The sequence below is a fragment of the Papio anubis genome, chromosome 12 (genome assembly GCF_008728515.1).
Source record: "Papio anubis isolate 15944 chromosome 12, Panubis1.0, whole genome shotgun sequence".
Lineage (NCBI taxonomy): Eukaryota > Metazoa > Chordata > Mammalia > Primates > Cercopithecidae > Papio > Papio anubis.
Genome location: NC_044987.1, coordinates 113,396,902 through 113,669,732, shown reverse-complemented (window position 1 = coordinate 113,669,732; position 272,831 = coordinate 113,396,902). Strand labels below are relative to the sequence as shown.

At 56.2% G+C, this 272,831-nt stretch overlaps 10 protein-coding genes across 49 annotated transcripts; 2 read left to right on the top strand and 8 right to left on the bottom strand.

Moving 5' to 3' along the window:
• Positions 1 to 1,890: 1,890 nt before the first annotated feature.
• VEGFB (vascular endothelial growth factor B) lies at positions 1,891 to 5,813 on the bottom strand. 2 transcript variants are annotated; one of them, XM_003909622.4, is made up of 7 exons: positions 5,520 to 5,813; positions 4,901 to 4,943; positions 4,385 to 4,581; positions 3,996 to 4,069; positions 3,454 to 3,489; positions 3,021 to 3,256; positions 1,891 to 2,329 (listed from the first exon to the last, which is right to left on the bottom strand). In XM_003909622.4, the coding sequence occupies exons 1-6, from the start codon at positions 5,577 to 5,579 to the stop codon at positions 3,043 to 3,045; spliced, it is 624 nt and encodes a 207-aa protein (XP_003909671.1). In that variant the 5' UTR covers positions 5,580 to 5,813; the 3' UTR covers positions 1,891 to 2,329; positions 3,021 to 3,042. The 2 variants fall into 2 exon arrangements, with proteins under 2 accessions (XP_003909671.1, XP_003909672.1); XM_003909623.4 differs by having other exon boundaries at positions 3,021 to 3,155.
• A 219-nt stretch (positions 5,814 to 6,032) lies between these two features.
• DNAJC4 (DnaJ heat shock protein family (Hsp40) member C4) lies at positions 6,033 to 9,907 on the bottom strand. Of its 3 annotated transcripts, XR_637124.4 has the most exons (6): positions 9,191 to 9,372; positions 8,363 to 8,456; positions 7,710 to 7,894; positions 7,459 to 7,620; positions 6,331 to 6,423; positions 6,098 to 6,238 (listed from the first exon to the last, which is right to left on the bottom strand). XR_637124.4 is itself a non-coding variant. In XM_009185749.4 (5 exons), the coding sequence occupies exons 1-5, from the start codon at positions 9,480 to 9,482 to the stop codon at positions 6,117 to 6,119; spliced, it is 837 nt and encodes a 278-aa protein (XP_009184013.2). In that variant the 5' UTR covers positions 9,483 to 9,907; the 3' UTR covers positions 6,033 to 6,116. The 3 variants fall into 3 exon arrangements, 2 of the variants coding, with proteins under 2 accessions (XP_009184013.2, XP_009184014.2); XM_009185749.4 differs by lacking the exon at positions 9,191 to 9,372 and adding an exon at positions 9,397 to 9,907 and having other exon boundaries at positions 6,033 to 6,423; positions 7,459 to 7,623; XM_009185750.4 differs by lacking the exon at positions 9,191 to 9,372 and adding an exon at positions 9,397 to 9,907 and having other exon boundaries at positions 6,037 to 6,423.
• Positions 9,908 to 10,317: 410 nt separating this feature from the next.
• Positions 10,318 to 13,760, bottom strand: NUDT22 (nudix hydrolase 22). 10 transcript variants are annotated; one of them, XM_009185748.2, is made up of 6 exons: positions 13,654 to 13,760; positions 12,898 to 13,395; positions 12,363 to 12,461; positions 10,991 to 11,088; positions 10,765 to 10,858; positions 10,318 to 10,484 (listed from the first exon to the last, which is right to left on the bottom strand). In XM_009185748.2, the coding sequence occupies exons 2-6, from the start codon at positions 13,375 to 13,377 to the stop codon at positions 10,344 to 10,346; spliced, it is 912 nt and encodes a 303-aa protein (XP_009184012.1). In that variant the 5' UTR covers positions 13,378 to 13,395; positions 13,654 to 13,760; the 3' UTR covers positions 10,318 to 10,343. The 10 variants fall into 10 exon arrangements, 5 of the variants coding, with proteins under 5 accessions (XP_009184012.1, XP_003909676.1, XP_017803787.1 ...); XM_003909627.2 differs by having other exon boundaries at positions 13,603 to 13,752; XM_017948298.1 differs by having other exon boundaries at positions 12,898 to 13,752.
• A 21-nt stretch (positions 13,761 to 13,781) lies between these two features.
• TRPT1 (tRNA phosphotransferase 1) lies at positions 13,782 to 16,205 on the top strand. 22 transcript variants are annotated; one of them, XM_009185767.4, is made up of 8 exons: positions 13,782 to 13,992; positions 14,172 to 14,255; positions 14,461 to 14,542; positions 15,067 to 15,236; positions 15,321 to 15,495; positions 15,697 to 15,753; positions 15,828 to 15,938; positions 16,067 to 16,205. In XM_009185767.4, exons 2-8 carry the CDS (start codon positions 14,181 to 14,183, stop codon positions 16,156 to 16,158), a joined length of 762 nt encoding a protein of 253 aa, XP_009184031.2. In that variant the 5' UTR covers positions 13,782 to 13,992; positions 14,172 to 14,180; the 3' UTR covers positions 16,159 to 16,205. The 22 variants fall into 22 exon arrangements, 21 of the variants coding, with proteins under 21 accessions (XP_009184031.2, XP_009184030.2, XP_003909678.2 ...); XM_009185766.4 differs by having other exon boundaries at positions 15,825 to 15,938; XM_003909629.4 differs by having other exon boundaries at positions 15,067 to 15,242.
• Positions 16,144 to 35,067, bottom strand: FERMT3 (fermitin family member 3). 3 transcript variants are annotated; one of them, XM_009185752.4, is made up of 15 exons: positions 34,902 to 35,065; positions 34,193 to 34,363; positions 30,903 to 31,136; positions 30,575 to 30,694; positions 30,303 to 30,471; positions 30,000 to 30,102; positions 20,633 to 20,740; positions 20,332 to 20,466; positions 20,202 to 20,251; positions 19,976 to 20,100; positions 19,688 to 19,794; positions 19,345 to 19,578; positions 18,877 to 19,001; positions 16,847 to 16,988; positions 16,144 to 16,721 (listed from the first exon to the last, which is right to left on the bottom strand). In XM_009185752.4, the coding sequence occupies exons 2-15, from the start codon at positions 34,350 to 34,352 to the stop codon at positions 16,542 to 16,544; spliced, it is 1,992 nt and encodes a 663-aa protein (XP_009184016.1). In that variant the 5' UTR covers positions 34,353 to 34,363; positions 34,902 to 35,065; the 3' UTR covers positions 16,144 to 16,541. The 3 variants fall into 3 exon arrangements, with proteins under 3 accessions (XP_009184016.1, XP_003909673.1, XP_009184017.1); XM_003909624.5 differs by having other exon boundaries at positions 34,193 to 34,366; positions 34,902 to 35,064; XM_009185753.4 differs by lacking the exon at positions 19,345 to 19,578 and having other exon boundaries at positions 34,193 to 34,366; positions 34,902 to 35,067.
• A 2,115-nt stretch (positions 35,068 to 37,182) lies between these two features.
• Positions 37,183 to 58,554, bottom strand: STIP1 (stress induced phosphoprotein 1). 2 transcript variants are annotated; one of them, XM_003909626.4, is made up of 14 exons: positions 57,878 to 58,554; positions 51,099 to 51,308; positions 50,040 to 50,181; positions 49,751 to 49,892; positions 48,220 to 48,388; positions 46,654 to 46,780; positions 46,458 to 46,560; positions 45,772 to 45,892; positions 42,786 to 42,882; positions 42,527 to 42,651; positions 38,814 to 38,850; positions 38,498 to 38,601; positions 38,106 to 38,278; positions 37,183 to 37,672 (listed from the first exon to the last, which is right to left on the bottom strand). In XM_003909626.4, the coding sequence occupies exons 1-14, from the start codon at positions 58,391 to 58,393 to the stop codon at positions 37,600 to 37,602; spliced, it is 2,139 nt and encodes a 712-aa protein (XP_003909675.3). In that variant the 5' UTR covers positions 58,394 to 58,554; the 3' UTR covers positions 37,183 to 37,599. The 2 variants fall into 2 exon arrangements, with proteins under 2 accessions (XP_003909675.3, XP_003909674.1); XM_003909625.2 differs by lacking the exon at positions 57,878 to 58,554 and adding an exon at positions 57,583 to 57,733.
• Positions 58,555 to 76,450: 17,896 nt separating this feature from the next.
• On the top strand, positions 76,451 to 245,554 carry MACROD1 (mono-ADP ribosylhydrolase 1). Of its 3 annotated transcripts, XM_017948304.2 has the most exons (11): positions 76,451 to 77,407; positions 91,190 to 91,291; positions 92,551 to 92,667; positions 229,018 to 229,047; positions 243,793 to 243,909; positions 244,345 to 244,466; positions 244,548 to 244,578; positions 244,706 to 244,779; positions 245,074 to 245,155; positions 245,238 to 245,272; positions 245,423 to 245,554. In XM_017948304.2, the coding sequence occupies exons 1-10, from the start codon at positions 77,110 to 77,112 to the stop codon at positions 245,240 to 245,242; spliced, it is 978 nt and encodes a 325-aa protein (XP_017803793.1). In that variant the 5' UTR covers positions 76,451 to 77,109; the 3' UTR covers positions 245,243 to 245,272; positions 245,423 to 245,554. The 3 variants fall into 3 exon arrangements, with proteins under 3 accessions (XP_017803793.1, XP_017803792.1, XP_017803794.1); XM_017948303.2 differs by lacking the exon at positions 245,238 to 245,272; XM_017948305.3 differs by lacking the exons at positions 229,018 to 229,047; positions 245,238 to 245,272.
• Positions 125,203 to 208,122, bottom strand: FLRT1 (fibronectin leucine rich transmembrane protein 1). 2 transcript variants are annotated; one of them, XM_031653660.1, is made up of 3 exons: positions 207,891 to 208,122; positions 138,700 to 139,689; positions 125,203 to 127,941 (listed from the first exon to the last, which is right to left on the bottom strand). In XM_031653660.1, the coding sequence occupies exon 3, from the start codon at positions 127,890 to 127,892 to the stop codon at positions 125,868 to 125,870; it is 2,025 nt and encodes a 674-aa protein (XP_031509520.1). In that variant the 5' UTR covers positions 127,893 to 127,941; positions 138,700 to 139,689; positions 207,891 to 208,122; the 3' UTR covers positions 125,203 to 125,867. The 2 variants fall into 2 exon arrangements, with proteins under 2 accessions (XP_031509520.1, XP_003909683.2); XM_003909634.5 differs by lacking the exon at positions 207,891 to 208,122 and having other exon boundaries at positions 138,700 to 139,825.
• A 139-nt stretch (positions 245,555 to 245,693) lies between the features above and the next one.
• On the bottom strand, positions 245,694 to 258,428 carry OTUB1 (OTU deubiquitinase, ubiquitin aldehyde binding 1). Its single transcript, XM_003909635.5, has 7 exons — positions 257,713 to 258,428; positions 256,030 to 256,091; positions 255,669 to 255,767; positions 247,462 to 247,580; positions 247,180 to 247,264; positions 246,877 to 247,071; positions 245,694 to 246,772 (listed from the first exon to the last, which is right to left on the bottom strand). The coding sequence occupies exons 1-7, from the start codon at positions 257,768 to 257,770 to the stop codon at positions 246,575 to 246,577; spliced, it is 816 nt and encodes a 271-aa protein (XP_003909684.1). The 5' UTR covers positions 257,771 to 258,428; the 3' UTR covers positions 245,694 to 246,574.
• Positions 258,429 to 267,675: 9,247 nt separating this feature from the next.
• COX8A (cytochrome c oxidase subunit 8A (ubiquitous)) lies at positions 267,676 to 269,784 on the bottom strand. Its single transcript, NM_001112641.1, has 2 exons — positions 269,630 to 269,784; positions 267,676 to 267,945 (listed from the first exon to the last, which is right to left on the bottom strand). The coding sequence occupies exons 1-2, from the start codon at positions 269,741 to 269,743 to the stop codon at positions 267,850 to 267,852; spliced, it is 210 nt and encodes a 69-aa protein (NP_001106111.1). The 5' UTR covers positions 269,744 to 269,784; the 3' UTR covers positions 267,676 to 267,849.
• Positions 269,785 to 272,831: the final 3,047 nt, after the last annotated feature.

Sequence of the window (272,831 nt, the reverse complement as noted above, 5' to 3'; positions counted from 1 at the left end):
TGGTGGAATTTGTCATCCAACACAGGCGTGTAACACGGGCTTGATGACACCCAGCCCACGGGATCCCTGCAGGACCGAGATGATGTTCAGTGCCAAGCCCTGGCTTCCAGCCAATGCTCCCACCCACGTCTCTCTCCCAGGAGCCAGGCTTACCTCTACCTGTGCACCTGGGCTGTGACTCATGACTGGAATGATCTGGCTGGGCCTGTTCCCCCACCAGACTTATTTTCAGGCGCCCCAGCAGCCACCAAACATCTGTCAACTGAAGTAATGAACCTGCGGTTGAGAGGCAGCTAAACCTAGGTTGAAGGTTAGGGAGACAGCCGATTTGAGGTCAAATCCCCCGGCCAATTAGCCTTTCTGAGCCTATTTCCTCAATTGTAAAAGGAAGACAATCATGATGCTGACCTCAGAATTAAGGAGGAAGTGAGGAGGTGCATGTGAAGCATTGTGCCTGTCTGGTGGGGCTGACTGGGCTCTGGAGGTGGTAGCTCTTTGGAGCCCTAACCCTCCTCTGCCTCATGCTAATTGACCTATGGCATGTCCAGTGACATCATGACTGAGAAAATGATTTGAAAGTAGTAATCGCTGTCAGGAATTGTCTGCTGGTTCAACCCACTCCTGCTTTAGGCCCACTAAAATCATACCCACATGCTCTGACCCAACACCTCAGAGAAAGCCTCCATTAGGGTGGCTGCCCCTCCCTCCCGGTGGCTGCCCAATTGAGTTAACTCTGCCCCGAATGTCCTGCCTCAGCAGGCAAAGCACTGGTGCCCAAGGTTGGCCTTTCATCCACCCCAAACCACTCAGCCCTGGGCACTGGAGGCTGCAGGGAGAAGGGTGGGGGCTGGGCTTGGGCTGGGATAGACAAGTCAGGAGAATCTCAGGCAGCAACTAGTGAAGGGAGCTGCAGGGTGCAAGGGAGGTGAGGGTGGAGAAGACTGTGTGGGTTGGGCGGGCGTGGTGGCTCACACCTTTAATCTCAGCACTTTGGGAGGCTGAGGCAGGTGGATCACCTGAGGTCAGGAGTTCCAGACCAGCCTGGCCCACATGGTGAAACCCATCTCTACTAAAAATACAAAAATTAGCTGGGCGTGGTGGTGGGCGCCTGTAATCCCAACTACTTGGGAGACTGAGGCAAGAGACTCGCTTGAACCCAGGAGGTGGAGGTTGCAGTGAGCGGAGATCGCACCATTGCACTCCAGCCTGGGCGACAGAGTGAGACTCTGTCAAAAAAAAAAAAAAGGAAAGAAAAAAACTGTGTGGGTTGGTTTGAGGGGAGCCTGCCGCCCAAACCAGGCCCACCAGCCCCAGACCTTTGGTGCTTCCCTTTCAGGGAAATGGGAGTGAAGTTAAGACAGGGCAGGTACCGGGGCTTTAGATTCAAGCTGCAGGGAACAAAAAGCAGCAGATGCTGAAAGTGCTGCCTGGCAGGAAGAACAAGTGTTTTTTTTCTGTTATGTAAAGATAGTCTCAAACTTCTCTGAGACCCGAGGACGCCAACCATAGCAATCTTCTGTTCCCTCTATGTGCACATGTGGAAACTGCTGCTCAGAGAGGCAGGGGTAGTGACAAGCAAGGTCACTCAGCAGATCTGGGTCCTACCCCAGGCTCTTTGGCCACAGAAGGTCGTCTCCTTCCAGAAAAGAACCCCCGTGAAGAGGAGGAGGGCAGGCTGTGGACTGGGCTCTCCCTGACTCCCATGCCTGGCAATAACATGAAAGTGATGAATACATAATTCTGGCCCTGCCTGGGATCTGCTGTGGAGCCTTAGTCCTCATTTCTTCCATCTGCACGACGAGGGAGCAAGACAAGCTTTAGATTTAGTGATGCAAACATTCATGCCCAAACCAGCCAGCCTGGACAGTGACAAACAGCGACACAGGCAGGGACAGCTCCTTCCATCTCTTTTATCAGGGTTGGGGGATCACAGTTCTTGTACCAAAGCCCAAATCCTATTATGCAGAGATTTGGGTCTTCTTAGTGAGGGGAGGAAGAGCCAGTTGTAAGATGCTTACTTGCACAGAGTGGTTAGAAACTGAGACAGTACCCCATTCTCCCCTGAGCTGGTATATGACCCCTCTTGCTGCTTCCCAGTCTCCTCTTCCAACTCTGTCCTGTTTGATGATGGCCTCAGGGAGACAAGGGATGGCAGAAGAACCCTCTGAGAGGCCCAGGTCCTGGAGCAGCTTCTGCCTGGGCTGAGGTCTTGGGGGCTTGGCTGTTTTTTACCAGGCTCCTCTTTGTCCCCCCACTGGGATATAGCCTATGAGGCAAGTCACCCCGCTGAGTCTGAAAAGCCATGTGTCACCTTCGCAGCTTCCGGCACCTGAGGAGGGAGGAAGTGATCTGTTCATGCTGGCTGGAGCGCAGCCCCAGCCCTGGACTCACATGTGCCTCGGGCCCACTAAGATCACAACCTGAGCGTCCTGCTGCACCACTCGGCCCTGGGCACTGGAGGCTGCAGGGGGAAGGATGAACCTTCTGTGAAGGCCATCCCCTCCTGACACTCCTCGGGAGCCCCCACTGGCCTGGCCCATATGATGTCACCCCATGGCCTCACTGCAGGAGAGAGGTGGTGAGAAATACATCAGATAAGGGTGTACGAGGGTTCCACTATGTCCTCTCGAAGCCCACAGGTAGGGAGATGTCTACCACAGGGGCTTCTGGGAAGGCCCGAACTGCAAGCTGGAAAAGCTATGTCCCACATTTCTACCCCAGGCAGATGTCACCTCCTCCAAGAGATCTCTGACCTCTGAAAGATGAGGCCAGGTGCCCCTCACCACAGCCCTTGACATCCTCTGCTGGCATCGTCCCTCCTGTATCTGACTCCTGAGTTAGAATGTTGGACTTGCTTACATAGCTCCAGGTGCCAGCAGCTGCTTGGTAAATATTTGTTCAACACATTCAACAGTTTCCCCTTCCCTGGCCCTCCTCCTACTGGCAGGCTCACCCTGGACCTGCTCCAGGACAGGACCTTGGTGCCTTCCCAAACAAACACCACCCTACAGACACCTCACCTGCAGGTGTCTGGGTTGAGCTCTAAGCCCCGCCCTTGGCAACGGAGGAAGCTGCGGCGTCGACAGCGGCAGCGGCAGGTCCGGGGGTCAGGGCGCTGGTGGCGCTGGGTGCAGCGTGGGCAGAGGGTCCTGGGGCTGGAGTGGGATGGGTGATGTCAGCTGGGGAGGGTGCTCCGGGGGCAGAGTCCCAGCCCGGAACAGAGCGGGGCTGGGGACGGTGGTGGGGAGTGGCAGCCCTAGGGAGGAGAAGCGACATGTCTGGGGTGGGAAGGAAGAGTCTTCCCTGGAGCTGGGGTCGGGACAGAGAACACAGGCTTGGGGAGCAGAGGAAAAGGGAAAGCGGGGGACAGGTGGGAGGAGAAAGAGGGGCAACAGCTTCCGGACTCACTTGTACTCCCCCTGCCCCCACTCAGCTGGAGTCCAAAAGACTCACCTGTCCAGCTTCACAGCACTGTCCTTTTTTTTAGGTCTGAAAAATTAAGAGAGATAGACACAAAGAGGAGGAAGATCAGGAAATCCCAGCATCCTACTCTCTCTCTCTCTTTTTGAGACTGAGTTTCCCTATTCTTGCCCAGGCTGGAGTGCAGTGGCATGGTCTCAGCTCACTGCAACCTCCGCCTCCTGGGTTCAAGCTATTCTTCTGTCTCAGCCTCCCAAGTAGCTCGGATTACAGGCATCCGCCACCACACCCAGCTAATTTTTTTTTTTTTTTTTTTTAGTAGATATGGGGTTTCACCATCTTGGCCAGGCTGGTCTTGAACTCCTTACCTTAGATGATCTGCCCACCTGGGCCTCCCAAAGTGCTGGGATTATAGGTGTGAGCCACTGACCCAAGCATCCTACTTTGTTGCCCCAGATCCAAGGCCTACCCTTGGCTCTATTCTTAGGAACCTGGTCCCCAGTTCTGTGGACCACCATACCCAGCACCCCCCCAGCCTGGCCTCTGTAAGCTCAGAATTTGGGCCTGGCTGGCACCTGCATTCACACTGGCTGTGTTCTTCCAGGGACATCTCCCCCAGCTGACTGCTCGGGTACCGGATCATGAGGATCTGTGCTCAGGAGAAGAACGGGGGGACAGTGAGGGAGAGAGAGAAAGGGGATGCTCTAAGGCTGGAGGGAGAAAAGCTCACCCAACAGCCAGGAGGCTGGCCACCAGCCCTCCCCCCAACCCTACCTCCTGTGCCTCAGTCTCCAGGCTGCCCCAGCCCCAGAGCCAGCCAGCATCCACCCTGCCCACTGCCCCACCTGCCCAGTACCTGCATCCCCTGCCCGCTGCCCCACCTGCCCAGTGCCTGCATCCCCTGCCCACTGCCCCACATGCCCAGTACCTGCATCCCCTGCCCACTGCCCCATATGCCCAGTACCTGCATCCGGACTTGGTGCTGCCCAGTGGGCACACACTCCAGGCCATCATCAGGGCAGCAGCCACCACAACGCTGCACGGTCACGCAGCTGGGCACCAGCTGTTTGGCCACGGTGCCCATGAGCTCCACAGTCAGGGGCACCACCACCTCCCGGGGCTGGCAGGTAGCGCGAGTATACACATCTATCCATGACACCACTGGGAGCAGACCGGTAGGGGTTAAGTCCTCACTGTTTTTCCTGCAGCTGCTCCCAGCAGCTGTCCCCCCCAGTCCCCAAGTCACAGCCACCCTCCAGTAGCCCTCCCCACTCTGCCCTCACAACCTGTCTTCCCCTGCCCTGTTTATCCAGATCCCAGTAACCCCGCTGCCTCAATTTCCTCCTCTGTGAAATGGGTAGAATAACAGTTTGCATATTCTAGGGAAGTTATACAAGATGATGGACACCAGGCACCTGGAATCAGGGCCGATGACAAACCCTCTCAGTGCTGGCTAGTGCCGAGTTTTTATGAGTATTACCTTTCTTCTGGTGGCCAGGAGCATCAGGCTGGGAGACAGGGGCCTGTGGGAGAGAAAAGACCTGTACCCAAGGTACACTTTAGGAGGGTCTTTCCCTGTCGCCATCCCTGGGGCTTTGCCCTTGCATCAGGAGGCTTCACCACCTCTCTGACATCTTTCCAGATTGCTCTGTTCCTGTGGCCACTGCTCTAGCTTTACCTGTCCTTTCCTGGCCACCCCGGACCTGCCCTGGCCCAAAACACAACAGGTGCTCCGGCAGCCTCGTCAAATCTCCAGGCCGCAGAACCTAGCATGTCTGGGGGCTGCATGCAGATCAGGAGCGCGCACAGTGGGCACCGAAGCAGGTCCTGCGAGCACTGAGGGAGCCCCGCCCCCGGCGGTGCCCAGGGGACGGGGTGGGGCGGAGGAGTGGCCCCAGACTGGGGCTGGCGGGCCAGCGGGGAGGGGCACCTCCCAGGGGATGCACGCGCCGGGCCCCCGAGACGCCCGCGTCCAAGGCCGGACCCCGCAGATCCCCCCGGCCGAGGCCGCGGGTCGCCTTCTCACTTCCGCCAACCTTGAGAGAGGGCACGGCGGGCTGGCGGGCGGGCTGGCGGGCGCGCTGTCGGGCCGCACGTACCTGGGCGGGGGCCAGCTGCAGGAGCGCGGCGAGCAGCAGGCGGCGGAGCAGGGGGCTCATGGTGCCCGCGGGGGCCGCCCGCCGGGGGCGCCCGCATCGCCCTAGCCCGGCGGGGCGGGGGGCGGCGGCAGCCAGAGCCCCATGGCGGGGCCCGGGCGCGCGGGGCGGGGCCGGGCGTGGTGGGTTCTCCGGCCCTCCCGAGCCCTGCAGGCAGCGCAGCGCAGAGCAGCGGAGGCGGCCGGAGTGAGCCGGGAGGGCGGCGGCCGCGGCGGCGGGCGGCGGCGCGGCGGCGGGGACGGCGGGGCGGGGGCCGGGCCCGGGCTGGCGGGCGGGCGGCTCATGTGACCCAGACACGCCTCCCACCGGGCCGCAATCGCACCGCCTCCCGCCGTGAGGCAGGGACACGCCCAGGCCGGGCTCCCGGGTCGCCGCAGTCACTACCCAGAGGGCTGGGCGCTGCCCCTCGGCGAAGCCGGGGCAGGGGCGCCGGGCCTGAAGGAGGGAGGCGCACACTAGCTCTGCGACTCACTTTATTGCACGCGTTTTGGGAAGCGGGCAGTCCAGGGAAGGAAGCAAGGCGGGAACGCACTGCAGGCCCTATCCAGGTGAGCCCCTCAGGGCCGTGCCGGGCACTGCATCTCGGGACTGGGCTGGCTCCAGGTGGCGGCTGCTGCTGCCTTTGCTGTTGTCGCTCCTGCTGAAGGCTGGCTCTGTTGGCCCTGGAGGAGAGGGCACCTGGGTGGTTGGGATGGGGATCCCGAAGTGTGGTGCCCGGACAGGGAGCAGGGGGCAGAATAGAGCAGGGACAGACCTGGCCCGCGCCCGCTCCCGCGCTTCATTGTACATGGCTGTGATGATCCGATCCTTTTCATCCATGAAGTTAAGGTGCATCTGCTTCACCTTCCTGCAATGTGTCACAATTAACCCTGGGACTCGAATTCCTGTTGTCCCTGAAGTCCTGCCCCCTTCCACCCCACTCTAGGGGCCTCACAGCTTTTTAACCCACACAGGGTTAGGGACCTCAGCCTAACCCTGCCTGTGATAGGTAGGGAGGGCTCAGAGTGGCCCTGGCTTGTCTAGGGTCCAATGGCATCCGAAGTCCCTGGCCACTTCGAGGTGTTACAGCAGCTGTGGACATGGGGGTGCTCCTCCCAGAAGACTAGAAAGGGTATGCATCTAACTCCATCACTGAACTAGGCAGGCTGCTAGCAGTGGGCACTGGCCTTTAGGTATTTGCTGTAGAAAATCGGCTTCGTGGCTAGGCGCGGTGGCTCACGCCAGTAATCCCTCTACTTTGGGAGGTCGAGGCGCATGGATCATACGAGGTCAGGAGTTTGAGACCAGCCTGGCCAGTATGGTGAAGCACCATCTCTACTAAAAATACAAAACAATTAGCCAGGTGTGGTGGTGGACGCCTGTAGTCCCAGCTACTTGGGAGGCTGAGACAGAAACAGAAGAATTGCTTGAACCCGGGAGGCAAAGGTGAGGTTGCAATGAGCCAAGATCGCGCCACTGTACTCCAGCCTGGGCGACAGAGTGAGACTCCACCTCAAAAAAAAAAAAAAAAGAAAAAAGAAAACAAAAAAGAGAATCAGCTTCGTGGCACGCGAGAGTGGCGGGGAGATGCCTGCTGCCAAATGAATGAGCTGTGCTGCATTTGCTGCTTGTGCTTGATTTTGTTTGGCTCAATCCCTTCCTGGCAGCCAGCACGAAAGATTTATATTTGAAATATGAAAAAGTGTAAATGACAGTGTTAGCTCTTAGTGCAGCGCTGTCTTTACTAAGCAAGGAGAGGCTCCAGAGACCGATTTCAAGCAACTCTTCGCTTGAGAGACACAATAGTACGGGACACGAGGTGCTGTGGAGGACTGGCTGACCACACTGGAATTCGCCCACCCTCCTGCCCTCTGCCCATCACCCCAGGGAGAACAGGCATCACCTGAAGGCAATGTAGTGCAGGCCCATGCCCGCCAGCATGAGGAGGAGGCAGTACCCCAGCACTTGCTTGTTTTGTTTGTGTTGCTGCTGCCTCGCCTGGGGCCCCTGTGGCCTCACTCTATGAAACTGGGACCAGTACTGTGCGTTGGGGGATGCCCAGGAGCTGCTGGGAGGCAGAGGAAGGGACATTGTGGAAATGAGCCTCCCCAAGAGACCTGGGGGTGGGGCAAGTTGAGGGCGGGATTACTGTACCTGTGTGTTTGGCCGGCAGACTTGTCATGGGCTGTGGTTTGTGGAGACTTTGGGGGACCACCTGAGCGGAGCTGAGCGTCATACCTTCGGCGGCTCTGCTCACGGCTGAGCACACGGTATGCCTCACTCAGCTCCACAAAGCGGCTGTGCAGGCTTGGGTTCCCAGGGTCCCGGTCCGGGTGCAGCTGGGGTGGGGCAGGACTCCCCTTATCTCCCTTTGCCTGTCCCTCCCCAGGACCCATGCTGATGACATCCACCCACACCAGGGCTCCAGTCATACCCAGGAGCCCTGCCTGGTCAGTGACCCTCACTCAGGCCTGCCCACTCCTCAGAAGGCCAGAGAGCATGGACTCCTGCCTCCTCCTGCGTTCAAGCCCTCCCCACCTGCCAGCCCCCTGCATTCACCATATGCCCCGGTCCAGGTTTCTTAAGAGCAGGCAGGCAGGTCAAGAAAACGAAGCCCAGCCCATCAGACAGGACCCCTGGCTCCTGCCCACAGCCTTTCCCCCACCCTTGAGCACCCGCCACTCCCTATGAGGGCTGAAAAAAATGTGGCACCAGCCAGAGATGCAGGTCTACTCCTGGGAATTTGAAGCACACCCCCACTGGCTCAGAGTTCCTGCTCCCCCTCCCCACCTTAGGGGTACCGGTACCTCTTTGGACTTGGAGAAGAAAGCTCGTTTAACTTCCTCAGTGCTGGCACCAGGATGCACCCCCAACAGTTCATAATAATTACTGGGGCTGGACCTGTGGACAGAGTCGAAAACCTGCAGGGGCTGAGGGAACCCAGAAGCTAGCTCTGCCCTGCCCTTCCCAGCCCCTCCCTGGGCTACACCCTTCAACTCAGCCACCAGGAGCTGAGAGGGCTGAAACAGGTCCCAGGACAAATCTGTCTCCCTTTGGAGTGTTTCAGGCATAGTGCAGGTCAGGATTTCTCAAAGTGGAGTCCAAAAACTTGTTGGAAAATACTGATTCCTGGCCAGGTGCGGTGGCTCACGCCTGTAATTCCAGCACTTTGGGAGGCTGAGGAGGGCGGATCACCTGAGGTCAGGAGTTCAAGACCAGCCTGACTAACATAGAGAAACCCTGTCTCTCCTAAAAATACAAAATTAGCTGGCTGTGGTGGCGTATGCCCGTAATCCCAGCTACTGGGGAGGCTGAGGCAGGAGAATCACTTGAACCCGGGAGGCAGAGGTTGCAGTGAGCCGAGGTTGTGCCCAGCAGAGATTGTGCCATTTGCACTCCAGCCTGGGCAACAAGAGCGAAACTCCGTCTCCAAAAAAAAAGATAAAAGAAAAAGAAAGAAAAAACTGATTCCTGAGCCCCACCTAATTGATTCCTCCAGTTCAGAATCTCTAGAGCAGAGCCGAGGAATCTGGATTTTTGTACCCAACACCTCCCCATCTCCCACCTCCCACAGAGGGTTATGCACAGTGATGCTTGAAAACCACTAGAGCTGTGGTAAGAGCGTTGGGTTTAACCTGGACTCAAACTCCTCCTCTGCTGCTTAAATCGGTGTATGACCTTGGGGGTCTTCTCTATCTCTGATCCTCAGCAGGGAAGGCGAGGGTTACCTGAGACAAACCTGGGAGCCTCCTGACACGGAGTAGAGACCACAACTATCTCAGCACATAGGGCAAACAGAAACCCATTGAACAACCGGGCCGGCCCCCGGCGCCCAACTCACCGCTGCCCGGCGGCCGCTCCGAGGAGCCGGGAGGGAGGGCTGCGGGGCCACAGCCGGCACAGGCGCAGGGGTAGTAAGGGCGGCATAGCGGCGGGCGGACAGCTGGGAAAGGAGGCTACCAAGAGCGCACTGGTACCAGGATGGGGGCTAGACTTCAAGTACCCGGGGGCAGAGAGAAGGGGCCCAGCCCGGTGTTCTGCGAAGGAAGACTGAAGCAGGCCCCGGGAGGGGGCAGTTCTTGCCCAGGACCAGACCTGCGTATTCTTGGACCTGCCCCTTTCTTTCACCCGGGCATCCGCAGCCCTTCCCAGCGCTGGCTTCGGGGTCTGGCCAACCAGCCAGGTACCCCGAGACCCCGTTCCCACCCAGGGAGCTTGTGGACGGGCGAAGGAGGGGCCACAACCAGGCCCCGCCCCCGCTGCTCAATGACCCGCGGCCGTCGCCATTTCCTGCGTCTATTCAGGCCCCGCCCTCGCCCTCTCATTGGCGTGGATGCGAAGACCACGTCCACCAGGCGGGAAAAAAAAAATCGGTGGAGCCCCCGCCCCTACATGTCTATTGGCCTTTGGTGCCTACGGTCCCCCAGCCTGTGGACTCTCCGGACAGGCGCGGGCGCCCACCCGGGGACCGGGCGGGACAGAGCCCGCTCTCTGAGGCTTTGTGACGCTTTCGGCCCGGCCACCGTCTCTCCGTTCCTCTGTTGCTCCCCTCTGCAGCGAGGCATATCTTACGGAGCTGCTTCGGCCCCGGAGCCTCTCAGGAGGCAGTCAAGGGAGCCATAGCTCTTATCCTCTGCTTGTAGAGAAGGACACTGAGGCTGGGCGGGTTTTTTTTTTTTTTTTCCTCAGGTCACTTGTCCTGCCTTACGCACTCAGGGCCCACTGTTCCTCTCTGTCACAGAAATAGCAGATGCCAACGGAATCCAAGAATAAAGTCCTTTATTATCTTCAGAGCGGTGGGAGTAGGGCTGGGGACCCTAGGGCTGCTCCGGTAGGACTTCCCTGAACCCGGTTGTAGAGGATGATGGCGCCTTTGGCCGAGGGGCAGAGTTCAGCCCACATCTCCGTCTCCTGCAATCTCCGCACGTTCTGTGGGGAGACAACAAGACCCAGGCATTCAAGCTTGCCACATCTCCTGCCAGGGCTGTGCCCAGAATTCCTGAGCCTCAAGAGACCTCTGCACTGTCCTTAGGGAAGCATGTTAAGGGGCTGAACAGGTCCCTGGACCTTTCCCTTGCACTAAGGGCAAATCTTGTGCCTCTGGAGGGAATTGTGACCCAGCCAACACCTCCCCTACGAGATAATGCATTGCCAGGCCTCTGCAGGCCCCAGCCCTGGCCTCCAAGCAAGATGGTTTGTCACTCTGCACCTGTGTCTCCACAAAGATGATTCCTGTAGACTCGTGGGCCTCGGGTCCCCCACTCAGGTAGTGCTTTCTCACCTGCTCAGAAGTCAGGCTGCACCTGGACAAGAACACAGGGTGGCTTAGTGGGTGACCAGCCCCTGCGGGGTCCCTGTGGAGCCACAGCTGCCTCAGCCCACTCCTCACCACCCACCTCCCCAAGACCCAGGATCATGTACCCGAGCCCACTCACTGAACATAGAACTCGGCACTGGCTCGGCCAGCACTGGTCTCGTTTCGGGCAATGCCCAACAGCAGGGGCTGGCTCAGGGTGAGTAGCGGCAGGTTCACCTGCGGTGGAGGGTGGGGTAGGGGGAGGTCCCCCCTATCAATGCCACTGCCCACATCCCTGCCCCTCTCAATGAAAAACAGCCTGTTGCCTGTGTACAGCACTTTACAGCCTGTAGATCAAGGGCCTGGCATCACAGAATATCAGATGATGGGCATGTTTGTTTTACAGGTACACCAAAACCAGAGAGATTGAACACGTTGCCCAAGGTCACCCAAGTGAAGTCAATTTAGTGACTGGGACTCCCACTTACTCCTTTTTCCGTTTTTTTTTTTTTTTTTTTTTGAGATGGAGTCTCGCTCTGTCGTCCAGGCTGGAGTACAGTGGCGCCGTCTCAGCTCACTGCAACCTCTGCCTCCCAGGTTAAAAGTGATTCTCCTGCCTCAGCCTCCTGAGTAGCTGGGATTACAGGTGCACGCCACCATGCCCAGCTAATTTTTGTATTTTTAGTAGAGACGGGGTTTTGCCATGTTGGCCAGGCTGGTCTCGAACTCCTGACCTCAGATGATCCACTGGCCTCGGCCTCCCAAAGCGCTGGGATTACAGGTGTGAGCCACCACGCCCTGCCACACTTACTCCTTTTTCAACAAACTTGGGGAGTAGGTAAGATATTTATCATTGTTTCCATTGAAAAGAAGAATCCTTGGCTGGGCAAGGCATGATAATCACTTGAACCCAGGAGGCAAAGTTTGCAGTGAGCCGATATGGCACCACTGCACTCAGCCTGGGCAACAGAGCAAGACTCTGTCTCAAAAAGAAAAAAGAAAACAAAAGAAGAGGAATCCGCTGGGCACAGTGGCTCACATCTGTAATCCCAGCACTTTTGGAGGTTGAGGCAGGCAGATCACGAGGTCAGGAGATCGAGACCATCCTGGCTAACATGGTGAAACCCCGTCTCTACTAAAAATACAAAAAAATTAGCCAGGCATGGTGGCGGGCACCTGTAGTCCCAGCTACTCAGGAGGTTGAGGCAAGAGAATGGTGTGAACCTGGGAGGTGGAACTTGCAGTGAGCTGAGATCGCGCCACTGCACTCCAGCCTGGGCGACAGAGCGAGACTCTGTCTAAAAAATAGAAAAGAAAAGAAGAAGAATCCAAGGCAGAGAGTACTGCGGGCTAGAATTCCACTCCTAGTATGCCTAGCTGCAAAGCCAATTTCTTCTATCATTGCTGGCCAGATGCCTGCAGGCCTCCCGCCAGCCCAGATCTGTAGAATTCTGGCAAGTCCTAACCCCTCCCTTTATGTCTACCACCCTGTCCAGGTCACCCTCACTCACCTCATCACAGATCTCCTGAAGGACACTGGAAAAGAGCTCACGTACCACCAGCTCCCCAGTGAGGTCCTGGTGCTGGGGGCTGTCACCAGGGCACAGGGCCTGTGAGAGGTCAGGCTCAGCTCCTGCTCCCCACCTCTTCCCCCTGCCCCATCTCAGGACCAGCAAGCCTATACCTGCTGGCCCTAAGGGCCTGATGTGGCACAGTGTAAGAGACTTAGTGATCCTGCGTCTGGTGTCCTTTTCCTGGCAGACAACCAGCGGTCCAGCTTCAAAAGGGATACACAGGGGGCAGGGGTGGGGTAGGGCATCTTCTTCCTGTGCCCAGTCTTTCCCCCCTGTGTTTTCTAGTTTCTCACAGGACTGGGGCAGGGGTCAGTGGGGAGGCAGCTGGACTGCCCTGAGCAAACTTTCAGAGAAACACCAGGCCAATTTTCCCTTTAAGGAATGAGGAAACCAAAGCTGGGAGGATTGGGAGGGTGGAGAGCTGCAGGTCCCTTGAGCCGTCTGGGTCTTTGTGCCCAGCCTGGCATCTCACCTGAGGCTCAGGGTGCCCACCAGGCACATCCACCAGCCCAGGGGCCTCAGCCACCTGCCGGGAGCGGCGCAGGAAGACAAGGAAGTCATCGGCCGTGGCTAGTGCAGCGCCCACCCCCAGTGGGTCCGCCAGATAGGCCTGCGTGTCACCCCAGTTGGTGGCCCCCTGCTGTCGCAGCCAGGCAGCTGAGCTGGACCAGTTGGTGCCCAGGAAGTCTCGGTAGGAAGTAAGGCCCAGGCGCAGAAGCAGCTGTGGCCCCCGAGAGCCAATGGGCGCCAGGGTGGCTGAGTGCAGGCGGAACTTGGGGGCGTTGAAGAGCCAGGGTTGGGCCTTTAGCCGGGTCTCCCAGATGGCAGTGATGGCCTCGTCCCCACCTGGCAGTGGGCGTCGGTCGTGGGCGGGGCTCAGCTCGGCCTGTACTTGCTCCCGGGGCAGGCCCCCGCCAGGGCACTGCAGCAGCAGGGTCACCTCAGGATCCATGATCTGGACGGGGCAGCTCTGGGGGAGGATAGAGCCAGGCCTGTCACCCAGGGGGACCACTACCACTCCTGGGCTGCGCAGCTGGCCCCGTCTGTTGCAGACCTCCTGAGGGTACCCGCAGCCCTTCTCCACCCCCCTGACCACTCCCTGGGCAGTAAAGCGCCCCTTCTTCCCCGCAGGAGCCCCGAGTCCCGCAGGGTGTCCAGGACGCCCGGGCACCCCTACCATCCAGAGGTCTTGGGTTCAGGCGCCCCCAAATGCCCATTCCCCTCAAACCCAGGGGTCTGCCTCCGACTCGGGACGCGTGGGGACCCCTTTCCAGGGCCCGGAAGCTCCAGCCTCCAGCCGGCGCTCCCCGGCCTCCAGTTCACGCAGGCTCCGCCCCTTCCCCGAAGCGGAAGTGCCCGCCCCCTTCCCCCGCGGCTTTTCATTGGCGGGCCCGCCGCCCGCCCCGCCGGGGTCAAGGAGCGTGGAGGTTTGTACCGCAGCCCGGACGCCTCCGCCCCATCAGTCTGCACGTCGGCCCCGCCTCCCAGACCACCTTGCGGGGGGCACCAGTGATCTGGAGTGTGGGACTCGGCCTCCCTGCGCTCGTGGCTGACGGTGTGACCTTGGGCAAGTCTGGCCTGCTGGGCCTTAGTTTCCCTCTCTGCAGCAGAGCATGGAGGTGGTGAACTTAATGAGCCTTATACTCCCACCCAGCGCTCACTTCCTGAGGCTTTGTGACTTTCTGGGAGGGGTGGGGACGTGGGAGGGGCCTTAAAGCAGTCCCCCCTCGTCACTGCTCCCCACAGATCTTGGCCATGAACTCCTCTGGAGGAGGAAGGCAGGAAGCAGCAGGGTCCAGGGGTAGAAGGGCCCCCAGACCCCGGGAACAGGTGCGCGCCTCCTCCCCACCCCCTCCCACCAGTCCAGGCTCCCTGGGAGTTGCTGGGGGGAGGAGTTGAAGGGTCCTACTATTCCTGGAGACCACTGGCACTCCTTTCTCTCTGGGCTCTCTCTGCAGTGGGTCATTGAGGGTTCAGGATGGGCAGCAGGGCAGGGTCACCATGGAGACCAGGGGCCATTGCTGGGTTCTTTCAGGACCGAGACGTGCAGCTGTCCAAGGCTCTGTCCTATGCCCTGCGCCATGGGGCCTTGAAGCTGGGGCTTCCCATGGGAGCTGGTAAGTAGGGGCCTTAGAGGCTGGGACTTGAGCCCAGAGAGAAACGTGAGACTGTCTGCGACTCCTCCCCCATGGCTGCCTCCACTGCTCCCTGAGGAAGGCACAGAGCGCACTTCTTCCCCATGCGCAGAGGAGAGCAAGGCCTAGAGGCCCTGTCATGTCCACAGCAGACTGAGGAGAGTTCTTGTCTGGGCCAGGCCTGGTGACTGCCCCCTCCAGCCAAGCAGCCAGATCAGCACTTACCCCGAGGGTGTACCCCGGAGGGTATGGGGCAGCTGGTGTTGTGAGTGCACTCCAGGCCAGCTCTATGCTGAGCACTCACCTCCCTGCCCCTCTGTGAGGCAGATCCTCTTTTTATGTAAGTTGAAAAAACTGGGACCCAGAAAGGGGAGACTCAAAAGGTCCTACAGAGGATGCCCAAGCGATCTCCAAGCCCAGACTTTGTTTCAGTTGCCTGTAGCTCCCTGTTAACCCTGGCCCAGTCCAGTGCAAGATTGGCTCCTGAGCACCCTGCCTGCCCACAGATGGCTTCGTGCCCCTGGGCGCCCTCCTGCAGTTGCCCCAGTTCCACAGCTTCTCTGCTGAAGATGTGCAGCGTGTGGTGGACACCAATAGGAAGCAGCGGTTCGCCCTGCAGCAGGGGGATCCCAGCACTGGCCTTCTCATCCGAGCCAACCAGGGCCATTCCCTGCAGGTCGGGGTGAGGGGACAAGCACGAGAGCCAGATGGGAGGGACCCCTGCCTGCGAAGGGGGTCTCACTGCTGCCTGTTCAACCAGGTACCTGAGTTGGAGTTGATGCCCCTGGAGACGCCACAGGCCCTGCCCCCGATGCTAGTCCATGGTACATTCTGGAAGCACTGGCCATCCATCCTACTCAAGGGCCTGTCCTGCGGGGGAAGGACACACATCCACCTGGCCCCAGGACTGCCTGGAGACCCCAGTGTCATCAGTGGTCAGTGCTCTTCCCTCTCACCTAGCTACTCCCACCCACTCTGTCCTCCCAGGTCCCCTCCAAAGGTTGCAACACTTGTCTGAGGCCACCCCATGCCTGGCATGGAGCAGCAACCCTGCAATCCCAGCCCAGGACCCCAGTCTACCCAGGTTGCTGACTGCCCTCTAGGTGCCCAGTCCCCAGCTTCAGCTGTCTCTGCAGGCATGCGGCCCCATTGTGAAATAGCTGTGTTCATTGATGGACCCCTGGCTCTGGCAGGTGAGTCTGGACAAAGCAGGGGCTGGCCTTGCCTTCAGGGAGGGCATGAGTCACATCTCTGGCTCTGTCAGCAGATGGAATATCCTTCTTCCGCTCTGCCAATGGGGTGGTTCTGACTCCAGGGAATACTGATGGCTTCCTGCTTCCCAAGTACTTCAAGGAGGCCCTGCAGCTACGCCCTACCCGTGAGAGCCACCACCCCAGCCCCTATCCCTTGTGCCTGAAGTCTGTGTCCTTCTGCCCTCACCTCTCTCCTAGCTTCCAACCCCAGACTGACTTAGATCTCCCTTTAACGAACTCTTGTCTCTATCAGGAAAGCCCCTTTCCTTGGCTGGTGATGAAGAGACAGAGTGTCGGAGTGGCCCCAAGCACTGCTCCAGAGAAAGGAGAAGGATCCAACAATAAAATATTAATTTATAAAAAAGAAATTTTAAAAAGTAACAAGAAAGAAACTGCAATTTGAGACCATGTTTCATCATCCTGTAGCTACATCCGGTCTTCCTTGTGTGCTAGGGGACTGCAGATAGCTCAGGGGTATCAGCCTTAGCCACCCGGACAAGGGAAGGGGGTACCGCAGGAGCTCAGGGACCCCCACCCCCATCCCTGGCCTGGGTGATGACAGCGTCTGGCCCTGCCAGGTCCTTGGCCTGCACAAAGTCAGTGACCGCAGGTGAAATGCCCAGCTGGGTGCCTGCCTGGAGCGGGTGTGGGGCAGTGAGCCCCTGTGGGTGTGGGATTGGGAGTTGCCGTGACAGGTGGTGAGCAGGGCAGGGGCAGTCAGACAGCCCTCAGAAGGCCTCGTGGCCCCCGGTGAGCTGCAGGAAGAGGTCTTCATCCAGCTCCTCCCCACGGGCCCGCTCCCGCGTCGACAGGAAAATGTAACCCCCAATGTACTCGTGTACAATTCGGCAGCTGGCAGACACGCAGCTGAAGGCCACATTGATGTGCTCATCAAACTCGATGGCCACCTGAAGGGCAGAGAGTCAGAGAGGCAAATGGGGGTGGGATATGGGAGCAGCCCCTGCCCCACCCTGGCTGGATACAGCTCCGGCCTGGCACCTGTCCCCCATCCATACCCTGGGTCTGGGCCCACCTGCCGGATGTCCCAGTTGACATTCCACTGGCGCATGTTGCTGAAACGCCAGGTCTTGACCACGTCGCCCACAGCCAAGTCGATGCGGATCAGTCGGTTGTTGGCGATGCCCAGGATCTCGTCTTTCCTACTGCCCTTGAACCTGACCCCCAGTGGGAGAGAGTCAGCCAGGGCTCCACCCCGCATGGCCCAAGCCCGCCCAGACAATGTGGCGCCGCGCTGGAGAGCCAGCCCTTCCCAACTGCAGCTCGCAGCTCTGTGACGCTGAGCAAGCCATGTGGGTTCCCTCGGCCTCAAGTTTCTCATCTGGAAAATGGGGGTTAATTGATAGAATCCCCACAACAGCATTTAGCAGCATCGGGCAAACAGGCCATGCCTTTAAATGGTAACTGGTTTTGGTTTTTGGTATCATCCTCATCAGCTGCTGTCTCGCTCCCTTCTTTGCAGTCTTGGGAAACAACTAATCAGAGGGGTCCACTCTCCATAATGGCATCCACTGCTATGGCCAACCCAGGCCCAGACAGTGAACTGTCCACAACAGAGCTGGGGCAAGAACTGGTTCTTCTGCTCTCCTGACCTGAACTTTGTCTCTTGTTTTTTTTTTTTTTTTTTTTTTTTTTTTGAGACAGAGTCTTGCTCTGTCACCAGGCTGGAGTACAGTGGCGCAATCTCGGCTCGCTGCACCCTCCGCCTCCCTAGTTCAAGTGATTCTCCTGTCTCAGCCTCCCTAGAAGATGGGATTACAGGTACGCGCCACCACGCCTGGCTAATTTTTGTGTTTAAGACGGAGTTTCACCATGTTGGTCAGGCTGGTCTCGATCTCCTGACCTCATGATCTGCCTGCCTTGGCCTCCCAAAGTGCTGGGATTACAGGGGTGAGCCACCGCACTGGCTCTTTTATTTATTTATTTATCTACTTACTTACTTACTTGAGATGGAGTCTCACTCTGTCGCTCCCAGGCTGGAGTGCAGTGGCACGATCTTGGCTCACTGCAACCTCCGCATCCTGGGTTCAAGAGATTCTCCTGCCTCAGCCTCCCGAGTAGCTGGGATTATAGGCGCCTGCCACCACACCTGGCTAATTTTTGTATTTTTAGTAGAGACAGGGTTTCACCATGTTGGTCAGGCTGGTCTCACACTCCTGACCTCAAATGATCTGACCACCTCGGCCTCCCAAAGTGCAGGTATTACAGACGTGAGCCACCGCGCCCCGCCTATTTATTTGTTTGTTTTGTTTTGTTTGTTTGTTTGAGGCAGAGTCTCGCTCTGTCACTCCAGGTGGAGTGCAGTGGTGTAGTCTCAGTTCACTGCAACCTGTGCCTCCTGGGTTCAAGGGATTCTCCTGCCTCAGCCTCCTGAGTAGCTGGGACTACAGGTTCATGCCACCACACCCGGCTAATTTTTGTATTTTTAGTAGAGATGGGGTTTCACTATGTTGGCCAGGCTGGTCTCAAGCTCCTGACCTCATGATCCGCCCGCCTCGGCCTCCCAAAGTGCTGAGATTACAGGTGTGAGCCACCGCGCCTGGCATGGCGTATTTATTTTTGAGACAGAGTCTCGCTTTGTCACCCAGGCTGGAGTGCAGTGGTGTGATCACAGCTCACTGCAGTCTTGACCTCCCAGGCTCAAGAGATCCTCCCACCTCAGCCTCCCGAGTAGCGGGGACTACAGGTGACCACCACCGTGCCCAGCTAATTTTTTACAATTTTTTGTAGAGACAGGGGACTTTCTGTGTTGCCCAGGCTGGTGTCAAACTCCTGGGCTCAAGTGATCCTCCTATCTCGGCCTCCCAAAGTGCTGAGATTACAGACATGAGCCCCAGCACCTGGCATGAGCTTTGTCTCTTATGTTTGTTGTGGAGGGACAGCATGAGGGGCACACGTGGGGCCCTCAGTAAGGCCTGCTTACAAGGGAAGGGAGTCTTCGGGGTGCCTGTCCAGAACCCACTCTTGGGATGTGGGCACACAGCAGCCGGGTGGCAGGTAAGGGCAGAGACGGTGCTGGGCAGGGGGATGGGCTGGGGGCCATACCTGACCATGACATAAGAGATGCCGAAGTCAGGCAGGGACTGCCAGGCCTGGATGAAGCGCAGCTGGGCCTCTGCCAGCGACAACTGGGCCACATTCTGGTGGGCTTCCAGGATCCGCGGAGTGAGCTGCGGGAGCATACTGGTGATGGGCTGCCAGGCACTATTCCCCTCTTCCAAAGTCACCGAACCCCCACCTCCCCATCAGGGTGACAGCATGTGAGCCTGGGAAGGGGCAGTGCCCATGGGCCACCAAGGTACACATTTGCAGTGTGCCAGGCTGCAAGGTGAACATGGGCACCTGGACCGTGACTCCTCCCAGAGGGTGGGTACCAGCCGCGCAATCTCAGGGACTCGGTGGGAGAAGCCCAGTGAGCACGTAGCTTTCCTGAGGAAGGCTCTGTGGAGACCCAGGGGTCAGGGGTCTCCGGGTAAACACTATGCTCATTCCCACCCTGACTCCTCCTGGTACCTGCTTGGCCTTGAACTTTCGCTGGAAACGGGGGGCAACCAGGCCATAGGGGTTGAGGCCTTCAGCAGAGGCATCAGGGCCCTGGGGGTGGTTGCCAGGGCCCCCGCCACCTGTGCGCTGCAGGCTGAGGAAGGCCAGGATGGCCTGCACCTCACTGGCGTAGCTGCTGTCAGCCATGGTGCGGCCTTTGGAGGCCAAGCGGCAGCCAGCCATCCAGCGGGCATACTGCTGCTCCTGGGCAAGAGGGGTGAGGGGGACAGTGCTAGCCAAGCTTGATGCTCCTTAGCCCCTGCCCCTGCCCCAGCTCCTGCCCAGCTCTGGCCCCTGCCCGGCCCTCACTCACATCCTGGCACCGCAGGTAGATCTCACTCATGCCCTCAGGGGAGGGCACTAGGAGTTTAATGCAGAACTTCTGGCCGGAGACGTTAACATCGGGGACCACCTCACAGCCTGGAGGGAGAGAAGCGGTGGTCTAGGAGGTTGGAAGGGGAAGAGCCGCCTGAGGTCCTCAAGTGCATGCTAGCCCCACACCGTCACCTCAGAACAGAGAGCATCTTCCCCCATCTCCAGGAGGAAACGGCCAGTGAGAGCGACAGGTGAACCCCACCAGCCCCTGGCCCTGTGCACTCACCCTTGAGGTTGAGCTGCTGAATGGGGTCCCCAGGGGCCTCATCCTGGCTCTTGTAGTAGGACAGTGTAGTCTCCTTGAACACCACCCAGTGCTGGCGGTAGCCCTTCAGGGTCAGCTTCCGGGGCCTTCATGGGGTGTGGGAGTTTGTGAAAGGCTGCCTCGCCCCCTCCCTCCATACACAGACCAACCCCTCCAGCAGGGCTGCCTACTCTGGCCCCCAGCTCACCGGAAGATTCGGAGATAGTCCTTGAGCTCTGGGATAGTGGTGAGGCTGTCCTGTGGGAGGACCAGAGTCAGAGGGGCACCCGGTGCCTCACACTTGTCCCTGCCCAGCCCTTCCCCGAGCCCCTCCTCACCAGCACATCCGTGGGTGCCGACCCCTCCAGCTTCACCTCCAGATTGCTCAGGGCCGCATCCAGGTCGTCCAGCCCTGGGTCTGTGCCAGCCGGCTCCCCCACCTCCCCGCTCTGGGATAGCTTGTTGATGTGGTACTAGGTGGTCATGAAGCCAGGGAGGGCTGAGTCCAGCAACCTGGTCCCCTAGCAGTCCCCCCCAGGTCGGGCTTCCCTGGAGGTAGCCCCCACTCAGGAAGGCCCTTCCTGCCCTGGGACTGGCCCACCTCCCAGCTGCCCTGGGGCCCCCAGGCCCGCCTGGTACCTGCAGGGCAGCAAACACCATCATCTCCTCCTCAGTGCAGTCAATCTCCTCCAGTAGCAGGTCCCACCGGGCCTGCTCATACAGCTGCGTCAGCCGCACAGGGTCTGTCTGGAGTGGTGGGAGGGGAGGCTGGGCTGGTCAGGTGCCAGCTGCCCTGGACGCCCTGCACTCAGCCCCTGCCAGCCTTGGCCTTCTGCCCTGCCCTCCTTGCTGAGGCAGATTCATTCAGTGGCTGGACATGGGCCGCAGACCTCAACCCCACCCTTACAGCCTGCCAGCCCCCTGCTGCCAGCCCCCCAGGCCTGCACATCTAAATCTGGGCTCGGTTGTGCAGATGTTTACTGTGTGCTGGCATGCTGCCCTGGGTGCAGGGGAGACCGAGTAAACCAGTCAATAAGTCAAGTAATTCAAGGCTGCAATAAACACTATCAAGGAAACAGTTTCCACAGGGAAGCTCAAGTTCAGTGGAGATGAGCGAATGGAACATGCGGAAGCAGTCAGGGAAGGCTTCCCTGAGGAGGTAACAAGCTGAGTAGAGACAGGAAGGATGACAATGGGCCACTCAAGGGAAGAGTGAAGGAAGAGGATTCCAGAGAAAAGGGACAGGGAGGGCAGAGACTCCAAGAGGGGATCCCAGTTACCCACAGAAGACCAACGTTCTCGCTAAATCCCACCCAGAATTGATAGCAAAGGTTTAGGAAGGCAAACCCAAAAGGACAAAGGAGAGGCCAGGGCGGTGGCTCTCGCCGGTAATCCCAGCACTTTGGGAAGCCAAGGCAGGCGGATAGCTTGAGCCCAGGAGTTTCAGACCAGCTTGGGCAACATAGTGAAACCCTTTCTCTACTAAAAATACAAAAAATTAGCCACGTGAGGTGGTGCGCGCCTGTAGTCCTAGGTACTCAGGAGGTTGAGGTGGGAGAATCACCTGAGCCCAGGAGGTTGAGGCTGCAGTGAGCTGTGATTGCACCATTGCACTCCAGTTTGGGGGATAGAGTGAGACCTTGTCTCCAAAAGAAAGAAAAAGAAAACAATTTGAAAGATGGAGAGCAAACTGTAGATGGGAACTGGGTTATGCAGAGAGAGCTGGAGCCTCATGCCTTTTCGCTCTCCTGTCTGGTAAATCCACTAATGAGACTTGAAAATAGGCAGAAAGCAAGCAACAAAAAGAACAGAGATCTGAACAGAGGCATCCAGTTTGCATGGCGGACCCCTGGCAGACTCTGATGCGGATCCTGTGAGTGAGATGCAAGGGCGAGCTGAAGAGAGGACTGGACAAAGTCCATGAAAAAAAGCAGGCCCCTCCCCAGCTCCGTGCAGCCAAGTGATGGCAAGCAGGCACCTGGCAGAAGCTGGGGCCACCTCTCTGGAGATGCTGAACCAGATGCATCCTTGCATTTGGTACCCCAGACACAGCTGGATGGGGTGGGGGTTGCACTAGGCTGAAAACAGACCTTTTTTTTTTTTTTTTTTTTTTTAGATGGGAGTTTTGCTCTTGTTGCCCAGGCTGGAGTACAATGGCATGATCTTGGCTCACCAGAACTTCTGCCTCTCGGGTTCAGGCGATTCTCCTGCCTCAGCCTCCCGAGTAGCTGGGATTACAGGCATGCGCCTCCATACCCAGCTAATTTTGTATTTTTAGTAGAGACAGGGTTTCTCCATGTTGGTCAGACTAGTCTCGAATTCCCAACCTCAGGTAATCCACCTGCCTTGGCCTCCCAAAGTGCTGGGATTACAGGTGTGAGCCACCGTGCCTGGCAAAAACACAAATTTAAAGAAAGCTGGCATTCAGATGAGTGAGACACCCACACCTTTTCCCACTTGTCACCCAAGACATTGGCAGGGAGCCTTCTATCTCCACTTGAAAGATCAGTGGGGTTGCCACTGAGAGGCTGAGCCACCAGAGAAATGCCCGACAAAGAATGGCAGCCCAGTCCCATCGCCTCCAGGGGGCCACCAAGATGCCAAGCCCTACTCACACACTCAGGTCTCCAATTAGTTTCTTTCTTTCTTTTTCTTTTGTTTTTTGTTTTTTTGTTTTTTTGAGACGGAGTCTCGCTCTGTCGCCCGGGCTGGAGTGCAGTGGCCGGATCTCAGCTCACTGCAAGCTCCGTCTCCCGGGTTCACGCCATTCTCCTGCCTCAGCCTCCCAAGTAGCTGGGACTACAGGCACCCGCCACCTCGCCCAACTAGTTTTTTGTATTTTTTAGTAGAGACGGGGTTTCACCCTGTTAGCCAGGATAGTCTCGATCTCCTGACCTCGTGATCCGCCCGTCTCGGCCTCCCAAAGTGCTGGGATTACAGGCTTGAGCCACCGCGCCTGGCCTCCAATTAGTTTCTTAGAGCTTCACTTTTAAATATGAATAGACAGGCATGGACTACCCACATTTAAGGGAAGCTTCAAGAATGAACCATAGAGACCAAGAAAACAAGAATAAAACAGCTTGGAGGAAATGAAGGCCAGGCAGGGCGCACAAGAGAACTTCAAACGCAACTCAAAATCCTTATAGAGTACAAAAATTAGCTGGGCATGGTGGCACGCACCTGTAGGCCCAGCTACTTAGGAGGCTGAGGCAAGAGAATCGCTTGAACCTGGGAGGTGGAGGTTGTAGTGAGCCAAGATCGTGCCACTGCACTCCAGCCTGGCAACAGAGTAAGACTTCATCTCAAAAAATAAAAAAATAAAAAATCCTTATAGAGTCTGAGCCTGGTGGCTCATGCTTGTAATCCCAGCACTTTGGGAGGCTGAGGCGGGCAGATCACGAGGTCAGGAGTTTGAGACCAGCCTGGCCAACATGGTGAAACCCTGTCTCTACTAAAAATACAAAAATAATTAGGCCAGGTATCATGGTGCATGCCTGTAATCACAGCTGCTCGGAAGGCTGAGGCAGGAGAATGGCTTGAACCCAGCGGGCAAAGGTTGCAGTGAGCCGAGATCGTGCCATTGCACTCCAGCCTGGGTGACAGAAGAAGACTCTATCTCAAAAAAAAATCTTTACAGAGCTAAAGCACTGCACTCATAAAACAAGACCAGAATATTCTTTTTTTAAAGGAATGTTAACTGGGTGCAGTGATTCACGCCTGTAATCCTAGCACTTTGGGAGGCTGAGGCGGGCAGATCATTTGAGGTCAGGAGTGTGAGATCAGCCTGACCAACATGGTGAGGTTTCACACCGTCTCTACTAAAAATACAAAAAATTAGCTGGGTGTGGTGGCAGGCGCCTATAATCCCAGCTACTCGGGAGGCTGAGGCAGGAGAATCTCTTGAACCCAGGATGCGGAGGTTGCAGTGAGCCAAGATCGTGCCACTGCACTCCAGCCTGGGAGCAACAGAGTGAGACTCTGTCTCAAAAAAAAAAAAAATCCCAACTTCTCAGGAAGCCGAAGCAGGAGGATCACTTGAGACCCAATCTCGGCAACGTAGCAAAACTCCATCTCTAAAAAATTTTTAAAGAATTAACCAGGCTTGTGGCACATGCCTGTAGTCCCAGCTACTCAGAAAGCTAAGGCAGGAAAATCGCTTGAGCCCAGGAGTTCAAGGTTGCAGTGAGCTATGATCGCACCACTGCACTCTAGTCTGGGTGACAGAGCGAGACCCCATCTCTAAAAATAAAAAAAGAAAGATAAAAATATAAATTTGGTTCTATTAAAATTAAGAGCTGCTGTTTATCAAAAGAAACCATTCAGACAATTAAAAGGCAAAGCACAGAGGGGGAAAATATATTCACAATGTATTTATCTGGCAAAGTGCTCATATGCAGAATATATAAAGAACTCCTACAAATCAATAAGAAAAAGACAAACGACTCAATATGACAATTGTCAAAATATTCGAACAGAAACCTCACAAAGCAGCATATCCAGATGGCTAATAGCCATATGAAAAGGGACTCAACTTTATTAGTCATCAGGGAAATGTAAATTAAAGCCACATGGAAAGCAGATCAGTGGTGGTTGGGGGTTAGTGTGGGAGGAGGAATGACTGCAAATGGGCATTATGCCGTCAGTGCTTGTCTGGGGCAGTGGAAATGTTTTAAGACTGGATTGTGGTGATGGTTGCACAACCATACACGTCTGTTACAAATAAGCTGATCCAGGCATGGTGGCTCATGCCTGTAATCCCAGCACTTTGGGAGGCCAATGTGGGTGGATCACAAGGTCAGGAGTTCAAGACCAGCCTGGCCAAAACGGTGAAACCTGGTCTCTACTAAAAATACAAAAATTAGCCGGGTGTGGTGGCACATGCCTGTAGTCCCAGCTACTCGGGAGGCTGAGGCAGAATAATTGCTTGAACTTGGGAGGCGGAGGTTGTAGGGAGCCAAGACTGCACCATTGCACTCCAGCCTGGGCAACAGAGTGAGACTCCATCTCAAAAATAAATAAATAAATAAATAAATAATCAAGCTGAATGGTTACAATGGCTGGAGTGTAGTGGCATGATCTCAGCTCACTGCAACCACCACTCTCTAGGTTCCAGCAATTCTCCCGCCTCAGCCTCCCAAGTAGCTGGGATTATAGGCACTTACCACCACGCCTGGCTAATTTTTGTATTTTTAGTAGAGACGGGATTTCACCATGTTGGCCAGGCTGGTCTCAAACTCCTGACCTCAGGTGATCCGCCCACCTCAGCCTCCCAAAGTGCTGGGATTACAGGTGTGAGCCACCACGCCCAGCCTTCAGTGGGTGATTTTTATGGTATGTATGTTCTACCTCAATGAAACTGTTTAAACAAAATTATATGAAATACCATTACATACCTATCTGAATGGCTACAATGGAAAAATAGAAAATACCAAGCACTGGTGAGTTGTGGAGCAACTGAAACGCTCATCCACTCTTGGTGGGAGTGTAAATTGGTACAATCACTTAGTTGGTTGTTTGTTTTGAGACAGAGTCTCACTTTGTCACCAGGCTGTAGTACAGTGGCTTAATCTTGGGATCTCAGCTCACTGCAGTCTCCAGCTCCCAGGAAGAAGCGATTCTCATGCCTCAGCCTCCTGAGTAGCCGGGATTACAGGCACGTGCCACCATGCCCAGCTAATTTTTTCTATTTTTAGTAGAGACGGGGTTTCACTGTGTTGGCCAGGCTGGTCTCAAACTCCTGGCCTCAAGTGATCTGCCCACCTCAGACTCCCAAAGTTATGGGATTACAGGTGTGAGCGCCGCACCTGGCCTGGTGCACTTCAAAAAGCTGTTTAATGGTATCTACCACAGTTCAACTCATGCATGTCCTATACCACAGGGTATAAACATGTTCACCAAGATACATAGCTTGAAATGTTCATAGCATCTCTATTCATAACAGCCCTAATCTGGAAATTGTACAATGTCCATCGACAGTAAAATGGATAAATTAATTGTGGTATTTGACATAATGAAATGTTATACAACGATGAGAATTTAAGATGACGATATATACAATATGGATGAATCATACAAACATAATGCTGAAAGAAGCCAGGTGCAAAAAGAGTACAGACTGTGTGACTCCATGATGTAAATTTTACAGACAGAACCAATCTAAGATGTTAGAAGCAAAGTTAGTGGTTACTTCCTGTGGGAACTATTGCCTAGAAGGAGTGTAAGGGGGCTTCTGGGCCTAGTAAAATTCTGTTGCTTGATACGTAAATTATATTTGTGCATTTTTCTTTTTTTTTCTTTTTTTTTTTTTTTTTTGAGACAGAGTCTCGCTCCATCACCCAGGCTGGAGTGTAGTGGCGCGATCTCGGCTCACTGCAAGCTCCGCCTCCCAGGTTCACACCATTCTCCTGCCTCAGCCTCCCAAGTAGCTGGGACTACAGGTGCCCACCCCCATACCCGGCTAACTTTTTGTATTTTTAGTAGAGATGGGGTTTCACCGTGTTAGCCAGGATGGTCTCGATCTCCTGACCTCGTGATCCTCCCGCCTCAGCCTCCCAAAGTGCTGGGATTACAGGCATGAGCCACCGATTTGTGCATTTTTCTAAATGTATGTTACATTTAAAAAGAAAGCGCGGCCGGGCGCGGTGGCTCATGCCTGTAATCCCAGCACTTTGGGAGGCTGAGGCGGGCAGATCACGAGGTCAGGAGATTGAGACCATCCTGGTGAACATGGTGAAACCCCATCTCTACTAAAAAGACAAAAAAATTAGCCAGGTGTGGTGGCGGGCGCCTGTAGTCCCAGCTGCTCTGGAGGCTGAGGCAGGAGAATGGTGTGAACTCGGGAGGGGAGGAGGAGCTTGCAGTGAGCCGAGATCGTGCCACTGCACTCCAGCCTGGGCGACAGAGCAAGACTCTGTCTCAAAAAAAAAAAAAAGAAAGAAAACGCTATGGCCAGGCGTGATGGCTTATGCCGGTAATCCCAGCACTATGGGAGGCCAAAGCAGGGGGATCACCTGAGGTCAGGAGTTCGAGACCAGCTTGGCCAACACGGTGAAACCCCATCTCTACTCAAAATGCAAAAATAAATTAGCTGGGCATGGTGGCGGCAGGCATCTGTAATCCCAGCTATGTGGGAGGCTGAGGCAGGAGAATCACTTAAACCCAGGAGGTGGAGGTTGCGGTAAGCCGAGATCACGCCATTGCACTCCAGCCTGGGCAACAAGAATGAAACTCCCTCTCAAACAACAACAACAACAACAACAAAAAGCCCTATAAAGGAACACTCAAAAAACAAGACCTCTTGGAACTTAAAAACATAGTTAGAGAAATTAAAAATTCAATAGGTGTTTTAGAGTGTAAGTTGAGGAGGTCTCCAAAGAGTAGAACACAGAAAGAAAAAGAACCGAAAAATAAGAAAGAAAAGAAAAGTTTCGGCCGTGTGTGGTGGCTCACGCCTGTAATCCCAGCACTTTGGGAGGTTGAGGTGGGTGGATCACCTGAGGTCAGGAGCTCAAGATCAGCCTGGCTAACATGGTGAAATCCCGTCTCTATTAAAAATACACAAAATTAGCCAGGCATGGTGGTGGGCTCCTGTAATCCCAGCTACTAGGGAGGCTGAGGCAGGAGAATTGCTTGAATCTGGGAGGCGGAGGTTGCAGTGAGCCAAGATCACACCATTGCATTCTATCCTGGGCAACAAGAGCAAGACTCCACCTCAACAACAAAAATAAATAAATAAATAAAATTAAGGGGGCGTGGTGGCGTGTGCCTGCAATCCCAGCTACTTGGGAGGCTGAAGCAGGAGATCGCCTGAACCCAGGAGGCGGAGGTTGCACTGAGCTGAGATCGCGCCATTGTACTCCAGCCTGGGCAACAAGAGTAAAACTTGTCTCAAAAGAAAAGAAAAGAAAAGAAAAAGGCAATTATGAACTTCAAAAACATTTGAGCAAAAAAGGAAAAAATAATCATAGTTACTCTGTGGCTTAACTAGGAACACTATTTATATATGTTACTATTTACAGCCATATCACATTGTTTTAACCAAAGACTATAGATACTACTCACTTAGAAAGATGCAAGGAAATGTGTGTATTGTGTGGGCAGGGAAGAGAATGTAAGACGGTGAAACTTTCTCGCAAAGTCAATAGATAATGTGTGAAATGGCAAAACAAAGAGGTGGAAATATGTCATAGAGAGGAAAACACTAGAGAAAAAGGCACAGCCTGCCGGACGCAGTGGCTCACGCCTGTAACCCCAGCTACTCGGGAGGCTGAGGCAGGAGAATCGCTTGAACCCAGGAGGTGGAGGTTGTGGTGATCTGAGATCGCGTGATTGCACTCCAGCCTGGGCAACAAGAGCAAAACTCTGTCTCAAAAAAAATAAAATTAGGCCGGGCGCAGTGGCTCACTCCTATAACCCCAGAACTTTGGGAGGCCGAGGCGGGTGGATCACCTGAGGTCAGGAGTTCGAGACCAGCCTGACCAATATGGTGAAACTCCATCTCTACTAAAAAAATACAAACATTAGCCAGGCGTGGTGGTGGGCGCCCACCTGTAATCCCAGCTACTCAGGAGGCTGAGACAGGAGAATTGCTTGAACCCAGGAGGAGGAGGTTGCAGTGAGCCGAGATCGCACCACTGCACTCTAGCCTGGGCAGCAGAGCAAGACTCCATCTCAAAAAAAAAAAAAAAAAAAAAAAAAATAGCCAGGTATAGTACATGCCTGTAGTCCCAAGCTACTCAAGGAGCCGAGGCTGAAGGATCACATGAGCCTGGGAGGTCCAGGCTGCAGTTAGCTGGGATCACACTACTGCCCTCCAGTCTGGGCAGGCGACAGAGCAAGACTCTGTCTCAAAAAATATATAAATAAATAAAGCTTAGGGGAGAGCCATCTGAGCTGGATATATCAACTGGGAGAGTGTGGAGATGGTATTGAAATCTACAAGACTGGAGATGACTGAGAGAGTGAGGGGAGAGAGCAGAGGCCCAGGGCGGAGCCTGGGCAGAGCCTGGGGCTCGCCAACACCGAGGGGCCGTGGAGAGGAGGAGGGAGAGTCACAGAGCCTGGCAGAGTGGCTTGGGGAGAGGCCACCCCCCAAGCAAGTGGACAGGAGGCTTCAGGAGGAAGCTATTCCGGAGGAGTGGTCAGGGTGGTGTCTATGTCACAAGTAAGTGGTCAAGTAAGAAGCAAGTAGGACATGGCCAGGGGACAGACAGCCTGGAGGCGTGGCCACCTCAGCAGATGCGCTTCTCACGTGTGGATGGTGACAAAAGATACCGAATAGCTGTGGCAAAGGAGTGAGAGGGAGTCGAACAGCACCCAGAGGAAGCTCGGAAGCAAGAAGTGGGATTCTGCGGCACAAGTGTTCAAACAACTACGATGTTTTGCAGAGAAGTGGGGCAGAGAGGCGGGGCCTATGGGTAGAAAGAGCAACCTGTGGGCTTCTGGGAGGTTTTTGAGATGCGCATGAAGCACATTCCATGGAGCCCTTTGCATGGAGCATTTTGCCTGGAGCATGTTGGTTGCCAATGGAGGAAAGGAGGAAGAGTGGACAGGGCACAGAGGGGCCACCCTGCAAAGCTTCCTTCCTCACCCACCCCCAGGTCCTGCAGTCCCAAATGCTGCCTCCTCCAGGAAGCCTTCCCAGAGCTCCCAGGCCTGGGCCTCTCCCACCTGAGCCCCAGACTTCTCAGGGATCTGTCTACACACTGTCTACGAGGATCTGTGGGTCTTAGCTTCCTCCTTGACGGCTCCCTGGGAAACAGGCACTGAGACTTATTGGTCTCCATCTGCTTCAGCATCTGCCCGGGACCCAGGATCTGGCCCGATGCTGAGGTGCGTAGATGAGTTTCAGTGCGTGTTTGTGGGGTCAGTAAACAAAGGTGTGGATGGACAAACGAGCAGAAGGACAGGCCACTACAAGTCACTAACATCCCAGAGCCCATACCCCAGGCCCTAGGTCTCCATGTCTCATGGACTTGAGGCCTGCTTTCTCCCTGCCCCGGCCCACCTTGGGATCCAAATCGAAGAAGCTGTAGTACTTGAAGCGCAGCCAGAGTACGTCCCCGGCCTTGATGCCCTGCTGCATGAGACACCGCGACGAGTCCAGCCACCTGGGCCGCAGCAGAGGCAGCAGTCAGGGCTGTGCCAGGTACGGCCCTGGGGTGGGGAGGGGGTCTGGGCTAGGGGGACAAGCACATACACAGAAAAGGCCTGGAAACGAAGTGTGGATTTGGGGTGGGCACAGACATGGGACAGGGGGTGGATCCTGGGTGGGGGACCCCGACACAGGGGGGGTGGCTCCTGGGCCCACCTGCTGTGGAGCTGGGTCTTGTCTGACAGGGAGCTGGGCCGTGGCAGACGCTGGAGCAGGAGGGGGTCAGGTGGCGGCTGGGGCCGGCTCAGCATGTGGTAGCAGGCCTCCGTCTGGGCGCTGTCCGAGAAGTGAGCGGGCATTCCCCGGAACACTGCAGGCGCCACGCCTGGAGTGCAGGTTGGGGGTCAACCAGGCCTGTCCCCCAGGGTTGGGACTCACAGGCCGGCCCCTTCCCCCATCCCCCCAGGCCCACCCCTACCTGCACTCACCCCCAGCCAGGACGACCTTGCTCAAGTCATAGAGTTCTTCCTCTGGCTCCTTCTCTTTCTTCTTCTTCTCCTTCTTCTCAGGAGCCCGGAGCAGGGACAGCTCCTCGGGGTGCCGGATGCCTGAGGGGAGCTGGGGTCTCAGCAGCGACAAGGTCCTGCTGCAACTTCCCCACCTCGCCCATGGGCGCTTGGGGCGGGTCACAGCCCTGCAGGCAGGGTGGCAACCCAGACAGCAAGGACAGCATCACCAGAGCTAGGCCTGGAAACGGGGGTACCTGCCTCTTTGCATCACCCTCGTGGGCCAGGGGGAATCAGCCGGGCAACTCACTGAGGAGGCGGCAGATGGCAGCCACGGCCTGGAAGAGGGGCTGGGAGAAGCTGGCGCGGAGGCGCAGTGCACGGCGGTTGGGCAGCCGAAGGATGACGGGCCGGTGCTGGGGCCCGAAGAAGAGGCGTGCGTCGGCCAGGATCCCATACTTGTCCAGTGTCCAGTGGGTCTGCAGCAGCCACTGCCTCTTCTGTTCCCACCAAATGGCGTGGTCTGACCAGTCCTGCTTGCGGTCTGTGGGGCATGGGGGCACATCCGGGTCCAGCCTTCCTCCCTGCTGCCCCCAACACTCAGCACAACCCCAGGATTCAGAAGCCTAGGGTGACCATTCCCCTGCCCTGCCTAAGCCAAGAGTGGGGCAGCCTGGGCGGGCCTGGGGTCTACCCCATGGTAACAGCAGCAGGGCTCTCTGCAGGCAGCCCCCGATGGGCCTTCTAGGCTTGGCTTGTATTTCGCTTCCCAGGGGAGCTCTCCAACCCAGAATCTGGGTGCCCCAATCTTAGCACCCCATCTCTTGCATTCCAGCCCACTGGGCTCCCTCCACATGACGCCCCCTCTGTCCTCCCGTAATCTACGGTTTAATGGCCTCTGTCTTGCATTCTGGGGAGCTCCCAGAGGCACAGACTACATCCGTCTCACTGCTATATATCCTCAGGGCCTGGACCTGTGCCTGGCCTGGAGCAGTGGGCACTCAATATTTATAGGTATTAGCTGTGTGACCTTGGACAAGCCACTTAACCTCACGGGGCCTCAGTTTCCCTGTCTGTAAGATATAATAACCACCTTACAAACTGGGACATGGAACAATGCCTCCCATGTGGTAGGTGCAGAGTTTGTGGCAAACTCGTACACGCACATGACGATCCATGAGTGGGCATTGAAGTAGAGATGTGCGTCTGTCCCTTGCCAGCCAGCTGGGAACTGGAGACACAGTAACGGAAGGCACAGGTCTCCCCGCGGCCTCCCTCCAGGAGCATGAACAGGCAGGAGGAAGCGTAGAAAAAAGGCTGCCGGAAAGCTGCTCTGGGTGCACGGCCCTTGAGAGTTTGTGAAGCCGTTTCCTGAGTTCCTCCCAAGTCCTCCCAGTGAGTTTTCTGATTCCCACTGCATCCCACCCCCCTCAGCCAGCCCCCAACTCCACTGCTACACACGCCGGGCATCACCACTGCTGCCAAACCAAGAGAAGTGCCCGTCCTCCTGTGCCTCCCCTCCCAGGCTGGGCCCTTCCCTCCTGGGTGCCCCAGCGGGGCCCTGGCTTTGTGCCACTGCCTCCCCTTCTCTTGGCTCCTTGCTCTTCTCCTGTCCTCTCTGGCCCCTTTCCTGACCTGCCCTTTACCTTGTCCTTTCCCCAGGTTCGGCCTGGGACCGTCTTCTCCTGCCTTGGCCATGTCCCCTTACTGGGTCTCCCTATTCTGTGGCTTCAGTTGCCACTTTCTGCCACAGCCCCATGCGTGGCCCTCAGCCCAGACCCGCCCTGGGCCCCCAGCCAGAAACCCATGTGCTGCTGGCTGAGGGGGCTGTCCACCGCCTTCCTCCCTTCCAGAACCCTTTGTTCCCCTGGCCAAGTGACTGACACTGGGACTGTAAGCACCACGACTCCTGGTCCTGGCTTTTGGTGCTCAGCTCAGACTCGCTGTGCACAGAGGCACCCTCTCCTCTCCAGCCCCCCACGCCACCTCTCAGGGTTGGGGGATGCGGACTCATGCCAGAGGCCCAGGCATCCTCCCTTTCTCTTCTAGCCACCACATGTGATCAATGCCAATCCCACCTCCAAAATCCACCCTCCTTTCCGTCCTCCCTGCCCGGCCTTAGGAGGCCCTAGTGTCTCTAACCAGGACCACAGCCTCCTCAGGGCCCCACAGCCTCCAGCCCTTTGCCTTGCTGCTGACCTTAGCAGGACAGCCTCCTGCTGAGAACCCTTCGGTGGCCACCTTCCCCTCCAGAAGAAAGTCTAGATCCCTTCTGGAGGCCTTCAGGGCCGTGCAGAGCTGGCCAGGCACCATCCAGCCTCATTTCTGGTCACACTCCGGCATCCTCGCTGGCCGAGAGCCCTAATTCACAGCCCTCCGAGTCCCAGAGCCACCACCTTGCTCCTCCCTGCTGAGGCCACCTCCCAGGACTTCTCCTGGGGTTATCCCCATCCTAGGCTCAGAGCAGCCCCCTCCTCGAGCCCCAGGCCCCCATAATAGCTCCCTCTGTGCGGCAGCCGGCACGCAGCCTCCACGGGTCCGTCTCACCCGCTGCTCCAGGAGGCCAGTGACTGGCCCGGGGTGGCCAGGCTGAGCCTCAGTAGATAGAGCTGATGTGCTTAGGAGTGACAGTATCCCTACTACAGGGAACAAAGAGCTAAAGGGACTTGCCCTGGGGTGCCCAGCAGCAGGTAGCGCAGCGGAGTCTGTCTGACTCCAGGTTAAGGCCTCCTGCGTTACCCTCATGCCATGCCCTGGGGCCACCCAGATCTTCACCGCCCTGTCTCTGTTCCTCACTTCTACTCTCACAGCTGCTCCAGGCCCTGCCCCTGGCAGCTCCCCTTGCAGCCTCAGCCTTGTGGCTGGGCTACTCTGGGCCCTATCCTCTCCATAGCTGGACTGACCTCCTCCTGGGCTGCATGTGGTAGCCTGGCAGGGTCTGAGGAAGCCTCCCCGCCATCACCCACTCCCCTCCCACTGGCAGCCCAGGCCCAGGCTCTTGGCCGGGACTGTGGTGGGCCTGCCTTCCGGCTCTGCCTATCGGGGTATTCCTGCTGCCCTCTCAGGAAGGGGTAGCCCCCACTGCTGGCATGGAAGGAAGATGAGGAGCCCCTGTGTCACTGGCCCCGTGGCCCTCCATGACTGATGCCACAGGCTGCTCTGCTGTAACTTCCTGTGGGGGCAGGGCCTTCCCACCCAGGCTGGGCCTGTCACCAGTCTGCTGAGAACTTCCGCCAAGCGTAGGGAGTGTGGGGGCAGGCCCTTAGGTCACCTAGACCCCCTCAGACCTCAGCAATGTGACTTTGGCCTTGGCCCAGGCCAGACCACTCCTTCCGCTCCTGTTGGTGGCTGAATGGGGGATCGTGGCTGGGTCTGATCTTTAGCAGACCAGCTGGAGCAGGAGGGAGGGAGGGAAGAGGGTAGGAGGGAGAGGAAGTTGGGGAAATGTCTTTTTTGGAACCAAATGATTAAGCTAATGCCTGAGTCACCGTGACACCATTATCGCGAGCTGAGCAGCAGGGATGGCCCGGAAGTGCCCGGAGACACCCGTGGCGGCCACCCGTGGTACTGAGTTCAGCAGGCGGGTGGCGGGACACTCACTGATCTGCTCCACAATCTTCAGGAGCACCCCGCCGATGTGCGACTCCCCAGTGACCCGCAGGGTGACCGACTCGGCCTCCGGGTCCTCCTCTCCCACAAACACCCGCAGCTCCCATGATGAGTCGATGTAGTCCCCGGAGGCTGTCTTCATCCCCGCCATGGCTGCGGCTGCTGCTACAGAGAGTGGGGAAGGAGGCAAGGTGGGCAGGCCCCGGTAGGCTCCTGGGTTTGGGCAGAAGAGTTCTGTGGTGCCCTGGACACACCCAGGGGAAAGCCGTTCATGAAGGAGGGCAGGAGCGAGCTCCCAGGCCAGTATGCCCATGGTACCCTCAGACCATCTCACCAGCGCTGGCGCTTGAGCTGCGAGGGCCCTCAGAGACCATTTAGTCCAACCCGCTCCCATCCTACAGACAGGCAGACTGAGGCCGGGTAAGAAGGGGCTCACTCAGGACCACCCTGCTCGATGCCAGCCCACAGCTCACCCCCAGACCCTCAGGGGCAGCTGCCCACTCTGGCCATGGCTTTGTACCCAGGCCAGGAAATAATTCTGATCCTGGCCCACAACTCAATGCCAACATCACAAACCAGCCAAAGCCTCCCGGGGGAGGTGGAAAGTTCAGGCTGCCGCATGGCGAGAGGCAGGCTGGGCAGAGGCTGCAGGAGGATAAGGAAGAGAAGGGCCCGTGGTCCCAGTGAGGCCCGAGCTTACCTTTCCTGGCAAGGGCTGGGGGCTGCAGGTGGGCCTCAGGCTACACCCCTGAGGGCTGTGGGCTTCCTGCCCTCCTTTCTCTTTGGAGCTTCCTTCAGGGGAGCCCTTGCCTGTGCCTTATCACGAGCAGGGCGGGCTCAGCCCCTCCCCAGGGCGGGCTGGCGCTGGGTGCAGGAAGCACGCTGCCAGCCCGCAGAGGGTTCCAGGGGCCCCTACCTTTGTCCCCAGAGAGCACAGGAAGCTAGGGAGAGCCGGCTGAGCGACTCAACACCGTCAAAAACGCCCCCTGCCTCATTTGGAGGGAAGCTCAGTGCAAACTTAACAAGTCCCCCGACTGTTTGTGTTCAGGGCTGGGTCCGCCTTTGTGGGAAGCGTCTCCCATCCCCAGCCTGTCACATGAGGTGGGGACCTTGGGCTTTGAAACATCACTGGGCTGCCGGAGGGAGAGCTCAGGAGTTGACAGAGTGTATCCAGGTTATTTGGGACTCACAGGTCAAATCGGCTCCAGTCTGGCTGTCCCTATCAACCAAAGATCCCTCAAGGCCCCAGAGGGAAACAAGTCCATTTTGCAGTTTTTCCTAGCTCCGCATAGGGCTACTTTCAAACTCATGAACTCAGACCTGCTAGGCGAATGAGTGAACAGAACTTGGACCTGAACATTCACAACCTCCCAGGCCCTCAGGTCCCCCAGCTCCAAACACACCTCCACTGTGCTCCACTTGGACGTGCCTCCCTGAGTCCCCACAAGGCTCACTCCCATCAAGTCCCTGCTTAGGTGTCACCTTAGGGGTCTCTGGTGGTCTATACCCTCCTGCTCATCACATGTCCTAGGATGTGGGCTTCAGTAGAGCAAGGCATATCCGCCACCAGCTCTGCGCACAACAGTGGCCTTTCCAGTGAATACACTGGGGATCGGAGCACAGAGGGTGGGCAAGCCTGGGGGCGGCAGAGTCCTGCTGATGGGGGAGGCTGCCTAAACAGCGTCACCCAGATGAGGAAGGGGGAGGCCTGCTGGGGATTCCCAGGGGAAAAGCAAGCTGATGAAACTAGCAGCAGGAAGTCCAGCCAGCTGCTAGTCTCAGAGCCTTCCTAGCCCAAAAAGCAGCACTCTTGGAGCAAATGAGGAAGTTTTACTCCTGCCCCAGAGGCCTCCCCAGTCCAGGAAGACAGCTTTAGAAAACGCAGCTTTTTGCAACCATGGAAAAGTGTAATTAAAGCTTAGAACCCTAAATTCTCAGGTGAGAGACGTGCATTGTAACCATTACCCAGGCCGGGGGCGGTGACTCACGCTTGTAATACCAGCACTTTGGGAGGTCAAGGCGGGCAGATCACAAGGTCAGGAGATTGAGACCATCCTGGCTAACATGGTGAAACCCTGTCTCTACTAAACATAAAAAAAAAAAAAATTAGCCAGGTGTGGTGGCGGATGCCTGTAGTCCCAGCTACTCAGGAGGTTGAGACAGGAGAATGGTGTGAACCGGGGAGGCGGAGCTTGCAGTGAGCCGAGATCGTGCCACTGCACTCCAGCCTGGGCGACAGAGCGAGACTCCCTCTCAAAAAAAAAAAAGAAAAAACAAACAAACAAAAACCCATCACCCAGTGGGGTGCGGTGGCTCATGCCTGTAATCCCAGCACTTTGGGAAGTTGAGGCAGGCGGATTGCTTGAGGTCAAGAGTTCGAGACTAGCCTGGCCAATATGGCAAAACAGCTGTCTCCACTAAAATACAATTATTAGCTGGGTGTGGTAGCGGGCTCCTGCAATTCCAGCTACTGGGGAGGCTGAGGTAGAAGAATCGCTTGAACCCAGGAGGTGGAGGTTGCAGTGAGCTGAGATCGCACCACTACACTCCGGCCTGAGACTCCGTCTCAAACAACAAAACAAAAACAATCCATGACCCAACTCCTAAATCTAACAGCAACTGACAGTATAGCTGCCCTTCCCCCACAGAGGTCACACTGAAATTCTGTTCTCTGGATCTAGCCAGTTTCTAACTTTGGGACTATAATGTGGAGAACTAACAGCACCGGGGACACCCCAAAGCTTATCTGAACCTCTCATTAGTACCACTTGGGGTGGGGAAGCCTCCAGATGTCCTTCCAGCCGCTGAGCAACAGCGCCACCTAGCAACCCTCTCAGCAAAGCCATGGAGCTGTGCCAAGCCACCTGACTCCTCCTAAGCCCACCCCAAAGAGAAGAGCGAGATCAGGTTCCAGGAGCAGCCCCTGCAAGACAAACTCTTGGTTAAAAAAAAAAAAAAAAAAAAAACACTCAAGGCCAAAGCAACATATAACCACGCCCAACTGGCTTGTTTTATTGGAGAAGGGGACGCGGAATAAACAACGTGAGACAGCTGGGACCTGAGGCTGGAAGAACCCCCTCCCCTCCCCATACATGCCCACTGCCCCAAATAAAAAATAACCAACTATGGGAGAGCAGCCGAGACAGCAACTGGGGGCAGGGGAAGGAGATACGGAACTCGAGGGCAGCGGTGGAGACCATGCGTGTGCTGGGAGGGCCCAGAGGCAGCGGTGGCACAAACAGCGCAGGTACGAGTCTCTGTGTCTTCCCCGGGGTTATGTATAAATATAGAGAGATGAGGCCTTCTCTCCCCTGCTCTCCCTTCCGCTCCGTGCTGCTCGCCGCGGTCCCAGCTCCTCTTTCCACATGAGGGCGAAGGGAAGGGGGATGAACAAGTCATCACCGAATTGCAATCAGACCCACATCCATCAGCTTCTGGATCTTCTGTGCTATTACAGGATTCTTTAAGTGTCTACAGAGGAAGAGGCAGTTATTTGAAATGAGACAACCTTTAAAATCTTACTTCCGCTCAGAGAAAGCCCCAATTCAACCCCCTCTACAGAAGGCCCCGGCAGGGAGGGGTCCTGGCGAGGCCTGGGGCGCAGAGCTGCGGAGGCCTGCTCCACTTCGCAGAACTTGCCAGTCCTACTCCAAGCCCACGACACAGTTTCCAGCTAAGACCTTTCTCCCAGCTAAATGGGCCTTTCCAAATGACTGCTTAAGCTATCATGACAAACAAGGAAGGCCCTTCCAGCTCTCCACCCACTACCAATCTCCTCAAGTTTAGGAAGAATGACAGAATTCCTCTTCCTCCCATACCGAGCACACCCCTCCCAGCTGTGTGCACTCATCTGCCTGCTTTTGTTCTCCATTTCCAGCAAGGCCACCTCTTTGACTCTACGTACTCGCTGAGTGCCTGGGGGTCCTTCTGCATCTGTTCCAGGATAAGGCGCATGGCTGGGTCACTCATGATCTGCTGCACCTCGGGGTCGGCCATGGCTCGTCGCTTCACATCTTCGGGGCTGTCATGCCGGTTGTACTGCGCCATCATACAGCGTTGGTAGCCGTCTGCCGCCTCCTGCAGTCCAGAAGAGACAAAGGGGACGAGTGTTGGCACCACCCAGCTCACTACTTCAGCAGGTCCAAGATAACAGAGGTAACTGACAAGCGAAGACAGAGCAAGTAAGAGAGAAACAGAGAAATGGAGGTGACAGGGAAGAAATCAGGGACTGAACGTGGAAAAGACCCAACAGAGAAAGAGGCAGGGGGAGCCCTGGAGCCCCAGAAGCAGCCCCACCTTACAGCTGGAGTCCAGGTCTAGCGCCTTCTGGTACACATCCATGGCTTTGGTGTAGTCCTTCATCGCTTCCAGGGCAGCAGCTTTCCGTGTATAGCCCTTGACTACAGACAGGAGAGGTGGTGTGTTATCCAAACGCAGCGCCCAAGGCTGCTCCTTGCACCTCTTCACCTGCACATCAACACTGTTCACACCTGCTGATGCTGGATCCTAAATGCTACAGGTCCCAAGGACACACAGGTAGACAAAGGGCTTGCCCTTTCCTTCTCTAATCTTTTGGCTAGAAACAGGGGACAGGCAGCAGAAAGGTACTTACTGAAGGTCGGCTCCAGCTGGATACATTCCTCACAGTCCTAGAATGAAGCAGCAGAAAGAAATTAGGCTCATTCCCTTGGACAAGCTCACTACAGGCAGCTCAAGCATGTGAACTTCCAACTAACACCTCATCCAGCACCACACAGAGGTGATGACACCAGAAAAGACAACTCCAGATGATGGATCATCCCACAAAAGACAAACTGCACGGACTCTGCAAGAGGCTGATGCTATGAAAACACATGAGTGGGCGGGCGGTGGCTCAAGCCTGTAATCTGACACTTTGGGAGGCGAGGCCAGGCTGAGGATCACGAGGTCAGGAGATCCCGAGACCATCTAGCTAACACACAGTGAAACCCCGTCTCTACTAAAATACAAAAGTAGCGGTGGTGGGGCCCGGGCGCCTGTAGTCCCAGCTACTCAGGAGGCTGAGGCAGGAGAATAGAAGTAAACCGGGAGGCCAGGAGCTTACAGTGAGGCGAGATCCGGCCACTGCACTCCCAGCCTGGGTGACAGAGCAAGACTCCCGTCTCAAAAAAAAAAAAAAAAAAAAAAAAAGAAAGAAACACATAGTGGGGGACAATTCCAGTTTGAGAAACTGAAGAGTACATGACAGCTAGACCAAATGCATGGGCCTTGGTACTGAGAGCTTTGGAATCCAAAACCACTGCTGATTAAAAAACAAAACAACGCCGGTGGTGGCTCACGCCTGTAATCCCAGCACTTTGGGGAGGCTGGGGTGGGTGGATCACCTGAGGTCAGGAGTTGAGACCAACCTGGCCAGCATGGTGACTCTGTGTCTCTACTTTAAAAAGCCAGGTGCAGTGGCCATGCCTGTAATCCCAGCACTTTGGGGCGAGGCAGGTGGATCATCTGAGGAGTCAGGAGTTCGAACCAGCCTGACCAGCATGGAGAAAACCCCTTCTCTACTAAAATACAAAATTAGCTAGGCGTGGTGGCACATGCCTATAATCCCAGCTACTAGGGAGGCTGAGGCAGAAGAATTGCTTGAACCTGGGAGGCAGAGGCTACGGTGAGCTGAGATCGTGCCATTGCACTCCAACCTGGGCAACAAGAGTGAAACTCCGTCTCAAAAACAAAACAAAACAAAAAAATTGCTGTGCTGGTGGCTGCACCTGTAATAATCCCAGCTACTTGGGAGGCTGAGGCAGGAGAATCGCTTGAACGTGGGAGGCGGAGGTTGCAGTCGGCCAAGATCATGCCATTGCACTCCAGCCTGGGCAACAAGAAAGAAACTCTGTCTCAAAATAAAATAAAATAAAATAAATTTAAAAACCCCGAGTTTTAAAACATATTTTTGGAGAAGTAGGCAAGAGTCTGAGTATGGATGGACAGACGGCAGATGGCATCAGGCCTTGGTCTGGTGAGGCTGCGTGAGCTGACAGTGCTGCACTGGACAGGGAGTCTTTTCAGGCAATGCGTGCACAAGACTTGGATGTCTCATTCTAAGTGCCAAATGTATACAATTTCCTTTTGCAAACAGTTCAGCAAAAAAGGTGAGCATTTAATTGTCAGATAAAGGTTGAAGATACACCAGATATTCACTATGTATTCTTCTCTTTGAAACATCTTCAAAGTAGGAAATCATGAGGAAGAGAACATTATGCAGTACACTGAGCTCACCTGGGCTTAATTCCAACCCTTCCACCAAGAAGCTGGGACAGCAGCAGAAACCCCATTCATTCTTTCTCCACGCTCTCATGATTGGGAAAGCACTGCCCACCTCCGAGGTGACTGACAACCTGCTATTCTTTGCCTCACAAATCAATATGCTTTTGACATGACTCTTGTACAATCCTACTAGTAGAAATGGTGTCTCTAGGCCGAGACACAGACCCAGAAGACAGTGGCACAAAATATAAAAACCTACACAAACCCAGGTATGGCTGTTTCTAGACGGGTCACACTGTCACCTTCCCACAATATGGTCCAGGTTTGTCAGCTAGAGAACAGTCAAAAAAAAAACTGCTGAAAGAGGCAGGGTGGCTGATATTCAAGAGAATGATGGGAACTCCATTCACAGTGTCAAACAATCGTATCTGACCAAACTTGGTATGACTGAGAACAGGAGACCTACCTAGCTGAGCAAAACAGAAAAGCAAGGAAGGATGGCACAGCCGCTGAGACACATGGCGGCTCCTCAAAAATTAAACGTAGGCCGCGCGCAGTGGCTCATGCCTGTAATCCCAGCACTTTGGGAGTCCAAGGCAGGAGGATTGCTTGAGCCCAGGAGTTTGAGAGCAGCCTGGGAAAACATGGTGAAACACTGTCTCTATAAAAAAAATACAAAAATTGGCCGTGCGTGGTGGCTCACGCCTGTGATCCCAGCACTTTGGGAGGCCAAGGAGGGTGGATCACGAGGTCAGGAGATCGAGACCATCCTGACTAACATGGTGAAACTCCATCTCTACTAAAACATAGTGAGCCGAGATTGCGCCACTGCGCTCCAGCCTGGGTGACAGAGCGAGACTCCCTCTCAAAAAAAAAAAAAAAAAAAAAATTAGCAGGGTACAGTGGTGCACACCTGTAGTCCCAGCTACTGAGGAGGCTGAGGTGGGAGGATGGCTTAAGCTGGGGAAGCAGAGGTTGCAGTGAGCTGAGATCGTGCCACTGCACTCCAGCCACCCTGGGCGACAGAGCCAGACCTTGTCTTAAAAAAAAGGGGGGGGGGGCCCAGGCACAGTGGTTCACGCTTGTAATCCTAGCACTTTGGGAGGCTGAGGCAAGTGGATCACCTGAGGTCAGGAATTCAAGGCCAGCCTGGCCAACATGGTGAAACCTCGTCTCCATTAAAACACAAAAAATTAGCCGGGCATGATGGCGGGTGCCTGTAATCCCAGCTACTTGGCAAGATGAGATGGGAGAATTGCTTGAACCCGGGAGATGGTGGCAGTGAGCCGAGATCGTGCCACGGCACTCCAGCCTGGGCAGCTGAGCGAGACTCTGTCTCAAACAAACAAACAAACAAAGTAACCATAGACACCACAAGGCCCAGCAATTCCACTTCTTCTTTTTTTTTTTTTTGAGATGGAGTCTCGCTCTGTCGCCCAGGCTGGAGTGCAGTGGCCGGATCTCAGCTCACTGCAAGCTCCGCCTCCCGGGTTCACGCCATTCTCCTGCCTCAGCCTCCCGAGTAGCTGGGACTATAGGCGCCATGCCACTTGACTGGATTTAACTTATTTTAGTAGAGGCGGGGTTTCACCGTGTTAGCCAGGATGGTCTCCCGATCTCCGACCTCGTGATCCATGCGTCACCGGCCTCCCAAAGTGCTGGGATTACAGGCTTGAGCCACCGCGCCCGGCCTCCACTTCTTAAAAATGGTTAAAAAGGCAAAAACAAAGAAAAAAGAGGAAGGATACAGGGGTGAAAGGACCCGCCTTCCAATGTACTGCCAACCAGTGATAACTCCATGGGCCAGGACCAGTTAGATACAGGTCCCATATTTTACACACACACACACCACTATAAATCTAGGCAACACAGCAAGACCCCAACTCTACAAAAAAAATTAAAAATGAAGCAGGATGTGGTGGTATGTGCCTGTGGTCCTAGCTCCTCAGGAGGCCGAGGCAGGACAGAGTGAGACACTGTCTCAAACATCATCATCAACCCAATGTTGATGAAAACACAGAGAGAAAACCCACTCCTCACATGCAGGCTTACAGTAATGGCCGCCCCCACAGGTCTCCTCACCTTGAGTGCCAGCTGGAACTCCAGGAGTTTGGTGTAGCAGGCAGCTCGATTGCTGTATAATTTGGCATCTTTCGGGTTCCTTTTGATGGCTTCTGTATAATGCTTCATGGCCTGGGGATAGTCCCCTGGGGAAGAAAAACAAAGTCTATCTTTTAAAAAGCAAAAAGCCCCCACATATAGCCGGCCATATTACCCCACAGCCTGGCATGGGAGGCACACGCAGCACTGCTCCCCCCAATCCCCGAGCTGCAGGCAGCACCTTTCTGAAAACACTCATTGCCTTTGTTCTTCTCCTCCAAAGCCAGGTCGGGGTTTATGTAGGCCAGCCGCTCTTGCTCCTTCAGGATTTTCTCTGCCTACAAAACATAATTATTGGAATAGTAATTTAAACACTCATAATCATCTAAATATTAGGATTTTAATTTTCGGAGTATTGCTGATAAGCTTTTTTTTTTTTTTTTGAGACAGAGTCTCGCTCTGTCACCCAGGCTGGAGTGCAGTGGCGCGATCTCGGCTCACTGCAAGCTCCACCTCCCGGGTTCATGCCATTCTCCTGCCTCAGCCTCCTGAGTAGCTGGGACTACAGGCGCCCACCACCACACCCAGCTAGTTTTTTTTTTTTTTTGTATTTTTTTAGTAGAGACAGGGCTTCACCGTGTTAGCAAGGATGGTCTCGATCTCCTGACCTTGTGATCCGCCCGCCTTGGCCTCCCAAAGTGCTGGGATCACAGGCGTGAGCTATTGCTATGGTCCTTGCTATTGCTGGCAAGTTTTTTTTACAGTTTTTTTTTTTTTTTTGTTTTTTTTTCTGAGACGGAGTCTCGCTCTGTCTCCCAGGCTGCACTGCAGTGGTGCGATCTCAGCTCACTGCAAGCTCTGCCTCCCGGGTTCACGCCATTCTTCTGCCTCAGCCTCCTGAGTACCTAGGATTACAGGTGCCTGCCACCATGCAAGGCTAATATTTTGTATTTTTTTTTTTTTTTTTTGAGACGGAGTCTCACACTGTCCCTCTGGCTGGAGTGCAGTGGCTGGATCTCAGCTCACTGCAAAGCTCCGCCCCTCCCTGGGTCCTGAGCCATTCTCCTGCCTCAGCCTCCCCCAAGTAGCTGGGACTACAGAAGCCGCCACCTCACCTGGCTAGTTTTTTTTTGTATTTTTTTTTTTTTTTTTAGTAGAGCCCGGGTTTCACTGTGTTAGCCAGGATGGTCTCGATCTCCTGACCTCATGAGATCCCACCACGTCTAGGCCTCCCAAGTGCTGGGATTAGGCAGGCCACAGCCCGGCCAATATTTTGTATTTTTTAGTAGAGACAGTGTTTCACCGTGTTAGCTGGGATGGTCCCATCTCTGACCTCATCATCCACCCGCTAGGCCTCCCAAAGTGCAGGATTGCACCATAAAGGGAGATGAATGGTAGTGACACAACACTTGGTACAAAAATAAGCCCTGTATGAAAGGATGCACACCTCACTAGCACAATTCATTTTCTCGCAATCCCTTTTTTAGCCAGATATAAAGTCACACCTACATGAATTTATGACAATTGGCCTGATTCACATCATTTTATCATTTTGTTGTATAAAATGATCAAAGTGTTATGTTACAAGAACTATTAACACTCTTTTTTTTTTTTTTTTTGGGGGCAGTCTGGCCTATTATCGCCAGGCTGGAGTGGTGGCAGCGATCTCGGCTCACTGCGAGCTCGCCTCCCGGGTTCCGCCATTCACCAGCCTCAGCCTCCAAGTAGCTGGGACTGCAGGCGCCCGCCACCCGCCCGGCTAGTTTTTGTATTTTTAGTAGAGGCCGGGGTTTCACCATGTTAGCCAGGATGGTCTCGATCCTCCTGACCTGCTCGTGATCCGCCACTTCGGCCTCCCAAAAGTGCTGGGATTACAGGCAGGCCACCTTGGCCTTTTTTGGAGACAGAGTCTTGCTCTGGCCCCGCCCAGGCTGGAGTGCAGTGGCGGGATCTCAGCTCACGCAAGCTCCGCCCTCGGAGTTCGCCATTCTCCTGCCTCAGCTCCCAAGTAGCCAGGACCCTAAGCACCCGGCCGCTATAAACACTCTTAGCACAGGCCCTCAATATTGATACATTTAGGGTTGAAATCTTCACCAATACAAAAACTTGCAAAAATAAAACAAAACAAAACCAAAAACCAGATCACTTCCTATATGTTGTACTGTTAAATGACAGAAAAAGAATCATGTAAGATGACCAAAGCCACTACCTAAAAATGTCAGGTTCAGCCTGACATAGTGGCCATACACACAGTAATTCCAGCACTTTGGGAGACTGAGGAGGCGGATCACTGGGGTTCAGAGTTCAAGGGCCAACCCCTGGGCAACACAGTGAGACCCCACTTCTCTACAAATATCAAAAAACCTTGGCTGGATGCTTTGGCCAGCCGCGGTGGCCTATAATCCCAGTACCAGTGGAGCCGAGGTGGATGGATCATAGTCAGAATTTTGAACCAGCCTGGCCAATATAGTGAAACTCCATCTCTATTAAAATACAAAAGGTGGCGGTCACGGTGGCTCCAGCCTGTAATCCCAGCACTTTGGGGGAGGCGAGATCGTCGAGATCGAGGTCAGGAGATGAGACCATCCCTGGCTAACACGGTGAAACCCGTCTCTACTAAAAAAGAACACAAAAAACTAGCGAGGCGAGGTGGGGCGAGGCGCCCATAGTCCCAGCTACTCGGGGAGGCTGAGGCAGGAGAATGGCGTGAACCGGGGAGGCCGGGCTTGCAGTGAGAGCTAGGTCGGCGCCACTGCACTCCAGCCTGGGCAACAGGCCGAGACTCCATCTCAAAAAAAAAAAAAAAAAACCCCAAAATTAGCTGGGGCGTGGTGGTGCTTGCCTGTAGTCTGCTACTCGGGAGGCTGAGGCAGAACTGCTTGAACCTGGGAGGCTGAGGTTGCAGTGAACAGAGACCGTGCCACTGCACTCCAGGCTGGGTGACAAAAATAAAAAATTAGCTGGATGTGAAGTGGCTGCTTCTCTAATCCCTAGCCCCTCCAGGAGGCTGAGGGTACAGGAGAGATCAATGAAGCCCAGGAGGTTGAGGGTGCAGTGAGCCATGACTATGCCACTGTACTTCAGCCTAGGCAAAAGAGTGAGACCTTATCTCAAAAAAAAAAAAAAAAAAAAAAAAAAGGTCAAGTTCGTTATTAAATATAACAGTAAGAAACAATGGCTCAATTATTAGGAAAACAAGAAAATACCCCTATTCCTTTCCTACCCACCTGCTGACATTTCTTGAGCACATCTGGGGTTCGGTGCTCTGCTAGAGACTTGTTATAGAAATGGATGGCATCCTTGTACTTTTCTTCTTTGAAGTATGAGTTGCCAATTCGAGCATACGCTCTGAAAAAGAGAGACAGACAAGGACTGCTTAGGACAAACAGATAAGGTCAGCTCCTGCAGAAAAACACACCTGCAACTAGAAAGACCCGCATCACTGCCTTCAACACTTTTTGTCTTGTCTGCGGTGACCTTCTTGCCACCCCCCCCCCCCTTTTTTTTTTTTTTTGAGATGGAGTCTCGCGCTGTCGCCCAGGCTGGAGTGCAGTGGCCGGATCTCAGCTCACTGCAAGCTCCGCCTCCTGGGTTTACGCCATTCTCCCGCCTCAGCCTCCACAGTAGCTGGGACCACAGGCGCCCGCCACCTCGCCCGGCTATTTTTTGTATTTCTTAGTAGAGACGGGGTTTCACCGTGTTAGCCAGGATGGTCTCGATCTCCTGACCTCGTGATCCGCCCATCTCGGCCTCCCAAAGTGCTGGGATTACAGGCTTGAGCCACCGCGCCCGGCTACCCTTTCTTAACACAGCAGATTCTATGGCCAGCAGCCCTCCTCCCCATGCAGAGAAACTTAAGTCTTGGACAGCAAACCCTCCACGCTATCAAGGTATTCTGGAAGGTCGAGCCTACTTGGCAATCTGTCGATAGTCTTCTCGGTTTTCTCTCCCCACGTCAATGGCCTTCTCACAAAGCTCCCGGCACTTATTGTAGTCACCCTTTTCGAAGTACACCGCTGCCAGGCAGGATGGTGAAGAAGGAACAGTCAGTCCTTGCTTCTTCCCTCAGATACCCAATAATTCCCTTGCCCCTTGTTTCTGGGCCTCACCTGCTTGATTGGTAATGTAAGTCATGTTGGTGGGGTCCAGCTCCTTGGCTTTGTCGTAATGCTTCAAGGCTGTGTCAAAGTCTTTCTTCTTGTAGGCATCATTCCCCAGCTCTTTTTCTTTCAGTGCCTAGATGAGGTTTAGAAGTGAGTGCTGAGCAAATCTAACTCAGGTGACAAAGATAGCAAGAATCTATGATCTGTCACAAGTTCTGAAATACAGCTAACATGTATAGAACTCTAGCAAGTTCTCCTGAAGGCCTCTTCATCAATCAGCTATAGACAATACAGTCAAGTATCAGCCATTAGAATGAAAACTAACTTCATCTTTGCTTGCTCTGAAACTCCCCCTTTTCCACCTACTCTCCTGGATCTTTGTCAGGAAGCAGAGCGCTTCTTTAGGGGAGAGGAAATGCCTTCAACTTGAAGCAACCGTTGAGGACAGCAGAGTTTTGGACCAGGCTTTATTCTGAGAGGCTGCAGCAGATCTGGTGTCGGTCCTGTGGCTGCCTCAGGGTCTTAGTTGTCAGGGAACCATAGCAGAGGGTGTGGTGAGAGGATGAGAAGGGGCTGAGTGGCACGAGTCTTCGGCAAAACTCGCTACCGCCCACAGTGGAGGGCCTTTTTCCAGCTGAGACACCCTAAACAACCAACGCTTACCCATTTCAAGGTGCTAAATTTGGCAACAATCTGCTGTTCCAGTTACAAGGAGGGAAATGAAATCGTTGAGGCGCATGCCTCCTACTCCAAAAGAGTGCTGCTTAGCGGACGCTCCCAACTGCATACCATGTCCAGCCAGGAAGCAAAGGTCTAAGGATTGATGTGGACAACATTCTTCTGGATCATGACAAGGATGTGAATTACTCCCAACTTTCTGGTCTTGCTCTGACCAACATTCACACTGGCAGCAATGAAGCTACCGTTGTGTCCATGGGAAAGGCAACTCCCGCTGCTCACTCTTGGCTACACATCACTCCTAGGAATTCTCTTGTGAAGCTCATCTTTTTTTTTTTTTTTTTTGAGATGGAGTCTCGCTCTGTCGCCCAGGCTGGAGTGCAGTGACGAGATCTCGGCTCACTGCAACCTTGGCCTCCCAAGTTCAAGTGATTCTTCTGCCCACCATGACACCTGGCTAATTTTTCTATTTTTAGTGGAGATGAGGTTTCACCATGTTGGCCAGGCTGATCTTGAACTCCTGACCTTAGGTTATCTACCCACCTTGGCCTCCAAAAGTGCTGAGATTACAGGCATGAGCCACTGTGCCTGACCTGAAGCTGATCTTTTAACATGCTGACCATTCTAATGAATAATAGTCATAAGCTTAGCACATACTAAAGCACTCAAAATAGTTACAGCTGGGCACAGTGGCTTGTGACTATAATCCTAGCTGAAGCAGGAGAATCGCTTGAGGCCAGGAGTTCAAGACCAACCTGGGAAACACAGCGAGACTCCGTCCCTAAAAAAAACCATAATAATCATGGTCATTCAAGGTCGACAGATGTTCCCATTCAACATAAAGATTTCTAGTTGTCTATAAATGAGTGACAGTGAGGAGAGAAAAAACAAGACCTGCTTCTTATTCTCTGGAAGATCTTCTTCCATTGGCTCTGGCTTGGTCTCCTTTTTGGGAGGGGGTGGTGGGGGAGGTGTTGCAACCTCTTCCTCCTCATCCATACTGCCCAGATCGACCCCAAGGAGGACGCTGAGAGTGGTCATGATCCGGGGATCTTGTAGTTTCCTAGTATTGATTTAAAAAAAGAAAGAAAAATTGCAATTACTTCTCCCCACAGTCTTTTAACTCCCACTATTAAAGTCAGATTCCTGTGTTTAGAAGCTCCTCAACCATCAAAAGATGGCTAGATTTTGCATCACTCATGAGATACAATTGAGGAATGCTCAAACCGTCAAAACACCATCTAAAATAGAGTCAACAAAAATAAATAAAATGAAGTCACAGATAGCCGGGCACGGTGGCTCACACCTGTAATCCCAGCACTTTGGGAGGCTGAGGCAGGCAAACCACTTGAGGTCAGGAGTTTGAGACTGGCCTGGCCAAGATGGTGAAACCTGTCGCTACTACTAAACATACAAAAATTAGCCAGGTGTAGTGGTGTACACCTGTAATCCCAGCTACTCAGGAGGCTGACGCAGGAGAATCTCTTGAACCCAGGAGGTGGATGTTGCAGTGAACCGAGATTACACCACTGCACTCCAGCCTAGGTGACAGAGCGAGACTCCATCTCGAAAAAATAAAATAAATAAATAAAATAAAATAAAATAAAATAAAATAAAATAAAATAAAATCAAGTCACAGAGGTCAAGTTTATTCCTCAAGGTTGGCAGATACACAGAGAAATAAGTTGTTTTAGGTATACTTCCGTAGCTGATCTCAGGAGCCAGAGGATTGAGATAGAGATGGATACCAGTACAAGATTTAGACACATCTTTTTTTTTTTTTTTTTTGAGAGGGAGTCTCGCTCTGTCACCCAGGCTGGAGTGCGGTGACGCGATCTTGGCTCACTGCAAGCTCCGCCTCCTGGGTTCCCGCCATTCTCCTGCCTCAGCCTCCCGAGTAGCTGGGACTATAGGCGCCCGCCACCTCGCCCGGCTAGTTTTTTGTATTTTTTAGTAGAGATGGGGTTTCACCGGGTTAGCCAGGATGGTCTCGATCTCCTGACCTCGTGATCCGCCCGTCTCGACCTCCCAAAGTGCTGGGATTACAGGCGTGAGCCACCGCGCCCGGCCGATTTAGACACATCTTTACACATGAACTTCAAGCCTGTTTCCACCCTGATCTACCAACAGAGACAGCAGGGCCTTAGTAGATGGAAAGGATGGGGTTGACACTAGATCAGAGTTCTAGGATAGCAGGCAAGAGATGTATATAGATGACAAGGAACATTCTAGATTACTGTGATATATGCTCCCCTGACCCTTTCTATAATTACAAATAAACGACCACCCGCTACTGCTCTGCAGAGAATAAGCAAAGGCAGAAACTGCAGTTTAGGGCAGGGAACCCTCTGCTGTGACGCTACAGGAAGAAAAAGCATAACATTCCTCCTGATTTCCAGAACCTCAATGAGCGGCGTCCACTTACGTGCCCAGGTCGGAGGGCTTGTTTCGCAGCTGCTCTATCAGCTCCCGGTAGGTAGGATCACTGAGTAGTGTCCTTGTCCTGGGATCACTCTCCAACTTCTGATACAGATTGGGCATGTTGAAAGGGTTCATGAATTTTCTCTCTGTCCGAGTAAAGGAAAGCACATCACTATGAAACGAGTTCACTAGAATTACTGTGTCCCATACCCTAACAGATTGACATTTCTCAGGGGGAAGACTCAAAATTAATCCCATTAATAATAAGAAAGAAAACTGTGCGTAGTACCTACCTGCCAACCTGGCCTCCATATTCTGTAAACCTTCTTTCAGTTGAGGGTTATTTGCCTCGTGTTTTAAGCCCTCCTCATAGGTTCGCTTAGCTTCTTCAAATCGGTTTAAGAACTCTAGAGCTGCTGCCTTTCGTGAATAGCCCTTAAACCACCAAAGAAAGACACAAAATAAAGAACACCCAGAGGTAAATCCAGAAGACGAACTCCAAAAAGAACAATTCTACTTTTAATGGGGGAAAAAAATGAGTATTCGCACAAAGGCCAAAGAGAAAAAAGGAGAGGAGTAGGCTACGACGCCAAGGCTGCTAGTTTAAGGATCCATCCAAATAGCAGAGGCACATCCGCCCCACCCCATTCACCTCTGATCAACTGTGGTCAGTTTCTTTAGCAGCATTTTTTTTCCTTATTTATTTTTTTGGTAAAGACAGGGACTCCTTATGTTGCCCAGGCTGGTCTCAAACCCTTGGGCTCCAGTAATCCTCATGCCACAACCTCCCAAAGTGCTGGGATTACAGGTGTGAGCTACTGCACCTGGCCTCTTCCTCCTCCTTTTTTTTTTAGACAGGGTCTTGCTCTGTCACCTGGGCTGGAGTGCAGTGGCACGATCTCAGCTCACTGCAATCTCCGCCTGCCAGGCTCAGGTGCTCTTCCTCCCTTAGCCTCCTGAGTAGATGGGAATACAAGCACATGCCACCATGCCTGGCTAGTTTTTTTTTTTGCATTTTTAGTACAGACAGGGTTTCTCCATGTTGGCCAGGCTGGTCTTGAACTCCTGACCTCAAGTGATCCGTCCACCTCAGCCTCCCAGAGTGTTGGGATTACAGCATGTGCCACCGCGCCTAGCCCCAGCCTCTTCCTTCTTAGTACCAAAAATAAAGGCTGTATTACAACTAATAGCTATCTTAGATTTGATGAAAAATGCCGTTTCTGAGGAGGATACTCAAACAGGGAGGTGGGTAGGTAACTATCAGTCTATCAGGACAGGTGAGCCTCAGGCCACCAAATGGCATTTCTGGAAAGGTCGGAAGGGCCTCTCTCCCTCCACTGCCCACAGCTGACCTTGCCCCAGTCAGGCTTTAGGTCGACAGTTTTGCAGCCATCCTCGTAAGCCTTCTGGTAGTCTCCTTTCTTGGCATAGGCAGCAGAACGGTTGCTGTACAGCACGTGGTTGTGGGGATCCAGCTTAATGGCTTCAGAGTAGCACTGTAAGGCATCGTCGATGTTGCCCGCGCTCAGGGCCTTGTTGCCTTTCTCTTTCAGCTCATTGACCTGAGGGGAAAGGAGCACACAGCTTCTCTATGATCAGCCCATTTAATCACAAGCTTTTAAGATAACACCCATTCTTTTCCGGAGTTACCAACAAATAAATGGGTGACTTTACAGATCAGAAAAGAGAAAAGAAGTTCATTTATTTAATTTCCCACACCTTCCCTAGGGAGCCAGCAAAGAAAAAATAAGCAGGGGCAAAGAGCCCAGGCTGCACTCCACGGCAGCCCTCATGTGACGAACGAGGGCTCTGCCACTCTTCCGGTCTCTACATGGAGCTCACGAAGCCACTCCAGGACGTATCACAGGCTCCTTTCATGGAAAAGTCAATTCATCTGTCACAGATTTCCAAAGCATCCAAATGATAAATGGAGCACAGGCCTAGTCACCCCTCACAGGAAGAAGGTGGGCGGAGTGGCACTGATACACGCTCCAGTGACCCAAAGGCTGTGGGATGGCAGCGGAGGCTTCTCTTTCTTGGGAGCAGCAAGATGCCTGCCTATGGCATGGTTGCCATCTCCTCCCATCAGAGAAGAACTAGTCTCCATTTCCTGGTGTGACAACATGTCGCCACATGATAGATAAATGTTCATTAATGGGTAACAGTCAAGCTAGCCCCCCAAATTGATTCCTGCCATTCTTAAATATTACTGCATTACAAAGGGGATGGAGGATAAAGAAATGCTACTGTGGTTTAAACCTCTCCATTCTCAAACATTTAGAGTGCAAGAAGTAGGGATACAGCAGGGTTTTGTTTTGTTTTGTTTTTCGAGACGGAGTCTCACTCTGTCGCCCAGGCTGGAGTACAGTGGTGCCATCTTGGCTCACTGCAACCTCTGCCTCCCAGGTTCAAGTGGTTCTCCTGTCTCAGCCTCCCAAGTAGCTGGGACTACAGGTGCCCGCCCCGATGCCCGGCTGATTTTTGTAATTTTAGTAGAGACAGGGTTTCACCACATTGGTGAGGCTGGTCTTAAACTCCTGACCTCAGGTGATCCATCCGCCTCAGCCTCCCAAAGTGTTGGGATTACAGGCGTGAGCCACTGCGCCTGGTGGGATACAGCAGTTTGAAAAAGTGAAGCAACTCTGCCTGGCCGCCCCACCGTCGGAGAAGTAAGAATCCCCTCTGCCCGGCTGCCTGACTGGGAAGAGAGGAGCACCTCTGCCTGCCCGCCTCTGTCTTGGAAATGAGGGGCACCTCTGCCTGGCCGCTGCACTGTCTGGAAAGTGAGGAGTTCCTCGGCCCAGCCCCTGCATGGTCTGGGAAGTGAGGAGCGTCTCTGCCCGCCCATCCCACTGTCTGAGAAGTGAGGAGTGCCTCTGCTGGGCTGCTGTGCAACCCTCCAAGTGTGAAGTGACAGCCTTGTGTGTGATCTTTCTGCCCTCCCCAAGTTTGCATTTGACATTAAAGTTTACTTTTTAATTAAAAAAAAAAAAAAGAAAAGAAAAAAAGTGAGGCAGGCCTTGGCCCTGTCTTAACAGGGTCCTCACTAAAGGGTTTCTCCTCACTGAGCTGCCCCACAAAAGGCCAGGCGCCCCACAGCAGCCTACCTGAGGGCAGGCAGCCCCTCGAGAAGCTCCTTCATTTATTCATTTTATTATTATTTTTTGAGACAGAGTCTTGCTCTGTCCCCAGACTGGAGTGCAGTGGCACGATCTCGGCTTACTGCAACCTCTGCCTCCCGGGTTCAAGCGATTCTCCTGCCTCAGCCTCCCGAGTAGCTGGGATTACAGGCTCCCGCCACCACGCCTGGCTAATTTTTGTATTTTTAGTACAGATGGGGTTTCACCATGTTGGCCAGGCTGGTCTCGAACTCCTGACCTCATAATCCACCCATCTCAGCCTCCCAAAGTACTGGGATTACAGGCGTGAGCCACTGCGCCCGGCCATATATATACATATCTATGTATTTTTTAAAGACAGTATCTCACTTTGTCACCCAGCCTGGAGTGCAGTGGCATGATCACAGCTGGCTGTAACCTTCAACTCCTGGACTCAAGCAATCCTCCTGACTCAGCCTTTTTTCTTTCGTTCTTTTTTTTTTTGAGACGGAGTTCCACTCTGGTTGCCCAGGCTAGAGTGCAATAGTGCGATCTCACCTCACCACAACCTCTGCCTCCCAGGTTCAAGCGAGTCTCCTGCCTCAGCCTCCTGAGTAGCTGGGATTACAGGCATGCACCACCACCACATCCATCTAATTTTGTATTTTTAGTAGAGACAGGGTTTCTCCATGTTGGTCAGGCTGGTCTTGAACTCCTGGCCTCAGGTGATCTGCCCGCCTTGGCCTCCCAAAGTGCTGGGATTACACGTGTGAGCTACTGCGCTGGACCAACTCAGCCTTTTAAGTAGCTGGGACTATAGGTGTATGTCACTACGCCTGGCTAAATGTTTTTCTCTTTCTGTGGTAGAGATGGTGTCTCTCCATATTGCCCAGGCTTGTCTCAAACTCTTGGCCTAAAGCAACCCTCCTGCCTCAGTCTCCCAAAGGTGAGCCACCACACCAGACCAAAATATACCTTTAAGAGGTAAACGTTCTGTGAGATAGTTATGTCACCCAAGTTACTAACTCATTCTATGTATTATCCACTCACGACCCAGTAAATTGATGCAAGAAATAATTTTGTTAAGAGAAATGATTTTAGGCTGTAATCTCAGCACTTTGAGAAGCCAAGACGGGTGGATCATCTGAGGTCAGGAGTTCGAGACCAGCCTGGCCAACATGGTGAAATCCCGTCTCTACTAAAAATACAAAAATTAGCCCGATGTGGTGGTGCATGCCTGTAGTCTCAGCTACCCAGCAGTCTGAGGCAGAAGAATCACCTGAACCTGGGAGTCGGAGGTTGCAGTGAGCTGAGATGGCGCCACTGCATTCTTACCTGGGGGACAGAGTGAGACTCTATCTGGGGGGGGAAAAAAAAAGAAAGAAATGATTTTGGAATCCTGAAATAGAGAGATCAGGAACTTCCATCAATCAGAGACATTACAGAGGCACAGGCAGAAGGAACCCGCCAAATTAAGCAAACAAGGGATAAAAAATCCTAGAGCCCAAGACGGAGGGCAGAAGACAAAGAGTTAACAAAACTCAAGTGGTGTCAAGAGGCAGCTGGTGAAGTTCTTGCCTATGCTTTAAAAAAGCATTTTTCAAACAGAGTACTGATCAGCAGTGGGTCAGGAAATCAATTTTGTAGGTCATGACCAGCATTTTAAGAGACCAAGTGGGACAAAAAATACCAGCACACAGGGCACATAACAGTAAATACTGTTTTGCTGAATGTGTTACATGGCTGTATGCCTGTGTTGGGTTAAATGTAAGAAGTATATCATTGCGGGATTTATTTGAAAGGCCCCTATTGAAAAAAAAGACAAGCTTGAACATTCAAAATCTGTCCAACTTGTTTTTTTTTTGGAGACAGAGTCTCACTGTCATCCAGGCTGGAGGGCAGTGGAGCAATGTCGGCCCACTGCAACCTCCACCAGCCGGCTTCAAGCAATTGTCCTGCCTCAGCCTCCCACGTAGCTGGGACCACAGGTGCACGCCCCGCTGCTCACCTAATTTTTTTTTTTTTTTTTTTTGAGAGAGAGTCTTGCTCTGTCACCCAGGCTGGAGTGCAGTAGCACAATCTCGGCTCACTGCAAGGTCCGCCTCCTGGGTTTAAGCGATTCTCCTGCCTCAGCCTCCCAAGTAGCTGGGACTACAGGAGTATGCCACCACGCCCAGCTAATTTTTGTATTTTTAATAGAGACACGGTTTCACCATATTGGCCAGGCTGGTTTCAAACTCCTGACCTCATGATCCACCCGCCTTGGCCTCCCAAAGTGCTGGGATTACAGGCGTGAGCCACCGCCCCTGGGGCGATTTTTTATTTTTTATTTATTTTTATTTTTACTACAGATGGGGCTTCACAATGCTGGACAGGTTGGTCTCAACCTGACCTCATGATCCACCCACCTACGCCTCCCAAAGTGCTGGGATTACAAGTGTGAGCCACCGCACCCAGACCAACTTGAGTATTTTCTAAACTGAAATACAAACCTCACAGTTGAAAATGAAAACAAAGTCTTGTTTATTTTCAGGAATGGCTTCCAGATGGTGGGCTCAAACACACCTGGGGTTAAATGCCAGGTCATCTGTACAGTTGCCATGTCAGTTTGCTGTCCTAAGTCAAATATTCATTCACCACCTATCTACCTGCACATACACTTCTATCATGGGTGGTGGTGATTTAAAAACAAACATTTTAAGACCAGGCAAAGTGACTCACGCTTGTAATCCTAGTGCTCATGCAGTGGGAGGCCAAGGCTGAAGGATAGCTTGAGCCTAGAAATTCGAGACCAGCCTGGGAAACATAGCAAAACCTCTGTCTCTACAAAAAATTTAAAAATTAGCCAGTTGTGGTGGCGTGTGGTTAGCTACTCAGGAGGCTGAGGCAGGAGGATCGCTTGAGGCCAGGAATTTGATGCTGCAGTGAGCTATGATCCCACCAGTGCACTTCAGCCTGGGCCACAGAACCAGACCCTGTCTCTAAAAAATAAAAAATAAATTTGGTAACAGCAAAAAGAGATCCTTTCTCTTTTTTTCAAGACGGAGTCTCACTCTGTCGCCCAGACTAGAGTGTGGTGGCACAATCACAGCTCACTGCAACCTACGCCTCCAGGGGTGAAGCGATTCCCCTGCCTCAGCCTCCCCAGTAGCTGGGATTATTGGCATGCGCCACCATGCCCCGCTAATTTTTGTACTTTTAGTACAGAGGGGGTTTCACCATGTTGGCCAGGCTGGTCTCGAACTCCTGACCTCTGGTGATTCGCCCGCTTTGGCTTCCCAAAGTGCTGGGGATTATAAGTGCGAGCTACTGCACCCAGCCGAGATCCTTTCTTAAAAGTAAAAGAGCAATGTCTTATTCCAGAAAATTTTTCCTCACCTATACTACAGCCCATTTAATCCTAGATACAACTGAAGCATTATATGGGCACAAAAAGTTTATTAACTTCATTTCCACTCTTTTTAATACAGCAAGGAAGCTCGAGCTTTGCCTAAAGCAGCAACTGCTACAAGAGACCAAAAGCTCAGCTCTGTAACTCACACCAAAAAAAGGGTGGTAGTCACTAGTCCATCGAGATGTCTTACTTAAGGGGAGCGTGTGGGCAATCTTAGTTCTATGGATCTGAAGTAAGAACCAAATACCAGGTATAGTTTCAGAACTGTCACCCCCAAGTGTTATGGGCCCGGAGCGACAAGGGTAGTACTCTCGAGCAGATGATTTCTCAGATGTTGGTAGAGGTTTCTCGGAGGTTGTTTTGTCCTTTTTCTTCCGACGAATCATTATAGCTCAATGACAGCTTCCAATGGAACAAAATCTCTAGGCCTTTCACAACCACAAGATACTGAGGACATAACCAAGTCACTGAAAGGAAGCAGCAGCCGCTTCAAACTCTGCCCCCCAAATGCTCAACAGAGGCCCATAACTTCTAGCGGTTAATCTCTGCAAATTGTCTACAACCGCCCCAGTGTAGCTAGAAATCCACCTTTCGGAAGTGTCGGTCCTCGGTCACTAGACAATCACACACACGCATACAAAAAGAGGGGGAGGGGCCGCAATACATTTGTAAACCACGGTCAGAGATGGAATTCGTTCCAAGGACTTTTGCGGCACCCTTCCCTTTACTGCATCAGCTACACTCGGTCTGCAGCTCCTCAAATCCCCGCTCAACGCTCTCCCACCCTCACATTCTCAGATGCAGAAGAGTAAGATTTGCCCCAACTGGATCTCAGGCTGCTAAGACCCAGTGTATTCCCGTCCCCGCTCCTGGATCCGTCCAAGTTCCTCGTGGCTAAGTCCCGAGCGGTTTCTCCGTCGGCTGTCTCAGATCTCCCGGAGCGCTACCTCGCGGGTGCCGACCCCGGCCCCTGGCCTAACTCCACCCCGCCCTCTGCGGCCCGCACCCTCCCCAGCATAGCCTGCAGCAGCCCCTTCGGGACGCCTTCAGGGGCCCGGTCGCGGCCCCTCTTCCCGCCGCCGGCCGGACTCACCCAAGCTGTGGCCTCCTCCCGGCCCTCTTCGCCCAACCAAGGGGCGATGGGCGCTCCCCGCGGCCGGCCTCTCTACAGATCCCGCTCCCGCCCGCCGCCCGCGGCCCTCGCCTCCCCGCCGCCGCCCCGTCCGGCTCCAGCACCCAGCTCCGGTCGCCTACATCTGGCACCCGCCCCGCCCCCTACCGTGGGCCTGGCCTCCGCCGGTCCCCGAGCGGTCTCGGGGCCTCAGCCCGCCCCTCCCCCTTCACCTGCTCCATAGCGCAGCGCGGCCCGGAACCCCGTTGAATCGAATCCGTCCGCTCCGCGATCCGAACCGCACGCGCCGCCTTCTGGAACCTACTAGAAGCTGCCGGGACCCCGGCTCCCGCCCCTTCCTCGCCTGCTCACTGGTCGAGTACTTCTAGGGGGCTCTCTGTGCTGTTCTACTACTGGCTTGAGGTCCAGCCCATCATCTCCACTTCCCTCTCATTGGACAGCGGGGAGTGATTCCCTCAACCCTGCCTCCACCGCACCTCAGGATTGGACGCCGCTCTATAAACCCACCCATCTCAGGCTGCACGAACGGAGGGAGGAGTGGACTTCTGCGACACAGATTGGTCTTTTGCTCTGCCAATCGTAGCCGCGCTGGCCGCGCCCATTGGTTCCGTTCGTTCTGGAAATTTCCACCTCTCCCATTGGGCTGCCGGACTCCATGTCGTAACCGCCTTCAGAATGAGAGCGATTCCAATTGGGCGGAGGGTTGCCAACCCTTTGCGCTGATTGGTTTAAATCGCTGCCTTTCAAAAGGCCGGTTTCGCCCCGCCCGTGGCATATGGCAGTCCCGGTCGTAGTCCGGTACTGTAGCCGTGTCTCCGGCGGCTGCGGTGCCTCTGGGTTACTTTCCATCTGGATCCCTAGTGCCGCGAGTTCCAGGCGGTCCCCGGGATCGCCGGCGGCACAGGGCCCCAGCCTTTCGCCCACGCATCGAGATGGAGGTCCTAGCCGGTCGCGCTGCGCGGTCCTCGACCGCCAGTTGCGCGCGTTGTTCAGCGCTGCGGCCTCGGCCTGGCCCTCCTGCATTCTGGCGGTTAGGTTCCAGAAATGCCACGTGACCGCGAGGGCGCTTGGGCTTGGGCTGGACAGGCAGGGGATCTCATCGCCGCGGGTGCGGCTGTTCCGCTGGGCGTCCTCAGTGGAACCGCACACCCTCTCTGAGTCGTTTGGTCCTGTAGGGCCGAGGGGAATTCGTGCGGTGTTTAGCACGCGGAAAGTACTTAGCGAAAGGGAGCTGTCCCCCTGCCCTCGTGAGTCCGATGTAAAGGAGTGAAAGAGACGAAGAGCTGAATCAGGTAGTTAACCGCCTATGAGCTGGCTAGCTGTGGCCTGGTAGAGCCTTAAATCCCAGCCCCAGAAGTCAGAGTCACGGCAGGCACCCCAAAGCGTGGAAGAGATGCACCTGCGGAGTGAAAATGCTGCTATTGCTTCTAGAGTCAGCTGTGGTTCCTGGAACAAAGGAGCCGCATGACTCGGGTCTGGCAATGGTCTTGGGCTCTGCAGTGTCCTCATCCTTCCCCCTCTCTGGGTAATGCCATCTTCCCAGGGTTTAAAATGTGTCTTCTCTGCCAATAGCTTGTCTTCACAGCCTCATCTTTAATCCCACCTGCCCCACCCGTTTTGGACACTGCAGCCAAGTTGCCGCAGACCTGCAAACCTGGTAATCCCTCACTTGAAAGTGCTGAAGGCTTTAGGGTGGGGTTCAGGGCCTGTGTAATCCAACCGCCTTCCTTTTTTTTTTTTTTTTTTTTTTGAGACGGAGTTGAGTCTCACTGTCTCCAGGCTGAAGTGCAGTGGCGCCATCACAGCTCCCTGCAGCCTGGACCTCCTGAGCTCAAGCCATCCTCCCACCTCAGCCTCTCAAGTACCTGGGGTTACAGGCAGGCACCACTACGCCTAGCTAATTTTTCTATTTTTTTGTATAGACGGATTTCTTCGTGTTGTCCAGGCTAGTCTTAAACTCCTGCTCTGTCTCTCAGGCTAGAGTGCAGTGGGGCGATCTCGGCTCCCTGCAACCTCTGCCTCCCCGGTTCAAGCAATTATCCTGCCTCAGTCTCCCAGGTAGCTAGGATTACATGTGTGCGCTACCACGCCCGGCTAATTTTTTAATTTTTAGTAGAGACGGGGTTTCCCCATGTTGACCAGGCTGGTCTCAGACTCCTGACCTCAAGTGATCCGCCCGCCTCGGCCTCCCGAAGTGCTGAGTTTACAGACCCAGCACTGCGCCCTGTGGTTTTGCATTTTCAATAATGAGGCATGGTGAGAAAAGACTTGAAGAAAGCAAGGGAGTGAGATCCTTGGAAATGTGGGGGAGAACCTTGCAGGCCCATGGAACAGCCAGTGCAAAGGCCCTGGGATGGGAGCTGCCTCGGGGTAGCCAGGATGGCAGGAGGCACAGCTGCCGAGAGGAAGTAGGGGCCAGGTCCTGCAGGGTTAGAGGCCATTGCCACTCCCGAACACATTGGCAGGTTTTGAGCAGAGGAGTGTCATGATCTTAAGTTTTCTCAGGATCCCTCTGGCTGCTGTGTGGAGGAAGAGGGGAGAGTGAGAGCAGGGTTACCTCTTAGGAGGCTGTGGCAGTAATCCCAGGGAGCCAGGATGAGAGCAGAGGAGGGGACAGGAATAGGATTCTGGATGCATTTTGGAGGGAGCATGAAGGAAAGCGGGGTCAAGGGTTCCTCTGAGGCCTTGGCCTCCTCTCTTATTCATCTACATCCAGTCTGTCAAGGACACCTTTCATTTCTTCTTGGCACTGTCTCCAGGCCACCACACGTGCCCACCTGACCAGCAGTAGCCTTTCCAGGCCTTCCATCTTCTCCCCAGCAGCTTCTCTCCGAGTAGCCAGGTCCCATTTCCCACACACCTTTTTTTAGAGTGTTGCACTGCTCTGGGTGCAGGGCTGTAGCAGTGACCAGGGCAGCCCCAGATGAAGCTTCTGCTCACAGGGACCTTTTCTACTGAAAGAGGATACCTAAACTCTCAGCTGTGTGATGTTAAGCAATTTGCACAACCTGTCTGTACTTCAGTTGCCTCCATCTTCAAATGGGGATTAAAAAGTGTTGACATCATAGTGGTTGTGAGGATTACATGATTTGATATTCATAAAGCACTTAGAACTTGTCAAGAAGAGGGCCTGGGGATCGCCTGAGGTCAGGAGTTCGAGACCACCCTGGCCAACATGGAGAAACCTCATCTCTGCTAAAAATACAAAGACTAACCAGGTGTGGTGGTGCCCTCCTGTAGTCCCAGCTACTCGGCGGGCTGAGGCAGGAGAACCACTTCAACCCGGGAAGCGGAGGTTGCTGTGAGCCAAGATTATGCCACTGCACTCCAGTCTGGGCAACAGAGCAAGACTCTGTCTCCAAAGAAAAAAAAACAGTGCCTGGCTACGGAATAAGAACTACGTGGATTTATTAAATCAAAATCAGTGCACAAATGATAATTCTCAAGAGTGAGTGTTACAGAGAACACAAAAGGCAAGGCACAGAGAGATGACCTGGGTGACAGGGAAGGAAAGCACTCCCAGAGGTGAGTGGTTAGTGAAGGCCTGTCAGAGATGGAGCGAGGAGAAGCTTAGGGGGCACAGGGGACCACACAGGCAACAGAGGATGCAAAGGTCCTGAGGCCAGGGCAAATTCAGAATTTTTTTTTTTTTTTTTTGAGAGGGAATCTCGCTCTGTCACCCAGGCTGGAGTGCAGCGGCGCGATCTCGGCTCACTGCAAGCTCTGCCTCCTGGGTCCAAGCAATTCTCTGCCTCAGCCTCCAGAGTAGCTGGGATTGCAGGCACCCACCACCATGCCCGGCTAATTTTTGTGTTTTTAGTAGAGATGGTTTCACCGTCTTGGCCAGGCTGGTCTTGAACTGCTGGCCTCATTATCCACCTGCCTCAGCCTCCCAAAGTGCTGGGATTACAGGTGTGAGCCACCATGCCCAGCCCAGAATTCTCTTTATCTTTTTTGAGGGGGTGGGGGATGGAGTCTCACTCTGTAGTCTAGGCTGGAGTGCAGTAGCACGATCTTGGCTCACTGCAACCTCTGCCTCCCGGGTTCACGCGATTCTGCCTCAGCCTCCTTAGTAGCTGGGATTATAGGTGCCCACCACCACGCCCGGCTAATTTTTTTTTTTTTTTTTTTGTATTTTTAGTAGAGATGGTGTTTTACCATGTTGGCCAGGCTGGTCTCAAACTCATTACCTCTAGTGATCCACCTGCCCCCGCCTGCCAAAGTGCTGGGATTACACAGGTGTGAGCCACCACGCCTGGCCCTGGCCCAGAATTTTCAAGAAATCTAAGGAAGGCTTTTTTGTGCTCTAAGTGTCCTTGACTGTAAGGTGGGGAGGATGCTATGCAGAATGAACAATATAATCCTCCCGGGTTGGACTTGAGTCTTGTCAGACCTGAAGCTTATGACAATTTGAGAGCTCGCTTTGAGAGAAGAAACACACAAAAAATGAAGTGTGTGGCTTTAGAAGGAGCACGAATGGGGTCCCCGATGTTTAGGCTGCTTTAGTGTTACAGTAAAGCCACCTCTGAATACCCAGAAGTGTTAGCTCTTATAACTTCCACCAACTCAGTTTTGTCCAAGCCTCTTGGTAGACTCAGAGGAGGACAGGGAGGCAGCCACTCTGGCCGGCCAGGGCCCTCCTCCCAGGTCCCTGGAACACAGGAGGACCAACCACAGCCGCGTCTGGCCTGGGCATCACGTGACGTCCCAGAGTGATTCATGCTGCTATTTCAGTGCTGCTGCAGTCAAGGGTAGGGAGAGGCATGGCAAGGCTGTATCTGGAGTCAACCTGAAGGCCGTAGTTCCTGCAGCAATGGCACTGAAGGTAAAGTGAGGGTGACTGAGTCTCAGCAGAGCAAATTCCCAACTTTAAAGTTTTCTCAATATCAGAAAAACTAGGAGAGCTGGATCTCAGCATAGGTGGGGAGTAGGGATTAGGGAAGGGCTGCAGCTCAGAATTTGGGCTCTGTAGACCTGGAATTTTTGTTTGAAACTCCTAAGAACTCTCTTAATTTCCTACTTAACTGAGTGATCCTAACTTACAGCTCTTCTGCTAAGATAGAATTGGCATCCTCATTAGTGGGGAAAATAAAGTACTGTAGAGTTCTGTCCAATTCCGAGGACTTGTATAGAGCCAGGCACTGTGCCAGATGCTTCAAGGAATAAAATGATAATTATTATCTAATAATTATTAATCAGAGAACCCTGGAGCCGAGTCCTGGACCTTGCTATCCACACCCCGCTCCCCTGGGAGATCCAGCCAGTCTTGTGGCTATAAATGCCATCTCAGATGACTCCCATAATTCTGTCCTCAGCACAGATCTCACCCCCCAGTCCCAGACTTATCTATCCAGCTGCCATCTTGACATCTTCGTCTGGATGGCTGACAGACTTCCCCGGGTGCTCAAATCATAACTCCCAATATCCCTCTCAATCCCGCCTGCCCTTGACTTCCTCTTGCCAGTGGCATCATTATTCTTCCAGCGGCTCAGGCTGAATACTGAGGAAGCATTCTTGACTGTCTCTTTCACAGCCCACATCCAGTCCATCAGCTAATTCCATCAGCTGGATGCAGACTCCCGGGACCCCCTCAGGGTGTTGGGGGAAGGACTGTTGTTCCTTGTACTGGTAGATGGCCAGAGTCAGAGGTGACAGTGTGCTAAGATACCCTGCAAGGGGCCCCCCCAGCCTGGGCACCCAGGCCATATATAGCCTCTGCAAGATGTGGGGTTGGGTTGGGGGACGGGAGGAGAGACTCCGTATTTCAGGGAGACTGCTGAGGTGAGGCCAGCTCAACGGCAGCCACGGCACACGGTGGACCAGAGCCCTTCCCAAGGGTTAAGGACCATGTGAACTGGGAAGGGGAAGAGTTCCTCACAGCTGAGTAGGATGGAGGCTTAGAGTCAGAACAAGGTGATCCCAAGGGAATGGTTTTCTTTTTTTTCTTTTCTTTTTTTTTGAGACAGAGTCTCGTTCTGTCACCCAGGCTGGAGTGAAGTGGCACGATCTCAGCTCTCTGCAACCTCTGCCTCCCAGGTTCAAGTAATTTTTCTGCCTCAGCCTCCCAAGTAGCTGAGATTACAGGTGTGTGCCACCACACCTGGCTAATTTTTGCATTTTTAGTAGAGATGGGTTATTGTCATGTTGGTCAGGCTGGTCTCGAACTCCTGACCTCAGGTGATCCACTCGCCTCGGCCTCCCAAAGTGCTGAGATTACAGGCATGAGCCACCCGCGCCTGGCCGAGGCAATGGTTTTCATCCAGAGTGTCCCCAGCTGTCATTCAGCAATGTCTGGAGACATTTTGGGTTGTCATAACTGAGTGTGTGTGTGTGTGTGTGTATGTGTGCACATGCTGTAGTGGCCAGGGATGCTGCTAAATACCCTACAAGGCACAGAATAGCTATCACAATTATTTGACTCCAAATGTCAATAGAGCTGAGGAAGAGAAATATTAATATAAACACAGCAGTTCTTGCACACCTGAGGTTGAGGTTCGAGGGTGAAACCTGCCTGCTAATGTGGCAGGCAGATTGCAATTGACCACAGCACATATGACACCCAATGGCAAGAGAAGGATGTCAGGGGTCACTGAGGGAGACGAAAGATGCTATATATTCGTTGACACCCCTCTCATTACAAAGTGGGAGGTCTGTGTCCCCTCCCCTTGAATTCCATGGAGTTGGGACTACTCTGACTAGTAGAATACAATAGAAATAACATCTTGCAGTTTCCAAGCCTTGTAAAACTGGCGGCTTCCACTTCCTGTTTCTTGGGACACACTGTCTTGGAGCCTGTGCTGCCACCGAAGAAGTCTGAGTGCCCTGAGGCCACCATGGTGTGGGGAAGCCTACGCTAGCCTTGTGGCAAGCCAACTGTTCTGCAGCACAGCATGGGCTCCAGGTAACATGAAGGAAGCTGTCTTGGGCCCTCTAGCCCAGCCCAGTCTCCAGCGAATCCCACTGAGTGACCCTAGTCGAGGCCACATGGAGCAGAAGAATCACCTAGCTGAGCCCTGACCCACAAAATCTTGAGATGGAATTAAATGGCTGTTGTTCCCAGCCAGAAAAGCAAGGTAGCTTAAGGTAGTTTGTTCCACAGCAGTAGATAACTAGAACAGTCACACCCAAGGGTTTTTTCCTGCACTTTCCCTCTCACCACGTATGGCAGAAATTCTCGGGAATTCTCATGAGCCAGTGTCATGCTAGTGCTTGTTCCATCTGCTCCTCTCCAGCCACCCCAGCCCGCTGATCCAAGCACTCTCTGAGATGACTCCTGTGTGTTGACTTCTTCCCATGAGGAAGAAGTTTCCTTCACTACTATGTGCTGGATCCCAGCACAGAACCTGGGGCATTGTCAGTGCTTAGTGTTTGTCAAATGAGCCAAAGGAACTGGTCACCCTCCGCTGCCCTGGGGGTCCCTCAGCCTCTCCCAAAAGGTCCCTTGGACCTTCCCTCTGGGCTTCCTCACTCCCTATTCTGCTTATTCTTTTCTGAGCCAAATTGTTGTAGCCCCTCAGATACAAATGGCCCAACCCCACTGTCTCCTTTCCAGTACCTCTGTTGAGAAATACCAAGTTGCAGAGAGTGTGCCTGTGTGGGCGTGGGTGGGATACGTGCCTCTTCTACACCGCCTATAGGAAGGTACGCTTAGCAATAGCTATTGAAAACACAAAAGTGATTCTGCTCTTAGGAATGTCTCCCGCAGGTGACCCCACCCTGGTGGCACAGGATGTCTCACGCAGCACCGTCTGGGACAGCAAAAGGACTGGAAACCACCTGAGTCCAACCATGGAGGACACTGGAAAACATGATGCTGCCTCCATAGGATGAGATATTGGCAAGTGTGAAGACACAACATTTGGGTAGATATTGACATGGCAGTGACATATGGTAGAATGAAAAAAGTTAGCGGTTGTGATATTGTGAATATAATAAGTATGCATATTTGGGTTTCACTTCCAGTTCCTGGCACAGAGCTCCTGAAACACTTGTAATTTCCTGAGTGATGGTGGGAGAGGAGCATCTTTTGTTACTCATAATGAGCCCCTTTCAACCATAAATTTATGCTAATGAGGTGACTCTTGGTGCACGAGGGTGTAGCCAGGGGAAGGGGAACCCAGCAAGTGATTAGAGGGTTCAAACCCTGGGGAGGGGAGATGGGGCGGACATTGAGTTAATCACCAGTGGTCAAGAATTAAACAATTATACCTGTATAATGAAGCCGCCATAACACTCCTAAATGAAGCCGGGTATAGTGGCTCATGCCTGTAATCCCAGCACTTTAGGAGGCTGAGGTGGGTGGATCACCTGAGGTTAGGAGTTCAAGACCAGCCTGGCCAACACGGTGAAACCCCGTCTCTACTAAAAAGACAAAAATGAGCCAGGTGTGGTGGTGCACGCCTGTAGCCCCAGCTGCTCAGGAGGCTGAGACAGGAGAATCACTTGACCTGGGTGGGAGGCAGAGGTTGCAGTGAGCCAAGATTGCACCACTGCACTCCAGCCTGGGTGACAGAGCAAAACTCCATCTCAAAACAAAAACAAACACAAACAAAAACCTAAATTACAGGGTTCAGAGAAGAACACACGGAGATGCTGGGAGGGTGGCGTGATCAGAGAGGACTTGGAGACTCTGCATCCTGCCCTCCACAGCTTGCCCTATGCATCTCTTCTATCTGGCTGTTCCTGAACTTGTATCCTTTATGATAAACCGGAAATAGTAAGTGAGGCTGGGTGCAGTGGCACATGCCTGTAGTCCCAGCTACTCAGGAGACTGAGGCTGGAGGATCGCTTAAGCCCAGGAGTTCGAGGCTACAGCGAGCACCATTGCACTCCAGACAGAGACACACTGTCTCAAAAAAAAAGTAAGTAAACTGTTTTCCTGAGTCCTGTGAGCTGTTTCTAGCAAATTATTGAACCTGATGAGGGGGTCGTGGAAACCCCAATTCATATGTCAGAAGTATGGGGGGCCCAGGACTTGCTCTTGGAGTTTGAAGTGGGGGCAGTCTTGTGGGACTGGGCCCTTAACATGTGGGAGCTGATGCCAACTCCAGGTTGATAGTATCAGAATGGATTCAATTGTAGGATACCCAGATGGTGTTGGAGAGTTGGTCGATGTGGAAAAAAAACCCCACACATTTGGTGTCAAAAGTGTTGTGAGTAAAAAAAAAAAAAAAAGCATAGTAGTTGTGGAACAGTGTGTATGGATGAATCCTATTTTTGTAAAAATAAAATTATGTGTGTGTTTCTTCACATATGATTATACATGCATGGAAAAAATCTATGATACGCAGCCAATGGCTAAAGGAATTACCTCTGTGGACTGGGAACAGGGAGGCGGTGTGCTGTGATAGTTTGCTGGGGCTGTCATAACAGAATGCCACAGATGGGGTGGCTTAAACAACAGAAATGTATGTTCTTACAGTTCTGGAGGCTGCAAGCCCAGGTTCGAGGCATCAGCAGGTGTGGTTTCCTCTGAGGCCTCTCCCATCGCTTGCAGATGGCCGCCTTCTTCCTGCCTCCTCACGTGGTCCCTCCTCTGCACTCCAGCATCCTTGGTGTCTCTTTGTGTCTAGCACCACCCATGCTTTTTTTTTTTTTGGGCAGGGTAAAACAAGACTGGAGTGCAGTGAAGTGATCTCAGCTCACTGCAACCTCCATCCTCCAGTTCAAGCGATTCCCTGCCTCCGGCTCCCAAGTAGCTGGGATTATAGGTGTGTGCCGCGCATGCCTGGCTAATTTTTTATATTTTTTATTTTTTTTAATTTTATTTTTTAAATTTATTTTATTTTATTTTATTTTTTGAGATGGAGTCGCTCTATGCGCGCCCAGGCTGGGAGTGCAGTGGCCTGATCTCCCGTGCAGCTCCATGCCTCAACACGCCATTCTCTGCCTCCCAGCCTCCCGGTAGCTGGGACTACAGAGGCGCCTGCCACCTGCAGCCCAGCTAGTTTTTTGTATTTTAGTAGGAGGCGGGGTTCACGGGTTGGCCCAGGATGGTCTGGATACCACCAGGCCGCCAGTGATCCGCCCATCTCGGCCTCCCAAAGTGCTGGGATTACAGGCTTGAGCCACGCACCCGGCCAATTTTGTATTTTTTTTTTTTTTTTGAGGGGCGGGTCTTGCTCTGTCGCCCAGGCTGGAGTGCAGTGGCCAGATCTCAGCTCACTGCAAGCTCCGCCTCCCGGGGTTCACGCCATTCCTGCCTCAGCCTCGAGCAGCTGGGACTACGAAGCCCGCCACCTGGCCCAGCTAGTTTTTGTGTATTTTTTAGTAGAGGCGGGGACTTCACCGTGTTATGGGATGGTCTCAATCTCCCCTGACCTCGTGATCAGCCACGTCTCGGCCTCCCAAAGTGCTGGGATTACAGGCTTGAGCCACTGCAGCGCCCGGCCTGTATTTTAATAGAAGCGGGGTTTCACCATGTGGCCAGGCTGGTCTCAAACTCCACAGCCTCAAGTGGTCCATCCGGCTGGCCTCCCCAAAGTGCTGAGATTACAGGCATGAGTTGCTCAAGCCCAGCCCCAACCTCTTAGAAGGACCATCAGGGGCAGGGTGCGCCTGTGCCAGCACTTTGGGAGGCCGGCCGAGGCGGGATCACAAGGTCAGGAGATCCAGACCATCCTGGCACAGTGAAACCCGTCTCTACTAAAATATAAAAATTAGCGGGCATGGTGAGGCAGGCAGTCCCAGCCTGGAAGGCTGAGGCAGGATGCCAGTGTGAACCCGGGTGAGGAGCTTGCAGTGAGCACAGAGATCTGGCCACTGCACACTCAGCCTGGGTGACAGAGCAAGACTCGTCTGAAAGGATATCCAGTCAGGCCAGTGGCGGTGGCTCAGACCTGTAATCCCAGCACTTTGGGAGATTGGCCCAGGGTGCAGGATCACTTGAGGTCAGGAGTTGAGACCATCCTGGCCAGCATGGTGAAATCCAGTCTCTACACCGTGGCAGGCGTGAGTGGCAGGTGCCTGTAGTCCCAATGATCACTCGGGAGGCTGAGGCAGGAGAATTGCTTGAATCCGGGGAGGTGGAGGTTGCAGTGAGCTGAGATTATGCCACTGCACTCCAGTCTGGGCAACAAAGCGAGACTCATCAAAAAAGGACACCAGTCAGACTGGAGTAGAATCATCAATGGCCTGATTTTTAAGTTAATTACCTCTTTTTTTTTTTTTTTTTTTTTGAGACAGAGTCTGGCTCTGTCACTTTGACAGAGTGCGAGGTGCTTGCGATCTCAGCTCACTGCAACTCTCAGGTTCAAGTGGTTCTCCAGCCTCAGCCTCCCAATAACTGGGTTATGGTAGCATGCCACCATGTAGCTGTTGTGATGAGCCCCAGTAGAGGCCGGGGCCTGTTGGTCGGGCTATTGACTCTGACCTGAGTCTCACCTGCCTCCATCCCCCAAAGTGCTGGGATTATAAGTGTGAGCCACCACACCCAGCCTTAATTACCCCTTTAAAGGCCCTGTATGCAAATACAGTCACATTCTGAGCTACTGGGGGTTAGGGCTTCAACATAAGAATTCAGGCAGACACCATTCAGCCCATAACAAGGGCTTTCACTTTTTTTTTTTTTTGGTAGAAATGGGGTCTCGCTATGTTGCCCAGGCTAGTCTTGAACTCCTGGGTTCAAGTGATTCTCCAGCCTCAGCCTCCAGATTAGCTGGGGCTACAGGTGCACCAGCACGCCCAGCTAATATTTTTACTTTTATTTTTTTTAGACAGCGTTTAACTCTTTTTGCCCAGGCTAGAGTGCGTGATCTCGGCTCACCACAACCTCTGCCTTCTGGGTTCAAGCGATTCTCCTGCCTCAGCCTCCCAAGTAGCTGGGATTACAGGCATGCACCACCACACCCGGCTAATTTTGTATTTTTAGTAGAGACGGGGTTTCTCCATGTTGGTCAGGCTGGTCTTGATCTCCCGACCTCAGATGATCCACTTGCCTCAGCTCCCCAAAGTGCTGGGATTACAGGCGTGAGCCACTGCGCCTGGCCAATATTTTTATTTTTTGTGGAGTCAGGGTCCTACTATGTTTTCCAGGCTGGTCTCGAACTTCCAGGCTTAATGAATCCTCCTGCCCTGGCCTCCCAAAGTACTGTGATTCCAAGCCGCAGCCACAGCACCCTGCTGGCTTTTACTTTTTACTTTATTTCTATGTTGTTAAAATTTATTACAATAACCATTACTTTTAAAGGATTTTGTGCACTTCAATCCAAATGTCCCTAAAGCATCTACCTCCTTGCTGGGCCTTCTCTGAAGTCAGAGTAGGGGCAGGTGAAGCCCTCCCTCTGCTGGCTCCAAGGATGAAACCCCCTGGCCCACTAAGGCCGTTCCCCTGGGGAGGGTGGCGTGGGATAAGAACATTCAGTATCTGTTTGGCCCTCTCAAGATCACTGAGTCCTTTCCCAGACAGCTGACATGGTCTTCAGACCATTCTGCCAAACATCAGGTAGAGGCTGGGCATGGTGGCTCTCACTTGTAATCCCAACACTTTGGGAGGGCAATGTGGGTGGATCACCTGAGGTCAGGAGTTGAGAACAGCCTGGCCAATGTTGCGAAACCTCATCTCTACAAAAATACAAAAGTTAGCCGGGCGTGGTGGTGGGCACCTGTAATCCCAGCTACTCAGGAGGCTAAGGCAGGAGAATTGCTTGAACATGGGAGGCGGAGGTTGCAGTGGACCAGGATCGCACCACTGCACTCCAGCCTGGCCAACAGAGTGAGACTCCATCTCAAAAAAAAAAAAAAAAAAAGGTGGAGGGGCATCTTCTGTTTTCCAGGCTCCTGGTTTATAGCTACAAGCTCTGGACATTTAATACCTTGTAATCCATCCTTCCCTTATATACCTCTCAACATAATGACTATACAATATGGCCAATGAAACGGATAGTAAAATGAAACATAGGCAAGTAATAAAGTGAAATATGAAGAGAGTAGTACAACCTGGATGAGGGTGGAATGCAAAATTGTCATCAGACAGAGAAGACGACAGGAGGACCTGAGAGCTGGAGGGATGGATGCTTATCTACCCAAATGAGGCAATAAAAAATAGGAAGATGGCAGGGTAAAAATGGGGGAGAGCTGCCACTTGAAAGACTCTCAGGAAACAGTGATGCATCAGACTTCATCATTAAGTCCCAGAGGAGAGGAGTGGATCTGGGGATCCCTTTAGATATGGTAGAATTCTCCTGGGTCCTGCTCTGGTCTTAAATCTCAGACCAGTAGCAGGAAAACCCTAACTGTACTGTGGTCCTGCATGTCACTGCAACATCAGCCCTGCTGTGATAGTGTATCTGCTCCTCTGGATGGCTTTGCCACCTTTGAAAGGTGAGACCATGTGGAGCAGAGCCAAGGGGCCTCAGCTGACAGCCAGCACCAACCATCAGTTATGTGAGTGAGACCACCTTGGACCCCCAACCCCAGATGGGTTGTCAGATGACTACAGCTGCAGGTAAAGGAGTGACCCAGTGACACCAGCAGATGAACCGGCCAGCTTAGCCCAAACTGCTGACTTAGAACTGCTGTTATTTTAAGCCAGTAAATTTTCAGTGACTCATTACAAAGCAGTAGATAACCGTGACAGTCTAAGAGGATTTAAGTTCAGAAACAGTATTGAATATTTAAGATAACTGATTTGCCACATTTATAAGTTTATTAGTATATAAGAGTTGCTTGGCTGGGCACAGTGACTCATACCTGTAACCCTAACACCTTGGAAGGCTGAAGCAGGAAGAATGCTTGAGCCCAGGAGTTTGAGACCAGCCTGGGCAACACAGTGAGACTCCATCTCTAAAAAAAAAAAAAGAAAAATTAACTGGGTGTGGTGACACACACCTATAGTCCTAGCTGCTCGGGAGGCTGAGGGTGGAGGATCGCTTGAGCCCAGGAGGTCAAAGCTGCGGTGAGCCATGATTGCTCCAGACCCTGTAGACGCTGTCCCTGAAAAAAGGAAAAACAAAAAGAGGTGCTTAAATGATAAGAAAAAAAAAAAAAAAACAACAACCTTGTAAGTCTCTTCTGTTGGGAATTTGAGGTGTTTGAGAGGATCAGCTACTTTAACTCTGTAAAATATAGTTTAAAATCTGTTAGAGGATTTAATTACCTAAGTTTGTAATTGGCATTCATTTTTAGAAGAATTTAATCTGTTGAACTTATGAGTTAATTAAATATTTATCAAAGTGAACATAATTGTTCTTTTATAAAAATAATTAGTAGGCTTATACATAGAAAACTAGATTTATGAATTGCTCTTGGATGTTTAAGAAAAACTAGTTTTAAAAATTTATATGTTTAATAAATACAGTATTAATTTAAACACAAGCAGCAGTAGGTAGCTTTTCTTTGCATAAAACCCCCTCTCCAACATTAAAAATCCTCAACTGACAATGCCCTATGCCACAGCCCCAGTGGAAGATTCAGCATTCCACAGACTTCCACACCTCTGCTTCTATGGGTCCCTCTGCCTGGAACGCCCCCAACACATACACACCTTCCATACCTGGCAAAACTTTACTTTTTCCAAAAGATCCAGCTCAAATTCTATGAAGATATCCTCCCTCACCAATGTTCAGAATCCTGCTGCCTGCCCACGACCACTTGTGCATGTGACCCAAGCCTCCAGTAGACCACGGAGAGGTGTTAGCCGGGACCTTCACTATCACAGAGCTGAATCCCAGGAAAAAGAAACAGTAGCACTGGTACACAGTGGGTGTCCAGGGTGCTTCAGTAGCCTGGCAGTATAGGACACGGGTTTTGGAGATGTCTGAGCAGGTGAATAACATGATATAAATGTTTTTTTAAAATACATGTTTGTTGGCTGGGCACGGTGGCTCACGCCTGTAATCCCAGCACTTTGGGAGGCCGAGGTGGGTGAATCATCTGAGGTCAGGAGCTCGAGACCAGTGTGACCAATATAGTAAAACCTTCTCTACTAAAAATATAAAAATTAGCGGGGCATGGTGGCACATGCCTGTAATCCCAGATACTTGGGAGGCTGCTCCTTGAACCTGGGGGAAAGAGGTTGCAGTGAGCCGAGATCATGCCACTGCACTCCAGCCTGGGTGACAGAGCCAGACTCCCTCTCTAAATAAATAAATAAATAAGTACATGTTATTTATTTATTTATATTTAGAGACAAGGTCTCACTATGTTGCCCAGGCTGACCTCCAGCTCCTGGCCTCGAGTGATCTTCTTGTTTCAGTTTCCCAAGTAATTGGGACTGCAGGTGTGACCCACTACACCTGCCTTATTTTTTTTTTTGAGAGGGAATCTCACTCTGTCACCCAGGCTGGAGTGCAGTGGCACGATCTCAGCTCACTGCAACCTCTGCCTCTCGGGTTCAAGCAATTCTCCTGCCTCAGCCTCCTGAGTAGCTGGGACTACAGATGCGTGCCATCATGCCCAACTAATTTTTTTTGTTTTGTTTTATATTTTTAGTAGAGACAGGGTTTGGCTTTGTTGGCCAGGCTGGTCTCGAACTCCTGACTTCAGTTGTTCTACCCGCCTCAGCCTCCTAAAGTGCTGGGATTACAGGCGTGAGCCACTGCACCCGGCCTGAGCACCAAGACTTTCTTATGACTGGGGCCCCTGCCTCTACCTCATCATCCTCTCTAGACATTGCCAGGAAGGTTGCACAGGGCAGAATAATGGCTCTCTAAAGATTCCATATCCTAAATCCTAGAGCCTGTAAATATGTTACATTTCATGGCAAAGGGGAATGAAGGTTGCAAATCAGCTAAGTAGAGAAATTGACACCGATTGTCTAGGTGGGCTCCATGTAATCACAAGGGTCCCTGAAGATGGAAGAGAAAGGCAGAAGGAGAGTATCAGAGGGAAATGCCACTACAGAAGAATGCTCAGATGCAACCGCGCTGGCTTTGAACATGGAGGAAGAGGTCTCAAGTCAAGGAATGTGAGTAGTCTCTGGGAATCAGAAAAGGCAATGATACAGGCTCTCTGCTAGGGCTTCCAGAAAGGAACATGGCCCCATGTTCCCCTTGATTTTAGCCCAGTGATACCCACATCATACTTCTGTCCTGAAGAACTTTAAGATACTACATGTGTGTCGTTGAAGCCAGTGAATTTGCGGTATTGGTACAGCAGCAATAGAGAAGTAATATACTGCAACACCCACACGCCACATTTCACCAATCAGTGACATCTGCATAACCACTTTCCAGACCACAGATGGGAACCAAACAGACCTGGACCCAAGTCGGGGCTGGGATCCTGACTGTTCTGACCTTGGGCCAGTCATCTCTCTGCCTGGAGGTGGTGAGAGCTGAGGATATAATGGGCTAATGGAGGTAGTGGGAATGGACATAGAGGGCTTAGCTCAGTATAGCTGGGACTTCGTGCATGTAGGTGTCGGCTGTCCTGGTTGCAGTCAGCAAGGTCCTTCTTTTACTCTGAGTTACTGGAGGGGCCACAACTGGTGAGGTGACCTGTAGCCTGACTCCTATATCCTTGTGGTGAAAAGAAAGAGAGATCAGCCTGTTACTGTGTCTATATAGAAAGAAGTAGACATAAGAGACTCCATATTGTTCTGTATTTGAGATGCTGTTAATCTGTAACCCTACCCCCAGTCTTGTCCTTGCAAGAGACATGTGCTGCGGTGACTCAAGGTTTAATGGATTTTGGGCTGTGCAGGATGTGTCTTTGTTAAACAAGTGCCTGAAGGCAGCTTGCTGGTTAAAAGTCATCACCATTCTCTTAATTTCAACTACCCAGGGACACGTACATGGCCAAAGGTCGCAGGGACCTCTGCCTAGGAAAGCTAGGTATTGTCCAAGGTTTCTCCCCATGTGATAGGCTGAAACAATGCTGCTAAAAGGTTTATGGAGATGTTTGCATATGCATCTCAAGGCTGTATTTCCTTTAAACTTATTCATGTCACAGAGATTTTGTTCATATGTCTTACTGCCATTTCCTCCCACATGCTAATTATCCTATTGTCCTGCCCTCCCTTATCTTTAAGATGGTAAAGAGATATTTGTAAATAAATACTAAGGGGAACCCTGGTCCTCTGTAAGCTTAGGCACTTGAGTCCCTGGGCCCACTTTTTCTTTTTCTATACTTTGTCTCTGTGTCTCATTTCTTTTCTCAAGTCTCTCCTTCCACCTAACGAGAAACACCCACAGGTGTGGAGGGGCAGGCCACCCCTTCACATCCTGAACCATGTCTTGCTAATGTTTTCAGGAGAGGGTGCAGGCCTTGCTGGTGGTCCTGGAATGCTGGGGGCCATGGGCTCTTCCTTCCTGGCCTCTGGCCTCCCATTTGCCCTCACTCCCAGGACTAATGACAGCCTACCCAGGTGCTGGCAAGTCTATGCTGATCCTGTCTTGAAGTTTAATGCCTGAGGTGAGCTGAGCCCGTAATGCACCATCCCAGTGGTTCCATCTGCATCCATGGCAGGTCAGGGATCCTCCTACGGCCATCCAGGGTTATGCCACACTCAGAGCCAGAGGCCTGGAGCACAGGAGCAGGTTTGCAACCAGCCAGACTCTCTTATTCCTAGCTGACAGCTCAAGAAGCTTGAGTCACCGGCCCGAGCGTGGTGGCTCCGGCTACATAATCAGCACTTTGGGAGGCGAGGCGGGCGGATCAGAGGTCAGGAGGTCAGAGACCATCCCTGGCCAACAGGGTGAAACCCCGTCTCTATTAAGAAATACAAAAACTAGCGAGGCCCGAGGTGTGAGCGCCTGTAGTCCCAGCTTCTCCGGGAGGCTGAGGCGGAAGGAGGCGTGAACCGGGAGGCCCGAGGCTTACAGTGAGCTGAATCCGGCCCACTGCACTCCAGCCTGAAGGCAAGCGAGAGACTCGTCTCAAAAAAAAAAAATAAAATAAAATAAATAAATAATATTGAAGCACCCCTTTTGAGGCCGAGTGGCTCAAGCCTGTAATCCCAGCACTTTGGGAGGCAGTGAGGCCCGGATCCGAGGTCAGGAGATGAGACCATCCCGCAGCTAACATGGTGAACCCGTCTCTACTAAAAAAAAATACAAAAACTAGCCCGGAGGCGTGGTGGCAGGCGCCTGTAGTCCCAGCTACTCGGAGGCTGAGGGCAGGAGAATGGCCTGAACCTGGGGCCGGGCTTTGCAGTGAGCGAGGGTCGGCGCCCTGCGCTCCAGCCTGGGTGACTGTGAGACTCCGTCTCAAAAAAGCTTGAGTCTCAAAGGCTACAGGGTACCCCAGAGGTAGCAACACTAGTACTAGAACCTTCTCTGAAACCCTGGCTGTTCCTCCCTGGTAAAATATGTGTGTGTACTTTTGAGATGATTCTCACTGTGTTGTCCAGGCTGTAGTGCAGTGGTGCCATCATAGCTCTCTGCAGCCTTGAACCCTTGGGCTCAAGTGTTTGCCTGCCACAGCCTCCAGAGTAGCTGGGACTAGAGATGAGTGTCTACAACCATACCAGGGTAAATTTTTTTGTGTGGGGGTGGGTAGAGATGAGGGGGTCTCACTGTATTGCCCAGGCTGGTCTTGAACTCCTGGCCTCTGATAATCCTCTTGCCTCAGCCTCCCAAAGTGCTGGGATTACAGGTGTGAGGCACCTATTCATTATTCATTATTAGATTCATTATATTATAGCCCAGGCTGTATCCATTATATTTATCATAAAGTAATATTAATAGTACATAAAAATATATAAAAGTACTTGAAAATCCATCCTCGTGTTTTTTTTTTGAGACAGTCTCATTCTGTCACCCAGGCTGGAGTGCAATGGTGCCATCTTGGCTTACCACAACCTCCACCTTCCGAGTTCAGGTGATTCTCCTGCCTTAGCCTCCCGAGTAGCTGGAATTACAGGCATGCACCACCACGCCTGGATAATTTTTGTATTTTTAGTAGAGATGGCGTTTTGCCATGTTGGCCAGGCTGTCCTTGAACTCCTGACCTCGTGATCCACCCGCCTCAGCCTCCCCAAAGTGCTGGGATTACAGGCATAAGCCATCGCGCCCAGCCGGTTTTTGTAAAAAGAAAACATCACCCCAATCCTTCCACCCTTGAACGCCACTTGAAGCCCAAGTTTCCTGCCTCCAAATTCCACTATTTCCACCCAGCTGTCCTAGATTCTGCTCCAGCTGAGCCTTGGCCCCGGGGCTGTTAGGAGGCAGAGGCTCTGGGGAGAAGTCCCCAAACCGGATTTACCCGTTCGTCGCAACTGTCCCTAGGAGGGCGGGCTGGGGTGTGGAGGCGGTGCCCTGCTGACCCTTGGGGAGATAAGCCCGGGTCGCCCAGGCTGCAAAACGCTCGGCACCGCGGAAGCCGCGCCAGGCTCTCCCAGCTCGGTACGCAGCGGCCGGAGCGCCTGCTTCCCTGCGGAGCAGAGCGGCAGAGGGGCCCGGGGCTGCGTGGAAGGTCCGGGGGCTTCAGCCCGTGCGGGGAAAGCCGAGGCGCAGCCAACCAGAAAGCTAGAGGCGGCCGAGGCCATGCGGAGTGGAGGCACCTGGAGGCCACTGGAGAAGTGGGAGGGGCTCGGGCGTGGCTCCACCCGCGACACTGGGAGCCCGGGCGGGCGCGCACGTGTGTATACGGGTGCGAGGGCCCATCCGGCGGCCCGGACTACAAGTTCCAGGGTGCCCAGCGGCGCTCCCGGGTTTTCTGGCTGCGCCGCCCGCTGCCTCCGAGCAGGTCGCCGCTGGCTGGCAGTCGCCACCCGGTCCCAGAGTAAATAAGGGAGAGACACTCCCGAGCGCCGTAAATAGAGTCCAAGTGGGCGGAGAGCCGTCCCGCGCCGCCCGCTCATGTCTCTTCAGAGCCGACTGTCCGGCCGCCTGGTACAGCTGCGCGCGGCGGGGCAGCTGCTGGTCCCCCCGCGCCCCCGGCCCGGCCACTTGGCGGGTGCCACGCGGACCCGCAGCAGCACGTGCTGTCCCCCAGCGTTCCTGGGCGTGTTCGGCCGCAGCGCCCGGACCTCGGCGAGAGTTGGGGCGTGGGGGGCGGCGGCGGTGGGGCGGACAGCCGGGGTGCGCACTTGGGCCCCCCTGGCCATGGCGGCGAAGGTGGACCTGAGCACCTCCACCGACTGGAAGGAGGCGAAATGTAAGTGTAAGCACGAGGGGGCGCGAGGGAGAGGGCGGCCTCACGTGGGGCTTCCCGGCTGGGCAGCCCCCATCAAGCGAGCAGCCCCTTCCACCCGAGAGACCCGGGGAAGTTGAGGCCTCATCTGCCCTGGAACGGACCCCTCCTCCCCATTCACAGCCACCCCCGCCCCCTGTGTGTTCCCAGTCCCACAGAACAATTCACTCCAGACCCGGTCCAAGTGTCCATGCAGGGGGCAGCGTGAGGAAGGCGACCTTCCTTACCCCACTGGAATGGGTCACAGGGCACCCCAGGGATTGTGCAGGACCTACCACCTTCCTCCCCTGTGCAGGAGGAAAACTGAGGCCGAGTGCTGCAGCTGGTTTCCCCAAGGTCACTCAGGGAGCTGGTGGCAAAGTGGAGGTTATGATCCCGGACTCTCCAAACTTTGCACAGTGTGGTTCTCAAGTGCTCGGGAATGAGCTGAGGGAACAGCTCCGGGGCTGGCGTCCCACCTGGTGGGGCATGTAACCCCACAGAGTGACCTCCCTGGGCTGGCCTGTCCTGCCTCCACCCCACCCCAAGCCCGCACTCTGATGCCTTTCTGGGCACGTGGTATGGTGCCCTTTTCCCCTTCTCGCTGGCCTCTGGCCACTTGTTAGCAGTTTGCTCATGCCAGGAACAGAGGTTAGAGGAGCAGGTCAGGGCAGGGGTGGGGTCTTGTGCTTGTGACAACTGATGACACCCCCCAAGAATCACACCACTTCTTCTTGCTCCTGGAGTGGGCATGATTCCGGGGGCCTGGGAAGGGAGAGAACCCAAGCTGCTGCTACTGAGCCCCAAATAGCTCTGCTGGGCACCCAGCTGTCCCTGCCTTTCAGGGTCTGCCTCCTGGGATCCTGTGATTCTTCCCAGCTGGATCCCCTTTCAAAAGTGCAGGGAAGTGGCTCATTGGCTGGGCCTCTCTCCTGGAGTAGGTATGGCCTCTGGGCTGGGCGGGCAGGATGGAGGGTCCTGCAGTGTTAGGGATGAAGATAAGATGGCTTTCTCGGCACCAGAAGTGGAAATCAAAATGATTTACTCCTGACATGAATTGCGTGGCCTGGGCCAGGATCTAAAAGTGATGGCAGAAAGCACCGACTTTAGTCTGTGAGCCGATGGAGAACTTGTCAGGCACTTGGCCCTTGCCCCAGAACAGCAGGAGGAGTTGGGGGCTGGCAGAGACCCCTGGAGGGGGAGCCACTGTCCCCACAGAGACCCTGCTCCCCTGAGCACTCTCTCAGAGAAGAACAACTCAGCAGGTTGGCAAAGAGCTAGGGAGACAAGGCGCCCAGGCACCTGCTTGAGGGCTGCCGCTCTTTCCAGGATCCAGCCCCCACAACCCTACTCCTTGGTGCCAGGAAAGCAGCTGCTGTGCTGTCGCTGGGGTCTCCCTCTTTGCTTCGAGCTGGGATTTCCAATCATGAAGCAAACTTTTATTGAACGCCCTCAGGTGGCCAGGCTGGGGACTCAGACATGTGTCAGATAGGCAAGGACCCTGCCCTCATGGAGCTTGTAATCTGGTGTGAAGATTACAAAGCATCTATTGTAAATAATGTGTTCTAGCAGCTGAGACAAGGCCTGGTAACCTCAGTGCTGTGAAGACACCATAGCAGATGGGGCTGCCTGAGCTGGGGAGATGAGAGGAGGCATTTCAGGGGTGGCGGCCTGAGAAGAGGCATCCAGCTGGGGAATGATATTCCAGACCCGTTATTGAGTGACAGTGGGCCAGGCCCAAGGAGTGGGGCTGGTCTGGGGCTCTGCCTGCTACTGAAGCCACAGTTAGAGGGATGCTTTTGGGGGTGAGATGTGGAGATCCCCCAATAGTTATCTATTGCTGTATAACAAAATAACCCGAACCTTAGTGGCTTAAAACAGCAAACCTGCATTCTCTCCGTCTCTGAGGGCCAGGAAACGGAGAGACGCTTAGCTGGGTCGTTCTAGCTCAGAGTCTCCCTCCCCTGAAGCCGGGTGGGACTTGGTTAGGGTCGGAGGATTCACTTTGGGGCCCCTCCACGGGGCTGCTTGAGTGTCTTACGGGATAGATGTCCTAAGCCTTTTCCCCCAGAGCATGTGCTCCACGAGAAGGATCGTGAGGAGACCCTGATGGAGCCACAGTGCTTTCTTTGTGACCTCAGTCTTCAAAGTCTCTCCCGCTTTATTCTAGGGGTTCGAATCGAGTCAGGGAGTCTGGCCATACTCTGGGAGAGGGGAATTAGGCTCTACCTCTTGAAAGAAAGAATCTTAAATAATTTGCAGGTGTGTTTTTATTTTCTTAAAAAAAATTTTTTTTGAGACAGAGTTTCGCTCTTTTTGCCCAGGCTGGAGTACAGTGGTGTGATGTCACTGCAACCTCCACCTCCGGGGTTCAAGTGAGTCTCCTGCCTCAGCCTCCTGAGTAGCTGGGATTATAGGCACCCGCCAGCATACCTAGCTAATTTCTGTTGTTGTTGTTGTTGTTGTTTGCTTGTTTGTTTTGAGATGAAGACTCGTTCTGTTGCCCAGGTTGGAGTGCAGTGGTGTGATCTCAGCTCGCTGCAACCTCCACCTCCGGGGTTCAAGCGATTCTGCTGCCTCAGCCTCCCCAGTAGCTGGGATTACAGGTGTGTGCCATCATGCCTGGCTAATTTTTTTGTATTTTTAGTAGAGATGGGATTTCACTGTGTTAGCCAGGATGGTCTCAATCTGTGGACCTCATGATCTGCTCGCCTCACCTCTCAAAGTGCTGGGGTTACAGGCGTGAGCCATTGCACCTGGCCAATTTTCTTAAATTTCTTTTTAAATTTTTTTTTTGAGATGAAGTCTCCCTCTGTTGCCCAGGCTGGAGTGCAATGGCTCACTGCAAGCTCCGCCTCCTGGGTTCACACCGTTCTCCTGCCTCAGCCTCCCGAGTAGCTGGGACTACAGGTGCCCACCACCACACCCAGCTAATTTTTTGTATTTTTTAGTAGAGATGGGGTTTCACTGTGTTAGCCAGGATGGTCTCGATCTCCTGACCTTGTGATCCGCCTGCCTTGGCATCCGCCTGCCTCGGCCTCCCAAAGTGTTGGGATTACAGGCGTGAGCCACCGTGCCCGGCCAAAATTTTTTTAATTCATTTAATTTTTTTTTTGAGACAGGGTCTCACTCTGTTGCTCAGGCTGAAGTGCAATGGTGTAATCATGGCTCACTGCACTCTTAAACTCCTGGGCTCAGTGATCCTCCTGCCTCAGCCACCTGAGTAGTTGGAACTATAGGCGCACATCACCATGTGCAACTAATTTTTTTTTCTTTTGAGACAAGGTCTGTTGCCCAGGCTGGAGTGCAGTTGTGAGATCTCAGCTCACTGCATCCTCAACCTCCTGGGCTCAAGCGATCCTCCCACCTCAGTCTCCCGAGTAGCTGGAACTACAGGCATATGCCACCACGCCTGGCTAATTTTTTGTATTTTTTTGTAGAGACAGAGTTTTGACATGTTGCCCAGGCTGGTCTCAAACTCCTAAGCTCAAGCAGTCTACCCACCTCAGACTCCCAAAGTGCTGAGATTACAGGTGTGAGCCACCGGCAGCTAATGTTTTAAAAACTTTATTGTAGAGACTGGGTCTCACCATGTTGCCCAGGCTGGTCTCGAACTCCTGGCCTCAAGTGATCCGCCCACCTCAGCCTCCCAAAATGCTGGGATTACAGGTGTGAGCCACTGTGCCTGGACAAGTGTATTTTTTAAGCCATCACATGGGAGATCTGGGGGGCTGCCTCAGCTGGACTCTGCCTCTGATTAGGGTCTGAGCCGTGGCCCTTGAAGACCCCTACACTTTTCGTGGTTACATTCTAATCACACTTTCAGCCAAGTTACATTTGACAGCCAAGTGCCACAAGTGTGGAGATCTTCAGTGCACAGCATATGCAACTGTGCAGCCACTAACATGGGTCAAAAGGTAGAGCATTGCCATCACCCCAGAAGTCGCCTCTTTTCACTTGGTACCGTCTGGAGTTAATTACTCTTGTGATATCTGTTCATTTTGTCTCTTCTTGAAGTCCGGCCCCTTTCACTCACTATCCAGCTAGTTCGTCCATGTTATTGGATGTGGCAATGGTTCGCTCTTTTTTATTGCTGTATAGTGTTCCAGCATATGAAGGTACCACAGCTTGTTTCCCACTGTTTTGTTGTTTTGTTTGGTTTCGTTTTTTTGAGATGTAGTCATGCTCTGTCGCCCAGGCTGGAGTGTAGTGGCGTGATCCCAGCTCACTGCAACCCCTCCGCTTCCTGGATTCAAGCGATTCTTCTGCCATGTTGCCCAGGTTGGTCTCAAAATCCTGACCTCAGGTGATCTACCTGCCTCGGCCTCCCAAAGTGCTGAGATTACAACCATGAGCCACCATACCCGGCCCCCACTCTTTTGTTGATAGACATTTGGATTTCTTGTGAATAAAGCTGCGCTATACTTTTTTTTTTTTTGAGACAAGATCTCATTCTGTTGCCCAGGCTGAAGTGCAGTGGTGCAATCACAGCTCACTGCAGCTTCCAACTCCTGGGCTCAAACCATCCTCCTACCTCAGCCTCCTGAGTAGCTGGGACTATAGGCGTGTTCTACCACGCCTGGCTAATGTTTTTAAAAACGTTTTGCAGAGACAGGGTCTCATTGTTATCCCAGGCTGGTCTTGAACTCCTGGGCTCAAGTGATCCTCCCACCTCTGCCTGCAAATGTGCTAAGCGCTGAGATTACAGACGTGTGCCGCTGTGCCTAGCTTCCTGAATATTCTCTCCATGTCTTTGATGGACATGTGCTCTCATTTCAGGGCTGTAGCTAGATAGGCCTCCAAATACTTGTCTGCCTGAGAGGATCCTCTCTCAAAGCCTGGCACACAGTAACCAAACTCACAAGAGACTGACGTATAGGTCAGAAGGCATAATGTGCAGTTCGTGGTGGGGAAATATAATGGCGGTGTGTCTGAAAACTCAGGTGTGCCTGGGCAGAACCTCCTGTCCCTATGGGAAAGCCTCATGGAAGCCAAATTGTAATCTTAGGATTGCTCAGAGCATGCATTCTCATCCAGGGCTGGTTGAGTGATTTTGGAAGCCTTGCCCTGGGCAAGGTAGGGAAGCTTCCCTGCTTGAGAAGGGTCAGTCCCCCCACAAGGATCCCCTTTCCCGGGCGTTTGCTCGGTATTTCCATCTATATGCAGTGCTGAGTGCCTGCTCTGGACCCATGTAAGGATGCCCAACCTACGGCCCAGCTTGTCCTCCAAGCTGATGACCAAATTCAGCTTCCCCCTGGACACTCCTTTTCTTTACCTCGAAGCTGATGCTTATTTCCATGGGCCCATTCTCCCTCCAGGTATGTACATACCTTCAGGCTGGATCTTCCTGGCTGGGAGACTTTCAGTCTTTTGGGGAGACTTCAGCAGTATCTGATTTTACTAGCCAGGGGTTACTTTTTCTAATTTATTTTTATTTATATATATATATATATTTTTTTTTTGAGACCAAGTTTCGCTCTTGTTGCCCAGGCTGGAGTACAGTGGCGCGATCTCGGCTCACCGCAACCTCCGCCTCCCAGCTTCAGGCGATTCTCTTGCCTCAGCCTCCCAAGTAGCTGGGATTACAGGCATGCGCCACCATGCCTGGCTAATTTTGTATTTTTGGTAGAGACGGGGTTTCTCCATGTTGGTCAGGTTGGTCTTGAACTCCTGATCTCAGGTGAACCTCGCCCACCTTGGCCTCCCAAAGTGCTGGGATTACAGGAGTGAGCCACTATTCCTGGCCTGTTTATTTATTTATTTGAGATGGTCTCACTTTGTTGCCCAGGCTGGATTGCAGTGATGGTATCTTGGCTCACTGCAGCCTCTGCCACCCAGACTCCAGCAATCCTCCCACCTCAGCCTCCCAAGTAGCTGGGATTACAGGTATGTGCCACCACACCCGGCTAATTCTTGTATTATTATTATTTTTTTCTGAGACGGGAGTCTCACTCTGTCACCTAGGCTGGAGTACAGTAGTGCGATCTCGGCTCACTGCAACCTCCACCTCCCGTGTTCAAGCGATTCTCCTGCCTCAGCCTTCTGAGTAGCTGGGATTATAGGCCTGTGCCACCACACTGGCTAATTTTTGTATTTTTGGTAGAGAAGGGTTTCACCATATTGGTCAGGCTGGTCTCGAACTCTTGACCTCTTGATCTGCCTGCCTCAGCCTCCCAAAGTGCTGGGATTACAGGCGTGAGCCACCACACCCGGCCTAATTTTTCTATTTTTTGTACAGACGGGGTTTTGCCATGTTGGCGAGGCTGGTCTTGAATTCATGAACTCAAGCAATCCACCCACCTCAGCCTCCCAAAGTGCTGGGATTACAGGCGTGAGTCACTGCGCCCGCCCTACTTTCTCTAATTTGATACCCTCAGTTTTGAGGCACTTCGTTATCCCCCCGGGAGTGCCTTTTCATCAGAAGATCGTGGAAACACCCTCCCTGTAAAGGCAGTTGAGCATGAGGGACTTAAGGTTAGGCCCTTGTCGGTATCTGGTGCTGTGTCATCACAGGAGGGGCCTGGCTTTGGCTCCTTGTTCCAACAACCCTCGCAGGCAGAGCTGTGAGCCACAAAGAGCAGGGACATTGTTGTCATCAGACCTGGGGACGTGCTGCTGCTTCCTCGCTCTCCAAGCCTCAGTTTCCTCATCTATAAAATGGGACCAGTGGCACCTGCTTGGAGGTTGTGCTGAGATCACATTAGAAACCACTTTGGGCCAGGCGTGGTGGTTCACGCCTGTAATCCCAGTACTTTAGGGGCCAAGGTGGGAGGATTGCTAGAGCCCAGGAGTTTGAGACCAGCCTGGGCAATATATCAAGACCTTGTCTCTCCTAAAAATAAAATAAAGAAAAGGAAAGAAACCATTTTATATACCATGGCCCAGAATGGGTCCCAGCGGCCCCCCTTCCTTGTCACCCCTTAGACCCTCAGACCTGTCTCCTGTCTCTGCTCTGTGCTGGCCATGGTGACACCGGGCTCTTGTAGGCTTGTCTCATGTGCTGGGGCCCTGAGCCTGCACAGCCTAAGCCATCCTCTCCTTGGTGACTCAAGGTAGGGCTGCTACACTCCAGCCTCACACCACCCTGTGCAGAAGCCGGGGCTAATTTCAGCCCCCGTGGGATTTCATCCAGAGTGGAGGGCTTATCTGATTTGAATGCAGCACTGGCAAATTTTCCAGGTACCCCTGGGAGTCGGGGGACTTCTCCCACCTATCTCCTGGGGACGCAGCCTTGCCAGTGCCCTGGTGTGGGCGGAGACAAGGGGGCAGGGGAGAGGAGAGAGGCTCCAAGGTGCTGCGTGCTCTGTCTCCCTTTGCTCGAGTGTGGGCTTTGACAAGACCCTGTTCTTGCAGGCCGGTGAGCACAGGTGATTAATGCCCCTGCCACCGAGTCTAAATGCCGCCGCGTCCTGGGAACCCAGCCTGTATCAGCCCTGCCCACCTGGCATTCTCTCTGAGCGGAGCTCCGCCTTGGCGCCCCAGCCTGCCCTCACCTCTCTGAACACCATCTTGCAAAGTGCCATAAAGACACTTCTTAAAACACATCATTGAATTCCCGTTGGCCTGCTGTACTTTATGATTCTGGCGGAGCCTGCTTCCTCCTGCTCGGCTTTCGTGCCTGGGAGCCGCTGGAAGCTTCGTCCGGGGTCACGCCTCTCCATCAAAATTTACTGCGGACATCTTTTTACAACACCTGTCTCACTGAGCTGTGAAATACTCTCGCCTCTTCAAAAATGAAAGAAAATGAAAATGCATGTTTTACATCTTTTATAAAAAATAAAATAAAACTCACTTGTGCTTTAAGTCTGCATTTGTCCTTCTTACAGGAGGAGGTGGGAAATGTTAGAAATTCATGGGCAAGGCCGGGTGCGGTGGCTCACGCCTGTAATCCCAGCACTTTTGGAGGCTGAAGCGGGTAGATCATCTGAGGTCAGGAGTTCAAAACCAGCCTGGGCAACATGGTGAAACCCCATCTCTACTAAATATACAAAAAATTAGCTGGGCGTGGTGGTGCATGCCTGTAATCCTAGCTACTCAGGAGGTTGAGGCATGAGAATCGCTTGAACCCAGGAGGCAGAGGTTGCAGTGAGCCTCAATCGCACGACTGCACTCCAGCCTGGGTGAGAGAGTGAGACTCTGTCTCAAAAAAATAAAAACACAGAAATGCGTGGGGCATGTTCCTGGCTTAAGGCCCCTGTTTCTTCTCCAGGGGGAATGAAGAGGGGTCTGGTGGGCGAGGACTGCCGACAGAGGACATGGAGGTGAGACGCCGAATGGGCGCGGTTGGCCTTTTCTTTCCCCATAAATCAGAAACCAGTGCGGTGTGTGGCTCTTTGGGGATCAGCCAGGCCACAGCCTTGTTCTGGTGGTAAGGACAGACTTGCGTCTGGCATGCTGGCCTTCTGAGGTATGCACTCAGGCTCCATAGACTAGAAGGGACAGGCTGACAGATGTCCTCAAGGTCAGCACCCAGCCGGCTGGTGGCAGAGCCAGCATGCTGTCTCTGGGAAGTGGAGCCATCCTGTGGGCTTTGCTGGAGAAAAGGGGCTGTGTGGGCTGTGGGTCACTCAGACCAGGCCACCATGCTTAGGGAGGACAGTGTGGGAGGAAGCCCAGGTTTCTCTCACTTGTGTGTGACTGGGGGCAGGTCACTGTGCCTCTTCTCTAGAACATGGTGGTGGCATCTGCCAGATGATATCTGCTAGGGCACCTGAGGTGTCTCTGGTCACCCTGGTCTAGTACCATGGGATGCCTAGGGCCTGCCCAGCCAGAGACACTTCAGCAAGGCCTCTGGGGGTCCATCTGGGTCCTAGCCCACCAGTCCCGCCAGCATCACAGTGGGTACCTGACTTTCTGGCCACAGGTCCAGCCGTCTGGGAGTGCCCACACAGTGGCATGCCAAGCCTCGCAGTGGGGAGGTCACAGTTATGCAAAGTGACAAATATGGGCACTCAAATTATTTATTTAGAGACAAGGTCTCACTCTGTTGCCCAGTCTGGAGTGCAGTGGCACAATCACAGCTGACTGCAGCCTTGACCTCCCAGACTGAAGCGATCCTCCCGCCTCAGCCTCCCGGGCAGTTGGGACCACAGACGCACGTCCACCACGCTCAGCTGATTTTTTTTTTTTTTGAGATGGAGTTTTGCTCTTGTTGCCCAGGCTGGAATGCAATGGTGTGATCTCGGCTTACCGCAACCTCTGCCTCCCAGGTTCAAGCGATTCTCCTGCCTCAGCCTCCTGAGTAGCTGGGATTACAGGCATGTGCCACCATGCCTGGCTAATTTTGTATTTTTAGTAAAGACGGGGTTTCACCATGTTGACCAGGCTGGTCTCAAACTCCTAACATCAGGTGATCCGCCTGCCTCGGCCTCCCAAAGTGCTGGGATTACAGGTGTGAGCCACCATGCCAGGCCATTCGGCTGATTTTTTTGTATTTTTTGGTAGAGATGAAGTTTCTCCATGTTGTCCAGGCTGGTCTCGAACTCCTGGGCTCAAGCGATTGGCCTGCCTTGGCCTCCCCAAGTGCTGGGGACCCAAATACTTAGGAAAGGTCCTCTGGCTGCTGTGTTCCCAAGTTGGAAAAAAAAGTTCTCCACAATTTTGTCCTGTTTGCTTTGTTCTCTTTGGGTCTTATTTTGCCGCCAGGAAGGAGTGAGTGTGTCTGGTGTGTAGACTGCACTTTGCAGTTCACAGCCACCTTCTCCTTTGACCCTCCCAGCAAGCCTGGGTGTTAGCAAGGGAAGGTCTGCCTTGTCCCTATTCTAGAGATGGGAAAACCGAGGCTCCAAACTGAGCATGGTGTTGGGAGGTCATGAACCCAAACCTGGCGGGACCTGTAACAGAAGAAAAGGCGCAGCCTGGGTCTAGGCCGGCTGCCACCAGCATCTGTCACAGCTCTCGCAGGCAGGCTCTGTGGGGGTCAGAGGCTCAGAAGAGAGTGGAGGGACAGCTCCAGAGGCTGCTCGCTTAAATAGGGTTTTGAATCTGTGCAACTGATTAGAAGACCTAGGGAGGAAAGCAGCAAGGACACTTCCTGTCCACAGGGAAGGCAGGAGGGGCCGCGGCATGGGATGTGGTGACCTTGACCTTGTTGGGGGGAGGGACCAGACTGGGTGGACTGAAGGGAGCATGGGAGGGAGGAAGTGGAGACAGCAGAGGAGGGGGCAGCTGCAGGGGTGTGGAATGCGGGCGTCGAGGGTGGGGACGGGGATTGTTTGAGGGCAGGCAGGACGGCCTGATGGAGGGGTACCTGCAGCAGTGAGTCCTCTGGGAGGTGGGCCTGGCAGGTGGCAGCACTGACAGGAGGGACCTTCATGCCCAGTGACCTGAAGGAGGGAGGACAAGGTGCGGGCAGGTGGTGGAGGTGCCCAGCTCAGTGGGGGAGGACAGCAGCTGGAGGAAGAGTGGGGGCAGCTGGGGAGAAGGAGGAAGGGGGAGTTCACTGCCAAAGCAGCAGCTGCGTGGCCAGGCTGACAGAGCCCCCATGGGGGAGGTGAAAAATTTAGAGGCAGCCTCTGCTTGGTGGTGGGATTTCCTCCAGTGATTTACAGCCCCTGGGACCAACCAGAGAAATTGGGATCACTTCCTCCCTGAAGCTTTCCTGGCCTCCCCTCTTCTCGGTCAGGCTCCAGGACCTCACCTTGGTGAAGGTGAGGATGCTTGATAAATATTTATTAACTGACTTATTGGCATTCGAGCTGCCGATGGGAGGTACAGAGCCCAGATGGAGTGGCCTCTCCTCCCTGGCCTGTTCTTTGCCCTCGGTAGGTGGTACCGGCTTCCAGCAGCTCAGCCCTTTGCCACGTGCCAGGCTAGCCCAGTCCACTTCCTATGAAATGCAGGAGGTAGCTTCCCACAGCCTCATTATTCTGTAATGAGCCTCATTATTCTGTAGCCTCTTCCTACAGAAGAGGCCAGCAGAGGCTTGGGAATGCTCCTTGCAGATACCAGCATCCCCTACCCCCACACAAAGAAAGGAGTCTTCAGATGGGAGGCCCCTGGCCTGCTCCTCAGGTCCTGCTGGGGCCATGTGCCCAGCAGGGAGACTGGCCTCTTGAAAAGGGGGGGGGCAGGGAATGGGCTGTGAGAAGCAAGGGACACTAGTGATGGAGGGGCCAGCAGAGATACCCTTGGCCCCTTAGAAAGAACGCACATGGCGGCCGGGTGCAGGGGCTCATGCCTGTAATCTCAGCACTTTGGGAGGCCAAGGTGGGCGGATCACGAGGTCAGGAGATCGAGACCATCCTGGCTAACATGGTGAAACCCTGTCTCTACTAAAAATGCAAAAAATTAGCCGGGTGTGGTGGTGGGCGCCTGTAGTCCCAGCTACTTGGGAGGCTGAGGCAGGAGAATGGCGTGAACCCGGAAGGCGGAGCTTGCAGTGAGATCGCACCACTGCACTCCAGCCTGGGCGACAGAGCGAGACTCCGTCTCAAAAAAAAAAAAGAAAAAAGAAAAAAACCATCTCTACTAAAAATGCAAAAAATTAGCCAGATGTGGTGGCAGGCGCCTGTAGTCCCAGCTGCTTGGGAGGCTGAGGCAGGAGAATCCCGGGAGGGGAGGTTGCAGTGAGCCGAGATCACGCCCTGGACTCTAGCCTGGGCGACAGAGCGAGACTCCGTCTCAAAAAAAAAAAAAAAAAAAAGAAGGCGGCGGCACATGGTACACTCATGGGAAGTATCTGGTGAAAGCATTTTTTTTTTTTTTTTTGGCAGAGTCTTGCTATGTTGTCTAGGCTGGAATACAGTGGCATGATCTCGGTTCGCTGCAACCTCAGCCTCCCAGGTTCAAGCGATTCTCCTGCCTCTGCCTCCCAAGTAGCTGTTATTACAGGTGCCCACAACCACGCCCAGCTAGTTTTTGTAATTTTAGTAGAGACAGGGTTTCACTGTGTTGGCCAGGCTGGTCTCGAACTCCTGACCTCAGGTGATCCGCCCACCTTAGCCTCCCAAAGTGCTGGGATTACAGGCATGAGCCACTGTGCCTGGCCATGTGAAAGCATTTTCAATCTGGTTATAGCGCTCCTGGGATGAAGTCAGTTCCCTACCTCTGTCACCCCACAAACAATTTTATTCTCCTATGACCTTTACATGCTGTTCCTGCTGCCAAACACCCTTTCCGGCCCTGGCTACTTCTCACGCCTCTTCCGAGTCTCCCTTAAGCCTCCCCGCCGCCCCGCCTGGTCAGGGTTCCAGGGAACTCCTCTGCCAGCCCCGAGTGTCTCATAGCACATCTCAGAATTGGAATTGCTCGACTAAAGTGCCTGGACCAGCTTCTGTCTCCCTGGCTGGGTTGTAGATTCACGAGGGCCAGGGCCAGGTCAGCCCGCTCAATGCATCTCTGGCGCTGAATGCAGGACCTACTTGTGCCCAAGCATGTTTATGGAAGAGGGGGCAGAAGTGGCTGCCAGGAAAGGTGGCTCTGGCTTGAGCAGCAGTTGAGGCTGACCAGGGGTGGGCGTAGCCTTTTGTGATGACCCCAGCTTTGCATCCAGCAGGGACTCTGGACTGGGCCCCTTGCATGAGTTCTGTCATCTAATGCTCTCAGCATCCTTGGGCTGTTATCACCACTGCCAGCAGCTGTCAGATGAGGAGATGGAGGCCTGGATGGTGAAGTGACTCTGGCGGAGAAAACACCCTGCTGTGTGAGGGTGGCCTCCCCATCTCCCTGAGCATTTGTGGAGGGACTTCCCTGTCCCCCTCACCATCATGTGCATAGAAGCTTCCAGGCTGCAATCTTTCCTTTCTCACCACCTCCTCTGATTGCTCTCCCACCTCTACATACTTCTTGATGCTTTTTGGGTTTCTCAATTGTAGCCTTTGCTGTTTGCCGTGGGGGCTGCCCCATACCGGGAGCCTGTGGTCCAGGGAGGCAGGCAGGGCTGAGAGCCTGGGTGTGCTGGCGGCCTCGGGCCAGCAGGGGGAGCCCGCGAGCTGCGAGCCTGGCCCGACGCGGTCGGGGCGGGCCTTTCTGAGACGGGTTCCAGGTTTCTGTGCCTGGTGCCACCCCCAAGGGAAGGCGGAGCCCATGGGACAGTGCCCAGGCAAGGGGGATTTGGCCAGGGTAGACCCAGAGTCTGTGAGCGGGTAGGGGGTGCCTGGCTCCTCTCTCAAGTCCTTACTGTGTGAGGGTGGCCTCCCACCCTTCCTGAGCCTCGGTTTCCTCATCTGTAAAATGGGGGTGATTCCAGCCCCATTGGTCATGCTGGGAGCCCTCAGCCGCTGCTGGGGGGATGTTGGGGACAGATGCCAGGTCCGCTTGGTCCTGCAGCTCCTGGAGGAGGACAGCTGTCCCGCTGCCTGCATGCAGTGACAGTGAGGGCAGAACTGACTGGCAGTGGGACTGACAGATAATGTCACCGGCTGATTGCTGCCAACCGGCTTGGCCTTAGTGTGTGGGAGGAAGCTCGGAGCTGTTCCTCAGGGGACGTCTTCACCCCTGTTCTAATCAGGGAGAACTGGGGGACCCAAAGAGATGTGGACTCTGCTGGAAAGTGGCAGAGCTGAATTCTGAACCCAGGTCTGCGATGCCTGAGCCGGTCCCTCAGCCTCCCCAGACCTCAGTTTCCCTCCCTGAACAAAGAGAGCAGGACAAGATATTCTAGGGGCCTCTGAGGCTGCCCCAGCATGCCCGCCCTGTGTGCCCAGGGAAGGATGGATAGGAAGGGCTGGTTTGCATTCTTGGACAAGGCAAGAAGGGAGATGTGGGGGTGTGAGCACCTGGCCAGCTCCTCTGCCCCCACCCTGACGCTCCTTCCTGCCTCTGCAGCCTTTCTGAAGGGCCTGAGTGACAAGCAGCGGGAGGAACATTACTTCTGCAAGGACTTTGTCAGGCTGAAGAAGATCCCGACGTGGAAGGAGATGGCGAAAGGTAGGCCCTGCTTGGGGGAGGCCCTGGTGGGCAGGCTCCAGACTCGTGGCTTGGGAGAATCGTGCAGACAAGAAGAGCGAGTCCAGCAGCGTGTATCGAGTGCTTGCTGCAGGCAGGCGCTCTGCGTGTATCACCTCATTCAATTATTTTGTTTTGTTTTTTGAGACGGAGTTTCACTCTTTTTGCCCAGGCTGGAGTGCAATGGTGCGATCTTGGCTCACTGCAACCTCCGCCTCCCGGGTTCAAGTATTCTCCCGCCTCCGCCTCCCAAGTAGCTGGGATTACAGGCATGTACCACCACGTCCAGCTAATTTTGTATTTTCAGTAGAGATGGGGTTTTACCATGTTGTGCAGGCTGGTCTTGAACTCCTGACCTCAAGTGATCTGCCCGCCTCGGCCTCCCAAAGTGCTGGGATTAAAGGCGTGAGCCACCAAGTCCGGCCACCTCATTCAATTATTTATTTATTTATTTAATTTAGTTTAGTTTTTGAGATGGAGTCTCACTCTGTCGCTGAGACAAGTGCAGTGGCGTGATCTCGGCCTTCTGCAACCTCTGCTTCCTGGGTTCAAGCGATTCTCCTGCCTCAGCCTCCTGAGTAGCTGCAATTATAGACATGTACCACCATGCCCGGATAATTTTTGTATTTTCAGTAGAGATGGGGTTTCACCATGTTGGCCAGGCTGGTCTCGAACTCCTGACCTCAAGTGATCTGCCCTCCACGGCCTACCAAAGTGCTGGGATTATAGGCGTGAGCCACTGTGCCTGGCCACTTCATTCAATTATTGACACAACAAGTGCAATTTTTATCCCCATTATATGGTAGGAAACAGAGCCCTAGGTTAGGTGAGCCACCTGCCTGAGATTACTTGCTTGTAGGGAGCTGGGGTTTGAAGTGCAATTTGGTTGCTTACAGTAGAGTGTGTTGGTGAGACAGCAGGCCTGGTGACCCATAAACCTGGGCAAGTCCCTGACCCACCTAATCCTCAGTTTCTACCTCTGTGAAATGGGATGGATGATATTAGCACTGTACCTGCTGGTGGCCTTGCTGTCAAGGTGCAAGGAGTCCCCGCGTGATGCTGGCACACAGTAGGTGCTCCTCAGCGTGGGTTCCTGGTACTGGGTCAGCAGTCATCATGCTGCAGGCTGCCTCTGGAGGTGGAGGGAGGTCGATAGGGAAGGCCCTGGCCCCTGGGCCCTGGCTGGGTCCCTCTGCAGTGGGCAGCCTTGCTGTGACCTCCCCGGCCCCTACTTGTTCCAGGGGTGGCTGTGAAGGTGGAAGAGCCCAGGTATAAAAAGGACAAGCAGCTCAATGAGAAGATCTCCCTGTTCCGCGGCGACATCACCAAGCTGGAGGTGGACGCCATCGTCAACGCCGGTGAGTGGCTGGCCTGAACCAGAACCCTGGTGGCCGCCCCGTTGCCTTTGCTCTACTCTGCTGTGCCAGGCCTGGGTGGACGCCACCTGGCTCCAGTGAGGCTCGGGTTGCTGGCAAGGACGGCCTGCTGGCGCCATGGCAGCCCAGCGCGTCGGCCACTCGGGCTCCTCTTCCCTTGAAAGCCTGACCTGCTGTGTCGGGGGCGCCTTGCTCCACTGAGACCCATTAGTGGCCGGGGAAGTGGGAGAGCTGGGCTGGAACTGGGCTTCCCTGCCAGGAAGGCAGAGGCCACAGCGGAGAGGTCTGACCTTGGGGGGCCACAGAGGCCCCAACCACCACCTGCCTTCCTCTGCCTTTGGCCTGCCCTGCCCTCCCTTCAGACCTGGGCAGGTGAAGGAGCTTGTCGAGGGATAGTAGGGGCAGAGAGGTCCCCTGCGGTGCCCTGGCCGCTTTCCAGCGCCTGGAAACGGGAGCTGCTCAGCTTCCTGCGCTCGCCTCTTGCTGGCTTGGCAGTTTGTTGTGATGAGTATGGGAGCCGGCTGCTTCTTTGTGGGAGGGAGGAAGGGGGCTGCTTCTCCACGCAGGCAGTGGTTGTCTGGCAAGGTCAAAGGTGCCAGGAAAGGACTTTGGCATGGGGTGTCAAGGGCTGGTTAAGTCCAGCAGGTGGCTTGTGGAACAGGTCGAGTGGCGGCTGAACCCCGGCCCTCGCCCGCCTGCTCACTTGCTCCTTTGCTTACCTGGCGTCTGCACCAAGCATCAGAGGAAGGGGGGCTCTTTTTCAGACCCTGAATTTGGGGGGCAGATCCTCTCATCTTGGGCTCCAGCTCATGGGAAAACCCTGCCGTGCCAGCCCCTCTCCAGCCTGTGCAGGCCCAGGGCACCCCCAGGAGCTTCTCGATTCTCCTTCGTCTCCACTTTGGGCTTGCAGTGGTCGTGCTTGGCCCCAGCGCTGTCCCCCAGTGACTCTGGGGCTTGGTGGCGCCGATGTTGTGAGCATTTCCGTTGATCTCTCTGAGTTACCGGCTCTAGGATCCGGAGAGCGAAGGTCACTCGGCTGCCCCGGGCCTGGTCCATGGGGTCTGAGTTGTGTTTCCTGAAGCAACCTTGCTCTGTGCGTCTTCCCACCGTTGACTGCAAAGCTGGATAGTCATATGGGGGTGCCTTGCCCACACATTACCTGTCGAGACACACAGGTGACAGGTTACACGTAGGCAGGAGTTTCTGCTCAGAGTGGCTGGCTGAGGGGAGCAGGGGGAGCTAGAGTCACCTTGGGCTTCTGCAGGTGGTTCTGGTGTGTTTCTCTAGGGCCACGAGGAAGAGGACTGCTAGTCCATCTGGGGCCACACGGCTAAGACAAAGCCACATCTGCACTGGCAGATGTTACAGCGGCCTAGGGGAGGGCGTTCTTGCTGCCTGTGCCCAGGAGGGGCTGGCCTGGAGCAGAAGGGCAGAGCCTTGGGGCTGTGGCTGAGAGGGCAGTCAGGGAGGACAGTGGGTACTCCAGCCCTGCCAGTCACTGGCAAGCGTGTGAGAGGTACCCCAGCGGTATCTTCTTGCTGAGCTGCAAAGTGGCCAGAGGGAAAATGAGGTATCTTCTGAGCTCTGTCCCCCTGGGTTGGTGATTGGCTGCAACATGGGCCAGGAGAAAGGGTTCAGGGAACAAGGTGGGGTGTTGGTGGGTGCAGATGGAACAGGGGACACTCTGGAGGCTGCACCCGGGCTGTGGGCGTGATTAACGCCGCTTGCTAAGTGCTCTTGGGAGTCGCCAGGCTTTGGATGCAGCAGCTCCATCGGAAGTGCTTTAGTGCCAGCTCCATTTGCACCAGGGCCAGGGCTGGGGCAGTGCTGGCTGAGTTTCTCTGGGGACTCCCCTTCTCCGTGTCCTTGCCTAGGCCTCTGTTTCCTCCTCTGCACAATGAGGGTAGCAGAGAAAGCACCCATCAGGTTGCTGGGGGCACTTGGAGCTGATGCACGTGACGTGCAAATGGCGGTCACTCATCACCAGGCGGGAATCGGGGCTCAGCACCTCGCATTGGTGCTGAAACTGGTGTCATCAGCGCCATTCTGGGCATCACCCCTGTCCTGGGGGTGCTGAGGGACATGGTACCTCCTGCAGATGATCAGCTTTCGCCTCCCCCTGCTTGCCTCAGTTTACCCACACTCCTCTTGGTGTGTTTTCCTGGGATCTTTTTGTTCTAGAATCTCACAGCCAGGAGGACCCAGTACCCACCTGGAATCCCAGGGAATGGCGGAGGCAGGGTCTGGACACAGGCTTCCCACACAGAGCCCGAGTCTCCTTCGGCCGTCCAGGGCTTTGTGGAACCCCAGCGTTCAAAGTGGCTTTGGCACTGGTCAGGCCTCCAGGGTCCTGGGTGGCCTTGGCTCCCACCCCGGCCCCTTTGCCCACCAGGGGGCAGCAGAGATCGCAGTTCCCAGGAGCCCATAAATCAGCCTGTTTATTAGTGGAATAAAAGTCGTCCACAACGGCGGGGCTTTTCGGGGCTGCATAAATCTGCGTCTGTGCCTCGTGAAACCCATATGTGCTTAATTCATATGTAAAGTTTCAAGCAGGAAGAGAATACGTGTCCATTAAATTCTATTTGACTTGATTATAATCATTAGCCGTGAATAATTGCTTCTCAGTGCCTACCGCGGAGCCACCACAATAAGCAAGAGGAGAGAGCAATTATCTTGGGGTGGGGATTTTTAAATTTATATTTTTGAAGCCAGGAGCAGTGCTGGCCCCGCGGGCGTCAGTGGCCCATGGAGAACGCTGCGGGTCATACTGGGCTGGGAGCTTGAGGTCTGGCCACCCGCCGGAGCTTCTGGATTTTGTTGTGGGGGGCGGTTCTCTTTGTTCCTGCTGCCATATGGGAGGGGCTGTCGCTGCCTGGGCTTGGGTCCAGCTGCAGGGATGTGGAGGGGAAGGGTGCAGTGGGAGCTAGGAGAGGGCTGTGAGGGAAAGGGGGGCGGGGGGAGCTCCCAACCCCCCACCCTCTTCCATCCTGAAAAGCTGTGGGCTTGAAGGGGTCTCCAGCCAGGCTGTGGGCATCTCTCGTGCCACTCAGCAGGGTCCTGGGGATCCTTGGAGAGGGCAGTTGCCAGTTGTCCCTCTGCCTGCCCCCCTCACTCCTTCCCCTCCCTGAAGAGGCATCTGCCTGTGACCTCCCTCAGGCCTTTAAGAAACAACCCTGGGCGGGGGGGGGGGGGGGGGTGGGCAGTAGCTCACTTCCTGTAATCCCAGCACCGTGGGAGGCCGAGACAAGAGGATCACTTGAGCTCAGGAGTTTGAGACCAGCCTGACCGACATAGTGAGACCCTGTCTCTACAAAAAAATTTTTTTAAAAATTAGGCATGGTGATGTGTGCCTATAGTCCCAGCTACTCAGGAGGTTGAGGCAGGAGGATTGCTTGAACCTGGGAGGTTGAGGCTGCAGTGAGCCACGGTTGTGCCACTGCACTTCAGCCTGGGTGACAGAGTGAGACCCTATCTCCAAAAAAAAAAAAAAAAAAAAAAAAAAATATATATATATATATATAAAATAGAAAACAGAACATCAGATTCTTAAATAGGTGCAGTGGCTCACGCCTGTAATCCCGGAACTTTGGGAGGCTGAGGCAGGCTTGAGGTCAGGAGTTTCGAGACTAGCCTGGCCAACATGGCAGAATCCCATCTCTACTAAAAATTTGCAAAATTAGCCAGGCATGGTGGCACGCACCTGTAATTCCAGCTACTTGGGAGGATGAGGTAGGAGAATCACTTGAACCCAGGAGGCTGAGGCAGGAGGATTGCTTGAACCTGGGAGGTCAAGGCTGCAGTAAGCCATGATTGTGCTACTGCCCTCCAGCCTGGGCAACAGAGTAAGACTCCGTCTCAAAAAAAAAAAAAATCAAAAAGAAAATCAGACTCTGAGGCTGCATGCAGTGGCTCACTCCTGTAATCCCAGCACTTTGAGAAGCTGAGGCAGGAAGATTGCTTGAGCCCAGGAGTTTGACACCAACTTGAGCAACACGGTGGCACCCTATCTCTACAAAAAGAAAATTTTTTTTTAAATTAGCCGGGTGTGGTGGTGCATGCCTGTAGTCCCGGCTACCTGGGAGGCTGAGGTGGGAGGATCGCTTGAGCCTGGGAGGTCGAGGCTGCAGTGAGCTGTGATTGCGCCACTGCACTCCAGCCTGGGCAACAGAGTGAGACCCTGTCTCAAAAAACAAATAAAAATAAGAAAATCAGATTCGGTTTCCCTACTGATCTCCTGGCATTTGAAATTCAGGACTGGTTTCCACTCTTACATTATTGGGCTATGAGATGTGATTGGGATGTGTGTGATGGTGTGTGTGTGAGGTCAGGAGTTCGGCCTTGTGTTTGTGATGTGTGTGGTATGTGTGTGTGATATAGCGTGTTTGTGTCTGTGCTCGTGTGATGCGTGGGGTGTATGTCATAGTGTGTGTGTGTGAGGTCAGGAGTTTGGCCTATGTGGGGGGGGTGTGCATATGCACTTGTGTGATGTGTGTGATGCGTGTGTGTGATACATGTGTGTGTCTGTGCTTGTGTAATGCGTGGGGTGTGGGTGATGGAGTGTGCGTGTGGTGTGATGTGTGTTTGTATGGGATGCGGTGAGAGTGAGGTGGGAAGTTGGGCAGAAGCATAGACGTGGGATGCCTGGCTGGCGGGTGGCAGGGCTTGAAGTTACAGGGACGGGACAAACCCCCACACCCTCAGGCACAGTGCAGGCCTCCCTGGGCCCTGTCCCAGCGGGCTGCCAGCTGAGGCCGCTTGCTCGGGCAGCACCCGGGAGAGTCTCAGGCTCCTGCCATCTGTACTGGCCATGACTCCTGCCCACAGGAGCATGGCACATCTGTCTTAATGAAATTGGGCTGCCGCATGCAGGAGATAAGCCAGGGAGCCCCCGCAGGCCCCCTCATCTGGAGGAGGAGGTTCTCAGAGCCGGTGCCTGCCTCTCCAGCCCTGCCTATGACCTGTGTCTGGAGATAGCGCCGGTCTCGGAGTCTCCACTAGGGGGTGTTGTGGCTTCCAGGGTGTTTGTGTCTCCTTTTTACCGCAGGGAGGCAGTGACCTTGACTAGGCCACCTCCCTGCCCTTGAGTTTCCTGGTGCACCAGGCCTGTGTATGCGAATTTTTTGTTCCTGACAGCAGAGTCCCGGGCAGGACATGTCCGGGCACAAAGAAAGATCCCCATTCTTGGCCAGGCATGGTGGCTCACGCCTGTAATCCCAGCACTCTGGGAGGCAGAGGTGGGCAGATCACTTGAGGTCAGGAGTTTGAGACCAGCCTGGCCAACATGGTGCAACCCGGTCTCTACTAAAAATACAAAAATTAGCTGGACACAGTGGCACGCGCCTGTAGGCCCAGCTGCTCAGGAGGCTGAGGCAGAAGAATCACTTGAACCCGGGAGGCAGAGGTTACAGTGAGCTGAGATTGCTCCACTGCACTCCATCCTGGTTGCTGGGTGACAGAGCGAGATTCCATCTCAAAAAAAGATCCCCATTCTTGGCCAGCCCAGGGGTCTGGCTGCCTGGCTTTGGTCTTCAGGTCATAAGAGGACAGGGCAGAGATGGATGAAAGGCTTTGTGTGAAGATGGAAGGGATCTTTTGCTTCAACGCCAGCCCAGAGCGGTGAGCAGGCCGTGCGCACCGTGGCCAGGAGCAGGTCGGGATCCCAGCGCCCCTGCTGGCCACGCCATGGCCTCTGCTTCCTCATTTGAGAAATGGCATCAGCATCAGTCCCACCGCAGGGCAGGGGTGAGGAGGACAGGAGTTCAGGCCTGTCCAGCCCTGGGCCCGGGACCTGGCATGTGGAGAGTCCCCAGGAAATGACTACTGGGAAGTCAGGAGTGAGAGCAACTAAGCAGAATATAATGTGACAAAGCGCTAGGAGCAAGGTCTGAACAAAGTGCCACGCAACGCCGCAGGGACCAATTAATTCTGCAAAGAGGTGGCGGGAGGCGAGGCGGGTCGGCGAGCCTTTGAGGGGCCTGGGCGTGCAGCGGGGACGGGTGGGAAGCCATGTTTCACAGCGACAAGCTGACCTCGTGGGGAGATTTTTAAGCTGCTTATTTATTTAAAATAAGTCATGAAGTGGCGCTCTGTCTCCTTAAGTCTTGGGGCTTTGATTTGTGAGCGTCTGCTGGCCGCTTATCACCGCCCTCCTCCCAAGCACAGGCAGCCCCTGCCTCATCCTCTCCTGCTGCCTGGAGGGCCCACCAGAGCCTGGCCTGGTGAGAAGGAGCAGGCCAGGACTTGAGTGGCCACCTGAGCAGCCACCCGCCCCTGCGCCTGGCCATCCCCGGGAGCCGCTTGGAGTCAGTGATTTAGAGACCGCCTTGATGGACTACCAAGCAGGGGGCCCGGAGGGATGCGGACTGCCTTGTGGGAAGTGATCTGACGCTAAACTGTCGCCGTAAATCGCTTTATCTGTCACTTCAGATTTAAATGTGTTTGCTGAGGCTTGCTGGCCGCCACGACAGCAGAAACCTCTCCACAGTGGGCAGGGGAGGTGGCCGGGCCAGCAACGAGCCCAGGGCCGGCTGCACAGCAGACTTTGCCGCTGGAACCTGTTAGCTACACGGGCCTGGCCCTGGGCTCCCTCCTCCTCAGGGGAAGCCAAGTGCAGGCCGGGCCGGGCCACTTTCCAGTGCTCTGGCCACTCTGGATATATGCAGTGCTCTCAGAGGCCCAAGAGGCAGGCAGAATTGTTGCCCCATTTTCGGGGATCAAATAACACGTCCCACCTCGGCAGGTGACTGAGCCAGAATTAGAACTCAGACACTTTCATCCATGCAACAAACATAGATGATACGGCTGCTGTGCACCACACCGTGGGGTGGGCCTGGGCTGCAGAGGACACAGTCTCTAATTCCAGATAAGGGGTGACACGTGTGAATGGAAAAGGAAATGCAGCGCATGAGAGACAGGAGTCTGGCCTGCAAGGGAGGGAAGCAGGGGGGAAGGCTGCGTGGAGGAGAGGGTGCTTGGGTTGGACGGGGTGCTAAGTCAGAAGTTGGGGCAAGAGCATTCTTCGGGGAGAGAGCACAGACAGGGTGGGGCCACGTGGATGGAACACTGTGGGGAGGCTCTGAGGGGTCTGGAGTGAGCCACGGCCCGGGCCTGAGTTGGGGGTGCTCGGTCAGATCACTTGGGCTGCTGAGTGGAAAAATGGGGGCAGGGAGCATAAGATAATAAGGACAGGGAGGCCCAGAGCATGAGGTGGGAGGTGTCTCCCTCTAGGTCTAGGCTGCATTCATACCCTATGCAGTTAACCTCTCTTGCACTATTTCAGTCTCATTGTGCTAATGGTGAAATAGAGGCTCAGAGGCGTGAAGCAACTTGTTTAAGGTCACACAGCTAAATGGTAGTAGAGCTGGGATGGGAGGTTTGCCAAGCTCCAGAGCCCCCAGGAAATTTTGTGTGTGTGTGTGTGTGTGTGTGTGTGTGTGTGTGTGTGTGTGTCGGGGTTGGGGGAAGGGAATACCTCCTCTCTGTTCTCTTTTTCCTGGTTGATGAATTTGAGTTCTGAGAGTGGTGTGTCCTATGTGTCCTCACGGCCAGGAAACTGAGAGGTGGGGCAGAAGTTTGCCATGGGCAGGGGGAGGGGTTGTTGTAAAAAAGATGGAACTAACATCTGAATCTGGGCTCCTGGGTCTCCTGAGGCCTCCTGGTGGGCTCCAGCTCCCTCAGCCTGCCTGGCCTCCTGTGTCCCAAGCCCCCTCAAGTCTCCGGCATGCCCCACAGAGCCCTGGCTCTGGACTGAGGATGGCCTGGCACCTGCCGCTTGGTATTGAGTGTTCCCATTGCTCGACACGCTGCACACGTTGCCTCATGTCTGAGTCAGGCACTGACATTTCCCCCATTATACAGATGAGGACACTGAGGCACCCATGGGTCATGGCGCTGGGTAAAAGGCAGGGCTGGGAATCAGATTTGGGGTTTAAGAGAGAGACCATCAGGTCTTTCTTTCTTTCCTTCTTTCCTTTCCTTCCTTTCCTTCCTTTCTTCCCTTTCCTCCCTCTCCTCCCTCCCCCCCCCCCCACCCTCCCTTCCTTCTTTTTTTTTCTGACAGGGTCACACTGTTCCCCAGGCTGGAGTACAGTGGTGCAATCATGGCTCACTGCAGCCTCGACCTCCTGAGCTCAAGTGTTCCTCCCATCTCAGCCTCCTGAGTAGCAGGGACCACAGGCATGCCACCACTCCCAGTTAATTTTTTTATTTTTTGTAGAGACGAGGTCTCGCCATGTTGCCCAGGCTGATTTTAAACTCTCGGGCTCAAGCAATCCACCTGCCTCAGCCTCCCAAAGTGCTGGGACTACAGCTGTGAGCCACCATCCCCGGCCCAGGTTTGCTTTTTCGCTAGCTCCCTCTGGGTCGTCTGGAAGTGAGGGGCAGATTTGCTCAGGGGGGCCAGTCAGGACGCCTGGGGTCCAAGAGGCCCCCTCCCCACATTAGAAAGCCCAGAACACCTAGACACGGCCAGGAGCTAATTTCCACCACTGTAGGAAGAGGGCGGCTCATCCCCACAAGGTCGAGCAGTGGTTGCATAAATTCATAAATGATGGATCCCTCCTGAATTATTGAGATGCCCTCATGGGCTCGCAGGGCCTGGTCCAGAGAGTGGAGCACTGGCCGGGGGGCGGCACTCAGAAAGGACCTTCCAGGGACCTTCCACCCCAAGGTCTTCCGCCGAGTCCCCTGCTTCTTACCCGAAGTTCTTCTGTCATTTCCGCGGGGAATGTGAGAGTAGACTGCGGACCCAGTAACTCTCTGTCCTGGGTTTCAGTAGATTTCTTTTGTGAATTTTTTTGTAGAGGTAGGGTTTCCCTGTGTTGCCAGGCTGATCTCAAACTCCCGAGCTCAAGTCATCCTCGTGCCTCGGCCTCCCCCATGGTGGGATTACAGGTGTGAGCCAACATGCCTGACGTGATGTTTTGTTGAATGGATAAATGACTCCATGCCCTTGAGAGTTGCTCAGATGGTGGAAGGGGCTGCACGAACCATTGACACCCTCTAAGTCCCCTCTTCCTGCCTAGCCCAGCCCCCTACCCCACCCCTCTGGGCCTGAAGTGGCTGATTCATTTTACAGATTAGGACGGTGGTGGGCATTTCTGGGTCCTCATGAGGTTCCTGGCTCCTTTCGAGGCGCTGGAGGTACAAGGCCCAGTGTAACCCAGTGCCTGCCCTCCTGGCATTTGGAGTCCTGTAGAGGAGGACAGGGGAGGATCTGAAGCCCATAGGGGGACAGTGACCTGCTCAGGGTCACACAGCAGGAAGGTGGCAAAGCAGAACTGCAAACTCAAGGGCCTTTTCTACCCCTCACGGCAGACGTGTAGTTAGAAAACCACAGCTTGGAGTCTGCCGTCCACCCATGGGGTGGCCACCCTGCCTTCCACCCTGTGCCCAGTGTCCCGAGCACGTCCTCTCTGGCTCCTTCCCGTCCTTGAGGCCTCAGCGCCCGCACCTGTGCCCCTGCCTGTGTCCCCGGTGTGCTGTCCACCCGAGCGCTGAGCCGAGGAGGCCGGAGCTTGTGGGAATGTGTGTGTTTTGAAATTAATGGGGACCATTAAGTTGGCCAAGCATGAAAAGGGCTGGATCTGCAGCCCTTGGCTCGCTCTCCTGGAATGATCCGCCAGTTCCTTGGCAAGGCGCAGCTGAGCTGGTTTCAGGGCTCCCCAGGAGGCCGCGGCTTGCCTGCCCGTTTAACGGGTGAGTACTCTGTGTGCCTAGGACATCAAGGGGTCTGGCTGCAGCAGCATGCGATGGCCACAGTGCTGCTGCTCTCAGGCTCTGTGCAGATGGCTGTGTCTGTGGGTGGGTTGACTTGAATCTTTTCCCTAGACCTCTAGAGTGGGCTCAGACACACTCCAGACCCTGACCCTGGGGCTTCCTGGGTGAGTCCTGGCCCAGCCAGGTGAGCTTGGCGTGGCCTCCAGGACATAGCAGGATTACCAGTCAAGGACCCAGGCCCTGTCTCCTCACCTCCCCCACCACGAAGAGCTCCATCTATTGTGGATTCTCCATGTGGACATTTTCTTATCTTTACTTTTTTTTTTTTTGAGACAGAGTCTCGCTCTGTCGCCCAGGCTGGAGTGCAGTGGCCGGATCTCAGCTCACTGCAAGTTCCGCCTCCCAGGTTTATGCCATTCTCCTGCCTCAGCCTCCCGAGTAGCTGGGGACTACAGACATCGCCACCTCGCCCGGCTAGTTTTTTTTTTTTTTTGTATTTTTAGTAAGGGCAGGTTTCACCTTGTTAGCCAGGATGGTCACCGATCTCCTGACCTGCGTGATCCAGCCTGTCTCGGCCTCCTAAAGTGCTGGGATTACAGGCTTGAGCCACCGCGCCTGGCCTCATGTGGACAGTTTCTTAAAGATAGGGTCTTGCTCTGCCACCTGGGCTGGAGTGCATTGGTGTGACCACAACTCACTGCAGCCTTGACCTCCTAGACTCAAGCAATCCTCCCGCCTTGGCCTCCCGAGTAGCTGGGACCACAGGCTCATGCAACCACACCCAGCTAATTTTTGCATTTTTGGTAGAGGCGGATTTATACCGTATTGCCCAGGCTGGTCTCAAACTCCTGGGCTCAAGCGATCCTCCTGCCTAGACCTCCCAAAGTGCTAGGATTACAGGCATGAGCCACTGTGCCTGGCCATATGGGACATCTTGTAACTGGAAGTTGGAGTCCTGGGTACAAGTCCTGGCTTCACCGTGTACCAGCTGTGTGACCTTGGGCAAATCACTTAACCTCTCTGAGCCTGTTTTCTTGTCTGTAAAACAGGGATAAGAGTGCATGCAGACCCAGCCCCAGCACTGTGGGTTTGAGAGGAGACCGCTTGTGTAGGATGCTCAGTACAGTGCCTGGCACAGAGCAAGCACCCAGGAGATGCCACCCCTTGTTCTTGTTGCTGTAGCTGCTGCTCTGGGAGGGCTGCTGAGACCTGCTGAACCGGGCATCCCATTAGCTAGCACTTGCCCTGCACCCAGCGCTTGGTGGGGCTGGGAACAGGGGAATGGTCCCTCTATCCTGAATGGGCTGAAGGAACCTCCTTCCCATATTCGTGGTAGGGAATCGAGTCACCTGCTGGACCTGGCATGGCCAAGGGGGCGGCCCTCTCCTGACTGCCAGAGTCTCTTGGATGGGTTTCCTGACCATGAGGGTGCAGGACAGGCAGGCTGGGCCCCTCTCTCCCCACTGCTAGCAGGGCGGTCTGTGCCTGCTCCGCCTTCCATTGGGAAAGATGTGTGTTCACATGGAAACGGCCTGTGCAGCGGGGCCCTCGCGAGGCGGGCTAGGACAGGGGATGTCCCCAGGGAAGCTGGGTGACTGAATGGCCCTGTCAGGGCCTGGATGCCATCTGCTGAGGCCTAAGCTGCCAGAGAAGGCCCCTGAAGGCCTCCCCTGCAGCCGCCACCCTCCTCAGGTCTTCATGTGTTTCAGATGCTCGCCTTTTGAACTCCACTGCGGTGGTGCCATTATGGCCCCCAGCTCTCTGCCACTGGGGTCAGTGGTGAGGTCCAGGCTGGGGTGGATTGCACTGGCATGCTTGGTTGGCAGCTTTGGAGGTCCCAGAGGCCAGGGCAGTGGCTGTTTACCAGACAGACCCGGGTAAGATCTGGTTCCACCACTATGTAGGGCAGTCTCCTGCCTCTTTAGGCCTTGGGGTTTCCCCGTCTGTCCCTTATGGGGGCATTAATAGGAAGAAAATTCATTACTGCCTGGAAGGCCCAGCACAGTGGAGGGGCTCACAAATGGTAGTGATTCTTATTAGCAGTGAGGGATCTCACTTCGCCACCCACAGGACCCCGAGCTCCTCGAGGGCAGGGGCAGCTCCATGGACTTTGGGTCTCCATCCCTGGACAGGGCTCTTCTGCAGTGGGGGCAGCCCAAGCATGCCTGCCCTTGGAAGGACATACAGGAATTCATGATGGCTCACGGCTAAGGAGCCTTATGGGGAAGCAGGCAGCCCTGGTAGGCACGGCTGTGCGGGGATCTCCTGCTCTGTGCACTCCTGGCAGGGGCGGGGACGCGGCTGTTTATATCTGCGCCAGGTGTCAGGAGATGGAAGCCAGGGAAGACAGGAGGATGCGGGAGCATAGAGAGCATGTGGGCTGCAGACCTGGGGGAGGATGGGTACCAGGATGGAGCTTGTCCTGACAGTGGTGCGGGAGGCAGTGAGCAGAGGCGGGGCTGAGAGGTCACTGGCGGCTTCCTCTTCTAAGGCATGACTGGCATTCCCTTCGGTTCATTAAAACCCATCAGTGGGACTGGCATGGTGGGTCACGCCTGTAATCCCAGCACTTTGGGAGGCCAAGGCGAGTGGATTACCTGAGGTCAGGAGTTCAAGACCAGCCCGGCCAACATAGTGAAACCTCGTCTCTACAAAAATACAAGAATTAGCCAGGCGTGATGGTGGGTGCCTGTAATCCCAGCTACTCGGGAGGCTGAGGCAGGAGACTTGCTTGAACCTGGGAGGTAGAGGTTGTAGTGAGTTGAGATGGCGCCACCACACTCCAGCCTGGGCCATAGAGCAACACTCTGTCTTAAAAAAAAAAAATCCCCATCAGTGGCACCCACCTCCCAGCGGCAACAAGTGGCCCTTGAACGCCCATTCCCCATTCTCCTCCCCGTCGCTGCCTCCTCCCCCTCTTTGGACATTGTAATTGCAGTAAAAACCGGAGGCGAGCAGCGTCGCAGGTGGAGAGAGAGGCCCGGCTGTCAGCCATTCCTCTGCCAGCAGGACCCGCGGCTGTTTTATTATTGCCGCCTGGCTGTATTTCAGGTACGGATTAAACATCATCAAACGCCACGTCCCTTTTGAAAAGCAAGAGCTACCTTGCTGAGGATGTTGAGGAGAAACAGGAACATTAAAATCTACGAAGCAAATGGCCCAGAATTGACATTTGTGACGAGAGCTCTGCAGCTTCAATTGTCAAAGGAGCTAAATCCCCTCTGGCAGTTGGCGGGGAGCTTTCCCATGAGGGTCACAGGAAGGTGGGGTACGTTTGCCCGGGAGGAGACCAGGCAGCACCAGGGAGGGGATTCTGTGGGTCAGCCGACTGCCTCTCAGGGCCTCCCTGGCCTTGGCCTCTACCGAGCCTCCTCTTCTTCCTAACGAGGAGGCAGGAGCCTTCTGGTGCGCATGGGACAGGGCTGGGATCAAGTCCTGCTGTGGCCACTTGCTAGCTCTTATGACCTTGGCCAGGATACACCTCTCGCCTGAATCTCAGTTTCCTCATCTGTAAAACCAGGAGAGCGGAGGAGGTGCATGCAAACACTTGACAAGTCATTGGAATTCAGTAAATGGTGACTACTGTCACCCAGGAAATGGGCGTGTGAGCTGGCATTAATTTTTACAAAAAACATTTACTTATTTCCACTGAAAAATAGGAACAGTAAAATTGAGAACCATTAAAACAGGAATAAAAAGAACCAAGCCACAGCAGGGGATGCTGAGCTGGGTATCTCCTAAGAACTATGCTCCTGGTCCCACCTGGAACTCTGTGGCCTGGATGCCCTCAGCACATGCTTTCCAGGTCACCAGCCTCTTGCCTGGTTACTGGTCACAGCCTGCTGTCTGCCCTGGCACCTGCCACTCGATGCTGGTATGTGGCCTTCCGAGGAACTATGGCTCAAATCTGCCCTTGTAGTTTATACTCTTGATGGCTACTTGGGGGTATCTTGGCTCCTGGTATCCTTTCCTGACCTGGCCCAGATGTCACCTCAAAACTAGGTTGAGTAAATCTGTTGCAACTGAATATGAAATGCAGCTTTGAGCTTCCCAGCAGCCACTGCAAAGTTTGTAACAAGAATTTAGGATCCTTAACTCCAAGCTTGGAAGTCAATTTAAATTTCGGCTGAATGCCTCCTTTTCTTTCTCCTCTTGGCCTTTTTTCTTCATTTTTCCTCTCTAGTATCCTCACCAACTGTTCTTTATCTCCCCCAAGGATGGTTTATCCCTTGCTCCAGAGCCCGTCCCAAAGTGCTCGCCCCTTACATGGCTGTGCCTCAGCTCGGGAGACCCCCCCCGCCGCTGCCCTCCTATTTGCCGCTATTGACTCCCCTGTGTCGTGCTCACGGCGGCTGGCCTCTGGGCCTCTTGTCTTGCCCAGGCCCACTGGGTCTGCTGTTGCTGTTTCTCTCAGATGAGCCTGTGACTAATAAGGGTTGCCCCCGGGGGGCTGGCAAAGTCTTTCCCTCCTTAATATCGGAGTTTAAAAATGTGTCACCATCGATTTGAAGAAAAGCCTTGTTCCTGCTGAGAAAAGCGGCCTGGAGATTCGTCTCGCCTTAGGAATCACAAAGGCGGCTGCATAAATTCAGCACCACAGAGAGCTCTCCATGCAAATGCTGAGATGCCCACTCTAGCCCCGCACCAGCCCTCCCCACTGCTCCTGGGGGCTGGCACCCCCATTTCCTCATGCCCCTGTCCCTGCAGAGACTTGGGGATATCCCTGTGTGGGGAGGGGCTCCCTGGTTGGAAGATCCCCATCTCCCAATTCTCTCCACCTCTTTTCAGAGGCTGAGCCCGTGGCTAATTCCACGTCACGATGTGTTCTAATCCCAGAGGAGAAGGAGGATGAGTGACTTCCAGGCCTGGGGCTCCTGGAAGCCATCCGGGTCCCTTACAGTTCGGGTGGGGAGGTCCCCCTGACCCTCCTTGGTGGGTCTACCCTGAAGGCAGGAATGTTACCTCTGCAGGCCTTGTCTCCTGGCCTTGTTGCATCCTTGCCTGGAAAGGACTGTTGGGGTCCTTTGGTGTATCCCCCTGCCTCCAGGCAGGCCCCTCCCCTCTGGGCGTTGCCCTCATACTGGACCCAGCTTTGCAGCTGCCAGTGCATCCCACTGTCATCCAGCAACTCTCCCAGCCCAGAATAACCATCACAGTCATGGCCTGGGAGGCGGCTGTGGGTCCCACTTCTCAGGTTGGGAAGCTGTGCTATAGAGACCATAAGTGACTTGTCTGGGATCCAGGAAACTTGAATGAATGAGGAGGTGTGGGCACACGGTGACCACTCTAGGTGTTGTTCTGGTTAGTGAACTTGGTGACAGCCCAGGATGGGGTGTCTGGAGAGTTTGAGGGAGGGCTGAGCTTTCTGGTCCCTGATGGATCCCCTCCCACTCTGCCATCGAGGTCATGGTGGCCACCTCTGTGGCAGTATCCTTTGCATTCCCCAGAGGGCTCACCTGAGCGTGGTGGGGAGCAGGACGGTGGGTTTGACTACCTAGGGCATCCACCGGGCTGCCCGCAGCATGGGCCGTCCCCTGCGCTGGCTGCAGCAGGGGTGACTTGGACCAGCTGGGAAGCTGCTCCAGGGGTCCTTGCAGGGAGCTTAGTGGGGGAACGGGAGAGAGGGCAGGCACGGGGTGCCAATGAGGCTTCCCTGGTTCTTGGGGAACCACACAGCCGTGGGCAGGGGCATCAGGGAAGAGGGTGAGCAGGCAGTTTGCAGTCTCTCTGGCTGCCGTGGGCCCTCGGAACATGTGCTGGGTGGCCATTTACCACCTGGCGCAGGAAAGGCTGCGGGCTGGCCCTGCGCTGCTCCCCTCCAGCTGCAGATGGGGCCCCTAGAGGACTCCTGGCAGCCGTTACTCCGGGAAAGGAGGGGCTTTATTTCTCCTCCTCCCTAAATGTTATTGCCTTTATAGGCTTTGGAAATCAGTTTTATGGCCTGCGTGTTTGTCCGCTGAAATGTGGGATGCTCTGGAGGGAAAATAAAATGCAGGGATGGTTCTGGCCCTGAAAGGTCAGGTGGCCAAGGGCAAGCGGCAAGGGCTCAGGTGTCTCCCACAGGCTAGGGTTGCTCTTTAGGGACCGTCGTAGCTGGAAAGGGGGACAGGGAAGGTGTGTGCCAGGACTGGGAGGGGGCCTGGAATTCTAGTGGGAGGGCCAGCCTGAAGCTTCAGGACCTGTCCCCTTTGTCATATGGTCCCCGCCAGACTGACCTGGGATGGCGAGAGTCATTCTGTTCTCCGCGATGCCCGGGTATGCCAGCTGGCTCCCCTCAGGTGCCATCTGGGGCACCTTGCCAGCCACTGGCAGTGTAGACTTCTCAGTGTAAGTGAAAAATAAGCCCTCTGGGTTTTGCCAGCCAGGATGCAGGCCTGGCAGGGGCTCTCACCTGCAGGAGATGCCTCATCTTTCGGCAGAGTTGGCTGATCGAGAGCCAGGCAGGGGGCAGAGATTCAGCGGGAGCACCCAGCAACCCACACAAATCTTCCTGCCTTCCCTGGGACCGAGGACCCTGGAGGTAGACTCTGAGGGCCCTGCCCTAGAATAGGTTGCTTCTCTACTCCTCTCTTAATATGCGAAGAGCTCCTACAAATCAATAAGAAAAATGGGCAAAAGATGTGGACAGGCAATTCCCGGTAGTAGAAAAACAAATGGGCAGTAAACAAGTGAAAAGATGCAGAACTTCGCTAGTAATCAAGAAAAAGCTAATTGAAATAAGAGACATCATTCTTCACCCACCAGAGAGGCGGGTGCTGGAAGTATTGGTATGCACAGGTGTGGCGCAGCCAGGGGAGGCTGGCGCTTCCTCAGGTGCTGTCCCCCACCCCTGCATCTCACACCAAACCGGCACTTAGTAGGTGCCTGGAAATACTTGCTTCATGCCAGATAAACAGGGCTCATCTTGGCTCACAGCAAGTCTCAGCGGGGCTGCCGCCGCCACTGCCTTTGTATCTTTTGCTTTCCCTCCTCCCTGTGGGTTCAGCTTCCAGTCTCACCCCTACCCCCCAGCTCCCTTGCCCTTGGGGTCCCCACGCTTCCTTGGCAGAGGCTGGGGTCTCTCTGGGCTTGGCCTCTCACTGGGGGAATGCTGCTTCCTGCTTCAGGGTTTCAACTCTCTCTGCAACCTCACGGCTGGTGCCAGGGGTGCACTGCAAAGCTCAGGGCGGGGTGGAGTGGCTGTGATGGACATGGGGACCTCCAGAGCTGGGCGGCCCTGGCTGTTATCTTGGTTTCTTTGGAATCCCCTGGCATCCTCCACTGTAGGAAGCTCTAGTAGTGACCTCAGCCTTCTTGCCCTGATGGCCACCTCCATCATCCGGCCCCAGAACTTCTGCCTTTTCTCATTCATTCATTCCCTCTACGACCCTATCCATTCTAGCCGGGCTGGGTGACTTTGGGCTTTATAGCTGCATGTTCTGTCTCTGCTCCTGGCCTTTGCCTGGGCACTTACCCCTGCCAGGAGCACCCTCTCTTCCATTTCCTTGGCTGACTGACCATCCTCCAGGTCCCAGCTGAGAAACCCTACCCTCGAGGAACTTCCCCAGACCTGGGTTTGCCTTCGCTCCCATGTGCTCCGTAACACACTCATTCATTCATTTCATTAATTCCTGCAGCAGGTGCTGGGGCTGCAAGGGGGAGCAAGAGAGATGTAGCCTGGGCAGCTGGGGTGCCCTAGGGTCCTGCAAGTCACCTGTCATGACCAGATCCCAGGGGAAAACCTGTCTGAGAGTCAGGGACGGGACAGTAGCCCTGCGGCAGCCCACTCTGGGAGTGGCTCAGCTTGCTGCACTGGGAAGGGAGGCTGGGGTGGGTGGTAGGGCCATGCCCATGGGGTCCAGGTCCAGATGTCTTTCTCTGCCTGCTCCACCTGCGTCCAGTGCTTCCGGAGCACAGGGGAGCTGCCTTTCAGGAGGAGATCAAGGGAGAGAATGCGAGCCATACTTCATACGGCCGTAGCCCCGGGCATCTGGCTCAGCCTCCTGCCCTCTCAGTTTGCATGTGCCTCCCTGTGCAAGGCAGCTAGCAGGAGAGCTCCAGCGTGGGATCCCCAGCAGTCTCCTCTCTCAGCTCCCTCTGTCCCATCTTTTGAGGCATAGCCTGGCCTATTCTGTGCCCCCGGCTTCCTGCCAGTCTTCTTTCCAGTTCCCCAAGCCGAAGTAGATGCAACCTTCCTTTCTGCATTCAAAGGGAACAAAGTGATTAAGACCCAGTCCCTGCTCATTGTGTAGCGGGGCAGCAGGGGCATAGCGTGGGGGCTCCGTGCATCTGTGCAGGAATCCAAGGTGCTGGGGGCTGCTCAGGGACGGCTTCCTGCGGGAGGTCTTCCTGGGGAGGTCTAGTTCCCCCCAGGGCGCTCTGGCTGGGGCTTATGGGTGTGCATTTCCCTCCAGCTCACTGACCCTCAGCCTGGTCTCTTCATGAGGCCTCATGGGGCCAGGACTCGGGGCATTGGGGGGAACCTGGACAGACCTAGTTCCAGAGCTAACTCCGTCACCATGGCCTTGGGCAAGCTGCTTAGATCTGGGCCTTGGTTTGCTGATTTTAAAATGGGAGTAAACCAGCCTGCCGCTCCTCCCTGCCGTGAAGATGAAGCTCGGTGACAGATGCCTGGCGCCTGGCGCCTGGCACCACTGGCCCCCACTGCCTTGCCTCTCGCAGATGGGCGCCCCTTCAGGAAATCCCCCCTAATTATGAAGTTACAGATCTGGATAGTCACATGGGGAAGAGCCACATTCATTAGGAGACCCGGGCACACAGCCTGGACTGTGCCAAGCATCTCTCCGTGCCAGCTTCCTGGGGATCGTGGGCTCAATAGAGCACATCCCTGCATCTTCCTGGTGGCAGGTTCCATCTGCCAGACCCTGAGGAGCCACTGACTGGGGAGGGCCTGCTCGGGACCCGCCCATCCCTGGCGTCTGCCCCGAAACCCTTCACCCTGGGTTTGTAATCTCTGCTTTAAAGAGGACGCCGATCCCTTTCCCCTCCCCCCGCCCCACCCCTAACGACCAGGGCCCTGATCCAGGAGAAAGCTAATTAAAGAATTTCTGGCCGGGCGCGGTGGCTCAAGCCTGTAATCCCAGCACTTTGGGAGGCCGAGGCGGGTGGATCCTGGAGTCAGGAGATCGAGACTATCCCTGGCTAACATGGTGAAACCAGTCTCTACTAAAATACAAAACTAGCGGTGTGATGTGGCGCCTCTGAATCCCAGCTACTTGGGAGGCTGGTGGGAGAATGGCGTGAACCCAGGGGCGGAGCTTACGAGTAGGCAGATGGCCACTGCACTCCAGCCCTAGGAGAACACAGTGAACTCCGTCTCAAAAAAAAAAAAAAAAAAAAGAATTTCTGCTCTTGGCTCAGCCTGGACATAGAAGATTCCCCTTGGTCTTCCTGGAGTATCTGAAAACAGGTGGAGAAAGGGGGCGTCAGATAAGCCCCGGGAGCCTCCATAATAGGCTTAATCCCCCCAAAGCCAGCAGGTATCAAACAGCTCTCCTCTTTCCACTGAGAAAGGGCGAGAGCTCAGGGGATCTTGAGGGCTGTTTAACATGGGTCCCAGACTGCAGGTTTCCTTGTCCCCCAGCTCCCCATGAATGGGAGACTGTGTTCCCCATGAGTTTAGATGGAGTATCAGCTGTTTCTGCATAGTTCTCCAGAGTGGGGGAAGGTGCATGTAGTTCTCAGGGGAAGGTGCAGAGACCTGGCCCCAGCAGCTCCAGCGTGGGGAGGCCCCACTTCCAGGGCTGCCAGCAGTCACTGTGATGACTGACAGGTAGCAGGTGCTCAGTCAATGTGCCCCTTCCTCCTGCTCACTTCTCTCCTGTTCTCACACCCCGTCTTTCCTTCAAGGGCCTGTTTGCCTCTAGGAGATTTTCATCAACCAACCACAAATATTTACTCAACACTTACGGCAGGCAGCACGTGAGCTCCATGGGGCAGGGGGCTCTCGGTCCCATTTGCTACATGTTCCCCATCTGAATAGGGCCTGGCATGCAGTAGGTGCTCAATAAAGGCTTGGTTGGCAGTCACATCCTGAGACAGGGTAGTCTGTGCTCCCAGGGAACTTACACTCCTGCTGCCTTCAGAAAACATCCTGAGGGGCTGGGCGCGGTGGCTCACTCCTATAATCCCAGCACTTTGGGAGGCTTACGCGGGCGGATCATTGAGGTTGGGAGTTCAAAACCAGCCTGGCCAACATGGAGAAACCCTATCTCTAGTAAAAATACAAAAATTAGCCGGTCGTGGTGGCACACGCCTGTATACCCAGCTACTTGGGAGGCTGAGGCAAGAGAATCGCTTGAACCTGGGAGGCGGAAGCTGCCGAGATCACCTCACTGTACACCAGCCTGGGCGACAGAGCGAGACTCTATCAAAAAAAAAAAGAAAACGAAGCCGGGCGCGGTGGCTCACGCCTGTAATCCCAGCACTTTGGGAGGCCGAGGTGGGCAGATCACAAGGTCAGGAGATCAAGACCATCCTGGCTAATATGGTGAAACCACGTCTCTACTAAAAATACAAAAAATTAGCTGGGCGTGGTGACGGGTGCCTGTAGTCCCAGCTACTTGGGAGGCTGAGGCAGGAGAATGGCGTGAACCTGGGAGGTGGAGCTTGCAGTGAGCCGAGATCGCGCCACTGCACTCCAGCCTGGGTGACAGAGCAAGACTCTGTCTCAAAAAAAAAGAAAAGAAAAAGTCCCGAGGGTCTTTGAGGGATCACAGAGTCCCCACACGTGGGTGGGGTGAGGGTCTTAAAGCCTGCCCTCCCCGTCACTCTGAGCTATGGCCAAGCTGGGTGTAACACTGGAGAGAGTCAGGGTGTCCTCACTCACTTCAGGCAGCTGGCCCCCATTTCCCTCTGCAGTGCCTGGGGCGGGGGTGACAGGCAGCATTTAGACCCGCGGCTCCCTGCGCAGGGACCTCCCGGGGCACTCGCCTGCATCACAAGAATAAAAATGATAAAAACCTGCCACTGAATTCTGGGTGGCAGTAAATTACTTAACACCTGAAACAGGTTGAAATGTGGCCACCGTGGTTTTAATAAGCCCATCTCCGATGCAGTGCTTCCTCGAGGGGCCGGCCGGGTCTCTTCTCGAGGCATAATTTCATCTCGTCCCAGGCTTGGCAGCATTGCAAATAAGATTTCACTTCCCCTGTAAATCTCCGACGGGGGGAGTGCAGGATTTCATTTGTGCTGTCAGTTAGCACTCCAGAGAGCCTGTTTACTTTGCCGCAGGAGGAGAAGGTCCTCCGGAGGTGCTGGACAGGGTGGCAGGTGGGGAGGCGGGGAGGTAGCAGCATGTGTGGGGGGTCCTGGAAGCACGCCTTATTTGGGGTGCCTGAAAGTGGATGAGCCAATGTCAGAACCACGGAGGCAGAATTTCAGGGCCGGCTGGGAGCCCTCCCATGCGTCCGGGACCCTCCTAGGCTGGGTGATAAGACTCAGCCACAGAACTTGGGTGTGGGGGTGTGGCCTGGGGTGTTAGACCCCTCCCGGGTTTGGACGCCTCTTCTCCAGGATGCTCGGTGAGGCCAGAGACTCCTCCTGGGAAGTAGGGGCAGGAGAAGGGAAGCTTCCAGAACCCAGTGGTAGCCAGGTAAGGGCAGTTTTCAGGTACGGGAAAGCAGCCATGGAGGGGTGAGGTATCACCCACTCTTTCTCCCGTTTGAGCAGGAACTTTTAGTCCTGAGTCTGACAAAACAGATGAAGTCAGATACACAAAGCTGGAGCCCTGGGACTTGAGGTGCCGCAGGGCAGCCATTCGGGGGTATTACCCACATGTGCCCCTAATCTCAGTGATGATGCAAGTTCTGAGAGATTTGTGGGGGAAGAAAGGGCCCAAAGTGGCTTGGCTGGAGGGTGACACGGTGGGGGCTGTAGCAGTGGTGGGGGGCGGGTTTCTCGGGGGACCACCCCATCTCCTGGCATCCAGCTGAAGACGTGGTGTCAGGTCCCCTGCAGGGCCTTTGAGGCACTGGCCAGCCCTGCTTGCTCTCCTATAAGGACGGGAGGCTCACTGCCCCTCCAACCACCCAGTCCTCTTCAGAACAGGTTATGTTTGGAGGGTTTTCCTTCCGTTCCTGAAACACAGGTCCTGGCAATTCCCTCCTGTGCGGCCCAAACCCGGCTGGGCCTCCAACTCCCCTGGGGTACATATTAAAACCTGAGATGTCCCCCATACCCACCCCCCGTCCTGAAGCCTAAGGCTGCAGCCAGCCTGTCATCCTCTTCAGCAGGCTGTGGACCTGGGAGAGCTGGGGGTGGTTTGGGGAACAGGCCCCACCCTGTACGGATGCCTCTCTGTGCTGGACCTGGGGGCACTTTGCTGCCTGACTCCGAAGGTCCTGCCAAGAACCTGGGCCTCCCTGCAAGAAGTGCCAACCAGCTCAGCACCTGGTTCCATCCCTGGGGGCCAGGAATGCGGGAGAAACCCTCCAGGAGGCTGTGCTGGGGGTGGGGGAGGCCTGCACTCCCCAGACAAACTGTAGGCAACACGGCCTCCCATGCCCTCTCACAGAGGCTCCGTCACAGCCGTGGGGTCGGTGCGGACGGTTTCTGAGCTGGGCACTCCCAGTGGCTTTACCTGTGTCGGCCCACCTCACCCTCCCAACAGCAGTCGGAGATGGAGTTGTTATCATGTACACATGGACGTGGAAACTGAGGCACAGAGAGGATGAGTAGCACAGATGGGAACTGGCGGAGCCCACGGGTCTAACCCAGTACCCAGGGACTCCAAGGCCCTGCCCCAGGAGGGCAATGGTGTTAATCCAGTGGTTCCCAAAGGCCTGTGACCGGGAACCCTTTCTGGGCAACACCTCTGTTAGCTCCAGGGACTGAGGAACACAGTATGAGAACACAGCCCTTCTTCCCTGGCTTCAAGGGCTTCACAGGAGTCCCCAGATTTATGGCGCTGCCACACATGGGGAAGGTGAGGTAAAGCCGGGAGCAGGACTTCCTGGGGGAAGGGTGGGTTCCCTGGGGTTGGCAAGGGCTGTGGTGCTTGGAGTGTCATCCTTCTTGTACTCACATGGATCCACGGAGCAATTGGCCGATTGATTTACTGTTTATTGACTCACTCTTCATTCCTGTTTACGGGGCCTCCTGGTGCCAGAGCAGTGCCCTCTGGGGATCTGGAGGTGTGGAGGGTAAGACCTGCCAGTCTGGGCACCCGAGCAAGGCGCTGGAAGGGGTCACCTGTGCAGGTGAGAAAGGACAGCAGAGGCACGGGGCCCAGGGCGGGACAGCCAAGGAAACCAGCGCAGCATAGACCTGGAGTCTGAGCCACACTGGGCCTGGGCGGCGTCAGGTGTGGTGGGCAGAGGGTGAAGCTGCACTGGGGCTGGAGTCTGAGTGGGGCAACGGGGAGATGGGGGGACACAGGGCCTTCCTGAGTGGGGCGCAGAAGCGGACCTGCCCTCCTGTGTGCCTCAGGCAGGCGGCGTGCCAGGCCTTCCCTGTTGCCTCCTAGTCCTCCTCATCCATGGAAGCGTCCTCTGTGGAAACCTGGTTCCCCACAGAGCCTCCCCAGCCCCACCCAGGCTAGGCCCCCACTCAGCCACGGAGATTCCTCCCCACTCCTCCATGAGGCAGGAATATACCAGCCCCAGCGCATAGTAGGCCCTCAGTCAATATCTCCTGGCTGGCTGACTGACTGTGTTCCAGAAAGAGCCCTTGGCAGCCCCAGAGAATGGGTCTCAGGTGAGGGAGTGGGCACCTTTCTTGGGCACCCACTGTGCGCTGGGTCTGAGGGGGAAGTTGGAAGAACAGCCTGGGTCCTTTTCCGGGTGGTCACACTGTGTGTGCCACACCTTAGAGTGGTCTCTTTTGGGCTGCTCCTGCCCCGGCAGGATAGGAGGTGAGGATGGAGGAGGAGGGTGGCGCATAGAGCACCTGTGGGGCCCGCGTAACCCCACCCAGGGCCACCCGCCACCAAGAATTAACTTTGCTTCTTTGGAATATAAGGAAAAACCCGTTAACTGTATCCAGACATGAAATCAGATCTCAGGCAGAAGTAATGAGTTCTTGTTTTATGTTAAATTTAGCAGAAACTGCTATTGTTCTCATGGAAATTTTGTTCCTTCCTGTCCCCCTCCCTTTGGGGTGTGAGAGAGGCAGATGAGGCTCCAGAGCTGAGTGTAATGGGCACATCTAGGGGATGGGGGCGTTTGGGGTGGTGGCATAAGTTCATGTCCCCAAACACCCGGACAGTCCCACTTTTATCCGGGAGCTACTTGGTTGCTGGAGCCTCTTCCAGGATAACCCACAGCTCCTGCTGACACATACTTCTCCATGTAGAGACCCTCTCAGAGTCTGCGTTCAGCTCTGGGTCCCCTCATGGTGACTCAGGTGTCAGTAGACCTCTGGGGCCTGTGGGTGGGGACAGAGGGCCCTTCTTCCTGCAGCAGAATCATTTTGGTTGGGACAGTGCCAGAGCGAACAGTCTCTATCCTGCCCAGCCACCGCCTCTGAGCCAGGGCACCCCAAGAACGGAGCTGACCCTCGGGGGCAAGGCCCGGGGAGGGGTTTGGGCCGCTGAGACCGCATGTGCCCCGGACACCTGGCCCCGGGCCCGTTGGGGTGCCAAGCCGAGAGTCAGCAGCAGAGATGACTGTAAAAGTTAAATCTTTCTATTTATTTCAAGAAAGAACAAGGCAAGTGGACTTGGACATTTTCTATGAAAACAGACAAACAGAAAATATGACCAAGTAGTTAATCACATTCATCTCAACATTGAAGTTTCAAGGCACCTACAAGAAGGAGGCCAAAGGGCGGTTCGCAGTGCACTTTGGTTTGTGTTGTTGTCCTGGTGGTGGGTGTTTGGGCCAGGTCAGCCATCCAGTCGCATGGCAGTGGGCAGTAGCTGGGGTGGTCAGGCCCGTCACTCAGACCCCTGAGACCGCTTCCAAGAAAAAGAAAGGAGACAGTGCTGCACCCGGGCGACTGATTCTGCAGGTGAGGAAGGCTGGGGGGCTTGGGAAGTGGGGGTACTGGCTCAGGAGCCCCTTGGACATCAGACGGGATCTTGGTCACAGGCTTGGGAGAGATCAGGCCTGCTCCCCAGACCCAGGCTTCCTGCCTTCTGTAGAGCAGAAGAAGGACCCACCCCATTCGCTAGGGGCTGGCCAAGGACCCCTCCCTGGTCCCCTCCTCCTCTTCAGACCACCGGGAAGGGGACGACGCTGTGTGCCACTCCAGAATGCTTTACGACGCTACATGAGATACAAATAACCTGTTAACATCTGGAAAGGGAATTACTGTTGGTGGCTCTTAAGACATTCCTCTGCCGTGTTTATAGGGGGTGCGGGCTCTTTTAGACAACTTTCATCTTTGGCCTCCCTGTTCACACTTGCCTCCTGGCTCCAGCCAGCAGAATCCCACAAGTGCCCCTCTCTCTGGCTAGCCTATTTCGACGCCACGTACCCACTCCACCCTCCGTCATCTCTCTCCCCACTTCTCTCCCCCTTGGATGACAAGCCAGGAACACTGCGCTGTGTGGCTTCCTCCCCACGGCGCTCAGCCTCTCCTTATGAGCAGGAAGGCACCAGGCAGGTTCCTCGGAAGCCCCTGGCCGCTTGCGGTGGGTGCCCGGGCGGGCTGCTGGCGGTGTGGAGGTGTGTTGTGTTGGGGAGAAACAGTCTTAGGCTAGTTTTGGGGTTTTGCGGGGGTGTCTTCTCACCTGCGTACTCAGAACTTGTGAAAATGGGACTAGCCCGAGGAGGGGTGGGCTCAGAACATTGCAAGCCTGCGTTCCATACAGGGAAGGGGAGAGAGGCCTGGGGCCGCCTGGCTCCAGGGAGATGAGCCGGTGGCGGCCCCACATCCGCCATGGCTTTGATTGTCGGTTTGTGGTGCGTTTGTTTTTTCCCATCTACAGAGGAAGCCTGAGGAGTTCCTCCAGGTGGGTGGCTCCTGGTGCAGGGATTCTGCGGGGGCGGCAGGCAAGGCAGCAGGTGTTGCCTGGGATCTGGATTTCTTGCAGCGCCTCTGTGGGGCCCTCCCCCAGGTCTCTCCCCCTTGTCATCCACTCGAGGCAAGTCTTGAAGAAGGGAAACTGAGTCACCCACGCAGGTGGGGGCAGCCACCGGATCTCTCAGAGTGGCTACATTTCTCCATCTGGCTCACAGCTGGCAACGCGTGGATCCGAGGCGGGGTGGAGCGAGGTGCTTCCGAGAGGTAAAGCTGCCGAGATGAGCCCTTCTCTGTGCCAGCTGCTGGTGGGGCAGGTGCAGGAGGAGAGAAGCCCATTTGTTGCCAACACTCATGCCTGGGACATCCTCACTGAGTGGGCAGATGGCAAGTGGGGAGGAAGTGAGAGGAGGAGGTGGCCTCATTCCATTGGTGGCGGAGAAAGGATTGAGTACCCCTGTGTGCCAGGCACTGTGCTGGGCCCCAGTGACCCTGGGAAGGGCAAGGTGCTGACTCTGACCATTTACCTTGATGAGATTTAGGGCTGGCGGCAGCAAAGACCTTCCTTCGAGGACTGTCTGGTCTTAGGCTTTGGGCTTTCAGGTGTGGGGAAGCGGGGGGCCAGGGCACTGTGCCCACTCAGATGGCCACAAGTGTTTTGGGGGCTGGCTTTGTTAGGATGTGGGGGCAGTCATCCCACCCACAGGGTGCCCTGTGCCCTCAGTGCCCCCACATTCTCTCCTGGCACAGGCCGGGCATTTCAGTGACAAGGGGTGGGAGGGGACAGTGACAATGATCTCAAAGAGCCAGGCCCTGGCCAGGGTCTCTAGCAGGTACCAGAAGCAGGAGCTGTCCCAGGCAGGGGTCTCCAGGGGAGACGTGGAGAAAAGATGAGGCTTTGGCCCTGCGCGGTGGCTCACACCTGTAATCCTAGCACTTTGGGAGGCTGAGGCGGGCGGATCACCTGAGGCCAGGAGTTCGAGACCAGTCTGACTAACATGGAGAAACCCTGTCTCTACTAAAAATACAAAATTAGCCGGGGTGGTGGCATGTGCCTGTAATCCCAGCTACTCAGGAGGCTGAGGCAGGAGAATCGCTTGAACCCGGGAGGCAGGTGTTGTGGTGAGCCGAGATTGCACCACTGCATTCCAGCCTGGGCAACAAGAGCAAAACTCCATCTAAAAAAAAAAAAAAAAAAAAAAAAAAAGACTAGGCTTTGCTCTGTGGCTTTGGGGGTCTCCAGGCACACCTGCACATCTATTTATGGTGAGAAAGGGGGCCTGACCCCCTGTTTTGGAATTTCCAAAACCAGGGAGAACCCACAGATTAAAAATGCCGAGGGAGGGTGAAGAGCAAAGGAAGGGGATGGAGAGCAAAAAGAATCTGTGAGTTTTTAAAAAGAAGCAAATATGGGTATTTCAGGCACCTATTTAGAACATTTCAAAAGAAACGGTAAATGCTTAAAACCACAGAGTGAAAAGTGCCCCAGGCGCCGTCCACTGGCGGTGATGGATGGATGGATACAGTGGCAGCAGCAGCATAGAATGTGTTGGACTGCACGGGAGGCAGCCCTGGCTTAAGAGACAGGCCCAGGATGCAGTCTGGGCTTCGGAGCCGCAGGTCCCGGGAGGTGCTCTCCGTCAGCCCCTCCGGCGAGCCACAGGTGCTGAGTTTAGACTCTGGAAAGTGGGTGGCGCACATCTGTACTTTCTTGGTGCCTCTTGGACACTGAGAATAGGTATTTTGCAGCCTCTCTGCTGGCACAAGCGGCTTCTTGGTGGGGCTGGATGGTCTGGCTACAGGACTGCCCTGACTTGGGGTTTTCGGGGGATTCTAGTGACTTTGAGCAACACAATGAACATCTCTTGATATCTGCTCCCTTTCAGTGTCCTGGGGGATGAGAAAGCAAGGGTGGGAACCAGGATCTTCTAGTCAAAGCACCAGACCTTGGGAGGAAAGTATCTGCCACGTCCCCATCTAGCGCTTGAATGCTCCCAGTGACGGAGAGCTCACTGCTTGCTTCCTTTGCTGGGCTAGAGTTTCTCTTCCCTGACCTTCAGTTTTCCCTTTGCCCACTCCCCTTTTACTGGCCACAAGGAGTGGACTGGAGACAGACCCACCCAGAACAGAAAGGAAGTAGAAAAGCCCATGACTCTAGAGTCTACTCTCTAAGGACTGGATGGGCCACTTGTCGCAGAGGCCTGAGCCCCTTTCCCTAGGGCAGTGCTGGAGCCTCAAGCCTGAGTACTCTGACCCATTCGGTGTTGGTCTTCAGAGACCCTGGCTCCCCAGAGAGCCAAGCCAGGGCAGGTGCCCCCCACCTCGCACCCACCCCCCCCCCCGGCCCCCGCCACCCATCGAGGCCCAGGAAGTCCCTGCTGTGCAGATAGCCACTTGGGGCAGGTTCATAAACCACGAAAAATCCCCCTTTCCCTTCACCTCCAAGGAGTTTAACCTCTCCTAATCAATTTAGCAGACTCCCTTGGTTGTAAACGGTAACGATTTGCATTTTTGAGCCTTTTTATCCCTCCTTAAGAAAAAAACATGCCTCTTCTCTGCACTCAGGAAGGCCGATGCACGGCTGCGAATCGCTTGTGAGTGCTCGCCCTGGTGCCCACCCAGGGGCAGGCAGCAGCCGCTGTCACCTGCGCCTATCGAGTATGAGGAGGCACGCGGATGCTCGCCACTGACCCTGGCTGTGTCCTGGCCCTGAAAGCAGGGTCTGGCCCTTGGGGGCACAGGTCCCTGCGCCCAGCCCCTCCTGCCAGCACCGCCCCTGCTCTCCCCGTTGCCCTCCCCGCCCCTTCACTCTCTGCCACATCCAATTCTCCTTGTTGTATTTTTCATAAGTGCGAGGCTCAGAAGCCCCTGCCTCCTCCCTGGCACGTTCAGCAGGAAGCAGGTTTCTGAAGTGGGCTGGCTTTGGGACTTGAGCTGCCATTTTCAAGGGGGAGGGTCTGCTCTTTCTCCTCCTCTCCTGGCTCCTTGGCTCCAGGGCTGGAGGTGAAGGAGGGAGGCACAGGTTTGGAGGCAGACTTGGGTCCCGGCCTGTCCTCTGCTCAGGCCCTGACCAGCCCCTCCCACCCTTCAGGGATCCCTCACCTGACTTGGGCCAGCTAGGACCTTTCAGCGCCAGCACTGGGGAGGGGCCCCCACTCGGCCTCTGGAGCACCAGTTTCCTGAGTGACGTTGGACCCCGCCCTAGCACACCCCCACTTTACTGAAAGGGAAACAGAGGCCGTATTCTCACCAAACCGTCTTTCCCTGCACCTCTTGGAAAATATCTCCCTGACCGCCTCCTCGGCTCTCTGCCTGGCTTTGTTCGGACAGGGCTGGGCTGGGCTCAGAGGGAGGGTTTCCTGGACCCCCAGGGGAAGCAGGAGACCCCATGCCTGCATAGAGGGAGGGAGAAGAGGCACAAGGCAGGTGTGGGCTTTGGGCTTTGGGAGAGTCAGCTTGGGCCCCTCCCAGCTGCTGCCATCTTCCCAGGTGCTGTCCCCTCCCCTGCCAGCGTCACCCAGAGCCAGGAAGGTGCAATGGCCCAGCTCTTGGCTCCAGACCTGCATCCTGGCCCTGGGTCAGGGAGACCCCTGGCTGCCGCATATACCATGTTAGCATGGAAGTGGTCTAGCAAGCCCCAGCCTATTTAAAGAAGATGGAGGCTGTGGCGGGAGGCCGTGGGGAGGGGGAAGGAGAAAAGGGAAGAAAAGCAGCTTTTGATGCACATCATGTCTGCGGAATTGAGTATGACTAATTAATAGATTTTATTTTTAGTAATCTCTTAAGCATTCCATACGTTGGGCCCCACGCCTGAGCTGAGCTTACAAGAGGCCTCATTCGCAAAATGCAAATGATTCCCGGCCTGCTGGTGCCTTCTCTCTCTCCTTCCTTGCCTTTTCTTTCCTTTCCTTTCCTTTTTTTTTTTTCTTTTAAGGGGAAATTTAAAGGAAGATTGCCATGTAATAGAAAAGACATTCCAATCACTACATCTAATTACCACGAAGGGTAAACCACTTAACCAAAGAAGTGTCGTGGGCTTTTTTTTATCTTTAACTTTAAACCTGCCTTAAATGCCACAAAACGTACTCATCAGTGCTGAGGCCGCTGAGGTTGTTCTGGTTACTTAGAGGCTGTGAGGGTCAGCCCGGCCGAGGATGTTCCCTTGGAAATGTCAGCTGTGCACGGGAGCCCGGGAGAATTTAGACAGGCCCGGGGGAAGGCAGGGTGTCCTGAAACATCTCCTATCTTGTGGTGTGAGACCAGCTGGGAAGAGCTGGGCCAAGAGGGGATGGGGTTTCAGAACGGACCTAGCTTCTGGCCCCCTCCCTGGCTGAGGGGGCTGTGATACAGCAGATATTTGGGGGCTTGCTCTGGGAAAGCCCAGAAAGGACCCTGGGAAGGTGTCAGGATTGCTGAGGGGCAGAAAAGATGAGAAAGTCAGCTCTAGAGCTGGATCCCAGGGCCCTGACTGGGTGGAGCTTCCACCTTCATCCGCACTTAGAGCTCCGGGGGTGGGTGATCCCTGCAACGAGGCAGGCAGGGTCTGGTAAGAGGGGTTGAGCCCCGCGCTCGCCCAGTTAGTGCAAGAACCAGGAGCAGGAGACTCGTGTGGTCCTGGGGCCCAAGGAGCTCCTCTGGGGCAGCTGCCAGGGATCCTGCCTGCCTGGGCCCACTCTGTGCAATGCGGGGGAGGAAGGCTCATCACCTAGGCCTTGTCTGGGAGGGCGTGGCTGGGCACAGGCTGGCTCCCAGCTCTGCCTGCTCTCTAGCACTAAGTCCCCCGCACTCCTGCCCCAGCCAAGCGGGACCTTCCCAGGCAGCTGTCAGTCCAGGCCACCTACTGTCCCCAGATGCCTTCCTAAACACTAAGGGCATGACCTGACCTGTCTAGGGTAAGGAGAGGAGACAAGGGGACCTAGGTGAGGTGGGGGACAGTGTGCTGGCAGCACCGTGTTGCAGATGGGTGGCACTTGGGGAATGGCAGTGATCAGAGTGGTGCCCTTCAGGGAGGGGGGGCTCATTTTAGAATCAGCAGAGACCTGGGACTTCTGTCCCCCATGCCAACATGGCACACCTCGGGCACTCTCTCCTCCCAGACAACCCAGTTGGGCCCTTCTGCTCGTCTCAGGGCGGGGGGGGCCGTGGTCCACAGGGAGGGCCTACTTTTTTTTTTTTTTTTTTTGAGATGGAGTCTCACTCTTTGCCCAGGCTAGAATGCAGTGGCACAATCTCGGCTCACTGCAGCCTCTGCCTCCCTGGTTCAAGTGATTCTTCTGCCTCAGCCTCCCGAGTAGCTAGGTAACAGGCGCCCGCCACCACGCCCAGCTAATTTTTGCATTTTTAGAGAGACGGGCTTTCACCATGTTGGCCAGGCTGGTCTCAAACTCCTGACCTCAGAAGATTGCCTTGGCCTCCCAAAGTGCTGGGATTACAAGCGTGAGCCACCGCGCCTGGCCTGGGGCTTTTACACAGACCTGACATTAAGGCCTGGGGAAGTTTCTCTCTTGACCTTATTGTGTGAGAAAATGATTCAGGCAGGAAAAGGAAAAACACGTCTAGTTTCGAGTGAAAGGTGCCCACGCTGCTTGGCTGTTCCCCAGGGCTGAGGAGTGGACCTGTTCTGTGGGCTAGCTCCCCCGGGGCCGTGCTGGGAACCTGCACCCGTCCTTCCACTTTCCACGTGGCTGTTGTGTCCGCTCCTTTCAGCCTCATCTCCTCACTGAAGGCGCCGGTCGGGCCTTTTAACGGAACCCCTGCCCCGCTGCTGCTTCTGCCTTTGCTTTCGCACGGCGGCGGAGGCCGTTTGAAAAGAGCACCACCAGGCGCTCCCAGCCTTCTCATCCTCCTGCCCTCGGACCAGCATCTCCTCTTTGACGTTCCTTTTCCTCGGCGCAGAACAAGCAGCACAGTGACAGATGGTGACCCGGGCTCCCCGAGTACTGGGACACAGGCTCTACTCTTCCCCCCTCTCCGATTCGCTGTCATTATTTCATCATCGTTTTAATCTCATGGCTCACCACACTGCACTGTCAGTTGATAAATGAATGATAGCGACATAGATTCCAGAGAGAGGAAATAAAATCTTAACTCTTCTGAGGGCCCCAGCCAGGGCCCTTTTGGAGGCTGGCATTTTTAGAAAGAGATCTGGCCTCTCCCTCTCAAGAAACAGAGTCCCAGGGGTGGGCCCAGCTGAGTTTTCTACGTTCAGGGAGGGACTGCCGTCACCCAGGGCTTTTTTGAGAATTTTTATGTCTCTTTCTGGGCTTTGTTTGAGCAGCCATGGAAACCAATAGGTCTAATCAGCTGATATTTAAAAAAAAAAAATCCCTGCGCTAATTACCCGTCCTAGGAGGAAACATTCAGCACATGGTAAATGCTCCAAAAGTAGCTGTTAAGGTGATTGCACGTGGTGGGGGAGGGAGATGAGGACACTGGAATCAAATAAAGCTTTTATCTAGATCAGAAAGGACAGCAGCCCAGCGCTGGCCAAGCTGAGCTAGGGTGGAACTAGAAGCCCCTGCTGCGACGCCTCCCTAAGCCACCCGTCTGAGACATACACGCCTCAGCCTTTAGGAACAGCAGTAGCCCCCAGAGACCAAGTCTCTTCCCCCACCTCACTCCCATCCCCAACACACCGTCTACTTACTCAATGATCTCTAGGAGAAAGCAACACTTTCGCAATTCTATTGTCTCAGAAAATGGTAAGAACTGACCCAAGGAGAACGGTAAGGACCGTGCATGTGGCTCTGTCTACCCATGTGTACTTAGAGACACTGCGACAGGGATAGACAGGCAGACAGATGCACCTCCAGGTGGCGGGGAAAGCTACGGCTTCCGCGGGGGCTTCTACAGGAGAGCGTGGTGCATGGAACTGAAGAGGGCTTCAGCCTAGGGAAAAACAAGTTTGTTTGTTTTTTAATCAACTACATGATTGTTCAAAGAATGCAGTGAAAGACTCCATGTTTCTGCAAATCTGCAAGGGAAATGGTATGGAATGAGCCAGGGGAGAGATTTCAGGTCCGTATCTCCAGGGCAAAAGATCTTTTCTTCCCTCTCTCCTTTGTGAGGAGCCTGAAAACCTTCCATCGCGTTGCCAGCGAGTGGCCAGCAGCGGGAGAGCTGCGTGGGAGCTTTGAGAGCTGGCTGCTTCTCCCTGGCGGTTCCTTTGTGACGGCCCTGAACAGAGCATGAGGTGTCCACAGATGTTGTACAGGTAGTATCCTTCCAGTTCAGGGAAAAAAAAAAAAAAACAACAAAAAACCCAACCCAGCCCTTCCTGTGATATTATTTTTAGTCCTTCCCTCCCCAACTGGTATAACTCGGTATAAATTATGTCTTCAACAATGTCGAATTCCCCCTCCTGCCTTCTATTCTTTAAAAAAAAATTGTCACGGTTGTGTTCTACAAAATCGTCAGCCCTCCCCAAACTTTGCTTTCTGCGGGGGAAAGTCATCCGTGGAATTTCTCTTCCTTGCTCTCTCAGGTTGCAGCAGGCTGGGCAAAGCCATGTGGCCACGCCAGGGCAGCTGGGGCTGGGGCGAGGCAGCCCAGGTGGGCGGGCATCATGTGTAGGAGTAGTCTATGTCGGGGATGCCACCGTCCCGGTAGCCCCGCGTGGTGCCGTAGCCAATGGTGTGCGTGGCCTTGCAGAGGCTGCTGCCGTTGGAGGGGAAGATGGTGTGGACCACGTACTCCTCTTTGGCGCGGTACGGGTTGATGGGCAGCATCTGCAGGCCGGGCCCACGGATTTCCAGGATGGAGTTGTCCTTCTTGGTCCCCGACTCCATATAGTCATCCTTTTTTCTGCTGCCCCGGTTGTAGGCCCTCTCCCGGGTCAGCAGTTCGCCAGCTTGGTGCACGTACCAGCAGATGGCCCCCAGGACCAGGAAGAGGAAGACCAGAGCCACGGCCCCACCGATGATGCCCGCCAGGGGCAGGCCCGCCATGGGGCCGGCATTCTGCTCCTGGTTGAGCGTGGTGGTAGGGCCGTAGCTGTCAGCCGTCTCTGCCTTGGCACACACGGGTGTCTCGTCAGCTACATAGGCATTACTGGTCTCCATGGTGACCATGCAGATGATGTAGGTGGACTTGGGCTCCAGGGCCGTCAGCAGGTACTCTGTCTTGTCCCCCTGCACCAAGGTCTCTGTGATGGAGCCCACGGCCGGGCTGTGGCCCAGGCGCAGCCAGCTGAGCCGGAAGGAGGAGGCAGGGAGCGTGGCCTTCCACGTGATGCGGATGGAGTCTGCTGTCAGGGCCTTCACGTGGATGGCCAGGGTCTTGGCACCATCACCCGTCGCCATAGGGTAGTCAATGTTGGAGTCGGGGATGCGCAGCCCTGGCCTTTTGGCCTTGAGGGTAAACAGGGAACCCTGGGGCGTGGTGGCGGAGGCATGGTTGCTGGCCGTGGTCTTGGCAGCCGCGTTGGCCACGCCACCCTGCGACCCCGTCTCAAAACACTCGTCCATCTCGCTAGTGATGTCCTTGATGGCCATGCCCCGGACCTTCTCAGGGCCCTGGCACATGAGGCCCCGCACGTTGACCACGGCCGCCCGTGCCTTCACCCAGTCCCGCAGCCACATGAGGTTGCAGCCACAGAACCAGGGGTTATTCCTGAGCAGCAGCTGGGCTAGGTTCCCCAGGTCGTCGAACAGGCCACGGGGCAGCGTGGTCAGGTTGTTGTTGGACAGGTCCAGCCGCTCCAGCTCACGCATCTTGGCCAGCGTGTTGTAGGGGATGTGGCTGATGGCGTTGTCCTGCAGGTAGAGCTTCTGCAGGTGGGCGCTGGGCAGGTTGAGGGGTGGTGCGGCCAGCGAGTTGCGCACCAGCGAGAGCTCTGTGAGGTTCTGTAGGCGGCTGAAGGTATCGTCCGCGATGCGCTGGTTGGCCAGCAGGTTACCGTCCAGCACCAGGCGCCGCAGGCTGTTGAGGCCCTTGAAGGCATGCAGCGGGATGGTGGAGATGCGGTTGTCGTCCAGTCGCAGCTCCTCCAGCGTGTGTGGCAGCCCCGAGGGGATGCTACTCAGGTGGTTCCGGCTCAGGAAGAGCAGCTTGAGCTGTTTGCTGTCGGCGAAGGCGTCCTCCTCAATGCTGACGGTGGACACAGAGTTGTCATCCAGGTGCAGCTTCTCCAGCAGCGGGATGCGCGCCAGCGAGTCCCTGGCGATGGTGCGCACGTTGTTGTCCTGCAGGTGCAGCTCCCGGAGGGAGCGGGGCAGGTTGATGGGGAACTCGTCCAGGTCATTCTCGTACAGGTAGATGACCTGCACGTTGACCTTGGTCTTGAGGTCCTGGGGAATGCCGGCGTTGTTGATCTGGTTGTTCTGCAGGTAGAGGGTGGTGGCATCATCAGGGATGTCTGCGGGGATGGAGGTGAGTCCCCGGTCGTTGCAGTAGATGAAGCCGTTGTCACAGCGGCACACCGAGGGGCAGGTGGTGCTGTCGATGACCTCCGTCAGGAAGGCGATGAGCCCGTAGCAGAGGAACAGCCAGTCCCGCAGGTCCATGGTGGCCGTGGTCATCACGACGGTGGCTGTGACAGTGGCAGTGGTTGTGGTGGTGGTGGTGGCGGTGGGGTGTGCCACCACCATGGTGGATGGCTGGGGGTGTCCAGCCCCACCTGGCCTGGAGCCTGAATACCTGCAAGGAGCACAGGGCGGGGTCAGTGAGAGGGAGGAGGCGACAGTGACCCCAGGAACGAATCGTTCACCCCTCCCGCCTGCCAGCCTGCACAAGGGGTGGCCGAAGTCAGGTCCTGCGGGGTGCGGTCAAGCTGGAGGAACGGCCTTTGTGCCAGGTTTATGCCACAGGTGATTGCTCCCGCCAAGGTCGGAGTCTAACAACATCTGGCTAACGTTAAATCGTATCGGGAGCCAAGAGGTTGCCCATTAATGAGACGCACGCTGCCACAGCCCTCCTGAAATGTGATCCGGAGCCTCGGGGAGGTTAATTTAGTGAGAGCCATGCGGCAGGTTTGGTTTCTTCTCTCAAGACTTCACACAAAGCCAGTCTTTATGGCCAATGCTAAAGGTACCAGTCAATATGGATGGGATGGATTTAGGGCGTGTTTTATGGATTCACAGCCGCTGTTTCCCTGGCACCGCACGAGGAGCAGGCATTGCTATCTGGCTCGGACCCAGGGTTCAAAAGGAAAGCTTGTTTCTGGAAGGCCCAGGAGCTCAAAAGGGGGGCGTCGCCAGAACCTGCGAGAACGAAGCTGTCAGTGCCATCACTGGCGAGGAGTGCAGAGCAGGGAGCTTCATTGTCTGGTGTTAAAACAACATGTCCTGTTGTCACTCGTACATTCTACAGACAGAAGAATGAGGTGTCAACAGAATCACTTTCTCATGTATTTACAGAAATCTCTTTTCATCAGAGGTGCCTCCCTGGCCCTGGGTTTCGAGTTGTGTGGGAAATTGTCCCACACCTTGCCCCTTTCTCAAATCATAAACAGACCTTTTTTTTTTTTTTTTTTTTCCTGGAATAGCTGAAAGTTTAAAGGAATGAGACAAATAAAAGGAGGGAGGCATTTGTACTCTGAGGGAATTGGCTGCAAGGTGTAATTTCAGTTTTCACAAATGGAAAAATTGCAGCATAGATTTTTCTTATATTATTTTACTGTTCATAGTGGTAAAAAAATCAATTAAAGAGAAATTATCTTTCAGTCTCAGTGAGGAAGGTGTCTTCATGCAGCCAGCAAAAGTCTGCTGTAAAACGCTGGGTTCACGGAGGCTTTTCAATGATGGGACAAGATGGTCTCTCAGAGCCTGAAGCCCCAGCCTGGGAGGGCAGCCCTGGTGTACACAGCAGAGCCGGCACCTGCCCACTGAGCCAGCAAGGACCTTACTTCCATGCCCCAGGGACTGAACACCTGTTTCTCAACCAGGCAAAACTTTCTGTCTTCTCTGTCCTTCTCTATTCCTGGCTGCTTTTTCTTTCCATCACGCAAGTTACTCTTGCAGGACCCAGCTCAAATGTTACCTCCTCTACTAGGTTTTCCTGGGGCCCCAGATAAAGCTTCCCTCTGTTCTGCCCATCCATCTGTCCACCCACCCATCCACCTACCATCCATTCATCCATCTGTCCATCATCCATCCATCCATCCATCCACCCACCTAACCATCCATCCATCCATGCATCCATGCATCCACCTGTCATCCATCCATCCATCCATCCATCCATCCATCCATCCATCCATCATGCATCCAACAGAGCTTTATTGAGAATCTACTATATTCCAGGCCCTGTTGTAGCCACTTGGGATTCCTTTCTGATGGGATGGATGGTAGCTCAAACTATAATAAAGACTTTGCTGAGAACTTTCCTAATATTTAAGTCATTTAACCCTCCCAGCAAACATGAGGTCAGTGCCCTTAATCCCACTGAGCAGATGAGAAAACTGAAGCTCAGAGATGTTAACTTACTCAAGACTACTTGAGAACCAGGTAGGAGGAACCTAGGCCATCTGGGGAGGAGGCCAGAATCTTGGCAATCTTGAGGCTGGAGCACTCTGTGGGTTGCAGGTCACACTGTTTGGTGACTGGTGTTTTCATGTCACCAAACTGCAAGGGCAGGGACTGTGGCCAAGTGTGGCTTTACATCAGTGGCCACCCGACGACAGAATGGGCCCCGCCATGGTGAATGCCTCTGCCACTCACCCCTGCACACTCAAAAGCTCCCTTTGCACTTACAGGGTCTCTGCCCAGACAGCCACCACAGTCATCAAGGTGGCTGCCAAGGCCCTATGCAATCCTGTGTGGCACCCCCATTGGCCTTGTCCACTACATTCCCCTCTCACTGACTGCAGCAGCCAGGCAACCCCTGGTATCCCCAGGGCCCTGGCACATGCTGTGCTGTCTGCCCAGACAGCTCATCCCCAGATCCATGCCTGCATCTCCTTCTGGTGAGGCCTTTCCTGGGCACCCTATCAAGAATTATAACTCCCAGATACTCCTCTCGGTTCCTTGCTTACCTATAGTATTTACCACCAACTAACACACTACATGTTTTATCTTTTTTGTTTTGTTTTGTCTTGTTTTGTGTTTTGAGATGGAGTCTCGCTGTGTCACCAGGTGTGAGTGCCATGGAGCCATCTTGGGTCACTACAACCTCCGCCTCCCGGGTTCAAGTGATCCTCCTGCTTCAGCCTCCTGAGTAGCTGGCACTACAGGTGCCCACCACCACGCCTAGCTAATTTTTTGTATTTTTAGTAGAGACGGGGTCTCACCATGTTGGCCAGGATGGTCTTGGTCTCTTGACCTCGTGATCCACCTCCCTGGGCCTCTCAAAGTGCTGGGATTACAGGTGTGAGCCATCGCTCCCGGCCCTTTTTTGTTTTCATTGTCTGTCTCCCCACTAGAAGGTACTCGCTATAAGGGCAGGGATTCGTGCATCTTACTCATGGTGTTTCCCACGTGGCAGATGCTCACTAAAGATTTCAAACGAGAAACTGTGATGGACTTGTTCTGTAGATGAGGGAACGGGGGCACAGAGACCTGCCCATGGTCCCCTGGCAGGAGGAAGTGGGGTCTGGATTCCACCCCAGGGCTGTGTGGCTGCAGGACCCCAGTGCTTGACTCCAGATTGCTGAGGGCTGTGAGTCCCTGGCCAGCCCAGACACAGTCCTGCGGCCCAGGCTGAGCATTCTCAGACCTTCACGGAGGTACCCACTCTCCCGTGAGCCTCCTGCTTCCTTTGCCCAGGGCCATCCCAGGTTGCCCTGGCCCTTATCTGACCACCTCACCTTTCATTACATTGGGAACTGGGAAGGACACTGGCCCAGATCGTGGGAGAGGACGGGCTTGGAGGCTAGGACAGCATGCAGAGCTAGACACATCAGCCTCCAGAGGATAATGAAAAGCCTAGGCGGTGGGGTGACCTCTCTGGTCAGACCTCACCCACTCCCCTTCACAGGCAAGGGTGCAGAGGTTGCCACCTACACACAGGTCCACAGCCCTCATTTCACAGCCCAGCAGCCTGAGACTCAGAGACAAGAGGGGCCCAGCCAAGGTTACAGTCAGCCCAGATTTCCCACTGCACGTCTGTCCCTTCTGCACCGAGCCAGGCCCATGAAGGTTATGGAGCCGGAGGTCCTGCCTCAAGTCACTTATGAGCAGGCAGGTAGCACAGGGCAGGTGCTAGAGACAGGAAGACACAGGCCTGCTCACAGGTCACCTTGCCTCCGTCTCCAGGGTCAAGTCTGAGTCTAGGAGCACCTCTGCCAGGGGCCCCCCAGCATCTGGCTGGAGGATTACCCCCCTCCCTGGTCTGTTGGCTGATGACTCCTGGCACAAGGGATACAGGTGGCCTTTGTACTCGGCTGTTCCTGAGCAGTGCCCTAAGTAGGGGGCAAACTTGTAAGGCAAAAGCCAAGGCAAACCACCGCATTCCCTGGCATGGACATCTATTCCCAGTGCCCGCTCAGCTCATGGCCACGGTCCTCAGCCTCCAGAGGCCTCAGCATCATAATAGAGTCTAAATTGCACCTTTCAGAGATGCTTGATAGATAACCAAGAAGCATTTGGGAGGCAGGGACCCAAGGCCTTTCCGCTCCACTGTCTGTGGGCCTCATCCATCTTGGCCAGAGGCTCCCCTGCCACCCCCCGCCCCCCAAGGCCAGCCTGAGGCTGAGCCCTCTGGCTACAGGAAAATAGGGCGGGGCCTAGGGGTGGCGAGGAAGATGGCACATCTCACCAGAGGAGTCTTTAATTGCCTGGGTGCCTGGCTGCCTTTTTATTCCCTTGTTGTGTGTTTCATAGTTTATGCGGCCATCAAATTAAACTGGTAAATCGCCTGTCTTTTATGGGATCGCTTGTCGTCCTTGCGTGGATCCCTCACACTTCAGCGTCGTATGAGTTACGACCTGCCAGCTCCATGACTGACAGCCGGATCCTTGGCGGGCCACAGGGGTGGGGGAGGGGAGCAGTGGGATGGCTCCGGCTGTAGGTATCCAGGACCCCCCCCCCCCCGCTTAGCTGGGGGCCCTGGGGCATTATTCTTGGCATTATTCTTGGCTCTATCAGTCCTTGGCCCCTGACAGCCTCCAGGACAGAGAGGCCTGGGTTCAAGTCCTGCCTCTGCCACTTTCAGGTCATGTGATTTCTTTTTTGAGACAGGGTCTCACTCTGTCACCCAGTCTGGAATGCAGTGGCTCGATCATGGCTCACTGCAGCCTCGACCTCCCTGGGCTCAGGTGATGCTCCCACCTCAGCCTCCTGTGGAGCTGGGACCACAGGCGTGCACCACCACATCTAGCTAATTTTTGTATTTTTTGCAGAGATGGGGTTTTGCTATGTTGCCCAGGCTGGGCTTGAACTCCTAGGTTCAAGCAATCCGCCCACTTCAGCCTCCCAAAGTGCTGAGATTATAGGCATGAGCCACCACGCTGGGCCTCAGGCTATGTGATTTTGAGCAAGCTGCTTGCCCTCTCTGAGCCTCGATTTCCTCATCTATAAATGTGGTCATAATAGGGGCCCTTACATGGGAACTTACAATTCAGGGTTCACTGACATTTTATGTGCAGAGTACCCCCTCCTGAGTGCGATCTGGATGCCCCTGACGCATCCAGTTTAAAAGCCGCCACAAATTTCTGCCTCCCCAGACACGCGGCCTAGCTTCTGCAGTAGCTGCTTGTCTCTGTCCTCCATGCTCCAGTGGCCCGTTCTCTACTCCCCTGCTCCTGGCTGCGCCTTCAGGACAGGCTGACCCCTTATCAGCCTCTGTGAAGTTGAGATGTTGCCCCCCCGCCCACCTCAAACTGTGTGGGTGCAATCCTGCCCCTCCCCCAAGCCATGCTGGCAGCCTTGACCCTATGTCTGGGCCGCACAGAGCTGGTGGATGGGGCCATCAACTGTCCCCTCCTATGGGGCCGTGTCAGCCTCCTATGGGAGGCCCTCCAAGCTGGTGGCAGGGTGGAGGGGTTGGGAGAGGTAAGAGGGTTTTAAATGGGCCTTTGTCATCAGGTCACCTAGTGGCCAGAAATAGTTTCTTACCTCCTCCATGCCACACTCACTCCTACCCCTGAGAAGTCCTGAGGCTTCTCTCCCTCCCCTCTCCGCTCCCTCTGCAGCCCTCCCCAGAAGCTGTGCTCACGGTGCATTAGACCCTTTGTGGAGCACCTGCCCAGTGTCACGAGTGGGGAGAAGACAGCAGCTTCCCAGGTTTCCCAGGTCTAGGGGAGCAGTAGGGAAGCTGAGTGTGGGTGTCTGCACCCAACTGCAAAGCCTTTACAAGCCACTGACACCGAGCTTCTTCCCCACCACTTGCGGTGGCTTATGGCCGACTGTCTGCTGCTCAGCCTTTGCCGGGGACCCCGCTGCTGGCTCCTGGCCCTCATGGAACCTGAGGATGCTATTTTCTATTCATAGGCATGTCCCAGGAGCTTCCGGAAGCCAGCAAGGAAACAGCTCACATCCCTGTCTGGCCTCGCTCCCGTGTGTCCTCTTTCACCTGCCCCATCCCTGGGATGGGGGCATCTCAGGCAGGGCCAGGTCAGGAGAGGAAGTGTCCTGCATGCAAACTCTGTATGTAGGAAAGACAAGCACATGCTCACGTGCATGGATGCTGGTCACGTCTCCCCCACCCCCACTCACCCCTCAGCCTCCTTCCTGCCTACCTGCCTGCCACTGTCCTTAGGAATCTGGCTGCCCGTGTAGCCTGGCACTGGTGTGTGGCTGCTGCAGACCCTGGGGTCCTCTGGCTTTTCCCTACTTCCCAGCCCCCAGGTAGGGTCTCTTGCAAGGGTCTTTCCCCTGCCAGTCCCTCCCTTCGGCAATAATTCCTGTGTTTCCCCTAAACCTTGCCAGGCCTTCAAGTCCTCACTGAGAATGCTGTGCAGGCAGACTGTGGGCAGAAGCAGTTTCTCAGCTCCAGAGCAGGAAGGGCCAGTGGGACCCCAGTCCCACCTCCCACTAGACAGGAAGCCCCACCAAGGCACAATCATCTCCAGCTCTGTGACGGGGCTTCAGCAAACCTTTGTTTAAATTAATGAGAGACCCCACCTTCCTGGGGGCTCAACTGCAAACAAGACAGCGGGAAGAGGGCCAGGAGGTAGACAGGGCAGGCCGCTGCCTCCTGGTGCTCAGGGAGACCCAGGGAGAGCTCCCCTCCTTCTTCCCAGGAAGCCCCTTTCCTGCGAAGGCAAGTAGACCTGGGGCCTGCCTGGCTCAACCCAGCTGCTCAGCCTACTGTGGGGTGGCCTTGGGTCTCAAGTCTTTTTTTGAGACAGAGTTTCGCTCTTGTTGCCCAGAGTGGAATGCAATGGTATGATCTTGGCTCACCACAACCTCCATCTCCTGGGTTCAGGCGATTCTCTTGCCTCAGCCTCCCGAGTAGCTGGGACTACAGGCATGCGCCACCAAGCCCAGCTAATTTTGTATTTTTAGTAGAGATGGGGTTTCTCCATGTTGGTCAGGCTGATCTCGAACTCCCGACCTCAGGTGATCTGCCTGCCTCGACCTCCCGAAGTGCTGGGATTACAGGGGTCTCAAGTCTTTATCTGCAAAATGTGGCCATAAACTATCTACTTCCCTGGGCTCTTGTGGAGATAAAGTAAGGTTTCTTTCAATGCTTAGCAGAGTCGTATTCAGAATGAGGGGACTATTACTGTTACTAGCAATGAGCCGTGCTTCCCCGAGCCCCAGACATGAACTGCAAGAAGAGAGGGGAGCCTTGAGTTGTGTGAATGAGGCTTTTCCAAGCCCTAGTTCAGGCAGATGCCCCAGGGACTGCAGGCCCACCAGAGGCATCTCCTTAGGGCAGGGGCTAGATGCCATGGCCCTCAAGGGCTTTCTAACTCCAGCTCCCACCAGGGCAGGGTGCCAGCCAGCCACACCCATCACCCTAAACAACTTTGCTCTGGATCCTGTCCACTGGTATCATTTAGAGCTTCTGATGCATGGGGGCTGGGGCGGGGATTCTTTTAAGACCTAAAGTTAATTATTTTTCTAATTTCATGCTGCATGCATTATGCATCAGCTGTTATCACTAGCGGTAATTGCAGACAGGTATGCAAATCCACTATAAATGCACCTAACTGCATAGGCCGTCTGGGCGGTGCTGGTGCCAGGCGGCGGGATGTCCTGAACTTCAGAGAATGTAAATCGCTTTTAAAAAAACAAGACTTTAGAATTGTGTCTTAGGAGGTTAATTATATTGATAATAGTGTTCGATATTAAACCATTCAAGGCCAGGAGGGGTGGGGGGATGAAAGGAGACACGTGTAATTTTGTTCCTTTCTCTCTTGGCGTTATTTAATAAGATGCGCCTACACCTGATGTTTCTGTCTGTCTGTGTCCATTTTTAGTAAAGCTGCCTAAACTGAGACTTAATTCCTTTAGGAAAGGGAAAAAGAAAGCCCAGTGGGCTGGGCGAGGTGGTTCCTTGTAATCCCAGCACTTTGGGAGGCTGAGGCGGGTGGATCACCTGAGGTCAGGAGTTCAAAACCAGCCTGGTCAACATGGTGAAACCCCGTCTCTACTAAAAATACAAAAATTAGCCGGGTGTGGTGGTGCGTGACTGTAGTCCCAGCTACTTGGGAGGCTGAGGCAGGAGATCCACTTGAACCTGGGAGGTGGAGGTTGCAGTGAGCTGAGATTGTGCCACTGCACTCCAGCCTGGATGACAGAGTGAGACGCTATCTCAAAAAAAATAAATAAATAAAAGAAAGCTCAGTGGAGTTTCAGAGTGAAGGAGAGGGGCTAAAGGTCTTTATTTTGGGGGGCGAGGAAAAGGAAGAGCAGCAGCACCAGCAGGGCTGGGGACAGTCCCCAAGAACAGGGCTGAGGCTGTGGGCTCTGCGCTGCTTCCCTCCTTAGCCTCCTTTAGGATCCTGGGCCGCAGCAGACGGCCTGGAGAGGAGCAGTATGACTAGGAAAGGCTGGTGATGGGCGACACTCACTGATCCTAGATCAGAGGCTTGGCACTAGGCTCTGAGGGCAGGGCCTCTCAGGGGCTGAGAACAACCCTGAGAAGGTGGGAGGCAGGTCCTGCTCCGTCATCAGTTTACGGATTGCCTCCTCCCCCTGGAATGTAAACTCCTACAGTTAGGACATGGTCTGCCTTGTGCCTGGCATGGAGCCTGGCACAGAAAGTACTCAGTAAACATCTGATGAATGAATGAACAGGGCCACCAAAAGGGAGGCCCCTGAACCTAGACCCAGGGCCGGGTGGTGGTAGAGAAGAGGGAGGCTGGCCTTCCTGCAGCCCACCCCAGGATGCCATGGTGACCCAGGGTGCCCTTACCACAGCAGCCCAAAGAGGCAAAGGGAAGGGTCTGGATTGTGCCACAGATGGCAGAGGGGTGGCCACAAACCCAGGCCTCAGACTTGATATCCGGAGCTCTCCCCTTCCCAGGTCTCCTACCACCTGTCTCAGCTGCCCAGTGGGACCTCTGTGGCCCCAAAGGGAGACTCTTGGCCGTCCCTACTCACCCCCACTGATATGGATGCTGGCCTGGCACTGCCCAGCCACGTGTCTGTCTCCAACTATCAGAGGTGAGCCTCACTTTACTACAGAGGCCTTTTCCCCTCCCGCCCACCCCACAGATACACATACGGATGGAACTCGCCACTCAGGACCCTGGAATCATGAGATAAAGGACCTCAGTGATTGTCTGCTTTTTGTAGATGAGGAAAATCTAAGGCTCCGCATGGATGAGACAGGGTGGAGACAGAGCCCTCCAGCAGCTTCGGCAGCCTCCCCGCCCATCTCCTGGGGCCTTGGCGCCCAACTTTAACCCTTTCCCAGGGGTTTGGCACAGGGAGGGTGCTGGGGTACAGTGTCCCAACTCCAGCGGGGTCTCATGGGGGCTGCACTTCTCCACCAGCAGGTTCGCAACCCCTCACGCCTGTGGGCTCACTCACGCCTGTGGGCTCACTTACGCCTGTGGGGCCACTCACACCTGGGGGGCCACTCATGCCTGTGGGGTCACGCCTGTTAGCGTTAGCAGTAGCTAGCAGGGCTGGGTGCTTGAGTGTTGGGCACGTCAGAATGCTCTCGCCAGCTGGCCACAGCCTGTGTGGAGGGGAGAGGCTGCATCCCCAATGCAGAAAGGGGAGGCACGCAGGGAGGGGCAGACTTGTCCAAGGTCACACGCTCACAACCAGAGGGCCAGGCCCCAACCCAGGTCTGTCTGCCCAGAGCGTTTGTTCCTTGCCTCCCTTTGCACAGAGCCACTGAGCAGATCTTCCATGGCAGCAGGCCTGGGGGGCAGCAGCTGCTCCCCTACAACCTAGGAATGACCCCCATGCCCTCCTAGGGACTGGAGGGGCAGTAGGGACCAGGGCTGGGCACTGGGAGAGGAGCAGCTGGGAGCACAGAAGGGCTGCAGGGCAGGGGCCCAGCTCAGGTTCAGGCGCGTTCGCGGCCCCGCTGCCGGGCTGGCGCACTTTTATAATAAATAACAGCAAATAGCCCATCCGCAGGGCATCTTTCACGCCGGTGGCTAATAACACGGCTATTAATGCCCCCGCAGACGGCATGCACGCTGTGCCGCTCTGACGAATGTCCCAGGCCCTGGTGCAATCATAAATCAACCCCTCTCCTGAGGAAGAGCGTGGGAAGTGTCATTTTCCATCTTGGTAATGAACTGGGGCTTCCCTGTCCTGCCCAGGGCACGGTGGCTTAAGGTGGCCTGGGATTTGTGTTTTCCGAGGTGAGGTGCAGCCTCTCCCTCCGGCCTCCAGGGATCCTTGGAGGAGTCAGCTCCACCTCAGTGGGAGGGAGCGCTCACCGCCTGCTGTGTGACCCTTGGGGCACTCGCTGCCCTTCTCTGGGCCTCAGCTGGCTCCTGTAACCAACAAAGAGGCTGAACTGGAAGCCAGTGCAGACGATGCCCAAGGGCCAACAGGAGCAGGACCTTGGGCAGTAGCTTTGGATCAACCCCACCCTGGGTCCCCGGCCAGACAGCAGGTAGCAGACCCTGCTACCCAGACAGCAGACCCTGATGTAGACTTGTGGACTCCCTCCCGTTCAAGGGCAGCAGGCACCAGGGAAAGTAGCCTAGGTTACCAGAGCTCCTGCCTACCACCCACCAGGCCTCACTGCCACCACCGTTAGGGAGGGGGCTCAAAATGAGATTTCCCCACCCCACTGCAGGGCCATTTACTCCAGGAGAGGCCACGCCGTTACATCCCAGGTCCAGCTGCTGGGTAGAGCCCAGCAGCACAGGGACCACCAGGTGGCAAATGATGCTTATGCCGGCAAGCAGAAGCCGCCAGCTGCGTGAACTGCGTGAGTGGGTGGATGGGATGGAGCCGCAGACCTGTGGAGACCCGTGGAGCTCTGGCCGGGAAAGGGGTCTTTGGAGGGCGGGACCCAGCTGTCTGGGCGCGAGGAACCCTGGGCCACCCTGGAGCCCTTCCGAATTCACGTCCCTCTTCCCTCGTCCTTGGGCCTTACCTCCTTCGTCGCTGCAGCCCAGGAGCCCTCTGGGTCCGACGAGTTGCTGGTCTGAAGGCCCACGCCAAAGTCACGAAGCTGCAACTCGGGACACCGTGAGCTCAGATGGCGCTCACATTCCTGGCCCCGTGGTCCTACCAGGCCTTGTACCACTAGGGACACAGACCTCAGACCTGGGGTGACTGGGCAGTGCTGGGGCACCCCAGGGCACAGAGAGGGGATCCGGTGCCTCAGTCTTCTGGTCTCCTGGCGTTCAGATGAGGCTGCGGGCCACAGTCAGCAGCATCCTTGGCACCCTAGGCTGCGGGCGCAGCTGGCTTCTCCCTGCAGAGTGAGGGTCCTGCGCACAAGGGGTACAGGGACACCCCTCTGGGCCCCAGGACTCCTGAGGGTGGCCTGAGGGGGTTCCGACTCCCTGTTCGTCGGGCATGCCCTGTGGCCTGGCACCCAGCCCCGAGCAGGGTGGCCTCTGCTGCTTGCTACCTCCACGGCCCTTTTCAACTCTTGCCCTTTTGTCTGCAGGCCGCCACCTCTTCTGAAAGGCCTCTGCGTGGCTTTTGGCTTTTACCCCCTTTTGGTTTACCAAGGCTTTTTTTTTAAATCCCTTTAAGTCACTTGGCAGAATGGGCTGGGTGCAGAAAGCGTTCTTGCATGACAGAGCTGAGAGGGAGCCACTCTCCAAAGGCTCCGTATTCCTGTCACTCAGGCTGCGTCTCCGGGGGGAAGGAGGGGTCCATTACCCCGCTGAGGAGTTCAGATGTTCACGGTGGGGCTGGAGCTGCTGACACGTACAGCTGAGCTGTCAGGCCCCCACATGCCCTTCTTTGGGAAGATGCTTGGGGGGCGAGGGCCTCAGTCCCGCTTGGCTGCTCCTGTTTGTAGAGGTTTCCTTGCTGGGAAGGTAGGGAGGATGGGTTATTCCCGCTTCACCCCCTGGTCTTGTCTTTCCAAAAAGGAATCCATCTTCTCGCCCACTGCCTGCTTCCTTACCTGCCAAAAACAATACCAGTAATTAAGCCCAGAGACATGAGGGACCGCATTGGGACAGCATCCATCAGGGCCACTGGGCTGCAGCCCCCTTTGCTTTGGATCCTGTTTTTTTTTTCTTTTTTGAGATGGAGTCTCACTCTGTCGCCAGGCTGGAGTACAGTGGCGCGATCTCAGCTCACTGCAACCTCTGCCTCCCGGGTTCAGGCGATTCCCCTGCCTCAGCCTCCTGAGTAGCTGGGACTACAGGTGCAAGGCACCACACCTGGCTAATTTTTTTTTGTATTTTAGAAGAGGTGGGGTTTCACCATGTTGGCCAGGATGATCTTGATCTCCTGACCTCATGATCTGCCTGCCTTGGCCTCCCAAAGTGATGGGATTACAGGCATGAACCACCGCACCCAGCCTGGATCTGGATCCGGTTTTTTTTTGTTTTTTTTTGTTTTTGTTTTTGTTTTTTTTTTAAATGCCACTTGCCCGTGAGCCAGGGAAGGGCCTGGGGTTTTTCTCCCCATCTCCTGCCTCTTTCCAAATCCTGACAACAGTTGGCTATGCATAGTGCCCAGCCTTGCAGCTACCTGGTTTTCCCTCCCTGGGGGTGGAAGGACTGGGAAGAGAAAAATGAAGTTTTTTGAGCTCCTGGCCGTGCAGGGCCACCCGCCCAGCCCAGAGCTGGCTCCAATTCCCCCAGCACCTGCTCTTCTTGCTAAATGTCATTCAAAAGCTCCAACTGGACCGCCATGGCCTGGGCTTCCAGAACAAGCACTGCCTTTCCCCACCATGGGAAGCAGAACCATCAGGGAACTGGGGAAGTTGGGTCTCCATGTTCCTGGCCTCTGTCCGGTGCCCACCCCACTTCCTAGGTGGGGGGTCAGTCCTCAACACCGGCAACTGCCCTCCCCTTCCGCACAGACGGAGGGCAGGGCACGCTGTTCCAGAATCCAAAACAAAAGCCCGAGCCCTCCCCAGCACCTCTCATTAGTGCGGCATGTGGAAAGGCCGTGGTGCCCTGGTGTCCGTATTCCCCCTGCAGGAGCCCCTCTTTGGAAAAGGGCTTTTATTACACATCTGAGAGTGCTCGCTCTGGTTTGAAATCAGATCCAGATGGGCTCAGCTGCATCTGGGCACTTTTCTTTGTAGGGCCTAAGGTGGCTGATTTGAGAAATGCTTGTTGGAGGCTGTTACAAATAAAAACAGGGATATTGGGGTTCATGTTTTAATAAGCCCAGCACCCAGATAGGGGGTGGCTGCCCACGGGACTCACAGCCTGGCAGGGAAGGCATTCGGGAAGGGTGTGTGCCAGCCAGGTGGTGTGCAGGCTGAGACTGATGGGGTGGACAGGGTGGCGGGGGGAGTTTTCTTGGGACAAGCTGCCCTAGGAGAAAGGAGGTTTCAGAGCCAGCAAGCCCCATGGGACATCGATTCTGAATGCCCAGTGCCTGATGAATACTACAGGTGGGGCACAGGCCCTGGAAGGGGTGCGGTGGGGCTTACGCAGGAGGGAAGATGAGGACAGAGTCCCTGCCTGCGGGGGGGAAGGCGGCCGGCTCCAGCACAAGCCCTTATTGCTATTACCACCCGCGTGATTTCATCCAATTATAAATTGTAATTTCTCCATGAAAGCGAGAGATGGAGAAAGTCCAATGAGGTCATCTGCCTCCCTGGCCGGGGCGCAGAAATTGTTTTATACCAATGGGGGTGGGGCAGGGGCAGCAGGCTTCGGCATTTTGAGAGGATGACGGCCGTGTCCTGGGAGCCCAGAGGCTCCAGCCAGCCGTGGCCGCTGCCTCCCGATAAAGAGAGAAACCACTGAGCTCTGCTTTTGAAATTAAGAACCCAAAAAGGAGGCAAGTTCATCCCACCGGTGTGTTCGCCTCAGACCCTTCCCATAGCTTCTCAGCTTTATTCTGAGAGTGTCCCATAGCTGTCAGGATAGAGGCAATGCTGCTACGGTAGTCTCCAAGGGCCCTGCCCAGCCCACCCGCCGTGTCTGCCACTACTGCCCACTAATGCCCTGAGCTGGCTCCAGCCTGGCCCTTCACTGTACTGTTCCCCTTCTGTAAGAATCCATGCAGACGTCATCCCTCCCTTCCTGCAATGGGCCACCCTCCCCTTGGCTTGTGTGGTCCTGTGAACCATGACAGCAATGACATAGCATGAAAAGAATTGTCTCCCTGGCTTCAAGGGAGGACCTGAGGCTGGATCCCCCAGCGTCTGGCTCAGTGCCTTGCACACAGTTGGTGCTTAATAAATGCACTCAGCGAACTTCCCATCTGCTTCCTCATTTAGAAAACCAAGGCACTAAGTGAGGCTCTTGGTGCCCATCCAGCTTTGTATGTCCTCAGTCCGCCTTCCCTGCTGCAGCCCCCACCCCCACCTTCCCTGGGGCCTGCAAAGCCTCCTGGAACCCCAGTGCTGGGATACTGGGCTCCTCGGCGTCTGTGCCCTTGATGAGTGGGGCCTCTCAGGCTTCTGGGGTGTGTATTGGTTTTCCAAGTGAGTCTGGCTGGCAGTGGTTGGGAGGTGTGAGCTCTCCAGCAGCACTGTGGCTCTTCCCTTGTGTGGGTGCATAATGATGATCATTAGTAGCCACCTGCATTCACTGAACCAAAGGAGGCCCAAGAATAAATATGTAAATGTGTGCGCCTGGCAGACACCTCCCGCCAGAGCCACAGCGCCCCCAGTGGCCACCCTCCTGGCTCGAGTGAGTGGAGACCACACCGTGTGAAGTTAGTGGTTACACTCATCCCCTTGGCCTCCCCTGTTCCCACAGGCTCCAGGTCTGGTCTCCGTGCTCAAAACCAGTAAACCATTTTTTGAGTCAACATCATAAAAGCTTCCATTTTGAGTAAAAGTACTTTGAGATGCTTACACAATTCTACTTTTGTTATCATCAATAACATCACCACTGTATTAAAAGAAATTTGAAAGGAGGGAGAAAACGCCAAGTCCCCAGTCTCACATCTCTGCATTACCCTCTGCATTTTGGCTGAATCTGCCCATACATATATGCCAGGGGACAATGCACCTTGTCCTTTCCCAGTAATTTCTCCCTTGCCTCTTCCCTGAGCTTGGGAAGACAGCATGGCTAGCAGGTCAGGGAGGACCACCTCCATTGTGTGGACTAAGAAGAGGGAGTGGGACTTGTCCAGGGTTATACAACCTGAAGCAGAGTCAGGGCCTCAAACTCCAGGCCAATTTCCTTATGGCTACACTACTCCTAGACAGCGCAAGAGAAACAGACCATCCACCAAACACTGCACTGAGGGGCCCTGGGCTTCTCCTGAGGCTCTCTTGTGTACCCCTCCATCCATACATCCCTCCATCCTTCCATCTCTCCCTCCATTCCTCAATCCCGCCATCTCTCAATCCCTCCATCTCACCATTTCTCTATTCATCCATCCATCCATCCATCCATCTATCCATTCATCTCTCCATCCATCCATCCTTCCTTCTCATTTCTCCATTCACCGATCCATCTCTCCATCTGTCAGCCCATCCATTCATCTCTCCATCTGTCCTTCCATCTGTCTCTCCATTCATCCTTCCATCTCTTCATCCATCCATCCCTCCATCAATCTATCCATTCATCTCTCCATCCATCCTCCCATCTCTCCATCCTTCCATCTCTGTATTCATCCTTCCATCCCTCCATCTCTCCATCAATCCATCTATTCACCTCTATCCATCCATCCATCTCTCCATCTTTTCATCCATCCATTTCTCCATCTATCTCTCCATCTGTCCATTCATCCATCCATCTCTCCCTCTCCATCTATCCATTTCTCCATCTTTCCATCTACCCATCTCTCCATCCAGCAAACATATTCTGAATTTAATCATGCTCCAGGCATTGTACAAGACATTGGGGATCCAAAGAGATGCCCCCATCCTCCAGGAGCTCACAGTCCAGTGGGGAGGGCACTGGTTTTCAGAGGGCTACAATCTGAGGCACACACAGGGCAGTATGGGAGCCAAGAGCTTTGAAGATGATGATGCTGTGCTGTGGTTCTGGGGTACTCCCATGTCATGACAATCACACGTGAGCTCAGTGGCCATCCAGAGGGGGGCAGGTCTGGCTGGGTTTTCCCTTGACCACCTGCCTATCTTCCAGAGCCACTGCTCACCCTTGGCCCTCAGGGCTTCCTCCCGAAGTAGAAACGATCCTCAAGCCCTCAGCTTTACAGTTCATAGCTGCCTTAAAGATCAGAGCTCTCTGATATTAATTCCTGTATTAGCAATTAGCCCTCCTGTTTCATTTCAACCTTTGGCTCCTAGGGATGGATTTTTATGTATGTGTCATTAATCAGATGACTGGTATGTGCTGCTAGAAACCCAGGTGGGCTTTATGGCTGGCGACTTAGCTAAGTGGTGTTTTAAATGAACAACATGCCTGCCCCCTCCCTGGGCAGAGCTGCCCTGTGGCAAAGAGGGCAGAGTTTAGATCATTGTAAGCAGGTCAGAGCTGGTGCGAGCTAGGAGACCCAGGATTTTCTTTCATTTTGGACTTCCAGGCTGAGGTCAGCATCTGTATCTGACCTTTATAGATGAAAAGACTCTTTGTGACTCAAACTGGAGTTTGTTCCATGGCTGCTGACTTCCCCCTACCAGGATGGCTGTCCACAGAGCCCGTTCCTTTTTTTCCCATTGCAGAGAGCAGTCTGGGGGCTGCTTATTCCCTCTCTCCCGAGGGCACTGGAGACAGAAGGCTGCGGGCAGGGAGAGCATTGCTGTCTGGGGGCTAGGACCACTCCTGTAATGGGCTCAGCATGTAGGGAGTAGGACAGGAAGAACATTTCAGGCTGAGGGAACATCCTGTGTGAAGGCTGGAGGGCTTAGTACAATGAGAGGTCAGTGTCCCAGAGCTCTGAGTGAGTGGAGGGCCGTGATCTGAGCTGAAGCAGGGCCCGGAGCCTGGCTTTGGGGGTGCTCTGAATGCTGCGCTGAGGGGCCTAGTCTTCGTATGAGGGCAGCGGGGAGGCCGTGAGGGTGCCCAGGCATGGAGGAGTGTGACCAGACTTGCAGTTTAGAAAGAGCATTCTCGCTGCTGCATGGAGACCTGGAAGGTGCCCAGGTGCACAGGAGAGGACCAGTGAAAAGCTGGAACCGCACCATCAGGAAAAGGGGCGGGGACCTGGGCTGGGGACCTCACGCAGTGAGGGGTTGAAGGGAAGGGGCCAACTTGGGAGTCCCCCGGGCTTTACTCCCTGAAGACAGGCCTGGGTGCTGAGTGGGTTCCCACCTCCTTCTCCTCACTGGAGGGCAGCTGAGTGCTCCTGGGAGCACCATCAAGAGAGCCATGGACAGCCGGCTTGCTGTGGGTTCCGAGCCTGGTCCTGATCTGCAGCCCGCAGCCCCGGGCCTTAGCAGGAGCAGGAAGGCCTCTGGAGGCTGTGCCTTCTGCTCTGTGAGATGGGCCCACCCCATTCCCTGCCCACTCTCTCCTGGCCCCCAGGCTTGGCACCACTGCATGGCACCCGAGTAGCAGGGTGAGAAGAGGCGGAGGCGAGAGCCTGCTTGTGTGGTGCGAACCCTCCCAGCCTCCGCTCTGCTAATTAAACCATCTCCTGACAAAACCCAGACTTTCAGGGTATTTGCAAGAGTGCGAGCCAGGCCGTGGGTGGCTTCAAGAGTCTGTTCCGCCCGGCCAGCAGGCCTGGGCCTTTGCCAGCGCCCACCCTCAAGATGGCCATCAGAGAAACTCAGCAGGCAGCGCCCAGAGCAGGGCCCTCCAGGGGTGCGGGGCCCACTCGCCCGGGACGGAGCTTCTCTTGCCACGGGACATCTCCCCTTCTTTATTCTCTTCCTTCCTTCCCTTCACACGTGGGCAGCTGTGGCCAGAGGTGGCCTGGGAGTTCACCCATCCCCTGGTGCTGAGTTGGCAGAGAAGCCCAGCAGGCCAAATTGGGCACAGACCGTAGCCACCTGCCGCTCCCTACCTGCCCCACTGGACCCAGCAGTCCCTCCCTGCATGGTCTGGGGGGTCTGGAGGCCCAGTTCTGCCAGGCTCAGGGTGCTGCAGTGGGGAGGGCTCCCTAGCTGAAGCTGCTGCCCTCACAGTGCAGCTGAGCAACAGGGGACCTAGAAACGGCTGCCAGTGGGCACTGCCGTCCCCGGGCAGCAGGGAGACAGGAGCACGCAGGCGCCTGAAGAGTCCTCATCCGCCTGGAGTGCTCTTGTGCCTTTGAAATCTCCTCCCAGCAAGGGCAGGCAGGAATTCCTGGGCCCAGACGCTGAGAGAGTGGGTGAGGGGGAGACCAGCAAGGGCCGCTCACACCCAGCTCACTGAGGGACAGGCATTGGCTCTCAGCTCTGCGGGGGGAGGCCCTCGAGGGGACGCAGCCGGCAGTGTGCTTGGAGGGGATGGGGACACGGCAGCCCCGCACAGGCCTGCTCTCATGCTCTCAGGGAGGCACACTGCAGCCGGAGCCTGCCCCTTCACAGAGCAACTCTAGGCACAAAAGGAGACAGGGCAGGGTGCGGTGGCTCACGCCTGTAATCCCAGCACTTTGGGAGGCCGAGGCAGGCGGATCACTTGAGGTCAGGAGTTTGAGACCAGCCTGGCCAACATGTTGATACCCCCGTCTCTACTAAAAAAAAAAAAAAATTAGCTGGGCGTGTAATTCCAGCTACTTGGGGGGCTGAGGCAAGAGAATCGCTTGAACCCAGGAGGTGGAGGTTGCAGTGAGCCGAGATCGTGCCGCTGCATTTTAACCTGGACAGCACAGAGAGACTCAGTCTCAAAAAAAAAAAAAAAAGGAGGGGACAGGAATGACCGCTTGCCTGCCTGCTCTACCTAGCAGACCTCACTGTGATGCATTGCCCGTGCCCATTAGGGCCTGTGTCCAGCCTAGAGGAAGCTCAGGGGGTGATGAACCTGGCGCCACCAGCCAAGGCCGGAACCTCTTCTTTCAGGAAATTGGCCTGCTTTTGTCGGCAGAACAGTGGCTGTTCGACCCCCTGCCTGCCCGTCACAGTGCTCTTGGCTGCCCCTTGGCCGAGGCAGGTGGTGGAGCCGGCAGGCAGCCCTGGTCCGCTCCTGGCCTCCAGGGTCTGGGCACTCTCACAGCGTCTCCTGGCAGCCTGGCTGTGAAATGGGCCCCGCGCTGGAGCTCTCGAGCGGCAGTTTGAGGCAGCACTGTGCTGACTGCAGCACAACACATCCTGTAGGCTCACGGGCCCCTGGGGGGTGGGGGACCACTGCTGGAGACTCCCCAGGGAGAAAGCTGAGGAGCTGTCAGGGAACCCAGGCGCTGCCCAAGGGCCATCAGCTCCCTTCCTCGGCTACCCCTTCCCCAGACCCTCCCCGCAGCCTCGCACTCCACCATTCAGGTCTCGACCCCTGACTTGGAGCCCCTCCTGCCCTATTTCAGGAGCCCCCTGCCCACCTCCTTCCAGGGCTCTGTGCTAGTGCTGGGGGTCCAGCGTGCACCCTCAGGAACTGGCAGCACCTCCCTCCGCCTACTGCATCTAGAAACCCAGCCCTCCTTCTCAGACTCCGCTGTGAGCTGGGGATTCCAGGCCACATATGCCATCATCCGAGTTACTCAGGTGCAGCTGGGGGAAGCTGCCTTTCCTTCCAGAAGCATCCACTAGCAACCTCAGTTCACTACTTCGCTCCCACCAGCTCTGCCAGCCTCCGGCCCCCAGGGACAGGTGCCCTCTCACTCAGCTCCCAGCTCTCTGGTTTCCCCGCACCAGCAAGAGCCTGTGCCAGGGGATTTTCTCCCTCTGTGTTGGAAATCTCCCACCCTTCCCTCCTTCCCGTAAACATGCTCTCTGGCCGAGAGCAACGCTGCGCGCTCGGGCCAGGCGGCCAGACTTTGTTAATATTTACAGCGAGTGGCTCAGGAAGCTATTAGCTTCCTTTTCTTGTTGTTAATTGAAAGAGGAGAAAATGGTTGTAACACTTCAAAAGAACTTAAAGCGCAGCCTGAGAGACTAGCTGAATTGGGAGGAATGGGGGAAAAGAGAGAGACTATTTTAAATAAATAAAGCAAGCAAGCCAGCCCACACCTCACACGAGAGTGGAATGTCATTCCTTCCCCATCTTTGCAGACGCCTGGCTTTCCTCTGAGGTTTCCTTAGTGCCTCTCATTGTATATTTTCCTTTTCATTCGGGAGCCTGCCTTAAGGAGAGAAGGAGGAAGAGAAAGGATTCGCAGCACACTTTTGTTAATCACGAGGTTCTTTGAAGCTGCAGCTAACGAGGCCCCTGGTACCTTCGCTCCCGGAGCACACGGGGCTGGGAGACCTGTGGCTACCTCCCCTCCTGGGACACAGGCCACTCCTGGGCCCCCCAACCTGGATGTGACCTCTGGGAAGTGCCTCGGCCTCCATGCCCCTGTGAACCTCAGGCACAGCCAAAGATGCCCTGGTCGTGGGGTGGGGGGTGATTTTCTGAATCCTGGTAGATAGGGGCCAGCATTGAGAAGGCCTCTGACCTCTGTGGCCAGCCTCCCTGAACCACTTTTCCCAAAGACAAATGATCCTGCCCACAGCAGCCACACATTGAGCTTCCGGAGTCTGCCCCATGACGTACGCGACCAAATGGCTCTGCCAGTCACCCTGTGGTTAGGCAGGGGCAGGAAAGGATGACTCAGGAGGCCTTCACTCCAGGAGCCTGCCATTCATTTCTGACTGACAACTGTTTCTTCCTCCAGGAAGCTTCCCTGACCCTTCTTTGTCCCCAGCCTGCTTAACTTTGTTTTTTGGGATTTTTTTTTTTTTTTTTTTTTTTAGATGGAGTCTCTGTCACTCAGGCTGGAGCGCAGTGGCACGATCTCAGCTCACTGCAACCTCCGCCTCCCAGGTTCAAGCAGTTCTCTGCCTCAGCCTCCTGAGTAGCTGGGATTACAGGCGCCCGCCACCATGCCTGGCTAACTTTTTTTGTATTTTGAGTAGAGACGGGGTTTCACCATCTTCCAGGTTGGTTTTGAACTCCTGACCTCGTGCTCCACCGGCCTCAGCCTCCCAAAGTGCTGAGATTACAGGCCTGAGCCACCGTGCCCAGCCTAAGTTTTATATTTTTAATAGAGATGGGATTTCACCACGTTGGCCAGGCTGGTCTCAAACTCCTGACCTCAGATGATCTGCCTGGCTTGGCCTCCCAAAGTGCTGGGATTACAGGCGTGAGCCACCGCGCCCAGCCCCGGCCTGCTTAACTTTGGCCTCTCAGGCTCCCCTGGCACCCTGCTCTCCGTCAGCCGGCTCCTCTGCTGCTGCGGAGCAAGGTGGCTCACTGTACCAGACACAGAGGGACAGCTTGCCCCCAGCTTCTGGTTGCTGCACAGGCTGCATTAATGGAGGAATCAATGGCATATTGAAGGAGGTGATCGCTACACCACCTCCTCCCTCCTTCCACCCTGGTCACGCCAGACTAGAACACTGTTCTGTTCTGGGCACTTAGAGACGCACAGCCACACTACAGAGCAGGCGGCCTAGTGGGTGGGGAGTGACCTTGGCCATGACCAAGAGGGGGTGGGGCTTGTTCAGCCAGTCCAGGAAGAGGGCAGTCTCCTGTCCTTGGCAGAGAAGGAAAACGGACCTGTTCTGGGAGGCCCAAGAACTGGAAGGACTGGGAGGGAAGTACTGGGAGGGATGGAGTTAAGAAAGAAATCTATACCAGGTGGAGATGCCCAAAGGTGGGCCAGGCTGCCCCCACCAGGGGCATCCATACCTAGTCTACATGGCCACTGGCAGAGATGCCAGGCAGTGGTGAGCACGCCAGGTGGAGGCCTGGCTTCCCGGCTCACTCAGCCCTTGCCCTCTCCACCGGGGAGTATAAGTGTCTTTTCCCAATGGGCCGTGAGCTCTTAAGGGTAGGGACTGTGTCCTCAGCATGACAACACCAGCAGCTGACTCAATTGAGCTCTAGAAGGCCCAGGCACACAGAGCTGAGATGTTGATGTGGATAATAATAATACTAACAACAACAGTAGTGGCCACCCTGTGTTGTGTCCGAGGCAGACACTATTCACACGTCGCCTCACTGAATGCACAGGCACTGTTACTACCATTCCAATTTTCCACCTGAGAAAACAGATATTCAGGAGCCTGGCCAGGGTCCCACAGGGGGTTTGCTCCAGGGCCTGGATGCAAACTCACTCCTCTCTCCACTCTGGGTCCTCACGGCCACACCAGCCACTCCTGTGTGGCCAGAGACTAAAGGTCAGCTCGCACAGCAGGAGGCTGCAAGCCCAGCTCCCTCTGCAGGGTCACAGGGCGCATTAGCAAATTAAAGGCTCTGAGAAGTCCTGCGGCAAAGATGCCGATTGAAGTTTGTTCACTCCAGCGGTTACCAACTGACTTTGTCTTTGGTGACACCTGTTAACCTCCCAGCATTCGTGTCTTCTTCAAACCATGCTTGGGGAGATGCTGAGGGTGTTCATGTACCTGTTTACTCAGGCTTTTGGTAAGGGGCTGCTGTGTGCCAGGCAGGGGCCTGGTGCTGGTGACATGCAGTGGTGAGGACAGGCCTGTCCCTGCCCTGTGCCTCCCTGGTGCCCGGATGGTGGCTAGCTCACAGTGGCACACGTGCCTGCAGCAAGTGAGGGCTGAATGAGAGTGGGAGTGGATGGGGCAGAGGAGCCGGGCTGGGCCATGGGAAGCCACTGTCATGGCCACATGTGGTCTCTGAGCCGTCCCCATCTCCTCCCATTGTGTATGCTGTGTCAGGACCTCTGGCCACACCCAACCTCAACCTCTCCAGCGGCATATAGGCCCCTGGGAGGCCCCACCAGCCCTCCATTGGCAGGGTCAGAGCCCTCTGCCCCCGCCCCAGGACCCCTGCCTGGCCCAGCACCTCTTCCCTTCCCTTCAGGCCCTGTGTGTCTGGCCTTGACATTCTGATCACATCCACTGGCCTGCCTGGAATACTAATTCTCCCCAGATGAAACCATCCATGTTTAATTTTTTTAACAGGCAGACAGAAAGACAAGAACGGGGGAGACGTTAGTGGGTAGGAACTGGAGCCGTCTTTGGAGCCCTGAGACTGTGCAGTGACTCCAGCCACTTGGGATGCCACAGCGACCCTAACACAGGCCAAGCTCAGAGGCCAGGAAGGACAGTGGCCTTTTGAATACACCAGAGTGTGCGATGGTCCCGGCTAGGATTGTTTTTTGGGACCCTCAGGAGCTGAGATCACATGGGGATAGAGGGCCGACAGCCCCGCTGTCCTCCGTGCCACCTGAGAGCCCAGAGTGACCCCACCGCCCTCAGTATGCTTCCTGCAGCCCCAGAGAGAGGCCTCGGGACACAGAGAAGAGTGGCCAGATGCTGGGATTGGCCCAGCAGCCGCTCTGGTGCTCCTGCCTTTGGCTGTTCTGGGCCTCAGCAGCCTCCTGGGGGACTGGGGTAGTGGCCCACTGTCAGGAGGGCAGTTGTGGGAAGAACAGGTAAGCCTTGCTGGAGGGGACAGGACAGTGCTAACAGCCGGCGTCCAGGTGGAGAGTTGGGGCCCCTCATGCAACTTCAGCAGCTGCGCCCCTTGGGCCAAGTGTCTTCTGAACATCAGTCTCCTTATCTGTCAGATGGGGGGGATGGTGGCAGCAACGTCCTAGGCTGTGGTGAGGACTCCAGGAGGTGCTGTACGAACGCCCAAAGGACTGGCCCAGCTCTCCCTGGGCATGCACCTCAGCTACTGTTCTAACCCACCAGCCCGACCCCACCCCAGCCTTACCCCTGCAGGCTCCTCCCCCACATCCACCTCCCTGGCACCAGCACAGCCCTGGGGCAAAAGCTACAATGGTGCCACCCGCCCCCCAACCTCCCAGCCTCGCATCCTCATGTCCCCGGAGGAATGAATGAGATTGTAATGGCAGGAAACTTGACAGAAAATGAAACGTGATGAAATCAGCTACATGAATGATGAAATCCAAATCCCAGCCTCCTTCTGAGGCGGGGTGAATGCTGTCCCATGCTCCGCGGGCTGCAGACCCTGCAGTGGAGCCTGCCACTGTCCCTTCCCTTGCCCCAGGAGCTGGAGTCTTAGGCCCCCTCCCCATCCCTCTTCTATCCTCCTCCCATGCCCCCTCCCCATCCTCTCTTCCCTTCTTCTCCCCTCCCTCCTCCCATCCTCCTCCCATGTCCCTCCCCATCCTCTCTTCCCTCCTCCTCCGTCTTCTTCCTCCTCTCCCTCCTCCCATTCCTCCTCCCCTTCCCTTCCCATGCCCCCTCCTCATCCTCTCTTCTCTCCTCCTCCCTCCCTCCTCCCATGTCCCTCCTCGTCTTCTCTTCCCTCCTCCTCCATCTTCTTCCCTCCCTCCCTCCTGCTCTCCTCCTCCCATGCCCCCTCCCCATCCTCTCTTCTCTCCTCCTCCCCTCCCTCCTCCCTTCCTCCTCCCATGTCCCTCCTCATCTTCTCTTTCCTCCTCCTCCGTCTTCTTCCTCCCCTCCCTCCTCTCCTACTCCTCCCATGACCCCATCCTCTTCCCTCCTTCTCCCCCCCTCTTCCCCTTTGTCTTCTCCTCCTCCTCCCATGCCCCCTCCCCATCCTCTTCCCTCCTTCTCAGCCTCCTCCCCTTCATCCTCCCCTCCTCCTCCCATGTCCCTCTCCATCCTCCCCTCCCTCCTCCCCCTTCTCCTAGGTATAGCCAGCAGTCAGTGACCAACTGACCCAGAGGTCAGAGGTCAGTGCTGCAGATTTGCCAGTGCCCCTTGCAGAGCAGACCAAACTGAGACTACCCTGGCTGGTCCTCCCCCTGCCCTCTCCTGCTTTACTTCTTCCCTCAGGGCTCCCTGGGAGTGCAGGGCTGGACCCGACTCAGGCTCTGCTTCTGCAGAGCCCCAGAGACAAACCCCAAGTGCCTGGTGGGGAGACACTGCCACCCCTGCCCCCATTTTAGTCTCGGGACGCCCCTGCCTCAGAGAAGGGGTCTGTTGGTGGCTGGGACAAAGCCTGGCACTGCGCAGTGCTCCAGCTGGGACCCCTCCTGCGGCGATGGCTGGCCACAGCCTCCACTTCCTGCCTCATCCCGCAGCCTCCCGGCCCAGCCACCTGTGAGCGGCAGAGCCGGTCAAGGGAGGGCCGGGGGAAGCAAATGTGGTTATTTGGCCTCCTCCTCCTCCTCCACTTCGGGGGCTGCCTCATAAATTATTATCGACCCACCGCTGCCTGGGCTGGAGGCGAGCTGAGGAAATAAAGCACCGGGCTCAGTAATTGTGCCCTGCTGCCTGAGTTTACTCATTTGTGGCTTTCCTACCCACTAAGAAACGAGACAATAAATAACTGCTGACTATTAGGTCCCAGACGGGAAAAGCACCACACGATGCGCTTCCCGAGGATGAGCAGAGGCTGGAGACCCACACACCCGTTGGCCTTTCCCACACCCTCTCACCCTGTGGACTCAGGCTGTTCGGGGCCTGAAACCTGGGGCCTGGGAAGACAGGCAGAGGCTGAGTCCCCAGCCCTGTGGGGAGAGGGTGCATATCTTCCCCTCTGCCAGCCCCATTCTGGAAAGTTCTGGGCTCAGGATGGCGCGGCTGTTGAGTCCAGTCACAGGCTTTGTGTTTCCCTTTTGTTACTTGGATGGAGGGCCTTGTCGTAAGTGCTGAAAGAATGAAGACGCCACCTTATCCAGCCCTCTCACTTTACAGGGCGTGGGGGGCAAACTGAGGCTCAGAGAGGTGAATGCCCTGCCCAGGGTCACACAGGGCAGAGCTGGTCTCAACTCCAGCACCATCATCCTCCTCATTCTTTCCCTGGGGGCAGGACACCTATGAGCGGGCACAGAGACTGGCATCAGGGGCCCTTACCCTCCTCTCAGCCCTGCCCCCACGGAACTGGCAGCTTCCCTGATGGCACCATCTCAGGGCCTCTCACCCTCCCTCAAGAGCCCCACTTTGTCCAGGCCCTGAGCCGGCTTCTCTCAAGGCATCACCTTCACCCCAGGAGTGGGGCCAGGTGGGGATTGGGGAGTTCCTTGCTCTGAGAACAGTCTCCCCAAGTTTTCAGCCGCTTTCTCTGGTCCGTGGCTGCTGACCTGGCAGCTGGGAAGGAGGGTGCATGGATAAGAGAAGGAGGCTGGAGAAAGCCCCAGGGGAGTCAGGGGAAGGGGCTGGACCCACACCCGTGTTGAATCCCACCCCTGCTCCGTGAGGCGACGACTCTTCCATGCTACGGATGGGGAATCTGGGCTCAGAGATGGTGGGCCTCCTGCCCCAGGTCTAGGGAACTCGCGGGCCGTGTTTTGACCAGGACTTTCCGAGTTTGGGTACGAATCCCTGGCACACTGGGACACTTGGCCACCCTACCCGAGTCTCACAGCTGGTAAACAGCAGCACCAAGCCCTGCTCTCCCACCCAGAGCCCGGGGTCCTCACCTCTGCAGCGCGATGCCAGCCCCTCCGCAGAGCACCTTGCTCCGTCAGATCACTCCCCGACCCGCCCTGTGCCTGCAAGGCTGCTGGTCACCAGTGGGCTCCTGGGCCCCTGCCTTCCAGCTAGGTTCACAGAGGAGCCAGAGCAGCAGGTCAGAGAGAGGGAGGGCAGCCGGGGGGCATGAGTCCCTGAGGCATCCCTCTCTTGTCAGTGGCCCTCCCAGTGGCTTCAGTGGCTCTCTCTGAGTCTGGTAACCTCTGCTTCCTCCTCAGCCTCCATGGTGACAGCTCCCTACCTTCCCCTGTTGGTTTCCTAACCCCACCCATGACTTTGAACGGTGCCTTCGATACACCCGATTCCGCCTGCGATCCTGCCTAGTGCCCCTGCCAAGTAATAACAGAACAGTCGCTCCCACCCACCAAGAGCCCACTGTGTGCCAGGCTCTGTTCAGTCTCTTACTGTCTGCCATCACTCATCTCGTGCTCTTAGTGACCTGGGGAAACACACGATTATCCCCATTTTAGTCTCGGGACGTGGTGGAGAGACACTGCCACCCCTGCCCCCATTTTAGTCTTGGGACGCCCCCGCCTCAGAGAAGGGGTCTGTTGGTGGCTGGGGACAAGGCTGGGGCTGCGCAGTGCTCCAGCTGGGGCCCCTCCTGCGGTGATGGCTGACCACAGCCTCCACTTCCTACCTCATCCCGCAGCCTCCTGGCCCAGTCATCTGTGAGCAGGCAGAGCCGGTCGAGGGAGGGCCAGGGCAGCCGAGACCCAGAGAGGCCGAGTGACTTGCCATGGGTCACACAGCCAATAAGGGTGGCCTGGTTGTGTGTGCTGATGGAAAGACAAAACCCGGGGAGGAAAAGGAGAGATCTGCTCCAGGCCAGGAGAAACAAATTGTAAAGGGCGGTGCCACCTGCCCATGAGAGGACAGTCAGCTTCTGCCGTCCTGGGTGAGCAGGAGGAGGCCAGGCAGCCATCTCCTGAGCACCTGCCCTGCCCAGGCCCGTGGCCACACCTGCAGGGCCCACAGGGAGGGCACTTGTGCCAGCCTTCCACAGGAAAGGACCCCGAGGCTCCCAGACAGTCACGCCCAAGGCCCCAGTGCCCCCTGGTCTGTGCTGCCCCTCCCTGGCCCCGCCTGGTCACCCAGCCTAGTGACTCGAGGTCCCCCCATCTCCTGGCTACGGCTCCCCTGGGTGCTTGCCTGGTCCCTCCCGAGGGGAGGCAGCGACTTTTACCAACCTCCCCACCCTATGCCTCTGGAGGAGTCTGGCTGCCCTGGGTCCCTGCGGGATTCAACTTTATTTTTGCAGAGCACTTTCTGAGTAACAGAACCCCTAGGGCCCCAGGGTGGAGACAGGGGGGCCAAGTGCCTATGGGAAGAGCCAGGGGAGGCCCAGAGAGCCAGTGACAGGGCCACCAGGGCCTCCACTGCTGGGGTGTTTCCACACCGCAGCCCCTCTCGGGGCCCTCCCAGCTCTGGCCCCTCGAACAGCTGAGGAGGCCCAGCCTCCCCTCCTGACACAATCCAGGCCTCTCCACCTCTCCCCTGTCGCAGAAAGGAGCTAAGCCCTGTGTACCCGCTGCCTTCATCTCCTGAAACAGCCCCCAGGAGAGTGGTCTGTGGACCCCAAAGTGCAGAGAAGCCAGCCCTGGGCAGGCGTCCAGCCTCCGGTCATTCGGACACACACAGCGTGCTCTGTGTCCTGGGTGGACAGGGTGGGGGACTGCAAGGGCCAGGCCAAGCATGCGGCATCATGAGATCATCACAGGAGAGCGAATATAAGGACAAGGACCCGTGGCTGCATGTCCTGCACGGTGGCTGGGGCCGTGGGCAAGGCCAGCCTTGCAGGCCGCAGCGAGTGAAGCTGCAGGATGCTGGTACCAGCTGTGCCCATTTCCCGGGGACTGCATCCCTGCCTCCAAGCCCAGAGCTCCAGCAACAGGTGGTGACTGTGGAGAGGTGTGGCCAACTGGACTCTGCCCAGTCTGGTTCCCAGAGAACCCAGCTTTCTTGGGAGGCAGATGCACCCCAGAGTCCCCTCGGGCTGGGGAAAACCGGCCTGTGGTCAGGGCTGGGCAGGACCTACAGCCAAGGCAGGGGTGGCAGGGTTAGGTTGAGGTCTGGGTGGTGGACCCTGTTCCCACATCCGAGGTGACAGGAGCAGGTTGATTTCCCTGCACAGAGGGCACGGAGCTGGGGCGGGGGGCCCAGGAGAGCAGTGGGGGCGCTGCGCAGGCGCACTTCTGCCAGACCCAAGAATGAGACCTCACTGAACTGGCCGTCATTTATTTTAATGCCTCTGTGGCCCACATTTGGGTGCAGGTGAAATGTGGCCCCACATCATTTACTGGTGGGGATGTGAATTGTGCTTTTCTGTGGGGAGACAAACACATCAGTGGGGGGTGTAGGTCACTGTGGCAGCTGCTCAGGGCAGCTGCGTGGCTGCTGTGTGGGTGGAGGCCGGGGAGGGGTCCTCTCCCTGCGTCGAAAGGCTTCTCTTCGTACCCCGCCATCAAGGAGAGAGGCAGTGACAGCTCCTGCCAGGACAGGGAAGGGCTAGCAGGCTGCCTGCTACCTCCCCTCCCAGCTCCATCCCCAGCCTCCATCCCCAGCACTGCCTGTGGAAGTCACGGGCTGGGTGGAGGAGTGGATGAGGGCTCACGTCCCGCTCCACAGCTGCTTGGGTGATCTGGGTGTGTCCACATCTCTGTCTGTATTGCGAGCACGAGAACCTTCCTTCCTCGTGCCCTTCTCCCCTGTCTCTCTTCCCTGAACATACAATGTGAGTCCCTGGAGCCTCAGACAGAAGTGGGGCTGCAGGAGCGGGAAAAAGCACCCCCAGCCGCAGAACCGCACGTGCAAAGGCCCGGAGGCAGGAGGAAGGCTGACTTTGTGGATGTCCTGAGAGAACTCAGCCTGGGGCAGCACGGTCAGCTAGGGGACCTCAGGGAAGGGCCTGGACTTCCTCCTGAGGGCATGGGGAGAGGAGAGGGACAGGTTTGGACTTGAGAGTAGAAAGCTGGGGGTAGGGAGGGAATGTTCCATCCTCTGAGATCGGGGTAGTCACAAAGGCACCATATGCACATGTAAAATTCCCAGGTCTTAGAGCTGCATACCCCAGGCTATGCAGGTGACCCGTATACTCTTCCTCCTAAAACCACAATTCAACAAAGGAAGCCTTCCTCTGGCCCCGAATGCAGGGCCTGGGGCAGGGTGGGCTCTGAGCTAAGCCCCTCCTCCCCACCCCAGCCCTGGGGGACCCCATTATTGAATCCTGGCTTCCTCTGAATGGATGTGTGTGCGTAGCTCCCCACCCCACCAGTGCTGAGTGCTCATGGCCTGGCCCAGCCAACTCAGCTCATACCCCGACAGGGCTCCGGAGGGAGGGAGTGAGGGAGGGCAGAGACAGGCTGTGGCCACCTCCACCCCCACCCTCCCTCCCTGAGCCTCCTTTAAGGCAGCAAGGCCACTAACCATCTGCTGAGGCAGGGGCTGGGGGCGCAGGAAGGGCACCTGAGCCTCCCCTTCTGAGGGGGTGGGATGGCCCCTGAGAAGAGCCCCCTTTCCTCGCCCCCCAGGACTTTATCTGCATCATCTCTTATTCCTCCTGCATCCCTGCTGGGGATGCTGTTATTCCCCCACTTGCCCAGCTGAGGAAACTGAGGCCTGAGAAGTTAAGGTTGCTGGGAAAGTAAGAGCCCACCCATGCCCCCACTGGGGCCCTGGCCCAGGCCTTCAGGCCCCCAATGGACAACACTGAACTTCCTCCTGGGACAGCCTGCAGGTTGCCCCCAGGCCTGTCTGTGGGTGACTGTCCCACCCTTCCCAAGGCAGGTAGGCCCAGCCTCCCCGCAGGCACGTGGGGCAAAGGAACAAGGCTGTCGCTGTGCTGGCCCATGCTGCGGCCCAGAGTGGACCCGGCGGGCAGCAGGGGACGTACTTAGTGGAAGATTTATAAGCTGGGTTAAAATTTAATTTGGGTGGACAATCCCAGTCAGCCAAGCTGGCCGCCCCAGACACATGGCCTGGTCCCGGCAGTCCCGTGGTTGGGCCTGGCCCCCCTGCCAGTCTCCCCCGCCTTCCGTCCCCGGAAGGCAGGCAGCCCGCTGCCCGCAGAGAAATATTAGCATGAATTCGATTTGGGGCGGTAGCAGTGGGCGCTGAGCCTTGTTTGCACTTCAGTTCAAAATTGAACAGGACAGAATCAGCTTTGGCCAGGAACCACCTCCGTGGTGCCCAGGGACAGCGTTGCTCTCCAAGGAGCCCCGCTAAGCCTTGCAGCTCCCCACCTGTCCACTCGGGCATGCCCCTCCAAGCTGCCCTCTGACCTCAGGCCCCATCCTCTGCCCAGCACCCCCAATCCTCCCTCGTGCCCCACTGCCTGGGCTTAAAACCTAGTGATACGTTGGGGGATCTATGCAATGACTGAACCTTTCTGAGCCTCAGTTTCTTCATCTGTAAAATGGGGATAATAGGACCCATTGTTATCATAACACAGAGTTAGAACTGCGTCTGCACGTGGCCTCCCCATAGACGGAAACCCTCGCTGTGGGAGGGCAGCACCAAGGCTGGCTGAGGGAGCAGGCGGACTGCAGAGCCCCCACATGCACAGGTCTCCCCATGAATCCTGTGGTCTTGCACCCCTCCCAGGCTGGGACATTACCTCTTTGGACCTTGCGGCTACGGTTCTTGGTTGCCCAGTCTGGGCTGTCTGGGCTGGTGGGCGAGGGAGAATGCTGGGGTCGCCAAGGCACGGGGTGTGGCCTAGGGCTGAGCCGAAGCAGCACGGGCACGCGGACAGCCCTGCTCCCTCCTGGCTGGCCCTGCCTGACCTACCCATCACTCTTTCACCCCACTGCCATGCGCTGGGTCCCTTCTAGGTGCTTTCCTAAGTAGGTACTGTCCACCCATTTCACAGAGAAGGAAAGTGAGGCTCAGAGAGGCAAAGAAACTGCCTCGGGCCTGTAGCAGCGATGACTCAAGCCCAGGCCCCTTGACCCCAAGGCTCACTGTCCTCCCACCCCCACTGCCTCTTCGCTGCTGCCCACAATGCAGGGAGGGGGCTTTGCAGGGAAAGGCAGGCAGCTCAGGCAGCAGGGGCAGAGCAGGAAATGCATGTGGGCAGAGCATGTTGCAGGGGCTCCTCGAGGCTGGGGGACGCATCCGCCACTCTCACACGTGTGCTTCTGCTGCCTCTGGCCAGGATCCAGGCCTGGAAATAGCCATGTCACCTTCAGAGGCTGAGTCCCTGTCACTGCTTTGCCCCAGGCCTGGGACGGGGCTGAGAGGAGGGGGAGGCAGCATCCTCCAGAACTGCAGAAGGCGTGCGTGCCATGCACTCATGCACAGGTATATCTGCATGCACACCTGTGCACACGCTCACAGATGCACACACAGGCCCGTGTGCAGGATGGCAGGGACACACTATGGACACCTCAGTCTCTGCCTCACCACCAGCTCCGCCTCCTGAGGGACCAGTGAAAGTTAGGCCTGAACCCGGCACCTGTTCCAGTTGTGTAAATGGCACTCTGCATGTCAGCCCACAGCAGCGCCAGGCTGCCGCACATGTGCCCCTGCCCGTGGGGCCGGCCGCACACCCACCTGCACACTGCTCACACTCGCCCAGCACCCCCCAGGTCAGCGCCCCCCACCGGCCCTGGCAGATCTGTCAGTCTATCGATGCCGACCCCTGCTGACTCACCCCTTGACCTTGGGAATTTGGAGCTGGGGCCCTTCAGGAGTCACCGAACCCCCATTCCACACACTAGCAGAAGACCCAGTCTGGCAAGTCCCATTCCTATTTTGATACCAGGTCCTAGCTCTGACCCGACGTCGGCATCTTACTGCGGCCTCTCATTACTCACTTGCATGCTTATTTATTTATTCCCAGCTTGTTCTTGAAAGGATTTGTGGCAGCTTACAGAAATACAACATAATACGAGAGGATCAAGAGGAGGGAGGGAGATGGGATGGAAAAAAGCCAGATATCCAAAGCGGACAGGCTGGGGTTCAAATCCCGCCATTTTCTTATTTTATTTTTTGGAGACAGAGTCTCACTGTGTTGCCCAGGCGATGTTGCCCAGGCTGATGTACAGTGGTGCAATCTCAGCTCATGGCAACCTCCACCTCCTGGGTCCAAGAGATTCTCCTGCCTCAGCCTCTGGAGTAGCTGGGACTATAGGTGACCACCACCATGCCCCGCTATTTTTTTTGTATTTTAGTAGAGATGGGGTTTCACCATGTTGTCCAGGCTGGTCTCAAACTCTTGAGCTCAAGTAATCCACCCACCTCGGCCTCCCAAAGTGCTGGGATTACAGGAATGAGCCACGGCACCCGGCTCCATTTACGTATTATACCGCTGTTTACTCATTCATCTTTGGCCTATGGAGTCACTTTGCCCGCCTGAGCCTCAGTTTCCTCACCTGTGAAATAGGGAGGATGATACCCACTGTGGGGGTTGCTAATGGGATATGAGAAAACGCCAGGGAAGACTAAGCCAGCACTTGGCACACGGGAGGTGCCAATGGCACACGGCAGCTGCTGCAACGAGGAAGGAAGGCAGAGAGAGGTCAGGGCGGGGACAGATGAGGGCAGAGAGGCAGGGGCCCTGGGCTGGAGCAGGCACAGCACTGTGTATCTCTGTGTGTGGCGCCGTCTGGGTCGCAGTGGAGTCAGCTGAGGAAAGCAGGGAAAATGGGAACAGATGGTTTTCCGGGGTCCCAAATCCAAGGCCCAGGAATCCCCTCCCAGTCCTCTCGGAGGAGGACGCTCCACATTCCTTGTGTGAGACCCAGGAGCCTGCAGGGTGGAGCAGGACGGGGGTCCCCACCCTCCCACCTGGTGCCTGCACTCAGAGGTTCGGTCTTCAGCCCAGGGACCACTGAGCTGCACCTGAATCCGAACCCCACTTCCACCTGGAGCTCTGACTCCTGCGGCCACCACCGTTAGGCACCGAGCCTTGTTTCACCCCCCTGCCAGGACCAGCTCTTGGCCCCAGCCTGGCCCTCAGTCCCTCAGCCCAGCCCCCAGCTGCCCCCAAGCTCCTCATCTGCCTGCCCCTCACCTTAGGGTGCCCCCACTTCAGCCTCCCTCCCAGCCATCAATCACTCCAGCCATGCTCCTGGCCCCCATCCTGCCTTCCATGTTCCCCCCGAATCATCCTCTACCCAGCGTCCCCACTGGCTGCTCAGAGCAGGAAGCAGGATTCTCTCCATCCCCCAGACTCAGCCACCCGCTGCTAAGCAGTGACCCAGTGCTGCCGAGAGCACCAATATTTAAGGGATGTTTCAGGCCTGCTCCTGGCTGTGGCCTCCCTCCGGGGGGGCTCCAGGCACAGCCACAGGAGGGCCTGGGGAGATGGGCACAGCCCCATCTGTTCTCGCCACGGCCCCTCTGCCCCAGCCCAGGACGCTGCAGCTCACACACTTTTCAACCCTGTCATGGGATCCGGTGCCTGCTCTGTAAATGGCTGATTTATTGACACAGCTGTGGGGATGGCATGTCCATTTAGAACACAGCAGGCGGAACGCGGCACTCCAAAGCTGGGAGTCCAGAGGGCTGCAGGATGCTGCCAAGCCCCAGCCCCACCAGCGAGCAGCCACTGGAACCGTGGCCTCAGTCTTCATGTCTGTGAATTGGGGAGAATGGACCCGGACCTCTCCCTGGCAGCTCCAGGAGGCAGTGAAGGGGGGCTGTCAGGCTTGGCTCTGGACCTAGAGTTGGGATGCTGTGTGACCAGCCCCCAAGCAGGAACAGGCTTCAACCGCACGCCCTCACCTGCATGGTTCAAGCAGAAGGCATGTCTAGGGCGCCGACTGAATACCAGACAGAGTCTACACCCAGAGTGGTCCCCTCCCTCACCTCGCTGCCCGTCCTTGGCCTGTGCCTTCAGCCGCTGCTCTGATAATACCCATGATATGTGTGGTTTGCGGTGGGGGGGAGGGGTGAGAGGGGTGGAGGAGTGTGACACTGATGTTCACAGAACCCCACGTACCAGGCAGGGCCTGTCCCGAGCCCTTGCTGGCACTCTGCCAATCCCTGTAGGAGGGTCACAGCTGGGACAGGCCTCAGGACCACAGTGCTGCTGTAACATCCCTGAGCACACCCAGCACTCTAGACACCTCAGGATATGCGAGTTCATGGTCATTGATTTCAAAATATGAAGCGTAGGCCGGGCGCGGTGGCTCACGCCTGTAATCCCAGCACTTTGGGAGGCCGAGCTGGGCGGATCACCTGAGGTCAGGAGTTTGAGACCAGCCTGGCCAACAGGGTGAAACCCCATCTCTACTAAAACTACAAAAATTAGCTGGGCGTGGTGGTGGACGCCGGTAATCCTAGCTACTCCAAAGGCTGAGGCAGAAGAATTACTTGAACCCGGGAGGCAGAGGTTGCAGTGAGCTGAGATCACGCCACTGCACTCCAACCTAGGGACACAGCAAGACTTCGTTTCAAAATAAATAAAATAAGAAGTGTAGCCTTTGGGAGAAGATGGCAGAATGTTCCCTCATTAAACAGATTTCAACAATGTCACATAATTCCAACAGAGTGGAGGGACTTCAGGTGCAGTGGGGATCCCCTCAAGGTCTGCCTGCAGCCTGAGTCCTCAGTGCCAGAAGCAGCCACTGATGGCTGCTCAGGGCACCTCTCCCCTCCCCATCACCCCAAGAGTTCTCCTGTCACTAAGCCCGAGGACACTGCTGGTCCTCTCTGAGCACCACTGGCTCTAAAAGTCACCCCCAGATCCAGCCAGGGGCCTGTCCCCTCCACACATCCTCCTTCCCCAGTCTTGGGTCTGAGAGGTCCTCAGTAGTTGAGGTCTGTGTAGTGGACGCAGGGAGGGGAGGCTCCCCGGGGCCATCTAGGATGGAGACATGGGAAAGGGCCATGTTTCTGGATTATAAACGTAATCCTCCCTTGCTGAACGCCTACGCTTCGGGCACTGTACTGCGTCGGGCACTATACTAGGTGTCTTGTGTTCAACCCTCGTCACCTCCCTTTGACTTAGGTGCTTATTTTTGTCCCCACTTGACAAATGATAAACCTGACGCTTCTTTTTAGGGGATGAAAATGTTCTGGAATTACATAGCAATCATGGTTGCACAACCTTGTAAATACACACAAAAAACCCACTGAATTCTACACATTGAAGGGGTGACTTTTATGGTATGTGAGTTGTATCTCAATGTTTAAAGATGAATTTGAACTAAGCTTATAAAGAAAAATATTCAGCCAGGCACAGTGGCTCACGTCTGTAATCCCAGCACTTTAGGAGGCTGAGGCAGGCGGATCACTTAAGGTCAGGAGTTTGAGACCAGCCTGGCCCACATGTTGATAGCCCTATCTCTACTAAAAATACAAAAATTAGCCAGGCGTGGTGGTGTGCACCTGTGATCCCCGCTAAATGGGAGGCTGAGACGGAAGAATCGCTTGGTCCTGGGAGGCGGAGGTTGCAGTGAGCAGGGATGGTGCCATTGCACTCCAGCCTGTGTGACAGAGTGAGACTCCGTCTCAAAACTAAAATAAAATTCCAGGCTCGGAGAGGGGAAGCAACTTGTTCAAGGTCTCAAGTGAATAACACAGCTGAGGCCTGATCTCAGGTCACTTTGCCTCTTCCCGTGATACAACCCTGCTTCCCTCATTTACGACTGAAGACAAGCTTCTATCTTGGTACTCCCTCACTCCGGAGCTGTCGCTGGCTCCCTGTGGCTCCTTCCTGGGGTCCAAGTGGTCCCCAGGCCCAGCTATACCTCCAAATGGAAGTGCCACCTTCTCCCTCCTTACCTCCACTCCACATTTCCCTGTGTGCGCCCCACTCTCTCCCTGCACCCAATCCCCAGTCCTGCCTGTCCCCAACACCACCTCCTCCACCTCCTCTAGGGGTCTCGGCTCCCACAGGCTTTGAGTGAGGGGCCTCTGGGCCCAACTCTGCCTCCGTCTAGTCCATCTCCCACCCCACGCCCAGGACCCTGGACTCCTCTCTGTGCCCGTGATGGCTGCGGTCTCTCTCACCTCCCAAGCCTTTGCACTTGCTGGTGCCTCCGCTTAGGGCACAGTTCCTATCCCTACCCCATTCCTGCCCCTGCGTGCCCAGCTGACTCTGTGTTCATTCCTTGGATCTTGGCTTCAACATTCACTGTCTTCTGCACACTCCCCCTCCCCAATGACCCCTTCCGTCCTATCATCTCTTGCTCCAAATCTGTCTACCTTTAAGCGTAACCTCCCAGAGGGCAGACCCCTGTCTGTCTCATTCCCAGAGGCATCTGCAGCACCAGCTGCACACAGCACAGGTAGGAGCCCCTGTGACCCCTCAAGCCACATGCCAGAGCAGGAAGGGGCCATGGGGCTCCCTGGACACCCTCTTCCCTCATCCCACACACAGTTGTCAGCAAGTCCTTTCCAAATCCTATGAATCCAACCACCTCCCTCCGGTCCACCGCCCCCTACTGCACCATCTCTTGCCAGGAGACAGCAGCGCCTCCCCACCGTCCCCCAGTCTGTCCGCACAGCAGCTCAGCAAGCCCGTGGGAACCCAGTCCCATCACCACCCTCCCCTCAGAACAAATCCATATTCCTTGTCGGAGTCTACAGACCTCTGTCCCTGCCATTCACCACCCTTAACCACACTGGCATAAAGATATGTCCTGGAACCTGCCAAACCCCCACTCTGAGTTCTCACTGTCCCCTCTGCCGGGACAGTCTCCACCGCCAGCTCTGTGTCCTCAAGCTGGCCCCTGCCCCCACGCCCCCTGCTCAGAGAGGCCTCCCCCGCTGCAATCACCTGCCTTTCGGGTTTCCTCGTGGCCTGTCTCCCCAGTTTGGGGTGCCCTCCCTGAGGGCAGAGCCTGGCTCCCCCTTCACTGCTGGGGCACCTCGAAGGTCGGTGAAGAGCACATATTTGTAGGACAAGGATGCCGGAGCCATGATCACCTCGGGAGAGGGCCAAGCAGTCCTGTGGCCAGCCCCCCTGCCGTGGGACCCTGTGGGGCACAGGGCCACGCTCACACCACTGCCCACCCAGACAGCTCCCCTCCCGGGTATCCCTCCGATGCTGCAAGGGGAGGCCGGGGAGGAATAACCAGATTAGCCTAAGCGGCTCCTCTTGTTTCCTGGCGTAATTGGATTGAGGCCATGTTTTGGTGCAGCTGCATTTAATATTGTAATTCTGCAGCCGCTCAGCCCCCTGAGAGCAGCCGCTGAATGCAGACGGGCCAGGGACTGGGAAGGGAGGTAGGCCTGCAGGCGGGGGTCCAGGCTGGAGAAGAGGCGAGGGCAGGGGCCTCATGCCTGGGACCTGTGCTGAGAGCACACCTGTCCACCTCCATCCTGGAGGGCATGTCCTACTGGGCATGGCCATGGCCAGTTCTTTCTGCATCTCCGAGCCAGGCACGGAGCTGGGCACAAGGAAGGTTGAGGGTGGGAGGAAGGAAAGGAGCGCTGCCTGCAGTCCCAAGCCGGCAGGTGCGCAGGGCAGCGTGATTGTGAAAGGGAACGCATTCCCGGAGCTGCCGTGGCTCCCTGTACCCTGATGCCTGAGTCTTGGGCACAGGGAGAGTATCCTGGATCCCCGCTGAGGAGGAGGCAGGGGAAAGAAGGCCAGGCTGAGCACAGGCCCATCAGGGCTTAGCTGGCTGCAGGCCGCAGTCCCCAGAGGGTCTAAGGGCCTAAACATATCAGCTGTTGCCACCAATCGGGGGCCCTGGGCTCCTGAAGCCCACCCATAGCCAAAGGAGGCTCCTCACCCAAATGTCCGAGTGGCGGCCGGAGGCCCAGCCACAGCCCAGTCCAGCCACGGGTTGGGGACTCCTCCCTCGGCAATGCAGTGAGGGACAGTGACCTCCTGAGACCTGTTTGAATGCTGGTGCCCCCAGAGACCAAGAGTGCACGGCAGGTGGGGGCGTGCCAGCGTGTGCCTCTGAGCCTCCGTCTGTGAGTTCTGTTAGTGTGTGCCTGTCAGTCTGTGTCTAGGCAGAACGTGTGCGCATGTGCACTGGGAGTGAGGGAGCCCCCCCACGCCCACCCCTCACCTTCCCACATGCGGCCTGAAGCCCAGTCTGTCTCCACAAATGCCCATCAGTACCTGGGTCCTGAGGCCAGGCTGATGGGTCTTTAAAAACCAAGAAGCTGGGGGGAAATATCCAAGGACGGGCACAGCTAGGGAGGGACAGAGGGCAGGGCAGTCCTGTGACAGGGGCCTCCACTTCCCAGACTTTGCTTCTGGAAGCACAGCCCCGGAGAGATGGTGCTGGCCTCCCCGACCCCCTGGATGCAAACATTTCCAGCGGGCCGGCTGGGGTACCTGTTGGGCAGATGAATCACTGGGTCCCTGTGGCTGGTGCCTTTCCAGGTAGCTCCTCCTGGAGGCTCAGACCGAGTTCTGAAGACCTCGGCTGCAGAACAGTTTCTCCCCCACCAGGGAGAAGGGCTTCAGGCCTACCCGGGGCTGGACTGAGGTGGAGGGCACTGGGCTGAGGTCTGTGGGGTCTGGGGTCTGTGGACCCCCCTACCCTGCCCTATCTCCCTCCCTCCCATCTGCTCCCCACAGCTCAAGGGCCTAGCGACAGCTCCCATCCATCACTCAGCCCTATTTTTAGGAGGTGATAACCCAGCTGTGAAAATTCTCTCCATGCTGATCCCTTCCACATGAGGAAGTCTTAGCCCCAAGCCCATGAGTGGCTGTGGGAGCTTGGGAAGGCAAGGGATGGAGGCAGGAAGAGGCTTGCAGGAGGGCCGGGGGCTGCTCACAGAGTAGGAGGGACGGGAGCCCAGAGCCTGGGTCCCACCTTAGCTCTGCCAGCAACAACATGCTCATCCCAGTGTTGGCCTGGATCAAACCTCCAGCTCCTGAAAACATGGAGGACCAACCTCTTTCCGAGCTGTGTGTTCTTAGGCGACTTCATCTCTCTCTGTGCCTCAGCTTCCCGCTCTGGAAAATGGGGATAGTGATAGTATCTGCCCAATAAGGCTGTTGTGAGGATGACGTGAGCCAACACTGGCCGAGAACTTAGAGAAGCAACTATGTCTCCAGACCCCAGTGCCAGCACAGGGCCCAGCACAGATGAGACATCCATCCATCCATCCATCCATCCATCCATCCACCCATCCACCATCCACCCATCCACCCATCATCCATCCATCCATCCATCATCCATCCACCCCATCCACCCATCCATCCATCCATCATCCATCCATCCATCATCCATCCATCCATCCATCCATCCAGTACAGCCGACCACCTATGATGTGCCAAGCACTGCTGTGGGCACTGGGGACTATCAGGGTCTCCAGGCTGCTCTGGGCACCAGGGAGCCTCCAGACCTGTCCCTGTCCCTAACACCAAGTCAAAGTTTAGCATATGGGGTCTTTTGACCCACGGAGTGGAGGGTCATGGGGGCACCTGGTAAGGGTCGGAGGGTCTTGCTAAGGAGGCAGGACCCTGCATGGTGAGAAGGAGGGGCAGGAGCACAGCAAGGGAAGGGTGATGGGTTGGGAGCTGGGAAGGTCGCTGGGGTCAGGGCAGGGGCAGGTGACTGGCAGGGCCAGCCTGTGCTTTAGGGAGAGGCCTCTGGCTGCAGGCTGGATCCTCCAGGAGGCTGTGGGAAGGAGGGATCGAGACTGCGACTTGGAACCAGGGCTTCCTTCACCCCAGCCTGAGGGAGCAGTGTGCCAAGAAGACAGGGCCAGGCCGGGCGTGGTGGCTCATGCCTGTAATCCCAGCACTTTGGGAAGCTGAGAGGGGTAGATCACTTGAGGTCAGGAGTTCGAGACCAGCCTGACCAACATGGTGAAATCCCGTCTCTACTAAAAAAAATACAAAATTAGCAGGGCGTGGTGGCTCACGCCTATAATTCTAGCTACTTGGGAGGCTGAGGCAGGAGAATCACTTGAACCTGGGAGGTGGAGGCTGTAGTGAGCTGAGATTGTGCCACTGCACTCGAGCCTGGGCAAGAAGAGTGCAACACTATCTCAAAAAAAAAAAAAAAAGAAGCCAGGGCCAGATTCAGGGTCCCCCTTCTTGGTCAGAGCTGTGTAGGTTGTCACTCCATATCAGGATGGAATGGGACAAGGATTTGGCCGCTGAGGGGAGGAGGGCAGCAGGCCGGATCATCCCTCCACCTCCGCCTGTTCCTTCGGTTTGAGCCTGGCTGGGGCTCTGCCATCTACTAGCTGGGCAGCTTCGGGCAAGGTACTTAGCCTCTCTGAGCTCCGGTTGTTTCCATCTGTAAAATGGAAACAATATTGGACTGCAGTGAAGAAATGATGGGTATAAATGAAGAAATGATGGGTATAAAGTGTCGAGCTTGGGATGGTGCTCAGGGAACGGCTTAGACCCAGAAAGATGGGTTCTGTCTAAACGGGATGATGGGACGTCACCTGGAGGGAGGGGCCAAAGACCAGCCAGGCAGGTCCCAGCCTATCTAGACATGGTCCAGGAGTCCCTGAGAGGCTGGAGCTGGCATGTGATTCAGAATGGTCCAGGCTGATGGCCTCAGACCCTCATGCACTGCCCTGTGGGGTCAGCCTCACCAACCGCTTTCTCCAAGTGAGAGAAAGAGGCCCGGAGAGACCAAGGTGCTTCCTGAAGCCACAGTGGAGCCCAGGCCTGCCCCAAAGCCAGAGCCCCCTGTCCCCACATAGGTGGCTAGGGTGGGGTCTTGAATTCCTGGACCTCCCTTTTCAACCCTGAGGAGAGGGGTACAGTGGTCAGGAGCCCAATTTGATTTGATGGGAAGTGACCCCTTTGGCCCCAGGGTGGCACCTCCCTGACCCTGCAGGAGGCTCCCAGATGGAAAGGGGGTATTCAGGATCCTAGAGCGAGGCCAGAGATCACCAGGCAGGCCACAGGCTTTCCCACCCCAAGCCCCAGGAACTGGGGAGTGACTCCATTCAATAACCTGCTTGTTTCATGAGAAGCCCAGGGCCTGGTCACCCCTGGGCCTCTGGGGCAGCAGCTCAGGGACCCACAGGGCAGTCTGATGGTTATCTGGCTCCTGGGAGAAAGGCGGTCCCACTACCTGGACATGCCATAAGGGCACAGCACCCCTTGGGGAAAGCCCAGTTCAGCAGTGGGAAAAGGGCTGCCACAGAGGGCCTGCGGGGACATGGAGGTGACATCGGAATTGCTTCTCCACACGTTATTTGCTGCGTGACCTTGGGTGAGAAACTGAACCTCTCTGAGCTCTGTTCCTCATCTATAACATGACAGGTCCTCCCTCCCACGGCTGTTCCTAGGGTCACATGGGATCCTGTAGGTGGACCACACCCCTGGAGCTCAGCACAGGAAGCTGCTATTAGAAACTGCAGAGGTGAGAGGGCAGTGGTCGGGAAATCCTCCCAGAGCGGGGCCTTGCAGAATGCATAGGAGCTCGGCAGCTAGGAAAGGTGGGGAAACCTTCCTCATGAGCCTCACACCCTGGGAAAGAGGAAAGAACCCCACAAACTGCATTCTGGGGCCTTGGGGAAGCCCTTCCTTTCTCTGTGCCTCAGTTTCCCCATCATAAAAGGAGACCATTGCCCTGAGCCAGCTTCATGTCTACTTGTGACATTCTAGATGACGCTTTCCTTGAAGGGAGGCAAGGCCAGAGTAGGGAGGGAGTATTCCCCCTACCCCCATCCCCAGCTGGCTGGGCTGACAGTGGCCCTGGAGCAGATATGCTGGGGACTCAGGGCCTGGTCAGATGCCTCTCCCTTGTGCCTGGACCTCCAAAGCACCCCCAGGGGCTCAGGGCCCCAGCCTCCCTCCCTGACCCGCAGCCCAACCAACCCTCCAACCCCAGAGCCACTAAGTGGCTGGGCTGGATCTGGGTCCCCAACTGCATCTCTGACCCTGCAAGGCCCTGGGGGCTCTGGACCCCCCTCCCCAACACAGGGCTGGACGCGGCTGCTGGGTTTCTCAGTGGGAAGCTCCAGTGTTTACCCTGCCGAGGCCCAGCTTTTACTCCCCAAGGAATGTGTTTGGGAGGCGAGAACCCACGCGCACACACGCTCTCGAATGCCATCTGATGCGCCAGACCGCACAGGCTCCTGGCCCAGACGCAGATGTGCACCCCCAGCAAGGCTCTGGCCTGCGCCTGCCATACCTGGGCCAGGCCGGTGACCTCAGCACAGCAGGCAACTGGCACTAATTTTGAATTAGTAAGTTAATTAGTAAGTGCCAAAGAGGACCTCAGCTAATCCTTCCACCAACCTCCAGTTTCATGCTGTCCACCTGACAGATGCCCAAACTAAAGCTCAAGGGAGTTAAGAGTAGAAGCCAGGGCCAGGTGCAGTGGCTCACACCTGTAATCCCAGCACTTTGGGAGGCCAAGGTGGGCGGATGACGAGGTCAGGAGATGGAGACCATCCTGGCTAACATGGTGAAACCCCATCTCTACTAAAAATACAAAAAATTAGCCAGGCATGGTGGTGGGTGCCTGTAGTCCCAGCAACTCGGGAGGCTGAGGCAGGAGAATGATGTGAACCCAGGAGGCGGAGCTTGCAGTGAGCCGAGATCGCACCACTGCACTCCAGCCTGGGCAACAGAGTGAGACTCGCCTCAAAAAAACAAAACAAGAGTAGAAGCCAGAATTTGCAAGTGGGGTTCAAAGACAGATCTCTGGGATCCCCAAGTCTGGTCTGGGCTGCCTCAGAGAGAAGCCAGGATGGGCATGGGGGGAGTAGGAGTCTGCTGAGGGCACAGGACACTGGCTGGGTGACAACCCGTTGATCACAGCCAGCTCCATCAGCACACAGCGGGTACCCAGAAGTGTCTCTGAAGAAACCGATGGCCGGATGAGGGGTAAACTGAGGCAGAAGCAGGCAGCCCTGGGAGTCTGTGCCTGGTGCCCTGTGGCCCTCAGAAACCCACGGTGGGGGTCTCTGGCCCCTTCCGCAGCCTCTCTGCATGTGGCTGGGCACCCTGGAGCAGGGACAAGTGGTTCTGTGCCGTCAGGAGCTGGGCCTGCAAGCTTTGCCTCTGGCTGCCTGTGGGTGGGTCCCAACCCCTCTCTGGGCTACAGGACCCTTCAGAAGACTGGGCAGTTAGAACAGATCAGAGGGTTCCACTTTGGGGAAGGTCACCTTGAGAACCTGACTCTTTTGAGAAAAAATAAAGCCCCTGCCCCACACTTAGGTTCATGTGAGAGTCGGGGCTCACAGATCCTTAGACGCTTAGGTTGGGGACCACTGAGCCACATGCAGGGTGGAGCTGCAACACAAAGCAAGAAAGAGATCAACCCCAGATTCCAAAAGCAGTTGCTTCTTAATGTATTTCTAGTGCTTTAAGACGTTAACTCCCCTAATCCCCAGAACAGCCCTATAACCAGGGCATGCGGGGTGATGGGGGCTTTGTTATCCCCATGTGATGTTTGTGGAGACCAAGGCCCCAGCAAACATGCCCAAGGCCACACGTCAGAATGCAGCGCAGCTGCTGTGTTCTTAGTTTCTGTGGTGGGTTCACGGGTGCCTGGTTTGTCATCATGCTCGTAACTTATGAAATGCCACATGTACGTTTCATATTTATCCAATGTTATGTAATTATTTTTGTTTTTTTTAAAAAAATGAGCCGGATCAGCTGACCTTCTAATTTTGGCTTCTGGGATTCCTTCGTTGCTGGCTTTCACGGCCTCTGCCAGAGGCAACCCCTAAAGGCTCGCCCTGGTGCAGCCACAGGCTGCTACAGTTCTGGGGCCTGGCTCCGCCGGGCCAGCATCACCCGTGTACCTGTGGGTTGGGTGCAGAACCAGCTCCCCCGTCCCACAGCAGCTGAGGATGAAGCAGACCCTGCTCCCGGCCCCTACATCCCCCCAGGCCCAGCCACAGCTCCCACTCACTCCCACCCCTGGCTGCCAGCCGGGGCAGGGCCCAGCGGTCATGAGTTCAGCAGTCGATTCGATTCGGGCTCACATCATCTTGTCTGCCGGGAGGATTTAGTGCGCGCGGCGGTCAATAGTGCGTTTGTTTTGCTATCGACCTGCTGGAGCGGCTCAGGAGCTGGCCTGTCCCCCTCAGCAGCTGAGGCCTCTCCAGGCTGCAGAGCCGGGACCTGGAAGTGTCACTGGGCAGATTGGGGGGTGCTTCTTGAGGCGCCTTCCCAGGGCTCTCACCACAACCGCCCCAAGCCCACAACCTGGCCTGAGTGAGTCTCGATGCCCCTTAAAGATCCATCCCCACAGGCCCTGAGGAGGACGGGGCAGGCCAGTCTCCTGCCATCTGTGACTCTAGGGCCTCCTGCTTGACAAAGGGCCTTGGTCTCATGACCACCCCATAACCACCAAGCTGGGGGGCTCTGTGGTTCCCACTTCACAAATGGGGAAACTGAGGTCTGGAGAGGTGATGCGACAGAACTTGTAGCGGGAAGAGCAGTCATTTGGGGAAGGAAACTAAGGGGCAAGGTTTCCCACCCTGCCCAGAGTGGGCCCCTGGTCTGGGATGGGCCCCAGGATGGCTCCTGGGAGAGCTGGCCCAGGGGACGCTTTCCTTGGCCTCAGCCCAGCCCCAGCTCTGGCCATACCAATTAAGGGGAAGGGTAGACATTGGGTCTCCGTTGGTGAGTTTCACTCATTCATTCAACAAACATTGCTAGAGAGCTGCTCTGCGCTGGGCCCAGAGAGTGAGACCACAGGTCTGGGATCCCAGCTGGAATCAGGGAGCACCTGAGTACCCCCCACGGGCCTGTACTGGGTGGGAACCCTGTGGGTTCCCTGAGAGAGAGAGGCACCTGACAGGGTCTTAGGGAGGAAGCTTGGGAGGGTGGCTTGCAGCTGGGGGAAACCAGGGGCCTTACAGGAGGTTTTTTTGAGGGGGCTCTGGGGAAGGATGAATAGAATTTTGACAACAAAGGCAAAAAGCCACCCCAGGTGGAGGTCCCAGCAGGGACAGAGGCCTGGTATCCCCAACAGGTGTGCAGAAAAGAATAAAGAGATGAGTCTGGCCACTCTGTGAACCATGGAGGTCTGAGGATTGAATGGGCAAATCCTTCAGAGCCTGGAATAAAGACAGCCCCTCCTTGGTCTACTTAACCAACCCCTAGAAGACGTGGACCCATGGGTACCCCTTCCCCAAGTGTCCCGGAGGGGGCCCCCCACTCACTTCTCCTTCCTCTTCTCCCCACTTCCCAAATGAGAAAGAGCAAAAAACTATTACTGTTCACGCCTCATCTCCCACCAAAGTTATTAAATTTCATTCCACGAACAAATAAATCCATTTTTATTGCAGCGGGAGGAGCAGGCAACGGTTTTGCTGTTTTACCTTTTTTATTTTTCCAAGTCCTGTTAAATCTGCCCCGATCAGCTGGGAGGCCCCTGAGGCCCCAGGCCCTCCTTAGTTATGGTGCTTTCTCCTCCTTGGGGAAGGGTGCCTCTCCGGGGGAGCAGGGAGGGTGAGGCTGGATCCCACCTGACTTGCTCGGAGCTCTCGAGCTCTCTCTCGGGCAGCCTTCCCATGGCCTGCATGCCTGCAAGGAGGGTCCAAAAGCTTCCCACCAGCTCCTATTTGTTTGGCGTTATATCCTTCACATTCCCTCCCCGAGGCCTCTCCTGGAGAGGCGTGGCCGGCTCTATTTCCTGGGAGAGGAAGCTCAAGCTCAGAAGGGCCCGGAGGATCGGTAGAGTTCTGAGTCACAGCTCCGAGGGCCCCATGGAAGGTGAGGAGGCTCCGATTCCTTCCCCAAGGCTGGGCTGAGGACTGGCAGCCCAGGTAGGGCTCTGATCAGCAGACCCAGACGCCCCACTTGGTACAGCAGGGATTCACCTCACATCTCTGTCACCCAACCAGCTGTGTGACCCTGAGCACATGACCTGGCCTCTCCGGGCCTCAGTTTCCGCATCTGTGTAAGGGGTATAATAGTGATAACAGCATCCATCTCTCAGGCCGTCCTGAGGATTAAGAGGCTGCAGGGAGTGCTTAGCACAGAACCTGGTCTGGTGGACACCTCTCACTATCCCCGCCAGTCCTCCAGCTTCCTGGCCCCTGCTCTGCCCCCTGCAGAGGGACACAGATCCCACTGGGGGCAAGTCGGGCTCAGGGTGACATGCGCCTTCACAGTTGAGGTCTGGGAGGGGTGCCCAAGATAAATCCTCATCGCGGCTATTTTTTCTCCCTGAACCATTTACTAAAGACTTAATGACTGTCGATAAGAAGCCTGTTGCGTCTGCTGCGTCTGCAGTGGCCGGCAGCATGCGGAGGTTTCCTGGCGAAGCATTTAGGTGACACAGCTGCCGGGGCCTGGGTGTCACCGGCCCTGCCACTGCCTGCATACAATAGCACAGCTCTGCCTGTGCCCCTTCAGGGAGGCCGTGGAGGGGCTGCCTCCCCATGCCCAGGATGGGCTCAGGCCACTGCAGGAGGCATCAACAGCCCTGGCCCCCTCTACACCTGGCCCTACAGCTAGGGGCACCCCATGGGCAGGGAGAGCCCCTCCCTCCCCACAAAGGCTTCCTGTGGCTGTGCTCGCCCCTCCCCCACCCCAGAGCCAGAGGCTAAAGGGGACCAGACCGGCCAGCAGCTTGTCCTTGGGGAGTGGGCTGCAAGACCCCCAGGGTCGCTGAGCCAGATGGCGGGGAGAAGGTCTGGCTCCTGGGGCTTTGGGCCAGAAAGAGACCCCACTCCTCTGGCAGCCTCCTGTGCCCCGCAGGCTCTTTGGCTGACAGCCATGCCTCATCCAGGCCTGGCAGCACCTTCCCCTGCGGTTCAGAGCTGTCCCTGGTGTCAGGTAGAACTGCGGTTCCAGGTGAAGGCGCCCACCTCAGCCCCCCAGCCACACGCAGCGGCCTTCCTGCTCTGCTCCCCCCACCTCCCCCTCGGCCCCTGCAATGGAAGGTTGGGAAAAGGGCTGGCCACCCTCACCCTCACACCCCTAACCAGTTCTCAGGGCCCCATCTCCTGCCCCATCCTGCCCCACCCCCACCTGCTACTGCTTCTGGGGGAATCCCTCTTCTTTTCTGTCCCAAGCTGATTAGTGAGTGGCGCTATCAGGACAGGCAGCTCTAGATAATGTTCCCAGTGCTGTCTGTTGGCACCTGGGCCACTCTGGGGTGGGGGTTCACATGGGTGCCCATGTCCCGCCAAGCCCCCACACTTCTGTGAACCTCCGGGGAACCCGAGGCTGACTCAACCAGGGTGGGAGGGCTGCTCAGGAGCACGGGCCCACGAAGGATGGGGGGGGCATGCCCATGGGGGTGCCGCCAGGTTCTGAGCCCATTATCTGAGCACCAAGGCTGGCAGCTGGCCCAGCTGCAGCTTCTCTGCCCTCAGCTGGGAGAGACAGACGTGAGATCAGGACCCTTGGTGCAGGCTGGAGGGGTGGAGACAAAAGCCCCCCTGCACACAGAACCCTACCTATTCTGCCTGGGCCTCCCTGGCTTCAGTTTATCTGCCAATCAAATGGGAATGCGGGGCTCTGTAAGAGTCAGTCAGCAGTAAATATGTGCAAGGGAGATAACCATCGTTATTCTAGGACCTCATGCTTATGGAGGGCTCCAATCTGTGCCAGCCCTTACCGTCCCCAGTCTCTTTTATTCCTTGCTAGCAGCCGGTGAGGTCAATGCAGTAGATATCTCCATTTTACAACTACTAGGGCGTGCAGGGAGCTGGGCCTGAGCCTGCCAGGGCCTGGTAGGCGTGACTGTCCCCAAAGGCGGAAGAGTGGGACAGGTGGGTGCTGGGTGGGGTCGGGGTGGCCGTGCCACCAGCTCCCCAGTGCCTGGGACTGAAGGGGTTTCTGGCACCGCTTGGAGGTGCCACGTCACCTGAACAGAAGGCAGAACCGTTGCCAACACTCCCGAAGCGTGAGTCCTGCCAATTCGAACGCCGTATCTTAACGCCATTAATTTACATTTTGATTCAACTTTCTTAATTTTACTTCAACTTCGCCCGGCTCCGGTTTGAGAATCATTTTAATGTATTTATCTGTGAGGCAATTTGTTAAATAACCCCCAAGACTCGGCGGTTTTCCGTTCTGAGCTTTTATTGCAAGGCTGTTTTAAATTAAATTAGTTGTCAGGGTCCCTGAGTGCATTGTGACAGGGATGGGTTCACCGCCAGCCCCCTCCTAAAAGCCAAGCGAACCGCTGGCTAAATGGACGGCAGCAGGAAGTGGGCCGCTCAGCTCCTCCCAGCCCTCTCGTCACCATTTCAGGAATGTGGAGGTGGCACAGCCACCCCTCAGTCAGGGAAAACAAACAGCTCTGGGGCCACCCCCAGTTCATAAGCTGGGGGTGGCAGCCTGCGGTGCCTCGCGAGGGGCACATCCACGATCACTACAGGGGGCAGCTCCAGGCACCCCAGCCCTCCAGCTGCCTGCTTGGGGACCCTGTGTGTGCACGGGAGCCCATGGGCACGTTGGCGCGTCACCCACCTAGGTACAGGAGGGAGGCAAGCCTGGGTCCTGGTCCCTGCTTTGGTCCCTGAGCCCCAGGGAGAAGGGCTGGGGAGTTGGGGAGGTGCGTTCTGTCCCTGTCCCCAACCTATCTCCTCCCTTCTGTTATCTGAGCTGGGCGTCTGTGCTGGCTGTCACCTGGGCCAGGGGCATGATTTGTGAGCTGAAAGGCACAGGTATTGAATCTATATTTCATTTTCACGTCAGCAGCTGCTATTTTGCCCGATAATGGATTCCCCCCCACCATCCTCCAGGAGAGGCTGAGCAGTGGGGAGGAGGCCATGTCCTGTTAATGATGCTCCTTCCCTCCCTCTCATGCCTCACAGGTGGGAGTGGGTGCCATGCAAGGCCTCTCCCCACCCCTCCCGTCTGCCATCTCCTTGGAGCCGCACGTGCCTACAGGTGGGTGTGGCCGGCCTCCCACCCCAACCAGCCCTGCCTGCTTGGCCCTGGCCTGTGGGGTAATGAGAATGGCTTCCATTCTGCCAGGCCTTAGTTTACCCAAATGAGCCAGGACATTGGGCATGGGGAGTCACTGAGCCCCTCATCCAGTCTCCTCAGGGGCTGCCTAGCGCGAGGGCAGAGGCTCGGGATGCCGGCTAGGCTCTGTGTGACCCTCTGCAGCGCGCTGGGGTGGGCAGGATCGGGGCTGGGGCGTGGGCTCTGGAGCTATAGCCTGAGCCTGAATCCTGGCTCTTTGGCTTCCAGCAGCCTGACCTTGGCCATCTGCTTCACAGTCTGCGCCTCAATTTGCCTCTCTGTCTAATGGAGTTCTCATAGGATAGTTGTTAGGATTAAGTTGATCAAAGTACTCAGAAGGGCCTAGAAGGTAGGAAGGAAGCCTCATGCCTGGGGGCTCTCATCGTATTCTCACCTTGCAGGCAGACATCTCAGAAGGAGCGTGATTATTTACATTCATCTTTTTTATTTATTTATTTATTTATTTATTTTGAAGATAGGGTCTTGCTTTGTTGCCGAGGCTGGAGGCTGGAATGCAGTGGCTATTCACAGGCAGGATCGTACTGCACTGTAGCCTTGACCTCCCAGGCTCAAGTGATCCTCCTGCCTCAGCCTCCAGAGTAGCTGGGACTACAGGTGCGTGCCACCACACCCCACTAATTGTTTTAAAATTTTTGTAGAGATAGTGGGGCTCTTGCTTTGTTGCCCAGGCTGCTCTGAAACTCCTGGCTTCTGGTGATCTTACCACCTCGGCCTCCTAAAGTGCTGGGACCACAGGTATTAGCCACCACACCTGGCCTGAATTCATCTTTTTTTTTTTTTTTTTTTTTTTTTTTTTTGGAGTCACAAGCTCTCTGTCACAGTGGAGTGCAGTGGTACAATCTTGGCTCACTGCAACCTCCGCCTCCTGGGTTCTAGATTCTCCTGCCTCAGCCTCCTGCGTAGCTGGGATTACAGGTGTCCACCACCATGCCCAGCTAATTGCTGTATTTTTAGTAAAGAAAGGGTTTTGGCCGGGTGCAGTGGCTCAAGCCTGTAATCCCAGCACTTTGGGAGGCCAGGACGGGCGGATCACGAGGTCAGGAGATCGAGACCATCCTGGCGAACACAGTGAAACCCCGTCTCTACTAAAAAAATACAAAAACTAGCTGGGCGAGGTGGTGGGCGCCTGTAGTCCCAGCTACTCGGGAGGCTGAGGCAGGAGAATGGCGTAAACCCGGGAGGTGGAGCTTGTAGTGAGCTGAGATCCGGCCACTGCACTCCAGCTTGGGTGACAGAGCGAGACTCTGTCTCAAAAAAAAAAAGAAAAGAAAAGAAAAGAAAGGGTTTCACCATGTTGGCCAGGCTGCTCTTGAGCTTCTGACCTCAGGTGATCTGCCCGCCTTGGCCCCCAAAGTGCTGGGATTACAGGCATGAGCCACCGCGCCTGGCCTAATTCATCTTTATAACCACTTGGCAAGCTTCTTTTTGTCTATCAAGACCCTTCCAAAGGTCACCTCCCCTGGGAAGCCTTCCTTAGGCAGGATTAGTTGTGCTCTTCTCCCTGCCACCAACTCTGCACTGGGGTGAATGGTTGTTGCGTTCTCCCGCCTGCCTGGCTGTGCATGGGGAGAAGGGGAGTCTCCTTGTTCAGCTTTTAAGTCCTCTGTAGCTCAGGACAAGCACACACCCTGCCAGGCTCTCTGGAGCCTCAGTAAATGTTCTGTTTTGGAGAGGAGGTAGGGAGGGAACTCTTTGTACATGACAAATCTGTGATGACCTGGCTTAAAACCCTCCAAGGCCCCAGCCGCCCTCAGAACAAAGCCTGGCCTCCTGCACGTTGAGGCAGCCGACGCCTGCCCGCTGCCTGTCGGATCCTGCCCACCCGCCGCCTCACTGCTCCGATCGCTCAGCACTCCACCCGCTCTTCCTCTCTGGGCCTCTCTGACCCCAGGCCTCTTCCTGAAACTGTCCTGCACCCGTTTCCTGGGCCATCTCTACCTCACTCCAGGCCCACGTGCAGCCCATTCTCCTCTGGGAAGTTTCCCCGAGGCTCAGGTGCCTGTGCTGGGCCCTGCTGGGCTTCTTCACCCCTGCTCATGTCCCTAGCACCAGCACTGCCCACCTCTGGCTTGTTCCCCCAGCTAGCCTGTGCTCTGGAGTGGAGGGACAGACTCTGTCTCAGTCACCATGGTGGCCCTCCTGCCCGCTGCCTTGCCTGGCACGTCATAGGTGGGCTCTGGAAGCACTCATCGAATGAATGAATGAATGAATGAATGAGGTCCTTGTGAAACTCTAGCCTCTTGGCCACTGGGTTCCCAGGTTCTAGTTGGCAGCGTCCCTTCTGCTGGCCTTTGCCGGATGGTGGGTCTAGGCCTGGCTGCCTGCTGGGGGGCTGGCAAGGAGGGGAGAGGAGAACACAGGGAGGGCCCCCCTCCCTCTATCTCAGTGCCGTTTAACATCCTGCCAGAGGCCCCTACTCTGCATCCTGCTCCGATGCTGTCAGGATACATTCTGGGTTTTAACAGGGCCAGGAAAGAAAGCCAGCTCCGTGTCAGCCAGCAGGCAGGACTCCGGCAAGGACCACGCCAGGCACATACATACATATGCACCCTGCCTGCACACCCATCCAAGGCAGGCCTGAGGTCTCCGGTTCTTTGGTCAAGAGAAAACAGAGATTGCCTGCCCAGTGCCGAGAGGAGCTGGAGTCCCGCACTGGCCCTGAGCCTGCTCCGTCCTCCATCCAATGCCTGTGGCCCCATAGGATCTACCTGGACAGGCAGGCCCCTCCTCTGATGAGACGTCACTCCCCTACCTGCCGCCTGAACAGGGCTGCACGTGGAGACTGCAGTGTGGCTTGGTTGCTTTTTGTCCCCAACCCTAGGCTGTGCAGTTTGGGATTTTTTTTCCCCTACACTGATGTTTTATTCATGTAAACCCAGCCTGCATCTGTCCTCAGAAGACAAGAGAGAGAAGATGCTGAAAGAGAGAGTGGGAGAGACCGAGGGGCTCGGAGGGATAGGGGGCGCAGAGAGAGAGACCTCGGGTTTGTGTGGGTGTCGCTGTTCAAAGCCGGCTAACCTACAAAGATCCAGTGAAGATGCGCTCTCTCCCTGCGGCGGCCTGACAAGAGGAGCCGTCACTCGGATGCGATTCATTGTCACCTCTTAGTCTATCACCGGTTCCTTTCAAACCTCTCCACAGCTCACTGGGGAGGGCCCGGCTGGTCCCCCTCCGCCACCCTCTCTGGGGCCGGGGAGGAAGCGGGAGGCATTGTCTGTGCTAATTGCATTGTTAGAGTGAAGGTGCTCCTGTTCGGCTGTCTCATTTGGGGCCTTTATTAGGCATGATTGCTGGCTGACAGCCGGGCGAGGACCGCGTGGCTGCCCAAGGAGGGGGGAGTAGGTTTCAGCACCCGCTGAGGTGTGTCCCTTGACATCCCCAGGCTTCTGCCCATCCAGCACACACTCCCACGTCACCCAAACCCCACTCCTCCAGAGGTGGTTTCATTCCTGCGGGAGCAGGGACGTCAGGGAAGAGGCTGCATTGAAGGTTGCTGGCTGCTGGGCAGTAACGGAGGCTTTTGGGGGCACCTGAGACTTTGCCAGGATGCCCTTCCCCACCCCTTGATGAACTGTTCATCCTTCAAGAAAGTACAATTCGCCATCCCTGGAAGTCCTCCCCTCCCTCCATCGCTCCTTGGGCTTCCCTGACGTCTGGCATGGGTCTCTGCTGGATTTTCAGTTGACACGTGTGTGGCACCTCCCCGCACCCAGCAATCCTCTAGGTGTTTTACAACTGTTAACTCATTTGGCCAATATGAACCCTAGGAAGAGGGCACTAGTATTGCTCTCCATTGTTCAGATGAGGAAACTGAGGCACAGAGGGTAAGCGACCTCTCTGTGTACCCTAAGCAGGGCACACAGAGCCGTGACGCACCCAGCTCCTGCATCTGTGCCTTTGATCACCATAGGGTGGCCTCTCCGCTGCCCGCATTGCTCTCTGAAGTCTCCATTTGTATGGAGACTAAACTAGAACGACTATCACCAGGCATAGTGCTTTTGCTCGAGTCATCTCACTGAATCCCTCACAGCTTGGAAGATGGGCCAGGAGCCCTGTCCCCTTGCAGCTGTGGTGTCCCAGCCCCAGGCCATGCTGGAGCATGGGGGTGGCTCAGGTGTTTGTGGGGAACAAAGGGTCATACTGAGTGCAGGGCTGGGAAGGGCTGGCCTGGGACGCGGATGCGGGGCCAGGGTGGAGGTGCCCGCGCTGAGTTCTGTCCCTGCCGTGTGAGCTGTGTGGGCAGGCACCCGCTAAAGCCAGGCACCCCAGCCCTGCCTGGCCTGGTTTTGGGGTGGGCATCTGGGGCCTTGGCCTGGGTCAGGCTGCACAGGGCAGGAGGGGCACACTGGAAGCCTTTAGCACTCTGGCTTCCCTGAGAAACCTCGCTGCAGAGCGGGAGACTGAGGCAGGGTCATGCGCCTTTGCTGCTCCATCCCTGGCACCCAAGACAGCGCCTGTACATGGTGGTGTTCAGGAAACAGAGACTGAGCTTGTACAAGAGTCTCACGGTCACCTCTGTTTGGGTGCCAGAGTGCAGCCAGATTGGCTGAAATCTGTGATGCTTCCTTCAGCCCTGTGTGAGGCGAGGCTTCCACCTATGTCCAGTTGGTCCCAGGGTATGGGCAGAGGGCTAGGCAGACATAAGACCTCCAGGTGTGGGAGAGCCTCTGCATATGCCTGAGCCAGCCACAGACCCAGGACTACCTCTGGGAGACACCCAAGGCTCATCACTCACTGATTCATGCATTTACTGAGCACCTACTGTGTGCCAAGTACTATGCAAGGCACAGGGGCTACTCCGAGAAGCAAAGGGGAGGTGGAACCCTCATAGTGTGGCAGGACCAGGCCCCTGTGGGTGCTCAGCCAGAGGAATCCCTGTCTGGGGAAGTCCAGGAAGTCTTCATGGAGGAGAGGGGCATTTCAGCACAACTAACCAGACATCCCTCAGGCAGAGAAGGGGCAAAGGCATGCCAGACAGAGGCTTGGGACAGGACAGAATCTCAGGACAGGATTTGTTTGGAAAAGGAACTAACAAAAGCAAGTAGAAAGGGGCAGCGGGGTGGGAGGGCGTGGTAGTGGCAGAGGCCAAGGAATTTGAGTCCAGCCTAGGCAACATCACAAGACTCCATCTCTACCAAAAAAAAAAAAGCCAGCGTGGTGGTACACGCCTGTGGTCCTGCTACTTGAGAGGCTGAGGTGGTGGGGAGGATGGCTTGAAGGATGGCTTGAGCCCAGGAAGTTGAGGCTGCAGTGAGCTGTGATTGCGCCATTGCACTCCAGCCTGGGTGACAGAGTGAGACCCTGTCTCAAAAAAAAAAAAAAAAAAGTCCCATTTACTCCTCTAAAAATTAAACTTGGACCTTGATAGTATAATATCAAAAGTGCCCTGGCTGCCTAACTTGGAGCCAGAGAGAGGCATGCAGACTCGGACCCCATCTACAGATAACCAAATGCAGCAAATCGGGGGTGGTGCTCAGGACCCTGAATTGTGAACAAGGCCAGGTGATCGCAGTGCAGAGCTGGGAAGGGGCTGCCTGGGGGGACTGCGGGGTCAGAGGCAGGGGACTCGGAAAGCCCACGCTGCTGTTGGGCGCAGGAGGCACCCCAAGGTCCTGGGAGACCGGCCTGGGGTCTGGGCAGGCCAAGGCCATTCCTCTTGCCTAGCAGAGGACCCTCACCTCCAGGCTGCGGGCTGGGGGCGGAGGCTCAGCGTGAAGGAAGGGCAGACGGCGGCAAAGTCGGCGCGCGGAGCATCCATCTGCCCTGACAGCCAGCAATTACACCGCGTGATCGCCAGATTACTCCAAATGCATTTATTACAGGGGTTAGAAGCGGGGGACTTATTTACTGGCAAATCCATACTCATTACAAGACTCAGCCTAGCCTAGACTGAAAACAGCTCAACTGAAACAAATAATTACCAAAGTCCTTCCAGCGCGAGGCTCTCAGGTGGTTGGGAGTAGGGGGGACGCCAAGCCCTTTCCATCAAGACAAGGGAGGAGGAGGCCGCAGTTGAGGATGCCTGGGTCAGGGAAGGTCGACGCCGGCCCGCGCGGTCGCCTGGCCGCCCGGGAGCCCCGCCGTCGCCCCGTGCGCATGCCCGCCAAGGTCATGAATATGCAAAGAGCCTCGGGGGCGGGGCTGACACGCCTGTCCTGGAGGGTTTTGGCCCAGTTCACACCCGCCGGCTCCGGGACGCGGGCGACCCGGGGGCTGCAGGACTCAGAGACTGGGCATTCGAGAGGTAGAAATGAGAGTCTCGCATTTTCCGGTGAAAATACATTGGGCTCGGCACAGAGCACAGCCCCGAAGTTGCTGAATGAATGAACGGACGAACTAAAGAGAAGGGCAGACAGGCCTTGCCCCAGGTCACAGCGTCGGGAGGAGAACCCAGTTTCACCAGTTCTAATCCTCAGGCTGGGCACCCACGGGAGGCCACTGCCCTACGTATCCCCAGGCTGGGGTCTGCTCTGGGTACCCCTCACAGCACACACAGCTCCGACCTCAGAGCTGCCAGGCATCTGGAGTCGCGGGCTGCCCCGACAGGGCCCCCAGGCCCCACGTGCCTCCCGCACCCGCCTGGGACTTTAGGGATCCGGAAACAAAATCAATCCGAGGCCTTCTAGGTCTGGCAGAAAGACTGGCGTTCTGCTGGACTCCTGCCCCCCATTTTACAGATGAGGAAACTGAGGCCCAGGTCGGCCTGCGGGCGGAGGAAGAGCTTCCGCTGCTCCCGGAGCTCTGGGGCCTCCTGGGCGCCCGCGTGGGGAGCTGTCAGGCCGCTTGAAATGTGGGCCCGGCCTTTCTGCCCGCTGGGCAGATGTTGGCACCGCCGTCCGCGCCTTAAATATTCATTCACTTGACAGAACACTAATTAAACAAAGTAAGGTGCATTATTACTTGATTAAATTTTTTATTGGCAGCTTAATTGGTCTGTTAGTTGCCCCTTAGGGAGTTGTTCGCCGTTCCCCCCTGCGGTGTGGGAGGGGGGCCCCTGGACGTCCCACACCACCTTTCCCAGCTCGCAGTGCCACTGGCTGCCCCGGCCCCCCAATAACCCCCAAGCACCCCAGCTGTTCAGGAAGTCGCGGTTGCCAGCCTCGCCTAGCCCCCTCCGCCTTCAAGGTCTGGACCCTATTGGATCAGTAGCAACCAATCAGCGCCTAGGGGCGGGCCTCTCGGGGTCAGAACCCTTGGAAGACCCAAAATGAGTAACTGAGACACTGAGGAGAGGGAATAGACCCGGACTCTGAGGGGAAGACCTGCGTTTGCCTCAGCTGGAAATAGCTGAATGACCTGCCCCTCTCTGTGCCTAGGCCTCAGTTTCCCCATCTACACCACTGCAGGGCTGGGCCTTTCAGAGAAGGTGGAAGCTCCCCTATCACTGGTCCTACCCCCTTGCCAGCCGCCCTCTCCATGCCTTCCCACCCTCCAGAGAGGATCCAGGCCCTGGCCGATGACAGAGAAATCGTCTGGCCACCCCAGAAGCCACCGCTGGCAAGGTTCCCCGAGACCCCTGCGGAGGCACATACACCTTCCTGCCCACGGCCTCTGAGCTGCCTGTTCCCCAGATGAGAATGGAAATGCCCTGCAGGCAGGGATGGCCTGGGGGGCCTGGGTACCCAGGGTCAGCCTGTGGAGGGGCATGGGATGCCCTCTCAGAACAGGTGGGCCCAGCCTTCCCTGTCCAGCCTCCAACCCTGGGGGGTGCATCTCTTCCCACCCCCACTACAGGGAGCAGGGCAGCCTGCTGGGCTGCGAGCCTCTTGGGATAAGCCCGCAATGCCTCCCATGTGATTGACTACACACATCCACCTTCAGTGGAGCCAGGACTTGCGAGACCCTCTTTGAAGGGCAGCACCTCTCACTGGTTTCTCCTCCCCCTACGCCTGGCAGGACAAATCTGGAGCCAGCCTTTGCCACTTTTAGATAGGCTGCCCCTCCCCACTGCTCCCCAAGTCTATCCTCTGGGGGAAACACAGAAGAGGAAAAGAAGGACCAGGGGCTGTTCCATCCTTTCAGCACTGGTCAGATCTCCATGTGAGCCTCAGTTTCCCCCAGTGCAAATTGGGTGCTCATCCATCCTCACTCCATCCAAAGAGCGTCAGGCACTCCTCAGCCCATTCAGCAGACAGTGAGCCCCTGTTCTGAAGGTGGGGGCAGAGGAGGAAATGGGGCCCTCCCAGGGTGGCCTGGGTCCATGTGTCACTCACCCCCATCTCCAGCTCTGCCCAGGTGTGGCCCAGGCCAGAGTGAAGGTGGAAGCTCCCCTATCACTGGTCCTACCCCCCTTGCCAGCCGCCCTCTCCATGCCCTCCCACCCTCCAGAGAGGATCCAGGCCCTGGCCGATGACAGAGGAATCGTCTGGCCACCCTAGAAGCCGCTGCTGGCAAGCAGGAGGCGAGGTAATTGGCATCACCGGCCAGGGAGCAGGAAATGAGTGGTTGCAGCCGGCATGGAGCGGGAAGCTGTTCAGTGTCATGGGCCTTATCTGGGAACAGGCTGCCCAATTACAGGGCCGTGCCCGCTGTACCAGGCAGCTGCGGCTCCTCCACCACCCCCTCTTCAGTGTCCTCGTGGCATCTCCCAGGCATGGGCATCTGCTGCCCCTTCCAAAAGGCACGAGGCAGCTGCCTGGGAAAAGGCCTGACCTGCTCTTCGCCCACCTAGGTCGCAGCTACAGGTGCCCCCTCGTCAGGCCTGGCATACAGGGGAGCCCCCCCCCACAGCCCTTCTCACCTGCAGGTGACTGTCCAGGCGGAGCCCTGCCTGGGCTGCCTCCTCTAAGCATCCCTTTGGGTGGGGGCTGAGATGGGCACCAAGGTCACAGCAGAGCCGAGAGTGGTCCCGAACTGCTCATCCGAGAGCACCATTGGGACAGGAGCAGGTCGCCCTGCTCAGATGCCCACCTCTCTACCAGCCCCAGAAAGAGAGGATTAGTCATTTCGTGGGTGGACAGCATTCCACTGTCTATCCCAGAAACGTAGTCGCTGGGGGCTGCAGTAAGGTGTCATGGATTAGGAAAATAGGCCTGTAATGGGTTCGCATTGTTCCTAGCGCAGCCCAGTGTCGCAGATTACATTGCACATTACTCGGTGGCTCACAGACGGTGGCAGGCCAGCTGTCCGAGGAGGCTGAGCACAAGGTGGGGTGGCAGTGGCAGAATTGTCTTGGGAGCCCAGGGGTGGCACAGTGGAAAGAAAACTGCCTTTGGGGTTGGACCCACATGAGTTCAAATCCTGTGACCTCACGAATTCATGCCTCGGTTTCTGCATCTGTAAAGTGGGGGTGCTGCTGCCTGCTGGACCCCCGAACATGCACAGCACTGAGTACAGAGCAAGCGCTCAACAAGTGGCTGTCCCCTTTCCTCCTCCTGGGCCTCGTCAGGCAACCCTTTGTGGCAGGGTCTCCCTCAGGTCTGTGGACAGATAGAGTAGGGGAGCAGACACCCTGGGGACCCTGTAGCCCCCTCTCCTGACTTTGACCTTCAAGGGGTCTAGGCCCTTGGACGTAGGTCTTGCTTGGGCAGTGACCAGCCAGATGGCCTCAGGATGCCAGCTCCTCTCTCATCTGTAAAATGGGCATGGCAACTGTTTGGCCTGGAGAGCTGGGCTTGCCTCCATGCCAGCCTTCCTGGCTGGCTGGGGCTTCCTGAGGGGAGGGACTGGGTCTGGCCCCTCTCTGTCCTCGGAACTGGCATGAGCTGGCACCATGTGGGTCACTCCCCATGAGGTTTTACATCTGCGTCGGTAGGTGAAACTGTTCACCAAGCAGGAGCTGTGCACATACAGGGCAAATGAGGGGTGCCTGCGGCCTGAGCAGAGGGACCCCACCTGCTCTCAATCTGCAGGGAGGAACCACCAATGGGCCGTCCCATCCCCTGCCCTTTCTCCCAGCCTTATAAACACGGGGCTGGCTGTGGCCCAAAGTGGCACAGGGGCACCCGGGTCCAGCAAGCACTCAGGGAGCCGATGAACACACAGGAAGCCCTGTTTCGTGAGAGCTGGTGTGACACAGGCTGGCCTGCAGGGAGGCCTGAAGCCTGGGAGCCCAGGGCATGCCTGCTTAGGGGGGTGACACAGGCACAGAAACTGAAAGGAAGGCCAGCGCTGTCCCCGGGCTGGGTGGGGAAGCTGGGGGCAAAGGAGGGGCTATCCTGTGGCAGTGAGCCTGATGGGTGCAGACCAGCTCCGACCCTGGTACCTTGGGTCTAGGGAGTTTAGAAGGCAGAGTGGGGGTCATCCCGGGGGTGGGACAGGACTTCCACCAGCCAGACCCCTTCCTTGAGCCCAGGGTTCACACTAGCCCACCCCACACCAAGGGGTCCCCAGGATGGGACTCACGCCCCTGTCGGGTTCTCAGCTGTCCCCTGTGAGTGCTGCTGGTGGGCACAGCCCCGGGCGGTGCCTGTCCCCCATGACCTGTCGGCCATGTTTCTCCATCACAACCAACACTGGCTGCTGCCATCCAGACTCGGGGCCGGCCACCCTGGCCACAGCCTCTAGGGTGTGAGGTTTGGGCCGGGCCCCCGGCTGTTGCCTACAGATGGAGACCCAGGCTCTGTCTCTTCGTCCGTCTGTCTTCTCTCTAGTAGAGCCTCCTGTTCCTGCAGCTGCTCCCCCTTCCTCCCCACCCTCCTCCCCACAGGCAGCCTGGTTAGGCTGTGGGTGTGAATTTCCACTAGGAGAGGGGACCTGTTCGTTCTGGCACTGAAGCAGAGCCTGGGCGGGGGTGGGGGGTAGCGGGAGGAGCAGGAAGCAAAGCTGGGAGGGGCTGCGGCAGGGACCCTGGAGACAGGCTGAGGCCCAGCTCCCTCAGCCTCTCCTGCGGGCCCACCTGCTGCAGCAACTCCAGGAAAGCCAAATGGGCTAAGACACCCAGGCATTTTTGCCTGCACAGCCCAGAAGATGGGAGCAAAGTGGGTGGGGGTCCCAACTGCCGGGGCTGCGTATTGCCAGCGGGTGGAGCGGACTCCAAGCTCCCCTCCTCCTCCTGTCTTTATACAGCCTCCTGCCAACCCTGGCCCACAGGGAGGACAAACTGTGCTCCCATTCTGTGGACAGGAGGCCCGAGGCCTAGAGAACCGACAGTGTGTCCCTCCCGGGAGCTCCCCAGGCGCTGACATGGCTGTCGGCTGCAGGCAGCGTGGCATCTGTCCCCAGCCTGCTGTGCCCTGCCTGCCAGCAGCCCTGGAGGGACAATAGCAGACCCAAGAGTCACCGGCCTGGCCTGGCACTAAGAATGGTACCCAGAAAGAGGCTGAATCCCACCAACCAGTGTCCTCTGTATGAAAGGGGAAACTGAGGCAGTGCAGAGGAGCAGGGAATCCCCCTGCCACTCCCTCCCATGGCCCTCCATCCATCCATCCATCCGTCTATCCATCTCTCCACCCATCCATCCATCCAAGGCTATTTATTACTGATCTAACATGCAGGCCCCGGGAAATAGAAGCAAGAGATGAGGTCCCTGCCTCTGCTGGGCTCGCTGCCTCATGGAGGGACAGAGAAAGTCCCCTTGTGCTCCATGCTGGAAAGGACACCAGTGAAAGGTTCCCCAGCTCCTCTTTAGCCCCCTAGTGGGACAGGGGAGCCACTTAGGATGGGGATAAGCAGACCCCGGGCTCCAGAAGCTACCTTCCCCGCCACTAGCTTCCGTCCTGGCCTGTGCAAAGCACTCATCCCCCATGGTTTCTTGTGAATGAAGGGCAACTCCACCCACCCAGAAACCGGGCTGCTTCCAGCTGGTATTTAAAGAGGTGTCTCTGAGTGTGATGATGGCATTTGTTCCTGTCTCCCGCCCACTGCATGGTGTCCCGCTCAAGGCAAATTCGAGGCAAAGCTATTGGCTGCCCGTCACCCTGCTCCCGGCCCAGAGGAGAACCTCCTGCAGGCTGGGCTCCATGCCAGGCCCTGTGCTGGGCATGGTGGATCTAGGGACAACTAAAGCCCAGGGTTGCTCTCAGGACACACAGGTTGGTGGTGATGAGGGTCACCTTCTGGACCAGGCTTGGGGAATCTGGGAAGGCTTCCTGGAGGAAGGGCTGTCAGCATAGGAAAGAAAGCAAAAGACTGACAGAGTCTGGATGGTCGTGGGGTAGGAAAGGGCTGGTAGGAGATCCTAAGCCATCCTGAGAAATTCAGCGGTGAAGGGCAGGGGAGAAAAAGGGCAGTCACCAAGACAGAAAGAGGAGTGCGGGTATTTGTCATGGGAGATGCTAGAATTCCCGTAAAAGCTGGCTGGAAAGTACCACCCAAGGAAGGGGTGGCCACTCGAGGAGACAAAATGAGTGACACAGGAGGACCCGTCGAGGCAGGAAAGGGCTGGCCAGGTGGGGGTTCAGGCAGGAACAAGAAAGTCTGTTGATATGGCAGCGAGATAGAGGGGAATGTCTGTCTTCTTCCTAAAGCAGGAGGTGAGGCTGTCTCTCTCCTCAGCAAGCACTCCACCCACTTTAAAGATGAGGAAACGGAGGCCCAGGAACCGTGGCTTGCCTGGTAGATGGACCAGCCTGGGGCCGGCTGGCTGGCTGCCACTCTGCACCCCATCAGGCACCTCTGAGCAGAGAGAAGATGCAAGGGGTGAGGGCTGCCGAGGGTGCCACACAGCGAACCCAGCACCCACTGTGTTGATATTTACTGGAAACACCCTGGATTTATAGTGTGGTGTTTGCAGAAGAGCTCGAAACCTATCAGGCTGGCTGCCGAAAGCACTCAGTCTCCTGGAGAAGTGGCCGCTTCCTTCCTTTGCAAACTTGTTAATAATCCCTGTTGTCAGGCAGTTCCCCCTCTGTCTAACCTAAATCTCTCCTGTCATGACTTGAGCCAACTGTCTCCTGAAGCAGGCTGTGGTCTGTCCTCTCAACCCCAGGGAGACCTAAAGACGTCCCCAGGGAGGTTGGGGCCTCCTTTCCGCTTCCCTGCCCTGACCCTGGCTAGCTGTGGGGCTCCTCACTCCTGCCTGGTAGGAGAACTCAGGGACCGTGGAGCTGGGCTCCTCATCCCCCTTCACAGGTGGAGGTGACAGCTGCTTGCTGCCACCAGGGCCAGAGCCTCACTTTCTGAACCACGCTGGAGCGAGGAGTCAACTAGATCGCAGTGCAGAGCGCCCAGCACGGTGCTGGAGCCCAGGAACGGCTCCGTGCCATGCAAGGATGACTCCTGGCCAGCAGAGGTGGTGGGGGGATGACAGGGAAGGAACTGGAGATGCGGCCTCGAGTCTTAGCCCTGCCCCTAGCTCCCATGTGACCTGGACCATCTGTGGGCAGGCAAGGGGCTCAGGAGGCTGCTATAGGGCTCAACCCCACTGGGCTAGAAGCAACCAAGGCCCAGCAGCCCCAGAGAGGGGAAGGCAAGGGAAGGAGAAAGTAGGGGCTCCAGGCCCCCCAGGCCCCTTCCCCCAGGCAGTCACACCTGCTGAGGACCCGCTGAGCCAGCTGCCCCCTCTAGATCCCCAGGGTAGAGGCCCCACATCCCTCCCGTTTCCTGCTCCCACTCTGGCCCTTGTGTGCTGTGGTGTCTGGGTCCAGGGTTGTCCCTACAGCCTCAGACCAGCCTTGCCTCCCCAACCCAGGCCTGGGTTCCTGGCCACACTCCCATGGGGGCTACAGACATCCCCGGCCCAGCCTGACCCTGCACCTCAGTGCCCCTGGAGGGAGGGCTGGCCTCTAAGTCCAGATCTGCAGGAAACCATGGGCTGTGACAGCCCCAGTTAACAGAGCCCAGCCTGCTTAATCTGCTTCATTAAAGGCACTAATTAATTGGCTTAATTAAAAGAGTAACCTCAAAGCCAGGAAAACTACCTCCTAACGAGGCCCAAGGTGTACTGAGGCAGCCAGCCTAGCAGCTGAAGAGGGGTGCCTTACCCCACCCTGCTCCCCAGCACGCCTGCCCCAGGGCCACAAGCCCAGCTCCAGCTCTCAGCCTAGGGCCTGCATCAGCCTGGGGACTGCAACTTCTTGGTCCCTGCACACCCCTCAGGCAGGCCCAGCGTGCTGGGGGAATCGGAAGCCCCACATTCAGAGGCTGCAGTGCACTGTTTGGCTGTGGTTGAGAGCCCGGGGTATAAGCGACCAAATGTAATTAGACCCAAGCACAGGCAGGTTGCAGCTGGGGGTGGGGAAAGAGAGATGGCCGTGACCGTGAGGCCAACCCTGGCCATACTGTGCCTATCTGGAGGGTATCTGGGTAGAGTAGTGGTAGGCTCTGGCAGGGGCATATTTAAGGCTGCTGGCACCACAGCAGAACCCCACCTGAGCAAAGGGCCCCCTGGACCACCAGCTTCCATGATCACAAAGTTCTGCTGTCAGGAGAACCAGGCTTACTTCACAACTCCACCCCTAGGAGCTGGGAGGTTGTAGCAGGCTACTTGGCTTCTCTAAGCGCCATTTCCTCATTTGCAAAACACTATCAGGGATGCCCAGGTTGGTTGCCTTCCCAGGTGGACCCTCCCCAGACTCAGCAGGGACAGGGCTGGGATTGATTAGCCATGTCTGCCAGGGGCAGCAGGTGAGAAGTAGAAGCTCAGATACCGTCCTGCTCCTGACCATCCTGCCAACCTCAGAAGGGCTAAGTCTGCATGTCAACATTTAAACCTTCCCACGAGCTAGGCCCAGGCCTGTCCCTGTAGTCCTAGCAACTGGGGAGAGAGACTGAGGTGGAAGATCGCTTGAGGCCAGGAATTTGAGTCCAGCCTGGGCAACCTAGTGAGACCCCCATTTCTTTAAAAATAAAAAAAATTAAAAACTCTTTCCAGGGTCACACAGCTTCTCACATGGTTTCAACGCCTCACAGCTCAAAAAGTTCCCACCCCCCGACAATGCTGCTTTGGGCTTCCTGCCACCCATCTAGATTTAGAACTGAGCATCCCTGGTTTGGCACCGGGGCTCTGGGTGCCTTGTTGGGAGCCATCCTCTGGCCCCAAGGCCACTCTTTCTCACTACAAGGAGGAGGGCCAGGGCTTCCTCCAAGGGATTTGCTCCAATGCAGGAACTCTGCCTTCCTCCTTCCCAAAATGCCCCCATAGATGCCAGCCAAGTTCATTAGCAAGCCCCCAGCTCTCACCTGGACCCCCTCTCATTCAAGCAGGAATGGCATAAACACCTAACACTGGCCGGGCACCCGTGGCCTTGGAATATCCAGTCTCTACCTCTCTTGCAGCCCCCCAGAGAGGAAAGGCAGGGCCCCATGATGGGATGGGCATGGCCCCCGACATCCAGAGGATCCCAGCTAGGCCCTAATGTCCCTGAGGGTGGACAGGCAATGCAGCCCTGGGCAATGGGCACCCTCAGAAGTTGTCCTGAGAGGGACTGGGCCACAGGGCTATCTGGCCAGCCCACTGTTCAGGGAGGAGCTCACCAACCTGGGCCCCTGCCCCTACAAGCTCCGGGCCGTGAGCTTGGAGAGGGCTGATGTACACACTGCCACCCACTCCACACAGCCCACCACCCACTCCACGCAGGAATGGCAGTGGTGGCACAAGTCCATCTGATAGACCCGGACAGATTTAGTCTCTGCACAAACAGCTGTTAGCCTGCCCGGCCGACAGCTCTGCCCAGGAGCCAGGAGCGAGGCTTCCGAGAGGGTGCCCCCACCCCACAACGATGAGAGTCAATCAGCGCCACCCTGGGGAGGGTGGGGCCACCATCGCTGTCACCACTGAGTGTCAGGCCAAGCCGCCAGAGTCCCCACTGCCTCCCCAGCTCGCAACCACATGCACCCACCCCACCACCACATCAGCACCCAGAGGGCCGTCAATGCTGGTGTCTGCCCAGAGCTACTTCAGAAGAGGGACCAGCCCCTCCCCTCCCCTGATTGGGCACCTACGTGGGGTAAGGCTGCTGCCCACATCATTCTGTCTTAGCACCCCTGGCCCCATGTCACAGATAACAAAACTGAGGCCTAGCGAGGTGGCTAGGTGAGTGGTCACGGGGCCTCAAACCTGGGGTTTCGGGGGCTGTACCCACAGGCAGCATCCATGGAGTGAACCTCTCCCCCAGATGGGTGGGCCACAATACTTCAGCCCCAACCCTTGGAATTCACCAGGCTGTCCCCCTGGGCAAGGCTGGTCCAGAGGATTCAGGAGTGGGGCTCAGGGAACAGGCCTGGCTGCCTGCAACAGGAAAGTCTTGGAGGGTCAAGAAAAGCAAGGCTGTGGCTGGGCACAGTGGCTCAGGCCTGTAATCCCAGCACTTTGGGAAGCCAAGGTAGGTGGATCAGCTGAGGTCAGGAGTTTGAGACCAGCCTGGCCAGCATGGCAGAACCCCATCTCAACTAGAAATACAAAAGTTAGTGGGGCATTATGGCACGCGCCTATAATCCCAGCTACTCAGGAGGCTGAGGTAGGAAAATTGCTTGAACCTGGGAGGCAGAGGTTGCAGTGAGCCATGATCGCGCCAGTGCACTCCAGCCTGGGTGACAAGAGCAAAAGTCAGCTGGGCCATGGTCACCACTGGGTCACGATCACTGCTGGACAGCCCTCACTGTGTGCCAGGCTTGTCCTCAGTGCTGTGAGGGAGGGCTGTCCTCACCAGGTGACCCTTGGGAATGGAAGCAACAGAGAGGGTACAGGGGCTGAAGCGTCCGTGGCCGCAGAGCCAGGAAGGGGCAGAGTAGGAACAGTGCCTGGGCATCTGGGTTCCCACCACTGTCACACTGAGGGTTGGCCAAGGGCCTGGCCCCAGGACCCCTACGTGTCCAGCTGCCCCCAGGTGACCTGCACATTTCAGAAGGGTCAATGGGAAGAGCACTAAACTCAGTCAAGCTCTGGGCCTCGTGGTAGCTGTGAGTCCTGGGGAGCCACGCATCTCTCAGGGTCTCAGGTCCCTTCTCCTGTGGGGATGGGTCATCGGCCCTCCCTGTGTCCCCAGGCTGCGGTCCAGGGAGGGAGGGGTGGGAGCGGTGGGGTGAGGACAGAGCCTGCACCCGGCTTCCCTGGGGGGTATAAGGACTGAGGGCCTGGTTTCCCAGCCTCTGGAGAGATCTCGAGGGAAGAGTAGGCCATCATCCTCATCATCACTTTACCAGACCATTTCTTATTAATATTAATAGCATTAATTATTTATAATCAGGCATCCAGGCCCGGGCTGGTCCTGTGTGATCTCTAGGCCAAGAGAGCTCTGAGAGAGGTTTGGCCTCCTCCCCAGGGCCACAGCGTCTTGGTCTGGGACACAGCCTTTCTAGAACAGAGCTGGGGCATGGTGGGGGGTGGGTCACAGCTCAGCCAGGTCCCAGCCCTAGCAATAAGGGAGTCTGAAGAAACAACTTCACTTGTGGGTGCCCCACAGGGCTGGCGCCCATTTCACAGATGGAGAAACCGATGCCCCTCAGGATGAGAAGGCAAGTTCAGCGGCAAGACACTGGGCTCTGGGTGTGCAGCCTGCCCCGCAGATCACTGAGCTGTCTGTGTGCACCCCCAGCCCACACCCTTCAGCAGGCACCTCCAACCCTGAACCATCAGGATGCCTGTGCGGGAGTCAGCAGGTCCTGCAGGACAGGAAGCTGATAGAACCAGCTGAGCTAGGAGACCAAGCCCGCTCGGGGAGGCTGACCTTGGAGGTGTGGCCTGGGGAAAGGGCCTCAGTTTCCTTGTACCTCCCCCATAAGGTTGTGAGGATGAAGCGAGTCATGCTGGTAATGCTCAGACTGGGCTCGGTGCACAGGAAGTGCTCAGGGGGCCTGCTGACCTCCCTGCCCAGGACCAGCCATGGGCACCACTGTGAACAGCACAGCCTTTGGGCATCGGCAGGACCCTGTTCAATCCCCAAGGCGTTGGGGATCCTGGGCCAGTCCCTTTTTCCCTCTCTGTGCCTCAGTTTCCCACTACACAGTGGGGTGTTAACAAATACAATGGTCTCTGGGGGTCCTTCCAGGAGTGGGACTATGAACGGGGTGGCTCAGCCCTAAAGTCCCCCAGACCCCTCAGGGGCTCTATCACTTTTCCTCCACTGTTCCCCACTCCAGTGAACGTGATACCTCACCCACAAAGTGCAGGCAACGGCCCCACCACCTGAAAGACAAATATGTGATCTGCCCATCACCCACACTCAGGGCAGGAGGCAGCCGGCACCCCAGTCTGTCTCTCTGAGCATCAGTTTCCTTGGCTCTAAAATGGGATGACAGGCTCTCCCTCACACCAGACTGCTTTGAGGGTCTGGCGAGCTGGCTGGGAGCTCTGTGGGGACAGGGCAAGGGCGGCTTTGGGTGTGCCCCATAGGATGGCCCTGGTGCCTGGCCCACCTCGGGTGCTTGGCGGGGACAGCAACCCCTGGGGCTCAGAATGGGTTCTGGAGTGGGATCCAGCTCCGCCCTTAGAGTTATGGGATCTGGGTCGAATTTCCTAACCCTGCAGAGCCTTGGTTTTCTCATCTCTAAAATGGAGCAAATAACTACAGGCACCTTGCAGGGCTGCTTTGAGGAATCGGTGATAACGCACAAAGTGCTTAGCGGCAGGAACAGTGAGAATTCTGCTGGGGCCGCAGCCCCTGCTGCCATGACTGTTATTAACCATCCTGCTGGACTTCTGCACCTCTCCAAGCCGGAGTCAGGCCAAGGGCCAGCCCCTTCTATGGCTGGATCTGGGAGCTGGAGGGGCTCCTGGGTCCCTGGCAACCACAGCCTGGCAACACAGACCACACCCGTCCCAGGCCAACGGAGGGTCCAGGGCAGCCCCTCCCCAGGGAGCTCCCAGCCTCCACAGACAAGGGCCTCTGTCCTGCTGACCCCGGTCAGGGCAGGGACAGTGCACTGGCACAAAGGCTGGGCTCTGTCTGCACCTCCCATGGGGGCAGCTGCCCATGGCGGACTCTCCTGCCACAATGAGGCCTTTGAGTAGCTGCCGGCGGGAGCTGAGCTCTCCTCGAAGGCCCCCGGCTCTCACAAGCCCTGTCTGTCTGAGAGGCCAGTGGGCCAGAGAGGCAGCTGTCGTGGGGGCAGGGCCCCCGCCTGGCCCTGCTCCTGGGTCCACTGCCTCCTGCTGGCCAGGGCAGGCTGCAGGCCTGAGAGTCAGTTTGGGCCTCAGATGGGCAGGGCCTGCCAGCATCCCCACTCTGAAGTGGTGGCTCAGACCCAGCACACAGGGCGCTGGGAAAGCCCCTGTCCACCATCAGGGTCCCAGGAAGTTGCTGCAGGGCTGGGGCCTCCCTACTTCCTTCCCTTTTTTTTTTTTTTTTTTTTTTGAGATGGAGTTTCACTCGTGTCACCCGGGCTGGAGTGCAATGGCACGATCTCAGCTCACTGCAACCTCTACCTCCTGAGTTCAAGCGATTCTCCTGCGTCAGCCTCCTGAGTTGCTGGGACTACAGGCACCTGCCATCACGCCCAGCTAATTTTTGTATTTTTAGTAGAGATGGTGTTTCACCATGTTGGCCAGGCTGGTCTCGAACTCCTGACCTCAGGTGATCCACCCGCCTCAGCCTCCCAATGTGCTAGGATTACACACATGAGCCACCGTGCCGGGCCTTCTTTCCCTCTCTTAACCTCAGTTTCCTCATCTGTAAAATGGAGCCTCTGAGTACATCTGGGCACTGTAAAGATTAAATGTGACCGTCCGTGAACGCCAGGCAGGTGACAAGGGCTCAGGGAATGCCAAGCTGATCACTCCTGCACCTGTTCACGGCTGCTGGGGGTGAAACGGAACAGGGCAGGGACCCCATGGCATGGACCTGGCTTCATCTCCTCCGATTGCTGGGTGACCTTGGCTCAGTGTCTGAACCTCCCAGAGTCTCTGGTTTCGCCTTCTTAAAATGGGCTCACACTACGCACTCCCAGGGCTGTTGTACAAAGAAAGCCATTTATCATCAAATCTCGGGCCGGAAAGGCTTGCTGGGAGGAGTTGAGGAATCTGACTGCTTCCACCGTTCACCAGCACCTCTCTGGGGCAGGGGAGGGGAGTGGGGGGCACCACAGGCAGGTGGAGGCAGGCAGTGCTGGGGAGTGAGGGTGGCCTTCCCGACACAGGGAACAGCACATTGAAGACTCAGAGGTGTGAGCCTGCTAGCGGGGGGAGGCACTGGGGTGAGGCTGGTGCATCAGGCCATGCTGGGAAGGTCTGAAATGCCAGGCTAAGGGCACTGGACTTGACTTCTCAGGAACTAGGGAGCCAGTGATTGTCTCAGAGCTAGTGCGTGACTTGACTGAATTCAAGTTTTTAAAAATGTCTGGCAGTGTCTGGCTAGAGGATGGGGAGAGGCAGGGATGGGGAAGACTTTGCATCACACCGTGAATTCCTGCCTCCACAGCTTAAAGAACGGGCCAGGCCAGGTGCAGCAGCTCACACTTGTAATCCCAGCACTTTGGGAGCCTGAGGTGGGCGGATCACCAAAGGTCAGGAGTTCGAGGCTAGCCTGGCCAACATGGTGAAACCCTGCCTCTATTAAAAATACAAAATTAGCTGGGCATAGTGGCACATGCCTGTAGTCCCAGCTACTTGAGAGGGTACAAGATCGTGCCACTGCACTCCAGCCTGAGCGACAAGAGCAAAACTCCATCTCAAAAAGAAAAAAAGAATGGGCCAGTCAGGAGTGTGCATGAAGCCAACGTGGGCTGGAGCACAGCGCAGGGTCCCAGACAAAGGCCAGCACTGTCTGGGGTCCAGGGCAAGGGTAGGACCCAGCTCCCTCCTATCCCCTTGGGCAGCGTCGCACCCCACCATAGGGGACACTTTGGGATCGCAGGGCCAGCCTGGCTCCACCCTGCCTTTGTCACCTCTGTAAGCCTCTGTTTCCTCATCTGTGCCCCACCAAACTCCTATGACAACTAAGTTGGCTACTAGAAGGTTCTGCAGGAAGTGGCCCCTGTTCCCTCTTCTGGGGCTTCCTCACTTTGGAAGAGAGGCGCTGGGGACCCAGTGGGAGTCGGCTGCTCCAGGGGACAGAGGCTCAGGAGGCCAGAGGCAGCACCCATGCTAAAAGAAGCTGGGTTTCCATCCTACCCCTGCCGCTTAGAACCTGTGTGACCCTGGCTGCGGGTAACTCAGTTTCCTCGTGTGTAAAAAAGGAATGGTAAGAGTATCACTGCCCACTGATGGGGATTAAATGAGATACAGTACTGTACGTGACATGCTTAGCACACTGCAGGTCCACAGTGAGTGCTCAGTCATGCTAGCCAGCATCACTGCTGTTACTGTTTTAAGAGATGGGGTCTCACTATGTTGCCCAGGCTGGTCTCAAACTCCTGGCCTCAAGCCATCCTCCTGCCTCAACCTCCCAAGATGCTGGGATTACAGGTGTGAGCCACCACGCCTGCCTGTTATTACTATTATTGTTAGTTCTGAATTCCTTCTCATCCCCCAGAAAAGTGAGGTCTCTTTCAGGTTTTTGGTGTCCAGGGGTACAGTGGCTTATGCAACCACATGGCTGGCCAGCAGCAGGGATGTGTGCCTGCCCTTGAGACCCCAGGAGCAGTCTGTCCGATCTGCACCCTCAGGACCCAGCAAGGCGGCTACCTCCCAAACCCCATTAGCAGGGCGGGCCGGGGCTTCCACATCAGAGCTGGAAGCAGGGCAGCCAGAGGCCTACCCCAGCTGAACCCCACTGGTCCCTCAGCAGACCCTCACCCCTCCCACCTACCAAATTGGGTCCCATAAGTGACCCAGAGGCTGGGATGGGGTGGTAGAGCCCCATCTCCAGCTGCCCTGTGACAGGGCCCACGCTGCAGATACCAGGCTGAGTAAATGATGACGTTTCCTCCTCTCTCCGGCGCTCTTCGCCCCTTTCCCTTCCACAAATAAATTATCAACATGCCCAGGTCCCGGCGGAGCAGAGCATAACGCGGGGAACAATGAAAAAGCTTTTAATAGGATTCCAGGAGCTGCTGCCACTCGCTCACGGGCCCTAATGGAGATTGCTCCGTGACCGCAGGCCGCCAGCACCCTCGCGGGCCCCCTCACCCACCCCGCTCCTCCTGAGGGCACCAGCGGGCAGTGAGGCCTGGCTGGGCCACCTGCTGACGTCACCGGCCAGCGTCTGGGTGGAGAGAAGTGCTCGGCAGAGGCAGAAGCACATGCCACCCACCACACGCACCCAGGCTGCTCCCTCTCGGCCAGCACAGGCCTGACCACTCACAAGGCCTCTGCCAAGGCTGTTCCCCTCCAGGAATACTGCCCTTCTGCCTGGCTCCAAGGCGCAAATGACACCTCCCCTGTGAGGCCTTCCCTGATTCCTCCCTAACACATGTGTTAGATGACATCACCTATTGTCAGTACCAGCCCCAGGCCCAGCACACAGTGGGGCCTCAGGAAACGAAGGCAAATCCAGGCAGGGAAGAGGAAGCATGAGGCTCTTAGACCACAGGAGACAGCCCAGAGGTCCCCGGCAGGTCCCCAGCTTGGGGAGGGGTCTGGTAAGGAGGGAGCATGACAGATACCAAAGCTCAGGGTCTGGTGACCTCGGGCAGTTACCTGCCGTCTCCATGCCTCAGTTTCCCATCCTCCTTTGTAAAGGACCCAAGTTCGCCCTAATGAATGTGGTTCCCCTTCCTCTATGTGACCTTGGGCAAGTCACTTCACCACTCAGTTCCTCAGTTTACCCCGGGGTAAAATCAGGATAATAATAGTGCCTACTTCAGAAGTTGCTGGGGGATCAGGAGCAGTGGCTCACACCTGTAATCAGGAGGCCAAGGCAGGAGGATCACTTGAGGCCAGGAGTTCAAGGCCAGCCTGGGCAACATAAGGAAACCCTATCTCTGCAAAATTAAAAAATTAGCCAGTGTTGTGGTGCACACCTGTAGTCCGAGCTACTCGGCCTGCTGAGGTGGGAGGATCACTTGAGCCCAAAAATTCGAGGCTTCAGTGAGCTATGATTGCGCCACTGCACTCCAGCCTGGGTGACAGAGCAAGACTCTATCTCAAAAAAAAAAAGTTGGGGGAACTGCCAACCATCAGGTACATAGTAAGTGTGATATAAATGTCAGCTACTACTGCTGCGTCGATTACTCTCATGTGTTGGGGGCTGGGGGGTTACGAGCATATGCTTTAAGATGCCATGTCCTGGGCTGGGCACAGTGGCTCACACCTGTAATCATAGCACTTGGGGAGGCTGAGGCGGGTGGATCACCTGAGGGTCAGGAGTTCGAGACCAGCCTGGCCAACATGGTGAAACCTACTAAAACTCTACTAAAAATACAAAAATTAGCTGGGCATGGTGGCACATGCCTGTAATCCCAGCTACTTGGGAGACTGAGGCAGGAGAATAGCTTGAACCTGGCAGATGGAGGTTGCGGTGCGCCCAGATTGTACCATCGCACTCCAGTCTGGGCAACAAGAGTGAAACTCTATCTAAAAAAAAAAAAAAAAAAAAAGATGTCATGTCCTGGCTATGTGACCTTGGTCCAATCACTTTATCTGCCTGAGCCTGTTTTCTCTTCTGTGCAATGGGGCTGTTGTAAAGCCTCAGTGGGATTCTGCAAGGTAGAGTCCTTAGCATGATGCTCTGTGAAATACACATCGTATGCAGTAAACACTCAATAATGGCTACAATAACCTCTCTGCCACCCTTAGTGAGCAGGTGACATTTGAGCCCCACGATTTCCCTTTCCATGATTTGACCTCTAGCCCCTCCCACATCTGCTGCCTCCTAACCCTTGCTGCTCTCCCAAGCCCTCCAGAGCTCAGCTCTCCCCAGCTCCCCCAGGAGTCACCCACACCCCAACTTGCCCTTTTGTCACAACCGGGCAGTTAGAGTCCACTGCTCCCTGATGCATTCCACCTGCTACTGCATGGGCCCCAGATGTCGGGGCTCCACAGTGCCGCACAAGCCTTCCTGCCAGACAGGGTGGGGTCCTGAGGGCGGAAAGCTAGCCTGTACAGCCCCTTTCCAGCCCCTGAGCTCCTCAGAGCCCTGAGCAGTGTCATTATCCCAGCACGTTTCTGGTGGCACCTGTCCAATGATCCAAAGTTAACTACTGGTTCCCACAAAGCCCTTCTGTGGACACAGTCACATGGAGTCTTCCTGCTAACCCTGGGATGTGAGCACGTGTGCCATCGTCCCGTTTCACAGGTGTGGAGACTGAGGCACAGAGAGGGGACATGAGGCGTCCAGGGCGCTCAGATGATAAGTAACAAAGGTGGGCTTCGAGCCCGAATCCGTCGACTCGAGCCTGGCATTTTCGTTTCACAGCCCTGCTGCCCCGGGGTATGTCCTGACTACCACGTGGCATTGGACAGGGCTGTCTCCACTCTGTGCCTCAGTCTCCCTGCTCTCACAGTGGGAAGAAGATAAACCAGGCAGAGCTTGTCAAGCCAAAAGTCCCTGGAAACTGGGGTGTGGCACTGCCCAGTCCCTCTGGCTAGCCCAAGCCTAGTGGGGGTCTCAGGGCTCAGAGCCATGGTGCGGCTCTGAGTGGCAGCTACTAGGGACCTAGTGGTCCAACCCCTTGTCCAGAAGTAGTGGGGAACTGAGATGTGGAGGGCCCCACTGTCACTGGGGGGTCAGGAGAGTGTTATATGGTCTATCTCCCTGGGACCGGTGGACAGCCTAGGAGGCATGCAGCCCCAGTGAGGCAGGGAAAGGCTTCCAAGACCCCCACAGGCCTGGGCACCAGGCCAGCCCCCCATTGGCTGGCCAGGGGTGCGGCCCTACCCAGAGCCCACTTGACTGCTGGCTCCCTGGGGTGAAAGGTTAGGCTGCAGGGCTGGCTGTCACAGGGCCTCCTCCATTGGAACAGGGCTTAGGGGAGGGGCTGTCACTCCCACCTCTCATTCCTTCACACACACCCATTCCCCAGAGAGGGGCCGGAAGGGAGCAGGAAGGGCAGGGGACTGCACGGGAAGGGTGAGGCAGCCACTCCAGCCCCTTCCTCGCGGCAGCTTCCAGAGGTGGGGGTGAGATGTGGGCTTCATTCATCTCAGAGTCTGGCTCAGGCTGGCTCAGGGAAGGCAGGGGAGGAAGGTGGGTTAGGTGTGAGCATGTGTGTGCAAGAGTGTGTGCATGAAGGTGCGTGTGCAAGAGTGTGTGCATGAAGGTGCGTGTGCGCCCACCAGAGGTGTGAGCGTAATGCAAATCTGTCTCCCCCTCCCGCCTGGTCCCACTGGACTGGGCTGCCGCCACCTCCCCTGTGGCTGGCTCCAGGCCTGGCCCACTGTGGCTGCTGCCTGAGAGAGTGAGTGGGCGAAGAAGGAAGGGTAGGCCCCTAACTGCCCCCCACTGAACCTAAGTCCCCACTCAGGGTGGGGCAGCCCAGCCCAGGCTAGGAGCCCAGGGGCTCTCAGCCCACCGAATCTCACTCCTGTGCTTTAACTGGGTGGGGCACCCTCAGCCTTGAGGTCAAACTCCCGTGAGCCTCTGTGACTTGCTGTGTCCCCAGGGCCAGACGCCCACTCCCTAACAGCCAGATTCCCTGAACCAAAGCCAGGGCCCGTCTTGTCCGACCAGAGAGAAGTGGAATTGGATCCAAGACCCAAGATGCTATGTTGCTTGAGAGACAGCTCAGTCCCTCGGATTTTGTCCCTAGGAATCCTGATGGGCAGGCTGGACCCTCCACTGCTGCCACGCCAGCTCCCGAGGCAGTCATTCAGTCCCGGCTACACCCCTTTTTCCATTCATTCATCCGTTCACTCGCTCTGCCCTACACCAAACCCCTGCCATGTGCCGGGCCCAGCACCAGGCCCTGGGGCTGCCGCAAGGAACCCCATAGACAGATCCCTGCCCTCAGCCATCCCTGCCTCTCGCCAGGCCTCTGACCCCCTCATCCCCAGCTCTGCCACCACTCAGAACCAGCCAGGCGTCCCCCCACACACCCTCCAGAGCAGCCCCCTGAGCTCTCCTCTCCTCAGCAGCCTCTGGCAGACCTCCCCCAGGAAAAGCCCATCCTGGCTCCAGCACCCGGCAGCATTTTTGAGGACATTTTCCCCAGCAGCATTTCCCAGGCGTCACAGGGGTGGGGGGCTGAGGGGCGACAGGGACGGTTCAACAAGAGCAAATTGCTTCTGGAGATAAACGCCGGCTCCTCGCGGAAGGCATTCCTTCCTTTCTTTTCTCTCTTCCTCTCTTGCTCACGCTCTCTCTCCCTCTTTTTTTTTTTTTTTTCTTACAGTTTGCTAAATCTGTTGTAATCTAGTGCCAATGATTAATTCAGGCAGAAGGAGGGAAAGGGGCGTAAAAAAAATACTGCCACGGAGCTGCCTCTGGAGAGCGATGCGGGCAGGAATGGCCAGGACTAGCGTCCCATGACCCCAGTTTTAATCCCAGTTTCAATTAAGTATAAGCCATCCCCAACCAGCCCAGCCACTGCCTCCCTGCCAGCCAGACCAGAGACCCCTGGCTGCCCAGGAGGATGCCCCTCGAAGCAGAGCCTGCCGCACCTGGGGCCTAGCCGGGCGTTGGATGCCTGGGTCCTGGCATCCTGGGAGGCAGTGTCCCCTAGTGGCTAGCTGAGCCCCATACAGCCGGGTCCGGGGCCCTTCAGGCCATAGCCCCTTCACTCCCTTCTCCCTCTGGCCGGCACCCCAGCCTCGCTTCCCTGCACCGGGAACATTCAGGGCTGGGGAGGGTTTCTGTGGACTCTCCTTCATCACTAATAGCTCTTGGTCCACCCAGGGCTACCGCCCCCATCATAAACACGCCCACATTTGTCTCACAGCCCATCAGATGTGCTGGGGCAACCTGTCTACGCAGGTGAACACACAGCTCTCAGGAAAAGGGAACCTGGCATCCTGGGCCTAGGAAGCCCACTCTTCCAGAGGCCCGCCTACAAGGACAGGCAGAGGGTCCCTGAGGCAGACCCAGGAATCCTGAGAGAGCCGGAGATGGATGGGCCGCGGAGACCCAGGGAGTCAACCCCCCAGCCCCCGCCCTGGCCAGGTGCCTCGAGCCCCTCTGCCCTCCTGCCAAGGGGTCTCCATGCAGCCCTCTCCATCCATCCTGTCCTCCAGGCCCTTGTTTCTGTCCCTGCCCTTCCCCGGCTCCAGCTCACTCTTCACATCTTAACTCAAGCACCCCCTTCCCTGAGAAGTCCCCCTCAATCCCACCCCCCAGCAGACCCCTCTGTTACTTGACCTCACCACTTTGCACCTTCAGAGCCAAGGCTTCATGGGGAAGAGGTAGACCTGACTAATGTCTGACACCACATCTGACTGGAAGCGCCCTGAGGGCAAGACATCCACTGCTTTTGCTCCCCACTTTGTCCCAGAGCCCAGCACTGTGCCTGGCAATAACTAATGCTCAACGATTATCTCAAGAATGAATGAATGAATGAATGAGCGGGAAAGGAAGGAAGGAGTGAGGGAAGGGAAAACAGAAGAGCCAGGGAGCCAGGGGTGCCAGGGGAGCACTGGTGGGCCAGCCCATTTATCCTCCATGACTTCAACCCCAAACTCCCACCCATCCTCCTCCCTGCCCTCTCCCCAACCCTCACTAGCCCCCAGCTCTGCAGGGTGTCAGTTTAAAACCCAGGGCTGCAGAAATCCAGCAAACAACCTCCACAAAGCAAGGAGAGGCCCCCAAACCCTGACATCATCTGCAGAGCTGCTGGCCCGGGGGAGCGGCAGTGCTCTGGGGGCCTCGAGGGATGGTAAACAGGCAAACACAGGCCTGCACAAACACAGCCTGCTCCGTGGAACCCTCTCGGTGGCTCCAGCTGCTGCCAGAGAACTCCAGGCAGGCTGTCCGGGGGAGGAGGGCAAAACAGGGGCGCTATCCTTTCCTCATCTCCTTCCAGTCATCCAGTCTGCCCCACACCGCAGCCCTGGCCCTCTCAGGGTGAGTGTCCCATGGCAGAGGACAGAATGCAGCTGCCTTGTGAGCCAGCCAGAGCCTGAACTTTGTCTCCAGGAGAACAACACAGGTTCTGAGGAGGACCCCCCTACCTCAAACACACTCGGTGGGGCAGCAGCCAGGGTCTGGGGCCTGGGCCTCCCAGAGGCTGGTGCTCTCCTCTGCCAGTAAGCACGGAAAGCTACCCCCTGGGGCAGTCACCACCCACCCCACTATAGGCAGTTAGCACCCTCACCACACCCACACCCCTTCTTGTCCACCCACGCTCGCTTGCCCATATGCCTCACACACCCCAGGCTATAAGGGGCCTCAGCAAAAGCCCTCCAGCCCCCCCTTGCTCTGGGGCATTTCCCACTGCCTCTTGGGCTGGGTACCAGAGTGAATGGCCCCTGCCTGCAGGGGATGAGGGCCACATCCATCCTCCCTGCCACCCCAAGGCCTGAAGAAGCTGAAAGCCCTTGGCCCACAGTGAATGAGGGGTGCAGACCAGGCAGGGGCCCCACATTGCTAGGCATGAACTCTGTGCTAGAAACCTCATATGCATCCTCTCAAAGTGGGTATCTCTCCAAGGTAGGTACTGCTGTTACCCCACCCTACAGATGAGGAAGGCGGGTCACACTGAAGGTCAGCAGGCCAGGTAGGGAAACCCTCCCCAGGAACTGAAAGTCCTTAGAACCCTGGGATGGCATTCTAGTGTGCCAGGAACACGATCAGCAGGGATGACTAGGTGGTTGATATCATTTCCAGACTCTAGAGCAGAAGGGCCAGCACAGCCAGACCCACACAGCCCCAGACAGGCCCCATCTCTGAGATCAGGCCATGTCCAGCCCTGATTCTGGGGATGTCTGGCTGGCTGGGGAGGGGCTGCTAGCCCCCTGACTGGGCAGAGGTGGCTGTGCCCAGCTGACCCCAGAGGCCTCATCCTCCCCCTGCACCAGAGCAGCCACTTGACAGCTGCCACTGCACTGGCCTCTGGGCTCTACACCCACCTCTCAGTCCTTCAACACCCGCAGGGTCAGGGCCACCTGGAGCCCCAGTCCTCTCAGCTAACTTTGAGGCGAGCACAGACACCACCTGCTCATGTGTGCACCACCCTTCCCTGCGCCCACACGCAGAACTCCCAGACATCCTCTCTGTGGGGCAACTGCTGTAACCGCCTGCTCAGGCAAGGAAGCCGTCCGAGAGGGGAGGCTGCAGGCCCAGGGTCACCCAGTGGATGCGACACAGGCTCAGCCACCAGGCATCAATCTCTACAGAGCTGAGTCTGTACAGCCCTGGCAGTGGGTGACCAGTGGGGTGGCAGCACCCCCTCCCCAGCCCCTTAGAAACAGGCTGGGCAGATCTCCCAGGGGCTTCCATGGGAGGCCTCGGAAGTCGGGAGGAAGGGACACGGGGCGCTGCCACTGAGGGTTAGCGTGAGGATGAAGTCCAATGACAGCACACTGACTGGGGGCGGGAAAATCTGACTGCCTGACCCTCTAAAGTCCCTGTAGGTACCCTCAGCCCTTGAGAATCCTCCAGTCCAGGAGCAGGACTACTAACAATATTTGTCAAATGCACTTACAAAGCAGCTCCCCAGCTCAGGTGGTGATACTATCAACCCCATTTTACCAAGGGAAACTGAGGCACAGGGAGGTGGAGGGATCAATAAATGGTAGAGTGCGGACGCATAGACCCAGGTCTAGGTGAAGTCCAGCAGGCCACAGCTGCCTCCGGGGTGTGGGCTATGGAGCCTCCATGATGGGGTCAGGGTGCTTTTTACTGAAAAGCGTCCAGTCTGTGTGTCTGGGTAAGAACATGGGACCGGGGGCACACATGTAGCCCATGTATGTGCGCACACACACACACACCCTGTGCCCATGGTCGACCCTTCAGCCAGATGTGACAGCCCTCAGCTCTTCCTGACCCTCACACCTACCAGGGCTCCCTCACTGCTGGCCCTGCTGGTCAGCGATCCCTCCCAGGCACTGGCCCCGTCAGCTCAGGCCATTTCCATTTTAAACCTTCTGAGGAAGCCCTGAACAGTCGCCCACAGAGTCAGCACCAGCTGACAGGTGATGTCTGCGCCTCTCCTCCCGGGGCTGGCGGAAGAGATGCAGTAGCTTTCAACTCCAGAAACTGGAGCCTGGAGCCCCCGAGTGCGGCTGCCTCCCCCACAGCCGCCGGGCAGAGACGGGGTGCCCCAGCCACCTCCCTCCACAGTGGCGTCTTGGGTCCCTCACACAGGCAACCTCCTTCCAAACTCCTGAGCCACCTGGGGAAGGGGATGTGGAGGGACTGGTTTCTATCCAACCCGAGGGCGTAGGTGCTTCGGTGAGGCAGGGCTGTTCTCAGTCACCCCTCACCTCCGTTCCCAGCTTTGGCTGTATTTATTCACATCAGAGCTCTGGCTTGGGCCTCGGGGGCCTGACACACCCCAGCTGGGCTGTATTCTCTCAAAACTGCCCACCCTGGAGGGCCTCGAAGGCCTCCTGGCGCCACGGGGAAGGCTGTGGCAGCTCCCTGGTGTCCCTGCTCCACAACTTTCTCCTCCTCGGGGAGCTCTGATCCGCCACGGTTCCCTGCAGCTGGGCGACAACACTCCCCAGCCTTCCTCCCCGGGGCCTCCAGTGCCCGCGAGGAGGGGCGTGCGCCACCGAGTCTGGCTGCCTCCTTGTCTTGAGAGCTGGGGGATGGGGGGTGCCCGCCGCCCCCCGCCCGGGCACCGTGGTCTCACCGTTCCAGCCACCAGGTGCACGGCCCCAGCCCCCGCCCGGCTCAGGGCTGACGGTCCACGGCGTGCACAGGGAGGGAAGTTGGAGGCTGCTCCTGCCCCCCTTGAAGTCGTTTTAAAAATAAAACCTCGCTCCAACCGTGACTCACGCGGCTGGTGGGGACGAGAGCGCGGCGCCCGGGCCGGCCGGCTGTCCCTGGCCGCGCGCCCTCCTCTGGTTCCCGAGTGCGGGAGCTGGGACCCACATGACCGGCCTGATGCCCCCCACGGGTCAGGCCCCCTCCCTGAGGGCGCAGCGAGGGCTTGGACTAGAGCTCCAGCTGAGCCCCCGCCCTTTCCAGCCTCGGCTCGGGAGAGCGGAGCCGCCGGCCGCGTACCCCGCGCCTCCCCGCGGCGGGGCCAGCGCCACCGCCACCAGCGCGTAGCTCTTGACTCAGAGACCCCCACCCCAAATCCCAAAGGCTGGGCGTCCCGTCTCCCGCCGCTCTGGGGCAAAGCCAGGCTGCCTGACCCCGTGGCGCCTCGGTGCCCCCGGCCCCCGCCCCGCCGGCCCCAGCGTCCTGTCCTGGACGCGCGGACCCCGACCCCCGCCCGGTGCAGCCAGCCCTACCTGCGCAGCGGCCCGGGAGGCGGGTCTCCTCGGGAAACTTTGCGGTGACTGCTGAAGCCTCAAGGGTTATTCCAAGGAGCGGGCGGGAACCAGAGCCGGAGGGCGCCCAGGGGGGGCCGGGAGAGGAGCCCCCGCCGCGCGGCAGAGCACGGTGGCGGGCCCGGAGCTGGGGGCGCGCGGCGGCGCATCTGCCCGGCTCGGGCGCCCGGCGAAGCCGCGGGAGGAGTGCGGGGGGTGCGTCCAGCGGCGGGGTGCGTGTGCCCGGGCGGGTGCGCTTGGCGGGGCGGGGGCCAGCGACGGTGCCTGCGCGAGCGGCGGCTGCGAGCAGGGCGCGGGGAACCAGGCTGTGCGGCCGCCTCTCCCCTCGCGGCGGCAGCGGCGGGGGCCGTGCGTGCAGGCGCGGAGCGGGGAGGGAGGTGGGGAGGAGGGGGAGGCAGCGGGCGGGGAGGAGGCGGCGGGGGCGGGGGCGCCGCGCTGCGCACTGGCCGGCAGGACCCGGCGCGGGAGGCTGCGCCGCCGCGCGGGGACTCTGGCCCAGCCTGGGAGAAGCGGCCTCCGTGCCCCCTCCCCCGCCCTCAGCTAAACTGTCTAGGGGGAGAGCGGGTGGGGGAGCCGACCCCTCTGGGGAGTGGGGGGAGGGAGGCTCCCAAAGCCAGCCTCCAGCGCGGAGGAAGAAAGGGGTTCTCGCTCATGCGCCGCCTCCCTAACACCCTCCTCTCTGCACCCACTCATTCATCCATCCCTCCAGCCATCCATTCATTCATTCATTCATCCGTCCACCCATGCATTCATTCACAAACAGGTACCCACCGCCTACTCTGCATGCCAAGGTAACCCCTTCCTCCTTGCCTGGCGCCCCTTCCCTGGTAAGACCCTGTCATCCGCCGCGTGCTGTAAACACCCAGGCGCTCCCCAGCAGTACCTCTCCCACCTGTTAAGGGGGCAGCGCCAGGGTCCCATGCCAGTGCCCCCTCCCATCCCCAGCTGACTGTGACCTTGGCCAAGTTGCTGAACCTCTCCCAGTCTGTGTCCTGGATTGTGAAATGGGAGCGTTACTACCTAGCTCCAAAGGTTACTGTGAGAGATGAAGAAGACCTTGAATGGGAGGGTGGCTGGCCCAGTGTCTGGCACCCATTAGAGACTGGGAAGATGTTCATGCCTATGGTGTGGCATCTGGGTGGGGTGAGTGAGGGAGTGTTTAGACCAGATAGCCTCCTCTTAGCCTGAAAGTCCCAGTGCTTTTGGCATTCGCTGGGACACTAAGTAAGGGACTCTCCCATATACCCAGCCTGGCCTGACCTGGTCAGACCTCATCACCTTGTCAGTGGCTGCTCTGAGTACCAAGCCTGTCCAGAGCCCCCACCAGGGTCCCAATGCTCCTGATCCACCCTCAGACCGCCTGCAGTCTGGCTAGGACCCCCTCTGCCGGCCCTGCTCTTTGCTGTCCATTGAGGCCTGGAGGCTACCTCCCCCCTGGGATGCCCTCCCAGATCTCCCTGGGGAGGGTCTCCCCACAGAGCACCTCTCCCCCTCCTTTCCCTGTGCAAACCCAGCCCTCTTGCGCCCAGCCCAGGGACAGACTGGGGCCTGGCCTGAGGCCACCGCCTCTGTGCGCTCTGCACGCGCCTGTCTTTGCCCTTCCTACCTCTCCCTCACTTCACCCTTCCAGATTTCCCTCCCCTTAACTCCCTTTCTTCCTTCTCCCGATTTCTACTCAATTCACCAAACAGCTATTTTTTCCTCCCAATTTTTATTTATTGCCCAAACAGCATTATACCAACAATAAAAGAAAGAAAAATCACCCACAATGCCACCGCCCTGTGGCGTCAACAGCTTCCGTTCCTCTGCTCCCTTCCAGGCTTGTCCATGCAGAGACGGCTGTAATTTTTACAGAGCTGTGGTTTCCGTTCCGCCTCCCCAGACCCCCAGATGGACGTGTGGCCCTGGGGCTCCGTCATTTCTCCGTCACGGCACTTGGCGTGTGGCTCAGGAATTATGTTCAAGCCTTCCTCCTCTTTTGAACCAAATGTCTTGAAGGAGAGACCCCTTTCTATCCCTGCCACCCCCACGCCAAGCCACAGAGCTGGCACAGAGCGCAGACAGTCAATGCGTCGCAGTGGAATGGATTGTATGATTGTAGCTCTGTTTGACATGTTGCACTTAGATATCAAAACGTTATCGTCGAGCCAGCCATGGTGGCTCACACCTGTAATCCCAGAGCTTTGGGGGGCTATGGTGGGATGATTGCTTGAGGCCAGGAGTTTGAGACCAAAAAATAATATACAAAAAAATACAAAAAATATATATATATTTTTTTGAGATGGCGTTTCACTCTTGTCACCCAGGCTGGAGTGCAATGGCACAATCTTGGCTCACGGCAACCTCTGCCTCCCAGGTTCAAGCAATTCTCCTGTCTCAGCCTCCCGAGTAGCTGGAACTACAGAAATATGCCACTAAGCCTGGCTAATTTTTGTATTTTTAGCAGAGATGGGGTTTCACCATGTTGGCCAGGCTGGTCTCAAGCTCCTGACCTCAGGTGATCTGCCCACCTCGGCCTCCCAAAGTGCTGGGATTACAGACATGAGCCACCGCACCTGGCAAAAAATAATTTAAAAAAAATTAGGCACCTGTCACCCCAGCTACTCAGGAGGCTGAGGTGAGAGGATCACTTGAGCCCAGGAAGTCGAGGCTGCAGTGAGCTATGATTGTGCCACTGCACTCCAGCCTGGGCAACCTTGTCCCTAAAAAACAAACAAAAATCATCTTCATAATTGTGGTTTTAACAGCTGCACGATATTCCACAAAGCTGATGGAGTAACTTGCTCAGCCATGCCTGGTGGCTGTGCACAATTCAGGGGATGTGGCTGGAAGTCTACTGTGTGCCAGGCGCTGTTTAGGGCACCAGGGACCAGAAGTGAATCAGGCCCTGCTGGATCTTGCCCTGGCAAAGCTGGAACTCCAGCATGGGGGCTGGGCACCTAGACAGTTATGGTTTAGCAAGATCTTGCTGAAGTAGGCATTACCTCGTGACCCCAAGACACAGGGCCAAGTCGATTTTGACATCAGCTTCCCCAGGGAGGTGCCTCTTGACCTGGGTCTTGGAGGGTCAGGAGGGATGTTCATACAGACAGCAGAAGCTCACAGATGCTGTGACATGAAACAGCCTTGGCTTTGAGACTCAAGAATTCTTGTTACAGTGGGGGACAGAAGCCGGGGGACCATAGTGGAAGATGAGGTGGCTGGTGTCAGCCAGGATGGGTGTGCAGGGTCTCAGACAAACCTGGAGAGCCTGGATTTTATCTTGGAAGGAGTAGGGCACCACAAGGGAGTGTCATTCCAGGAAGGGGACAGTGGGCTCTGAGAATCAGAAAGATCGCTGTTCAGTCAACAAACTCTTGCCGAGCTCCTGGGAGCTGTGGCCTCCAGGAGGACGCAGGTGACTGGTAAAGGAAGTGTGGCCTTGGCCTGGAGGACTGAGCTAGTCACTGCTGGGCACTCATGGGGGATGCACTCAGCCACAAGGGCAGCTCAAGTCACCTGACGATGATTTGTAGTTTCAACCTTGAGCTCGCCAAGCCCCAGCTCCCCGGCTCCCAGGGCGGCAGTAACCCATGCAGCGTGGTGGGGTGGGCCCTACCACCGGGCAGCCAAGGTCACCCTGGCCCTGCCCGAAGCATCCTTGCCTCTCCAGCTGCCATCTCCCCACTCTGGAGCCCCTAAATCTGGGTCCTGCTCGCCATCCTGTAACTCACCAGCCATCGGCCCTGGGCACCATCCCAGCCTTGCTGTGCCCCCATTTCCTTAACAGGGCCATCTTAGACCTCCTAGGGCTAGCGAGAGTCCAGTGAGGTCCCAGGAGGAAAGTGCTTCATATCCTGTGAAGTGTTGTAACAATACGACTCACCATTATTAGACCGTGGTCAACTAAAGCTGGGCCACCCCTGGCTTCACTTGGGCCTGTTCTCAGCTGGGGGCAGGGGAAGGAGGTGACTTGACTCAAGGGAGGAACAGGGTCTTCCCCACTGGGAGGTGGGGTCTGTGGTCATCATCAGGGACCCTTAGCCCCAGGCTCTGTGCTGGGCATCCAGGCATGAAGCCATGCCAGGGCAGTGGTCAGGGGTTGGCACCAAGACAAGAACAAATTGCAGATATTCAAAGGGCACAACTCTGGCCTCAGCCTTCCCCACAGGCCCCAGCCTGGGCATCACTTCCAAAGAGGGTTGGACTCCCAGCCCGGGGCCCCAGTGATGTCCCAGTATACTGTGGAATGTTCACATGAACGCATGGATATGTCACCTGTGAGTAGGCAGGCTGTGTGCGCCACTTCAGGGACACCTGGCCAGCACACATCAGAAAGCTCCAGCGGCCGGCTGCGGTAGCTTATGCCTGTAATCCCAGCACTTTGGGAAGCCGAAGCAGGTGGATCACTTGAGGTCAGGGGTTCGTGACCAGCCTGGCCAACATGGCGAAACCCCGTCTCTACTAAAAATCTAAAAATTAGCTGACGTGGTGGCGGATGCCTGTAATCCCAGCTACTGTGAAGGCTGAGGCAGGAGAATCACTTGAACCTGGGAGGCAGAGGTTGCAGTGAGCAGAGATTGTGCCACTGCACTCTAGCCTGGGCGACAGAGTGAGACTCCGTCACAAAAAAAAAAAAAAAAAAAAAAAGAGGAAGGAAGGAAGGCAGGCAGGCAGGCTCCAACAGCTTTTCTGATCCAAGTTCTAACTCCACCGTGCTCTCTTCCCACCATTATGCACAACACAGAGGGGCTGGGGCTTCTCCCCTCTAAGCACAAGGTCTAGGACCAGGAGGGTGGGCCTGGCACAGAGCTTCAGGGAGAGCCAGAGAGCAAGACCTCCAGCCCAGGAGGAAAGTCCTAGAGAGGGTGCCCCAAGGAGCAGGCACAGAAGGGACAAAGCCAGGTAGGGTGAAGTCAGCAACCCCCAGGACTGGTGCTGGGACCAGGGAGGGGCCCAAGGCAGGTCAGACCAGGCCACTGGCACTGGGGAGGCTGCCAGCCGGGACAAGAGCACCCCTACAGCCCTGCTCCAGTGCTTGCCTCCATCCTCGTCCTCACCCCTCCCCTCAGCATGCTCCTGCCCCCAGGCCCTGAAACAAGGGTCTTACTTCTCTGCACCCTTCCACCTCTCCAGTCCTAACCAACTCCTCCTCATCAGCCCAGGGCCTGGCCAACCTGTCATCAGAGAGGCCTCCCTAAACCCCACATCCCCACCCACCCACCTTCCCTTTTTTTAAAAAAAAAAAAAAGAGCTAGGATCTACTATGTTGCCCAGGCTGGATTCGAACTCCTGAGCTCAAGCGATGCTCCCACTTCAGCCTCCCAAGTAGCTGAAATTGCAGGTGCACACCACCATGCCCAGCTTCTAACCCCACCTTCCCGATTAGGTCACCTTCTTCTGTCTCCCTCCTCCGCTTCTGTTTTGTAGCACTCAGCTCGTTGGTGATTGCTTACGATTTCTATGACTGCGTTTCGCATCTACCGGCCAACATGTCCACATCTCTAAGATCTGGTGTGGCTGATTTTTTTCTCTGGTGGTGTGTTTGCTTCTTGGGCAGTACGTATAATAGTAGCGTGACTTAGAATCACAGGTCCCTGTGTCCAGTGATGTGTATTTTGTTAGTATTCATCTCTCCACCAGACTGTGGGCACCTTGAGGGTACAGCCGGGCCTATTTGGGTTCCTGCGTGTCCCCAGCCCCTGCTACAGTGTCCAGCATGTGAGGACAGCATGGTCAGGCATTGGTGAATGTGGCGAATGGATGAATGGACAGAACATTAAACAGGAGTGAGCATCAGGCTGACAGAGGCCTTCAAGGTAACAATGACAGAGCTGTCCCAAGGCCAACCATGATTCTTAAAACTGGGAATTGCCCAAAGATGATGGCTCCTGGGGTTCTGGGGGGCCAGATGCACATCCAGCTACTGGGGAGTGGGTAGAGTCTGGGTGTGAGTTTGGGGGGTGATGGGGACATGACGGGGGAGATCAGGTCTAACCAGCTGCCCCTAGGTGGGTGGGGAGACAGACTCCAGAGAGGGTGGGAACGCAGGCCTGGGCAGAGGCAGGACTATGTCACCCAGGGGGTGGCGGTTCCACTTGTCAGCTGGTCAGCCCCCAGCCCCAGCAGGACTGAGGCGGTTGGTGGCCAGGCTTCTCTCATGAGCCCCTCTTTCCCTTGGGAGTTTTCTCTGCTCCCCACCAGTGACATCACCTCCCCTGCCCCCATCCCTTCCAGACAGTCAGGGCTGCCTCTCCCAGCTCCCTGCCTTCTCAGCCATCATTCCCAGCAGAGGATATGCTTTTTGCGGTGATTTAGACCTTCCTTTACTCCAGCTGTCATTCACCTGTTACACACATCCCAAGTTCAGGAAGGAGATGTGAACTGTGTCCTGAAAGAGCCCTGTGGAGACACCAGCCTCGGCCAGGGCAGGGAGGGCTGTGTGATGAGCAGCTCATGGGCATGGGTCCAAGAGGAGGGTGGGGGCGAGGCCAGCTGTGCAGGGTGGGCTGGGAAGGGCCTCCAGGAGAGAGACTGGGTCTTCTGGCCGTGCAGAGTCTGTGGCAGGTGGAAGCAGATGGGGGCTGGAGCCTGAGACAGTGAGGAAGGGGATATCATTGGGAGTGAGAGGTGGGGCCTGATCCAAAGGGAGGGTGGCAGCCCCAAGACATCGGGGAGCCAGGGGACGGGGTCCCTGTGACTGCCCGAGGTCGGGGCAGGAGGCTCTGAGATTGGTGCCTCAGAGACCTCTACTGGGGATCCCCCAACCCTGTCACTGTGCCTCTTCTGCCAGCCGCCAGATTCCGGTTTCAGGGGCTTCAAGCTCTGCAGCCCCCTCATCTCCCCTCCCGTTCCTCTGCCCCAGTGTGAGCTGCTTTATGGCCTTAGCCTCCTCCACAGCGCAAAGGCTCTTGAGGCCCAGCGTCCACATCCCAGCACCTGGCTGAACCAACCACAGCAGGTGGCCACTCCCCACTTCACTGGGAACTCAAGAGGCTCCTGGCCCTTCCCCTTGGGTTGTCTCTGTCCCCCAACAGACCCCAATAGAGCTAAGACCACTGATGGTGCCCTGGGGCGGGGAAGTCGGGATGGGAGAGTCTGAGGTGGGGTGCCCTGAACCCAGGGTCCCTCTCCCAGAGTCCTGGGGCTGCAGAACTGGGGTTGAGGAAACAGATGGCATCTTCTGGGACCCCTCACCTGCCCTCACCTGCTGGCCTAGGTGCTCCAGAGGCAGGGAAGTAAGGAGAAAGAGTGTCCTAAGCCCAGGGTCTCCCTCCCTGAGTCCTGGGGGGCACAGCTGTGGTCCAGGGCTGGGGCTGGTGCCCCCAGCAGCCAGGCCTGGCAGGTTCTGAGCTGGGAACACCAGCGCCGCTGAGGCTGGGCACTGGGAGGAGCTGCGGGAGGAGGGGGAGGGGAAGAGGACCAGCGCCAGCGGCAGGGGGCGGGGCGTGATGGGGTTGCCCAGCAACCAGCACGCTGCCGCTACCGAGGAGGGATTCTTAAAGAGCTGAGCAGAAAGGCTGGGGCGCAGAGCGGAGGGGCTGAGGCTGAGCCTCGCATACCAATGGCTGCCACACTGACCTCCTCCTGCCTCCTGCTCCTTCCTTCTGCCTCCTGCCTCCCACCTCCCACCTCCCTCCACCCTTCTTCCTCCTCCCTCTCCCTCCTCCCTCTGCAGCGTGGAACCCAAGCTGGGAGGGCAGGGGAACAGAGAGGAGGAGGCGCCCAGGCCAGGGGGCCCCTAAGGTAGGCAGGCAGGCAGGCAGGGACCAGGCTAGGGTCCTCTCATGTCCCCACAGGACAAGGCCTGGGAGGGGTAATAACATAGGACAAGGGGCACCCTCGGCTCCAGACCCTCAGCACAGGCCCTGGCACTGGGGACAGCAGGGAACTAGAAGGCCTGGTCCCCACCCCACCCAGCCCTTCCCATGCACCTCCCGGGCACTCCCCACTGGGGAAGCACTAGTTTTAGAGTCAGACAGAACTGCTTCTTCCACCAACCCAGCCCCGCATCCTGAGAGTCCTGGGCAGCCTCAGAGAGTGAGCAGCCACTGGCTGCACAGAGGTGGCGGGTGCCCGGCAGGCAGAGGATGGTGCTTCCTGGGGTCTGACTTAGATTCCCTGACTAAGATTCCCTTAGATTTCCTCTGTCCTTACTGAGAAGGGAACGGTTTTGGACTTGGCACAACACTTCGTATTCCAAAAAGCAAAGTGACAATTCAGCTGTGCCACCTTATTCCAGTTCCTTTCCTTCTAGGGCCATGGTTTCAAATCTGTTTTAGGGGAGGGGAACATAGGTCAAGGGCACCTTGCTGGGGGCCCCGAGAGGATTCTCCCATGGAAATTGTAGGAAATTGTAGGCCAAGTGTAGTGTTCACAGGCAGAGTCTGGGGAAGTGCGCAGAGCAGTCACTGGGGGCCAGAGGGAGGCGGTAACCTCAGAGGTTAAGACCTGGGCCTCTGAGTGGGCTAGACATGAATGAGCCCCTCCCAGCTTCCTGCAGAGGGTGGTGGAAGGCAGCATGGGCAGGAGGGTGGGAGGGCTCCAGCCGCCACTGTGTCTTCACAGACGATGTGCTCTTCCATTGACTGGATTGAGGCACAGTTCTGAGCCGATCCCATCCTTGATCCAGTCCTGTCTCCATGGTCTTCTCTTTGGTCCCATGGGCTGGGTCATGCCACCTCTCCCAGCCCTCCCTTAACCCATTCTCAGCCACCATCATCCCCACAGCCCCTGCCTCCAGGCCCACCCCTTCAATCCGCTCCCTTCCCCAGCTCTAAAGAGGGTCTTTCTAAACGGCAAGACCAACCCTGCTGCTCCCAGCTTCAGCACCCGCCATGACACCCCATGACTGTGGGAGAAGGATCAGGGAGGGCCCCGTGGGCCTAGCCACCTCCTCTGCCCTCGTCTCAGCCACACTCCCCTCTGCAAAGCCCCTTCCCCACTGCTCACCCTCTGTGACATCCATGGCCTCATCAATGTCTGTTGAATGAATGAGTAGTCCTAAGAGGAGCTCTTAGGTGCCATGCCATGCTGGCCTTTGGGATCCAGGAATGTACAAAGCAGAGGAGGTCGTCTCCCCACAGGCTGCCATGCTGTTAATAAACCAGCAAACACATCAGAGGATGAGGTCATTATGGGCCCAAGGTGTGGGCTCCAGAGGAAATAAAGAGGCTGATAAGAGGAGTGGGGCAGAAGGCCCTTTAACTGGGTGGTCAGGGGCGGCCCCTTAGAGAAGGTGACATTTTCATTGAGTCCTGAAGGATAAGAAAGAGCTCCGCTTGGAAAGAGCTGGAAGAAGAGTGTGCCAGGCAGAGGGACCTGTATGTGCAAAGGCCCTGGGGCATGAAAGAGCCAGCCCTATTGAAGGAAGAGAAAGGAGGCCAGGAAATTGTGGGGGAGGGGTGTGGGATACAGCCATGCCTCCATGGAGGGAAGCATGGATTTTATTGTAAGTATAATCGGAAGCTATTGGAGAATTTTAAGCAGGGAAGTGACATGATCTAATTTATATTTTAAAGCGATCATCTGAACAACCACTTTGCAGAGCAATTTGGCAATAACTAGTAAAGTTAAGATTATGCGCACTCCACAACCCAGCAGCCCGCTCCTAAGCGTGGACCCAAGAGAAATTCTGGTGCATGTGTGCATGGGGTGTGTAAAGATGCTACTGCCACTGTGTTTGCATGAGACAAAACCACGCCTGCTTGACTGTGGGTCAGTGGGAGAATGGGTGGCTTGGCATGGGGTAGTTCCACCATGGAACATTAAACACCAGTGAAAAGGGGCCCACGAGGCCGAGCGCAGTGTCTCACACCTGTAATCCCAGCCCTTAGGGAGGCTGAGGCAGGAGGCTCACTTGAGCCCAGGAGTTCAAGACCAGCCTGGGCAACATAGGGAGATCCCGTCTCTGTGAAATTTTTGTTTGTTTGTTTTCCCGAAACAAAGTCTTGCTCTCTCTCCCAGAGCTGGAGTACAATGACACGATCTTGGCTCACTGCAACCTCCGCCTCTCAGGTTCAAGCAGTTCTCCTGCCTTACCCTCTTGAGTAGCTGGGATTACAGCCATGCACCACCACACCCAGCTAATTTTTGTATTTTTAGTAGAGATGGGGTTTCCCCATGTTGGCCAGGCTGGTCTCGAACTCCTGACCTTGTGATCTGCCTGCCTCAGCCTCCCAAAGTGCTGGGATTACAGGCATGAGTTACTGCGCCTGATCTGAAAATTTTAAAATTAGCCAGGAGTGGTGGTGTGTGTCTATAATCCTAGCTACTTGGGAGGGTGAGGCAGAAGGATCTCTTGAGACCAGGAGGTCAAGACTGCAGTGAGCTACGATCCCACCATTGCACTCACTCCAGTCTGGGCAACAGAGCGAAACCATCTGAAAAAAAAAAAAAAGAGGTGCGGGGCCCATGAGAGCAGTGTGGGCCTGCCCAGATAAATCTCACAAGCATTGCAATGAATGATAACAGCAAACCGGGAACTCCTGTTTATACAAAACTCAAAGACACTGAACCTGTCTTACCTTATTGAGGGGCATGCATAGTAAAACTCTAAAGAAAATACATGCAAATCCAGAATAGTGGATAGCTCTGCAGCTTCCGCTGTTTTTGAGGTTGATTTCATGCATGCAGGAAATGCATAGAAAAGGCTCACCAGTTGCTGGGAGAGGAAGGCATGGAGGGGTGAGGGGCAGCTGAGGAGCCGCCAAAGTAGGAGGCCACAGCAGCCAGGCCTCCTGGGATGGGGATCTGGGAGTCAGAGGGAGCCCAGCCTGGCCTGGCTGTTCAGAGCTGGTGCTCACTCTTTCCTCCTGCAAACCCCTGTTTTGTTTTCTATTAAAATAGCCCCGGCTAGGTGCGGTGGCTCACACCTGTAATCTGAGTACTTTGACTTGAGGTCAGGAGTTCAAGACTAGCCTGGCCAACCTGGTGAAACCCAGTCTCTACTAAAAATACAAAAATCAGATGGGTGTGGTGTTGTGTGCCTATAGACCCAGCTACTCAGGAGGCTGAGGCCTGGCAGAATCTCTTGAACCTGGGAGGCGGAGGTTGCAGTGAGCCCAGATAGCGCCACTGTACTCCAGCCTGGGCGACACAGTGAGACGCTGTCTCAAAAAAGATTAAAAAATTAAAGAACAATAAAATAGCTTCTGGTTTTGTCCTTTTAGAAGAAAGCTGAATCACAGAGAGGCAAGGGGCTTTCTGGGGTCACCCAGCAAGCTGGGTGCAGAGGAACCCATGACCCTTCCTACTGGGCAGTTGGGCCTGCCCAGCTGGGGCTGGGCCTTGACCTTTCCTAGAGTTCAATGCTGCCTTCAAGACCCACCCGCTGAGGGGTCCGTGGCCGTTCTAAGGCCCCCCAACTCTTCTCTCATCTTCTCAGATGCTCTCCGCCTTCCCACCCGCCAAGGCTCCCTTGATCCCCAGCCCCTCATTCCTGCAAGGATGGAGACTGCCCGGCTGGCTGGGGCCCAAGCCATCTCCTGGTAATTGAGTTTCAGGGATGCTTATGGTTATGCTAATGTGGGATGCTGAGTGCCTGCCCCATGGCGCCCAGGGGAGGGGAGGCCCAGGCAGCAGCTGGGGGTCCAGCAGCGCAGCAGCTCAGTCCTCCCATGGAAGCCAGACAGCCCGATTCAGACCCAGCTCCCCAGTCCCCAGCTGCATGACCTTGGGCAAGTCACTCAGCCTCTGTGAACCTCTATTTTCTCATCTGTAAAGTGGGAAAAATCACAGGACACCCTCAATGGGCTCTTGTCAGGAGGGCGAAATGAAAGAAGCCACTGGAAATACTTGGCCCAATGCATAGCACGGAGAACTTGCTTGATAAATGTGTCATCAGCTATTTTTTGTTTCGTTTTAAAGTCTGGAAGGTCCTCCAGGGCCACGGGAATGGGGTGAGCCGAATCTGCGCCCTGAGCGAGCCGCTGACTTGCGTTTCTCTTGTTTTTATGTTGCATGCTCATGGTATTCCATTTGGTGGAATGAACATGAATTTCTTACTTAGCAAAATACCAGTAAGTGGAAGGTGCCTGGGGACAGGGCTTGGAGAGGGGGTATTGAGGGGGACCTCCATGTTGCCAGGGGTTTAGGGGCCAGCTTGGGGTGAGACTGGCCAGGAGATTGGGTCTCCAGAGGCCCAAGCAGCCAGGCAAAGACAGAACCCAAGAAACCCAGGCAGGAAGCAGGCAAGAGAGGCCCAGGCCAGCTGGAACTGCAGCCACGTCACCTACTTTGAGCTTTAAACAGTGAACTGCGAGGCTTTTATGGGGAGAGGCGTGGGGGTGGGATGCCTTGATTAGACCAGGAAGAGGGGCTGTAGAGTGGAGTGGACATGGGTGAACGGGCAGGGGGCATCTGGAGGTGTGTGGGAGTGAAGGAGACTGCCCTGAGGTGAAGGGGAGTCGGGGGAAGGAGGGCCTGGAATGGGCACGGTGAGAAGAAGGAGACCGAGGGGACTCTAGTGGGGAGGCACAGCTGGGTGCCACCCCTAGCAGCTTTGAGCAGCTCGCAGGCTCCTGTCAGAGAAGACGTGGTGAGGGGCTTAGCCCTGGACCAGCGGGGTTCAACTCCTTCTCCCTGACTTACCAAGGATGCTGGGACCTTCCGCCCCCAGGAACCAGCCCCCCCAGCTTTGGGGCCCAGTGCCACAGTGAAGCCCTATGAGGCTATAGGTTTTACAGGCATTTTTAACTTTATCATCTATGCCTCACAAGGGCCTCAGTTAAAGGATCACCCCACCATACGGATGAGGTGGGGCAGCTGACCCGAGAGGACCAGGGCCGGCAAAGCATAAGGATGTTGGCTCCTCCCACTGAAGCCTGTGGCCTTGGGCAAGTCATTTCTCTTCTCTGGGCCTCAGTTTCCCTATCTGTAAGTGGGGCAGGAGGGTGTGTGCACACATGCAAAGATGATGGTCAAAGATCCATGTGGAGGTCGGGCGTGGTGGCTCACGACTGTAATCCCAGCACTTTGGGAGGCCAAGGCAGATGGATCACTTGAGATCAGGAATTTGAGACCAGCCTGGCAACATGGTGACACCCGTTTGTACTAAAAATAGAAAAATTAGCCTGGCATGGTGGCACACGCCTGTAGTCCCAGCTACTCTGGAGGCTGAGGCAGAAGACTCTCTTGAACCCGGGAGGCGGAGGTTGTAGTGAGCTGAGATCGCACTACTGTGCTCCAGCCTGGACAACAGAGCAAGACTCCATCTCAAAAAAAAAGAAAAAAAAATTCCATGTGGAAGCTTGCTGGGGATGCACTTGGTGCCCACAAATGGGGGCCCTCACCCTCCAGTGAGGCCCCTGCTCCCCTGGCCCCCCAGCCTGGGGAATGTCCAGGAAGCCTCCCGCCTTCCACCTGGGCCGCCCCACCTCGGAGGACAGTGACCTTGGCCTGGGGGGACAGAGCTTGTCAAACAAGCAACTGCTCTCACAGCTTGAGATGCCTTTGAAGTCTCTTATTTTATCTTCAAAATCCAGCACATTTCACATTTTATTCCATCTGCGGGGTGCTTCTAATCTAAAACATGTTTTAAACGACTCGCCCTCAAGTCACACGGATACCCACCGCTGGCCTGCAGGAAATGGGGCATCGATTTCTCAAGAACAAAACCCGCTCCCCTAAGCCCCCTGTGGGGCCAGGCCTGCCAGCTGGTCAGATGGTGGGACAGTTGGCAGTCACGGAGCCCCTTGGAGGTGCCAGGCTCTGTGCTGATGGCGGGGATCTGGGCTCGGGGAGGGCAAGGGGGATGCTGGGGAACACACTTTGTGGGAGCACCAAGGAGGCTTGCTATCCCCAGGGGAAGTCTGAGAGGCATCCCGGAGGCAGGGGTCACCTGGACACTGCAGTAGCCAGGAGGCCCCTCCTGCCACCACTTGTGCCCCCAGTCCCTTCCCTGTGTGGTTCATCTGTTCTCTGTCTAAACCCCCCAGCAGCTCCCACTTCTCACTAAGGCTCTCAAGGCCCCCCAGGGGCTGCTCCTGCCTGACCCCCCCACTTCTGTCCTCCCTCCCTGCTCCTCACTCAGCCCCCGAGGCCTCAAGGCCTTTGCTCCTCGTCCCCCACCCCTGCCTGGCTGTGCGGCTCACACCAGCACCAGGGTTCAACAGGCCCCGCCCGCCCCTCCAGACCCACTGCCCGCCGCCACCCCCACCCCTTGCATTTCCTTCGTGGCCTCTGGCACTCACAGGGATTCTTGTGCAAGTTGATTCTCGTGCTGTCTTTCTTGACGATCTCCCGGCCAGCTGATGCACCATGTGCCAGCAGGGCTGTGCCCATCCGTGTCCCAGCACCCGGCACACGGTGGGGCTGGCTGCACACTTGTCAGAGGACAGAAGGCTGAGATCCGCCTCACAAGGGGGAGGGGAGAATGAAGGTCAGGCCAGGACACTGGGTGACTTAAGGGAGCAGCCCCCAGCCCCCCACTCCTGGCCGGGGCCCCTCCAGGCAGCTGAGGCCAGGGTGAGGCACAGAGCAGCAAGCAAGGGGAGTGGAGGCGGCCTCCAGGGACTTGCAGGTGGGCTGTGCCCGCCTCAAAGTCACCGCTGTGCCTGCTCGCCCGGCCTCTCCCTGGCCCAGGAACCTGCTCAGCGCTTTCCTTGGGTCACTGCGTCTCCTCTGACGTCCCAGCCCCCGCACAGCGCCCCTCACCACCCTCAGCAGCCCCCCTCCCTGGGCTGGAGGATTTCGTCCCTGTCAGGGAACAGCAGAGGCAGCTCCTGCACCTGAGCACCTTCGTGGCTCAGGCCTCCTGCCACTGCCTTTGGAGCAGCCCCTGTCGCCTACACAGCTCCCGGCCCAGGTCCTGCCTCCCGAGGGCCCCCGGCCTCAGCCCTGGGATGGGCTTCTCTGCATGGCCCATGGTAGAGAGCTGAAGCTTGTGAGTCAGGCAGGCAGACCCAGCTCAAATTCAGCTGAGTGACTCTGGGCACCATCTGTAATGCCCATGGGCTCCTTTAGGAACTCATTAGTGGGCACCTGCGGTGAGCCAGGCACTGTGCTGAGAGCTGGAGAAGAACCGTGGGGGAGACACCTGAGGGCAGGAGTAGGGGTATCAAGATAGGCACCTGGGGGCCGGGCGTGTGACTCACGCTTGTAATCCTAGCACTTTGGGAGACAGAGGTGGGTGGATCATCTGAGCTCAGGAGTTCAAGACCAGCCTGGCCAACATGGTGAAACCCCGTCTCTAAAAATAAAAAAAAATGAGCCAGATGTGGTAGCCTGCACCTAGACTTTCAGCTACTCGGGAGGCTGAAGTGGGAGAATCGCTTGAACCCCGGAGGCGGAGGTTGCAGTGAACTGAGATCCAACCACAGCACTCCAGCCCGAGCAACAGTGAGACTTCATTTCCAAAAAAACATAGGCACCTGGGAGGGGATTCTGGAGGCAGTGATAATGACTCATGGTCCCCCAGGAGAGCATCACTGGGGACCAGGAGACCTGAGGAGGTGGGGGATGATGAGGGCCGCCTCCAGGTAGAGGTGCCATGGCAGAGTCTATGCAAAGGGCCTGGGGCTGGAGAGCATGGGGCAAGTTTGAGGACCACGTGTACGGCAGAGGGAGAGGAGGAGGGGAGGAGATGGTCTATGGGGCCTGGAGATCTGCAAGGAGCCAGTCTTTATCCTAAGAGCAAAGGGATTTCTCATTTCTCACTAAAGCTCCCAAGGCCCCCAAGGCTCCCCACCGCCGGTGGGGGTGGGTTTCATGGGGCAGCTAGGGCCAAATAGGAGATTTTACCTCCTCTCCAAATGTACATTGTGAGAGGATCACTTTCCATGGCTCGGCGTCCTCATCTGTGAAACGGGTTTGTAATCGCATCTTCCAAACAGGGAAAGGATTGAGTGAACTGTGCGCGCACCAAGCTCACCCAGCCTGGGCCCAGGCTTTCCACCTGGTTCGTCCCTTTCCTCCATCACAAATAAGTTATATTTTATGACTTGGTTAGCGTCAAGACAAATGTATTAATATTTTATCTGATAACATTGTCTTTGACCTAAAAGTTCATTGTTTTCTTCTGATTTTAAAAGAACTACAACATCTTTGTGGGCCACTAAAAGTGTCATGGGCCTAAGCATGTGCCTGCTGTGCCCAGTGGGGAGGCTGGTCCTGCCTGGGCCCTGGGAGACTGGCAACGCCCTCTCAGTGAGGTGTTGGCTGGTAGGGTGCCGTCGTCATGCACGTCCCTGTGCCCCTCCCTCCATGCCTTCTTATCCCTCAAGCCTCAGCTCAAATGCCACCTCCTCCGAGAAGCCTTCCCAGTCTGCAGACTTCAGCAGATCCCACACACCCCCGTTCCCCTCGCCATACCCGGGGCAGCTCTCAAGTCTGCTCCCAGCTACCCCTCCGGTCAGGACTGGAAGCTTCCAAGGCCCAGGGACTACATACTGTTCTCTTCTCTGTGCCTGCTGCCCAGCACAACCCTGGCACCCAGTTGGCACTGAATTCAAATGTTTTTTTTTTTTTTTTTTTTTTTTTGAGACGGAGTCTCGCTCTGTCCCCCAGGCTGGAGTGCAGTGGCCGGATCTCAGCTCACTGCAAGCTCCGCCTCCCGGGTTCACGCCATTCTCCTGCCTCAGCCTCCAGAGTAGCTGGGACTACAGGCGCCCGCCACCTCGCCCGGCTAGTTTTTTGTATTTTTTAGTAGAGACGGGGTTTCACCGGGTTAGCCAGGATGGTCTCGATCTCCTGACCTTGTGATCCGCCCGTCTCGGCCTCCCAAAGTGCTGGGATTACAGGCTTGAGCCACCGCGCCCGGCCGAATTCAAATGTTTTGTGTGGAGCATGGAGGAAGGGCTGGGTGCCACCTGTGCCTCAGGCCTCCTGTGACCTGTCATGACAGTTTCCAAACACTCAGGTCTGGCTCTCTCCCTTTCGCTGGGCAGCGGCCACCTGCCAGCCTCTAACTAGACTGGGAGCTGGGCACAAACTGGGGAGCTACTGCGCCCTGCCCTCAGGGACGGCAAGTGCTGGGGCAGAGGAGGGCCGGGAGGAGGGGTGTGTGGGAGATGAAGACTGAGACTTCCAGGCCCCCAGTCCCCAGGGACCGTCAGCAGGGGACAGAGGACTTGGCAGTGACTGGCATTGAGGGGTGCCACCCCAAGGTCACAGGCACAGCACCGGGCTGGGAGCCAGTTAATCAAATCCCAGGGAGCATGGCGCAGGCACATCCTCGGGTGGGGGGAACCCAATGGGGCCGGGCTGCCTCCGCCTGCAGACTCCAAGAGCAGACCGCAGACCGGGGGCCCCACAGCCTCCAGGGTGTGCTTGCTGCTGGAAGGCCCCACCCCTACCCAAAGCCAAAGCAAACTGTGCCCCTCCAAGCTCCCAGGGCCAGGCTTGGGTCCCCCACTCAGCCCCACACAGCATTCAAAGACCACTGTTTGCTGGGAGCAGGTCTGGGTCCCTTGGGTGGGGCCAGGTCATGAGCCCCAGCTTGGACTCGCAGTCCAGTGCCCATCCCCCACCTCACGCGGCCACCGCCTGCCCGAAGTCACCATGCCTTCAGCAACAAGAGCCTTTCGAGACAGGCATGTTGGGGGTCAAGAAAAGGAGCTGTAACAACCAGTGCTCCTGGGCCCAGCTCCGTCTTCCCCAGTCCCCAGATACTCTGTGAGCCTCAGTTTCCTCCTCTGAAACTGGGTTGATGACTTGTATAAGGACCAGAACCTCCCAGCAAACTGAGGGGGGTATGGGATGCAGTAGAGAAGGGACTTAGAGGCTCAGGCCGGTGCCAGGGACTAGCTGAAATGAAAAGGGCTGGCCACGGACCAAGATGTTGGGGTGCACACAGGCCTGAGGAGCAGGGAGACCCAAGAGGCCCTGCCCTGGGCTGGGTGGCCACACCCAGAAGGCTGTCTGTTGGCATCGGCTGGCACAGCCGCCCTAGACTCTTCTCCGCAAGCCCCCAGGCCATTTCCCTGCCTAGCCTGGTCCAGCTGTCAGCCTTGGAGGCAGCTTTATGGAGGCACCATGTGGCCGGGTGTCGAGGCCCAGGGGAGGCCACCAGAACGGGGGCCCGGGGAAAAGAGGAGCTGAGGAACGGGGTCCCAGGCACCAGGTCGGCCACCTGTCCCCCGGAGCCCTCACCCATGGAATGTCAGGCAGGGGGGCTGGAGAAGGGGACATAGACTGGCCTCCCCAGGCACCCACTGGGTGTGGGTCAGGCCTGGGACCAGGTCCTCTGTGCAACCGAGTCTGAGCCCCCAGCACTGGGCCGCAGCCACTCTCTCCTGCCTGTGGCAAATCACATCTCCTGGCCTGGCCTCCCCCACCTCCACCCAGTGAAGTCTTCCCTCTGCCCCCATTCACCCCTCCTCAGGCTCTGGCCGGGTTACTATCAGGCCGGTTCACCCCTCCTGAGGCTTTGGCCGGGTTACTATCAGGTCAGTTCACCCCACTCACCTTGCCGGGTGCAGTGCAGGCCACACACAGTGGAGTTTGGGGTGCCAGGTGGGCAGGGGGATAGCATCACCTTCCCACAGGGGCCCGCAGAACGGCAGGTCAGCACCCCTCCCCTACCACCCCTTCGAGGCTCACTGCCAACCTATTTGGCACGGTGCCGTCTTTGAGCAGGAGCCAGCTCATTTGTGGCCGGTGTTAATTAAGAGAGAGAGGTGATGGGGGGATGTGGGGAGGGGCCAAGGAGGGCAGCTGCCAACCGCTGCCAGGACTGCCCAGGCTGAGGGGCCTGGAGCTGGACCGAGACCTGAGATGCCCCTCCTCCCTCGCTAGCTCTGGGGTGGCGCTGCCCAGATGCCCAGCCCTCGCCTCTGCAGCTGCACCTGCTGGGGTGGGGAGTGGGTGGAGGCTACATCTGGGGCTTGCAGGGTGCTCTGCCTGGTTTTGAGAAGGCAGGCCCCACCCCTGGCCAGGGAAAGGCAGTCCCTCTGACCGACCCTCAGGCAGTGTCGCTGGGGTCCGCTGGCTTTGTGGCTTGGCCTGGAGTCAGAAAGACTCTGTTCCAATTCTGCTGCTGCCATCCCATGTCTCAAGCTCCCTGAGCCTCAGTCTCCTTCTCTGTAAAATGGGAACCATCACACCTCCCCTGTGGCTTTGTTATGATAATAAATGGCCCCATCTGTGCACCAGTCTGTAGCACCCAGTCTACACCCAGCAAATAGTCTCGGTCAGCAGAAATGTACATTCGTGCCCAGGCACAGTGGCTCACACCTGTAATCCCAGCACTTTGGGAGAACATGGCGAGTGGATCACTTGAAGTCAGGAGTTCGAGACCAGCTTGACCAACTTGGTGAAACCCTGTCTCTACCCAAAATACAAAAAATTAGCCAGGTGTGGTGGCACATGCCTGTCATCCCAGCTACTCAGGAGGCTGAGGCAGGAGAATCACTTGAACCTGGGAGGTGGAGGTTACAGTGAGCCAAGATGGCGCCACTGCACTCCAGTCTGGGCCACAGAGCCAGACTCCGTCTCAAAAAAAAAAAAAAAGAAAGAAAAAAATGTGCATTTGTGGGCACAGGCCCCACCCAGAGTCACTGGGGGGCCCGCCCCTCTGCAGCCTGTCCGGGGCCAGCCTGGGCACCCCATTGTGGTCTGGCTCCCTGCTCTCCCTCCGGCTCCGACTGCGGCTCATGCTCCCACTGCCTCGCTGGCACCACTCAGCTCGCCTCCCCCTCACTTCCCGCGGCCCCCACCCCTGCTCTGGGAGCGCCCAGCCGCTCCTCGCCTCTCCATCTTAATTAGCTGCTTGTATTAATCTCGCAAGTAACGTGGCAACTTGCAGCCTTGGGTTTTCGGGCTGTGGAATTAATTATTCCCCAAGCGAAGAGCTGTCAGCTCTGGGAGACCAGCCACTCGGAGCCGCCCGACACCACTTAGCAGCGTCCATGCCATCCTCATGGCATCTTGGGCCCACAGCCTGGCTGGCCCAGCTTGGCTCTGTGTCCCCCCATCCTTCCTACAGAAAGGGTTGCAATGGACTGGGCAGATGGGGTGGGTAGCAAAGCCGTGTGCAGAGCTGAAGGCCCCACCTGGGAGCCAGGACTCCTCAGCAGAGGGGCGAGCACAGCTGGCCTCTCACTTGGCCAGCATCTGGGCCTGGGCAGCACCTGCCTGGCCTCGCCCGCTGCTTTCCCTGATGAGCTCTGACAGTTACCACAGACGCAGGCTGCAGGCGGGAGCCGGAGCCCAGGCTGGGGGCAGCGTTGGCATGCACAGTTCTGGCATTCCTGCAGAGAGGGGCTGCCAGCCTCACTGTGCCCCCGTGTCAGCTGCATGGTGGTGGGGGGCAGCCAGCCGGACAGACTGAGACGGACAGGGCTGTGCAGGAAGGTGGCAGCCACAAAGCTGTCAGTCCAGCTCTGCCTGGCAGCGCCACCCCTAGTCTGAGGAGGGGGCGGGGACCCAGGCCTTCCTGCAGTGGGGCTCAGAGCGGAGGACCCCTCTCCATTGGCCTTCACACCAGCCGGTGAGGTGGGGCTGTTCTCCCACATGGGGAAACTGAGGCATGAGGCCACATGGCCTGTCACCCCGCTGTTGATCCGGCTTTGGCTTCAGTGGCGGTGTTCCAGGCCCTTATCCGGCGTGCCTTGCCCCTCTTGCAGTTGGGCGCCTTGCCCCCACCCCCGCCCCCATCTGCGCCCCCCAGCGCTGCCCCGAGTTCTCAGTCCTCCAGCTCTGGCCCTGGGCAGCGCTTAGCCCGGTTGCAAAGGTGCAGTTGCTTCCTAGTGGCTTCCAGGCTGTGCCCTGCCGGAAGCTGTGAGCCCTGGGGACAGGTCCTTTCCTCCCCACATCTCTGCACCAGGCCTGGCGCTGACCGGCCTTAGGAGATACTGTGGGCAAAAGAGCAAAGGAATGAAAGGGCCATGGCAGGGGCCATCCGCCTCTCTGGACCACCCATGCACTTGCGTTCGGGTGAGCGGGCAGGCCCTGGTAACTTTCCTGTGTCCCCAGCCCCACCACCCTACAAACCCTAGGCCCATGGGGAACCTCCTCTCTCTCCACCATCATCTACCACCGCCCCAGAGGGCTCAAGTCTGAAGACCCAGCTGGCAGCCCACTCCCATCTTGACCTCACCCTCCCCTCAGGGCTGATACTCCCATCGCAGCCCCTTCCCCACTGATCTGCCTTTGTCTCTCTCTCTTGCAGCCAACAGCTCCCTGCTTGGAGGCGGTGGCGGTGAGTGGACCTTCTGTCTTGGTGGGGGTGGGGGTGCGGTGTGGCATCTCCCCTGCCGTGTCTGTTCCTCCCCTGCCCCTCAGCCCCGGCGCCCAGCTCATTGCCATCCACCTTCCCCGCTGTCCTCACAGGGTGCCTCCCTCCCCAGAGCTGGAGACCTGGATGGCAGGCCTGGCACCCTCACCACCAGACAACCCGGGCCAGCTCCCCACCCCTCTGAAGGCAGGCCTCCTGCTCTGTAACTGGGCGGGGGCCACAAGTGTGGTGGAAAAAACCCAGCCCTGACCTTGATCTCCCTGTGACCTTGGGCAGCTCTGTCCCTCTTGGCCTCAGTTTCCCCACCTGTGAAGGCAAAATTATCATCTCTGCGCTGCCGTTGGACCTTGGGCTCTGCAGCCAGGACAGGGAGAGACCTGTCAGCTCTCAGCCCTGGGACGTCTCTGTGTTTGCCATTGTTAACGACCACAACAGAGCAGGGGTTCTGGCGGGGCCAGGCAGGCAAGCAGGAGGTCAGAGATCAGGGTGGACCTGGCCGCAAGCGATACAGGCCAGGTCACAGGTACCAAGTGGGGGTGTCCCTGTACCCCCAGCACCTGCCTCATGGCCAGCCCACCCAGAGCAGACCACATCAGCCCCTTAGCCCAGTCCCTCAGCCCCCCAGCTGGCCGGGCTGCCCGCTGTCTGCACAGGCAGCAGGATGATTGGTGAGCCAGGGGCCAGGGGTTAATGCGCCGTCGGATAAATCCCGGGGGCCGTGTTTACGGCAGTGGTGGCGGGGCCCAGGCCAGGTTTTAAAAGGGGGAAAAATAAAAGGGGCATGAAGGTCAGGAATAAATAAGAGCAGCGTTAAGAGCTGTCGGTGACCAGCCAGGATGCAGAATGGGGGTCTGTTTGTGGCTGAAATGTTTTCCCTCCTCCCCATTCTCCTCTAGCTGTCCCCATGGAGGTCACAGCTCCCTGGAGGCCTCACAGAATAAGGGGCTTTGCTGGGGACTGTGGTCCTGAAAACAGGCCACCTAGGACCCTCTTCCGAAGCCTGTCCTTTTGGAGGACACTTTGCAGACCTGACACCTGCGTGTCCCACCCACAGCACCCTGCCCTTCCTCTGTTCATTCATTACCCTTGTGTGCCGGGCTCCCTGAGCTGGGTGCCGGGACAGGTACTGCCGGGCACAGATGGGCCTGGCCTCTGTCCCGTGAGCTCCCAGTGCAGATGACAGCACCACCAAGACACAGGGTGATCTGTGGTGTGGGCTTGGGGGTGGGAGTGGCACCGTAGGAGCTTGATGAGGAGTGCCTGTCCCTGCTCGGGCATCAGGAAGGCTTCTAGAAGGAGGTGGTGCCTCCACTGCAATCTGAGGGATGCATAGGCGTGAGCCCAGTGAAGAGTGCTGGGAAGGGTGTCCCGGGCAGAGGGAACGGCGCAGGCAAAGGCCTGAAAGTGGAGGAGAGGGAGGGGAATTTAGAGAGGCTCTGACACAGGAATGGCTGGAGCCCAGCCAAGAGGTGCAGAGACACGAGATGGCCCAGGAGCCCAGAGAGCCTGTGAGGAGCGAGATCCTTAGCTCTTCAGTTCAGGAAGATAAAGGATCACAAAGGGGGTGGCCTTTCAGTCCCACACCAGCTCATCAAGTCTCTTCAGCCACAACCCTGCCAGGGTTCTCATCTCACTCAGGGCCTGGGCCAAGTTCCTTAGCATGGTTCATCAGGTCCCCAGTCACCTCTGACAGTCACCTCCACGCTGCCACCCTCCCCACTTTGCTCCGGCCACCCTGGCCTCCCTGGACAGGCCCCGCCCACTCCTGCCTCCGGGCCTTTGCCCTGGCAGTTCCTTCTGCCTGCAGTGCCCTTGCTCCAGTTGTCCACGCGGCTGCTCCGTTCACTCTGACAGGCCTTCACTTGAATGTCGTCTCTCAGGAGGGCCCACCCTGGCCCCTAGCTGAAATTGTGGCTGCCTCCCCTGCCCCATGCTGGCACTCCCTCGGCCCCCGCCCTGCTCTGGTTTTAATTTTTCTGAGCACCTGTCTCCTTCTAACGTGCTATATGATTTACTTATATATGATGTTCCTTGTCTTCTACCCTGAAAATGAAAGACTATCTCTTGCACCCAGAACCGGGGCTGGCATTTACAAGTGCTCAATAAATGTTTGTAATCCCAGCCTGTAATCCCAGCACTTTGGGAGGCCGAGGCAGGAGGATTGCTTGAGCACAGGAACTTGGGAGCAGCCTGGGGAACATAGTAAGACCCCATCTCTACAAAAAAAAAAAAAAAAAGAAAAAAGAAATCAACCAACTATGGTAGCACGTGTGCCTATAGTTATAGCTCGGGAGGCTGAGGTAGGAGGATCACTTGAGCCCGGGTGGTTAAGGCTTCAGTGAGCTGTGATTGTGCCACGGCACTCCAGCCAGGGTGACAGAGTTAGACCCTGTCTCAAAAAATAAGGAACAAGGGGCCAGGCATGGTGGCTCATGCCTGTAATCCCAGCAGTTTGGGAGGCCGAGGCAGGTGGATCACCTCAGGTCAGGAGTTAGAGACCAGCCTGGCCAAGATGGTGAAACCCTGTCTTTACTAAAAATATAAAAATTAAGGCTGGGAGTGGTGGCTCACACCTGTAATTCCAGTTCTTTGGGAGGCTGAGGTGGGCAGATCACGAGGTCAGGAGTTCAAGACCAGCCTGGCCAACATGGTAAAACCCTAAAATACAAAAATTAGCCTTTTCTACTAAAAATACAAAAATTAGCTGGGCATGGTGGTACACACCTGTAATCACAGATACTCAGGAGGCTGAGGCAGGAGAATTGCTTGAACTCCATAGGCAGAGGCTACAGTGAGCCAAGATCGCACTACTGCACTCCAGCTTGGGTGACAGAGTGAGACCCTGTCTCCAAAAAAAAAAAAAAAAGTTTATTGAATGAATGAACTACAGGTAAAGGTGGGTGATCTGTGGTGTGGGTGTGGGGTAGGAGTGGCACCGTAGGAGCTTGATGAAGAGTGCCTGTCCCTGCTTGGGCATCAGGAAGGCTTCTAGAAGGAGGTGGCACCTCCACTGCAATCCCAGGGACTCTATGCATTAAGCAGCGACCTTACCCAAGGGCAACCAGTGGAAACCACAGATGTTTTGGCAAATCAGGAGTGGCTCACAGATGGCCAGTAACCTCACTCTAGGAAGTGGAGGGGCCCTGCCCTGGCCACTCAGGGGCACGGTGGAAGCCTCTCTGGTTCCCCTTCCAGCATTTAGGGGTGAGGAGCGACTGGCACAGGCCTCTCACACAACCCGACTGATGCAGAGATGGACGGGGCGGGTGCCCCTGGAGGAAGTGGGCCCAGAGTCCAGCCTTTTAACATGGGCTGAGATTTATGGAGCCGCCGCTAGTGCTTGCTGGGCCTGTCACTCTGCTAATGTGATTGGAACACAGTGGAGGTGGCGGGGAGGGGGCTGTGGTAGGGACGAGGCTGGGGCTGGAATGGAGCCCAGCCTGGGCCCCGGAGATGCTCTGCCCTCCCCTATACCCCTGCTCCTCCCACCATCCTTTGAGTTCATCCAGCTCTAGTCCCCTACCTGCCCAAGTTAGACCCCACCTGACTCTGCCCAGACACACCCGTCTTCCCCTGGAGTCCCTGGACATCCCTCCTACATCAGTTCAGGCCTCTACCCACGCCCCTCCCATGACCACCCACCCATTGTTCGAATAAGCACAAGGGCCATCCTGCCTGCCCCAGCCACTCTGCCCAGAACCCTGACACACACCACTGCTCCGTGTCTTCGTCCCACAGCCCTGGTTCCCTGCTTGCGTTTTGTGTTTGTTCTTCATTGCCTGCTTCCCCACCATTCCGGTGGCCATTCCGAGTCCATTCTGGACTCTCCCTGAGGGCAGGATTATGGGAGATTCTGAGCCCCTAGAAGAGCTTCCTGCTCTGAAGTAACTAATTAACATCTGTGGTGCAGTGAGTGGCACCCTTTGTGTGCCCTCGGAGCTGGGAACACAGCTGTCAGTCTGGCACCCTCATCCCATCCCCTCACCCTGGGGACTGCCAGCCTGCCAGTCCCTCAATGGAGTGGGGCAGTAGGCAACACCCTGGCCAATACCCCAACCAGCATTCTAGCCAACACCCAACCAGCATCCTAGCCAACACCCCAACATGCCAGCCAACACACCCCAACCAACACACCAGCCAATACACCAACCAACACACCAGCCAACACCCCAACACACCAGGCAATACCCCAACCAACACCCCAACACCCCAGCCAACATGCCGGCCAATACCCCAACCAACATGCCAACCAATATGCCAGTCAACACCCCAGCCAACACCCCAGCAACATGCCAACCAACATGCCAGCCAACACCCCAGCAACATGCCAACCAACATGCCAGCCAACACCCCAACCAACACCCCAGCCAACACCCCAACCAACACCCCAACCAGCACCCCAACCAACACCCCAGCCAACACAACACCCCAACCAACACCCCAGCCAAAATACCAGCCAACACCCCAACCAACACACCAGCCAACACCCCAACCAACACACCAGCCAACACAACACCCCAACCAACACCCCAGCCAACACACCAGCCAACACCCCAACCAACACACCAGCCAACACCCCAACCAACACACCAGCCAACACCCCAACCAACACCCCAGCAACATGCCAACCAACATGCCAGCCAACACCCCAACCAACATGCCAGCCAACACCCCAACTAACACCCCAAGCAACACCCCAGCCAACATACCAGCCAACACCCCAGCCAACACACCAACACCCCAGCCAACACAATACCCCAACCAACACACCAACCATTATGCCAGTCAACATCCCAGCCAACACCCCAGCAACATGCCAACCAACATGCCAGCCAACACCTCAACCAACATGCCAGCCAACACCCCAACTAACACCCCAAGCAACACCCCAGCCAACACCCCAACCAACATACCAGCCAATGCCCTGGCCAATGCCTCAGCCAGTACTCCAACACCCCAACCAACACCCCAACCAATACCCCAACCAACACCCCAGACAACACGCCAACGAATACCCCAACCAACACCCTGGGCAACACCCCAGTCAACACCCCAGCTAACACCCCAACCAACACCCCAGCCAACACCCCAGCCCATACCTCAGTCAACACCCTGGTGTGGGTGGTGGCGTGGAGTTCCTGCCAGTAGGGGCAGGCACAACTGGGGCTCAGAAGATGGGACTGGGCCTGGCCTGCAGGGCTTTGGGGTCCAAGCCCACTGTTTTTACAGCAAATGTGCAGTGATTCATAGCAAGAGAGGGCTGCAGTCTCAGGGGAGCAGAGACGGGAGTCTCCTGGGCACCCCCAGTGCAGTGAAAGCCCCAGGGGCTGCTGGGGCTAAAGGGATTTAACCTGGAGGGCACAGGAATACTGTGCCTGCCTCACTCTGGGCCTGAACCCCCACCCACCAGGCCCTGGTGCCGAACTAGATGGTGCTGGCAATGCAGTGAGTCCCGGGGAAGTCCCCCTACTCCCCTACTGCCCATTCCTCCCTGGGGCTGTCTCTGAGTTGAGGGGGCTATGCCAAATGCTGGGACTCAGCCTTCAGGGAGACCCAGTTTGGTAGGAGGCTTCCCAGCAGAGGGAGCATTTGACTTGGGTCCCGAAGGCTAAATAGGAGTTCTGCAGGTAGAGCAGGACGGAGGGCCCCCAGGGAGAGGGCCTGTGTCAGCTTCAGGGAGGCCTGATGGGCTTGGGGCAGCCACCAGCCTTCCCGACAGACCCTTTGGCCTGGTGACTGCCAGGCCCCCTCCTCTCTCCCACCTCCCTCCTGGAAAGCTTTTAACTGGCTCAATAAAAACATTTTTTAAAACACTCTCCTATTGTATGGTAAGAAGGGAGGCAGGTCCTAAATCAGGATGGGAATCGACAGGGCCCTGACGCGTGTCTCTCCTGTTTATTAGGACTGAAATGTTTACTCGGCGATAAGGAGCCCGCTTTCTCGGGGAGATTTGTGCGCTCTTTTTCAATTACCCCTCGTCTTTCTCTGCCACTTTTGCACTAAAGGGATAATAAATGTATCGGAGCGTTTCAATTATTCATCTAAATCATGACTGCGCCTGCCACGGCCAAGCTTTAGTGACAGATTAATTCAGGGCCGCCTTCCTCTGGCTGCGTGGCCGCCATCTCTACTCCAGCCTGGCCAGCGCCCCAAAGGGTCAGCTCCTGGGGTGGGTGAGAGGGAGTCAGGCAGATCCCCGGCAGGCGGGCAGGACAGGATGGAACCCCATCCCCACCCTCCCCACATTCGGTCTGGGGCCTTCCTGAGGTCAGCAACCCCACCCAAACTGCAGGAGTGGGCCTGCCTGTGTGGGTGCAGCTGCCCCTGCCCCCATGCCGTCGGCCCTGAGCACCCCTGCACCCTGTGCCCGCAGGTCAAGTCCGTGTGTGTGTGTCCCCTACACCCGGGCCCAGCTCCTTCCCACCCAAGAGAAGCCAGGGTGGCTGGGCTTCCCGAGTGCTCCTCCGCCTCCTGTCGCAACCCTCCCACCTAGTTTCGCCTTCCCATGTCAGGGCAGCCCCTCCGACACCCCCTCCACTGCTCTGTTAGTGAAGGCCTGCCATGTGGACAACACTCCCTGTCCCCCTGGGCGCCTGTGTGTGCGTGGAGCACACCTCTCACCTCTCCCCAGGCCCCACCGCAGACTCCCTCACCTGCTCAGAAGCCGCCACCCAGGGCCGTCCCTCCTCATACACATGCTGGGACCTTGGGGGCCAGCCGAGCACTCTCCCCTGCAACCCTGCCTCTCTCCATCAGGTCTTTCTCTTGCCACTTCCCTCTCTCCCTCGTTTTCTCCATTTCTCCCTCCACACTTTGCCTCTCTCTGGCTCCCTCTCCCTTCTCCCGTCGTTCTTCCTCTCTGGCTCTGACTGGCTCTCTGTTCGTAGACGGGCAGGCCCGGGAGGATTCGCCCAGGCCTCTAAGTATTCAGCACTCGACTCCTGCCCGGCTCGCGAGCGCTCCGCGCCCTGCTCCGGCGCTATCTCCCATCGCCCGGCCGCTGCTAATCCGTGATTGGTTCCCGCCGCCGCTAGGAAAAGGCTCAGCTCCGGCCGCTCCGATTAGCCGTGGCCTTGCTCCACGAGCAGATAACGTGACCTCCGTGACCTGTGGCCAGCCTCAGCCCTCTGGAGGCGGGACTGTGTGCGGCCCTCCCCTCCCCAGCAGGGCTGAGCTCAGAAGAAGCAGGCAGCCCAAGGGGATGGGCAGTCCCCGCACCTGTCCCTGTGCCAGTCTCATGGGTGTTGTGTGTGCAGGGTGGGCGTGCCAGGACCCTCTGGCATGGGGCTGTCTGGCAAAGGGCAGGGGTAGGGGCTGTGCTTCAGCATAGAAGGGAAGGGCGTGCCAGAAAGAGGGAACAGAAGAGGGCCCAGAGGCCGAATCAGAACACATCCCTCCACTGTTGGAAACTTCCCACCGCGCTGCAACCAATTCCCGGTTGCTCGATTCCTCGCACTGCCCAGGAGGTCCTGTAGAGGCAGCGCGCCCTCCCAGCCTCACCTGCTGGCCTGTTCCTGCCACAGGGCTCTGCCCTTCCTGAGCCTCCCACCTGACTCTCATCCGGGACTCTCCTCCCCACCTCCTTCCAAAGCCAGTTCTTTCTCATTACTCGGGGCTCTGCTCAAATGCCACATCCTGGGAGGGGCCACCTCATCCTTTGAACAGCCTGCTCCTCCCTCCTCCCTCTGGTCCAGCTCCATTTTCCCCTTCTCCTTTTTCACCACCGCCACAACTTAGAGCTGCGTGTCCTGTCCCTAGAACTGCGGCCACAGGACTCCTGGCCCTTACATAGGGCTGGCATGTGGCACGCTGCCCCCCAGCCCTCGTCCGCATTTTTTGAATGGTGCAGAGTTTGAGCCAGTAGGAGGGGCATGGGAGGTAGCGAATTCATCTGAGGGGGAGGCTGCAGGGAGTCCCAGAGAGTCCTTGAAAGCTTTGTTGGAGTTGAGGATTTTTTTCCACGTATCCTTGGGAGCCATGGGAGGTTTTATGACAGGTGGCGCATGCCCTTCCCCAAGGAAAGGCCCCCAGGCCTTCCTGCCACCCCTGCCTGACCCCAGTTGATGATGATGGTGCCAACAGCAGCCAGGCATTCTCAGTACTCATGACATGGCCACCAGCGCCCTTTGAACCTCTCCCTGCAGAATCTCACACACCCTCACCCAGCCCTATGGGAGGCATCATTAGCATCTTCATTTTGCAGATGAAGAAACTGAGGCACTAAGTCCCTGGAGCTGAACCTCACTTCCCACCCCACCCCACAGCTGGCCCCTTGTGTAAGAGGGATGCTGGGACTTGGGCCCCTGTCCCATGGCCACAGCTTTGACCAGGCAGGACTGTGGAGCTCCTGCTCTGCCCCCCAGCAGGCACGATGCCACCAAGCCCCTGCATGCAGCTGCCATAGGGATTTTTAATAACGGGAGTGATTTTTGCATGATGAATGAGGCACTGCCGTTGTGTACATAATGAAGCCCTAATGTTTTCAAATCCCCATTTAAGGAGCTGATCTCACCCCGTAATGAATTTCAGATCACATCACAGAGCTGTTGTCCATCCATCTTCTCCCTGGGGCACCCACCCGCCTTGGCACCGAGAGAGTGGGGCCTGGTGAAGATGGGCTCTGCACCCCACTGGGCTGAGCCCAAGCCTAGCACGGAGCCGGGGCTGGCTAGGGTTTGTTGATTAAATGGGTGACCAGGAGGGTGTGGGCAGAGGCAACGATGGTTCGGCAATGGGCTGTCACTCAGGGTCTTGGCCTGGGAGTTGAATAGAAGCCAGAGGTAGAGAATGAGGAGTGGGCTGGGAGAGAAGAGAGTGCAGGACCCTTGAGTGGGTCACTTATCCAGGCTTTGTGGCTAAACCTTCCCTCTGCAGTGTTTGAAGCCTGGGGCAGCAGGTCAGATGTCTGCCCTTGATGCAGTTGGTACCCTCTCAGAGACTCAGTTTGCCCATTTCCCGGGGAGCCTGGCCCCTTTCTGCCTTAGCATCTGGTATTTCTGTAGCCCTCCTCCGGAAAGGGAAACCAGCACGGGCTGCACCAAGGCTCGGCTGCCAATGCCCTGCAGGTTGTGCCTAGCTGTCCAGGCGGGAGTGGTCCCTGGAGCCCAGACCCCTGGTCCTTCCTGGGCTGGAAGGGAAGCACACCCCTCCCCCAACCCCCAACTCACACCTCTGCCTCCCCAAGGCCCTCTGTCCCCAGCCCCTCCTGCCTGCCTTCTCAGGGGCACCTCTACCCTGGCAGTGCGGCCCGTCCCTGGGGTACAAGGCCCCCAAGAGCATGACGGGGCAAAGGAATCCCCTGCCTATGAAGTCCGTGGCTGAGCCTCAACCTCCCATCTGTAAAAAGGGGATCCCCCCACACAGCCCCCGGAAGCTCATTTCAGAGGCGTGAGGTTGAGCTAGAGAGGTATGAGACTCGGCACCTGAGAGGCAGGGCCAGACGCTATAGTCACAGGGCAGGCCGGAGACCCAGCCAGCCCAGGCCCCACTCACCCTCACAACCAGGCCCCGCTTCCTGCTCACCTCCCTACACTTGGGGCCCACAGGAGTCTAGGAAGGTGGGGAGCAGGGGCGAGAGCTGCCCAGGCAAGGCCTTACACTTTGCTGTGTGGCTCTGGGAAAGTGACTTTCCCTCTCTGAGCCCATCACTACTTCCGTAAGATGAGGGTTAATAATGTGAGTCTTGGTCAGGCGCGGTGGCTCACGCCTATAATCCTAGCACTTTGGGAGGCCGAGGTGGGCGGATCATGAGGTCAGGAGTTCGAGACCATCCTGACCAACATGGCAAAACCCCATCTCTACTAAAAATACAAAAATTAGCCATGCATCATGGCACGCACCTGTAATCCCAGCTACTCAGGAGGCTGAGGCAGGAGAATTGCTTGAACCTAGGAGGCAGAGGTTGCAGTGAGCCAAGATCATGCCATTGCACTCCAGCCTGGGCAATGAGCAAAAACCTATCTCAAAAATAAATAAATAAATAAAATACTATAGATATTAGTTTCTGCCCCTGCTCTCACTGTTGGGCCTTGGACAAGTTGCTTAACCTCCCTGGTCCTCAGTCTCCCGAATCCTTGACACCTCCCAGCATATCTCAGTGCTCCCCACCACTTTTTTTTCTTTTTTTCTGAGTTGAGGTCTTACTGTGTTGTCCAGGCTGGTCTCAAACTCCTGAGCTCAAGCAACCCTCCCACCTCAGCCTCCCAAAGTGCTGAGATTACAGGCATGAGCCCCCCCTCCGAGCCCCCACCACTCTCTTGAGGCCAGAGCTCTGAGACTCAGAGAGGTTAAGTGACTTGCCCCAAATCACCAGCAATCTCGTGGCCAGGAATTCTGGGAAGAGAAATCCCAAAGAAGGCACACCATAGGCCAGCCCCACGGGATGGCAGGGAGAACGGGGGAGCATAGCGAGACCAGGGGCAGGTCCAGGCCTGCAGGTTGGGGTGCCCTGGCCTCAGCAGGGGCACAGCTGCCCTCCTGGTCCCCCGGGCCACAGGCCTCCTCATGTTCCTGTAAATAATTAATTAGCCCCTGCCTGCTTGTTTGTTTAGCATGAGGAATGCTCTCCCACTGAGACGCATTTATTGCTGAATAAATTTAAATATCTAATCTTCCCTTCATGAATATTACAGCACCCTAAATAGTGGCCAACTCATCCTAAGCACTTTGGTGGATGGCCCCACTGGAGCCCGCCTGCCTTCCGCCTCTGCTGGCTCTGAGGACAGCCTGGCTCCAGCCCCAGCCTGCCCACTCCTGGTGCCCTCCACTGCCCCAGGAATGCCCAGGGCCATGGGCAATCACTCGACCCAGCCCTCCTTCCTTCCTCAACATCCTTCTATGGGAGGCGCACAGAGGCCGGGTGGAATGCAGGCAGGCAGGGCTTTACCACAGCAAAGCAGGGACATGCCTAAGATGGGGCGGAGGGCCAAGGGCTGCTCAGAGGCCAGGGCTTGGGGCAGAGAGAGGTTCCTCCGGGCTCAGGTGAGGGCAGATGCAGCATTTGAGGAGTGGCCTGAGGAACGAGAGCTCACGAAGGAGATGGGAGAGCCCGCTGGATGGAGGGAGCCGTCAGCGCTGGGGGCAGCCAAACCATCCAGAAAGACAGTGGCCTCAGAACACTGTGCAACAAGAGGCCACCAGGGCAGCCCCTCTGCTGGGAGAGGACGTACTGATGTGGGGAGACACTGCCTCCCGAAGAGTGTGGACCGGGGGTCATTTGAACCAGTCAGCCAGAGTGGTTCAGGGCGAGGCCCTTTCATGGTCCCAGAGGAAGCAGAGCCACCGAGGTTGGGAGCCCAACCTTCTAGCTGTGTGGGCAAGTTTCCCTCTCTGTGCCTCGGTTTCTTCTTCTATAAACAGGAAAAATTTTAAGACAGCGGCTGTAAATCACCACACAGGTGCTTACCCAACAAGAGGGCTGACAAAGGCCATGGGGGGTGAGTAATACCACCTACTTACCAGGCTGAGGCAGGGCAACGTAGCAAGAGCCTGTCTCAAAAAAAAAAAAAAAAAACAGACCCGCATGTGTAATCCCGGCATTTTGGGAGGCCGAGACGGGTGGATCACTTGAGGTCAGGAGTTCGAGACCAGCCTGGGCAACATGGTGAAACCCCGTCTCTACCGAAAATACAAAAAATTAGCTGGGCATAGTGGTGCGTGCCTGTAATCCCAGCTACTCAGGAGCTGAGGCATAAGAATCACTTGAACCCGGGAGGCAGAGGTTGCAGAGCCAAGATTGTGCCACTGCACTCCAACCTGGATGACATAGTGAGACAGAGGGCTGATGTGAAGGAGCCAGATCAGGGGAGCTTAGACGCAGAGGAGGGAAGAGGGAAGAAGGGGCTGCAGGGAGGAGGCAGAGGCGTGTTAGGGGCCGTCTTCTGGCCACAGGTAGAGGAATGCTTCATCTTTGACCTGGTGGAGAAACATCTCAGGGGGGCCCCGCCACCCAAGTGGGCTCTGTCTCCCCAGGAAAGACCCCAGGTTTTCTGGTGACTTGGGGTGAGGGTTGAGCTGGAGCCTGGAGGTTGGTTTCGGTGGCTGAGGGCCCTGGAGAGGAGACTGAGGGTTGGTCAGCTCCTGCGAACTGGGAATACCCCACCTCCCACCAGGTAGCCCCTGGGACCAGGGCTGCTGGTCTTTTCCGGCTGCCTTGGGGTGGGGTGGGAAGAGGGAAGAGGGAAGAGGGAAGGAAGGGCATCTCCCCTGAATGGGACCCCGGGAAGCTTGAGACTCTGGGACCTAGCTTAGCCCCAGGTAAGAACCAGGACAGGGCCTGGAGGGCAGAGCTAAGGGGGCTCTGGGAGTGTGTGTGGGAGGGGTCCTTTGGGCCTATGGCTAAGGACAACAGGGTGCAGGGGTTCCCCTCTGCACTCGCAGGGGAGAGAGCAAGAAGTCTGGTGTGTGGACAGGGAGGGACACACAGGCAGGAGAGGCCAGGCTGCACTCTAGCTTGTTGGGGTGAGGGTGGGGCAGCAGTGGGCTGACAGTGACCTGTCCCTCATCTCTGCTTTAGGGGAGCCCCTCCCCTAAAGCCCCTGGGGCCCCTGCAGAGCCATCACCTGGCCCAGGCCCTGTTCTGGAACTGCTGGCAGTGAGGAGGGGGCATCCGGCCTGAGCCCTCTGCTGGCATTGATTCCAGCTCCCTCCACCTCCCTCATGCCCCCAGGTCAGCCCCAAAGGCCTGGCGGCAGGCCCATCCACTTCCACAGGAAACATTAAATCCCTGAAACACTGAGCTCCACTTCCGAATGGCCCCCACAGCTGGCCGAGGTCGCCTGCAGGGGGGTTAGCCCCCAGAGACCATGAGCACCTGGGTGCCAGGTGGCTGAGGCCTTCAGGGCAGGGTCCGGGAGGCTCCTAGGAGAGCCAGCTCAGACAGGTCCCTGGGCTCACCCCCACACACTGTGAACACCCTGTGTGCACCCACCTCCCATCACACGGATGTACACATACCCGAACATGCCCACAGTCACACTGTTGTAATAACAGGATACACTCACATCACCTCCATTCTTGCCAAATACTGCCTTAAGCACATTACAAAGTTAACTCAATCCTTCCAACAGCCCAATGAGCTCTGAGGTGGGTGCTGTTATTCCATTTTCCAGATGAAGCAACTGAGACCCAGAGAGGTTAAATGATATGTGAGGGGTCATACATCTGTGGCTGCAGAGCCGGGATTTGAACTCAGGCTGCCCAGCTCCACAGCCCAGCCACAGCACCCCATTCGGAACACTCACTGCCCAGCACTGGGAGCTCTAGCCTGGAGGCCTGCTCTGGGCCCTGCCTTCTTGCTCCATCTCAGCCTCCCACTGGGCTACTGTTGCCTTCCTCCCTGCAGAGGAGAGGAGCAGGTGGGAGGGATCCAGGCCTGAGCCATTCTCAGAGTTCCCCTAACCTCTCTGCCCACCCATCCCTGGGACTTTCTGGGAAATTGCCTGGTGCCAGCTCTGAGTAAAGTTGCAGAATGAGGTTTAATTGTGCCCCTAGGGCACAAGAGAAAACAGCAAAAGAAAGGGGCGTGAGCCAGCTGGCATCCCTGGAGCTGTGCTGAGACTGAGGTGATGAAGGAGAAGGGGGCCTTAGTTTGTCCATCTGTAAAATGGGGAATGATGGTCCTCTCTTGATGCCCGCCTGTGAGCACCAGGCAGCTGGTGCCTGAGGAGCTCCTGGTGGGGGCGATCAGAGCTGCCAAAGATGGGCCGTGTCCTCCCGGCCAGCACGCGGCGTTTTCCTCTGTGGGAAGGTCGCTGTCCCGGTATTCCAGATGACACAGTGGACGCCAGAGAGGGGAAGGGGCAGGATCTTACAGCCGATGAGGGGTGAGCCCGGGCTGGACCCAGGCCTGCCTGAGGCCGCGCCTCTCCTGCGGGTGCCCTGGCGAGGTTGGGCTGCTGGAGCGTTTCCTCCACGCCTCCCGCTGCGCCCGGGTTGTTTATCTGAGCCCGGGTCCCCAGAGTCGCTCGCGAGGCCCTGGAGCCGCCCTCGGATAAACAAGCCCAGGCGGGGCCGCAATTAAGCCGGATGCGCTAACGAGGCCGCTCATTAACCAGCAGGAGTTTGTGCGCCAGGAGACCCGGGCCCCGGCGTCGGGCTCACCTGCCCGCGCGGCTGGAAGACCCAGGCTTCAGCACCAGATCTGATCACCTTGTAACAAGGTGGCCTCTGTTTCCTCATCCGCAAAATGGGTCCTAGGCTTTGCCGCCGCCCCGTGGTGGGGCGCCGCCTGGGGAGGTGGGCCTTGGGATCGCACCGACGCTGAGGCCCGGGCGGAGGCAGGGACTGGTCGCAGGCCCTGCGGTACGCCCGGGACAAGGCTAGGGAGGGACGTCGGGGAGGAGGGTGAAGCTTCCCCGTCACCTCGGCTCGGGCGGCGGTTCCTGCGCCGGCGGACCCCGCCTCCCGGAGCCGCCCTGCCTGGGCCCTGGCTGCGCGGCCTGGAAGGGACAGGGTGAGCCGGGTGCGCCCCCTGCCGGCCTCCTTGCGCCACTTCCGCCAGGCCCAGGGCAGTCCCGCTGTGCGCCTCGGTTTCCCCAGATGTGAAACCCTTCGGGCGGGGTGGAGGCAGCGGCCGGAGGCCACGGGGTTGGGGCGCGGCGCCGCGTGGGTCCTCGCACCAACGAGGGGCTTCTCGGGACTAGGGGTGCTCAGCCCGGGGCCGCAGCCTTCTTTGCCAGGCCAGCTCAGTTCCGCCCGCCCTCCCTGCAGTGGACGGCTGCATTCACCGGGCCGCCGGCCCCCTGCTTACCGACGAGTGCCGGACCCTGCAGAGCTGTGAGACTGGCAAGGCCAAGATCACCGGCGGCTATCGGCTCCCGGCCAAGTGTGAGTCCCCAACAGGGCGCCCGTGTGTCACTGGGACATCAGGGGTGCGGCCCCCACAGGAGTGCTGGGGACCTACCTCCTCAGGGGGCCCTTCTTAACCTTAAGGGCCAAGACCCGGCCCCCACCCCGCACCCCCCAGGAAGCAGATGGGGGAGACCGTGCGTGGAGGCTGGGGAGGGAGCCGGGGGGCAACGCCTTCGTGCCCACACTCGCGCTCGGGTCTCAGCCGTACCTATACAGATATGGGGAGGGGGCGCTGTGCGCCTGCGGATTCAGGCTCGAGGGGGACCACAGGGGTGGGGGCCTTCGCGGAGGAGGCTCAGCGCTTGGGGGGAAAGGTGTTTCCTGCCCCCTTCTGCCCAGGCCGGCAGGGGAAAGCGAGGGAGCTGAGGGTCGCGTACACCCCGCCGGTCTGACCCCGTCGCCCCCCCGTAGACGTCATCCACACGGTGGGACCCATCGCCTACGGAGAGCCCAGCGCCAGCCAGGCTGCCGAGCTCCGCAGCTGCTACCTGAGCAGCCTGGACCTGCTGCTGGAGCACCGCCTCCGCTCGGCGGTGAGGGGCGGCCCGCGGGGGAGGGCGGGAGGCGGGGCGCAGTGACAATGTTCCAACCCCCTCTCACCCCTCCCCGCCCAGGCGTTCCCCTGCATCTCCACCGGCGTGTTTGGTGAGTCTGGAAGAAGTGCAAGGGCCAGGAGTGGGAGGGGCCGGGGGGGACGGGGAGTGGGCGGGGCCTGGTGCAGGCAGGGGGCGGGGCCAGAGCCCGAGACTCACTCCCGCCATGCCCGCCTCAGGCTACCCCTGTGAGGCGGCGGCCGAGGTCGTGCTGGCAACCCTGCGAGAGTGGCTGGAGCAGCACAAGGACAAGGTGAGTCCTGGGCCCGGGCGAGGGTGGGGTCCGCATCCCGGCCAGAGTGACCAGCCCCCGTCATCGCCCAGGGAGTCAGAGTGCAGAGCGCAGGGCCAGGCCCGCCCTTTCCTTCCCTGTTTCTCCTCCGCGAGGGCGCCTGGCGGTGGCGAGATGGGGGTGATGGCACACAGCCCTGAGCCTCTGTGAAGGGCGTGGGGCCAGGCAGGTGAAAGCCTGCACCGGGGCGGGCAGTCACAGGATCCTGGGTCCAGGCGTGGCGGCCCGGCCCCAGCTGAGCAGCCCCTGGCGCAGGTGGACCGGCTGATCATCTGCGTGTTCCGCGAGAAGGACGAGGATATCTACCGGAGCCGGCTCCCCCACTACTTCCCCGTGGGTACGTGCCCCGCGCCGCCCCACGGCCCGCCCCTGCCCCGGTCCACCCTGGGGGCGGGCTCTCACTGTCCTCTGCCTTCCAGCCTGAGGCTCCCGCAGCCCACCCTGATCGGGACTGGTAAGCAGGGCCTCCTTCCGTGCGGCGGCCCCGGCCCTAGACTAACCCGCTCACTAACCCCCGCTCACCCCCAAGCAGGGCGGGAAACCACGGGGCAGCCTGGGAGGTCGGGGACGCCCACAGACACCTCTGACTCTGCTCTGCCCTCAGACCTGCCTTCGGGACCTCGCTCCCAGCTCTGAGAGGTCGCCAAAGCCTGCAGCCTGGCCTGGGCCCGGCCAGCCCTTCTTTCCCTCCGCGCCCCGCCCGAGGAGCCTAATAAAGATCACGCTGTGGCAGCTCCTACTGTCTGAGCTCTGACTGGGGGAAGGAGGCGGCCCAGGTGTTGGATGGAGCCCCTGGCCAGATGCTTTCGCTGAAAAGGGTTGGCAGGAGCTCTCGGTGAGCCAGGCGGGCGGAGGCACAGGCGGACGGCAGAGGCGGCAGCAGCAGTTCACATTTATTGAGGGCCTGCCCCCAAGGAGCTCACAGCCTGGGGGCTGAGACCCCGAATGTGCAGGGGGCGGGGAAGAAAAGAGGTGAAGGCAAAAAAGGCAGGCAATGCAGAGACACCATAGCCCAAGCAGAGGGGGTGCAAGGCAGGCACAGGCAGGGGGCCTGGGGGCGGATGGGGGAGTGGAGAACCGGCAGCTCTGCCTAGACCTGAGGACTGTGGACCCCACACGTTTGAAGGCTGCCCTCCTCCACCAGGCTGGCACTGCCGGGGCACCCTGTGGGAGGCCCAGCTCCTCCACCTGCCCTGAGCCTGGTCCAGCCTCACAAAGGCCCCTCCACCCAGCGCTCCCGACCATGCAGACCCCTGGTGGAGGGCAGGAAGCTGGGGTCTGGGACCCAGCCGGGACGTGGAGATGGGGCCTGTGAGGGAGCAGATGAAGTGTGGGTGGCCCTGGGACCCTGGGCAAGTCCCCAAGGAACTTCCAGGATCCCATATAAGCCCCTGAGCCAGCTAAGAAGTGAAGGGGGGCCTTAGGGAAGGAAGCAGAACCCAAGGAAGCAGGAGGAGCCTCCAAGAGGCCTGGCCCCTCAAACCTGCTCCTGTTGGGGAAGCTCAGGCGTGGATGGGTGAAAAGCAGAGGGACCCACCTGGGGGGAGGGGGCAGCAGACAGAGCAGCCAGGCGGGCAGCAGAGCAGGGACACGCACACACGGCTCACCACCAGCACCCCCTTTAATAAAACATGGGGGGTCATGTGACAGGAAGAAGGGGGTGAAATAGGACCATTTACAACCACAGAAAAACCTCTGTACATGTCTAGCGCCTGGCAGAGGGGGGCAGCAGGGCAGCAGCGGGCCGGGGCCAGCCCTATTTGTAGAGGATATCGTAGTGTCCAGGCCGGTAGAGAAGGTAGACCTTGGGCTCGGAGCCCTCAGGGAAGATGTGCGGGTTGGTGGTGCCGCCCTCGCCGCGGTCCATGTACTCCACCTGGATGGACACGCTGAGGGCCTGGGCCAGCGCGATGATGTGGATGTGGTCGCTCTCCTTGCACATGGGCTCCACCTCCTGTGGCACAGGTGCGGGTCAGGCCTCGGTCTCCGCACCCCGCCCCAGGCCCTGTGGACCCACTGCACTCCCCAGGCCAAGAGAAAAGGGGAGGGGGATGGCACCTGCTGGCAGAACTCCTTGACAGTCCGCCCACCCTCGATGAAGTGCTCGAAGAACTTGCTCTCGCGCTGCAGGTAGCCTGAGGTGAGCAGCCGCAGGTAGACCACAAGGTAGTCGGAGGTGCTCTGGTCATTGAAGGAGGCCAGCAGGTCAGCGACAGAGGTCTGCTTCTCTACCTGCTCGATCAGGTCCATGAACTGCAGCCACGGAGGGAGAAAGGGCAAGATGAGGGGGAGGAAATGGGTGGTCCTCACCAGGGGAACCCCTCCACCCTGGCCCAGCCCAAGACAAGTGCCAGGGCTCACCGTGTTGTGGAAATCCTCAATTGTGAATTCAGTGAAGCCCTGGGACACCAGGTCCTCCTTGCTCTTGGCAGACACAGCCTTAAACCTGGGGGTGGGAGGGAAAGGCGGGCCCAGCATGGGCTCCTCGACCAGCCCAGACACCAGGGCCCAGACAGCACCGCCCCGCCTGGCAAGGCCAGTGTCCAGCCCATCGCCTGCCCTCAAGTGGAGCTGCACCTCCTACTCGCCCAGGGAGGAGGGAGACACCCACCTGCCTCAGTGCCCAGTGCCCACCCTTCTCACCGCTGCAACTCCTTGCTGTCATCCAGCAGCGCCTCCAAGTGGGAGAATCCGAAAGCTCGATAGAAACAGTTGCCGTCAGGCCTGGTCTTGCGGATGTACGAGTACTTTTTGTGGAGGTCCTGCAGAGACAGCCCCACCCTGACAGGTTAACATCAGGCCAGAACTGGGGCTGGCCCAGGAAATGTCCCCCAGCAAAGGTCACACTACAAAAGATGGCGACTGAGTTCCCAGCAGCCACCTGCCACCCTGGGCCCCTGAAACAGGCTGCTGAACATGGTAATGGGAGCAGCCCACTGCCCAGGGTCCTCCCAAAAAGCAGCAGGAAGCTGGGCACTTAAGGACAAACTAGCTGCATGGGTCACTAAAATGCTGCGGGGCCTGTACAACAACAGGTGAGTGAATCTGTCCTTCACCAATGCGTCTTCTCCAGTCTTTCAGCCCAAGAGAACTTTAGCGCAAGCAAGTCAGGGCCAGGGTGGAGTGCTGGGCTCCACGCCTCTGCCAGGTGGCTGGGGCCCTCTGCACAGCCCACCTCAGCCCCGCTCCCGCCACGCTGAGAATTCCCCCACCTCCAGGCCTTGCCCACAGCCCTCCTGGGGCTAGAAACAGCCTCCCTCCTCTACTTGTTTTTTTGAGACGGAGTTTTGCTCTTGTTGCCCAGGCTGGAGCGCAGTGGCACAATCTTAGCTCACTGCAACCTCCACCTCCCGGGTTCAAACGATTCTCCTGCCTCAGCCTTCCAAGTAGCTGGGATTACAGGTGCCCACCCACCACGCACACTTCACCTGGCAAGCACACTTCACTCCCCTGGCCTGGGGACCCTGCCCATCTTGCTCCCACCCCCAGCTGATGACCTTGTCTTTTTTCCTCAGCCCCCACCAGCACATCTGCCCTTGGCCTCCTCCCACAATCCTCAGAGGATCTGTTCCAGCTGCCACCTAAGCCGCCTCTCCACTCCACACTAGCCCACCCCCACCCTCAGGCTCAAGCACATCATTCCAAGCTGGGTGCCATGGCTCACGCCTATAATCCCAACACTTTGGGAGGCCAAGGTGGGAGGACTGCTTAAGCCCAGGAGTTCGAGACCAGCCTGGGCAACACAGTGAGACCCCCGTCTCTCTCTAAAAAAAAAAATATAAGTGGCTGGGCATGGTGGCTCACACCTGTAATCCCAGCACTTTGGGAGGCCAAGGTGGGTGGATCACCTGAGGTCGGGAGTTCAAGACCAGCCTGACCAACATGGCGAAACTCCATCTCTACTAAAAATACAAAATTAGCTGGGCATGGTGGTGCATGCCCGCAATCCCAGCTACTCGGGAGGCTGAAGCAGGAGAATCGCTTGAAACCGGGAAGCAGAGGTTGCAGTGAGCAGAGATGGCGCCATCGCACTCCAGCCTGGGCGACACAGCAAAACTCCATCTTGAAAAAATAAATAAGTTAGCTGCACATGGTGGTGCATCCTGTGGCGCCAGCTACTCGAGAGGCTGAGGTCGAGGACTGTGTGGACCCAGGAGGTCGAGGCTGCAGTGAGCTGTGATGGCACCACTGCACTCTAGCCTGGGTGACAGAGTGAGACCCTAGCTCAAAAAAAAGAAACATCAACCCAGTAAGTCCCCCGATCATCAATTTTTCCCTCCCTACTGGTTTAGACCCAACAGCGTATACACATTCGGCTACTTCTTTAAAAGGAAGGGAATCCTGGACTTTACCTGGCTACCCTTCAATTTCTCTACTTTCTTTACAGGAAAACTCCTAATGAAGCTGTCCTTGCTGCCTCCACCTCTTTTCTCCCTTGGGAGGCTTTTGCTTTAGCCAAGGTCAGCTGAATGCCCTCAATAAGAGGGGCAAACCCAGCCCCGCACCCCCACTGGCCCCTTAGCAGAACTGAGGCCACTGGCCGTGGCCCTGCCTAGATGTCTCCTTCCCTGGGCTGGCGCCTCCACCCTCTCCTTGTCGTCCTTCTGCCTCCACTCCTTATCTCTCTAAGTTCTGAGGATCAGGGATGCCACCAAACCATACAGCACCCTTCAAGACATGGTGTGTCACGTGCAAGAAAACAGTCACTGAGGCCGGGGTAGTGGCTCACGCCTATAATCCCAGCACTTTGGGAGGCTGAGGCAGGCAGATATCAAGGTCAAGAGATCGAGACCATCCTGGCCAACATGGTGAAACCCCGTCTCTACTCAAAATACAAAAATTAGCTGGGCATGGTGGCACATGCCTGTAGTCCTAGCTACCTGGGAGGCTGAGGCAGGAGAATCACTTGCAAGTGTGGCCTGGTGACAGAGCGAAACTCCGTTCCAAAAAAGAAAAAAGGAAAACAGTCACTGCACACTTAGCCACTGTGCCTGCCATGTGACCACAGGCGTGAGGGCTGTCTCCCGTGTGCCTGCCCCACCCTGCTCAGGCCTGGGACAGCTTCCACTTTTCTTTTTTTCTGGGCTGGAGTGCAGTGGCAAGATCACGGCTCACTGCAGCATCAACTTACCAGGCTCAAGCGATTCTCCCACCTCAGATTTCAGAGTAGCTGGAACTACAGGTGTGCACCACCGCGCCCATTTAATTGTTGTATTTTTTGTAGAGACAGGATTTCGCCATATTGCCCAGGCTGGTCTCGAACTCCTGGGCTCAAGTAATATGCCTGCCACAGCCTCCCAAAGTGCTGCACCCGGCCAGCTTCCTCTTTTAAACTACACTCACTCCCATGGCCAGATACAGTGGCTCACACCTGTAATCCCAGTTTTGGGAGGCCAAGGTGGGAGGATCAAGTTGAAGGCCAGCCTGGGCAACACAACAAGACCTCGTCTCTACAAAAACTTAAATTATACTTGCTCTCTTAACGATGTCAGTCTCAAGCAATTTTTTTTTTTTTTTTTTGAGACAGTTTCGCTCTGTTGTCCAGGCTGGAGTGCAGTAGCGCGATCTCGGTTCACTGCAACCTCCGCCTCCTGGGTTCAAGCAATTCTCCTGCCTCAGCCTCCAGAGTAGCTGGGATTACAGGCATGCGCCACTATACCCGGCTGATTTTTTTGTATTTTTAGTAGAGACGGGGTTTCACCATGTTGGCCAGGCTGGTTTTGAACTCCTGACCTCACTCCCTAGCCAAAGTCTTCTCAAGGATTTAAATAGCCCCACAGGCCGGGCGCGGTGGCTCAAGCCTGTAATCCCAGCACTTTGGGAGGCCGAGACGGGCGGATCACGAGGTCAGGAGATCGAGACCATCCTGGCTAACACGGTGAAACCCCGTCTCTACTAAAAAATACAAAAAACTAGCCGGGCGAGGTGGCGGGCGCCTGTAGTCCCAGCTACTCGGGAGGCTGAGGCAGGAGAATGGCGGGAACCCGGGAGGTGGAGCTTGCAGTGAGCTGAGATCCGGCCACAGCACTCCAGCCTGGGTGACAGAGCAAGACTCCGTCTCAAAAAATAAAATAAAATAAAATAAAATAAAATAAAATAAATAGCCCCACATGTGAATCTCAACTCGCAACTCCAATTGCGATCCTCATAATTACCAGCCTCAGCACACCTCTTCTGAACTGTCCAACAGGTATTTCCACTGAGTGCAGCTGAGATCAACCTCTGAACAACTGCTCCTCCCCAAGGCTGCTCCACCTCAGTCACCCACAGCACCCAAAGTCTTGTAGTCACTGCGGACTCCATCACCATATCCATTCCTTCAATGTCTGGTATCCAACTGCTTCCCACTCTTCACCTCCACCACCCGCTGCCCACTTCCAGCAGATTTTACTGCACAAGCCTCCTAGCAGTGTCCCTGCCTCCACCTCACCCTCTGAAGTCTATTCTCACCCCAGCATGAGAATGGCCAGGGTCGGCTTAGCGTGATGGCTCAGGCCTGTAATCCCAGCACTTTGGGAGGCCAAAGTGGGTGGATCATTTGAGGTCAGGAGTTCAAGACCAGCCTAGCCAATATGGTGAAACCCCGCCTCTACTAAAAATACAAAAATTAGCCGGGCATGGTGGTAGGCATCTGTAATCCCAACTACTCAGGAGGCTGAGGCAGGAGAATCGCTTGAACCCGGGAGGTGGAGATTGCATTGAGCCGAGATGGTGCCATTGCACTCCAACCTGGGTGACAGGGCAACACTCTGTCTCAAAAAAACAAAGTGACCAGAGTCACCTGCTAGATGCACCCCATCTCCCTCAGAGTCCTTTCTCTTGCCACAACACCCCCTCGCCGCCCTGCTCAGTTCCCCAGCCCCAACCCCTCGTTCTGCACCAGCCACACTGGCCTCCATGCTGGTCTCAAACCATCCAGGTGCCCTCTTGCCTCGGGCCTAGGCGGGCACTGCTCTCGGACACCTGGGACTCGCTCCCCGGCCTTTTTCTGTTCATTACTCAAATACCACCTCATCAGCAAGGCCTTCACCAAGCCCTGTTTAAAATGGCAAATGCTCCCACTCCCAATCCCCCTTTTTTTTTTTTGAGGAGTTTTGCTCTGTTCACTTTAGACTGGAGTGCAGTGGTAAAATCTCGGCTCATTGCAACCTCTACCTCCCAGGTTCAAGGGATTCTCCTGCCTCAGCCTAAGCAGCTGGGATTACAGGAATGCACCACCACACCTGGCTAATTTTGTAATTTTAGTAGAGACGAGGTTTCACCATGTTGGTCAGGCTGGTCTTGAACTCCTGACCTCAGGTGATCCACCTGCCTCAGCCTCCCAGAGTGCTGGGATTACTTTATTTTTCTCCATAGCACTCACCGCCTTCTGATACCCCACATGTCCTAGAGCCCTCTTTGGCTTATCATGTCTTTCCACCCTGAACTGTAAGCTTTGTGAGGGCAGGACTTTTTCGGTTTAGTCATCGCTCTATCTTCAGTACTTAAAACAGCACGTGGACCACAGTCCGTGCTCAATACATGTTAAATGAGTAGCACACCAGGACCACAAAGAGCCCAAATCATCGCTGCTACTGTAACAGCCACCATGGCCATTCTGAGCACACGCTCTGTGCCAGGCACTTGGCACAGGGCGAATAAACATCCTAATTGATCCTCACAAGAGCCCATTTATAGAGAGGGAGCTCTCTGTAACCAGGCCTACTTGGGCTCTGCTGCCACAGCTGTCTCTGCCCAGGGAGAAAAGGTGGGCTCAGGCACAGCACAGAATGCGGGTGCTGGAGGACAGAGAGAGGCCTCTTAGACAGCATGCTCTGGACATCCAAATGTTTGATGACTCTGTGGGAAGAACCTGGGGCCCAGCCTGTCCACTTTACCAGGGTGGTCTAGCACAACCGGCAGGCCTTGGCATGGGTGTCCCACTGGAGGACAGTGACATAAGAGGAATGAATGAATGAAGCTCACCCCCTGTATGGGGAAAGGAGGGGATTTGCAACCCACTGCTTACAACCCGTGGTAACATCTCCTTCAACCCTCACACTTGCCCGGTGAGGAAGATAATGTCCCTGCCCAGAGAGAAGAGAACAGGGGATCCAAGAGCTTCAGGGTGTTGCCCGAGATCACACAGCTCAAAGTGGTGAGGCCAGGACTGGAACCCAGGCCCATGGGCTCCAAAGCCAGTGCCTTCATCTCTCCACAGGCACCCTGAGGAAATCCAGTTCCCTAAGGAGGGGGTCTCAGTAGATCACAGAGCACAGACCTCACACAGCTGGATCTGGCCTGCAAGTGTGTTTGGCCCACACATTTAAAATTTGAATTAGCTGCCAACTGTTAGATGTCAGGAGCTGTGGTTACCTCTGGCTTCTCTAGGAAAAACAGATCTGGAGACAATGGTGTTACAGGTATGGACACTCCCATTTCCCCCAGGGGCCTCTGCTCTCTATTGTCTGGCTGATACTGAGCTGTGCTGCCCTCCTTGTTCACCACCTGACTTCCTGGCCACCTTCAATCACCTGGGTTACCTACCTGGCCACGGAGGCCTCCCCTACAGGTAGAGGATTCTAAGCATCTGTGATCTTTCACGGAAGAGAAACACTTACTAAACACCTACATTGAGCATACCACATACTATTTCCACACACCCATTGTCACATTTCTTTTTTTTTTTTTTTTTTTTAAAGAGACAAGTCTCACTGTCACCCAGGCTGGAGTGCAGTGGTACAATCGTGGCTCAACTTCCTGGGCTCAAGTGATCCTCCAACCTCAGCCTCTTGAGTAGCTGGGACTACAGGCATGTGCTACCATGCCCAGTAATTTTTTGATTTGGAGAGACAAGGTCTCACTATGTTGCCTGGGCTGGTCTTGAACTCCTAGGTTCAAGCGATCCTCTGGCCTCAGCCTCTCAAAGTGCTAGGATTCCAGACTCAAGCCACCATGCCTGGCCCCACTTCACATGTCAACCTCCCAGCTCACAGACCTGGAAAGTGGGTGGTGAAGTTTGCCTCCGTTTGAATGATGCAGCAGGGCCCTTCTGGGAAATCTGTGGCCCCCTGGCCCCACTGCTGCCTGCCTCTCCACAAAGATCCAGGAGGCAGGCTATGGGAAACAGCCTTCCGGCAACCATTCTGCCCCCCTGAGCACCAGCCTGTTCAGCCCCCGTATAGGCACCGAGATCATCAGCTTCTGCCCAGCCTGCACCTCCGGCAATCTCACAATCACCCTACGGGAAGATGCTTTTTTTTTTTTTTTTTTTTTTTGAGATGGAGTCTTACTCTGTCACTCAGGCTGAAGTACAGTATGGGATCTCTGCTCACTGCAACCTCCGCCTCCCAGGTGCAAGCAATTCTCCTGCCTCAGTCTTTCCAATAGCTGGAACTATAGGCGCTCACCACCACTCCCAGGCTAATTTTTGTATTTTTAGTACAGATGGGGTTTTGCCATGTTGACCAGGCTGGTCTCGAACTCCTGACCTCAGGTGATCTGCCCACCTCAACCTCCCAAAGTGCTGGGATTACAGGCATGAGTCACCGTACCCAGCCAGAAGATGCTTTTATTGTCCCTGTTTTATAGATGAGAACACCCATTTTAGAGACACTAAAGGACGTGCCAAGGATACAGCTGTTGAGTAGCAGAGTCTAGATTTGAATCAATGTCTTTTTTTTGTTTGTTTTTTTGAGACAGTCTTCTTCTGTTGCCCAGGCTGGAGTGCAGTGCTGCAATCTTGGCTCACTGCAACCTCCGCCAACCAGGTTCAAGCAATTCTCTGCCTCAGCCTCGCGAGTAGCTGGGATTACAGGCACCCACCACCACGCCTGGCTAATTTTTGTATTTTTAGTAGAGATGGGGTTTCACCATATCGGCCAGGCTGGTCTCGAACTCCTGACCTCAGGGGATCCGCCCACCTCAGCCTCCCAAAGCGCTGGGATTACAGACATGAGCCACCGTGCCCAGCCCCCCCTTTTTTTTTTTCCTGAGATGAAGTTTTGCTCTTGTCACCCAGGTTGTAGTGCAATGGTGCAATCTTGGCTCCCTATAACCTCCGCCTCCAAGGTTCAAGCAATTCTCCTGCCTCAGCCTAGGAGTAGCTGGGATTACAGGCGCCTGCCACCACGCCCAGCTAATTTTTGTATTTCTAGTAGAGATGGGGTTTCACCACGTCGGCCAGGCTGGTCTCCAACTCCTGACCTCAGAGGATCCGGCCACCTCGGCCTCCTCAAGCACTGGGATTACAGGTGTGAGCCACCGTGCCCGGTCCCCCCTTTTTTTTTTTTTTCCCTGAGATGAAGTTTTGCTCTTGTTGCCCAGGCTGGAGTGCAATGGTGCGATCTTGGCTCCCTGTAACTTCCACCTACTGGGTTCAAGCATTGAATCAATGTGTTTTTGAGGTCCCAGCCTGCGCACTTCAAGAACCAGCAAGGCCGGGTGCGGTGGCTCACACCTGTAATCCCACCACTTTGGGAGGCCGGGGCGGGCGGATCACAAGGTCAGGAGATCGAGACTATCCTGGTTAACATGGTGAAACCCCGTCTCTACTAAAAAATACAAAAAATTAGCTGGGCGTGGTGGAGGGCGCCTGTAGTCCCATCTACTCAGGAGGCTGAGGCAGGAGAATGGCATGAACCCTGGAGACAGAGCTTGCAGTGAGCTGAGATCATGCCACTGCATTCCAGCCTGGGCGACAGAGCAAGACCCGTCTCAAAAAAAAAAAAAAAAAAAAGAACCAGTAACGAGAGGTGTCCTCCAACACCCCATTCCCTCAGGTGACAGACCCAGCAGGAAGCAAGTCTGAAGCAGGCACCCTCCTGCCCCATCCCCAGGGTGCTTCCCACCCACTCTGGCCAGGCTCCCACCTTGATCTTCTGTTGATAGATGTTGTCATCTTCAGCATACTCCTTGTATAGGACCGAGAGCTCCAGCCGCTCTGACACCAGAGGGTTCTGCACAGCAATCTGGAGGAGGCAGGGATCCGTCATGTCCCAGCAGGGAGATGGGAGATGGAGTGACCCATGCCTAACAGTCAGAATAACTACAAAAGGGCTGGGCTGGTCACCCAGTGACACAGCAACCCCCAGAAAAGCACCAGTACCTAGCATAGCCTAGGGAGGAGGGAGCTTCCAAAGTAGAGACAGACAACAGGCCTCAAGCCCAGCCTATGCATTTCCACAATGGGGCTGCTGGCCACTGCCTCCCTTGCCCACTGCAGTCCCTCACCTCTTGCTGAATTCGGTCCTGCTGAGCCATGATGGCTTCATCATAGGCCAGACAGTTAACACCTGGGAAAAGGAAAAAAGCCAAAGATTACAGGAGGTCCTGGCCGTCTCCACTGCAGGCAGCTGGGCCAGGGACAACAGCAGCCCAGGCGCAGGACGACAGGCTTAGAATCTGGAAACAGGTGTGTTACATTCTGCTCCACCTCCACTGTGTCATCTTGGCAAAGTCCCTTCCCCTTCTGGGCTTTCATTTCCTCATCTTTAAAATGAAGGGGCAGAGGTGCACTGTGGTACCCCTAACGTGCACTCTTCCAGCTCTGACACCCCCTTCCTCCCGTTAACATCACTTCCCAGCAGCCTAGGAATGTTCTGGGGCCAGGCGTGGTCTCTTGCAGAAAGTAGGATGAGGAGGCAGAGTCCTGGGCTGGAGGAGAGCTTCCTGTGAGCCTGCACTTTACTCCATCACCGCCTTCATCCTCTTGCGGTGGTGGATATTGTTAATGGTGCCCATTTTACAATTAACAGAATAAATGCAGAGAGGTGAAGCAATCTGCCCAAGGTCACAACTAGCAAAGACCTGTGGTCAAACCCAGGTTTGTCTAATTCCAGGCTGAGCTCTTCAGCACAATACCTATCCTTGGCTACCACATGGCTGAGACCTTTCCTCAACTGTAAAATGGGGCGAGTACCCCCGCCTTTCTTAGAGGCATACCAGTACATGCTCTAGGATTATCAGTCAGCTGGGCAGCTCCACCCTGTCGACCCCACTGTGAGCAGCTATCGGTGAGTAGCCAGGACACCTGAATTTGAGTCCTGGCTCTCTCTCAATGTCATCGTGAACAAGTCCCTTCCGGGACCTAGTTTTCCCACTTCTCATTCCCACAAGTGTTCGGTGAGAGTGAGGTGTGTGTGCTGAATGACTTTTAAGGTCAACCCTTTTGGGGCTCGCCATCCCAAATTCTTGGCTGGGCGTCGACCTCCCCTTTTCGTACTGCTTTGCAAAAGAGCTGTCCCTGCCACCCAATGACCTACGCGGTCCCCAGGGCCCAACTCACAGGCGGGAAAAGACAGTGGGACCATTTTTGAAAGGCCCATCTCCTCAGGAGACTAACAATGCCTAGGCAGGTGGAAAGGGGCTGCAAGGCCAGAAGAGGCGGCTCTACCAGAAAAAGTCGCAGGCCTCAGGGACAGATCCCGCAGCCCCTCACATCCCAGGGCCGCCTGCGACATCCCGAACGGCCCGCCCGGACGTTTGTGCTCTGTAGCCCAGCAAAACTTGAGGCCCTCAAGGCGCGGGTCGCCGCTGGAGCAGGTCGGGGGGCTCGGCCCTGGCCTAGGCCTCAGCCTGACTGCGAGGACCGGGGCGGGAGGGCTCGGGGCCCCTGGAGCCGGGAGCCCAGGGGCCGGGCAGAGGGCGGGGCGGCCCAGGCCCCGCCCCGGGCGCGCACGATGGAGAAGGGCCGCCGGCCTTGGCCCGCCTCGCCCGTCCTCCCTCCCGGCCGGGGGTCCCTGCGGTAGCTCCTTCCATTGTGAGGGGGAGGGGAGGCAGCGGAGGTGGAGGAAGGGACCCCCCGCGCACCTCGACCCCAGGGCCGGCGGCCCTGCCTCCCCTCCCTCCTCGGGAGCAGCTGGCCCGGCATCGCCCCCACTAGCCTGGGCTGGACATCCCTCCTTGGAGCTGTACCTTCGGAGTCGCTGCCCAGCGGCTCCTGCTTCTGCTGCTGAGGTTCCTCCGCCGCCATCTTTAAACAGCGCCGCACTGCCGACCGCTTCCGGGTTGCCAATTGCCCTCCTCCCGGAAGTGAGCCCCTCCTCGTGGCCCCGCCTTGGCAACGGCCCTAGCAACGGGATCCCCTTAGGCGTTGTCAAGGAATCGGCTTCCACTCCCGTGGCAGGTGCTAGCACGCCAGGCCCACCGACCTGAGACCTGTAGGAGAGGCCGGCCGCCCCGGGTCCGCATCTCCACCCCACACAGTGGTTTGGCTCCATCTTCCCAGCCTCCCAAAGTTCCCGGTGGTGATTGCAGAGCCTCCTAGAGCCAATTCCGTTTTCTTTTCCCTGGAGTTTGAAACGCGGATCGTGTTATTGAGAGAAGTAGGAAGGTGAAATTAAAATCACCAATGGCAGCATTCCTGCTGCGGGCTTCGGCACGCACTGCATGCGACCACTGCTGCAGTGCGGAGCAGCATCTGGCCCAGGAGACAGGAAGTCGGCCAACGCCAGGGCGCCCGCGGAGCCCCACATCAGTGGCCCCGCGGAGCCTGGGTTCTCTGCCGGCTTTGGTGAGCTGCTTCCGGCAGGGAGACGGCGTCCCTTGGTGTCAAGGCCAAAGCCTCAGCACCTAACTTTGGGCTGTGTGTCCTTCTGGTTGTGACAAAGCAGGGCCTTTAAAAAAAAAAAAGAAAGAAAGAAGGAAGAAAAGAAAGGGTCTCACTATGTTGCATAGGGTAGTCTCGAACTCCTGGGCACAAGTGATCTTCGGGCCCTGCCTGAAGAGTAGCTGAGATTCCAGCCACGAGCCACCACTAAAGCAGGGTTTTTATAAAAGCAAAGACTTCACAAAAGAGAAAAATAATGGTTGCCAAGAGTCAAGCAGAGGTGCTGGAGAGAAGTGGATGTGGCTGTGAAAGGGAAAGTCTGGATTCTTGCGAAGGTGGAAATGCGCAATACCCTGACTGTGTCAGTAGTCTGGTGTAGGCTTTACTACATTTTTGCAAGATGTTAGTGGGGGCAGGGGAGACTGAGTAAAGGATACATGGAATCTTTATAATTTATTTAAGTTCCCTGTGAATTATCTAAAAATTACGTTTAATTTTTTTTTGTTTGTTTGGGTTTTTTTTTTAGAGAGTCTTGCTGTCGCCCAGGCTTTAGCGCAGTGGCGCGATCTCGGCTCACTGCAACCTCCACCTCCCAAGTTCAAGCAGTTCTCCTGCCTCAGCCTCTCGGGTAGCTGGGACCCACGCCCGGCTAATTTTTTGAATTTTTAGTAGAAACAGGGTTTCACCATGTTGGCCAGGCTGGTCTCAATCTCCTGACCTCGCAATCCGCCCACCTTGGTCTCCCAAAGTTTTGGGATTACAGGCATGAGCCACCACGCCCAGCCACATTTAATTTCTCAAATGGCAAAGATGGCTGGGTCTGGTGGGTTATGCCTGTAATCCCAGCATTTTGGGAGGCCAAGTTGGGAGAATTGCTTGAGCCCAGGAGTTGGAGACCAGCCTGGGCAACACAGGGAGACCCACCCCTGCATCTCTACAAAAAATTAAAAAAAAAAAAAAAAATTGGCCAGGTCTTTTTATGACCATCATCCTTTAGCACTTAAGGAGGCTGCCTCAGTCCATCCCAAACAGCCTCATCGGGTCCTGCAAGGACAGGAGTGGAGTATGACCAAACGGTTTCATTAGTTGGCGCCAGTCCTGGAGTGGATGCAGTTGGTACCTGGGTTCACCAAACTCAGCCCACCCTGACCTTCTCACAGCAAGGTTTCTCACACAAGCAAGATGTAAAATGCCACATCTTACACATTACACAGCAACATCACACATTACTATTTATTGGGTCATTAGATCTTTGGGGTTGCTTCCAAACTCAAGAAAACAAAAGGTCCCTCCATGTGGACCCCATGGCTATCAAACCGTTCATTCCTTTTCCCTTTTCCCTTTTTGAACCATGAAATCCATAACCGCCAGTCAGACCCGCAACCAGCAGGAGAGAAATGGTACCAAATGAAGGGCAAATATTTTGATAACAAAGATATTTATTTCTATTTGGCTTTTTAAAATCTTCAAAATAGCTCTATCCCTTCCCCCCTTACCTGGACTAGGGGGTCCATGCAGTGGAGCTGGGATTGGGACTAACGACAGGACAGGGAACAGCTGCTCTGGAGAGTGGAAGGGATGCCCTGTGGTGGCTCAGTGCTGGCCCGCAGCCAGGCTGCCAGTGCCAAGTGAATGCCTCCTCCTACTCAAGGCTGTGGGTCTTTTTTTTTTTTTTTTGAGACGGAGTCTCGCTCTGCCGCCCAGGCTGGAGTGCAGTGGCCGGATCTCTGCTCACTGCAAGCTCCGCCTCCCGGGTTCACGCCATTCTCCTGCCTCAGCCTTCCAAGTAGCTGGGACTACAGGCGCCCGCCACCGCGCCCGGCTAGTTTTTTGTATTTTTTAGTAGAGACGGGGTTTCACCACGTTAGCCAGGATGGTCTCGATCTCCTGACCTCGTGATCCGCCCGTCTCGGCCTCCCAAAGTGCTGGGATTACAGGCTTGAGCCACCGCGCCCGGCCTTTTTTTTTTTTTTTGAGATGGAGTCTCACAGGGTCATGCCTGTGATCCCAGCACTTTGGGAGGCCAAGATGGGCGGATCACGAGGTCAGGAGATTGAGACCATCCTGGCTAACCCGGTGAAACCCCGTCTCTACTAAAAAATACAAAAAACTAGCCGGGCGAGGTGGCAGACGCCTGTAGTCCCAGCTACTCGGGAGGCTGAGGCAGGAGAATGGCGTAAACCTGGGAGGCGGAGCTTGCAGTGAGCTGAGATCCGGCCACTGCACTCCAGCCCAGGCGACAGAGCGAGACTCCGTCTCAAAAAAAAAAAAAAATAAAATAAAAATAAAAATAAATAAATAAAATAAAATAAATAAATAAATAACTGTTCTCTTATCCCCATCCCATCTGTCCTGTTAATTTTACCATGTGAGGATTTGGGTTCTCTATCCTGAAGCATCTAAATCCCACCTGCAGGCCGAGCACGGTGGCTCACACCTGTAATCCCAGCACTTTGGGAGGCTGAGGTGGGTGGATCACCTGAGATCAGGAGTTCGAGACCGGCCTGGCCAACGTGGTGAAACCCTGTCTCTACTAAAAATACAAAAAATTAGCCGGGTGTGGTGGCAGGCGCCTGTAATCCCAGCTGCTGGGAAGGCTGAGGCAGGAGAACCGCTTGAACCCGGGGGATGCAGGTTGCAGTGGGCCGAGATCACGTCACTTCACTCCAGCCTGGGCAAAAGAGTGAGACTCCACCTCAAAAAATAAAAAAATAAAATCCTTGGCCAGGCACGGAGGCTCACACCTGTAATCCCAGCACTTTGGGAGGCCGAGGCAGGTGGATAATGAGCTCAGGAGTTTGAGACCAGGCTGGTCTCGATGGTGAAACCCTGTCTGTACTAAAAACACAAAAATTAGCCAGGCACGGTGGCAGGCGCCTGTAATCCCAGCTACTCAGGAGACTGAGGCAGGAGAATCACTTGAACCCAGGTGGCAGAGGTTGCAGTGAGCCGTGACTACACCACTGCACTCCAGCTTGGGCAACAGAGTGAAACTGTCTCAAAATAAATAAAGTAATTAATTAAATTAAATTAAATAAAACCCACCTGCAGATTTGCCAGGAGCCCCTGGCACAGCCCCAGACATTTGTCTCTGCTCCCCAATTTGCCACCCTGGAAATGGTCCCATGCTGCTGGTCCTGGCTGTCAAAGGCCTGTAATGACACAGGCAGCACAGGCGCTTGGTTGAGGCTGCATGTCGGAGACAGTCACAGAGGTGACAGGCAGCAGCCAGAGTGCCAACATGGCACAGATGCCTCCTCACAGCAACCTGCCAGACTGGTACCTGCCCAGGCCCCACATCCATGTCCATGGGATTCCATCAGGTGGAGGGAGGGGAGGAGACCCCATAGTTGGACTCAGGGACTGCGAAACCTCAGCCTTAGAGGAAGTTTACACAACAGCCCAGAGGCCCCAAAGGGCCACATGGCTCCAGACCCACCCGATTTCTTCTGCCCCTGCCTCTCAGGGAAGGGAGCCAGGCTGAATGGACTAAGACAACAGGGGCATGGCATGGGCCCTGGAACAGCCACAGTCCTCACAGGAAGGCATGACCAGCCAAAAGCCTTGAAGGGTGGGCCAGCCATGGGGGTTAGGTGACCATTCTCAGTGCAGGCTTGGGAGCTGGGCAGCTGCCCAGACAGCAGGAGTAGGGGCATGCTCGGCCCCCACATGAACCTTGCATCGTACCCACAAGAGTCCCCAGACAGCAGCCCTGAAATCGTGGTCTAGGGAGGTTTTGATGGCAGCAAAGGCTGATGCGGCAGAGCAGGGTCTGGGTCAGAGCAGCGAGGACTGGGGCACCCACTGTAAGTGCTGTATGTTCACTTCACTTTCCGCCTGCAGAGGGTCCCAGCAACTGGTCCCAGCCCCTCCCCAGGGCCTCACAGCACCACATGATGCATTACTTTCCTTATTGCTTCGGTAACAAGTCACCACAAACCTAGTGGCTTAAAACAACACAAATTTATTCTCTTTCAGTTTTTTGGTTTTGTTTGTTTGTTTTGAGACAGTCTCGCTCTGTCCCTCAGGCTGGAGTGCAGTGGTGCGATCTCGGCTCACCACAAGCCCCGCCTCTTGGCGCATGCCATTCTCCTGCCTCAGTCTCCTGAGTAGCTGGGATTACTCATCTCAAAAAAAAAAGGAAACTCAAGATAATGGGCTGGGCGCGGGGGCTCACGCCTGCGATCCCAGCACTTTGGGAGGTCAAGGTAGGAGGATCACCTGAAGTTAGGACCTGGAGACCAGCCTGGCCAACATGGTGAAACCCTGTCTCTACTAAAAATACAAAAATTAGCCAGGTGTGGTGGCGGGTGCCTATAGTCCCACCTACTCAGGAGGCTGAGGCAGCAGAATCGCTTGAACCTGGGAGGCGGAGGCTGCAGTGAGCCAATCATGCCACTGCACTCCAGCCTGGGCAACAGAGCGAGACTCCATCTCAAAAAAAAAAAAAAAAAGAAAAGAAGAAGGCCAGGCGTGGTGGCTCATGCCTATTCCAGCACTTTGGGAGGCCGAAGCGGGTGGATCACCTGAGATCGGGAGTTCAAGACTAGCCTGACCAACATGGAGAAACCCCATCTCTACTAAAAATACAAAATTAGCCGGGCGTGGGTCCCAGCTACTCAGGAGGCTGAAGCAGGAGAATCCCATGAACTCGGGAGGCAGAGGTTGCAATGACCCGAGGTCGCACCATTTCACCCCAGCCTGGGCAACAAGAGCGAAACTCCATCTCGAAAAAAAAGAAAAAGAAAAACTCAAGATAATACTTTTTCCAGTGCCACGTCCTTGCTGTGTGCAGCCCCATGGCTATGAGACCAGCACCTCATCTGTGCCTACAGCCAGAGGAAAGCAGCCCTGAGTCAACCAAGGGCCAGGCCACTGAGGGCCCTCTACTCAGGAAGTGCAGGCCTGGGGAGAATGCCCCGGCCTCCCACACCGCAGTGGCTGGCTGTGGTTGGTCCCCAAGGCCAGTGAGCTGCCAGCTAGGCCAGGAGATGGGCCCGAGAGGACAGGCAGGGGGCGCTCAGGTCCCACCTCCACAGGGACTAATGTAAGCAGAAAAGCCTCGCAGAACCATGCACAGAACAAGGGGTGGTCCTGTTGTGTGGGAGATGGCCATGAGACCCCTCCATCCAGAAACAAGGGAGTTGTTGAGGTACCTGTATGTGGCAGGTGGATTCTCCTAGGTCAGTACCCCATCCTGGCTCCAGATCCAGCACAGACTCACTTCTCCCTGGCTGATGCTCCCACCGGGCACACCTGCAGCATTCTGAACCCCACCACGGGCAACAGGTCCAGGCAGCTTCTCCCCGGCCCTCCAGCCAGGCCCTGTCCCTTCAGCCTTAGATACAAAGTCTGGCTTGTGTGGAAGGAAAGGAGCCACCTAGGAGGCAGAGGACAATTTCCTAACACTCGGGAAACAGCTATAGCAGAAGCTGAACCCACTACAGTATCGGGCACTGGGCCCCACAGGCTTCCCTGGGCATCACGCAGAAAAGCCAAGCAAGACCAGACTACGGCAGGAGAGTCGGGTCCACCCTCAGCTCTGTCAACATAAATCAGGAAACAGCCTGCAGAACAGGAGCTGGGAAGACCTGTGTTCAGACACCCAGGGCCTGAGGCCAACCACAGCCCTCCCCTCTCACCTGACATCTTTGCCCACTATTCTGGGCACAGGCGTCCTGGCAGCCTCAGCTCCACAGGGGAGACTGAACCTGTGTCTGTTCAGAAATCAGCCAAGTGACCCCAGCAAAGAGGATGCAAAGGAAAGGTAAAGCCATGTCTTCCTCGAGGCTGGAACCCGGCAGGTCTGTGTTTCTTCCAGCTGCTGGCAATCAGGACTCCAGCTCAGTGCAGTGTTTCTGAACATCGCCCCTGCTGAGGTACTTCCTGCCCCTCACACACCAGGAGAATCACTGAGGAAGGACTCCTGGGGACGGAGGAATGGTAGATTCCCCAAGTCAAACAGAGGAGGAGAAAGGGAAGCTGGCAGATAGAACAAGGAAGGCCAATTAGTCCACAACCATGTATGGAAAGTGTTGGAAGGAAAGGGGCCCCCGAGTTGACATTTAAAAAGCAAGCAGTGGCCGGCAGCGATGGCTCACACCTGTAATCCCAGCACTTTGGGAGGCTGAGGCGGGCAGATATTGAGGTCAAGAGATCCAGACCATCCTGGCCAACATGGTGAAACTCCGTCTCTACTAAAAATACAAAAATTAGCTGGGCGTAGTGGCACACGCCTGTAGTCCTAGCTACTCGGGAGGCTGAGGCAGAAGAATCACTTGAATCCAGGAGGCAGAGGTTGCAGTGAGCTGAGATCGCACCACTGCACTCCAGCCTGGCAACAGAGGAAGACTCTGTCTTTAACAAAAAAAAAAAAAGGCCGGGCGCAGTGGCTCAAGCCTGTAATCCCAGCACTTTGGGAGGCCGAGACGGGCGGATCACGAGGTCAGGAGATCGAGACCATCCTGGCTAACACGGTGAAACCCCGTCTCTATTAAGACATACAAAAAACTAGCCGGGCGAGGTGGCGGGCGCCTGTAGTCCCAGCTACTCGGGAGGCTGAGGCCGGAGAATGGCGGGAACCCGGTAGGCGGAGCTTGCAGTGAGCTGAGATCCGGCCACTGCACTCCAGCCTGGGCGATAGAGTGAGACTCCGTCTCAAAAAAAAAAAAAAAAAAGCAAGCAGCCAGGCGCAGTGGCTCACGCCTGTAGTCCCAGCACTTTGAAAGGCTGAGGTAGGAGGATCACTTGAGCCCAGGAGTTTGAGATCAGCCTAGCCAACATTAAGACCCCATCTCTACAAGAAAATTTTTTTTTTTTTGAGACAGGGTCTTGCTGTGACGCCCAGGCTGGACTGCAGTGGCGCAATCTCTGCTCACTGCAACTTCCGCCTCCTGGGTTCAAGCGATTCTCCTGCCTCAGCCTCCCCAGTAGCTGAGATTACAGGCGTGCACCACTATGCCCAGCTAATTTTTTTTTTGTATTTTTAGTGGAGACAGCGTTTCACCATCTTGGCTAGCTGGCCTCAAACTCCTGACCTCAGGTGATCCACCCGCCTCAGCCTCCCAAAGTGCTGGGATTACAGACGTGAGCCACCGTGCCCAGCCAAGAAAATGTTTTAAGAAACTAGCCAGGCATGGCTGGGAGCAGTGGCTCATGCCTGTAATCCCAGTACTTTGGGAGGCCGAGGTGGGTGGATCACAAGGTCAGAAGTTCGAGACCAGCCTGACCAACAGGGTGAAACCCCGTCTCTACTAAAAAAATAAAAAGCCGGGTGCGGTGGCTCACGCTTGTAATCCCAGCACTTTGGGAGGCCAAGGCGGGCGGATCACAAGGTCAGGAGATCGAGACCATGGTGAAACCCCGTCTCTACTAAAAATACAAAAAATTAGCCAGGCGTGGTGGCGGGCGCCTGTAGTCCCAGCTACTCAGGAGGCTGAGGCAGGAGAATGGCGAGAACTTGGGAGGCGGAGCTTGCACTGAGCCGAGATCGCACCACTGCACTCCAGCCTGGGCGGCAGAGTGAGATTCTGTCTCAAAAAAAATAAAAAAATAAAAAATAGGCCGGGCGCGGTGGCTCAAGCCTGTAATCCCAGCACTTTGGGAGGCCGAGACGGGCGGATCACGAGGTCAGGAGATCGATACCATCCTGGCTAACACGGTGAAACCCCGTCTCTACTAAAAAATACAAAAAAAAAAAAAAACTAGCCGGGCGAGGTGGCGGGCGTCTGTAGTCCCAGCTACTCGGGAAGCTGAGGCAGGAGAATGGCGGGAACCTGGGAGGCGGAGCTTGTAGTGAGCTGAGATCCGGCCACTGCACTCCAGCCTGGGCGACAGAGCGAGACTCCGTCTCAAAAATAAATAAATAAATAAAAATAAAAATAAATAAAAAATAAAAAATAAATAAATAAAAATTAAAAAAAAATACCATTAACCGGGCATGGTGGCAGGCGCCTGGAATCCCAGTTACTCAGGAGGCTGAGGCAGGAGAATCACTTGAACCCGGGAGGTGGAGGTTGCAGTGAGCCAAGATTGCTCCAGTACACTCCAGCCTGGGCAACAGAGTGAGACTCAGTCTCAAAAAAAAAAAGAAGAGGAAGAAACTAGCCAAGCATAGTGGTAGCACATGCCTATAGTCCCAGCTACTGGGGTATGACCTGTAGTGGGAGGATCACTTGAGCCTGGGAGGTCAAGGCTGCAGTCAGAAGTCAAGGTTACAGAGCTGTGATTGCACCACTGCAGTCCAGCCTCAAAAAAAAAAAAAAGGGCTGGTAGCAGTCTCTCACACCTGTTAATCCCAGCACTTTGGGAGGACGAGGAGGGTGGATCACAAGGTCGAGTTTGAGACCAGTCTGGCCAACATGGTGAAATACCATCTCTATTAAGAATACAAAAATTAGCCAGGTATGGTGGCATGCCCTGTAATCCCAGCTACTCAGGAGGCTGAGGCAGGAGAATTGCTTGAACACCAGAGGCAGAGGTTGCAATGAACTGAGATCGCACCACTGCACTCCAGCCTGGATAACAGAGCAAGACTCTGTCTTTAAAAAAAAAAAAAAAAAAAAAAGCAAGATTGCCGGGCACTGTGGCTATAACCTCAGCACTTTGGGAGGCGGAGGCAGGCGGATCACTTGAGGTCAGGAGGAGTTCAAGACCAGCCTGGCCAACATGGTGAAACCTTGTCTCTACTAAAAATACAAAAAAAATTTAGCCAGGCTTGGTGGTGTGCACCTGTAATGCCTCGAGAGGCTGAGGAGAACTGCTTGAACCTGAGAGGTGGAGGTTGCAGTGAGCCAAGATCATACCACCGCACTCCAACCTGGGCAATAGAGCGGGACTCAGTCTCAAAAAAAAAAAAAGCCAGGATTCTGCAAAGTCCCTATCCCCAGTTAGGAAGGGCACCAGCACCTAAGAAATGAAGTCCACCCAAAAGGAAGACTAGAGAAGGTTGGCCCGTTAGAGGAAAGGCTTCTAGCTGAAGATCCAGCCCCAGTGGGACAGACACACACACACACAGACACACACATGCCCCCACTGGGCTTTGCACAAACAAGGAAGCTGGAGGCGATGAGCCAGAAAAACTGCCCAATGACAAAAGGCTTTGTCTTCTCAGGAAGCCAGGCACCATTTAAAGGCACGGAAGCACACAAGGAGACCAGCTGAGGCAGGCACACACAACCCACCACAGGGCAGTCAGCCGGGCACTCTTCTCCACACCCCCACCCAGTGCCAGTGGAAGCATGAGCCCAGGGAGGAGGGAAGGCACAATGAATTTCTGAAGTAAAGTTTAAATAGATTTTATTGTTACAAGGGGGATCCCACCAAGCAGGGTCAATGACCCCCCAGGAGGTCACCATGGAGACATCAAGAGGTCATGATTGCAGAAGAGGTGACTGGAATTGAACGATATGATCCAGGGGAGGCCGGCCAGAAATGCAGTAACATGACCAGGATAGGCCGGTGGGGCTGGTCAGGTCACAGTGTGAGGAGCAGAATGGCCCCCTTCACTCCGGCCTCTTGTAGTCCTCCAGGTGTGACAGGATCCAGCCCGCTGGCAGGAAGAGGCTTACAAAGCAGGAGGTAAGCGCAATGGCCTTTTCCTACACAAAGCACAAGAAAGAAGGCACCTCGGAGTCAGTATTCCCCTAGGCTCTCTAAGTCCTAGCAGTTCCCAGGCAGCAGAAAGCCCCCCTCAGGGAGCCAGGACTCAGAGGCAAGTGGGAGGCCCCTCATCCTCACATTAAAGGAATCCACGCTCCAGGGAGCAGACAGAGCAGATCCAAGGCTCCACTAACCCTTGAGGTAAAGGGTCAGTTATAAGGAGGGGGAGGAGTGAGAGGAAAGAGAGACAGCTGGGGTGAGGGTTCAAGGAGAAATCCACCACCAGATCACAAAGGAAGGGAAAGGAAGCAGGATTTATTGAAACCTGGTTTGTTTTTTTGAGACAGAGTCTTACTCTGTCACCCAGGCTAGAGTGCAGTGGCATGATCTCGGTTCACTGCAGACTCCGCCTCCTGGGTTCAAGCGATTCTCCTGCCTCAGCCTCTCGAGTAGCTGGGATTACAGGCGCCTGCCACCGCGCCCGACTAATTTTTGTATTTTTTAGTAGAAACAGGGTTTCACCATCTTGGCCAGGCTGGTCTCGATCTCCTGACCTCATGATCCACCCTCCTCGGCCTCCCAAAGTGCTGGGATTACAGGCATGAGCCACTGTGCCCGGCCTGAAACCTGTTTTAAAGCTGGTCTGGGGCGGGCATGGTGGCTCACGCCTGTAATCCCAGCAATTTGGGAAGCCAAGGCGGGCGGATCACAAGATCAGGAGTTAGAGACCAGCCTGGCCAACATGGTGAAACCCCGTCTCTACTAAAACTACAAAAAATTAGCCGGGAGTCGTGGTGGGAGCCCGTAATCTCAGCTACTCGGGAGGCTGAGGCAGGAGAATCGCTTGAACCCGGGAGGCGGAGGTTGCAGTGAGCCAAGATCGCACCACTGCACTCCAACCTGGGCGACAGAGCGAGACTCCGTCTCAAAAAAAACAAACAAAAAAAGCAAAGCTTGTTTGTTAACACCCAGGATCCTTGCATGGGCCAGTAACTCCAAAACTGTACCTATCCTTCCTTGCCTTAAAACCCCCTCCCAGGCGGGGCGCGGTGGCTCACGCCTGTAAGCCCAGCACTTTCAGAGGTTGAGGGAAGCGGATCAAGAGATAGAGACCATCCTGACCAACATGGTGAAACCCCGTCTCTACTAAATATACAAAATTCAGCTGGGCATGGTGGCGCGCGCCTGTAGTCCCAAGCTATTCGGGAGGCTGAGGCAGGAGAATCGCTTGAACCCGGGAGGCGGAGGTTGCAGTGAGCCGAGATCGCGCCACTGCACTCCAGCCTGGCGACAGAGCGAGACCCCGTCTCAAAATAAATAAATAAAATAAAATGCCGGTAACAACCATTATCGTCGCTGACAGCGTCAGGCGTCCCCCAATGAACCAATGAGAAAATGGGCTCGAGGCAGTGCAGCGAGGAGGCGACAGGGGAGGGAGGGCCTGACAGGACCTGAGCCGAGATCCTGGGGCGGTGGGGAAAGACCTAACGCCGACAGCCCCGACTGTCGCCCGGGCACTGTCCCCGTCGTTCGCGCCCTCCAGACATGCCCAAACCGGCAATGCTGCTCCCTGCTACGCTGCGGGGCGCGGGGTGCGGGGCATTCTCAGGACCGCCTGAGGTCAGCAAGGCAGAAGGGGCAAGCCCACGGCGCCTCCCGTGCTCTTCCCGGCCAGTTCCTCACCAGAGTCCCAAGCTCCTCCTCCGGCGGCATCGAATGGACCTTGGCGCGCGGCACTGGGAGCCGCCGGGCCGAGCCTGTCAAGCCCCGCAGCAGCAGGGACGTCAGGACGGACATGATGACACGGAGTACACCACAAAAAGCTGTCAGCCGTAGCCCAAGGTCAGCAAGCAAAAATGGCTGCGCCGGCCGGAAGTTCCGGCATTGGGGAGGCCGGGAAACGGCGGCCCGGAAGTCTCTAGGAAATGACGCAAGAACACACCTCCTACCGCTCTTGGCAGTTTTTGGCGCGTTCCTCGAAACAGCCAATTGACACCTTCCTACCGCTATGGGCGGAGCACAAAAGGGCTCTTCTTCTGGTTCTGTTCCTCCTCCAAGGCCTATACTTGTGAGTGACATCTCGGTCCACCCAATCATGTACGCGAGAAGCCTAAACTGTTCTTGACTCCTCCCTCCATTCATACTGTTAAATTTCTCTCTATTCAGGCCGGGTGTGGTGGCACACGCCTGTAATCTCAGCACTTTTGGGGAGACTGAGGCGGGCGGATCACCAGAGATCAGGATGTTTGAGACCAGCCTGGCCAACAAGGTGAAACCCCGTCTCTACTAAAAAACAAAAGTAGGGGGCTGGGCGCGGTGGTTCACTCCTGTAATACCAGCACTTTGGGAGGACGAGGCAGGTAGATCATCTGAGGTCAGAGTTTGAGACCAGTCTTGCCAACATGGTGAAACCCCGTCTCTACTAAAAATACAAAAATTGGCCGGGCGCAGTGGCTCACGCATGTAGTCCCAACACTTTGGGAGGCCGAGGCGGGTGGATCACCTGAAGTCAACAGTTCGAGACCAGCCTGGCCAATATGGTGAAACCCCGTCTCTATTAAAAATACAAAAATTAGCTGGCATGGTGGCGGGCGCCTGTAATTCCAGCTCGGGAGGCTGAGTCAGGAGAATTGCTGAACCCAGGAGGTGGAGGTTGCAGTGAGCCAAGATTGAGCCATTGCACTCCAGCCTGGGCCACAAAAGCGAAATTCCGTCTCAAAAACAAAAAACAACAATAAAAAAAGTTTGAGAGCAGCCTGGCCAACATGGTGAAATCCCGTCTCTACTAAGAATACAAAGAGAGCAAGACTGTCTCAAAAAAAAAAAAAGTCTCTATTCAGAGTCCCCTCCTCTCCACCAGGCCTCCATCATTCCTGACACTGACCTAGTAACCAAACTCCCCTCAATTACTCTCAATTACTATTTCACTCTTCGATTCCAGTTACCATGCTGGAGCAGCCAACTTCCCTTTCTTCCAACCCTTTCTCTATCTCTCCCTCCCCCATCCTTTCCTTCTTGGTTTTTTAAACCTAAATCTGACCAAGTCATATACTTTCAGTGGCTCCCCATTGCTTCCTAGGCAAAATCCCAATTCCTGAATGTCACTGTCCAACCTCAACTCTCAAAACTCTTCAATATTCCACATCTTCAACCCTGCTCTCTGATTTCCACCACCAAGCCTTTTGTTGCATTCGAAATGCACTCTGCATTTTGTTGTTGTTGTTGAGACGAGGTCTAGCTCTAAGCCCAGGCTGGAGTGGAGTGGAGTGTGATCTCAGCTTAGTGCAGCCTTGCAACCTCCACCTCCCAGGCTCAAGCCATCCTCCCACCTCACCCTCCGGAGTAGCTGGGATTAAAGGCGTCCACCACCATGCCTGGCTTTTTTTTTTTTTTTTTTTTGAGACAGAGCCTTGCTCTGTCGCCCAGGCTGGAATGCAGTGGTGCAATCTTGGCTCACTGCAATCTCTACCTCCCGGATTCAAGCAATTCTCCTGCCTCAGCCTCCTGAGTAGCTGGGATTACAGGCATCTGCCACCATGCCCAGCTATTTTTTGTATTTTCAGTAGAGACAGTGTTTCACCATGTTGGCCAGGCTGGTCTTGAACTCCTGACTTCAGGCGATCCACCCACGTCGGTCTCCCAAGGTGCTGGGATTACAGGTGTGAGCCACCGTGCCCAGCCTTGTTTTTTTTTGTTTTTTTTGTTTGTTTGTTTTTGAGACAGGGTCTCACTCTGTCACCCGGGCTGGAGTGCAGTGGTGTGATCTCAGCTCACTGCAACCTCCACCTCCCGGGTTCAAGTGATTCTCCTGCCTCGGCCTCCCTAGTAGCAGGGACTACAGGTGCCTGTCACTGCGCGCAGCTAATTTTTGTATTTTTAGTAGAGACGGAATTTCACCATTTTGTCCAAGGTAGTCTAGAACTCCTGACCTCAGGTGATCCGACTGCCTCTGCCTCCCAAAGTGCTGGGATTACAGGCGTGAGCCACCGCGCCCAGCCTAATTTTTGTAGAAATGGAGGGGGGTCTTGCTATGTTAGCCAAGCTGGTCTCAAACTCGTAAGCTGAAGCGATCCGCCCAGATCAGCCTCCCAAAGTGCTGGGATTACAGGCATGTGCCACCGCGCCTGGCCTGGCCTCTGAACTTTGGGTTTGGTTTTGTTTTGTTTTATTCTGAGACATGCTGTCACCCAGGCTGGAGTGCAGTGGTGCAATCGCGGCTCACTGCAACCTCCACCTCACTGGTTCAAGCGATTCTCCTGCCTCAGCCTCCCAAGCAGCTGGAATTACACACCCGGCTAATTTTTGCATTTTTAATAGAGAGAGGGTTTCACCATGTTGGCCAGCCTGGTCTTGAACTCCTGGCCTCATGTCATCTGCCCGCCTCAGCCTCCCAAAGTGCTGGGATTACAGGCGTGAGCCACTGTGCCCGGCCTTGCTTCTGCATTTTATGTTCATTTTTTCAGCTCCTATCCAGGCTGCCTTTTTCACCAAGCTAACTCCTGCTTCCTGGCTTCCAGTTAATGATACCACTTACTTTATTCAGTGAATACTTGTTAGCCTTTACTGTGTGTTAGGAAGTATCGTAGACACCAGTATAAACGAGGTGAATAAAGTTTCTTGTCACAAAGCTGACATTCTGAAGGTAAAAAACAGACAATAAATGGGCACTTAATTAGAAACGATTGTGTAAGTGTCGCGGTGAAAATAAACGATGATGTGCTAGGAAGATACGTGGGGCGGGACTACTCAGGATGTCTTCACTGGCCACCCCAAGCCTGTGTCTCCTCTCTGTCCAGCAACACCTGTGACAGCCCTGCCCCACATGGTGGGTCTCCATCAAGACTAGGGGCCACCTGAGGGCAGAGCCTGTGTTGGTTCACCACTG

Bases quoted from the DNA above. Each gene is read 5' to 3' on its own strand.
- VEGFB (XM_003909622.4), bottom strand. From the start codon at position 5,579: ATGAGCCCCCTGCTCCGCCGCCTGCTGCTCGCCGCGCTCCTGCAGCTG. The intron at 4,944-5,519 runs GTACGTGCGGCC...TCTCTCCCACAG, and splicing joins TGCAGCTGGCCCCCGCCCAG to GCCCCTGTCTCCCAGCCTGA. The intron at 4,582-4,900 runs GTAATACTCATA...GTCTGCTCCCAG, and splicing joins TCCTGGCCACCAGAAGAAAG to TGGTGTCATGGATAGATGTG.
- DNAJC4 (XM_009185749.4), bottom strand. From the start codon at position 9,482: ATGCCGCCCTTACTACCCCTGCGCCTGTGCCGGCTGTGGCCCCGCAGC. The intron at 7,895-8,362 runs GTACCGGTACCC...GCCCCACCCCAG, and splicing joins TCTTCTCCAAGTCCAAAGAG to CTGCACCCGGACCGGGACCC. The intron at 6,424-7,458 runs GTGATGCCTGTT...GACACATTGCAG, and splicing joins CTGCACTACATTGCCTTCAG to GAAGGTGAAGCAGATGCACC.
- NUDT22 (XM_017948298.1), bottom strand. From the start codon at position 13,605: ATGGTAGGGGTGCCCGGGCGTCCTGGACACCCTGCGGGACTCGGGGCT. The intron at 12,462-12,897 runs GTGAGATGCCAG...GACCTCTCACAG, and splicing joins GTGGGCACCCTGAGCCTCAG to GCCCTGTGCCCTGGTGACAG. The intron at 11,089-12,362 runs GTGAGTGAGGGT...CCTCCACCGCAG, and splicing joins TTCAGGAGATCTGTGATGAG to GTGAACCTGCCGCTACTCAC.
- TRPT1 (XM_009185754.3), top strand. The intron at 14,256-14,460 runs GTGCGCGCCTCC...GGGTTCTTTCAG, and splicing joins CCCCCAGACCCCGGGAACAG to GACCGAGACGTGCAGCTGTC. The intron at 15,754-15,824 runs GTGAGTCTGGAC...TGGCTCTGTCAG, and splicing joins TGGACCCCTGGCTCTGGCAG to CAGATGGAATATCCTTCTTC.
- FERMT3 (XM_009185752.4), bottom strand. From the start codon at position 34,352: ATGGCGGGGATGAAGACAGCCTCCGGGGACTACATCGACTCATCATGG. The intron at 30,103-30,302 runs GTGGGCCCAGGA...GCTGCGGCCCAG, and splicing joins AAGACCCAGCTCCACAGCAG to GTGGCTGGACTCGTCGCGGT. The intron at 19,795-19,975 runs GTGAGTGCACAG...CTCTCCCTCCAG, and splicing joins TCAGCAGCTCAACCTCAAGG to GCTGTGAGGTGGTCCCCGAT.
- STIP1 (XM_003909626.4), bottom strand. From the start codon at position 58,393: ATGCAGGAGGGCCAGGCCGAGGCCGCAGCGCTGAACAACGCGCGCAAC. The intron at 46,561-46,653 runs GTGAGGCCCAGA...CCTGCCTGGCAG, and splicing joins TTACATTACCAATCAAGCAG to CGGTGTACTTCGAAAAGGGT. The intron at 38,602-38,813 runs GTAAGTACCTTT...TCCTGTCTGTAG, and splicing joins CCAGCTGGAGCCGACCTTCA to TCAAGGGCTATACACGGAAA.
- MACROD1 (XM_017948303.2), top strand. From the start codon at position 77,110: ATGTCTCTTCAGAGCCGACTGTCCGGCCGCCTGGTACAGCTGCGCGCG. The intron at 77,408-91,189 runs GTAAGTGTAAGC...CTGCCTCTGCAG, and splicing joins CGACTGGAAGGAGGCGAAAT to CCTTTCTGAAGGGCCTGAGT. The intron at 244,467-244,547 runs GTGAGGGGCGGC...CTCCCCGCCCAG, and splicing joins AGCACCGCCTCCGCTCGGCG to GCGTTCCCCTGCATCTCCAC.
- FLRT1 (XM_031653660.1), bottom strand. From the start codon at position 127,892: ATGGTGGTGGCACACCCCACCGCCACCACCACCACCACAACCACTGCC.
- OTUB1 (XM_003909635.5), bottom strand. From the start codon at position 257,770: ATGGCGGCGGAGGAACCTCAGCAGCAGAAGCAGGAGCCGCTGGGCAGC. The intron at 247,265-247,461 runs GTGAGAAGGGTG...TCCCACCCCCAG, and splicing joins GACAGCAAGGAGTTGCAGCG to GTTTAAGGCTGTGTCTGCCA. The intron at 246,773-246,876 runs GTGCCATCCCCC...CCTGTGCCACAG, and splicing joins TCAAGGAGTTCTGCCAGCAG to GAGGTGGAGCCCATGTGCAA.
- COX8A (NM_001112641.1), bottom strand. From the start codon at position 269,743: ATGTCCGTCCTGACGTCCCTGCTGCTGCGGGGCTTGACAGGCTCGGCC. The intron at 267,946-269,629 runs GTGAGGAACTGG...TGCTTTGTGTAG, and splicing joins AGGAGGAGCTTGGGACTCTG to GAAAAGGCCATTGCGCTTAC.